The sequence below is a fragment of the Rhamphochromis sp. 'chilingali' genome (genome assembly GCF_963969265.1).
Source record: "Rhamphochromis sp. 'chilingali' genome assembly, chromosome: 18".
NCBI lineage: Eukaryota > Metazoa > Chordata > Actinopteri > Cichliformes > Cichlidae > Rhamphochromis > Rhamphochromis sp. 'chilingali'.
In genome coordinates, this window is record NC_137945.1 from 13,194,155 (window position 1) to 13,479,154 (window position 285,000).

Consider the following 285,000-nt stretch of genomic DNA (forward strand, 5'->3'; position numbering starts at 1 on the left):
ATCCGTTTTTGATGTGAGTTAACTTTACCCTCAGTCGCCTTTTCATGTTGGCGGTCCACTCCTTACTCTGTAAGCTAAGCTCGTCCGCACTCTCGTCGAAGACATCGTCTCCGCTCACAGGCAGAGCTTTAACCCAGGACATGACGATTTAAAAGCAAAAACACCGTTTTAAACGCACTAGCATGGAAGCTATCTCCTGCTTCTTCTTCTACGGCAAGCGCGCTTTATCCTCGATGGAAAACTGTATGTGCGTGCGCGCCACCCTCTGGCCTGGAGTACAAAAAGCCGTTAGTCAACGGCAGTGCTACCGATACCAATGCCGATACTTTTAATCTATAAAAGCGGTTTATGGGAGAGCAGTGTGTCATGATTTATGATGAGATAATCATCATCATTTTAATGACTGCTAAATCATTGTGATTTTTACTTTCTACAGTACTTACTTAACATAGTAAAACACACTTGTCAGATTTTCGTGTATCTTGAAGCTGGGTTATTTGGAGACCTAGAATGTAAATGTACCCATCCCTGAAGCACCTTGGTTCAGCTTGTATAGATTATCTACTATAGGCTATAAACAAAATACACATGAAAATCAACATAGAAAGGTTCAGACAACTTTCATAGTTTGTCTTTGCGGTATATGTATATTTTTCCAAAAGAAATAATTTAACATAATTCAATGAGCTAAATAGTAAGCTTACAGGATAGAAACAAAATATCAATCCTTTCACACTAATCTAATACCAATACCAGTGTTGGTATCAATGCTATCAATATCTGGATTAATCCGCCCGCCTCTTCTGGGAGTGCCAAACTAATTTTAGTTCATGGGCCAATGTGTGTCCAAATTCAGGAGCTGCGGGAGGAAATAAAAAAAAAAACAAAAACAAAAAACACCACAATAACCTGTAAGAAAACAATAAAAAAAGAAGTCTTTGTATATGTATTAATAGGAAAAAGTTTATTTGTCCATCTTGCAATAAAATGTCATGTCAGAAAGTGACACAGGTGATTGTGACATAAAGTAAAAAGTTAAAGTATATTGATCAAACTGGGCGTGATCTTAAAATTAAGAACTAAAAGTTAAAAAAACAAAAACAACAAAACACACAAAATTCCAAGATAATGAAAACTAATAATTAATAAATGTAAACAAAAAACAAAGAAAGGAAAAGTACAGCTTCCACACCTTGGATAGGTCACCAGTCTATCCCGAGCCAAATTACAGATAAGATGAATTATTCTGATCTCACATTCACGCTCTGCATAGTTACATCTTTGCTTTACTTGAAGTAAACAATTTGTGCAAAGGAACATTCTGAGCTTCTGCTTCACTGACAGCCTGTCTGTGATGGTTTGTATGCATACACCTGAACCAAAAGTCAATTCAGGAAGGTCTTATTTTAAGGGAGGAATTTCCCTTTAAAGAACACTCTTCTTCGGTGGTATTGATGTGTAAAATGACATCCTAGGCTGCGCACTGCCACCTAGTTATTTTACCCAGCAGGCACTGACAGTTTGAGCCTGCAGAGGGCGCTGAAGACCTACTTTAAAACTGAGTGTGGTCCACACGCTACATCAACACCATCATCATCACCATCATCACTGTGGTTCAGCTCAGAAGGTTTCCTGCAGTCTGTTTGCTTTATTCTCGTCTTCTAATTCTTTTTATATTTTATCTGTGTGGTTTTTTTTAAATCATCATAATTACACAGAGGATGCTTCATCTGTCAGTACTGCTTATTTTGTTTTATTACTTAATAACTGCAACATACTTATACATACTTGAGTATGTAAACCATCATCACGTTTGATTGCAAGGTTTTTAAGATAAAATGGAAGGATTAAAAATATGGGTTTGGGCGTTTCTTTAGTGTTTGTAATTATGCACTGTCGAGAGGATTATTTGGAGAGGCAGTGATTAGCGAAAATTCTTACAGCATCCCAATTAAATCAAATAATAAGTCAAAACATGGCTTGGGTGTGGCATATGCTTATATGTGGCATATAGCAAGATCATATAAAAACCAGAACAACACAAAGAAGGAAAAATAAACAATAATGTAATTTTCCATGTAGCTCTTTAGGACATGTTGTAAAGGACTTTTTATTAGTGCTGTGCATTACTGCAAATTTTGGTATCGATCTGATACCGAGCACTATTGCCAATACCAGTACCAATATTGACACTTTTGACTTAGGAAACCAGCTTATGTAGGTGAGAGCAGTGTGTTATGATTTATCAGATGAATCATCATTCATTTGCAAATTGTGAACACATTTGATTGACCACTAATTCCCTGTGATTTAAAATTTTCACGATAATTATTTAACACAAACACACCTTTCAGCCGTCCATGCTTTTTAAAACTGTGAATGTAAATGTGCTACATACTATAAATAAAGTAGACCTGACATTCAACACAAAACGGTTCAGACATTTTTCATAGTGTCTGTTTAAGGTTTATTTTTATTAAAAAAGATCTTCAAGGATAGAAACAAAGTATCGATCTTATCATGTTAGTATCGAACTAATACCAATATCAGCACTGGTATCGATACTATCATTATTTGTATTGATCTGCCCACCTCTTATTCTTTTTTTTCATTTAAAAAACAGCTGATTAGCAAAATGTGGAACAATATAAATGCAAAATAAATGAATCTTGTGTATTTCACAATAAAACATAATTTCAGTGCGAGAAACTGCTCAGACGCTGCTGCTTGAATCACAGTCTGGTGCATCTTTACAGCTTCCTGTTTAAGTTTTCAAAGAAAGAAATGTCATCCGTCATGACAAACACATTATTCACTCATCCATAATGCATCTCACCTCCCTTTTTCCCACTGTTGAGAAGAGAGAGTGGGAGAAATGGGGAAAAAATAAAACAAGCCCCTTGTTTTATTTTCAGATTTTCTCATTCTTCATGCCACGCTTTATGGAAAACACAGGAGAGAGTGGACAGCGGGTAAATGCATTTCACCTTGGTGGAGTGCATTTGCAGCCGTGGACAACAATGGCCTTGAGAATACTCTGAGGCCACGGTGGAGTTGTCTCTGTTCTGGAAATGGAGTCGGCCCGGAGGCCTCATTCGCGGCAGCCACACCTTCAGTCCCCCTCGCTCAAAGAGTCAAAACAACCAGCCGGGGCAATCACCTGACACATTTCCATCCAATTTCCACTGCAGAATGTGTTCATTTTCAGGCTAATGGCATGTCATTTTGCAGGAGCCTTTGGTCAAGAATTAATCCTGGAATCAAAACAGATTTTCCGGGGAGCAATCTTCCATCAAGTATTGATTTTTTTACACTCACAGAGCCTGTACTCCCTAATTTAACCTGACAGCCAGCAGCACAATGGACTGGGAGGACCTTGGCGTCTCACAGAGGGAGCTCTCCTCCTCCTCCTCCTCCTTTTCTCCACGAAGTGAAAGAGAGATTGGGAATGGGGGAGAAAAAAAAGGACTCCCTGATGTATAAAACAAAGAGCACTGGTTACAGAAAACAGAGAGCTAAAGCTTCCGTCTCTCTGTTTTACCTCTAATTATGTTTTCTAGGATAGTGCAACTTGGGCAGGTGAGGCTGAGAGGGGAAGAAGGGAAAGTGTTCTGGGGCCATCAGCTATCATTATGGGCCTGTTGACATCTGCCTGTCTTTGAGTGATTCTCATCTGTGATTTCCCCTGGTCATTTTCTGCAGATGCACGAAGAGGGGTTTCATCATGGCCCCATAAAAAAGGCCCAAAGTGTCCGCGCAGGCCTTCACTAATAAGAAAGCAAAGACGTGTCCGACCATGTCACACTCCTCTCCCATCCATATCCGCTCTCTTGATGCCTTTAGATATGCAATCATTCTCTTTTCTCTCCCTCTCCCCCTCTGTGTGTGCTGTAAGTATACTATACCCTACGTAGAGGTCAGTGGGATGAGAGGATGATGGAGGGCAGGGCCAGTCATTTTCCTCTAGCTCTTAAAGCTGTGATGACCCATGCGCAGAAGAGTTGCACTTTGCCAGAGGGCCTTTTCACGTGCTGCGTATAAACTACCTGACAGAAGGGAAACTGTTTCACTTTTTAATCTGCCGCGTGTAGCTCATGGTCGTCCATTTCAAGCAACATATGGAGCGGCGTTTCTGTTTGGTCATGAGATTAGGTCACAAGTTTGCAGCACATTTCCTAGTGCTAAATGGATACGATGAGTCCCCAAACTCTTTATGCATAAATATGGTATACGTGTTATCCAAATCACCAGTGTTTCCTCAGCGTTGCTATGGCTTCTGCTCTAAGAGATTGTACAGACATAATTAAGGTGCAAAGTTCTTAAGTGTTTTATTTACATACAGTATATATATAAATAATCCTAACCCATTGAGATAAGAGATATACTGATACAGCAATTTAAATTTGTGACAAAATGTTTTATTTCATTTGATTTTGACTTATTACACAATTAAACCTGCTCAGAAAAAGTGTTACTTGTCCACTTTAATATCGGTCTTACTACTTATGCCAGCAACTTCTAAATGAATGCCACCGGATTCAGAGTAACAGCATTTTCAAAGACATCACCTGTGTCATTAAAACTGTAAAATTATGAGTGAATTTTTTGAAGCAAAGCATATGAGCTACAGTCTGTATACGAGAGATGGACATGGCCACTGTGACATCATCCGCCAGTTAGTGAAGTCATGTCATGAAGCCTTAGACTCACCTTTTGTTTTGTAGTCTCATCTTAAAGCATAGCCAACTTTATTGTTTTTATTGTTTTTTTAGACTCTGGTGGGGTCCATATTTAAAAAAAAAATAGATAACATGTTATGTTCTGAAAGACGTGAAACTAGTATTTACTAAAGTCATAAGCCGAGTGTGTCTTCTCATCAATCAAACTTCTTTTTGCACCTACAGAAGTCGTCCCCTGCTGGCACATTAACTTCACTTTTCAAACAAAGAAAATTGGATATATTTGTTTGAAGTTTGGAGGATTTAATCAATCAGGCACAACATTTTGACCACCTGCCAAATATTGTGTTGTGTATTGTATTGTGTTGGTGCCCCTTTTGCTGCCAGAACAGCACTGACCTGCTGAACAACCGTGTCATCCGGTTGTTCAGGGATGACACGACGAATCCTACTTCCGGGCCTAAAGTAGTCTGCGTTTAATATGGCTTTTGTGTTGTTAACATGTTTAATGTTATGTATTTTCTTCTATTTAATCTCAAAAAGCTCCAAAAACAGTCAGTGATCACTGTTGACCTCCCTCGGCTTTTATTACCGCTAATCATTTATTTAAGCTCAGTTTTTAAAACCTTAGGATGTAACTACAGCCCAGCCCATGCAGCAGTATATGAATGACTAACCTCGTATTGTGGATGGATTATCTCAGTTGTTCTCCTGGCTGAAGTTTGGTCCTTTTACAGCATCCTGCCATGCGATTACATTTGTTCCTGACCACCGAGAACACTCACGTTAACTCTTATCGAGTGGAAAAAAAGTTAGCTTGTTTATATTATGCTAACATAGCTGTGTCGCTAGCGGTCACGTAGCACATCATTATATACCAGCTAGCCCAACTTCAGTAACCCTACAAACGTCACTGCTGTTTAGTTTTCTGTCTTCATTTATGTTGGAAGTGATAACAGAGCTGTACGTTTGAATTTGTTTCCAAAACCCCGCAGTCAGGACATGCTATATTGTATTTAGATAGAAGCTAGCGAGCTAACTTCCTGCTAACTTCTAACTCCGTTAAATGTCATAAATTCCGTTTTCATGGATGCCTGGATGTTAAACTCAATTGTTACACCTGGTAGAGCAGAACGCTGATCATTTTATTAAAGATGAAAGACTTTAGACAGTTTTTCAACTCTCAGTAATGCCATAGTGATCGTTTGATATATGGACCTGCAGCAGAGTTTAGGTCCAGACATGGCTAGTGACGTCAGACTTAACGACCGGATTACTCCCTGTTCCAATTCTAATGCTCACATGACCATTGTTGGTATTTTTGGCGCTGCCCAGCGGTCAGCATGGGCGCTCTGACTGGTCTCCAGCTGTGCATCCTCATACACAAAAAACTTTGATGTACTGTCTATTCTGACACCTTTCTATTGTTTCTATCAGAACAATTTGTTGGATCGGACCGGACGGGCCATCCTTCGCTCACCACTTGCACCACTAAGCTTCGACTGCCCATGACCTTTGTCTCTGGTTAATCACTTTTCCTTCTTGGACCACTTTTCATCGATCACTTGCTCCCTAATATATCCTACTCGCTTCATAATCTTATGCCTGATTGGTGTAAGTCCACTTTCTTTTTGTTGCACACTGTTAAATGTATTACTCTGTTTTCAAAAGTACTGCATCACCTACTTGTTACACCTACAGGAGCTGCCTGACCACGCCATGAAGCTCGCTGCACACAGTTTTTGTGCTGATGTTAATGCACAAAAACTTATGCACTATGCACCTCAGCACTCTCATATCCCGCTGTGTAACTTTATGTGATCTGCAGTTTCGTGTCCATTTGCTGTGGTTCCTAAACACTTCCACTTTGCAATAACACCACTTCAGCTGAAGGGAAGAAATTTCACAAACTGACTTGTTCCAAGAGCAGCATCCTGTTACAGCTCCACACTTGAATTGTGAGCTCTTTACACTAACCTATTCTTTCACAAATGTTTGTAAAGGTATAATAAAATATAACGCAAGGTCAAAGTAACATTATGTATTTAATCAGGAGCAAAAACGAGTTCGTGATGGGGCCTTTAGCTATATTACACATAAAGGTTTTATTTTATTTTATTTTTGCCAAATATCCAAGTGTCTGGCTGCTTACTCTGTTCAAAGTGATGCATTCAGTATTTGTATTTTTACGGCTAAAAGCTTGTATTAAAGAGCTGGATGTGAACTATTCATTGAAGCGTTATTGACCATTTTCTTTATAGATCGTGTTTGTGTGAAGCAGGTGGGAAGCAGAGTGAGCAGGCGCGCAGCTGCAGCTTCTCCCCAGGTTTGCTCGTGGTACTTTGCAAACACGCTCCCGCTCTAAAACAGAGACATCACAGCCTATAGACATGCATTCAAAACCCGGGCTGCTAGAAAGTTAAATGGGCCGATGCAATCAGCTGCTCAAGTCAGACAGGTGTCTCTGTAAAGACCAGGCTATTAACTCCTCTACCTGCAAATACCTTGCATTGTGTCATTGCTAATAATGCTGAAAAAAAGGGAAGGGGGAAAAACCCAAAACAGAAACAAGAGTGAAAGCAAAAGGGATCATATGCATGGCCAACCTCGATTGCATGTGAGGATTGGTAATTGCACCCCCAGAGGCATCTGGGTGTGCAGAGTAGCAAAGTGGGAGACGCCTGAGCAGCTCGGGCTTCACAGTCAGTGTACCAACATCTCAACCCCGAGGAGGAAGTGAAAACAAGAAGGCGGAGGAGCGGAGGGTGAGGGATATACAGACAGTTCATTTACCCAGAACATCAGCCCACCGCGCATTGTCTGAAAGATAAGGAAAGTGAATGCATCATGCCTGATGGAAAACAAAGGCAGCAATTTAAAACCATCTGCATCCAACACATGCACTCTCTCCCTCCACCTTTCTGTTTCTGTGTCCTGACTGATATTGAAACATAATCCATTTGGAGCGCCGACGTGTCATTATATTTCTGCTCCCTCTCCCCATTCAGGACAATTTCAGGTGGCTGCAGGTTGAACAGGAATGTTTTATTTCAACCAGTCAGACAGTCAAGAGTCTTCACTTTGAATCTGCTCAGAAGACAAAAAAAAGAAACTCCCCAAAAAACTGAGATACAAAAACAGGACTTACAGTTTTACTTTAAATTCTTCTTAAGGAGACCTCAGCTGCTCCTGCTAGCTTCTGCAGGTTCAGAAATAAATATATATATATATTTATATATAAAAAACAATCATTCACAAAGATTCCGAGATCAAAACTCGTCTTTACTGGGCGACTGTCTTTACTAGAAACATCACACACCACAAAGGCCTCTGACTACTGTATTCTGCACTTAGATCTTAGCAAAGAAAGAAGAAAAGAATCAAATGTAGGTTTTCCAAGAGTTTTCTTCAAAATACGTGTTGAGTCTTCCTTTTGTTTTACTGTGTATTTCTCCAAGCCAGTGGTTCTCAAACTGTGGGGTGCAGGGGCCCCACTGGTGGGGCGTGGATGACCGGGGGGGTAAAACACGAAGAGAAAACAAAATGATATTTCACCAAAAAACACAACTTGTTTGATTTTTTTATTGTTAACAAATGCTAAAAATTGGAGAGTGTGAACTTTTTTTGGCTTATGAATTTGGGCATGTGAGAGAGAGTTTGTGAAACACTGTAAAAGTATTTTCACTTATTATGCGTAATATCCTTCATTAGACACTCAGAGGAGTTCGCTTATAACTCAATCTACTATAAAATCCTAAACGCTCAGAAGTGTTTGTTGATGAAAAACATAAATACAGTACAGAATTATATTTGTTAGGTTTGGGAAGTTTAAAATATAAAAGATGTCAGAATCTTGACCCACACTAAAGTAAGCATGTTTAAATTTAATTTTTAAGTATTATTTTAATATACTTTTAATGAAGACATTACTAATCCATGTAATCAGTTAGGTCTTTGGTCTTTTTCTAAAATCTAAAGTTAGAAAGGAAGCTGGAAAAAAAGGTTAGATTATGGGAGTTTTTGTTTTTTAAAAATCTACAAAAATCATTTTACAATAACTTATTTATTAGTTTTTTGACTAACTGTTTCAGCTTTATTGCATACTCAGTTACCAGGGGCAACAAACCTACCTTATTTTTCACCATTCTAGTACCTGGTCAGGCACTTTTTTTTTTTTTTTTTAGATCTGTCTTAATTTCTAAACCTTGTTTAGATTCAACAAGGTGCTGGACAACATTTGTCAGAGATTTTGGTCCATATTGACATTAGAGCATCACACAGTTGCTGCAGATAGGTTGGCTTCATATCCAATGTGCCGTAGAGTTTTAAAAATGCTTAGTTGGTGCTAAGGGGCCCAAAATGTGCCAAGAAAATATCCCCTACACCGATGATATAAAGCAGGATGCATCCATGCTTTCGTGCTTACACTAAATTCCCTACCATCTGAATGTGACAGCAGAAATCAAGACTCATTACGCCAGGAAAGATTTTCCAATGTGTTACTCTCCAGTTTGGTGACCCATAATGAATTGTAACCTCAGTTTCCTGTTCTTAGTTAACTGGAGTGTCATCTGGTGTGGTGTTCTGCTGCTGCTGCAGAACACCACACCAGATGCCACTTGTTACTTTTGTAACAAACTCAAATAGCTATTTGTTACTCTGGTTACAAAGAGTGGTAATTTGACCTACCAACCTATCAGCTTGAAACAGTTTGACCTCTTCTCCTCTGACATCAACAGGCATGTTCATCCAGAGAGATGCAACTCACTGGATATTTTTCACTGGAGCACATCACGTTCAAAAGCACTTAAATGACCTTTCCTTCCCTTTCTGATGCTCAGTTTGAAATTTAGCAAGTCATCTTGATCATGTCCACATGCCTAAATGCATTTAACTGATGCCATGTGACTGGCTGATTAAATTTTTACATAAATGAGCAGTTGAACAGGTAAAATTGGCTGGCAAGCGTAGAAGAAGAGGTTGTCTTGTGAAGATGATCAGCTTTGTACATTTTAACCTTTGATTTTGCTCTTTTCTTTTTCTTTTTATCGTCTGTTTTGTCTTATTCTGACATACAGTATCCTAAGCTGAAACTGAAAGAGCATTAATAAAGGTGCTCTAAGTGCATTCGTATCATTTTTTGAAAAGTTTTGTGAGTGTGAGGAGATTCCTTTGTATACATTCCTTTGATCAGCTAATAAATAAAAAAAACGCTTTCAAATGTTTGTGATGTCTCAACATAGTTTGAGTCCCTTTACAAAAAGGATGAAGAGCATCAACAACAGACAGGCTTTAGCAATAGGATTCAGCGTTCTTGATTCAACAAGATTTAAGTGGTTAAAACTTAAAAATTGCGCACAAATACGAACAAAACCTGTCAGCGTGACACATTCATACCCTATTCACGACCGATTCATGACTGATAAAAAGCTCGACATTTACTCCATAATATATGATGAGAGCTCCTTTTAACTGAGCCGTTAGACTTCAATCAAAAGCCGTGCGGTACTGCTGCAGAGAGAGGATGGAAAGTAAACTTTTATCAGCAGCAGAATACAAACAGCTCGAGAAAACAGATATGGGTCAGGAGCTGCATCTGCACAATTACATTGTTAATGGCAAAGACAATGAAAATGGCGCAGATGGAAAACAAAAGAATATCAAATAACTCGCTCGAGCTGCGTACACCTCAGCCATCGCTACTCAAAAATACATCCAGCGTTTTGAAATGAAGGGCGGAGAGGGAGTGAGAGAGAGGGCTGAAAGGAAGACGAAAAAGCATCTTGAACATCAGTTTTCAGTCTAATGTTAATAATTTATGTTGTCTGTGCTTTTTATTATTATTATTTATTTATTTACTACTTTCTTTTCAGCAGCCTGCCCATTTTTCAAAGGCATCATGGAGAGGGAAGCTGTATCAAACTTTTGAGTTTAGTTTCAAAAGGCTTTCTCCCTGTTTATTTATATATTTCTCCTTCTTTACACTTGTCTTGTTGTTATTTGGTGAGGCGAACACATGAAGCTTTGATGAGAAGCAAACCTGACACGTATTCTTCTCTGGTGACCCCAAGCAAATGCAAATAAAGAGGTAAGTATTAAAATACGCGCCTCTTTTTTTTTTTTACAGCGTCTTCTCTCATCAAAACACTTTAAATGGCCAGTTACATGCATTCACCCACCCTTCCATTAACAATAGGTCAAACGGGTCAAATAACTCTACATCACCTCTGATGTGGAAGTTTGTTCGGGGTGATTCAAGATGCACTTGACCATGACCTCCCAAAGAGAGAGAGTCAGGACAAGTGATTTTATTTGGCACTCTCAATAACTCCGACTTTGAAAAGATGAAAGGAGAATCAGAGATGTTTTAAAAAAAAATATTTGTATGTTGCTCAAAACTTTGAACTCGACAGCACCTTGTGCCCTGAAACACAAAATAGCTCAACGGTATTTGGGAGAAAATATAGTGTAACAAAAAAATTTGTTTCAACTTGATTACATTTATTCAGAGTATTTACTGTCAATGATTAGTATCGTTTAAATATTTTGTGTATAAATAGAGCAAACTGTAGCTACAAAGCCAAAATGGTTGCTGATGTTACTACCCTCTGCTAGCTTGTTACATTTTTTCCTCCATAATGACCTAATTTCAATTAAAAGATGTACAATAACAAACAGGTTAACCAACAGGGAAATAAATAGGCAATCTATCAAAATCAATCTAAACTGCATAAATTGCACTAGAGACATAAGCTAATGTGGCTTATAACTGCTACTCGCCTATGCTAGTTGCCGTTAGCTGGAGGTTAGCTAGAATTTTTAATTTAGCAGCAGAGCAGCACAGTGCCACGGTGGTTAATACTGTTGCCTTACAGCAAGAAGCTCCTGAATTTAATTCCACCATCAGGCCTGAGCTGTTTTATGTGGACTTTGCATGTGTTTGCGTGGGTTTTCTCCTGGTACAGTCCAAAAGACATGCAGTAAGTGGGGTTAGGTTAGCTGGTGATTCTAAATTGCCCGTAGGTGTGAATGTGAGTGCAAATGGTTGTCTGCCTCTCTGTGTTAGCCCTGCGACAGACTGGTGACCTGTTCAGGGTGTACCCTGCCTCTCGCCCTATGGTAGCGATATGATAGGCTCCAGCCCCGCCCCCCCGCAGATAATTTAGCAGCTGTTTTAAGGTTGTGAAATTGAAATTGACCTGTGATGTCAGTGAAACGTTTTTGTCCAGAGAACCTACGCTCACTGGATATTTTCTCTTATACCATCCTCTTTAAACCCTGAGATGGTTGTGTGGGAATAGTCAGAACGGCCAGCACCAACAACCAACTCGCTTAAATCACCTTTCATCCCCTGAACATTTCTGATACACAGTGTGAACTTCAGCAGATCTTATTTACCGTTTTTACAAGCCTAAATGAATTGAGTTTCTGCCATGTAGATATAATAGTGTATTAAATAAAGTTATAAATTACTTCCTGACTTTTGACCCAGTGCTGACTGTGAATTTAATTCAGTTTTTATGTACTCTTTTATTTAGCTTCTTTGCAGCCCCATATCTTTTATCTTGGCCTGTGTTTGTCCTTAATGTTTGGTTTCACTGCATAGCTCTTTGAACAGTCTCGTTGTTGGTTTTTAAAGTGCTTTTAAAGAAAGTGGTATGTTTTGTATTAATGTGTAATAAAACACTTACTTGCCTAGACTGAACTAAATAATGCATTAAACTTCAATATTGCTGTCCTATTTCTATTTTAATCCCCAGCCAATTTAAATATAAAGCAATATTTAGAGCTGGCATAATCAGCATTACTAAGCTAGTTAGGTGAACGTTTTTTTTCTACATCATAAGAAAATTTATCTGCCATAAGGGGGACTTCCAGGGTGTTTTTTAATAGTATGGCACAGGGGGAGACCAAGAACAAAACAGGTGGTGACAGGAAATTACAGTATGTATACAAAAGAAAATTCCCATAAAAAAAACCACTGAGCATAATTTTCAGGCTCATGCTCAGCCTCCTGTCCTACTACAGATTTATTACAGGCAGGGTTTGCACATAATTGTGCGTCGGATAGCTGTTTTGTGAAATTGAAAACATTTCTCTAGTCAGAAAGGCACATTTTAAAAACATCAGTGCAATTTCCATTGAGGCAAGCAAGGCACTTGCCTAGTGAAATCTAAAAGTAGACAATTTTACCACTGTGAACATGTTCTCTCTCCTTTGTTCTCAAACATTGTTCTGTTATAGTGCTTATTGGGTGTTTTTCCTGTCACCTTGTGGCTGCTGTTGCCTGTGGTCTCTGGAAGCAGGATTGACTCTGCTTGACATCCAACAACAGAAATCTTATGTTAGTGTCTGAGTCCTGTTAAAAAAGGCTTGAGCTATTCAAGCTGAGAGGCTTGTTTGCACATATGCATTGTGGATAAACCTCTTGTATTTGATTGGAAACTGATGAGAGACCAGCATGCTAGCCAAGCTGCCACTAGCTGCTTGGCAAGCTGCCACTAGCTGCTTTCACTGTTCTGAGATCTGTTAGCATCTCTGCTTTGTGTGCAAACAGCATCATCATCTCAACAGATGAGTTTTCTCTTACTAACGACCTTGGTCAAAATGTGATGTAGAGAAGTTAGAGTGTGGCGCAAAATAAATTTTTATGAATTAATTGAGCACATTAGCAATGTCAGTTCCTGCCAATCATATTTCTAGTGGCTATTTTGGACGTCGTTTCATAGAAAAAGCATAACTATATTAGCTAAAACAATCACAGGTTCCCACACGTTACTATGTTCTGGCCTTAAATGACAGATTCTATCATAACACACAAACACAAAAGTCATGTCAAACAATTGTTTATTACTAATTATGGTACAAATCAATGTGACAGACTTGAAGCTTTTTTTTTTATTTTTGTTTTTTAGAAATACACAAAGTGCTGCTTAACTGACCAAACAGATATTGCTCTATAGATTACAGTTTTCAGTCTATATATAAAAACGAAAATAAAATAAATCAACCTCTGCAGGCTCTTCAGCTTTGGTTTCTAGTTCTTTGACTATGAACAAAATTTCAAGCCAGTTTGTCTGTGTTAGTAAAATTTCACAAACGTATTTAAGGGTGGTAAACAAATAATCCTAATTGAGCTAAGAGCAACATTACTGTAATCTCCTTTTCCCTCTATGTAGGTCTACAGAGCTGTGGAAACTGAGAGGTGAACGTATGGCACAAAAAAAAAGAAATAATACTACAACAATATAAAAGATGAGTCACATGTGGCTCAGGAGACCACTTCACAAAAATAAAACAATCATGTGTCACGTAATAAAAAGAAAACCCACAAGCGTCTCCTTCCCATTGAAGGTGAACATGGACACACACAGTGCAGAGTTGTCATCTTTTTCATCTTTTCTACTGACCTGCGGATGCTTGTATGGCATTTTTATGATTCTCACAAGAACAGTACTGAGGTAAACCTTGGATGAACTAATGTACAATTCTACTCTTCAGTCCTTTTCTTCTCAGATTTTAAAGATTGTCAACATCATGAATCTATTTCTCTGTACAATGTGCATAACTATAGAGCTTTGGTCCAGCATTGAAAAGTTGAGCAAAGGCATGACTCCTTTCTGTGTCGTCCTTTATTTTTTTTGTTTTGGTTACAGCTTTTATTGTTAAGCGTCACAACGGATCCACTGCTGCTTTCTAACATCTGTGCAGAGGTTTATTTCTTGGCCAAAGGTTTGCCTGAAGTTAAGTGTTTTTTCTTCTTCTGGAAGCAAAATAAAAATGCACAAAATCTGTAAGTGTGAATGCATCGAAAAGAAAAACAAAACAAATATCTGTGAAAAGAAGTACAGCAGGAGCTGCTGTGGATGTGCAGATGAAAATTTAGTGAAATTCTCCACAGTCTGCGATTGCCTTTTCTGCCTTTTCAAGACAACCTCAGTGATTTCTTTAAAAACACAGACATGTAAAGCTTTTTCAAGTGTTTTTCTACCATTTACAGTGGGTGTGTGTTTTCCAGGCAGCGCAGAAGAACCTGGCAGTTCACAAAAAGGAGTGAAAAACCGAGATAACCAATGTGACATGAAAGGACATATATCGAGCAGACACATGATTCTGAATAAATTGCATCAAATTTCACCTCACTTCAAATTAAGTTCACTCACTCTGACATGTGACACTTATTCTCAGCATTCACCTATTTTTTTTTTTCATATGAGGGTTTTTGCAGGAGCCAAATATTTGCAGTGACGGTTTAAGAGGGTTTTCTTTCTCTTTTCTTTTTTCCCCCCTGGATTATTGACGTTTCTGACAAAGTAAGAGCGCGCAGGAATGGAGTGTGAATTACTCAAAAAATCAGTGGACTGAAATTGAACTCTTCAAGTTAACCTCTTAAATTAAAAGGTGTAAGATAAAGGATGGTGTATTTTTTGATTTTATGAGCATGACATTGACTTAGTTGAAAGGAATGCAAAATACAGTGGAAAAAGAGCAATTTATCTTTGCAAAAGAACACACTGATGTTTAGTCAGTGGCAACAAAAAATGCTTCAACCACACGTTTGGCTCATTTCATGTAAAATAATTATGAAAATTCCGATTTTTAATGTTAATTTTGGCCTTCCTGGTGAAATTCATATACACTATCTTATCATGTGGTGCGATTTGAAGCATGCAGTAGCAAATCGGCTCAAAAAGAAAATACATTTTCATCACGGCAGACACTTTTTGGAGCTGTTTGACATGACAGTTTTGACTCTTTTTTTGTTGTTTCGTTCAACTTGACCCACAGAATAAAACACTTTAGAAAAAGGGGAGAGAAAGTCGTGGGAACAGATAAATAAAAAGGTAACATTTTCCCCCAGTCCTTGAGCTGAAGTTGTGTGTGTTCTTTGGCTATCAGGCTTTGGCAATAGAATGACACAGTAGCTCGAAACAAAGCTGCAGTAGACTTGACAGACACCGAAACCCCTCCTCCTCATCATCGTCATAGTTATCATGTGACAATCCATAGTTTCTTAAGTCCATCCTTTGAATCCATCTCATTAACTTATTAATAAATACCTGTAAAAGTTGTACAAAGTTACACCGTGACTGAAAATATTTGCAGATGAAACACAAGTCGGAGGCAAACAACATTATTATGCACTTGTTTAACAGCAACGGTTAAATTTTTTTTTATGTCCAAAAAGAGATTTTTTTTTTTTAATCAGCGTGATTTCAATTTGAAGACAGCATTTTTCTTTTTTCCCTTTTTTAAGTATTTACATACAAACAATGAAGAAAAAAGTAAGCGAGACAAAGATAAAATGTATACTCAACCTCACAGATATAGCTTAGATTCTGCCAGTACAAATGTAAAAATTTAGAGCACATTTACATTACAAAATTATTCAGATGCAACAGACTTTGGTAAATAGTGTTTCGATTTGGTATGATCTCTCTACTAAATCCCTCCTGGTGGGAACCAAAATTTGGGCGACAGTCTGGTCTGTAAGGCCAGAATCTAAAAACTCTTTGAAACAGCACACCGTATGTTTTTTACATAATTCTCAGATATTAATCTCTTTTTTCATGTTTTTGGTTTCGCCAAGGTAATTTACATAATTGTGGTAATCACACTGACAACACATAGTTTTTCGTTTGCAAACTCATGACTGTCCATCCGGGTGACTTGGGCAACATTTTGTCAGTTCTCATTTCGAGAGGAGTTCATCCACCTTTTGTTGTTTTTAATGGCTGCCACTTTTCCACTCCACTGTTTGGTCAGAGAGCTCGTTCATTTCGGGAGCTCCTCTAGAGAATCAGTGAGAGGGTCCATTGGTGCGGCAGCGCCGAGGTCGGGCTGTTTCAAACGCTTTATTGTGTTTTTCAAGGCTTGCCTCTTGTTGCAGAACCAGACACGCACCACCTCCCTGTCATAGTTCAGTTTCTCCGCTATTTCCGTCATTTCCTGTCCAGAGGGGTGCGTGTTCTTCTCAAAGTGGCTGTTGAGGATCTCGAGCGCCTGTGGGGTGAAAGAGGTCCTCCGCTTGCGTTTTTTCGAAGGTTCGCTGCCGATAAACTCAGTCAGGTTCTGCATGCCGGATCGGTGGCGGGCTTCAGCCTCGGCCATCCAGCGCTCCAGAACGGGCTTAATCTTCTGGGCGCTTTTAGGGGTGATGTCCAACTTCTCAAACCTGGCAGGATATAAAAGGCCAGGGTTCAGTTTGCCTGTAAGACTGTTACCTATAGTGTTCTCTTGGGCTTCCTGTGGTAGGAAAAAGTGGCTTCTCAGGATGGTGTGTCTGGGGAGAATTGAGAAAAAACAATCTTACTTAGGTGCCCTGCCAGAACAAGGGATAAGCTGCCTGCCTTTAAGTCTCCTCAACCAGAATGCCACAGGGACTGAGACTAACATCCAGGTGAACAAACTCTGCATCCTGCACCTGGACACACCTGAGCTGCAGCAGCTCGAGGCGATGCTTTGCCAGTGATGTGTTAATTTTCTGGACGAGGCTCTGGTTCTCTGTCCCAAACTGGCAATAGTGGAACAAGGAGATATTGCCAATGGCTAGCAATCGAAATATTTGCTCTTTTAAATATTTCTCATGAACCAAAATCACAAAAATCTTCTGCTCAGGTGAAATAAACCCCCACCCCATCTTCCCCCCAAAAATCCACTTATGCATGCAGTTAAATATGGCACCATCATTTATTTACAAAAAGAGCTTGAATTATTCATCAAAATGTACATTTAATACATTTTTAACCTTTCTTTCATCTTCTAACAACCTCTCATTTTATATTTAATAAGAATACATTTACAAGTCCTGCAACTTTACTCATAATTCAGCCATTTCTCTGCATTTCTCAAGTCACAGGAAGTAAGACGAGAGGAAGGCAGAGTTTTAAAAAGCAATGCTAGCTGGCAGCTCAGCAACTGTCGGGTGCAGTTTGGACATGATATGAAGTCTGAATTAGATGATGTTTACTAAGAATGGAAGAACAACTATTTAGGATTCAACATCATGTCATTTTGTTCAGGAGTTTGAATGGCAACAGCCCAAATATCAGTGTGTTCACTGCTTTTTTCCTTGTATGGAACTGAATAACAACAGTGCAGTTTGAGGTAAGTATTTGATAAGAAAGACATGACAGAGTTTGGAAAATCTGTTAATAAACTAACAGCACATTTGCCTTTTTGTTAAAGACACTAGTACTTTAACAAGTTTTTGAAAGAAATATCCATGACTGTGGACTTTGCGAGCCTTACGACAGTTTGTGTTCTGTAATCATTACAAAGGTGATTGTACGAAAATGTACATATTTCTAATAAAAGAAACCACAAACCGGGCGGCTAATATTTGCCGAAGATATTATTTGGACATAAAAACTTGATCAACAAAGCTGAAGTGACAATGTTTTGTGGCTATTTGTCACGTTGACAAAAAAACATGAGAAGAAACGGCAGACGCTGCAGTTTTAATAAGTTTCCAACAAGTGTCCAATTACAGTACACCGCTATGAGCAGTTCCTTGCACTAGTGATATTAGCATGGTAATTTCCATTTATTTCTTCAAAGTATGTCATAATTTTTTTAATAGCAGGTTATGGAAAGTGGCAGAAATTTAGATAGTGAGATCAGACATAACGACACATGATTCAGTTCTAATAACAGTTACTCTTAAAGGCCTTATTCCCAAACATTATGGGAACATGACAGACACAAGTGTTATTTTCAAATGTTTTTTAGTCTAAAAACCTACAAAGGTTAACTGTACCAAAAAAGTTGTAGTGCGGTTTTGTGGCTATTTCTCATTTTGACAAGAAAGAAAGTCACGGACACGACACTTTCACCATGTTTCCAAATGCATGTCCATTTAAAGTAGTCCAGTATCAGCAGTTTTTATTCAAGGAGAAAATCAGGATGTTTAATTACAATATTTTTATTTCTCTGTTCCAGGAAAATAAAAATCTTTATCACTTTTACCTCTTTCCATTAATCTTTGCACTGGTGATTTGAGCATTCTCTGGATTATCTCAGGATTTTTGCTTTTATTTGATAGCAGATTACAGAAAGCAGCAAAAATTTAGGTAGCAAGATGAAACATACCAAAATTTAGTCTCAAACCAGAGATGCTGTGGTTATGGTTTTAGTTAACCTTAAATTTAACTACATACCCAATAAATAAGGTCTACAGATGATTTGGTACTAACAACATCAACTCTTAAAAGCATCACTTCCAAACATTACTGGATAAATGGGGACAGAAAGTGTTGGTTTCAAATGTTTTTCAGTGAAATAACTCTAGAAAGAAAGCTACACTGAAGCACTGCTCTCTGTGGAGCAAACAATGCAAAAAGAGACGGTTTTTAATAGCGAGGGAAACAGAGGCCCAGATGCCCATGCATGCATGAACTTTCTCTGTTTCTACACCTCGTTGGTGCATTCCTCTTTGTCGACAGGCGGTATTATTTATAACCCCGTCCTCCTCCTAAACACAGGAAAAAGAGGAGGGCTCCATACTGAGGGGAATACATTAGTAAATATGAAGAGTCACCAGAGACAGGACATTTCATGGATCAACAGGAACCGCGGATACTAAAATGAGTTGAGAGCTGCTCAGCTGGGGTATGCACTCCCCTCCTCTAGTGCATCAGCACGAGGGAGCGAGCCTCTCTGGCTCTTCTTAAAAGTACCTAAGGAGCTCTGCTTAGACATGCTGCATGTTTGGACTGAGTTACAGTTTGCTGCAGGGTTTACATTCAATACCCACAGAGAGCTGAGTGGGACATACATACAATCAGGCTCGCCTCACTCTACTCTCATTTTACGTCAGGTTTATTACAAGTCCAGACTTTGTGTTCTTGTTTCCTTTTAAACTCTAAATGCAAAATTGTTGCAAAATGATGTATCTTGACAGTTACCATCATAATTATTCAAAGACTAACACTGCTCATGTTGCTCGGCTTGTTTAGATTGATTTCGATTGTGTCGTTGTTAAGGCTGCATTATGTTGATGTTAAAATGTTTGGCTACGTTTGTTGAACCATTACGGAAATCTGAATTTAGTTTATAGCTCTCATATGAGCCATATAAAACTATATATATGACTGGTGTTCTTCTTTCCTAAGCTTGTTATTTTTATTAACTGTTTGTTCATATCTGGATAAAAAATATGTTTAAACCATCAAATATTTTAAACCTGAGCTCAGCAGTTTGAAACAATTCAAAATATCCATCTTAAACCCTGTAATAAAAACAAAAGATAGCGATTTTATTTACTTTAAGTTTTCATTTAGCGTATTTTCCCAAAAGGGGCCACTCAGGCACATCCCTGGCTTGATGTTACCCTCATGTAAAGCCTGTGCCTGTTTAGATAAACTAATAAAGTGCCTGGAAACATTGTGAGCAATGAAAGCAGACAAGATGGAAGCATCTGTCAGTGTCTGTTCACTGTCTACGTCGGGAGCCGCAGCCCCAGAGCTACTGTGACGTCCCGTTTCCTCCTCAAACTTCATGTCTATGTTGATGTTAACTAAACTAAAGCATGTGAAGTTAGCCCCACTACTTAAAACATCAGGACATCATATCCAGTGTCATACAAACAACAAAAAAATTGTCTTAACGGAATGAATAACAGCCCACAGAGTGTTTATTTTTGAAGCTAATGGCTTTTAATGTGTGTTATAAATATTTGAATTATGTCTGGCTGTAAATATTTCATGTGTGATTTGACGACTTTAAACATTAGTGCGGGCCTCATAAGAACCCCCCGCTCCTGTAGTGTTTCACATTTTATCGGCTGTTTGATGTTGATGTGATGAAATTTTTAAAGGTGCGTGGCAGTGCCGTGTCACATAAACAGTACAGGTCATCAGCAAATGCACATGCACTTTGAAGGGACATTAAATTTAATACAGAAACAAGATTAGGGACTTTTATTGAAAGAGATGGATGCAAAACAAGAGAAGATTAGATTTGAGGAAAACAAAACCCAGTTAGCGTTAACTTCCATATCTAATCTGGACACTTAAAATACTTTTGTTTTCTATTTTACACCGTTTAGTTCTCTTTTAAAAGCAATATTTGGACACCATGTGGCCCAATTATTCTGTCTCGAAATGGAAACGTGGCTCATTTGGTATCTGCATGCAAAACATTAGTCAAGTGGAACAACAGGAGGAATGAAACACTGATTGTCTGATAGTCTCATGAATGTATAATGTCCCATTTATGACTAAACTGTCCTCGTGGAAGCAGTAAGACACGGCAGTCTTATTAATACATCATCGCCGTCAAGCTCCCTCATGTTCAGCCAGAGCGAACAGCACCGGGCCTTAGTAATTATTAAATGCTTTAAGTGCTCCGTGTAATACTTGTGTATGTATTTTGCATAAGTGACAGCCAGCTGTCATGTCAGGGGAAGGAGTTTAAGTAGAGACATGAGAGCTTCGTTTGTCAGCCAATTATATATTTTAATATGTTAACGATGCCTGTTAAAACACGGATGAGAGCACCCGACAGCTCATTGCAGCTGCGCTGCTTTCACTGATTAGAAATACAGGTAGACAATAGTAGTCGAGTTGTTTTTATTTTTTCCCACTGCGTTTGTCCTTACCTGCAGATGGCAGACTGGCTGTAAGCCGGCCCCTCGGCTGCGCTGAGCGCCTGGCCCACCTGAGTCTGTGTCAGGCCCAGGGACAGCCGGCGGATCTTGAATGCTTTGGCAAATTCACGAATCTCCTCCAGGTTGACCCCGTCCACCTCGCTGGGGGCGGTTTGCGGGTCTACAATACAACACACACATCTCATTTTATTAGCCCTCTGCTCACCTTATTTTTCAGAGTGAATGAGGCAAACATCCAACCATATGCGATCATGATGCCTCTAAACAACTTTAAAAAAAATAGTCCTGCTCTGGGTCAGAACTTATTATTTCTCTCTACACATATCTGAGAAATGTTTTGAAGAATAAACTCATCTGAGGTTTGAATACAGGCGTGTTGTGGCTTCGGCTTTGGCAAGTGTAAATCTTTAATCTCACATATAAAAGCATATGGACAAAAAACAGACGACACATGGCTTGTTAATTCAAAGGAAAGACAGATAGGTGCTGTGCTACTATAGCTCTCTGTATGAATACACATATATTTTGAAGCTGGCTTTCTCAGAAAAACATTAAAGAATGTATAAAGAAATTATTTCACCCATCTGACCCCCAAGTCAACACAGTTCAAGCCTACAAAGCAGTGGCGAGCCTCGCTCACAAACAATACCCTGCTTTTACACAAAGAGAGGCTGTTTGCGAAGCTCCACATTTGAAAACTTCACTGAAGAATTTCTCCGCTAATAAAAAGTGATTTCACGTTGTACATCAATGTCAGGTGCCCTGGCATCCTGCTTACTAAAGCAAAGTTTGTGCCTCTGAATTATTCATCCTGGTCATTATCAATGAATTATTAAAGGAATCCTCCAAGCGTATTTAAGCAAAAATCTATGGGCCTGCCATCTCGCTGTGCCTCATAAGTGACGTGTAGCGTATGCGCCGTGCTCCATACGTGTGAACACACAGAGGACTCGCAGCTTCCTATCATCTTCACAGTGATGAGCATCCTCCCATCATTCCCACTGGAGCCTATTTGCGTAGCAGTTTGAAAGACTAGCGGCAGCCGGATCCATATTTTTCTTTACCCAAACACGATTTAAGATTAAAGACCTTCTCATTTACCTCGCAATAATGAGAGGCCTCACAAAAACAGACAGATTAGTGGACAAAAGGCTCAGTTTTAAAAGCACTGAAACAAAGAAAAGGAGGCTGACTTTTCTTTACAACAGTAATACACTTTTTACTCTTAATAATTACGACAGGAAAAAAACAAGTGAAGCAATCAATGTATCTGCTTGAAAGGAAAATTAGGAAGAAAATGCTGCCTTCATAAATTACAGGCTAGACTTGTGCTATTATGTGCCAATGTTTGTCTTTCAGTTTAGCAGAAAAATACTTCTTTTATGCTTTTATTTTTACTTGAAGTGCTAATAACTGATGATGAAGTTTGTAGTGTAGAAATTTGGAAAACATGACTCAGAAAAGTGCAAACACCAGGCAAACCTGATGATCAGACATCCTATTTATCCGAACACGTGATTTGATCCCACGGGCCTCTGCAATCGCAAAAAGGTTTAAGCTATTTAAGCATCTTTGTTCTGGAAGCAGCTGTATGGATATGATGTAAAAACAATGTTATTGTTGTTGCTTACGATGATGAATCTACAGTATCTGCTTAATAGTACTCTGATTAACTGTTTCTTGTTCACAAAACCCAATAATGTCTACTTCAAATTAGGAAGGTGATCAATGATCATTACTCCTCCAAATAGCTGTCTGATCGCAATATATGCATCCACACCTGCATTAGCTTAAATGAATCCTAACACTCTTCCAGATTATATTAAGGAGAGCACTTTTTTCTGCTTCAATAGCTTAGCTGTCCTTCTCCACTCCAAATAAAAAAAATTAAAACAAACTCAATAAAAAATATTGCTGGCGTTAGTCCTTCTATTAACAGAAATCCTGAGGTTTTCAATCTGTTTCTGGCACTTTGTTTTTGGCCAGCGAATGCTTCTGTCGCTCTGATTCTGTCACGGGATTTTGCTTTGCCTATGAATGCTGTAAGTGATATTGAGAGGACGTGATATGGCTCGCACTCAGCATAAAACATTAATTTCATTTACCATACAAGTGGCCCGCTATGATTTTTGTTCTCATAAGATATTTTCTGAGCTGCAAGTAAACATAAACTAAACACAAAGTCCACAACAAGTTGATCAATGGCGACTTTTTTTTAAATTAGATTCAGTGGCATTGTAGCTGCCTTTGAAATGAGTTTACATGGAGCTTAAGAGAATCGACTCTGACAAATGAAATTTATCTGAATAAAACAGAGTTTTTAAAGGCAATAGCTGCACGCTGACAGGCTGTGGACCAGTGATTTATAAGGCCCTGCCAAAGCCCACGCGCTGGCAGAATGAAACTTATGCTCATTTTACATAACAGACGCCAGTTTAGATTGTCTAATAAACCAAAGAAATGACAGTAAAGGAAAAAATAAAACAATCCTAGCAGGCAGGGATCAGTCAAAAGCTGTCTACACTGAGAGTAATGAAGATGTGAAGTAGCGATGCTAAAGGTTTGTTTATTAGAATTAGAAAAAAAGGAGAAACATGTAGTTAATGCAGCAACGCAGATTTTGTTTTTATTTTCTCTGGTTTTAATATATTTGTTTCTGAGATTTCTGTCATTGATGTTGCAGTATTGGGCAAAAAATTTAAATTAACATCTCTTTCAGTGATTCTATTTATTTGAAAGGGACTATTTGTTAAATAGTTTTCTATTATATATATTTATTCTGTTCATATTAGATTGCAACAGTTTACAAGTTTGAGTTTGTGTCAGCTTATGTTAACTCCTGATCGTTAAATCTTTTTATTATTGGTTATTCATATATAAATCCAGCTGCTTTAAATTCCAACTAGAACACCAAATGTTTTAATCCGCAGCTTTAAATTTGGTCCTCAATTTTGGTTTCTGTGTTGGATTTCCTTGTTTTGGTTTGGTTTTGATTGTTTAAAAATGCTGCTTTAGATCAGTTTTCAGTAGTTGTGTGTTATTGCGACTGGTACACGCCCACTTTATGGTTTTGTTTGCCCTGTGTTTTTAGCCTATTGTTAGGTAGTTGTTTTTGATTTTACTGTAACAAAATGAAAACTCTACAATGTTTATAGGTATTATATGTGCATAAATGCTAAAAATGAGTCATGTTAGCCTGTTGTTAGGTAGTTCATAGGCTGTGTTGCTAGGCAATGTACTGCCATAGTATTGATGTATAGTATAGATGAGAACCTTCAGATGTACCTGTTTACCACATCAGGTTGCTTAGTTTGCAGACAGAGATTTTGTGTATTACAGTACGTTATGGTTGGTATTTCTTAAACTGCAAGTTCAGAGCATAGTCAAACTCTTATGGTTAACTTTTTTATATATAGTTCAATAATGGCACTATTCCCTGTTTTTAATCATATTTATGCATATTTAAGGTTGTTTTTTAGTTCTTGCCTTCGCTTAGATGCTGACTTCATTTTCTGTTTTTCTTTATTTCATTTTATCATTGTGACGTGCTTATCTTCTCTCAGTTTCACTAAATTCTGTCGACATCTAAATATATTATTTCTACTTTTATTTCCTTATAAATGGACTTATATTGAGCAAAAAAGTTAAATAAACATATAATAAATAAAGATTGTAGGTATAGAACGATGCAATAATGTAATGCAACCACACAAAGCATTTGATATAGACCTTTGTAGAGACCTTTGTCACAAAGTGCTGAGATGTGAACTAACACACGGAATGTTGTTACTTTTATTCTTTAAGAAAATAAGAGCATGCCTCAACTTGAAATAAAAACATCTCTGACAATTGGAGAAATCCGCAGTGTTATGTGGAATGAAACACCGGGGATAATGACAACACATTGCTCTTTCAGCGATCGACAACCTCCCACCTCGGCTGTATTGAATGACAGAAAAATATTTCCATGGCTACGTTCCGCTAGTTGTGTAATTCCTCTCGTTATAAATCACATTATAAAATGCTGTGAGCTGAGCTGTGTTGGACACTTACTGCTGACCAGCTGCCCCACGCTGAGAGCCGAGGAAGAGGAGGAGGTGGAGGAGGAAGAAGAGGCCTGGTGGAGAGGACTCTGTCTGTGGGGCATGTGGAGCAGGTTGGGCTGAGATGATGCGGGGCCTGTCTGACCCTGCTGAGCCTGAGGCAGCTGGACACAAACACACAGAGAGAGAGAGAGCTGACACGATATACTGACAGCATGTTTTACTCTGTGCACATCGTCACAATAATCAGAATTTACAGTAATCATGTCATTATGGTGATTGGGCCACAATATCAAATCTAATCAATTAATCAGCAGCTATTAAATTAGCCACTTAGAAGGTGAATATAATTAGATTTACCTTGTACCTGATGATTACTGCCTGCAGTATTTGCACTGACAGAGCAGACTATAGTGCCAATAGTCTGCTCAATAGACTAGAGCAGTAGTTTACCACTGTATTTGGCAGTGAGGGTCTAAAAGGAAGCTTGTTCAGCTCAGGCACTCCACTGTCTCTGTGAGCTTTATAATCGCCTATCTGCAGAAAAACAATTAAGAATCTTCTTCTGCTCTGTATCTTGATACTAATAACGGCAGCCTGAATCCTAAATAAAAACATGTGGACACAGCAGTCCCCATATCAAACATAATTCATGATCTGCAGGCTACGTGCTCTGATGGAAAAAAAAAAGAAACAGTGTATTTTCATGTTTTATGCACATTTGAATTGCTTTTACAAGATCAAGATGGTGTGTCTCCACTCTTAAAAGCTGTCTCCGCCATAAACTGGGCAGGCTTCTTCTTCTCCTTCTGTGCTATTAATTATTTTCTCTGTGGCATGTGTTTGTTTGGATGGTGGGGGGTGTCAACAGCAATGCACACACTGTCAGGACTGTTGACAGGCTCAGAGAATTATCTAGCTTCACTGGAAATATTCGAGACTGCAGGCTGTGACAACCGTAAATTATGCCCGCGGAACAATGTGTACATGCGGGGCTTTGAAGTGGAGACAAAAGCATAAACATTATTACAAATGCATTAATTCATTCAAGAGTATGATCTGCCGTTCTCGGGGGGGGGGGAGGGACCCACAATTAGGTGTCCGCCCGCTAAGAGTTCATCCATCCTGGACTGTAGAGGCCTTCAATGTGAACTTTTACCCTATAATTCAGCCCTGACATCATCATTATCAAGTCAATAACTTTTCACTGTCGGCGTGAATGCATCTGGTGCTGCACGCGTTCACCGAAAATGGGAGGAGGTGTTTGCTCGAGTGTTCCTACTTACAGTGTGAACTCAAACAAAAAGGAAAAAACAGAGCTGGGGTTTTTTGTGTGTCTCTCTTTAAATAAAACAAAATGTTTCATGTTCAGGTCAGAAAGGACAAATCGTAAGAATGGAGAGTGTGACTGAGGCAGGAGGAGGAGGGTGAGTGAAACGGAAAGCAGGTGGAAAACAGAGCGAGGAGTGTTTCAGTTTTAAGTGGGGTGATGAAAAGTGGTGTGTTTTTTTTTTCTTATGTTGGGCTCTGCAGGGGTTTAGCAGTCTCGCTGAGACTGAAGCTGAAAGGTTGGTTGACAAGCACACACACACACACACACACACACACACACACACACACACATGCATGCATTGTGAAAATTGTACCAGGAGCTACAATTTTCCAAGTGGAGTGATGCAAATGAGCATTATGAGTGTTGAAGCGGGAAAAATATGAGGTGTTTATCATAAAACAGAGCTGCCTTGGCTTTTGCTTTCATGAATAAACAGGCTAACTCTAGTTTGACTCCACTAGGTGTTGCTCATTCGACAGTTTTTAAAACACAGCTCGTGATCACTTGAGGAGTACGAGTTTAAGAATGTAATAAGCTGCTCTGCAAGCCTTCCTCCTTTTTATACGTGTGTGTGAGAGTGTGTTTGTACATGAGCATATATGTTACCTGCTGTCCAGGCTTGATTGGTGACAGCGTGATTCCCTGGGTGTTGATGACAGGCAGGATCTGATTGCCGATCACTGTGGCGATGATCTGGCCTTGAGCGTTGGTCAGAAGCTGAGGTGTAATTGGCTGTACCTGCAGTGCTGGGTTGCCACCCCCTGATTGGCTGGAGGGCCCTGCAGAGTTGGGCATCAGTGGGATTGTTCCAATTATCTACAAAGGGGGTAAGAGAGGAGACAAAATCAGCTGGGTGGTTTTAAAAAGTAGAAAGAGCGGAGAGGCTAAATGCTACTGGAGGTATCAGTTGTAATGATATCTACTGCTGTGAGTCTTTAGGCTTTTTTTTATGTGTTTCTGATTGGAAATGAAGTTTAAACTGGTCATATCTCATGTTCTGTGGTTAATGAGAGCGCTCTGCTTTTGAGCTGGTCTGTTTGTGATTCGGGGAGGAAAAAACATGCAGAAGTGTCCACTGATCATCTGTCACTGAGGTGGTTTTACAGCCTAGAGCAAGTGAAGCCAAAGCAGACTGCTGGGAGCGCACTGCAAAGGTCAGCGCTGAATACCTGTGTGTGTGATGGTGCACACCACTGAGTGTATTATCCATCACCAGGCCAAGACTGGGATGATTGTGTGTGTGTGTGTGTGTGTGTGTGTGTGTGTGTGTGTGTGTGTGTGTGTGTGTGTGTGTGTGTGTGTGTGTGTGCTTAAGTGTCTTTGTCTGTCTCTGGTGAGAAGCAGTGAGGCTGCTGAGAGACAGAGACCCCCATTTCACCCACTCACACACACACCAGGCCAGGGAGGAAGAAGTGGAGAGAACAGAAAAGAAACAATAAGAGGAGAGAAGAGGAGCAGCAGAGAGTGAGACAGGACCCCGTGTCTCTAATTCAACTCTCAGGGTCCCAGGGGTACTTCACCCCTCCTCCTCCCTCCCTCCATCCCCTGCTCTCCTCTCCTCTGTGGCTGTAATCAGGAAGGGCAGATCAAAGGGGGCAGCAGAGTGTCACTGCAACATTTTAGCTCTCAGAGCTGCCAGAGTGTGGCCAAGAGTGGCGCTTTAGGGGGGACTTAGCGCCTCTTCACCATGATGAAGGTTAATGTCATCTGGGGACTGGTTCTGGGCAGCTCCTGAGCAGCAGTCGCCCTGGCCCCCCCGCTGGCCGCCCTCCTCCACCAAGCCTCATTACACCAGAGAGCAGCTCAACACGGATGAGACGCCCATCATTCTAAATTCTGTTATTTGGCAACCGGGCAAAGAGCTACTTTTGCTAAGATTGCACTGTCTTGGACGCTTTCTTTTTATGTTTATATTTCAGTCCGAGCTTCTGCACCTCAGCCCAGAGCAAAGCAGAGGCACAGGCTTCTCTGGTCCCTAGCTCCTGTTTCCACCACCGCTAATGTGTTTTAGCGCACGGTCCGCCTCCCCCTTCCCCCTACCCCCGTCTCTTTGACATAATAGGGAGGGATCAGCGAGAGAAAGGTGGGCCGACAATCTGTAATTCATCCCTGCCACGGCTCATTTGCTTACGTTGCTTCGCATTAGGGGAGAGATAATTTATCTCTCTCTCTGCGCTGGCTTTACAAATTCTCTGCAATGCTCTTCTGCCACTTAGCATATTTTATTGCCCTGCCTGACGCTTGTGTCTCCTGAGTCCCACTGATCCCGCTTTGCATGCCACGGTGGCAGGGAACTTGTTCCGCTCAATTATTCATCGTCATTGGACTAAGTGGTTGTTCTATAAGCATAATAAAAGAGCAGGCGACTGACAGCTTAGCTCTCATCCCCGTCCCGCTATGCCATCCTTCACCATCTGCATATCTCAGGCAGATGTTTCGTGGCGCTGTCACAACTCTTCACTCAGGCTGGAAGGGCAGGGCAGGGATGTGACAGTGTAGTGAAGTACCTCGGTGTTAACTTATGGTCAGGAGGGAGGGCTTTGTTGTATAAGCTTATGGGAAGTCCTGAATCAATTAATCCTATTTATTTTTCATTTCTGAGCACTGAGCCTCAATGATTTTTTTATGACCACAATTAATCTTTTAGCAGTGAGTGTTGAGCAGAACGCTTTGGTCAAAGGCCATCATTTAACCGTAATGCAAGAGACACTTTGTTGTAGTAGAGGAAAAGGAACCTCTCTTTTTCCTTATTTACCTTAAAAAACAAGAGTCCCAAACAATTAGGTCAGTTTATGTGTGAGTGATCTCTGTCAGTCAAAGCAACTTTTTTCCTTCTAATCATTATCACTCCTCAGGAAACACCTGGAAAATATGCACCTTTTCTGTCTTTCTCCTCAGACACAGTTGTTTTCGTTTCTTCAGTTCTCCTGCGTTTTTGCCTTAGGCTTGGTTATTGGAACAACTTTTTCCATATATAACAAAATGTGGGGATGGCATCGTGCAGACTGCAGGTAGCAAGCATAAGTTAATTGGTTGTGAACAAAACTGAGTGGTGCACGTTTTACAAATTGAAAGCTACATTTTTCCAAAACACACGAGTTAGTGAATGAGTGAATGACGTTATCTCTGGCAGTGAGCATAGAAGCCCCACCCACCAGCACTTCAGATCTTCTGTTTGTAAGGGACAGCCAATCAGAAGAAAGGCGGCTTAAAGAGCAGGGGGAGGGAGCTGAACTATGATTCAACCAAAGGTACTCTAGTAGTGAAGCTAGAAAATGTTTTTATGTGACAAACTAATTTATCTAGTTAACAGCACAGTTAAAGTCCTGTTTTTGAGTCTTTTTTAGCAATTGCTAAAGCTATTATGATAATATATTTATATATGAAGCTACTCTGCTCATGTTTTCTGACTGTGTACTTCCAAACCTGCAGTCCCCTGAAGCAACCAGAAGTGAATTCTCTTACTCTACAGCTAGCCTGAATTTCATGGATAAATAAAATCATTTCCTATTTGAAAATGTCCAGCTGTCGGTTTCTTTCATCACACAACCATTTCATAAATACGCAGCCAAAGGAGCTTGCAAAGAAAAGCGTCTGGACTTCTTTAAGTTGCTTGAAGACGTTTCACCTCTCATCCGAGAAGCTTCTTCAGTTCTAAGGTCAAATGGTGGAGAGTCCCAGATATAAACCTAGTGGGAGTGACCCCCCACAGAGGGACAAAAGGACCCCCTGATGATCCTCTAATCGCCTGTGGGGGGTCTCTCCCACTAGGTTTATATCTGGGACTCTCCACCATTTGACCTTAGAACTGAAGAAGCTTCTCGGATGAGAGGTGAAACGTCTTCAAGCAACTTAAAGAAGTCCAGACGCTTTTCTTTGCAAGCTCCTTTGACTATGATGACCTGGATGACTGAGAACCTTCACAGACATAAATACGCAGCCTTCAGGTACTCCTCCCATTCACTGCTAACTCCCTCTCCTCGCATGCCTTTCCGTTTTCTCGCCTTTATTTGGCTTCCCATGTTTGCTTCCCTTTCCAGTTCGTGGAATGACATGTGAGAAACGTGCCTCTATCCACCCAGCAGAACTCATTAAGATTATGCTGCTCTTGTTTCCGCAGAAATGCCATCTCATCTCTCCGGCCAGGGCAATCTGTGTCTTTAGCCATGGTGGCCAGGCAATATCTCTGCCCATTTTCTCTCCACCACTGTTCATGCAGTGAATTGAAACTCGGGAAGGAAAATGTTTGGGAAGTTTGGACTTGTGTCAACATACAAGTCTAAAGAAAGCTAGCGCTTACAGCAAATTAAAGCTTCAAACAGCAGACTAATAATGGTGCACCACAGAAGATATTTCCTGTTTCCTATCTGCCTCTATTCTATCACTATTTCCTGTATTCATATACAATTAACTCTATATGGTATTGTGGCTCAGCTTCACCTGTTTTAACTAACTTTGCAGGTTAACAGCAAGTGCAACTCTTACCTGTTGCGTCAGCACATGTCGTGAAAGGTAGAAGATGCTGGGAGAGATGTGATGTTCATGCACAAAGCCAAGGAATCTGTCCTAACCATACCAGGATCGTTTCAGGGATTTAAGTCAGGAAACAGCCCTTAACCCTCTGATGCATGAATTATGAAAGCCTTGGTCAAGATTTTTTTCTTAAGTGCTTTTATTCTTCTCAGGACATGAAAAAAAATGTTTAACTCTTTTTTTTTTCAAAAATATGTTTTTTTATAAAGTTATAAACTTGTCCACTCCAGTGGACTACATGCGCCTGAGCACTTAGCATGAAATACTGTGAATTTACTGTAAAAATTAATTACCTTGTGTTCTATTGTAAATATACAAACACTTGTTTGCTTGTATCCTTTGAAAAACATCTCAGCAATTTTTTTGGAACTTTCAACTCATAAGGCCCCAATGTTTAGACGTAAATAACAAAACCAATCAACAGTCCTAGCTGTGAATCCTACACCTGAATATGGCAAACTATCTCCAACAAGAGAAACATTTTTGAGTCTACACAGTTCTATAACGATGCAGGACAGTATTACCAAGCCCTTAGTAGCATGCTGGAAGAAAACACAAACTGACATCTTAGTCTCTGCATCTCCAAACAGTTCTATGTTCATCACACCTAGGCTGTGCGAAAGTTTGCAACGCATCCAGGGCACAATGGCACACAGCATTGCATGCAGATGTATTTGGTCTTCCGTGTGCACACAACATCATGGCACCTGTTTGCATTTTTCACCTCGGTCAGTTGGGGCCAGTGATATCCTGTGGCAAACCTGACCTCACAGGCTACTTTGGTGACTGCTCTCCACTTCACGGGTTGTGGGGTCCCACTGGGTCTTCCTCTTTTGCATTGCTGGAGGGAGAATCTCTTCTCTTGTTACTGACAGTTCTTTCCCATACAAGTTGGTGTTGTATGTTATATTATCAATTAGATCTGCTGGAAACAGATGTCTGAAGAAATCTATGGGATCCTTCCCCTCCACATTCAATTTCCACTCTCCTAGAAAAGGAGGCAAGTCTCCAACCAAGTCATTGTCTTGGACTTTCCAAATATTTTTGCGGGCTTGAGTATGGTCAGGTGCCATGTACCCATCTCCCACAGCTCCCTGATCATACTGACCTTCCTCTTCATCCTGCCCCTCATCGTTCTCACTTTCTGCATCCTGACTGTCTGTGTCTTCATCATCCGTAGTTCCTATGTCTCTGTTCTGCTCTGGCAGCCACTCTCATCATCACTGGACTTATCACTGAACTCCTCATCACTGCACTCATCAATGAAATCATCATCACTGGAGCTGGATGGAATTTCCTGGACTATTCTGTACGCTGCCTTATTCTTTGCTGCATTTGAAGTCTACAAAATATGATAAAATAATTATTATAGTAACTCAAACTACAGCTGATCTGCACAGAAATATATATTTTAAATGAGTAGCTTATAAATGTAACAATTATATGCTTAATTATAACCAAAACAGTCCCAAAAAACAGTGAGACAATTTATGACTTATGTTAAAAAAATATAGTGGGTAATGCATGATGTCCACTACAGTGGACACATGGTTAATTGTAGTTTTCTACATATTAGACATAACAATTTCTTATTCCAAACAGATAATATCCTTCCCTAGATGTTACTGCATATCATCATATTTTTTTTACCTGTTGGGCTCTTTTAGCATAGAAGGATTGACAGGATATGCCAGCAGTGGTCGGCAGGGGTGACAGTTTGTCTGCCATCTTTGATTCAGAGGAAATTTACTTGCAGTTGCACTAACTGAACACTGAATTGACCTCAATGGAGCATGGCAGCAGAGAGCACTCTAGAGGCTAATATGCAGTTCCACCATAGAAACCAATGCATTAAAGAGATATGTACGTTTTAGTAGCTGTCCACTCCAGTGACCACTATGCATCAGAGGGTTAATGTCCCCAGTGCTCAATGCAGTTTTAACTGCATTTTAAAACAGTGAGAAAAGAATTTGCACCGAAGAGAAGAGGTTCAAAAACGGCCAGAGATTTATTTAAAAAGAAAAAAAAAGATCTCAGGAGTGACAGTGACTTAATAATTGTGCCTTTTATCCGCAACTGTTAATCACTGTTGCAGAGGCAGTGAGGATAAAAGAGCCTCATTGATTTCCCTTGGAGAATAAAAAAAAGCTTGGGCCAATATAATTAAGATTTAAAAACATACTGAACTCCAAACATCCACCAGGTCTGACACTTCTCAAGGTTCTCAGAACGCTTGCTTATGAAAAGGTCTTTTGGGAGAGTTGGCAGAGGAAGCGGCACAGAGGCACAATTTAAATTCAAGGAAAGGTAACTTTTTACTCATGTATTACAGACATGACACATAACTTGTCCCTAAATTCAGTTTAAGACACATCTTAAAGATAATAGCTGCTCTCTAGTAAAGACAAAATAAAGCCGCTGTGTGTGTTTGTTAGACCTCCAGCCTTGTTTGAGGTACGCATTAGCCTGTATAATATTTTCTGTGGTTGGGGGGAGGAGGGGCAGGACCTTCTGATAGGGCAGTGCATGTTTCAGAGCCCTCCGTCTGAATAATGCTGAGGAATAATGAGGTGGGGAGCAAAGGATGTAGCCTAAGGCTTTGACCGTCTCTGTGACCTGATTATGTCAGGGAGTGTCAGCCACCAAGACACTACAAAAGCACAGAGCATCCCGTCAAGTCCATATCCACAGTGATCTGTTCCCAGTGCTCCAGGCACCTTGTGAGCCAGGGAAGTCCATACTGTCTCATTAGCAACGTTTAGCATCAAGAGTTCGGACACACTTTACTATACGCAGTGAAGCGCAGTCGAACTGGTGGCTCTGAAATGCTCCTGCAGTCGGTTAATTTTAAAATCCAGCATGTTTTTGTGCTAAGAAATGCTTCAACATCAGCATACAGTGCAAGTGTGAAACAGCGATGAAACAGGGGTTAAAGTAAATAACACGATGTGGCACGAAAGGGCACGCGGTCCATACAATCTTCCTTTAATATGTGCTGTGTGCACCTGAGATAAGATGATTCATTAGATAAGGCCCTGCAATGACAAGCATCATCGTTCAAGCCTCTGGCTACTGATGGAACAATTCTGCAGCCACCCTGTGAATATGACAAGGTCAGCGTTTTGCTGCGCGTGAGGATAAAAGAAGGAAGGGCTTTGTTTATTCCCAAAATGCTTAACATGATGTGGGGCGGCTACTGGATTGTAGACAAACAACTTTAAGACTAGCTACTAGAAGTCTGCGTGGAAAGATCAGACGGTTTATTCTGAGCTGCACTTTTTTATACGTGATAGATGAACTCCCAGCATCTTCTAGAGCTCTCTGGAGTTTTTATTCAGCCCTATATTTAAGCTCGTTGCACTCACCTGTCCTTGTGCGTTGGTGACCAGCTGCCCGGTGGCCCCTTGCAGGTTTGACAGGGCGTTGCCAAACACCTGTGAGCCGGCGATGGATCCCATGGCTGCTGCTGCCGCTACCGCCGCCTGGCTGGCCAGAGGATTCATCTGGAGAGGGCGAAGACATTGTTTGATGGCACCAGTGCAGATGTTTACAGCACAATACAGATTCGTACAGATGCAGGTTTACAGGCGTCACACTTTTGTTTATCGTTTGTGGGGCCAGAATAGGCCAACTGCAGTGAGGGCTGCACAGTCCATCATATAGTTCCCAGAGGTCTGTGCTCCTGGACCCAGTGGGAGGCTCGAGGGTAGGGAGGAGCAGCGAAAACAGGAGGGCGGCTGTGAATAAGTGGCCATTTTACCACTCTAAGTGCTTTCTCTGGCCCCCGGGGCTCCCCACGGGCCGAGCCGAGTCTTTCCACCCGCAGCAATGACCCAACAGCTTCCCGCTCTCACAATAGAGCCAGGCGGCGTGGCCATGCATCACTGTATCGTAAAACCGCTTCAATATGCTTCGACTCAGAAATCCTCTGACTCACTGTTACAGCTGAAGCAAAGGAGGGTTAAAATGACTGCCTTTGCCCTCGCTGTAATGGACTCATCTGGTCTGGCCTGTGGTTGTGAAAAGAGGCTCGGTGCATCAGGGAGAGGTTGTAGAGCTCTGCCACATTGCTGAGATTACCCATATAAATCAAGCTAACCACTTATTAGGGGGCTGAAAATGCACTGCTGATTTGGTTGTAGTGCAGCAGAGCAAAGTCTTATTAGGTTGAGTAAGTAGATCAAAGACCAAGAAGAGATAGGAGACCTCCCAATTACTCAACAGAATAGAGAAATAATAGAAACACTGCTTAAGAAGCAGGCTGCCCGCTCCCCGCTGCTAATGCTGGTCGGGTACATGCTTAAATTAAAAGCAGGGTTTATTTACAAGATTTAAAATACAGCATGCTGCGACAAAAAGTCTCCCCAGAAACATCAACTTTTCCACACTTTCTCTGCAGCGAATTCAGCTCTGTTCATCTGAGATCACCCAGTCGCCATTCATCTTTTACCGTACCCCACCACCATATATATATTATTACACTTTTCGAAATCAAATGATGAAAAAATGCCACCGAGCGATCGATACTTTTTCATTGACAGTAAAGGTTAAGCACATTAAGAATGACACTGCATTTGTCTTATGAAATCATATTTCATGTTGGTGGCCTCAAATTGGCCGTGATTGATATTGCCTCCTCTCGTCTGAAAGTCATCCAGTTTTTCCTCGATAATCGCAAGATTGTCTTTTATGTGTCCAGCAGTTGTCCTTTGGATATCTGAACATCTCAAAACGCTGAAAAACTGCGCGCCTACTTTTAGCTGTATATATGTAGCATAAGAGAATTCAAGCTGAAATAAAGACTAACCTAAGCAGCACAGCTACAGCACATCGACTACAGGCAGGATTATCTGAGTTTACAGTGCTGCTACATTAAAGAGCATCAATGTACAGAAGCAACAATGGGAGATGCATGTACGTATCATATGGCAGCCAGTATTTCTTACACAATGTGTCATTTTTAGTATGTTTGAATCTCCATTATGTCCCCATTAGAAGATAAAAAACAAGAGTAAGACTTTACTCTTATATTTTCTCTAAAAGATGCATTTGCTTTTACTAAACTGCCCTTTGACCCACATCCTTGCTAAACACTGATAAATTATAATTCAAATTTCATGTGCACATTAATAATCTCAAGGGGCTGGAAGCATTTGGCACTGTAAGCAATTAATTAGGTTTTATACGTGACTACTTATCAGTGACATATTTAAAGGATTTTTCATGCAAAAATGTTTAATTTTTTGCAGCGGTTTTAAATAAAACCAACATTATTGTTATTTAACCAGCTTTGTTAATTGGGTTTCATTTTGTCAGACAGTCATAAATAACAGGGAAACACAGTTTTCTTTCAAGTAACACAGACTCACTGCCTTTACTGCATACACACCGATTGTGCTTAGGTACAAAGTAGCCCCCCAGAGGCTCCTACATAACCCAGGAAAAACCTGATTTATAACGGTGACTGTACTGACAAATGGCATATCCTGATAAAAGTGTAAGTGGTTATATTACACATGGATTTTTTTCTATGTACAGAAAACTTTGGCTCCCACTAAACAGGTTTTGGCTTTCCAGATGCAACTTTTAAGTGGGGTTTAATTTACTCAAGCTTATCCTCCGGAGGCCTGAGCTCTTGTTTGGGGTACATTTATAATTTCCTCTAGCTATTTGGCATTAGTTGGACCTTATAAAGATAAAAACTGAGCATCAAATTTAAACAGACACAGATGGGGACAGTGGGTTTATTTTACAGCATAGCACAGCTCTGTCACCGTTGTTTAAAAACTGTATTTATTGATTAGAAGGAAGTATAAGAGGCAGAAAAGCCAAAATGTAATGTTCCCATAAGAGGATGAAGAGTCTCGATAGGATAAGATGAAATTTTATTAATTATATAGCCAAAAAAATAACTGTGCCGTATGGAGCCCAATTTTGTGTCTGGAAAAGCTTTGATTATACTTTTACCTTTATTACTATCATTATACAAAAGCAAAAATTGTAGAGAGATTCGTAGCAAAAGTACCTTTATTGTGATGAAAAAATAACAGCAGTAACGCTTTCCTGGAAGAGGGATAAAAAGGAGTCATCACCGCTGACTTCGTATACGCTCAAAGGCGAATGTGAATTGATGATTGTTGTGGAAAAACTTTGAGAATCAGTCGAGAATGTTTTGAAAAGTCGGTGACACATGAAAGCTGAAACGGCTCCACATCCTCCTCTGGCATGCTGCTCCCAGTAGTGCTTTCTTGGCTTTTAAAATGTCTTTTCAAAAACAAAAACAAAAAAAGAAAAGCAAAAAAAAAAAGAAAAGAAATGGAGATCACAGGGCGTGATCTATTTGACCAGCTTTGTCTTTCACACAGAACGCACATAAAGCAGCATTATCGCCCACGTTATCATCAGCAGCAAAGCCTAAAAACTGCTAATCCTGAAAAATACCACAAGTATGAAGCGACTTGTAGCGAGACTGAGAAACTGAGAGGCAGACGATCTCCTCCCCTCGTCTACCTGAAGAAGAAATAAAAGCTGCTCCGGCCGCTGTGGTAGCCCAGGTGAGACAGGCTGTGAATGTAAAATGCTGACTTGAGAGTTCTTTGAGCCGTTTGGGTGAAAACACAGCACTGAGGGTGCTGCGATTGTGAATGGGGACACAGAGAAGAGCCAACACGGTCAGTTAAACAGAGTTAAACAGAGGCTACAGATCAACACACAGATAATGTGATCTGCTCAGGCGAGCACGCCCAGAGTCTGCCTGAAAATCTGCTGCGCTCGGCGTCATTGTGTGAGTGATGGGTTGTTGGAGAAGCTTTCAGATTTATCTGAAATATTATCATTGAGCCTCATTCGATGATAGGCCTTTCAGATGCTATGTTATTCGGGTAAATCTAGGTGAAAAGAGAGCAGGCTTTATTGCCGCGTCTCTGGCACGGGATAATATGGATAGCAGTTGGAAGGAGAGCAAGGAATAAGGAGAGGCGAGGCTGTGTTCAACACCTAAACAGGTGATTTTCCGCCACGGTGACTCCTCTCAACACCTTGGCGGGAGGCACAAAATGACAGAGCTGGCCTAGCATTTGTACTGATTGCATGTGTTGGAAGAGATAAACAATGATCATCCAGTTTGTAGAGCCTGCATGTTAACCATTGTGGTTTATTCTTTTCATTCGCTACGAAAAAGGGCGTCTGAGAAGATTTTTGGCAGATCGGGATGCTCCGGTTTAACGCAAGTGTTGAAATAAGCTCACGTCGGTGTGTTTATTTAAAAAAAAAAAACAACTAACAGTTTTAAGGTAAAATTCAAGCCAGCAAATTCAAAGCCTCCATTATATCATGTGACAACATTTTGTCACCTTTAGCCCCCTCTAGCTGCTTCGCTCTCCTGGTTTAATATAGGCAAACTTGCAAGGATACACGGGGATAAACACACACAAAATAAATGTGTCTGGCGGGGAGGAAAAAAAAAGCCTGCAAATTGTTAAAAATGCATCTTTTTCGGTATGAAGGGGGGAGTCTTTAAACTCCGCCGGGCTCTCCGTCGCCTTGTTTGACCATGAGGGTCACCTGGTGCAGCAACCCGTGTAATCTCAGGAATAGAGGGAAAAATAGTGTCCCCGCAAACCGTGGAGAGACCCCTGAAAATAAAATCGTCTGACACGAACAACTGGAGTTTATTCTTGGTTTTTGCTCTTTTCATGTGGCCGTTTTAAACTTAATTGCTTTCCCCCCCCCTTTTCGGGGCCTGCACTAGACAAAAAAAGAGCAAAGATAAATGGACAAGTGGTGGAGGTGCAAGCAAGAAGGGGGGGCAGATTTGTCTACGCTCGGGCTCGGGGATTTGTGCGAAGCGTATTTTCTGCTCATCTGTGAGTCAAGAAAAGAATCAAACGTGCGTTTAACCTAACAGGGAAATTTCAAAGAGAATTGACCTGATGCTGAAAGTGGTTACATACAAACTTTTTACAGGTAGAAACAATCATCTACAAAAATATCGGAAAGTTTTACCCTCAATCATCCAGCCACAGCTGAATCAAAGTGGACCCAGCAGGGTAAATCATCAGTCAATACCACTATTGTTTCTGTATGAGGAGAATGTCCTTTATCTGGAGCAACATGGAAGCTTCCCTCGTCCGTCCTCGCCCCACATCTCTGTCTCCTCCCTGCTCTTTTCCCACTCCGGAGTGAATGTAATCAGCTGTGACATGAGAAAACACGTTCTGTGTCTGTCAGGACTCTGCAAGTCTTCCGCTGACAGTCCTCTGCTGACTCCCCTCCTCCCCCAAAAAAGCCTCTCGCCCACCTCCCTGTCTCCCCTTCCTCACATCTGCTGTGCTTATGAACATCAAAATGCCATTAGGCCCTCCAAAACACCTCTAGTCCCTTGGTTGGCGGGGGCCTCGCACCGTGGTTGTGCACTCTGAGCCCTCCCAGCGCCAAATATTGCTCACCACTGGGCCTCAGCTCCAGCCGTTGTGAAAAATAAACCCCAAAAAGAGCCATTTTTGAGGAGAAATATTGGAACGTGAAAGACAGATAGAACAACTGGGGCAGATAACACCCGGCAAAATACAATAACGCTGCATCCGGTGACAGTCGGGCATTGTAATTGCTTAAGGCAGCGTAGGGATGGTGGTGGCAGCGGGTGTGGACGTGGAGGTGGCCGAGGTGGCACGGCGGGTGCTAATGGAGTGATGTCATATGGAAGACCAGAATGACAGCTAGTTAACTGAGGCGGTTTGGCTGATCAAATAAAATGCATTAACTCCAGGAAATGGATATCGCGGGCGGTCTCAGAAATGGCCATATCTAATGAGGCGAAATGCAAATGAGGGAGGAAAAGAGTCGTGAAAACGTTTAAACTAACTATAAAGGGATGATGGAGTGTCGGACAGTGGCCGTCAATCTCCCCGCTCATTACCTTCATGTGAAATTAACAGCAGCTTTAATCATTACATAAAATCTGCTCCAGCCCATTTGTTGATAATTGTGAGGCACGGCGGTTCAGAGCGGGTTCCTTGTCATTAATCACCGCAGCAGTATATTTCCACTGGTTAGGGGACACTCGAAGAGTAAAAATATAAGTTATACTACAGTCCTCCAACACTATTCCTCTTCCTGGAGAATGATCTATAATATTTAGCTGTTTCCAGATGTATTAAATTTGAAACTACTTGGTGATTAAGTATCTACAGGAAAGTGCTGACCATTTCAGCTCATGATGTGACATATTTGGTGCAGTTATTTCTGTACCATACTAGCGCTGGGCTGGAAATCACAGCCGCGACCAGCGTTGCGGGAAAATATACTGCTGCTCCGGCTATGATTTCTTAAAGTGGGTACCTGGCCACGGGAGAAAATGAAAAATCAAATCATTAGGCGATCCGACTGTGGAGAATCAACAAAGACTCTTTGCAGCCTTTAGATGAGCATTACCTCAAATATTCAATGTTTAATAAAGCATATTTCTTGATTCTTGAGTTGTATTTCCACTGGACTGATTACATCCCATTGCTTTTCGTTTAGGTGGAAATGGCATCTCTTTTCACTCTGCTGTTGTTTGACATATAAATATAGCATTTGAATGACTTTAATATCTTCCTAATCAATGTCCAGTGATCTTTTGATGTCCTCAATTCAATATAGGAAGGGTCATCCATGCCGCAGCTTTATAAACACAATAAAGGTAAATGATTACTCTCCACAGTGGTGTCCAAAAATACGGCCAGTAATGAAGAGAAATGGAGGAGTTTGAGGAGGAGGCCTGTCATGTGTCATTGGCCAACTCTGAGCCCTAAGATTAATCACGAGAGAGGGGCTCTGTGGCTAAGATGTGGTCACTCTTGATCAATAAATCCACCACCCTCCCTCCCCTCCGTCCATGTCTCCTTCGCTCCCCCCCCCCCGCATCCCTCCCCCCCAAAAAAGAAAAAAAAGAAAAAGAAACAAATACAGAGTTGTTGGCATGAGCTAAATCAGCATAAGTGGAGAAGTGAATTGATGAAATATGCCGCCGTATTTGTATTGATTATCTCAGTTTCGACTTCAAAGGTTTCCCCCCACCTTTGAGGAGTTGACTCAAGGAAGTGCACTTTTCTTGGATTCCAGTTGAGTCTATTTACAAAACCCATCAATTGTACATTCCCGCTAATAACGAAAAAGGGCAGGTAGACAGAGGAGGTGGGGGTTGGGGTTGGGAGAAAATGCAAAAAAGCTCCTCAGAGAGTGCAGGTGCAAATGAAAGGAATTTAAACCCACACAGCCCACTTCATATTACAAAAATATACACCAAATCCAGCCTCGGCTTACTACGACTGGAAACACTGCAGAGAAGAATTTCTGATAATATTCTGCAGAGACCACAAATGGGACTTTTGACTTGCTCTATGAGGAGGGTATAATGCAATAACATTGCATTAAAAGGGCCTTTTTACAGCGTGGCAGAGCTGCGCAGCTGTATTCCTCGTGCGAGCCCGGTGCTCTGTTTGCGGTCACTAATGGGCATCAGAAATTACAGGCAGTGGAATCGCGCCCCGCGGGGGGACTGGCCTCCTCAGCAGAGCGGAGCACTTAGACGGTGTCTGGGAGGCTGCTGGAGGAGAAAGGGGGGAACTCAATGTCACAGCCCTGCCTCATAATTAAAGAAACCCTATTCCTTTTCCACTGTTAGGTGAGCCCTAGCTCGGTGCTCCATCTGAGGGCTCCCCTGTGGGCGTCTAATGCGTGTTGCCCCCAGTGTCCATGTGGGCTGATCAGGGAGCTGTGCCTTTCTGCTGGGTGTCTGAACTGCAAGCCCTCTGCCCACCTCGAGAGTAATGGGGCCAGGCTTAGAAGGATTGCAGATTTAAAAAAAGAAAAAAAAGAAAAAGTGACGGAAATATCAACTTGGCGAGCTCTGAAAACTCAACAAAACCAGAAAAGCCAAAAAGTAAGTGCAAGGTGCAATGTGGGTGCAGTTTTAAAAGTGAAAGTGCCCTCACAGTTTTCCAGAGGATCCTTGCGAAATATGATAAATTTAACTTTCGCCTTATTTAGAAATTCAAGGCTCATCGTCGCTCCTTAAGTCTCTAGATTTTCTCCCTGCCTAATCCCTCATTTGAAGTAAATAAAAGTAGTAGAGCTGTCATGGTCAGGTTGTTTTCCTCATCTAGCTCCCATGCTTTATAATTATTCATATGAAATGTGGTGCTGTTGATGGGCAACAGTCTTATTTTCTGCTTCAGTCAACAGTGCACATTTGTATTTCTAAATTGTGGCGCGCTTGTTATGTAAGGCAATTTTCTGCCTTCTTAAGAGCCGGATCTCCTGTGCATTAATAAGAGGCTAGGCTGAGCTGCTGGAGAGCCGAGGGCCCGCTCATGCTCTAAAACCACGCAGCTACCAGCAGCCATTTAAACACACAGCCTGCCATCATATACCGCGAGTATATATTTAAAAGTTTTATTTGAAATCTGGGGATTTAAAGCAGGTGTTATTGCGGATAATGCCAGGACGTGAGGACACTTTAAAGCTTCTACATGAAAGTAAAATTATAAGAGAAGAACGCCCAACTTTTATTCTCATGCATAAATATTTTTAAATGGTCTTTTTAATTGTCATTTCCATTAATTGTATCTTCCTCGCCAAAACTGGCAGAAAAAAGACACTCAAAACACTTTTTACTGGAAGAAATCATTTCAAATAATGTGTTTTTGTAATTCTTTTTATTTCAACATTTAAGAGCGACTTTTCCCTTTTAATGTAAACGCTGCCCAGCGTGCGCCACTGGGCCCACATTTAAGCATGTCATTTTAATTTTGATTTAATATCCTGCAGAATGACGGCGGCTCCCTCTTTGCTAAATTCAATGAGCACGGAGCTGATCTGGAAAATCAATTAATCGATGTGCAAGACTCATTTAATACACATGATAATATAATGGGAAAAATGTCCCCCCCCCCTACAAAAAAAAAAAGGGAGACATTTGGAGCAAATTGGACAGTGGTGATTTTAACAGTGGTTGACATAAGTAAAAGTGCACTGCAGTGGAAAACAGTGACATGAGTGTCTGAAGGGGCCTCAGCTGGAGACAAAAGCAGCAGTGATGGGCCCGAGATTTGAGGAGGATGGTGGAGTGAGCAGGAATGGGGAGGAAAAGGAGGAGGAGGAGGAATGGGAGGATGGCAAGGAGGTGAGGAAAGATGGAGAGTGCAGACAGCCAGGCCTCTGAAAGGCCGTTGTGGTTGGCAGCGGCTGACCTTGGTGACGATGGGTTTTCACCAGAGGCTTCTAATGAAGGCTGATTGCCAGGGAATAGTGAGGGAGCCAAAGGGGTGGAGAGGAGAGCGTGGAGGGGGGAGAGAGAGAGGAGAGGGAGAGAGAAAAGGATTGAGGAGAGACTCAGGTAATTGCAGCACTTGTGGGTTGAGGCCCTGCAGTCTTGTGATGTCGGGGTGCAGTGGGGAAGAAGAGAGATGTCTGTGGACGCTTTGGTGGTAAATTGTGGAGCACAGGGATAGGAGGCAGGCCCCTAGGCTGTAATTACCCCTATGAGTGTGTGGATGGAGAGTGGACAGGCCCAGTGTGGGGCTCTGACAGCGATCAAGGAGACGACTACGAAGGGGAGAGAGACAGACGGCGGGAGTCTGACGGAGGAGGAAGACAGGACGCCTCCACCTCCGCCAGGCCCCCCGAAAACCAGCCAGCCAGACACTGGACCAAGGTCAGAAGCTATTAGTGAACACACAACACGCTGGTGACAAGACAGCCATGACAAGAACAGCAGCACTGTAAAGGGTGCAGTTTCTGGATGGAGGAAGACATAATGTAGAAGGGGGAAAAAAGGGGCAATAAAAAGCAACTAATTAGATTAGAGGCACAAAGAGACGGATGCCGGGCCTCCGCTGGATGGCGCAGCAGGGTCAGGAGGGTCCGGGCAGACGAACTGGAATAAGACATTTGATAGGCTGGCCTAAGCTTCCCGCTGCCATGGATCAGTATGTACTGCCTCTCCTTTCCCCTGCCTGGGCTGATGTAACTCACTGGAGTGGCAAATTACACCAGACCTACAGCTGTAGCCCGACATTATGATTAATTTGATCAGTAATTTCTCCTGTTTTTCATTTTAATCGCCGAGACCATTCTGCTGTGGCAGGTCTTTCAGATCTAATTAAGATCAATTCCGGTGTAACAGACTTGGCGCGCCTTTACCCCGTCAAATCCCTGAGCTCTCCGGGCGTGGAGAAAACCCGCAGCTCTAATCAATCAACTTCCAGCAAAATCCAGCGGGCTCCCACAATCAGCCCATTAACGCACTTAAGCAAATTTCATAATCTTCCTCTGTCTATTTGTCATCACTGTGGTGGCTATTTCAGGCAGCTCCAGGCTGCCTCTGACTGCACTCTGCATGTTGGGGAGCTGCAGACAGAGTGTGTGAAAGGTGTAGGAAGGTAAATTCTCCCTTCATTTAACCACATTAGCTTCACTAATATAAGTTTAAAACACCGACTCGAGGGGGTTCGGTCTGCTGCCGTACGATTTGTAGTCTAATACGAGTATTAATGAGCTAATTAATGAAATTTGACTCACAAATTAAAAAATGCCAAACCCTCAAAAACACCAGGGATGTAATGAAGGCTTAGGATTTCTTCTCTGTGAGTTTACAAAGAATATCACACACCTCCCATGAGAAGAGAATTACAATGGGACATTAATTGGAACATAATGAGTGTTTGTCTCTCTGCGGCGCTGTGCAGTCTTTTCTGCAAATAGTTGAATGGCTGAGTGATTCTACTTGTTTGAATAATGACGGTAGGAAATAGGGGTGTTATCTGCAAAATGCTCATTGTATTATGGTAATTATGACTCCACTTTACTGCACACACTGGTTCCTCTGGGTAAAACACAGAAACACCAGAAATGCCCTTCTGTGCTGTTCATTAAAACATACAAAAGCACGATCGGGGTGACGGTGCTCACGTGCGCACGAGAAAGTCTCCACTCGGGGAAGTGCTTTGAATTTAAAAACTTCTGTAAATGAACCAGAGACGTGGGACTGAAAATCCAATCACTGACCCAAGCGGCGGAGGGAGGCGGAGCTGCTGTTTAAATCCTATTGCAGCCATGAGAGGGTGCTGAGGCCGCGGCCTGTCCTTCAGAGAGCCCCTCCCTGTGTAACTCACCCCTTGAAAATCCCAGCAATGACCCAGAGAAACTAAACCTTTTATGGCCATTTTGCTTCTTCTTCTTCTTCTACACACACACACACACACACACACACACACACACACACACACACACACACACACACACACACACTAATCCTATTTGATGAGGCAATATCTTAATGATACCCGATGTGGCCCCTCTGGCCCCCTCAAAGAAGGTCTGTCCTCAGCCATCGTAATCAGCAACCCTGCTTCCTTCACAGAAACACCACCTCGATAAAGCTCGGGAACTCAGACACGCAGTGAGCTTGTTTTGAAATAACAATGGTTCTGCTGCTTTTGTTTAGATTCTTGGAAATTTAACCAAGTGGTGGTTTCCTAGCATATTAAAGCTTAAGAGAGTATCTGTTACTTAAGGTGTTTACACACTGTCTGATGCAAGCTTAATGTGTGGATCTGTATGTTGGTCAGGAGCTCTTGTATCCACAGTCAGACCGGACAGCCTGTTTGGCGCGATGTAGCGGCCAGCCTTTGGAGCCCATTAAATCCAGAGGCTGTTTTTCCTGCTGAGTCTCACTAGGCCGTGACAGGGCCGGAGAGGGCTGCGAGGGGAAACAAATAGCCCAACTCATCCTGGCCATAAAGAAGCTTGCACCACAACCCAATAAGGGTCTGACGCTGATGAATGTGACCAGGGACAGAAAGGCGACCCTGGCCAGTCTCCACCAGAAATGAAACCACAGGGATATAAAATAGGTTATTATCGTCACACAGTGACAGGCAGACGGACAGAAGGGCAGAGATGGATGGACAGACAAAGTGACTAAAAAGGAGGTTGAGTGGGAAGAGCAGCAAAGATTAAAGGACTGATTACGACTGGAAAGCCTAAGGATAGATAACCTCAGAATCCCTCCTCGATCTGCAGCAGCAGGATACGATTAATGCGTCTCGCCTGGCTGTGAGGTTGGATGTGCTCAAGTGCGTCAAGGCTTCAATAAAAACATGCATATTCTAATAGGTCCACATGGACACCACTTGATAAAGATCATCTGCAGACAAACAATCGAGCGCAGAGTATACAGCTGCTGGTAAAGGCCACAATGATGCGATTCCCATCCACATGTCAGCTCATGAAGCACTTTTCTTTTTAAAAAGAAACACTTCTTGGCCTTACTGCAAGATCAGTGAGCAGAGCTATTGTTACTATGGTTGACGTAGATAATCTGTATTAATAAAAAGAACAAATTAATGGGCAACGGCAGTGACATGATGATAAATACGTTTTAACTCTGTTCTGATGTAATTTAAAATAGCCTTTAAATATTTACATTCTAAACCAAAACAGAACTAATAAAGACCAAAAATGAAACCTCAATCCACGTAAATATAAGAGTACTGATGTAGGTGAACAGGTTGGATTAAAACCAATCAGAAGTGCCAAATCCTCTTTAGATCTACCCTCACTCATACCAGTTGGCAACCCCCTGGCAACCTCTAGAGACAAGGACAAATGTATATTCCCTGAATGGTTGGCAAGTGGTTGCTGTTGCTGGAATAGATAGATCTCAAAGTGTGCGGCACCAAAAACCTCCTTATGATTGTTTTGGTTACTAGAAGATTGATGTAGTTTGCAAGGAAGATGCCAACTTGCCAACTTCGCCTTCAAAGTAAAAGCTCGGTTTTTTAAAACATGCTAGTTTAAGTGGTTTTCCATTTCCAGTTTGTTAGAGAGACTTTGCAGACAAGTCATCATCTTACATGTGAATCTGCTAGCAGCCAAAGCAATCACAAGGAGGATTTTGGTGCTGCACCTTCTTTGCGATTTATTTAATCTAACGACACCAACCACTCGCCTATGTCTTTGACACTGCATATGTCTTTAAGACCGATTTTGCCTAGTGACACCAAGTGGCCTCCACCAATCACTCATTAACTTGTCAGGGAGTACACATTTTTTACGTATCTGGGGCTTAGCAATTAATTTTCCAGCAACCTCCAGCCAAAAATCCAAATAGAGTGTGCTGAATTAGAAGTTGTTTTAGAGAGAGGAGAAGCTGGACCTGTGCTTATCTACAAATACATGTTAGTTTGTGGACTCACGGGCAAAGGCATGGGTGGAGTGACGGGTGACGGGAGGCTGCGGGCTGGAGACTGGTTGGGTCGGTGCGGCGGGGACTGCTGCGGCTGCCCGGAGGTGGAGGAGCAGGTGGAGGCTGGAGACGGGACGGAGGTCTGCTGCTGCTGCTGGCTGGGTGGGGTCATGTGATGCTGGGATGACAGCTGGTTCTGGTTATGGGAGTGAGACTGTTGGTGATGGTGGTGCTGCTGTTGCTGCTGCTGATGTTGCTGTTGCTGCTGCTGCTGTTGTTGCTGCTGCTGCTGGTGGTGCTGCTGCATCTGTTGGAGCTGCTGCAGGTGCTGGAGCTGGGAGTTCAGTGATGAGGTAGCTGTTGATGAAAGGACAGGAGTTTGATTCTTCGTAGTGTCTGAGCCACACGCTGCAGAAGTGTTTCAGCACATAAACAAGAGGCCTTCATTATCTGAAGAATATTTTCACACCAAAGACAGAAACACATGCACACATAGAGTGTGGGATGCATAGGGTAAACAGTGAAAGACAGATGTAAATTGCATGGAGCCACAACAAGGTCCTCCTGGGTTTTTAGCCTGCATGATGGAGTCACTGAATTCAATTTAGCTAGTTGGAGGACAAAGCTATCAAGCCTGACTGATATAATTGCTCTCCGGAGCCAAAAGTCGTCATTGTCACTCGGAGAAAGAAAGAATCTTTGGTTTAATGGCTCAAAATCTCATAAGAAAGAGACATCCATCTTCTCTGTAAGAGTTCAGAAATAAACCCATTAACTAATTGGATCCAATAATAGCGTGCCATTAGAAAGTAATTCCAACATTTAAATGCTTATAAATTTTTATGCTGTTTAAAAAAAAAATCAGTTAACACTCAAGCTGCAGCCACACCAGACATGCAGATACTACCAAGTACCCAGAGAGCACACCTGACATAAAACAAATGTAAAAACATGTTGGTGTGACCGCTGTGCAGTTCACTCCAAACACCCGAATACACAACTTGGTGGATCTTCTGTCATTTCACACACACAAACACACACTTTATGTTTGAATGTCAGACGAAAGCCACAGCACAACACAGACAACGAATGATTTCTACTAAAGGAATCAACCGTAACACCATATGTGCGAAATGGGCTAAAAACAACAACATCTAAGCTGACCTTCACACCCTAAACAGAAGAAAGGACAAACTGAGTTTACACACAGATGTGATGGATAGAAGAGACTTTTTAAAACCGGTGTATGTCTTAACATGTTGACAGTTCAACCGCTTAAAAACAACTTTACATATCAGAACATATCATTGCTACGCTTGACTTCCAGCAGACTGCTGTGGACTGCTCGGTGATGCTACACAGCCTTAGACAGAAAAGAAAAGAGTGAAATCAACATTTGACTGTTTCTGTGCTGCAAAAGATAATTTGGGTTTAGTGGAGACAGGACTGATCTGTATGGAGATATTTCATCTAGCTTTTTACAGTGTAGTGCACAATAAAAAGACATTTCTGCCCTATGTAATTGTTTCCACAGTTAAAGTTACTTTCAGCTGCTCACTTACGCTCCGTTTGCAGACCCCCCATTCATCTCACCTGAGACGCCTTTGTTCTCTGGCCCTGGAGGCCGCAAACGCCGACGCAGAGGGAGAAGATCTGGCGTTCTGGTTCGACTGAGACGGCGCACTTACAGACCACCGTTACCCAGTTTATTACTGGCTAATATGCAGTCTCTGGAGAACAAGCTGTGCGAGCTTCGGGCACGGATCTCATTCCAGCGAGAGATGCGGGACTGCTGCGTGATCTGCCTCACAGAAACTTGGCTATCGGACAAAGTACCGGACTCCGCAATACAACTGCCGGGGTTCTCTGTGCACCGCGCGGACAGGTCACAGGATCTTACTGGGAAAAGCAGAGGCGGTGGTGTGTGTTTCATGATCAACAACAGCTGGTGTGATTATGCGAACGTGCACCCGGTCAAATCCTTCTGCTCACCGGACCTGGAGTACCTGATGATTAAGTGCCGGTGTTCCAGATCTACTGGCGTTTAGATCAACTGGCGTTGGTCGAACAGATGTGTGGCAGACTTGCGTTTCAGGAGCTGCTACCGACAAACCAGCAAAAAAACGCCAAATGTGTCACCTGTGACACTTGTGAGGTTGTCTCAAACACACTCCGTCAGTCTTGATGCTGTTGAACAACAAAATGTTTAAAAATGTGGCGAGTTCACCTGGTGATATCCTCATGCGCGACGCGATCGCGAAAACAGCAAACAAGTAACACCACGCCGTTGTTGTTCACAGGACACAAAGAGTAAACGATCGGGAGACTCTTGTCGTCGTTATCGTTCCCCTCGCACGGTTTATTTCTCCGAATTCAGCGTTTTTGCTTCACAACTACAGCGTGCTGTTTACTTTGTGCACTAACATGGAGTCGAGTCAACCAGCGCCACCTCTGGCCAAGTGCCACAGCCTACAGCCAGATCAACCTGTGACACACATCTGCACCACGTTTGAATTCGTGTCATGCACATTTGTACCTTTCAATTGTGTCTGTTTGTGCGTCATGCAAATAAACCTTTGAAAAGAATGAAATGATATCATATATTTATTATCAGCCTACATTTGTACAAAATGCCAAATGACATACACATAAGAATCACCATCCTGATATCAATACTTTTGCCCATACGAAAAATGTCGTGAACACACTAATATTTCACCAGTGTTGTAACATCACATGTCGTTAGCGTAGTCTGTCTGTGTCTGCCCTCTGCAAACAAACATGTTAGAGTTGGTTGTGATATACAGTCTGCATAAGTGTGGTCAATCTAATAAACATTTGTAAGGAGATGGCAGTTACTGTGAATGTACAGCAGGTGATTAGTAATAAACAGCCAGACAATGACTCTGACAATCTCATTCAATCTTGCAGGTTGCACCTTCTGTGGAAAGTGGTACCACACGGTGTGTGTGGACTTCCCTTGTGCAGAAGGCGACTACAAATGTTGTGGGTGCTAAATAAACAGAAAAAAGTGATCCCTGTTGTCTTTGCTTACTGATTGTTTTTAGTGTTGACAATCCACATTGCTGGCATTGCATCTTTCAACATGTTTGTGGGCAGATTTGGATGTACCAGGGGTAAGTGCAGCCACTCAGCCTCTACTCACTGTGATCATAGCAGCAGGTGCAGATGTGTCACAAGTTAATCTAGTAGTGGGCTATGGTCATGTGTTAGTGGTGGGAACAGTCATATCCACTCACTCTCACTGGCTGTTTATTACTAATCACTGTGTAACTGCTGTGAATTCACAGTAACTGCCGTCTCCTTACAAATGTTCATTAGATTAACCACACTTATACAGACTGTATATAACTCCAGCCATGTTGATGAATTGCCTATATTGGCTGGAAATATTCATTTTCAGGGAAAAGACACAGACAGACTATGCTAGCGACATGTGATGTTACAACACTAATGAAATATTGATGTGTCATATTTGTCCAAGGCGTATTTCATTGTTATGGAAAAAGAGAATATCAAAATCATGATGACCAATTGGAGTGGTGATTTCTATGACTTTGTGTATATAATTTGGAATTTTGTACAAATGTAGGCCAATAAGGAATATATGATATCATTTCATTCTTTTCAAAGGTTTATTTGCATGACGCACAAACAGACACAATTGAAAGGTACAAATGTGCATGACACGAATTCAAACGTGGTGCAGATGTGTGTCACAGGTTGATCTGGCTGTAGGCTGTGGCACTTGGCCAGAGGTGGCGCTGGTTGACTCGACTCCATGTTAGTGCACAAAGTAAACAGCACGCTGTAGTTGTGAAGCAAAAACGCTGAATTCGGAGAAATAAACCGTGCGAGGGGAACGATAACGACGACAAGAGTCTCCCGATCGTTTACTCTTTGTGTCCTGTGAACAACAACGGCGTGGTGTTACTTGTTTGCTGTTTTCGCGATCGCGTCGCGCATGAGGATATCACCAGGTAAACTCGCCACATTTTTAAGCATTTTGTTGTTCAACAGCATCAAGACTGACGGAGTGTGTTTGAGACAACCTCACAAATGTCACAGATGACACATTTGGCGTTTTTTTGCTGGTTTGTCGGTAGCAGCTCCTGAAACGCAAGACTGACACACATCTGTTCGACCAACGCCAGTTGATCTAAACGCCAGTAGATCTGGAACACCGGCCATTCTGGCTACCGAGGGAATTTACAGCAGTGATTATTACGGCTGTTTACATTCCCCCACAAGCCGACACTGACCGTGCACTCAGGGAACTGTACAGCGCGATCAGCAGCGAGGAAACCGCACACCCAGAGGCAGCGTTTATCACAGCCGGAGACTTTAATAAGGGAAACCTGAAGAAAGTCTCACCAAAACTCCATCAACACATCCTTTTCAACACACGTGGAAACCGGCAACTCGACCACTGTTACACCTCTTTCCGGGATGCGTACAAAGCCCTCCCCCGCGCCCCATTCGGCCAATCAGATCACTGCTCCATCCTGCTCCTGCCCGCCTACAGGCAGAAGCTGAAACAGGAAGCTCCAACCCGGAGGGCGGTGCACTGTTGGACGGACCAATCGGAGTCTGCGCTGCGGGACTGTTTTGATCACGCGGACTGGGAAATGTTTCACGTGGCCGCCAGAGACATTGATGAATACACAGACTCAGTCTGTGGATTTATCAGGAAATGCGTGGAAGATGTCGTCCCATCCAGAACAGTCAAATCCTTCCCAAATCAAAAACCCTGGATTAACGGAGATGTTCGCGCGGCACTGGCGGCACGGAACACCGCCTTTGCCTCCGCGAACACATCGGACTACAAACACGCACATTACCAACTCCGGAAGACGATCAAAGCAGCCAAACGTGAGTACAGGGACAGGGTGGAACAACAGTTTGACAACCCTCGGAGTATGTGGCAGGGACTAAACACGATCACAGACTTTAGAGGGAAAACCAGCACACCGCAGACCACGGCCTCTCTGTGTGAGGATCTAAACGTATTCTACGCTAGATTCGACACAGCGAACACCATGAGACCGGACAGTGTGCGCACTGACGTCATCCGCGGTGCGCACACTGTGTCTGAGGAGGATGTGCGGAAGTGCTTCAGGAAGGTGAACGCATGCAAAGCTACTGGTCCGGACGGGATTCCCGGCCGCGTCCTCAGGTCATGCGCGGCTCAGCTGGCTGGAGTGTTCACGCACATCTTCAACCTTTCCCTCTCTCTGTCTGTAGTCCCAGCCTGCTTCAAAATGGCCACCATCGTCCCTGTACCCAAATCCTCCACCATCTCCTCATTGAACGACTGGCGACCTGTAGCCCTGACCCCCATCGTAAGCAAATGCTTCGAGAAGCTGGTCAGGGACTTCATCTGCTCTGCACTACCCGACTCACTGGACCCTCTACAGTTTGCATACCGCCACAACAGGTCCACTGATGATGCCATAGCCCTGACACTACACACTGCCCTGTCACACCTGGAGAAGAGAGACACGTATGTGAGGATGCTGTTTGTAGATTACAGCTCAGCATTCAATACCATCGTTCCCTCGAAGCTGGACAGGAAACTGCAGGATCTAGGACTGAGCAGCTCCCTCTGCAGCTGGATCCTTAGCTTCCTGTCTGACAGACGCCAGGTGGTCAGACTGGGCAGCATCACCTCATCCCCCATCACACTGAACACTGGTGCTCCACAGGGGTGTGTACTGAGCCCTCTCCTGTACTCACTCTACACCTACGACTGCACAGCCACTAACAGCTCCAACATCATTGTGAAGTTTGCGGACGACACTACAGTGGTGGGTCTTATCACCAACGGTGATGAGACGGCTTACAGGGAGGAGGTCAGCGCCCTGACCCACTGGTGTCAAGACAACCATCTCACCCTCAACGTCGCAAAGACAAAGGAGTTGATAGTGGACTTCCGGAGGTGCAGAGAAGTACACACCCCCATCACCATCAACGGCGCTGCTGTGGAGAGAGTGAGCAGCTTCCGGTTCCTTGGCGTACACCTGGCTGAGGATCTTACGTGGTCAGTACACACAAACAAAACAGTGAAGAAGGCGCAGCAGCGCCTCTTCTTTCTCAGGAGACTGAAAAGATTCGGCATGAGCCCCCGCATCCTCAGGACCTTCTATCACTGTGCCATTGAGAGCATCCTCACTGGATGCATCACCACCTGGTATGGCAACAGCACCGCCTACAACTGCAAAGCTCTCCAGCGAGTAGTGCGGTGCTCTGAACGGATAATTGGAGGTGAGCTTCCCTCCCTCCAAGACATCTACAGGAAGCGGTGCCTGAGGAAAGCGGGGAGGATCATCAAGGACTCCAGTCACCCCAGCCATTAACTGTTCAGACTGCTTCCATCAGGAAGGAGGTTCTGCAGCATCCGGTCCCGTACCAGCAGACTGAGAGACAGCTTTTTCCATCAGGCCATCAGACTGCTGAACACGTCATAGACACCTCAGCTTCACTACTGGAACTTCAACATTATGCACTCCACACTGTATATAAATGCCACTTGTTTTGCACATATTCAACTCTGTATATTTTATATATTTTATTATTATTATTATTATTGTGTGGATGCTTTAAGCATCCACACTATTGAGTTCCTGTTTCTCTTTCTTCTTTATTGTGTGGATGCCTTAATAGGCATCCACACTATTGAGATCCTGTTTCTCTTTCTTCTTTATTATTATTCCGGGTGTTTCCGTACACTTTTTGCCGTGGATCTACTTCCACAATTTTTGTGCTATTTTCACCGTTCAAACTCTAAACTGTTCTGCTCTTTCTGCTAATGCCGGCTATGACTTTTGGTGTTTATTACTATTATACTTTTTAAAATATTACACTTTTTTCCTTTAATTTGTCCCATTGAAATGAATAGGAAACTTCCACAATTCTGCTAAAACTTTCTTGTCTTTGAAACTTAACTACTGCCTCATACTTTCACCTAGAACAACCATTCAAACTTTAAAATGTTCTCAAATGATTGGGCTATTCCTGTATGATTCAGCTTTTTCAGATCTTCTACCGTTTTAATCTTATCCCTCTTTGAGTTTTCAGTTGCAAAATTGTGATTTTTCAGAAAATACATGCGTTGCTATGGTTGCTATGCAATTAACTCAGAGGGGACAGTGAAACTGTTTGAATTTTCTCTTCATGTCCAAACAACTTCTTGCTACTCGCTCAATTTCCACTCAAGCCCCACAAATTATACATCAAAACGTAGGTATTTTTGCTGGCTTTCAGAAAATGTCACTATCATTGTTGTGGGACTCATAGATATTTTGCAAATCTCCTCAGAGTAACACAAAGTCAGAAAACTCTCCATATAAACTCAATGGAGAGTTTGTTCAAAATCACCGCTGGATTTCTCTAATGAGAGGCATTTTCAAATTGTCATATCTCCTTAACGAAGCGAAGTTAAGACATGAGGCTTGTCCCCGTATATGTTCAGACACTCCTGACGCTCACAATTCAAGAATTTCTTTCTCACCTATTACCATTCTGAAATGAGTTGGACTTGTTTGAGGGTAGGAAATTTGTCCCTCGCTCAGATTTCATCAGATTTCAATCTCTGGAAATGAACCACTTTTTTCTCTCGTCATATCTTTTTGATGGATTTCCACAGAGCCCTGAAAATTTCCATGACTGTTCACCAAAGCCTGCTGTTTCTTACGGTGAAAGAATGATTTTGATGCTCCATATAGATTTAGAGTTACCAAAGGTTGTTTGAGAGCAAGTCAAGGCAGTTTTTGCTTCGCCTCTACTCAGTTACAGTGTATTACAAGTCATATATCTTTAATAATTTATATTTTATCTCTGAATTATGAAGACCTGAAGATTCCCCCATCTCTTCTGAACAAAACAATGTCTGAATGACCGTTCTAGCCTCTACGGTTAGGAAATTATGGCCATTTGTTCGAGGGGAATCCTGAATGTCAGAAATACACTGAAGAAAACTCACACCTCTCTCTGTGTCTGCGTGTGTAAGGGCTGACTACAGCAGGTGCAGCTAATTTAACTGACCTACATATACCAAGCCCAGACTCTCAACAGCTCCTGTTCCCTTTACTGTCAGTGTATGTGTGTCTGTGTATCAATATTTCTCCTATGTTTAGGTATTACTCCTCAATCATAGTATTTCTGCTAAAGCAAAGTACTTCTACTACATCTTAGTACTTCTGCTAAATCATAGTATTTTTTGAAAAATCATAGTATATTTGCCAAATCATGGTATTTGTGCAAAATCATGGTTTTGGGGCCAAATCATAATATTTCTGTTATGTTATAGTATATGTGCTGAATATATTATATGTGCCAAATCACAGTATTTATACCAAATTATAGTATTTATGCCAAATTACAGTATTTCTGCTAAAAAGCAGAAATAGTCCTTTTTAGCAGGAATTTCTGCCAAAAGATATTATTTATGTTAAAACATAGTATTTCTGCTAAATCAGAGTATTCCTGCCAAATCATAGTATTTGTACTGAAACATAGTACTTCTGCCCAATCATATTATTTGTACTAAATGATAGTACTTGTGCCAAATCATAGTATTTGTGCCAAAGCATCGTATTTGTATGGAGTCATAGTATTTCTTCTAAATCATAGTATTTCAATCAAATCTCAGTAGTTGTTGTTAAAACGCAGTATTATTGCAAAATCATAGTATTTGTACCCATTCATAGTATTTCTGCTAAATCATAGCATTTGTGCCAAATCATGGTATTTGTGCAAAAACATGGTATGTCTGCAAAACCATAGTATATCCCTTATGTTACAGTATTACTACTAAGGCATAGTATTTCTGCCAAATCATAGTATTTGTACTAAATCATAGTACTTGTGCCAAATCATAGTATTTGTTGCACATCATAGTATTGGAACCAAAACATAGTATTTGTCCCAAAGCATCGTATTTGTATGGAGTAATAGTATTTCTTCAAAATCATAGTATTTCAATCAAATCTCAGTAGTTGTGTTAAAATGCAGTATTATTGCCAAATCATAGTATTTGTACCCAATCATAGTATTTTTGCCATGTCATTGTATTTGTGCCAAATCATGGTATTTTTGCCAAATCGTGGTATTTGTGCCCAATTAATAATTCTGTTATGTTATAGTATTACTACTAAGTCGTAGAATATCTGTTATGTTATAGTATATCTGCAGAATATAGTATTTGTGCCAAATCGTAGTATTTATACCAAATCACAGTATTTGTGCTAAAACATAGTATTTCTGCCATATTGTGGCATTTGTGCAAGAACATTGAACTGTTATGTTATAGTATTACTACTAAGTCATAGTATTTCTGCGTTGTTATAGTATTTGTGCTAAAACGTAGTATCTCTGCCAAGTCATAGAATTACTGCAATTTCATAGTTTTTTTAGGAAATCTGTTATGTTATAGTATTACTACTAAGTCATAGTATTTCTGCCAAATCATAGTATTTGTGCCAAAGCATCGTATTTGTATGGAGTCATAGTATTTCAATCAAATCTCAGTAGTTGTTGTTAAAACGCAGTATTATTGCCAAATCATAGTATTTGTACCCAATCTTAGTATTTCTGCTAAATCATAGCATTTGTTCCAAATCATGGTATTTGTGCAAAAACATAGTATGTCTGCAAAACCATAGTATATCTCTTATGTTATAGTATTACTACTAAGGCATAGTATTTCTGCCAAATCATAGTATTTGTACTAAATCATAGTACTTGTGCCAAATCATAGTATTTGTTGCACATCATAGTATTGGAACCAAAACATAGTATTTGTCCCAAAGCATCGTATTTGTATGGAGTAATAGTATTTCTTCAAAATCATAGTATTTCAATCAAATCTCAGTAGTTGTGTTAAAATGCAGTATTATTGCCAAATCATAGTATTTGTACCCAATCATAGTATTTTTGCCATGTCATTGTATTTGTGCCAAATCATGGTATTTTTGCCAAATCGTGGTATTTGTGCCCAATTAATAATTCTGTTATGTTATAGTATTACTACTAAGTCGTAGAATATCTGTTATGTTATAGTGTATCTGCGGAATATAGTATTTGTGCCAAATCGTAGTATTTATACCAAATCACAGTATTTGTGCTAAAACATAGTATTTCTGCCATATTGTGGTATTTGTGCAAGAACATTGAACTGTTATGTTATAGTATTACTACTAAGTCATAGTATTTCTGCGTTGTTATAGTATTTGTGCTAAAACGTAGTATCTCTGCCAAGTCATAGAATTACTGCAATTTCATAGTTTTTTTAGGAAATCTGTTATGTTATAGTATTACTACTAAGTCATAGTATTTCTGCCAAATCATAGTATTTGTGCCAAAGCATCGTATTTGTATGGAGTCATAGTATTTCAATCAAATCTCAGTAGTTGTTGTTAAAACGCAGTATTATTGCCAAATCATAGTATTTGTACCCAATCTTAGTATTTCTGCTAAATCATAGCATTTGTTCCAAATCATGGTATTTGTGCAAAAACATAGTATGTCTGCAAAACCATAGTATATCTCTTATGTTATAGTATTACTACTAAGGCATAGTATTTCTGCCAAATCATAGTATTTGTACTAAATCATAGTACTTGTGCCAAATCATAGTATTTGTTGCACATCATAGTATTGGAACCAAAACATAGTATTTGTCCCAAAGCATCGTATTTGTATGGAGTAATAGTATTTCTTCAAAATCATAGTATTTCAGTCAAATCTCAGTAGTTGTGTTAAAATGCAGTATTATTGCCAAATCATAGTATTTGTACCCAATCATAGTATTTTTGACAAATTGTGGTATTTGTGCCCAATTAATAATTCTGTTATGTTATAGTATTACTACTAAGTCGTAGAATATCTGTTATGTTATAGTGTATCTGCGGAATATAGTATGTGTGCCAAATCGTAGTATTTATACCAAATCATAGTATTTATGCTAAAACATAGTATTTCTGCCATATTGTGGTATTTGTGCAAGAACATTGAACTGTTATGTTATAGTATTACTACTAAGTCATAGTATTTCTGCCAAATCATAGTATTTGTGTGAATTTGTATACTGTAATATCACTGTAGTATGTAGTGGCTAAGTAGGGGGTGTTTACAGTGTAAATAGGTCATCTCTTGTGTTGGAGTGCCCTCTTGTGGCGCATTTTGGGTAGTGCCTTAGTAAACGTGAACCCTGTAAGAAGTGGTATCAGACTGATTTGTAGTGGAGGAATTTTTTTGCCAGTTTTCTTAATCATAGAAACCACACCATATCACCTCTCCACATCCTCCTACTGTATGCCATGCCTCCCTGTACCATCCATCTGACCGCCAATAAACTCCACCTGTGGTAATCTAATCCCTGGATGTCAGCCTCTCCTTCTGACCGAGGATAGTTACTATTGCAGCACCACCCAGCAATAAACTGACGTACACCATTCTGTACAATAGTATTTGTGCTAAAAAGTAGTATTTCTGCCAAATCATAGTATTACTGCTATTTCATACTATTTAAGCGAAATTACAGTGTTTCTGCAAAAACATGTTTGAGGGGTGGAAATCTGTCCTCCTCTCATTTTTCAAACTCCGAAAATTAAGCCATTTCTTCTCTCGTCATGTCTCCGCGACGGAGATACAAAGAGCTATGTAAATCGCAGTCAAAGTACACCAAAGTCCGCTGATTCACCCAGTGCAAGAATTATGCTTCTATCCCACCTAGTTTTTGAGTACAAATTTATACACTATCACAGACCGGTAATTCATATTGATAATTTATTACAATTCTGCAAAGTTTTATGATTTTACCAGCTTTTCTAATATGGACCTCAGATTCTTGTTAACAGTCTATGGCAGAAACACATACAAGTACACAGCCTGATGAAGCAGACAGAAGCAGTACCTCTGATTCGTTCAGCATTTTCACCTCTTATCAGCACAAATCTCAGCCTCTTCTGCTGTTTTCATTAGAATTGTAAGCTTTTCCACCTTTTTTCAGTTACGTGAGAACCAGTTTGGCTCAATGAGTAGCTGAAAAATATCAGCCTCTTCTGCTGTTTTAGCAGGATTTCAGAGTTCAGCTTTTTCACTTGTTTTAAGCACAAATTTCAGTTTCTTTACCTCATTTCACAACAAAGTTCTTCCTCTTCACCTCTTTTCTGCTAATTTGAGCTTCTGCTCCACAGTGCACATTGTCCCTCTCATCATATCTTTGCTTGTGACCAGAACTCATTTGGCTCAGAGGGTAGGGCATCTGCCGTGAGACCCAGTGGCAGAGGTTTGAATCCTACCTGTGACAGTTGCTACACATGTTCCCTGCTTGCATGCGCTCTGCTTTCTTGTGTGTCACTGCTCTCCAGTGTGTCATTACACATACAGCCATCTTCAGCAAGCACTTCTGCTTCTACACCTCTTTTCAGCTCATCTTTTTGCTTCTTTGCCTCTTTTCAGCAGAAATTCTTCTGATTCACCTCTTTTCTGCCAAATGTTTAGATTTTTCACCTCTTATCAGCACAATTCTAAGCAGCTTCTGCTAATTTCACCACAATTGTCACTCTCTCCACCTCTTCTTTGTGTGAGTGAGTTTGGTACAGTGAGGTGAATCGCTGCCTTTAGACCAGAAGGGCCAGGTTCAAATCCTGCTCAGGGCAATGTTTTTTGTTTTTTTTTTCTCAACTTTTTCAGCTTTTTTCAGCAGACATCTTCAGCGTTAAGGCATCCACACAGCATTTTCGCAGGAAATGCAAATTTTTCTAGTTATTATTATTCCGGGTGTTTCCGTACACTTTTCGCCGTAGAACTACTTCCACAATTTTCAGCCGATTTTCACTGTTCAAATTTTAAACTATTCTGCTATTTTTGCTAATGCCGGCTATGACTTTTGGTATTTTTAACTATTATACTTTTTAAAATATTAAGCTTTTTTCCTTTAATTTGTCCCATTGAAATGAATGGGAAACTTCAGCAATTCGGCTAAAATTTGCTTGTTTTTGAAACTTAACTACTTCCTCATACTTTCACCTAGAACAACCATTCAAATTTTAAAATGTTCACAAATTATTGGGCTATTCAGGTATGATTCAGCTTTTTCAAATCTTTTACTGTTTTACTTTTATGCCTCTTAAAGTTTTGAGTTGCAAAATTGTGATTTTTCACAAAATACATGTGTTGTTATGGTTGCTATGCTCTTGGCTTCCAGTGTGCCACTGAAGCTTTTGCAGTCTTCTCTTCATGTCCGAACAACTGTTTGCTACTTGCTCAATTTTCACTCAACTTCCACAAATTATACATCAAAACGTAGGTATTTTTGCTGGCTTTCAGAAAATGTCACTATCATTGTTGTGGGATTTGTAGAATTTTGGCAAATCTCCTCAGACCAACACAATGTCAGAAAACTCTCCATATAAAGTCAATGGAGAGCTTGTTCAAAATCACCGCTGGATTTCTGTAATGAGAGGCATATTCGAATCGTCATATCTCCTTAACGAAGCAAAGTTAAGACATGAGGCTTGTCCCCGAATATCTTCAGACACCCCTGACGCTCACAATTCAAGAATTTCTTTCTCACCTATTACCGTTCTGAAATGAGTTGGACTTGTTTGAGGGTAGGAAATTTGTCCTTCGCTCAGATTTCTTCAGATTTCAAACTGTGGAAATGAACCACTTTTTTCTCTCGTCATAACTTTTTGTTGGATTTCCACAGAGACCTGAAAATTTCCATGATTGTTCACCAAAGCCTGCTGTCTCTTACGGTGAAAGAATGATATCGATACTCCAAATAGATTTCAAGTCACAAAGCGTTGTTTGAGGGCAAGTCAAGGCAGTTTTTGCTTCGCTCTACTCAGTTATGGTGCATTAGAAGTCAAATATCTTTAATAATTCATATTTTAATGATAAATTGTAAACACTGGAAGATTCCCCCATCTCTTCTGAACAAAACGGTGTAAGAATGACCGCTCTAGCCCCTACGGTTTGGAAATTATGGTCATTTGTTTGAGGGGAGTCCTCACTATGAGAAATAGGCTGCAATAATCCTGTGCCTCTCTGTGCTGCGTGTGTAAAAAGAGGCACATGTTTTGGCGGGAAAAAGTACACAGGCTCTCTGATTGGTGGATTCAAATTCAGCAGCTCCCAGGCTGACCTAGAAACTTACTTCTCTCTCCCTGTGCATTTTTTTGCTGATTTTTTCATTTAACAAGTATATTTGAGGGACCCTCAGCATGTTCAGCATTTTTTCAGCTGTCCATTTTGCTTTTCCAATTTTTCTGTTTAACTTATTACTATTGTGCTAAATCATACTATTTCTGCTATTTTATAAGATTTGTGCCTAATATAGTATTTCTGCTAAATTACAGTATTTCTGCTTTTTATACTATTTGTGCTAAAACATAGTATTTCTACTAAATGTAGTATTTATGCTTAATCATACTATTTCTGCTTTTTATGGGATTTGTGCCTAATATAGTATTTCTGCTTTTTATAGGATTTTTGCTCAAACATAGTATTCCTACTAAATGTAGTGTTTATGCTTAATCATCCTATTTCTGCTTTTTATAGGATTTGTGCTTAATATAGTATTTCTGCTAAATTATAGTATTTCTGCTTTTTATAGTATTTGTGCTAAAACATAGTATTTCTACTAAATGTAGTATTTGTGCTTAATCATAGTATTTCTATATATTTCTGCCAGGTCCCCAGGCAGCCAATCCTCTGTGAGGACTTAGACATTCAAATTTTCAAATCAGGGCCTGCACGGTTTCCCAGCCAATCATATATGTGTCCTGAGGCATTCAAATTTGCATATTGGGGCCTTCATGGCTTCTAAGCCAGCCAATCATATCTGAGGGCTGAGGAATTCAAATCCACAAATCAGGGCCTGCACGGCTTCCCAGGCAGCCAATCATATATGTGGCCTCAGCCATTCAAATTTGCATATTGGGGAATTCGTGGCTTCTAAGTCAACAAGTCATCCATGTCGTATATCTCTAAAAATTCACATTTTAATGATAAATTGTTAACACTGGAAGATTCCCCCATCTCTTCTGAACAAAGCGGTTTAAGAATGACCGTTCTAGCCCCTACGGTTAGGAAATTATGGTCATTTGTTTGTGGGGAGTCCTCACTATGAGAAATAGGCTGCAATAATCCTGTGCCTCTCTGTGCTGCGTGTGTAAAAAGATGCACCTGTTTTGGCGGGAAAACGTAAACAGCCACTCTGATTGGTGGATTTAAATTCGGCAGCTCTCTCCCTCTGTGTCTGTCTGTGTGTGTGTGTGTGTGTGTGTGTGTGTTAGTGGGAGAGAGAGGACCCTGCCCTTATTTGGCAGCATGTCATTGTAGGATTTAAATTGAATATAGTTAGACTGGTTGACTGGATTAGAGCCTGTGTTTGTGTGTCCCTCTGTGCATTTCTGTTTCAATATGCCTCCATATTTGTAATTTTGTAAGTTATTACTATTCTGCTAAATCATAGTATTTCTGGTACTTTTCGGTACTTGTGCTAAATACAGTATTTCTGCTAAATCATACTATTTCTGCTTTTCATAAGATTTGTGCATAATATAGTATTTCTGCTAAATTATAGTATTTATTCTTTTTATAAGATTTGTGCCTAACATAGTATTTCTGCTAAATTATAGTATTTCTGCTTTTTATACTATTTGTGCCTAATATAGTATTTCTGCTTTTTATAGGATTTGTGCCTAATATAGTATTTCTGCTTTTTATAGGATTTGTACCTAATATAGTATTTCTGCTTTTTATAGGATTTGTGCCTAATATAGTATTTCTGCTTTTTATAGGATTTGTACCTAATATAGTATTTCTGCTTTTTATAGGATTTGTACCTAATATAGTATTTCTGCATTTTATAGGATTTGTGCCTAATATAGTATTTCTGCTTTTTATAGGATTTGTACCTAATATAGTATTTCTGCTTTTTATATTATTTGTGCCTAATATAGTATTTCTGCTAAATTATAGTATTTCTGCTTTTTATAGTATTTGTGCAAAAACATAGTATTTCTATATATATATATCTGCCAGGTCCCCAGGCAGCCAATCCTCTCTGAGGACTGAGACATTCAAATTTTCAAATCAGGGCCTGCACGGCTTCCCAGCCAATCATATATGTGTCCTGAGGCATTCAAATTTGCATATTGGGGCCTTCATGGCTTCTAAGCCAGCCAATCATATCTGAGGGCTGAGGAATTCAAATCCACAAATCAGGGCCTGCATGGCTTCCCAGCCAGCCAATCATATATGTGGCCTCAGGCATTCAAATTTGCATATTGGGGAATTCGTGGCTTCTAAGTCAATAAGTCATCCATGTCATATATCTCTAAAAATTCATATTTGAATGATAAATTGTCAACACTTGAAGATTCCCCAATCACTTCTGAACAAAACGGTGTAAGAATGACCGCTCTAGCCCCTACGGTTAGGAAATTATGGTCATTTGTTTGAGGGGAGTCCTCACTATGAGAAATAGACTGCAATAATCCTGTGCCTCTCTGTGCTGCGTGTGTAAAAAGATGCACCTGTTTTGGCGGGAAAACGTAAACAGCCACTCTGATTGGTGGATTTAAATTCGGCAGCTCTCTCCCTCTGTGTGTGTGTGTGTGTGTGTGTGTGTGTGTGTGTGTTTAGTGGGAGAGAGAGGACCCTGCCCTTATTTGGCAGCATGTCATTGTAGGATTTAAATTGAATATAGTTAGACTGGTTGACTGAATTGGATCTTGTGTGTGTGTCTCTCTGTGCATGTGTGTTTCCTCATGTGTATATATTTGTAATTGTGTGGCTGTCATAAATTTTTTTTCAGATTTTTGTCATTTAACAAGTATATTTGAGGGACCCTCAGCATGTTCAGCATTTTTTCAGCTGTCCATTTTGCTTTTCCAATTTTTCTGTTTAACTTATTACTATTGTGCTAAATCATACTATTTCTGCTATTTTATAAGATTTGTGCTTAATATAGTATTTCTGCTTTTTATAAGATTTGTGCTTAATATAGTATTTCTGCTAAATGTAGTATTTATGCTTAATATAGTATTTCTGCTAAATTTAGTATTTCTGATTAATTATAGTTTTTCTACTAAATCATAGTACAGTATTTCTGCTTTTTATGGGATTTGTGCTAAAACAAAGTATTTCTACTAAATGTAGTATTTATGCTTAATCATACCATTTCTGCTTTTTATAGGATTTGTGCTTAATATAGTATTTCTGCTAAATTATAGTATTTCTGCCAAATTATAATATTTGTGCTAAAACATAGTCTTAATTTAAAATTACAATATTCATAGTTCATCACAGTGTCTCTGGTAAATCACAATATTTCTGCTCTGTTGTACTATTTTTCTAAATCATAGTGTTTCTGTAATGTTTAAGTATTTTTGGCTAAATATATTCTTTCTGTTATCTTATACTATTTCTCCTAAATTCTTGTATTTTTGAGAAGTTATCATGTTTCTGGTAAGTTACAATATTTCTGCTAAATTCTGCTATGCTATTGTATCTCTGCCAAGTATTATGTTTCCTCTAAGATATTGCAGTTCTGCTAAGTTATTCCATTTTAGCAAACTTCTTTTGCTTCTGCAAAGTTTTTACAATTTCTGCAACTTTTCAGCTTTTTCAGCTACTTTTTGCATACAGCTTCAGCTTTAAGCATCCACACTGCATTTTCGCAGGAAATGCAAATTTTTCTAGTTATTATTTTATTTTATTTTTTTACTATTTAATTTGTAAAAATGTGTATACACACACACACACACACACACACACACACACACGTAGGAAAATATTTAGTATACACATCCAGAAATGCATACACTATTATATATTGTACATATATTTATTAGTTTCAGGTTGGCCATTCTTGTATTTTGCTCGTTTGTGTTGTTGTGTTTGCACATCTCTGTTGCTTGTGGGGCTCGCACACAAGAATTTCACTCGCATGTGCTGTGCCAGTGTGCCTGCACATGTGATGTGACAATAAAAGTGATTTGATTTGATTTGATTTGATTTATTCAGAAGAGGGTGACCACAGCAGGTAGCTCTGCATGTTTGATTTGCCCTTCTTAACACAACCCACAAAAGAGTTTGTTTCTCCTCCCAAAATTGAATTCAGCCTCATTTGCTTGTTAGGCAAAAGTGTAAACTACTGCACTATAGAGCCGCTTCAGTTCTTAAAAAAAGTCAAAAAATAATCTTAAAACCTACAACTTCTTTGGATGGAAAGTAGACTCTGATCTTTCAGTACTAGCATTTCAATTCCATTCAATTCAGTTTATTTACAAATCCCATCAACAGTCGCCTCAAAGTGCTTAAAACATCCAGAAAAATGAAAATGTAAACACAGAAAAACACCCTTCAATCATGCTATGAGTGTTGATGTTGCATAGTTTGCCCACCAGAGGGCACTCTACAATATGTCTCTGGGTTGCAACAACCACAACAGGCAGTTGATTCAAGAACTATCGGGCGGTGGTAAACGAATAATCCACGAGTTGTTGTAACAGCAAAATTACTTTTTAAACATCACTTTCGTTATCTTAGACTACACTATTAAATTACTCCATATAATTCTGCGTTGTGTGTCTGAATTAAAAAAATTTCGGATTTTTAAATCACCAAATATCGGTATCGGTCTTTAAAATCTCATATACTAAAAAGCAAGGTAATTATGCTGAGTAAAGCATATGCTGTCTAAACAAGCTAAATTAACAAGTTTTGCGAAAAATACACTTCCTGTTTTTAGAATTAGGAAAATAAAGACTAAATAAATACTTCAATTAAACTTCTATTAATAACTAAATTAACTACGTTTGCCTCTTTTAAGTCAAATGTTCATGCTTTAAAACTAAAAATCCACAAACTAGGGTGTAAACTGTGATGTCATTCTGAAAAACATATAAAGTGTCGCAGATAATGTATTTATACTATATTAACATACACGGCCGAACTAAGCTAAGCTAAATATTTACAGTGTCTATAACACAAAGGCCCTGATAACAAACACTGGAAAATGACTTGTGAACATCTATTGATAATACGGCCCAGCAATTGTGAACACATCGTAGACAAGCTTGTACACACACCGAATCAATGCACTTAAATTATTTAAGTATGCTTGTCTCATAAAAGATGAATAAAACATCAGGGCAGACAAGTCTTTGATTAGCGTGGTCACTTCGTCTCCAGGACAGGCACAGATGAACATTTGATGAAGATCAGATCATCCTCCTCTTTCCTCACTCTGCAGAAGCCCAGCCAAAGAGAGCCGGCATCTCTCGGCCAGTAAACAGCACACTTTTACATTTCTTCTACCTCCTGACACATTGACACCTCTCTCACACCCCCACCATGAATTATATATCATCTGTGCAAACGGCAAGAGTCCAATTCGCACTTGAAATGTTGGGGCAAGTTGTCTAGCAAGCGCTGAGCCCCTGACAGGACCGGCTCTTTTCCTTTGCAACTTCACAACGACAAAATGTTGAGCCCCATTTAAAGATGGAATAAAAGGGAACAAAGACGGAGAAAACAAAAGGGGGGCAAAATGAGATTTCTGTCAAAAAATTATCGAAACCAGGCGAAGATCAAAGACGATTGAAGAATTTCCTCCAGCGCCAACCATTACGCCAAGGAACACGAGGCACAACAAAAGAATATGAAGCAGAAGAAAACAAATACAGAGGGAATATGGAAGAAGCCCCATGTGGCCTTATTATAAGGGCTACACTGCAGGTAACTATGTTCTTTAACAGCAGTGCTTTATAAATTCTGTCATCTTGTTAAGACTGTCAGGACCACTGACCCTCCCTTCCTCTCTAACTGGGCAACTGGCATTTTGAAGCTCATTCTTTTAACCACAGCTGTCTGATTGCTTTGGTTGAGCACATAATCCAAACAGCTTGTCTCAGCTAATTGTTTGTGCTCCTTCCTCCAGCAGACACAGGGCCGAGGATGAGAGCGGGAGCTTCACTTGTGATGGAGAGAGGGCAAAAGGGTGCCGGGATCCTATAGAGCTCATTATATCTCCCACTGTCTCTTTGTTGTGTTTCATATTCACTAGTTCTCGTCTGCTGCGATGCAGTCAGCGCTCCCACTTAGTCATCGCGCCTGAGGGGTGGAAGAGCAAGGGTCTCACTTTCAGTGTTGTCACAACTTGCCTATGTTAATGTTTCTAATGAGGAATGAGCCAGATCATGCGGCGCAATGATCAGATGCAAACTAAACTCAATTTTAAACTTTTAACAACAATCATTTGGGACTCCGAGACACCAGCGCTGAGAAGTCTCAGGCCTTCAACCTCAGCGCTTTGAGAAACTGTCTGCCATCTCTCTTTCAGAGCTTCTTCTTCTTTTTCTTTTTTTTCGCTTTAGTGCCACAGTAGAAATCAACTGTTATCTCTGACTGTCCTGGCCCAGGCTTGTGAAGTAGTGGAGGACGAAGCGAGACTGATTGTCAGAGGTCGAAAGGCTAGGTCAAAGCCGGCTCGTTCGTCAGACAAAATGCTATTTTTGTTTCCTGTGCGGTTGAGTAGTGGGGTGGGAGGGCGGGCAGTCTGCTCTCTCATTACCAGCGCTATCTCAGTAGTCACTGCCAACCCACCTATTACAGCACTTTTCTCTCTGGGGCTGATTCAAGCTCCTTGTTTTCCTCCCGATGTACAACACCTGCCTTTGTAACTATTTCCCTTGAATTGCCTTATACACCCTTTGCCTGTGTGCTTGTTTGTGCATATGTAAATGAGTCTGGCTACCTGTTGGTATCGTGTCATCCTAACATCCACAGTGCATTTTTCGAGTTAAATGAAATATGAAAACATCTGTTGATGCATTTAGCCTTTCTGAAAAGCAAAAAATAGGTGGTCGTCATGTTATAGCGCTTAGAAAAGACCCGGGCAAGGCCAGCATGAAGAGTGATTGCAGGGTCATAGCAATCACATCTACACAAAGGGACTTTGACTATCATTCGTTCTATCAAACCGCACGTGATCTGTGTTGCATAAAGTATGGACAGAAGGAGTCGGAGACGATGATCTCATGTTGGAGGCATTCAGTATTTCTAGCCGTTAAAAAGGAAACGATAGTTCACAAAGCTTGGACAGAATGTACTGAGTTTCAGGACTGAATAAAATCTATTCATGCATGCACACTGGCTTTCATATGCATCTCTTCCTTTAAAGCCAAGAAAAAGTTTTTCATCTAGCTGCTTATACACTGCTGCACTATCTGGATGTCTTTAGCCTCACTTAGGAGAGGAGTGCAGTAAATTAAGAGCTAATCAGAAGCTACAGAGGAGCCTTTCCAGGTTGATGAAATTGTCCTATGTGACCCACCCTGTATCTTTAGGAACTGCTCTCGTCTCTAAACACGGCTGTCATTCTCCGACGAGAGAGGTGAGGGGGGGACAAACAAGCTCCCCATTACTGCTCTGCCTCACGTTCCTCTATGGGAGTCCATAAACCACTGTCTCAATTGCCTTTTCAGTGAGTCACACTGATAATTACTCCACTGGAGGTAAGGAGATTTAGACTCTATGAGATCTGGTAATTATGAAGGTGGTCAAGGGAAGGTCATTTTTTACTCTGTGGATTAGATCGGCGCGCTCGCACACTGATGAAGGGGATAACATCACTGTTTCTGCTCTCATTTCCTTTGTGAAATGTTAACTTTTAGTTCACTTTCATAACACTGATTACGCGTCAAGGTAATTATTTCTATCACTGGTCATTCTGTCTGTCTTTTTTTTAATTCAAAAGTGATTTATTAAAACACAGAAAGATGAAAAGAAAGTGGCATCAGAGGTGGAGCATTTAGTATTAACCTGATAAATGACAAAAGGCATGAATTTGTGTAAATTGACACAGTTTAGCACAGGAAACATTTATTTTTGTTTCCTAAAGGCCATACTGGTGAGATAAGCAAACAATAGAGGTCAGTTATCTTAAACTTCCTGCATTTAATACAAATGCTAGAATATTTTATAGCTTTTTCAGAGTCTGGAAATACTTTATGTTTCATAAAGCATTCATTTGGTGCCCACTGAGTTCAAAATGAAAATCTGACTTGCATAAAACAATCCACTTATCATAACTATCATACTAACATTTAAATTCACCTACATCTATCTAATTTTCTGACAATGGACCACTGCTTGCATGAAACACGATACATTATAAATATTGCGTCAACTGTTTTACTCTGACTTGAGCTTTAATATACAGACCTGCATCGCTGAATCAAGTAGAAATTAGACTTACATTTACTATTTATGAATAAAGGAATAATGGATCATTTCTGAGGATCATTGCTTCCTTTTTTAATAAGTAGCACAGACTCATTACAGTCATTCACCTTAAAATTTATTAACACAATGGTTGGTTTTAATCAGTTTTTTAAGACACTGCAGGCTGGACTGAGATGGCCCGCAGGCTGTATTTTGCCCGTGTGTGGTTTGCAGCATATCTGGTTCAGTTTTGGTAGAAACACTTAGACCAGGAGTGTCAGTGTTTAAACCGTGGGCCACATACACCCATAAACTCTGATCTTAAATGTGCCGAACCAGCTAAACTCCCCTTTGTGTATAGATGTTTAGGTAAACGTTTAGTTTAGCAGTGCACTTTCAGCAGTGTGTCTCCGTTTTTCTACATGATCAAGAAATGCTGCTGTAGTAAAGAAAGAAATCTGCCAGCATGACTCTTTGGACTTAAATAGTTAGAAATCCACATGTAAAATTACAGGAAGAGTTCATTAGCCATAAAACCTCCTATTTCTTTTTCCCACTGTAGTCTCATTGTAAAAATATGAAATGTATATAGTAAATAGTGAAAATGAATTTTTATGTCATTGAATTATTTATCAATCATTTAATTGCTTTGGTTTAGTATGAACGACCATTGGGAAGGTCTTTATTGGTGGGAAAAGCTGTAAAACTTATGAAAATACAGTTAAAACTTCAAAAATTCATTCAGTACCTTCCTTCACTTGTTCTAAAGCACATCCAGTGGGCCGAATTAGAGTCTTAGGAAGGCCAGTTCTGGCCCCTGGACTTTATGTTTGATACCCTTGATTTAGACTGTCAAATAAAGGCAGCAATACTGAAAATACTTCAATACTAGCTCTGTATTAAAAAGTAAAAGTATGAAATACTTAATACTTCATAGTTTACACCTCATACAGTGGAAACTATGATAACAATGCTAATTAAAGTTTTATATATTAATTCATTGTTGTTGTCTACATCTCTAATGTCTGCTGATCAATACTTGTTGGCTGTAATTAGATCCAACTTAAAGACAAAGGTGATGGTGCTTTTGAGTTTGCGGATCCCGGTGGACACCGTTGATACCTTTAATAATAAACTTTAGACCCACCTGTTCAGGCTTGCTTCTATTTAGTTTGATCTATTTGCTGCAAACTGCTTGTCAAAGTTGTTCAGTGCGTTTGTACATGTTGCTGCTAAAGTGAAGGTTTTTCTTTCAGAAAACACTACGATTTTTCCATGCAGCAACCAGCTGGCATTAATAACGTCTCTTTCCTTGAGTAAAGAAATTACGAATCATCGAGTGGCCCATTTAGTCTTAAAGGCCATGAAACGCAACAATCTAGTTTGGTATTTTGGCAAAAAAATGCAAATAATCAAGTGAAGTATCTCATATTTGTGCCTAAATCCCTGAAATAAAAGTTTAGCTAGAGTTAGAAAGAAAAAGGCTTAGAAAAACAAACACACGTTCTCACTCAGAGCTTCTTTTTTTTACAGCTTGCAACATATTTGTGTTACATTCCTTCACCGGCGAGTGCATACAGCTGGTAATCACGTTAAGGGGATGGAGAATAGATACCTGCGTTGGCAATGGCTGGAATGAACACGTGGAAAATGAAACGTTAAAGGAGCTGGAGAACTACTGAATAAAAACATTACTCAGAGAGCCACAGCAGTCAATATCAGCATTTCAGCTGCAGGAGGAACTCAGCGACTACAAAAAAGAAAGAGAGAGAAAAAAAAATATAGGTAGTTAAGATTTGAGCGGAGTCGCAGTTACAGGATTTTGGAGAGTAAACCACATCGCTTGTAGGGATCCAGAGATAATGCTTTCACTTTGTGATGCAAGGCAATATCAAGCAGTGTTGCAGGATTCTCACTCTGGGGGAAGCATTTCAAAGAATCAAATCCTCTCCATGGAGTTCTTACACATACAAGAAAATCCCCGTGTGCTCGATAACGTTGCCCTTTTGGTGTTGCTTACGCTTTGTTATTGATTTCCAAAGTGTGGTCCGGGAACCTCTGGGGAGGGGGGGGGGGGGGGGGGGGGGGTCCCGATAAAGTTCCAGGAGGTCCCAAGCAAAAAGAGAGAGACCGAGTTTATTTTCCCTCTGATTTCAATCCTTAAGATTTTTATTTTTTCATTTTTGTGCAGTGATCTTACAGGTGAGGGTTTTTAAAGATTAAACCAAAGCGACTAATTAGTTTATCTCGCTTTGCTTGAAAGTTTCTTAAATTAAGTGGCAAACTTTCTGCACTAATCCTGGTTTCAAACATTTTTTTATAGCTGTCTCATTAAAATCTCTTTGAATAAATAAAAGAAATACTTTATTTTGTCTAAAGCAACTACAACGGCTTCATTTATGACCAAACCTTCACATTCTGAGATATTTTCAGGCTCCATTCAAACACACTCCACATAAACAGTATGTAATGCAGTGAAACCCAGTATGGGGTCTCCTGCTTTTGTCCTTCAAAGTCCAGAAGGTGTTGAGCCCCCCCCCACCCGCGCTCCCCCTTCCTGAAAAGAGCCTGTCTGCCTGGCAGGACAGACCGGGTTATTACAGCGTGTTCATGGTCCCATCATGTGTCGTCAGACCAAAGCGGAGGCCGCGAGTAAAAGCCTCATGCAAAATTTATGTTCATGCGGCTGTTTCAGTGGGTGGAAAAATCAATATTGCGGGCCTGATGCACGGAGATGACTGAGTGCTCTCTGACTGACAGTAAAAGCTGAGAGAGATTGAGGGGCTGCATTTACTGCTCCAGAAATGGAGTGGAGTAGAGTCGCCCTAATAGTCTAGTTCACCTTAAATTTGAATTTCATTGTGGATTATTTTGGTAACAACTTGAATACTGAGGGGTTGAAGAATTACTCCATTAGATTAAAAAGAGGACTAAGCAGGATTGTTTCCAAATCGTCTCGAGCACATCTTGCATTGTGACTTCTGAGCAGCTACAGTATTGTATATTACGGGGTTATTAAGCCTTCCCTTCCTTCCCAACTTACACAGATATAAAAATGATTGTAGAATAATCAAAAGACAATGTGGGTATGAGGAGGACATCACAGGGCTTTTGTTCTGCGCTGCTTCGCTTACATATGCTTTTGATAACGTGCCACATACCCACAGTGCATTTGGGGAGGAATGTGAGAAGAGAGCGAAAAGAAAGTGAGAAAAAGAAATTCAGTGGGATGAAATAACCCCAAACAATGGGATTTGCTTTCCATTCTTCTGCCTCCATCTTCTGTCTTTAATTATTCCCTTTGGTTGTCTGAGGGAGCGTGTAAGCACTTTCACACAGCACAACATGCCCAGCAGCACAACACTGTCTGCCTTAGTGATGTGGAGACTTCTGAGTGACACTGAGCCTCTTGTGATTATTAATGCTGTTTAATACAACACAGAGCAGCCACTATGACTGAGGGAAAAAACAGATTTCAAAATGCATGCATTCAAAATGCAATGTGAATGGAATTATGTACTACATGAGCACTGAGCACTTGAGATACACCCCCCCCCCCTTTTTTTTTGTCTTTTCCTTGCTACATAAACAATGTGTACACCGCAAAATGAAGGCTAATGTTTTGTAGATGCAACGATAACAAGCGGCCCAGTGTGCTTTATTTTTGCACACAGCATTTAATGGAACCACAGCTGATCCTGGTGGGATCCTTTGTGCCGGTTTAGTAGTTTCTTCCTGAATCGCATATGAGATATTTGAGAGCCCAGAACGATGTATGATGAATGAAGTAGCATGCTACTTATACGCTTATCGTGCTCACTGACTAGCAACAGGTTCAGCAAAGGGCAGCGGCAGTAAATGAAATTCCGCACCAGGACAATATATCATCAAAAGAAATGTATGCACCCGAAACTTACAAGCCTTCTTCGGATGCGGACAAGGTGCCTGACGGGGTTGGGGGAAGGGAGAGGCGGAGGGGATAGTAAGGAGAAAAAGAGAGGGGGGTGGCTGGAGAGAAAAGAGGGGAGGGTTTTTTCCTTTTTTTTTTTCCTTCTTCTTTTTTTCCTGGATGGGTGAAGAGCAAAGCAATGGGAAGCAGCAGCAGCAGATTTTGTTGAATCAGTTCTATTTCCATACTGGCTGATCTGTGTCTTTTAACCATTTCACTGCAGCTGGAAAATGAAAGTACCAGGGCTAATTTCACAGTGAGAGCTCACTGAACAAAACCCCCCACGGTCTGTGGCAAAAGGTGCTAAGTCTACTTTGTCATTGTGAATTACGGCAGTGTAATTCAGGAAACAGCCTTGTGTATGACAGACAAGAGTAGGAAAAAATGTCCAGAGGAAAAAGAGAAAAAAAATGCAAGAAAAGCCTTTTTTTCCCCTCCCCTCTATACCCTCACATGTACTTAGTGAGTCTTTCTTATGATCTGTAAGTATCAGATACCTCTCTCCAAACATGCCGTCCTGTACTGATGCCACGGGATCCATCTGTGATGTGTCTGCAGTTAGTCCAGGAATAGCACCCGCGGGACTTGCGCACTCCTCAGGCCTCCTGCGGGACCTTTTAAGCTGCATTGATACTGATAAAAGCCCCCACAAATCTGGCCCCAAGATACCTCAGCCATTAATTAAGGTAATTAGGCCCTGGTCAGCAATTAGTAACCACAGATAGCTTTTAGCTGGTGAGGGGTTTGGTTCCACACCATCTGCTGACAAATGTCACCACGGACTCTTTGGTTTCACACGCGGGGAACCGGAGAGCTGTGTTTAAAAGTGACCTCTGTGTGATCCAGACTCCCACAGCTCCTCTACTGCCGCCGCCGCTGCTGCAGGATCACTTTGTTTGTTCTTCTCTCAGGTTTTTTGCTTCTTTTCTCTTTCAAACACGAAAGAGCGAGCTCTATGAAAATCCATACATGTTGTACACGGTCAGAGCGGGAACAGGAAACGTTCACTGCACAAGTTATTGAACAAAATTAAAACGTCTGGGCCCAGTGTAAGGAGTATTGATCAGCGCGTAATGCTACATTGATTTGCTAGTATTATTAAGTCCATTATAGATCTGTTTTGATAACATTTTACTTTATATTATAATGTTATGTACATATGTACTTACTGTGAGTCAATTATGCAGATAGGTATAAAACATAACAGTGACAACACAAATACCTTTGGAAATCATTAAGAAAAAGCAGAATAGACCTGCTGAATAAATCTGGGAGAAACATTTGTGCCCTTTCTACTAATATCAAAAAACAGCAGCGTGCACGCTTCATCCGGTGGCACAGGTATGTGATATAAGGCACCCTGACTGATAAAAAACAGGCTGAACACACAAGTTCAACCTCAGAGGACACATCACGCAATAACTCACATTATTGGGGAATGGGAAATAAAGGATGCCGCTGTGCTGCTTTACACAATTCCACATTTGAAGCAATCGGTGATAACACCATTTTCATTCCAGTTCAGTCCCATAAAATTACCATTAACATTACAACTCATGCAGAACACAGATAAATGTAAAATGTCACCCAGTTCTGCCAGGCAGGACTTCCAGTTCCACAAGATTACCATCTCTGTCTGCTCTCTCCCACTGCACCTTGTCTAATATTTCATTTACAACATTTCATAAGTTCATTTTCCCCTCACTGACCATGTAAATCACAAATCAATTTTCATTTAAAATGCTTGACTACAGATTGTTGCTGAAAGCTCCTGAATTGCGCCTCAGCAATATGGCAGACCTTTAGCAAATCTTTCGGAAGCGGTGTGGTCAGAGGAGGGAGGCTAAAAGTGAGATGTAATTTCCACAAAACAACTCTGGGGCCGAGTGGTCAAGGCATTTACTGGAAAGACTTTACAAGTGCTGAAATGCCACGAAAACAATGTATTGTAATTTATACCCCATTCAATATTCCCTCATTTAACTGGTCCACTCGACGGGAACGATTAAAACAGATGAACTCTATTGATTGTGCATAATTGTTTAGAATATTAATCAACATGCACAGCTATCATGGTGTAAGATGATTTCATTGAGAGTGTTAGGATTAGATAATTGAGATTTTATTCAAAAACGGTTAATTTGGCTAAATGAAGCCAGCAGTGTGGCTGTTTCACATTTAGACACTTAATTACAGCAGCTAGAGGGTAATCTCTTTTAGCTCCGGAGCTCGGGGAATAGCGTATAGCCGGATTGCTCCACGTGTTTTTGATTATTCACATAACTGGAAGCTAATTTCAGAATTTGCCATCTAGAAATTCCGCCTCCTAATTCGGAAAACGATCCTCTCCTAATCCACGCTGCTTTATTGCCACCCTGAGTAAAATCCATTAAAATGAATGCATCACACTGCCTGCACACACAGCGCAGACGGACACTGTGCGATGGTGAGCGACCGCCTTGTAGACTGTGTGTTTATGGCAGGTGGTTTTGCAAAGAGCCTCCCTCAGTGTTTACCAGTGAGGGCAGATGTCAGGGTTTGCTGTGGAGGAGCAGACACAGCCACATCTGATTAACAATATTATTGTCCTCCTCCACACCGCCATAAAGACTCATCCCCTCCCCTCTCCCCTCCTCTCCAAGCCTCCCCCTTTTTTCTTTCCTTTCTTTCTATTTCGGGCTCTGGCAGCGTGCTGTCCTGTGGCATGGCTGAACCAGAGTGACACCGCCACCATCCATAGAAACAAAAAACGAGCCAAGAGCCAGAAGGTTAACAGACACACACACACACACACATATACACACACACACACACACACACACACACACACACACACACACACACACACACACACACACACACACACACACACACACACACACACACACAAAACAACGGTTTCTTACCAGACACAAAACACAGAAATGTCTGGGGATGCATACATAAAAAAAAAATCATACTGTATATTCAAGAAACACAGAGGATCGTTGTTTTTTTAAGCAATTATGGAAAATATGTAACTTGAATACAGAACAAATGATTAGCATGGCTGCAACAAGTGAAGCAGCAGGAGGTGAAATTTACTTACATCTCAGCTTGAAAACAGACATCAGAGTATAAATGAGCCTCATGGGAGAGAGCGAGTGTGTGTGTTTATATGTGCATCAAACCCGTGTGGTTGATCCTAACCCTCTTAATGCTCTGCTGTTTGTTCTGATTGGCGATTTTTCCCCCTCTTTTCTCCTTTCTGTCGCCAAACTGTCACGAAGGCACTAACCCGGCACGTTTCGGAGCTTCTTATTGAAGACAAACAATAAACCACTGGCAGATATCAATGGCAGAGATGAGAACTCGGGTGCCATATCTGCAGGGACTGGCTGGCGAACCTGCCTCTGCCTGCGCTTCATCTCCAGCAGCACCTCTCACTCTCAATTATTTGGCTGCTGTCACAACAAATCAATCAAATTACTGCTCCAGGACTGTGTGCAGCTGCTCCTATTGCACCGCTAGTTGCATTAGCTTTGAAATGTATGAGGTCTACATTTTATCACTGTTATTTATTTAATGCGGCTCTCTCCCCTGCGAGTCATCTTACAACCACAGCAAAGTTAAATCATTAAAGGACGACGTGGAATACATACTGCTCGAGAACACTTCAAATTAAACAGTGATAAGGGAGAAGGGATGGGTTTAGCCTCTATTGTGTTAAGATGGCAGATGCGGGTGAGGAAGTGTGAACCGCTTGCGCGTGGCGCTTCCTAATGCACTCTTCTACTGGCTGAATGTGCCCACAAACAGCAGCGGCTCGTTTCTTTTCTCTTCTACCCCCCAAAATGATTTGAAACATACACAAGAGAAAAGCAGCCGCACAATGAACGGCTGCTGTGTTTGTAACAAGCCCAAAAAGAATATCTGAAACTCTCCGGCTCTGCTAATGTAATGGCTAAAGGGACACGGAGGCATTCCCACAGAGGACAGAGGAGGCAGAGGTAGTCAGCGGCCTGGCCCGGTGAGCTAACCTCTTAAAGGAGCAGCAGTCAGCTGAGGCAGAAGAGATGCAATCTGACATGTCTAACTAGTGTGGAAACATTTGGCTCTTCCCCCCCAGGAGCCCACCCTTTGGTGGTGTAATGAGCAGAGTGATTTCTCTAATTTGTATCACGGCAAAACCCACAACCTGCGAACGACACCGCTGAGCGTTTTCATCAAAACGGCAGACATGCCTTTGATTGGCACTGACACGGGGTCTCATTACTGCAGGTGAGTGGGATGCCGACCTTTATCAGGAAGCTTGAGTGCTGTTTTGTGTTTCCTGCGGACGAGTACAGAGGAACAATGCTCTCACCTCACCATTAGAACTCGGCTCTCTGATGTGATGTGCTCCCTGGCTTTCTGCTGAGAGCAAATAAGATGGGATATGCTTATTAATATGAAAGCGCTCCGGTAAACTAGCTTCTTGCATTACCTTTGAGTGAGTCGTAGAGGAGAGGAGTAGACAGATGAGACTTTGTTCTGCTTCCTCCCAATGAGCATTACATGTATAGAGCTTTGAAACAACTAGTTTTACAAGTATGGTAATCATGCTTTGCTTGTTATGAAGTAAAGGCCTATTAAAAATGCAGCAGAAAGGTAGCGTCATATTCAAGACCAGAAATCTGCAGATGTCTGCATCAGTCGTGCATACTTAGATCTGAAATTGTGAAAATCATGTATGATTTTCTTTTATTTTTATTCCTATCAGCTGTCATATTTACAGACCTCTAGCATGACCCAACCTAGTTTTTGCCTCTGTGAAGTCAGCTAGAATTGTGTGCACTCTGTCACAAAAGATAACTTTCTCCCTTGTTTAGTTTCATTGGGGATTTGTTTTTACTGCATGTTTGCAGGCATAAATCATTCTGACAAATAACCAGTTACACTGGTGCTTGTGTTTACTGAGTCTGCCACAAGATGCTGCTCAGTTTTATTTAAGCAACTGCTCCAACTTTATAGCACAACCCCATTACAGTGATAGTTATTCATCACAGTCTGAGAGAGCTGCCCTCCTAAAGCTAGTACAAGTCCAGTCGGTTCGATTCTGTCAACATTTATTCTCACAGAGCCAGCTTTGATTAGCCTGATCAAAAACGCTGCGGTTACTGTTTCTCTTTTTACTTCATTTCCCTCATTAAAGGTTAATATAAAAATGCAAAAAGTGCATGCACTGAAATCCCTCATTTCATCTAATATAGCTAGTGAAACATGACATCCTGACAATGTACAGAGATTTAATGTATCTAATATCCTCTGTCCTACACCGCCCACTCCACAAGACAAACAGCCTTATTAGTTGGTCATTAGCTGCCTCATTACATTTAAATACAGCCATTGGCTGGGCTCCTCCCAGAGACTCATTACTGTGCCTCACTGTTGTCTTCTGTCTGATCTGACACTAATTAGCGAGCAGTGTGAACGCTGTAAACTACACTCGCTCCCAAAGTCGTGAAATGAGCTGACTGCTCCCTGGCGACAGTGCGGCATCGTATTATATGTGTGATTAATCAGGCCTGGAGGGTCTGGGAGGGGGAGCGAGGGGGACACGGGGGCAGAGGCCAGAGCTGCAGTTGTCTGACAGAGGTGCTGTGCCAGCAGGCCTCATTCAGCGGAGCTGTGATGAACTCAGACAGGGGAGAGTGGAGGAGCGCAGCGTGGCTAGAGGGGCCCGGACACAGTCAAGACATTTAGCTTCACTCGTGACTTGTGTCACTTTCTCTCCACGGAGGTCCCTTCAATGAATCCCCTTCAGATAAGAGGACGTGCGAACAGGCAGTCTGTCAGTCTGCACGCTTAAAAAAAGATCTGCCACAGAGGCATTTCTCCACAACAGTTTTTTTCCCCTCTGTCTCTCTCTTTGTGTCTCTGATGGCTGTAGAATTTTATCAGGACATTGGACTCAGATTCTTTGTTGGTTTGTTTGGCAGTGGACAATATGGATGACTGAGAGGTGTTTGTTTTGGTGTTCTGACACCCTGACAATGTGTTTGTCGATCAGTTCATCGGATCGCTGAAGCCTCTGGGTTGTCCCTCACGCACCACGAGGAAGATGTGTTGAAGTGTGAGTCAGACGGGCCTGCTGGGCCCATTATCGTCCACTACTGACGGATACATTGAAGGGCTCGCTGGATAGATGCGGGTTTATTAAAAGCTCTGCCCACAGCGATGGCTGCTGTTATTTATGCATGTTTGTGTCCATTAGGCCTCTACCTCCACATTTCCTCACTCAGGGCATCTGTCCATCCATTTCCCCCACATGAAGGGAGACTTCCCTGCACTTTGTGCTGCACTGGCATTATTGTAATCTCCCTCCTAAAAACACACTGCTTTACATGTAGCCTGGCATCTTTTTACATTAGTGCGGCTCTCTCATCTAAGATTTATGGCTGACGGTTTCCCCATCCATCCCTCAATCTAATGGTATAAAAGAGACAATGTTTTAAACATTAAAATGAAAACCATTTACAACTATGATCAAAAGAGAACACTTGGGCATTAAAGTTTAAAAGGCAAGGATAAGTACAGCCATGTGGATGGACAGATGAGGTGGAAAAGAGATAAAAAAGTGAAGTACAGTGCACTCTTATGCACAGGAAAGAGGCATAAAGTGCTTCTGTGCTGCACTGCAAAACGCTGACCTGTAATTAATATGGTTGGTTCCTCTGGGCAAGTCGAGGATAGCTGCTTTTTGGGATCTAAACCCCTCAAGGACTCTTACCTGGCCGAGACCTCTAAAGCATTTTGTTGGGGAAAAAACATTGTTCAGTGGCTTAAAATGAATGCGCACAAAACTCTTACTTGTTTTATGTATTACTAATAATTCCCGAATCGTCTGCTCTACACGAATACGAGGCAATAACAATTCCTGAGAGTAGCTGGGTCATTTTTCTGCAGCTTCTTGTCTACAGCTCCCTTTTTCTCACCTTGCAGGTTCTGGAGGGGGAGCGTCATGATGCCCCCCGCAGCAGCAGCAGCCACCAGGCTCTGGATGTTGGCGGTGGGCAGGGAGAGCACCAGGCCCTGCTGCCCGCCCAGGTGCCCGCCTGCGTTGAAAGGAATGAGGATGGGCTGGTTCAGGCCTGGCGCCGCCCCGGACATCACGCCACCTACCGCGTTAGCCAGTTGCTGCGCCACCAGGAGAGACTGAAGAGGGCACACATAAAAACACACACACACACACACACGCATAACATCATAGGTCAGATAATCGCGGATGCTTTTCTTTAAAATGTTATAAAAGTAAGGTTTAATACATCATTCGATATATTTCTATGTTTGTGCGAAATAAATTGTGTTTATGATCTTATTACTTGCAGTTATTTCAGATTTTACACACACACACACACACACACACACACCGACACACACACACACACACACACACACCAATCAAAGTCTGCATGAATATTATAAATTTACATCAGTATTTTGATTAAAGTTGCAACTTTAAGCTATAGTTTTTTATTTAGACCCACTTTAGAAGACACTAATGCCAAAAATGATTTCATAAAGCAAACAGTAAAACATTTAGTGTGATATGGTTAAACGTATTGTTAAGACACAGAACTGTGCTAAAATCTTGAGGCCCTTGTTTCTTTAGATTTCGCTTTCAAGGTGTCAGACTTCCATGTCATCATGTCATCCTTTGAAATCAATGAAAGGATGTCAGGAGAAAAGCACAGAGTGTCTATAGCTATCTGTAAAACATGGTGGAGGCTCTGTCATGGTTTGAGGCTGCGGTGGTGTTGGAGATCTTGTCTAAACCGATAGAATTATGAACAATGAAAAGTATCATCTCATTTTGATATACTATCCAGTACTATCTGGAAAGCATCTGATTGGCAACAAATTTGTTTTTCAGCACGACAATGACCCCAAAGAGTCATGGACCGGCCTCCCCAGAGCTCGGACTTTAAGGTTATTGAAGCAGCGTGGGATCTTTACAGAGAACAAACTGGAGCTAAAATCCCAAGTAGAGCTTTGAAGCCTATTTAGAAATTACAATAACAGCTGCCTAAGAGAGTTCAGACTGTGTTGGTCACACCAAATATGCAGTTTTAAGCTTGACTCTGTTTTTACCTTATATGCGACTTTTCCATGTATATTTGAAGGTGTTTCAATATATTACTGCACCTATTTCCCAGAAAATAAAGACTCTGCATATTAAGTGCTGAACATACGGGCTATTTTAAAATCCTGACATGCTTAATGGAGACAAGTGCAGCAGATGTTTCTTGACTTGACTAACCAATCAGTGTGTTCTGATGAATGCAGCTGTTTTGCAGCTGAAAGCTGTGCTGCTCTGCTGTGTCACAGACTGACAGTCAAAACACACTGCTGTTGGTACTGACAGAAATCAAACCCCATCTTTGTGAAAGAGCTGTGATTTTTTTTCCTTTCACAGAAATGCAGTGATTCATGTTTCATCCCACTGAACAAATCCCTGGTACCACGGAATAATGTGCTTGAAATACACAGTCTTTTTTTTTTATAACGTAGCAGTACTTTGCCCTTTTGATGAGTGCTATAACACATCACTCTCGTCTCTTCATGTATCCATTCATTCATATTAGTTAAAGTGGAATCGCTGCAGTCATACCCATAGAAGAAAAGATAAGTTATCACAAGTATCGCTCTGAGATATTTTGCACACTTGAAGCTCTCTTCATGTATTTTCCGAGGAAGTGGGGCTGGGAAAAATACACCTACACATTTATCGTTGAGAGTTTTGAGCCCAAAGTAGGAAGGTTTGTGCCATGGCTCTACGAATACACACAAAATTACACATTAATTTGCATTTATTGTCATTAATCATTGATTAAAATTGGACTGAGAACATTTAAACGTGGAATTTGAGTTGTTTGGGAGTCAAATAATAAAAGCGCGTTGTCACTTTGTGTTGTGTCCCCAACAAAGCAGGCTGCTTTGGACATTAGTAGGTGAGTCTGGGCGCGCTGTGGTGCGACTTTAAGTTCACAAAACTTTAACTCCAATTGTCAGCTATCTGCTTGTGTTTTGCATGGTGTGTCTGCAGCTTGCACAGGATGCAGAACGAGCTGACTGGTGTGAAGCGGGCCCACCCTGCTCTCGAGCCTGGTGCTCATAGGTGACAGGCGTGTCACTGTGATAACCTTGTGTGGTGCATAACGCCCGCTCCCACTCCGACGTACATGTGATCGCAGTTTAAGAGGTACAAGGTCACGTTGGTTTAAAGCCAAAAAGCATGGCTAAAATATCCGCACTAAGAGACAAATGAACACCAGTTTGTGTTTCTGAGCCGTTAAAAGGATAAAAAAAAAAGAGAAAAGCTTGTAGAGGTGAACGCTGCTGGCAGGAGTTTTCACACGCACGCTGTAAAGGATTCCTCTTTCTCAACATTTGCTTTGATACGCAGCAACAGTGCATAGCATATGACAAACTGACGCTTCTGACAGCATTCGAAATGACATTTGCCATTAACTTTAAAAAATGAATTAATAATTCGGGAGCTCAAAGAATCCTCAAAGGACACTAACAAAGGCGACGCGTTTGTTAGCTGCAAGTGACACGTGTTTAATCTCAGTTTTTTAACTCAATTTAATCTCAAATCGAAGCGGCGCATAATCAAAGACGCTCTTTGAACATTTCATCTCTGAATCAAACAAAATGAGATTGCCAGGCTTGACAGTAAAGACAGCCTCACATGGAAGGGAATAACATTAAAAGACAATTCTGCAATTATCAGATGTAGCCCTGATTTATTTATCATTACTGGCAGCTCTGGAGAAGCAGACAGCTGTTAGGCACAGAGGCAGCGCTGAAGAGAAAGCACTGTGGAGATTCTTTAAAGCACGAGTGAGCTCTGGGTGTTTAGGCTGTTTGTTGCGCCAGTTTAAGCCTGATTATGATCTTCATCTGCCGTGCGAGGGCTGCATATGTGCGTGTCAAAATCTGAGATGAGAAAGAAGTTAGCGAGAACATAATTAGCTCAGCTTTGCAGCCACGCAGCGAGCGAATCCCCTGCATCGCTTATCCGGATTTTACAGGCAGTTCACCCTCTGCCTTTTCACCTGATCCTCTCACTCGTCTTCTCCATAGGTGCTGCTGGAAAGCTGCTGTACAGTGCTTGGCAGACCTGACAGCTGAGTGTTGAGAAGTGGTCTCCCAGGGGCCGCACAGGCGCACGGACCGGGTGTGTGTGTTCGGCTCTGGAAGGGGAAGCAGCCCCACTCAGGACTCGATGTGGTACCCAGCCTCTCTGCCCATCAGGGGAGAATAGGCCCTTCTATCTGCTTGGCAGCTCTGGCACTGAGAAATTGCCCATAATCACCCAGATAGCAGACTTTTGTCATCCTAACTGCGAGTGGGAAACAGAAGGAAGGTAGATTCATGTTGGGTAAACTACCATCGGATAATGGTTGTTCGAACAATATCCGGCTCTGGAGCGAGAATCTATCAAAACATATTGATCCTGGAACAAGAGAATTGGGTATGGCATGCGGAGCGCCTTTGTTTCTGAAAAGTGTTAGCTTCACAGAGACTGTACTGACAGCATTAATATATTAGATGGTGACTGTTGAGAGCCGCCTGCTGAGGCTCAGACTGTAACTGCTGCCTGCTTGAGAAGCTTTCTTTCCCCTGTTTATTCTTCTGTTTATTTCTTATCTAATAGTAAAACAGCAGATTTGACCAGGGAGGGTATGTTATCAGAACAGCGCTTTTAATTAAGGACATTTTTTATCGCCACTTACGCAGACTGAGTCTTTCACTCGAGATTCCTCACCCTGCAAACCTTCCCAACAGACCTGAATTGCTCTCCCAACGTCTCATGTTTCCTCTTTTGTCTCTCCTGATGAGGACTGACTGTCATTGACTAACACTGAGTGCAGGGAGAATGGCCTTATTAAAGCTGGTGGAGGAAACCTGACACTCTGCGAGTGTGCATGTGTGTTGAGCGGTGACATTGAGCAACGCTAATGAGATAGATGTTCATTAAACATCGCAGAGCCACCAGGCCAATAAATCCAATCAAATAGGACAATGCCTGATTGAGCTATTAACAAGGCTGCAGGCTCAGGCTCTTTGCTCCCAACGTTGTTTTGACAGGCCCTGTATTGTCAGCTCATTAGTGCCACAACTCAATAACATTTGAAGATGATGTGTGCTGATTAAATACTTCACAATTTCACAATTTTGCTGAAAAGAATTCAGAGGATTCAGCTCAGGCGTGTTTCAGTCATCACATGCACTGAGATAATAAGGCTACGTTCACACTGCAGGCGAAAGCGCATCAAATCCGATTTTTTTGACCCTATGCGACCCATATCCGATCATGCTATGACAGTGTGAACGGCACAAATTCGATATTTTCAAATCCGATCTGGGTCACTTTTGTATGTGGTACTGAATCCGATACATATCCGATGTTTCAGAAAGCGACTGCTGTGTGAATGGTCAAGTCGCATTAAATCCGTCTTTTACGTCACTGATACAAGACAGACGTCAATTATCAGCGCTGGAGAAGCGCCTGAGAAGACATCGCGAACGCTTCCTGGCCATCCCGTGTAGATGTCAGTGAAACTGTTGGGAAGACAACGTTGGAGAAACGTGAACATTTTATTTGTACTGTATAATCTGCAGACTCTTACAGAAATCTGCAACTATCCTTTGAAGCACCGCTCCTCTCTAAAACAGCAATAAGGATAATTATTAGGTTATCTACATTATTATGTAGATAACAAAATAACTTAAAGCAAAAATTGGGAAACGTAAAGTCCAAAGTCTTTATATTAAGGGCCATCTATCAAACAATATAGTTTGCTCTGGGTCTAAACAGAGCGCGTTGTGTGTGACATCTTCTTTTGCGCATGCGGGCCGCTTTGAGCGTTCACACTGGAGCGCGTTTGCTGTCGCATTTTATTTGTAGTGTGAACGAGCAGACAAAAAAATCGGATTTGATCAAAAAATCGGAATTGAGCATTAAGACCTGCAGTGTGAACGTAGCCTAAGACTCAATCTCAATCTGGGTGTGTAATCCGAGTACACATAACTAGAAGACCCGTGACTCTGATGAAAGTTGGTATACTTAAGAAAATAAAAGCGTGCCTTATAAAATAGATAGAAAGACATTATTGGCCACGGAAATTGTCCCGCTTACTAAAAATACAAAGAAAATAGATCAATTAATTTAAAAAAGGATCATTTTTAGAGACTCTGAGTCTAATTAAAGCTGTCAAGGACGTAGAGTTATCTCTTATCCACTGAGATGGTTCCTTTTGAGAACAGGCTTGAGAACTGAACAGTACACAGCATTATGTAGCAGAAGTTTTAGGCTTCATCTTTCAAACTGTTAATGAATTTCTTGCAGCAGCTCCTCCTACAGCCTCTGACATCATCAGCACCAGTGGCAAAAAAAAAATGAGTGGAAATGTATAGAACTGGTTGGAAATTTGGCACCGCAGTTGTAAATACAGCAAAAATAAAGCCTTCAGCATCTAACTAGAAGAAATGGGGAGTTTTTTTTCTGTACTTCTGTAAGTTATCTAAGGTACCATACATATGCTTCATGCCTAATTCTTTATAATATTTAATTAAAGTGCAGTCAGTCAGTGAAAACTAATGAAACAGTCAAGATGGGGGAGACATTTGAGCGTTTAATTCTTAGCAAACAATAACTAAAGATCTCTATTTTTTTAAGGCATTGTGTCTGGATTATTTAATTAAACTGGATGATTTCAAGAACAATTAACATTTGAAGGAAGGTTCTCGGGGGGGGGGGGGGTTATATGTTCTTTGTGCATTTGAAGAGCCTTGTTTACCTTTATTTTTGTCAGCGTATTTCCTGATACTACTTCACCAAATGCCAGAAAAGTGCAAATGCCTTTACTTTTATTTGTCTAATATCTTATTAGTTTTCCTTTAATTAAATCTTACCTACAGTCTGTCAGCTTTATGAGAAATCCAACTTTTTTAGCTGAGTATCCCAGCTTGCACTGTGTAAATGTCTTTAACTTTTAAGATAATAAAGGTTTTCATCAAGCCTGTGTTCAGATTTTTGTGTATCTTCTCACTCACCTGTGGACCCATTGGGTATGCTGGGTGAGTCTGGCCCAGCTGACTCTGCTCGGAGGGACTGCTGCTGGCGTCAGATTGAACCGATCCGTCACGAGCTCCTGAAAGAGCAACAGGCAGAGAGAGCCATGTAGCAGAGTCCAAAGAAAAAGGGAACAAAACAAACAAACAAAAATGAAATCCACCTGAGATAGAGGCAGGCTGGATAAGTAGATAAATGCACAGCACACGGTGCACTGCGATGTTACAACATAGAGTCTCGTACAGAACAGAAGAGGGCAGCTGGGGAAAGAGGGGGGGTGGAATTTGTATTTAAGTGCTTTATCAATAACCGCTGTAGCACTGAATAAATTACCAACCAGCGGAGAGGCTCATTGATGGGGGATGATGCATACTGGCGGGTCCCCGATGGCCTAGATTACCGCTGAGAGATAGAGCTCCACCACAAATGCAGGGGCCACATTATTCAGCCATTTACATCACTGAGTATCACTCATCTAAACCCACCACCACCCCCCCTGCTCTGGGCCTGCAGCCATGAGACACAATTAGACCTGTTTGCTATGAGGGCAGAGTGGAGCGGAGCAGACAGGGACATGATAATAAGCTTGCTGATGGCTGCAGGGAAAATAAAGGGCACCGATGATTGGTTATCAAAGCAATCCCTATCTGAGAGAATCTCCCAGCAGTCCTCTGAGTGTGGACTGCTCTAAAAGGTCCAAAAGGCTGATTTGACCCTCACCCTTTGACCCTGATGATATGGAGATCATGTGATGCCTTAATATTGACACAAAGACTTAAGGGCACTTCTTGAAAAATCTTAAATGATCCTAAATATTTACTATCCGACTCTGGCGATTTAAAAAGAAAAAAAAAACAAACGAAAGACTCTGCAGTAAAAATCAGGATAAAGTGCAGCAAGAAGTGCGGATTTTACAATTACACGATCTTAAAAACAACATCAAAGAAGCTGACAAACACCTGATAAACAAGGCCCAACACACACAGTAACCTTCTATTGATTTTCATGAGAAGACTTCAAATATGAGAGTTGAAAAGAGGCAGTTTCATGGTTCAGAGGATTAATGTGTTTTGAATAAGTTGGTTAAAGTGAACGTGTAGCGCTGCAGAAATGTAATCTTGCAAAACTATTACAAACAAGGTCCCCCACTTTCTTACAGTCTTCCTGTCAATACAGTAGATTTCTACTCATAGATTAATCTTATTGATGGCACGTTTTATTATATTAACCTTAACCTGAGTGAACAAAGCTGCCTCTGATTGACCTTCAAGCTCTTATTCGAGGTATTTGCGAGTTCTATTTGGAGACATCTTTATCAAGTGATGGTTTCTTAGAGGATTTTTCTTTTTCTTTTTTACATTGTATAATAATTTGAAGAAAAAAATGTCATCAGCGTGACATCCTGTCCTTTCCTTTTCAGCTCTGATTGATTTGTATGTAAAGGACTTTTTTTTTTGTCTCTTTTTACAAAGTTTAGTTTAGTAGTTTCTAAAAACTATGGAAAATGTGCGCGCTTCCTCTGAGTACCATGTGTGCAGATAATTAATACATGATTTTTTAAAATTAAAAGTGTCTTATAAATTAGTCTACAGGTCATGAAAACCATGTCATGAATTTTCTTATTTTGCAACTTACGGGTTGGAGTGTATGTGAGAACTTCCTTTCTCTGCCAAAGTTAAATCAGCTCTGTGGATTTCACCTGAGAGATTTCTGTATTCATATTATTTTTTTCTGCTCATCTTTTTGAGTTGAAGCAGACACTTTTGGGACAAACTAGATGCCTCATGCTATCATGCATCAGTTAGGGTTCAGCAATATTTGATTCAAAACTGATGTCTGCTTAGGTTTCTCATTAGATCTGAACAACTGTACCCACCCTATCTCAATGAGGCGAAATGGCTCACTTCTTTTCAAGTCTGATTTTTCTAAATAAAGGCCTGAAAAAGCTTCACTGTGAACTGACAGCTGCTTATTTTTAGTCACAAATATGTCACATTATGTCAAAGACGGTGTCTTTTTTTTAAAAATAAAGACGTGTGGCAATAATTGCCCTTTGTTGCACTGTGGCTGTGTCACTTCCTGCAATATTTCACATTGTCCACAGTGGAGAAATACAAAAAAAGATAATGTTGATGTTATGTTTGATGTTTTCTTTTTGGATGAACTTAGGTGTAAGTGCTCGCTAACGCTATGCATTTTAAGTTTTGTGGCTAATTCATAATAAAATCCAGTCTTGTGCTTACAATTATATGCTGAGCATGAAGAAAATATTTACTTTGTATAAGCAGTACTTTATTTTTCTACACTCAAAAACATATTTATGCCAAAAATATGGAATCTGGAAGTATATGGAAGTATATTTTTCTTAAAGAATAATCTTTTGAATAAATAAACTTTTGATTTTATATATTTCATTTGCACTCAGGATGTTGCGGGTAAACTGCTGTTTTTTGAACAAATCCTGGACCGAGCCAGCAGCCATGGTACCATGAGAGACAGCTACCATGCTTCCAAAGCAACCAGGTTTTGCTAGCTGGCTGGTTTGAAGGTCATTTAGAGCCCCGCAAACCAAACATTGACCACCTGCTTCATGTTTCCTGTGAAAATGATATTTTTCTTCATCTTGACATCTCATTGGATCTTCTTCTTCATTTGGCTGCTCCCTTTCCCTTTGCCTCCATCTCTCTATATCCCAAGCATCGCCTTCGGTCACATCAACTCTCTGCATGTACTCCTTCCCTACATCCATGAATCCTCTGTCTCTAACTTTGTCTCCAAAACACTTAACCTGAGCATCTAATCCTCTCCCAAAGAAAATCTAAACATTTTAAAATCTGTCACTTCCAGTTTTGCCTCTTTTTATTGGCTAGACAATATAAAACTTGTATCTCCACCCCAAAAGAGACCGTTTAACTTTGAGGGTCGTAGACACTTTGTCAATTTGTCCACAAATGTGTCATATTTCTCTGGACAGGCATCAGTCAGCGGGCTTGTGTTATACCAGAAGTGACAATAACCATGATATTAGAAAATTAAATGGTGATTTGATGTTAACAATACAGTTATGATAATTATTGCTCTTATGCACTGTTATACTCACAGAATCTCTCCCTACACTCGTATTATGAGTGTGAATCACTTGCAGAAATGAAAGCAAATAGACAATAAACAACATTAAAGGTGACTCATCTGAGGAAAATGTTGTTTTCATGCAGTCTTTTGGCTACAAGAGAAAATCTGATATTCTGATATTGCCATGCTAGCAGCTGTTGTTTGTTATGAGAAAACTGAATGAGTCTTGCTATTCTGCTGATCCTTAAACAGACTTAAGAGCTGTGTGTCTGCATAATTTAACCAACATCTGAAAGCTGAACTATGTGTTGAATATGTTGCAATGCTACTGGACTGGACAACCTGTGGTGGAAAGAAAGAAAAATACTTTTTTTTGTAGACTCTCAATAGACTAAAATGTTCCTGTTTTTTTGATGAGCTTTAAAATTGAAAGATTTTCATACTTCTATTACTCATAGTTACCAAGTAAATTTACAGGCACAATAAAACTGACTTACTTATTTCAGATGTACACAAAAAGAGGTTACATGTCATGTGGAATTTAATAAACCCGACCATGTTTTGAATGTAAGATACAAAAGGCCTCCCAAAAAGTTAACACATCTCTTTAAATGCACTTTATTCCTCATAAAACAAGTCTTCCCCTGAATATAACGGTAGATGAAATCAAACCAATCATGTGGAAATGGTTTTGAAAGCCACAAAACCTTGTTAAACTGCACAATGTCGGCAATGAATTGAAAAAAAAAAAATTAATCACATTTCCACTCCAAAAATTGATTTTCTTCAATGGAATATCACAGCTTTTAAATAAAGAATACATCCCTGATGCATTGTGTCTTTTTATTCACGGCCTTTAGTTTTTTGTTAAATATACTGGGCATGCAGTGGTTTCTAGTACTTTTATAAAAGCCTCATACAAAACGTACTGTTCAATAGCCTTGCCAGCAAGATCTTATTGCCTGTCAAGTATATTTATGCAGTACATTTTAAAACTCTCCTCCGCCAACTAAAATCATTTCATCTTTGCATAAAATCCAAATAATTGGTGAATGGCATGACCCAACAAATGAACCTCAAGCATTTGATGGTTGATGTGAAAGCCCAAGGGGGAGCCTGCTTTTCTAGCTGGTTTCTACCTCTGGCTGGCTGGCCCTGCTTCCCGATAAAGGTCCACATCCTCTCGCTTATCAACCTCGCGACGCAGTGGCTTTTTTGACAAGCCAGTCTCTTTTCACCAATTATTTCACCCATTACAGATCATGCTGTGCCCGGCCCCACCCTGTGCACTCAGTATCTGGAATTAAGATCAGTCTGAACATACAGGAAATACTTTGTGGCTGTATTACAGTCAATAAAAAGCAGAGATACTACAAAAGCCGTCATAATCTGCTGTTATTTATTTGGAAAAGCAGAGAATAAATATTACAGGACCATAAATTGTTGCACTGGATGTCATTAGCCGTATTGTCTCCAAGCAGTTAATTCTCAGTTTGAACCTTATCAAATGAAAGCAATTTTCCTTCCTCTAGACTTGAAACGGCCTTATTTTCATTTACTGCAACTCAAACTTTCCAAGCATCTCAAAGCAATTCTCTAAATGCAGCTGCCACGCTGTGATAACAATAACACACCCAGTAGTGCTACTGAGCAACTTCTCCGCCAGTGAATTATCCAATTACCATCATAACAAAGTCAATTAGCAAAATGAGGATATTCATCTAATAATGAAAGAACAACACTTTATAAAATCACCTATAAGCTCCAGAGAGTGGGGCTGATGACTGTAGTTAAGATACTGGTTGTGAATAATAGATTCTATCTGATAAACAGTGCGGGAGACTTAATGAATAACGATTCGTTGATGCCTTTCATTGCATCATTTCACAATAACTTAGAAAGCTTCATCCCCCTTGCAAATATCTGTAACGTTAACATGTTTATCGCTGGGGAAGAAATCGATAATAAATAAATACACATGCACATCTCCCCCCAAAGGATTTGTGTAATTTCTTTAACTAAATTAAATAGCTGACAGAAGAAATACCCGGGGAGTCAATCTTCAATTCTTCTTTATTACTAAAATCTCACGTACACGTTTGGATTTTCTTTCCCTAAAATAAATAAATAAATAAATTTAAAAAATCTTCTTGTCCAACGTGAATGATTCTTAAATGTATTTCCAGATGGAGACTAATGCTGCATACAGAAGAGGAAAAATAGAGTATATCTCGATCAAACCTTTACTGAAAAGAAACGCCTTTGATGCCGTGATTATACACAGGTCACACAATGGATAAAATGGAATGAATGGATGTATTGATGTGAGGAGAGATGAAAGAAGAGGCCAAACGGATGAAAGAACAAGCGTCGTGCATTCAGCATAGCTTTACATTTATCTAGGACATTCAGGGTACATCTCCTTTTTTACTTTATGAATTCCTAAGCAGTTTTAATTGCCGTTGTAACTGCGCAAAGTGCCTTTAAAATACAGCTTCATCTGGAGGAACAAAAGCACCCTTTAGCCCACAAATGTACATACATGCATGGCTTCGTGGCCTTGACTGCTTACACGAAGCAGTCTTTATTAAATTCAAACTCTTTCTGACGGTGACATGACGGGAACATCAGAGCAAATTCGCTCTTTTAAAAAAATGTAAGCGGAATAATTATGTTTCTTACAGAGCACTGAGTGCAGCTGGATGTGAGTTATGCCATGGAAATATTGCCAATATCCACCACTATATAAATTCTCTCTCATTGATCACCAAAGTGGCCACTGGAGAGTGACTTTCAATGCCACACAAGGCAGAAGGCCTCTCAGGGCTACGTGGGTGCTGAGGGAGGGAGGGTGGTGGGGGGGCAAAGAGCTATATTTATTTGACTTCATTCGGCCTGTCTTAATGCAGCGAGCCCCAAGGACTGCACCACAAAACAATTAGCCTGGATTTCATAAAGCAATCAGCACGCCACCTTGTCTAATGCAACCGCTTCACACATTGACAGTCTGTATAAAGTGGGTGTTATTGAAAGCTTTGTGTTCACGTTAGCTTTCGCCTCAGTGCATTTATGAATCAATTTTTGCCCATAAAAGAAGCTTTAACACTTAAGCTATTTTAGTGGAAATGCATTATGTAAGTTGTCAAATGTACGAGAGGCCCGGTAACGATTCAGGCTCTTCAGAATGAATAGCCGGCCCCCATTTTTATAATGGTCCTTTTGAAAATGTCTGGCTGAGTGCGTGTGTTTGCTATTAAGATGTTGTCAATCATTTTTCCACTGAAATCTAATCCATGGAAAATAATTTCACATTTAAAAAAAAAAAAAAAAAAAAAAAGAGTGAAGATTAAAAGTTAATTATGTCCTTAATTGTTTGCTGAGCGGAGCTGCTGCGGCGCTGCGACAACACGCGACACTATAATACGGTTTTCATCATCAAAAGTGTGTTGCGCTGCTGACTTGGAGCATTTATGTTGGACGGGGATATGCGGGCTGTCGGAGCGTAAAGGATGAGCGCGAATAGACAACAAGCCACATCATACACAAGGTTTAATTCCATCAATACACAACCAATTGTCCCAGATTGTTTGACCATTGATTTTGTTAATACCACTTGGAAAGTTGATGTGGCATTGCGCTGAGAGCCGAGAGAGACAGACCATTTCACTTTCATTTTTCTATCTCAAGCAGCGTGGAATAAAGTCTAAAAAGTAATGTTACACCCAAGGCACAGTGCTTTATAGAAGAGAGCAGCCTGTAATATGCAGTGCGAGCTTTATAGTGATTTACTTAACTCCTTGTAGAATGCAAGAGAGCCAAAATCACCAGTGATTTAGCTCAGTGTTTCATTACTCCCACCAAAGCCCTCAACAATAACACAGGGCATAATCTTCTGCCAATAACTCCAGGTGCTCTTAGTCAGATGGCTCCCTCTGGACCTGCAGGGAAGTAATACTCTGTTTAGAGGCTGGGGTGGAGAAGCTGCAAGGGATAGGTCAATAGTGTTTCTGGGGATAGAAAATCACCAGGGACTGACTTTTGAGTGTCTGCCGGTAACACTATTAGCTACATTATGGCTACTGCTGCCGCTAGGAGAGCTGTCATTTCCTTAATTAAGAGCACAGCGAGGGGCAAGAGGGAGAAGAGGCCACGGCAATCTCTCCGGGCCTCCCGCATTAAAGCCTGATTCCTCATCGCGCAAGGGCGGAGACCTTACAGGGGAGAAAAAAAATCTACCTCATTCGTTATTCTGGCACAAAGTGGAATTATGGAGTTAGGGAATTACGTCGGAGGTGGTGCCAAACAGAAAGGATTTTACACCTCAGCAGTTCTGCGACTTGTTCTGAGGCCATGTTTAAGCCAGAAGCAGATGAGGAAGATCTCAAAGGACAGACAAAGAGGAAGTGGATGAAAAACGAAGGCGACAGGTTATGTATGAAAACAACAGAAAACAGTGCACTTCAGTTTGTAGAAGAAAGCCTGCAGTTTGTGATGAACGGGTGAGGAATATGCATGTAAACAATGCTTAAAGCAGCGAGGGTCATGTGCGCCAACACTTACGCTCTCACTCATGGCCACAGGTCTTCACCAAAAGGCTCTCTGACATGAGAGTGCTCTGCTTCGGCTCTTACCTGTCTCTTCCTTGATGCTGGAGTGGGGATGGAAGCGGCACAAGCACAAGAGGGACCAGAGGGAGGTAAATTGGTGAGAAGAGGCAATGCCCATTTCAAAGGTCAAGAAGGAGAGATGGTGTGATGACGAGAGGAAGCAGGAGAAGGGAAGAGGAGGAGGAGGAGGAGAAGAAAAAGAAGGGGAAAAGAGGGCTTTTGTGTTGCATCCTCACAGGGGACTTGGGACACTTTGCACATGAGCACATCTGTTATGGAGCGTCCTCCTCATTCCCAAAGCAATGTCAACCTGATTAGCTCAGGGTTGAAAGAGGCAAATAACAATCTAAATTATTCTTCATCCTTTTAAGGCCATCAGTAAAGGAGGGACGCTGCGATGAAGACTAGTCTTAGAGAGCTGTAAGCCTTTTAGGAGATGCCTGCTTCACTATTGCTCCTCCTCTTAAATTACTTAAATGATATTTGCTGTAAATAGGATTCTCCCGCCTGCAGCCTGCAAGCCAGTGATGAAAAAAGGCCTTCCTTGCACTCAGTATCATACCACTCTACTTTGTTTTTATAGACAAACCCACATAGTAAACCTACAGCTCTTAAAGTAAAGCTAAAAACATTTTAAAGCAAAAAAATTGCAATAAATAAATAGAGACTTGAGCTGTTTATTGCAAACTATTTCAGCTTCTCTTTGTTTTTTTTATCATGTGAAACGAATAAATCTGGATTTTAAGTCACTGGTTGAACAAAACAAGAGATTTAAACCTTAATTTCTGTGATGACTCCTTTTTTACTATTTGCTGATGATTTTACACCAATAAATTAGCAACTGGAAGCAACTTTTAGCTGCAGCCTTGTCTTTGACTTTAAAGTAAACTGAGGGCAGTAAATAACAAAAACTTTGATGCATCCCACTTAAAGAGCTTCAAACTTGTATCTTCACACTACGATCGGGTTAAGAGGAGGCTTTTGTTTTTTTAAACCTGCATCTGGTAAACTGCAGGACATATAGAAGTAGCCGGTGGGGTGCGAGCCCAATCCAGCGTGGTGTGTATGAGTTGTGTGTGCACGTGTGGGGGGCTAGACACCCACATGTCATGCCTGACCCATCAGCCTCGGCCCCCCAGGCTATCTGGCGCTAATGCTGCCTGTGTCCCACTTTCTACCCCTTGCCCCTCAATGCCTCCTCTCCTCCTCCCCCACTCCTCACCCGTTTCTTCTGTCATAGAGGTATAATAACAATGGATCACAGCAGCGCTGCAGCACAGGCTCAATCACCACAGGATAACATCAGGTGATACGGGCTGCACAAAAGTATATCTTACCTCCACTGAACCTGAGCTAAACGGAGTTTATCTAGAAATGAGTTTATCTGGCCAAAGTATTAGTTCTTACTGTATTGCCCTGTTGTGGCCATATTTACAGAGCTGAGTGGGTACAGGTGGAAACAAGCAAATAATCATACAGCTAAAAGGCACCCCACCCCAGCCCACCACTCCCAGCACATTATTCTGGTGGAGCAGACAAATAGTGGAAGGAGGGATGTCAGGAAATAGTATTGCTTTGAAGTCCATAACTCTGTTCTGGAGGAAAGAAGCATCACAGTGTTATTCCTCATCCTCAGATATAAAGGAAAAAAAACATAATAACTTCTCGATAGCCTGGATCTCCACTGCCCTATACTAGCTCTCCCCCTTCGCCCGCCCACACCCCTGCCTCATCCACCATACACCCACTTCTCCTGCCTCAATCTTTGGTTTCAAAGGAAGCGAATCAGCCAGAAGGACAGAAGGTTATGCATTAGTACTGGTCATTGCTCAAAGAGCGAGCGTTATAAATAATAAAGGCTTGTGAAGGACACAGGGGCTCTGGGATGCATCTCTAGTTCACGCCACACAAGTCAAAGACAAGACTGTAATTTCTATTCCGAAAATGTGACCCTTGCAGCTTCAATTACATCTCAACAACACAAACCGTGTCCGTGCCAGGAGATGTGATGCCTCTTTGTTAGCTCTACATGAAAGGCTTAGAGATATTGGTTATGGAGTGGATGCAACATATGCATGGTTTGTTTTGTTTTTTTGAAAATTATTTGCCAACTTAAAGAATGTGGATAACTAAAATAAATGCATACTCAAATTCAATTTGTTTTCTCCCCAGATGCCCACCTATAGATCTTGTAATCTAGTCAATCTTCTCAACTTTAAGCCAACAAAGAATGGGGAAGAATTAAACTGGCAGATATTTTGAAGTTCTACATTTTGCTCAAAGTCATTTCTGCATAAACAAGCATCAGAAACGTGATGACCTTTGCTGCTGCTCGTAGCAAAAACAAGAAGTCCGCCTTGCGCTCATCCTCCCTCCCTGTCCTCCTCGCCATGCACTGATTGTGTTGCGCTAGCCACGGGCTCTGCGGGCACATTAGCCAATGTATTACACCTGCTTTACAGGCATGCATTAAGCTTGTTTTAGAGTTTGCGCAGACAGCTGAAATCCCCATAATGAGATCCACCTCCCGGGGAGAGACTTGTTCCCTGTCGGCCTCCTTTATCCACTCTTATTTACTCAGCGTGGCCCATTCAACGGCGGGTTTGCGCCACTTTATTACTTAACCTCACCACACAACGTTACGAGGCTCTCTGCATCAGCAAGCTGCCTTTCACACCATGCATCCCGCTCGCTAAGCTGATTACACAAAAATAATAAGAACCCGTGCCTCGAGCAGTGTGCGCTTGTGCACGCCCCTTTGTGCGATTATATGTGTGCATGAAAGAGATTTTTTTACACAACACAGTTGTTTTGTCTCATAGCTGCAAAATATATCTATCACCAAGTATGGAAGCATTCAGAGAAACAAGGTCCAATCTACAAATCCAGCTGAAAACATTATTCTGGGTTGTTTTCTAAGAATTCTTGAAGAGGATTCACCTCTGCTCGCTATTTATTCGTTTTAATTGTCATATTTTCACATGTCCACTACACTGAGAAACACTTTTCCATCAAAAGGACCTAAAATACATTTCAAAATGCCAACTTCAATTTCAGTGACAATTACAAGCATTTAACAATCAAGTAAAATTATGAATTTGGGGTAAAATATCGTCAAACTCAAAATATGTGAAGCTAACATCATGAAAAGGTTAAAGAGAAAATCTGATGAAACCTTTGGTTTGCAAAATGTGATTAAAATAGGAGTACTACAATATCTGTAATGACACAAATCAATAATCAGTGGATATGATTTCTTTCCTGGATTCAAATTAGATTTGTCTGAGGGGCTCTATGGATGGAAAACATGAATCAGAGAACTGTGAGATGCTTTCTTTGAGTTTCTTGGAGATAACAGATACATTAAAATTCTTTAAAAAGTAGTTAAAATGAAATTACATCAAATCGATATGTTTACCTGTGATGCTGTAAATAAGCAGAAAAAGTGTTCCGGAAGTAAAAAATCCTTTTTAAAATATTTTCATGCTTAATTTAATTTCATTGCATTTACTAAATGTTTACTCATATTTGCCTCCTACCTGACTTGACGCCCTGTCAAAGAAGCTTCGAGTGTGGCTTCATTTTTTTTTAAAGTGTAAATGTTATTTTTGGAAATAGGCGTCCAAATTACAGCTCAGCGACTAGAATGGGAAAACATCTCAAGGAGAAATTACGATGTTCTTCCTTTTTACTTTAAAAGTGAACATATCAGAAATGGCACCGTTCAGTATGTTTTATAAGACAAAGTAACAACTTCCTGTGTTTCCTGTGTCTGCAAGTAGCAGCAACAGCTGCAACCATAACCAAGCTGGATGTGAATTCCCTACTCTAGTTTGGGATTATTCCTAAATCATCCCTTGCTGGGATCAACACTTGACTATAGGCTGCTTCACACTGACCTTATTAAAGTCTTTTTTAACATAAGAAGGTTACCCTCAGTTATGATGGCCAGTGTTGTTAATCGAGCAGATTGGACCTCTTTCAGTTAGCTGAGACTGTTTTGTTTTGGTTGATGTTTTTGAGTATAAGTGTTAAACTGTACAGAATAGAGCCCAAGTGATTTATCACAGATTTGCTGATTCTAGTTATCCAACAATGCCACTGTCTAACTAAAGTATACTGAAGTATACTATAATTTTCCTTTCTCAATATACATTTAAAGAAATGTTTCTATGAAAATCACATTTTTCAAAAGTCCACTAGTGGTCGGACTTTAGTCCAGATGAAATTAGCATCAGTAATCCAGAGTCCAATCTGATTATAGATGGGAACGAAAACACCCAACAGCACGCTGGAGCGTTACAGCAGACGTACCGTTCGGGTTGGACTTTCTGTTCCGAATGACCTCCAGCGCTGGGAATCAATGAAGATTCGTTTTGTTCTTTTGGGGAGGGGGGCGTGCCTCTAGGTGACCTTTGTGAAAATGTTCCACCATTTTGCCAGAATCCGTATAAGTGCAGACCATTTCATGTAGACAGTAAGTGTATGAAATGAGTGCTCCTGTCGTTCCAGCCTGGCTCTCTTTGACAGCATGATGATAGAAGCGTCACATCCTTGGGAGAGTAAATGCAAACTGACAAGAGATGAGCCTTTGGTTGCTGAATATAATACCGAATTGTGCTCTGAGTGTCTTATTATCTTGTCTGTTGATGTCTGAAAGGGGGAGATTTGCTTGAGAAGAGAAGACAGAAACTGTACGCATCCAACACCATCTCGTCCTCTGGAAAAAAAAAAAAGATTGCTTGCCCTACTAACCACAGCTTTCCCACCTAATGTCCACTTCTACTTGGAATAAATACAAGGCAGCAGGATGTTTGTGGTGCCTCGTAGCCCCTGTTACCTGAAGTGGAAGACTATTTGCACAGGCAAGCTTTTAGGAGGAGAACGACCCTTTCACAACTGCAGTAAGCATGTGGTGGGTGTAGAAGATGGACAATTTACTGTAGACAAACATGACCGCTACTGTCATTGTCTCCCCCTGACTTCTTCTGGCACAAACTCTTTTAAACACTATTAAGGCTACAATGAAAAAGTCATACACGAGGCCTACGGGAAAGAAAAGTTAGCTTTTTGTCGTCCTTACAAATATAAAAACACATAAATGGCACATGTAACCACATCTTAGTGCAGACGCTCATTAATATTGATACTCAGCAAAAGCTGTTTGCTATCAACAGTCCTCCCCCCACCCCCACCCCCCCAAAAAACAGCAAACAAACAAAAAAAACATCTTGTATAACCTGGAGTCTGTCACTATATTTCAAACTGTTTGAATCATGAATCGAAAGACTCGGTTAAATTACAGGGGAACAAATGAAGTCTCAACATGATTTACATTCCCTTGAAACTATTAGTGCGCCGTCTATTCGTGCACGTCTGTCAATCAAAAAACTGGAGCAATTCTGTCAGGGATTTTTTCAAAATAAGAGGCGTAAAACAGAACAAAGTCGTATTTTCTTCTTGTGAATGTGAGGAATGAAAGTATGCCATTATCTCGCTTCCTCGCCACACAGAGTTGAAACACATAAAGAAAAGCATTGGAAAATATAAGGCTGAGTTTAAAGGCCTGTCTCAAGGTTGGAGCATTTATAATCATAATACATAATACATAATACAATCTCTCTGCAGCCACGAGAGTTCCCTGCAAACACGGGTATAAGCAAATGTAGCTCATAATGACAACAAAAGCTGTAGTTGTTAATCACTGGTGAAGATCTTTCTCTCTTTAAACTATTCATCCACTCAAAATTGGTCAAATTTGTCACCTTTTAAGGAATTAAGTTAAACAGTCTAGTTTATTTAAACCTTTCTGGGCACACGTGTTAGACTAAGATGACTTGGGAGAAGCATCAGAGATGTTGTTATGAATCTTAATGGCAAATACCAAAAAAGAATTACTTAAAAACTAAAAAATACCAAAAAGTTACATTTGCAGGAGCATAAATTACCACCACACCATGCCTTTCCTTTTCAGTCCTGAAGCGTTTCAAGAAAGAAAGATGCTGATTCTCTTCTTCCTCTCCAACCCCTCACCCCTACCCTCACCCCCACTCTTTCCACTTTCTCCCTCACAGCAGAGGACATGACTACGCCACTTCTCCTCGCCATTCCCTGACAGGTCGTGTGGGCAGCGGTTCCCAAACTCAACCTGCTGCTGGCACAGCCCAGGGCTCTGCCACCGGGCAGAGAGGAAACGTCTCCTCGAAATTCACAAGTTAAAGAAGAGCGGCTCCGACTAGACACATGTCCGATGATGACAGACCGTCAGCAAACATCAAGCAGTGCTCCAGGAATTACTGGATCTATGCATGTTTTTCTAAGCATTTGCTCCATTAACAAAGCAAATTAATAGCATCAAATAAATATATAAAAAAAAAAACTAGCAATGCATCTGCTTATATTTTGGTGTACACACGTGAGAGAAAAAGACAAATAAAAAGCAGTGAGAGGACTCAGAACTGATCAGAAAGGAAGAAAAAAGGAGAAACTTGATGCTTATTAAACCAAATTGCAACACTTTTGAGACAAATCCTGCAGAACGCAGTCCTTGTTTAGAAGACTAGCCTCGGGTTATTCTTGAAATAAGGATTTAAAAGACAACCGAACTCTCTCAGATTGGGTCTGAGAGTAAAATTTGGCTCGCCCTCCTCTAAATTCATATTTTGCTTCATTCACAAATATTTGGCCACATCACTCTATAGGCATGCTGCTATACTTTCTTCCACACCCCCCTCCAACACTCACACACACACATTCAGATAGAGACGCACATATTCAACATATTAACGCCTCTTATTAAAAAAAGTTGCACTGTTTACTGCACCAGAAAAAGCAATTACATATCAAAATCACTCACACACAAAACCCACTTCCACAAATACAGAGACAGCCTAACTTCCAGACCATCAAAAGCTGAGGAGAAGTTTGAATACATATTCAGTGCCAACATCTGAAGCCATTAGAGGAGAATTTTGTCACTTGCTTTCTTCCACATCAAGAAAAAGGAAAAAGAAAGAATATAATAAACTAATATTAAAATAAAGATAAAAAGGTCAAATGCTAAGATGATGACATAATCAGCTTTTTAAATCCTTCAGATGTCTTTCTAGAACATTTTAAAAGGTCTTTTGCAAAAAAAGAATCAAGCAGAATAAATAAACTCCATAATATAATAATTTAATATGTGAAGATGGATAAAACTCACAAATATGGATAAAAGTACATAATTCTCATTGAATTCTGTAATCTCAATTTGCCTCTGTGTGACAGAAAAAATAATAATAGATCTTCAAATATTCAGATAATAAAAGCAATGATGAAAAACAAACGTTTAGAGCTAATTTTCATTTTTTCATTACAAATTATAATTAGAAAACTAGCTAAAATGATTATTTCTGTCATTATGCTTATTGATTTATGACGAGGCTTGGTGATTGAGTTTTTTTTTTAAAAGCACACACTTATCTAAACACAGCCCAAACAGTCTCAACACTCAATTAATGAGATAACTGCAGAAATAATGAGCATGCTGACTGAGAAATTGTCTAATTTTGAACACAATTCCCAACTTCTAGACTAAAAACAAGCAGCATTAAAAAAAATAGAGGTCTCAGCAATTATGCAGATGCTAGATTTTATATGTGATGTGCTAAGAATTAATACAATAATTTTGGGAAGAATGCATGTTATAATTAGGATCAGTTGCATAAAATTCATCATTGTTTAAATTATAAATAATCAAGAGTTTCTCCATTTAGATTAAAGATGAACTGTATTACATTATCAGACACTCTCAGAGATGTGAAGTTGGAGTGAAAGCAAAAAATATTCTAACTGGAAAAAATTAGTCAGTTTGAGATCAACTTTTTAATTGACTTTATAATAGAAGAGACCCATAAAATGCTGCTTTCATAAAATACACAACAATATTAAATACTTTTTCCCTCCAATCATAACTTATTCAGGACTAACATGCAATAAAATAAAAATATACTGCAGCTTAAATACTTGTGCACATTTTCTGAAGTCTGTAGGTGAATGAATTCTATTAACACTAATTTAACCATTAACAAATCTAAGCACTTGCTCGTTGCTGCACTTAGTTTGCCGCTGCTGACACCTGTCCCAGCACTGGAAGCCCTCTGCTTGTACCAGTTCTCACCCAGACCTCATCCAGCAGCTTTGTGGAGGAGAACGGACGGACGTGAGGTGTAAGTTGACTTACCGTAAAGCTTGTTGGGAGTGCCCTCTCTGTCCGTGGCCTCGGAGGGCAGGAGCAGGGGCTCGTCGTTCAGATCGCTGTCTGGGGTGGCCGCTTTGTCGTCCGCCCGGAGTTCTGCCACGCTCATGTCGCTGCGCAGGGAGAGCAGCGGCTTGCTCAGCTGCCCTGTAATCATCGGATCCTGGAGGGAGCTGAAAGCCCAGGTGGGAAACAGGGAGGAGAGGGGGGGGGAAAAAAAGAGAAAATGCCCCTGGTTAGATGTGCTTCGTGGTCTCACCCTCACCGGCTCCTTCTCTATGCCTCTACTCACTCTCTCTCTACCCAGCTTCTCCTTTCTATGGCTCACTCATCACTCTCCCTCTCTCTCCTGCTCCCTCCCTCTCCAGCTCTCTCTTTTATCTGAGGCTGGTGCTACCCCGCTGATACTGCCGGCTGCTGCCTGGTGAAGAACTGTTACGGATCGCGTGGCTTTGCCATTATACCCTGCAGTCCTAAAACAGTGATACATCCATCTCCAAGGGCTCATTACTACCTGACATGTGCCTCATCTTCAGCAAACACTAAGCTGACAGCAGTCTACAAAGAGGTCCATGGACTGTGCGCTGATAAATAAATGAAATAAATCTAATTCTACATCTAAAAGGAACATATGAGCGACAGTACACACCGCTGATTATATCAATTTTCACATAGTTTGCGACAACAGATGAGATTAAGGGTGACACCGCGCAGCAGAGTGGGACAACGTGAACTTAAGGCCTGATCTAAACAAGAGATGAAGTCGCCGATGTTCCCAAATTTTTATCCCAATTATTATCTTTTCTTTTTCTTTTGTCAACACTTCAAAACAAGAATGAGAAGCATCAACGTGACGCGATTAAAGTATTAGCCTAAACTGAGGAAAATACACAGTGTGCTAAAAATACATAATTTAGCAGCAGCACTTGCGCCTATTTAAGTCTGTTTTTTGTTTTCATTTTATGGAAAACTTTCTTAAAAAGGAAAAACTTCTCTTACCAAGACAAAGCTCCAGCAGAAAAGATGGGAAAAAGTGTTTAATGAAAGTCCAAATGTTGAAAAGAGTCAAAGCAGCAGCTAAAACCTGCTAAAACCACCACAGCACAGGGACTGGCTATTGCATGCTTTCTACTGAACCAGAAGCAGCCTCCTCAACCTTCCTGCATTTGAATGGCCACCACAGGTTCAAGCCTGAGGTAGCTTCCTAAGACAAACCCTGGAGATGTCACCTCCTCCCTCCCTCTCTCTCCCTCTCTTGTTCACACACACACACACACACACACACTCTCCCTCCCTCTCTGTCCCTTCCTCCTTGTGTCTTCGCACTGGAAAGCTCCTCAGACAGCGTTCATCCCACCTCAGGCTCTGAGGCGCAGACACGGAGCAGCAGGACTACGGCCTTCTTTCTTATTTATGAATCGAGTACAACCTAAATACGTCTGAGCAAAGGACAGGTGACCATGCGGCTCATACAGGCGCAGAAAAGGAAAAAAAGAAAAAGAAGGGTGAGCCTTATCTCGCCCCCTGCACCCATCAGCAACCCCCACAACGTCTATTAGGGTGGTCAATGAATTCCTACCCAGAGGGGCCTTTTTAATGTGCTCATCACGAGAATCTGCCCTCTTTGATATGACACATGATAATCTATGAAAATGTTAATCAATAGGGGTAGTTTAGGCTGTCGTTAAAAAAACGTGAGCCGACTGGTCAATACTCATATCCCCGGTAACAATGTCACTAGTCATCAGGGCTTCATTTGTGCAGCACTTAAATGTGGGACACTGCGCATCAATGCACCTCTCGGCCCGCCGAGGTAAACACATTTTCCCCTCTGTCTGAGCTTGGCCGCACTCTGCATGCATGTGGGTCCACCCCCCCAACCTCCACCTCCTAGCTCCTCTCCTTTGAGTTGCTTGATAGGTCCACTGGAGGGCAAAATTAATACCTAATTGAATCTTGCAGTCATCAAAATAATCAATAGTTTTTTATTATTTATTCTTCACAGTCTGTTGACTGTTTGAAAGCTCAGAGGGACAGCGGAGAGCACAGGCAGCCCTGAAATTTCTACCGTTTCACAATGTAATTTTCACTGGGGCATGAGAGTTTGCAAGACCTATAAAAAATGAGAGCAGTGGTTTTTGTTAGGAGGTGGGGGGGGGGGGGGGGGGGGGGAATAAAAGGAAAAATGGGAATCTTTGCCCCAGCAGCTACGATGAAAAATAGAATAAACAAGCTACTGACACTTCAGAGAAGGGCAGGGTCCTTTCTGTCCATCCCTCCATCTTTTTCCCTTTCCCTTTTTCTCCTTATTTCATCATATCAGGAGTGTGGCGCTACCTCTCTAATGCTGGCATTTCTCTTCCTGACAGACTCCAAACAAGTGCTGGGAATGAGATCAGAGCTCTAATCTTCCCCTGGCCTCTGAGGCTCCAGGATAAGGGGGCAACACATCTCTCACCATCTCACACAGCTGTTAATTACTTCAAAACAGCCAGCTTTGCTTTATTGCAGTCACTCCAACCAAAGTGCATGTTTTTAACTTGTTTAAGCTGAGTGAGTAATGAGATAACGCTAATCTTGTTACAATAATACGTAATAAAAAAAGGGATATTTAAAAAGTTGACATCAGAAATTGCATTGCTGCTTCTAAGGATGTAACGGATTATCTTCATTATTATAAGTAGCTCTGAGACCTGTGATTAGCAATAACGTGAGCTACTGATGGCAAGAGCAGACATGGACAGACTGGAGAAGGTTTGTCTCCTCACCCAGTCTGGCCTCGGCTCGGGAACAGGTCGCAGAAACAAGAAAAAGCACTTGATGCCCTGCTCTTCGCCTCACGCTCACCAAAAGCCCTCAGTGGGTGGAGAATCGGTGGTTAGCAGAGCGTCCCGAGTGTCATCAGATATCCAAGCTTAGAGCTGGTGGTTTTACCAGTGCCGTTCCAGTGTGAGACGTCACTGGGTGGCGGTCTTCAGCATGTGATCGAACACTCAAGGTGAACACTCCTGGTTTACAAAGAAAGAAAAGATAAATAAATAACACCCTGTGTAACTGTCATGGCATCATTTTATATTAATAAATGATCTCCGGTAGTTTTAAAGTATACCAAATTATATGTGACTCCAAAACCGCATTACTTTCTTATCAACAGCGGAAAAAAGCAACAAATGAAGATGTTTCAGAAACAGGAATAGTGTCAAATTAAAACTGAACAAAAAAGATGTTACATAGTTACTGTGTAATGACATAAACAAAGGTAGAAAGTCCATTTGAAAAGCAGCTGTCTGATGGTAGATTAGTTTGATTAGTTCAGCAAAAATTTGCTGATCAGAATTTTTAAATGTAAGAATTGTATCCTTTTGTTTGCTATACACAGATTCTGAGACATTTCAAATGTTCAACATGTGCATGTATTTAAAAAGCTAGGGGTCGCCACAGCAGGTAGCTCCTTTTTACGCCGGATGCTCTTCCTGTCACAACACCAAAGAGGTTTGTGTCTCCTCCTGGGATTAAACTGGGTCTCTTTCACTTATTAGGTGAACGTGTAATATACCCCACTGTGGGACCACTCAGTATTTCCTTGCAATTAGTGATTATTTTAATATTAAAGGAAATAAGTTAGAGATATTAGAGATAAACTGATGATGAAAATGATCATTAGTGGCAGCCACATGTCTCAAAACAATCTTTTCTCTCACAAAACCAGCCTTATGAAGTGAGACTGAAAAAACCCTGGAGATTAAATATTCTGTAATCTTCTGAAGCTTCTTTGTTTTTTTAAAAGTTGCATTGTGGAAGAAAAGTGCAAAAGAACCACACAGTCTGTTGAAACTTTAACAACTATGGTTAATTTTGTACATATATAAATATTTAACCTCCTGAGACCCGAGCTCTTGTTTGGGATGCATTTTTAATTTCTCCTAGCTATTTGGGATTAGTTGAACCAGAAAAGTATAAAATCTAAATATTATGTTTGAACAATGGGCACACGCTACTTAAAAAATTACAAAACACTTTATTGAGCAGCATTACGAAGAATATTCAAGAGGTTAAAACATGTTTAGAGTAATTATTAGGTGTGGAATTAAAGCACAGTTCAATAGCTTCAAATGATCTCCAACATACTGGAGGCATATGCAGGGTGATTTCAACCTGGGACAGGCTGCAGCACACCAGCCTGCTCTGAAAAACGCACGACAGAATGAGGTTTATAATCCACCCGAAAGACAAAATTCTCTTTCATGCTTTCTTTGTCCTTAAACATTAATGTAACGTCAAACCATCAGCTCGCTCTGTAAGTTAACACGACTTTCCGAGGTGACAAATGTTCTCCAATCTCTGAGAAATCACACACAACAGCTTCATTTGCTGCTATGAGTGATGTAAAAGGCACGTAAATACTTTAAGTATCTGATTTTTCTTTGGACCTGTGTAATGCAAACAGACACATACGCTCAGATTAATAACGCCTGATATCGGCGAGTATTCATCTGCTTTAAGATTAAAATAAGGTTTCTTTAACATTTTGTAAATCATTTTATTTTCCACCTTAAATGAAACATATAATGTCTACACTGAAATAATGTATCGACACTTTTTGAAGCGATCATTATATATTTTATGAATATGTGGATGTGCTGTGATGGCCGAGCATATGGAGATGTGTAATGTGGTTTGTTAGGTGATGATTTGTCTCCCCCTTAGGGTTATTAACCAAACTGTTCTTCTGTCTATGCTTTCACTTCATGCCTTTGTGCATCTAAATCTCAACAAGTGCTGTTAATAGTGTTAAATTACTCTCGGAAAAATGCAGCCAATTTGTATTATTTTATCTGCAGCTGATCTAACAGACTGTTATCGGGACTCGTGGGGTCAGGGGTGTAAATATCTGAGACTTGAGATGATTTTTCTTTTCGCGCTCGTTAATATGATCAACAGTTATCCCTTTCTCCTCCACTAAAGCTAAAACGCTCCCCAGCGGACGGTCGGCGGGTCAGTGAAGGCTGAGGGCTATCAAAGCAGTGTATTAAAAGGAGCTCTTTGAAGCTTGTAAACCACAGTGCCCAGCAGGTCCACAACAGATAGACGCCTCTGATTGGTCAGGTGTGTGTGTGTGTGTGTTTTCTGCTGGATCGATCCACCGAGCTGACATTCTGGAGCATCAAAGCTTTCGGTGCACTAATCTGACTCCTCCTATGAGGGCGAGGGTTGTTTTTACTATTTTACTTTTTTGTCCATGAGGTGCTTAAACTTTAGATGGGGCTCTTGCATGTTGCATGATGGGAGAGCGGGCAAAGCATATGTTTTGGAGGTTTGAAAGGGAATGAAAACAAATCAAGCTTGGATACTGTATTTATCGAGTGATAAATAATGCAAAACTATAGAGAGAGAGATGGAGAGAGAAACAGAGAATCACAGGGCCATCCATTGGGCGTACCACTGGCAGCAGCAGAGGAGCGACACCGCAGAGATTCACACACTGCTGCTCCTCAAAGTCAGTTTCCCCTCACACTGTCTCTGGAGACCTGCACCACATACACACTCATGAAAGGTGTGAAAATCTGATTTCCCAAAAAGGATCGGTAATTCTCTGTGAGGGTGGAAGCCGCAATCAATAAATCATTGCTAAGCAGATTGTAAAGAAAAAAAAATTATTCCCCCTTGGTATCAGTGCATTAGGATTCTCCTGAGGATGGATGAGGCAAGACAGGGGTGTGAGACAATCTCAATAAAGAAGAGGCAAATCATACCTTTGGCATTCATCTGGACTCAGGCAAGCAGCTGTCAGCAGAGTGACGGAGGACCGGGCGAGTCGACCAATATCCGAAGCCACCATGTTCAGAGAAGTCTGCAAATATATAAAACAAATAGCCTAATTATTACTGGAAGTCTTGCTGACTGTGTTTGCTTTATTAGTGAATGCACATTCCTTTATTAAGGCAGGCATAGGAAACAACCTCAGAAAAGTACTGTACTTTTAATTGTATATAAATCTACCACAGATTTTACTTCAAAAAGAGGCACAATAAATACTTTCAGCTGCTATTTCTCATCATAATAACGCACAATCTGGATGCAATTACTGCTTATTACCAAGTGGACAAAGTATTCATATTCTTTACCATCAAGAGTAAAGATGCACCCATATACATATTTAGCTTCCTTCCTACAACTGTAACACTGCTAAACACCATGTGACAGTAATTATGTACAACCCTCATGTGCAATATTCCACTACCCAATTCCACATCCCATAACTCGGGACATACCTCACTGTGTACATTTTATAATATGTAAAATAACTAATGTAAAGTGCACTTTTGTACTGCTCAGCTTCACACAATTACAACCCTAAGGCATATACATTACACAGACAGATGCACAGCCTGTAAATAAATAACTCATGTTCAGTCCAACCATGCAATATTAAGTCCCAATACTTTTTACTCTTTAATGCTTGTCAGTAAATGTTGTATTTTATATTTATAATATTTATATTATGTATTTATGTAAAATGTTTATTTTATCTAAGCTTTTTTTCACCATCTTAGCAAGTATTACCTGATTTCGTTATGTTTGCTTAATGATAATAAAGTGTCTTGAATCTTCAATGCAGTCTTGGCAGTAAAATGCATATTTAAAGTATCAAAATATATATAATTATAATTTAATATTCTTCTGAAACCAGGGGACTCAAACAATAGCTGAAGGGTTAATTTAGCCACTACGTTCAGACAAATCTGGACATACTTAAATCGAATAGTCTTAATCATTTCAGTTAGTGTTGTTTGTCCTGTTTTATTCAAATTGTCTTAATTAAGACAAAGAGAGATTGTGAATGAATTTAAAGTCTTGTAAGTTATCATTTTGAGATTATTGCTTCATTTAGTGCTCAATTATTAGAAGAACATTTTGTGTATTTTACCTCACATTCTTCTGTATATCTGGCTAGTGGCAGTAAATAATCAATATAAAAGGGGACAATGTGTACAGTAAATATTTTTGCCTAACAATTCTTGTAATGATACTCATAATTACTTCAGACATTACTTTTGTAAAAACTACTTAATTATAAGTAATAGTATTGATGGACCTTAAGCAAAAGTAGCATGTTTCTGCTGTTTGGAGCTATTTTTATTATTTACTATAAATGATATAAATTTCTCCTCTAGGGAAAAACTACACTATTTGCCACTGATATGTTTCAGACAATTAATACAACAAATTAAAATACTCAGCTGTATACAAGGGGGTGGATTTAGCTGGCTCCTTTTAGCCTCTTATTTGAATACCTTTTAATGACAGCAGAAATCAGCCTTTTTTATCATCCCCCTTGGGGAAAGTTTGGAGGACTTTTAGTCCAGGTTAATTTATTGTATCTGGCGACCGTTCAAATTTTTAAGGTTGGTCTATTAATGTTGTCAGTGAAGATGTGCTTTATGGTTATACCTAGCTTTACTGCGGGTTATTTGGCTGCAGTTTCAAGACTGTTAGCTTCAACTGAAAAAAAAGACATTTTCTTCACAAGTTTGCCGTCTGACACTTAAGAAAAGAGACACTTGGATTGTTAAAACCCAATAAAACTTGCTACAAGTATTTGCCACGAAAAACATATGAACTGTCACCTGGCATCGTTTTTTAAATAATCGTCTCCTTTTATTCTGTCGGAGTATCCGCGTTGTCGTTTCTCTATCTGAATGACTTCATTACCCATAACGCCTTGATACTCGAATTCAAGTCATGTGATTTAGCTTATGACTGGAAGCAGGTTTCGACAACAAACATCACTTTGCTGTCACGTAACAGCGGGTGTTTCTGAGACGAAACGAACCTTTAGCGGAGATTTAACGGATATTTTAAAAAAATATTTGTTAAAGTATTATAGCTGTTACCTTTGGATATATCGCTAAATAATATCACAATGGCGGAAGTGGAGGAGCAGGTAAGCTCAAAATGCTAAAGCTAGCTAGCTAAATGTTTCTGTTTTAAACGCACTTACATCAAAAATGCATTCAAAGTGTGCCTGTGAGAGCTGTCTGCTGTGGTTTCATTTGATTTAGCTTCTCATCAAGCCATTCTCTGCTTGGAAAGCTAACATTTTAGGTGCTAATTTAGCTTTGCAGTTGTTTGGTATATATTTAATCTCTAAATAAATAGTCATGGCCTTTGAAACCAAGCTTTAACATTAATATATTTTTTTAAAGCAACCCAACATTTTTCTGCTTTTAGGTCAGACATCCAAGTGAGGAAACCACAGATGAGTCTGAGGTAAGAATCAAAAATACCTCATCATTTTAGCTCATCTAAGATGAATTTATTTTAAGAAATCTTGATATATATTTAAAAAAATAATAACTGGAAAAAATGGACTTGAATGTGTCATGCAGTTGCACCAGTATGTCAGTGTAGACATGCATCACCAATAATATACTGTCAGTGACAGAAGTGTTCATATTTCTGTCAGGTTTGGATGCTTTTTGAAATCTCTGCCTACTGAAGGGGCTGTAATACATAACATAGCCTTTATCAGCACAGCTTGATCCCTAAAGGATCTTTGTCAGGTTCTGAGAGGTGTCAAACACTCATGAATTACATATAGCTTTCCAGATCCATCAATATTATGACTGAACTCTGGCATGTTACAGTACACCTGTGCTTTGGAGGATCTCACATGGGCTGAATAAAATATAACATTACACATCACGCTGACAGGAAGGAGAATTTTTCTTCATCGGTAGCAGAGGATGGAATCATATATAAGATATATGCTGCATTTTGGACACCTGCACCTTTCTCAAGCTACTACTTTTTTTCTCAAGAAAATAAACCAGACTTGTAAATAGTGGTCTGTCTGTGCACCATGTGTTCAGTAGTCATGGACAAACACTCACTGGACTGTGGGATTGCAAGTCTCCTCTGAGTGGCTGCTGCAAACAGGTGATTATTTGCTTACAATATTGCAATATACTGTAGCTGGCTGCTGTTGTTACCAGCTTGACAGCAGCCTCGCTAGATGAAGGCAGCGAGGGGCTGTTTGCTCTACACTCTACTAACAGAAGAGATGAGCAGGGTAACAATCTGTCTGAGCAGTGGCTCTGGAAAGTCAGAGGCATTCTCTTCATCAACGTCATGATTTGGTTAGATTAGTCTAATTTGTAATAACATAATACAATAATAAGCCTGATTTGTAAGTGCTTTTTAGTATGCTCAGCGGATCAAACCCTTAAAACGATAGATTTAAGCAACATATTAGTTGACTGATTGCACCAATTTCCCCCTCTTTCTGCCTCAAACAAACTAACATGGTTAGATTTAACAGCTACAGCGTTCCCCTTAAAAGCAGACAAATGGGCGAGTCTTGCTTGAACCTTGAACATTAAGCTAGATGATGACACGAGGAGTCTCATTTAGCTCAGCTGTCAGTAGATGGAGAATATGGCAAAAATGGTTACAAATCAAAAGAAACCCCAGCAGCTGAAAAACGAAAGGGTGAGTTCCATAAAAGCCTGTCAAAAAATGTACTTTTGTGGTCCCGAAAGCACATAAAAGGTAGAGAATGAAGGGTAATAAATGGAAGAAAAGACATCATGCATTGTATTTTTAGCAACTTGCTGGACCACTATAAGGCTCTAAGTGCTCTACATGATTCTGCCACTCCTTTAGAAGCAAATGAAATGGTTTAATGCATATTTTAGCTTAGTTTAGTTTTATTCAGTCATCACATATTGCACAGACAGTGTAAACAGCACACAATAAATCAGGATCTCTGCACCATGTAGTGACTGAACAGAATCAGGCAGAAGCAACGCTTCTGTAAGCCTAGACTGCGATCTTTTAATTCCAGAAAGAATAAATGGGAACAACATAATCATTCACACCCTCAAGTGTCAATAATTGATGATGTCTTTGTGCTACTGTTGGAAAAGAAAAAGCAAATTAATTAAATTCATTTTAGCAATTTTCAATAATTTAACCTCAACACTAGAAGTTCACTTTGAGTACCAAAATCTAAAAGCTAATTTGTTAAACAGCATTATGAACACACTTTCATTTTATGGACAAAGGACCAAGCTGATGTCAGCTGGGAAAACAGTTTAAGCAAAGTTTTTATAGCATGTTATATGCTGGTTTCATAAACGTAGGTCTTTGGACACGACCCATGCAAATCAGGAGTTTGGTGGGAGTGCCACCAGCATGCGTGCTAGGATTGAAATTCATAAATGCAGTTAAGTTCAATATAGATGTTGATAATGACATCAAGACAGCCACTGTTAATATACTGCAGGTTGCGAGACTGACAGGAAATGATGATGTATGAATTTGACAAGTCTATTACTGAATTTGGGATCGTGGGCAGTATAAAGCTGCCACTGATGTTATGATCAGGATAAAGGTATGATCTCCAGTTATTTAAAAACAAGACCAGTCCTGCAAACAAATGGGCAAAGTTAGAAAACATTGGTTTCAGAGCTGTAAAGAAATGGCTTTAATCCACCCAAGTGGACTGAAACAAGCAAATATAATGATGGAAAAAAATTATTACCAGACTCTTGATTTTGTTTGATATAGGCAGGAACCCACGCAAGCACTGAAACATACAAGGTGTGCTTAACTAGGGTACATGATAATGTTAACTTTGTGTATTTTATCCTGTACATGCCCAGGTGTGACATGTATAGCTCATTAGTTTGTGTCTAAATGCTACGTTTCTGAATGCCATAATTCATCGAAGATCATATTTTTAAATGTAAATTGATAGTTTATATATGACAGTTGTAAAACTGTTATTACTGTGTAACAGTGTGTCATAAGCACCTTGTCCTGAAACTGTTTGGTCAAAAATCTTCTTTTAGTGATATTCGTTCCCTTCTTAATCAACCGGAAAGAAACAAAACAAACAGCAAATGAGTGACTTCGGTTTGAATATTGTTTGCATTATTTTAAATAAACTGAATCATTCAGTGGATCAGTGTGAACCTAATAACCAGCCGTGTTAATAATGCATGTGGCTGTTTTCTGTAATAATGGATTGAATTTGTTTTGTATTAAAGGTCAGTCCTCGCAATAAGAAATGTGGGAAGTGAGCGATATGTTACGTAATCTTTTAATATACCCAGTTGATTACTGTTATTAATTATTTATTGTTGTTAACATGCAAAAAATGATAACGAAAAACCTGTAGCAGTGCGTCTTTTCTATCATAATTTATGATCAAGCACAATGCCTAGAAGCAGAAATACTCAGTGAGGTGGTTTGACAATCTTGGTGGAGAGCACTGTGTATGGCCTGCTGTGTTGAGTTGACTTTAAAGGCTGCAGCATGTGATTAATATAATTTTTATATATACTATGTGTTGATCTTTCCCTTACTTTGCCACCTGTGTGTAAACTGTGTTTATGACACATGATGATTTGTTGTTTGTCTTAATAATACTGGGTACACGCCTTCGTTTCTCCAACTAGTGTGGTCCTCGCTGTGCAGTATATTTAAAGCTGAATGTTTTCCTTCATGCTCTATTTTAACAGCCAATACTAAAAGAAAATGGCAAAAATGGTTACAACATCAAGGCCAGCTGAGTAGTTGACAAAACAAAGAGCAACTTACAAGAGATGGCAAAAGTTTTAAAATGGGTAGTTTCTCTGTGGGGATGAAGTTTGCCTTTGTTGTTTGATACGCCTTTGAAACCCGTGACAAATGCCCTCGCATCAGAAATCTCACAACCAGAATACACAGGAAATAGCCTAGATATGGCGTTGTTGAGTGGGAAAGGATTGTTTTTGAAAATAACATTTTTTCCACGCTATTGTCCCCCACCTCCAACCCAGTAGCACATAATGGCAGACAATGTTTTGAGTTGATGCACCCTCTGGGCAGCCACAGACTGTGCAGCATTGGTTATAAACTGAATTATGAGTAATATTCAGGCTGTGACTGGCCGCAAATGTTGACTCAGGCTGGAAAGTGTAACACAGTATAATACCTTAAGTTTGCTTTATGAAAAGACTATAAATTCATGTATTTCACTGGGGATGAACAGTGTCATGAAAAGATGTTGCTTTTATTGTTTTATCAAGCATTTCATGCAAGGTGATGGAAATTTTGTCTTTGTGCATACATCCCTCTATACACATATGTTCATGTACACAGGCTTCAAAAATGGATTAATCACAGTTATTGGAGACTGAAAGCTGCAATAAATGCTGCTGAAAGGAATCCCAGTTATGCTTATACAGTAAATTTGTGCATTACCTGCATATTAGAAATGGATAAATAGCAGTGAATTAAATTAGATCGGTTAAAGCAAAACTGCCAAACATTTGACAATTTTGTCTGCTTTTAGGTTCTCCAATGTGAGGATCTTATTCATCATTTCATCATTAAGTATAATGTAATTCAGTGATTGAAATAGCTGTTGTTATAGTGTTGTCATATTTTTAACTGTTTTCTCACTTTTGATGAACAGAATAATAATTCAAAGTAAAAAAAAAAAACCTGATTGGGCTACAATAGAAATTTTGGGTGTTTGTGTCATTTTGTTGTTATTTATTCCTCCAATTGTACCAAGGGAAAAGGAATAAAAGGAAATGCTCTTTATAATAACTAAAAAAAACATCATTCAACTCTTTATCTCAGTGTCTTTTAAGGGTTAGGTTAATATAACCCTATTTGGCTTGAAGTGGCATATAATGATAATAAGATGATTATGTGATTATAGTGAGATAATGATGTGTGGGAAAGAATATCGGTGCATCTCTATTTTAAATGAATATTTTATTATTTTCAAATTGAATGAAGATGAATGTGTTTCCACATAATCATCGTCTCGTTCAGCTATTAGGAATTCATGCAAAAACTAATCATTTGCAGCAATTTGTTGATCGGCTGTTAGTACTTCATTATGATAAGTGTGATAAGTGATAAACTCCAATTCTAATCAGTTTAGAAAAACATTAAGCAGGGATGTCACAATACCAGAAATTGAGTAGTTCCAATACCAAATGTATTAAATGATTCTCAATGCCCATTTAAATACCGTGGTGAAAATAAAAACAAAATTATTATTTCATTTACTTAAACATAAACTGCTTTATAAAATTCATTTCAAATTGTGTTGGCAGGTGACTTGCAGCCTATGTACAGACTATGATATCTATTATTTTATTTGTATCTTCTGAGAAGCACAGGTAAATTCACTGACCTTCAAGTGATTTTGCTTACATTAGTCATATCACTATAACCAAAACAATATTTAACCATTTTTGGTGCCCTCTTGATTGTTTTTGTAACAGTGACATTCACTGTTTCTCATAAAAACAAGCTCAATTTGTCTTCTAGAGTAATGATGTGTTTCTCCTTCTCTGTTATCTTAGTTCACACATCACTGCATTTGTTTTCTGTCAAAAAGGATAAAAATGGTGTAAAATGGTCTTTATGTCTGTTGGTATTGGGGTGCACATCTTTTTATACCCTTTTGTGTGCTTGCATAAAAAAAATGCAAATCAGGGACTCGCGTGTAAAAATGTTGCTCCATAGAGCCCCTAGTGGTCAAAAACTAAATAAGGCACCTTTAAGATGTAACGTTGGACAAATAGGGATTTTTGTCATATTTTGTAGCACGTGTTTCATAAAAATCTGATTTTAATATACAACATCAGGTTGGGTGGAGATTTTGCATATTTCTTTTCACTGCAGTGATGATTTGGGGGGTTTTAGGGAACAAGAATAGCGGTTGGAAAATATCATTAAGAGACTGCTTTCTTCACCAGGAGGAGGACAGTGAGGAGGAGCCCAAGCTGAAGTATGAGAGGCTCTCCAACGGGATGACAGAAATTCTCCAGAACGATGCAGCCAGCTGTATGACCGTCCATGACAAGGTAGAGGTTATGATCCACCACCCGCAGGGGCATTTCCGTGTCAGGTTCACCCATCTCGCGCAGACATTTCACATTGTTTAGGTACACATTTGAGAGACGTCAGCTTCAAAGGTGGATTTCTTCCCTTCTGTTGAATCTGTAAAGGCAGACCCATTATTTTCTCACCTTCCCCTGCTTTTCCCTCTCAGGGAGGTGAATCAGAAGGCATCAGGCACCATTGTCTTCTCCTCTTTTTATTCCCACTCTTACATATTTTTTGCTCCTCGTCTCCCTTTGTTTTTTAAGAGGGCCACTCTCGGCGAGATGGTTAATCATCGTGGCACCAGCGGCACACTTGCACGCCTGAGCAGAGCAAAAGTCATACCCAGTTATGTCTCCTCACCTGATGTTTTATTAACCACTATTGATGTTCGTGTATTTGTTTGTACTTTGAGGATTCTGTTCCCCCTTTTTTCCTTCTTTTAACCTAAAAACAGCAACTGTGCCACAGAGAGAGAGACTGCTTTGCTGAAAATTAAAATTTGATCTGACTTGTCTTTCTTCTTGGGATTTCTATGCTTATGTACTTTTTGCCATCCAGCTACCTGTGTGGTCACACCACCACTACCCTCCCCCACCCTCCTCTTCTGTGGCAAACTCCCACAACCCTAAAAGCCACCGACAGCACATACTGCCTTATGTTGCCTCATATTTTAAGTGTCTGAATCGGAATTTCATTTGAACAATTCCATTCTGATAAATCCCTTTAAAAGTCGCTCCGCCTCACAAGGTTGAACCCTTTATTTATTTATTTTTGGTTATTTTATTTGGGGAGATTGCAGGGGCTCTGTCTGACATGCTCAGCTGTGCCTGTAAATATAAGCATTTCATTATAGACTGCACTGAAGCATGCTGGCCTCGCCGCACATCCACATGCTGGTCTAGAAGGGAGGGGGATTAGGAGGAGGGCATGGAGCAGGGGCTGGGGTGGAAGAACACACACTTAATCTAATGCCAAAGCCCCCGGTTTCTATAATTTTTTTGTCCCAGTGGACTCGTGTACACACTCGCACGCACACATACATATGCACACGTGCGCTTCTGCCGAAGCACAAGACACGGAAACCAGTTGCTGCTCAGTAGAAATAATAGCCTTGTGCTGGGCAGGGAGGTGATTGGGTTGCATGCGAAGAAGTCAGATGTACAGTGCATTTATTATGCTTAAGCATTTTAATTTGAGGGGAAAAAAATGCCATTTCACACTGTCTGCTTTAATAAATAGGGCTTTTCCACCCCCTGCAATTTCACAGTTTTGCCTCCAAGCCCACCCAATCCCCACTTTGCCCATGCCACTGCAGATCCAGGAAATATTTTTTTTATCCTCTCCCACAGCCGTCATAAACACAAGATTTTTTTTTTTCTGGAAAATCTGGAATTGATTTCAGGTGTCTTCTGGTTTAATTTACATTACATTTGTCTCCTTTCAGTTTCTTGCCTTAGGTACTCATTTTGGAAAGGTCTTCCTGTTGGACATCCAAGGAAATATTACTCAGAAGTTTGAGATTGTGAGTACATTAAAATGCTTTGGGTTACATTAACCAATTACTTTAATTTAAAACACTTTTTAGCCTTGTTAGCTCAGTGGATGCAATGAGAGTCTGCTGTTTATGTTACTAACTACATTATATTGTTGTTCTATTTGTTTATCAGTTGGCAGTCATGGTCCCGAGAGGAAACGTTTTAATAACGCTGAGATTTCTGTAACTTTAACCTTTCATCCAGTGATGTCATCAGTTAGAAATCTGAATTTACTTTCTTGTGTAACTAAATACCTGTAAAATCAAAGTGATACTCATCTGCTGTACTTGGAATTCAATTCTACTTTTACTCCAAGACATATTAAACACATGAAATAAAGAATTGAGCCAAAAAACAAACATGTTAAAATAAAGTTAAAAAAAACTAGGGGCGACCGTGGCTCAGGGGGTTGGGAAGCGTATCTGTAACCGGAAGGTCGCCGGTTCGATTCCCGGGCTCTCTGTCCTGGTCGTTGTGTCCTTGGGCAAGACACTTTACCCTACCGCCTACTGGTGTTGGCCAGAGGGGCCGATGGCGCAAAATGGCAGCCTCGCTTCTGTCAGTCTGCCCCAGGGCAGCTGTGGCTACAACCGTAGCTGCCTCCACCAGTGTGTGAATGTGAGAGTGAATGAATAGTGGCATTGTAAGGTGCCTTGAAAAGTGCTATATAAATCCAATCCATTATTATCATTATTATTATTAATAAAATAGCTACTTTCCTGCCAGTGTAGACAGTTGTTTTATTACGAGCTCTGAGAGTATGTGTTTAGACTGAAGTCTTCATTCCTCCATGCATTTCCTAACCTGTTGGAGCTCCAACATTTTAGTAGCTGCTGTTTAAGATGTATTAGCTCCAACATGCTCAGTTCAGTTTCACTCCTGAGTCATGCACACCAGCACACATCAATATGTAAGAGACATCAGCATTAGTAATTCAAAGCAGCACTATAAATTTTCCTTTAGCTTTTTAAAACATGAAAGAAACATGGATATTCCAGAGCAATCAAGTACCCTGCACACTTGTTAATAACAAAATAAGCACGTCATGCTTTGTTATCATTCTTGACTCTAAAAGGAGCCAGAGTTTACCAAAGAACATCATTAGCTAATAAATAAATGGTAAATGGCCTGTATTTGTATAGCGCTTTACTAGTCCCTAAGGACCCCAAAGCGCTTTACACAACCAGTCATCCACCCACTCACACACACATTCACACACTGGTGATGGCAAGCTACACAAATAAGATAGGAAACTGACAAATTAGACCACAAACTCATCAAGAAAGTGTTTACTGAGGTCACAGCTCGAGGAAGCTTACGACTGGATAACATAGATTTTTGCAACCCCATTTTTAGCCATTGTTTTTAGTTCTGCTGTCTTCAGAAACTGTATTTTGTTATATGAATGACGCAGAAAGCTTTAGTAGTGAGACAGACAGTGCTGTGGTCAAGACTGATACTGCTGTTAAATCATTAAAGGTCTAAGTGGAGTATGTATGGAATCATAATAAAGGTAAACACTGAGTCGAAAACCACAACTGGCTGATCAGATACCCAAAGAGGTTTTTTTTTTTTTTTTTTTTTTCATTGTAAAAATGCAATTCTCCTCCTGGCTGATGAAACTTTTATATTCCTGAAAAAAATACCTAACAGTCAACAGTGTTAACTCGGGCCCTGCAGACAAAATAATACAGTTTAGATCCCATGTGGAAGCAAAAGGAGATATTTTGAGATTTCACGTAGTACCCTGAAGGAAGATTTCACACCCAGAAATGAGCTTGCCTCTCTCTAATTTACTCCTACTATTTTACTACATTACTTCCACTGATCTGGAGGGAATGAACTCTGAACAATAATTTAATTTACAAGTCAAAAAAACAAAACCAAAAAACCCCCCCCAAACAAAACAAAAAACAAAAACTCAGTAATCAGGGCTGATTTGGTAGGCAAGGAGGAGTGGGTTTACATTACTGTACCTGCACTCGTGTTTCCAAATGTCGTGCGCCTGCTGAGCATGTTGATTCAAGTGCTACTTACCAGAGAAACTTACTGCCAGTTTTAAAAAAAAATCATAACCCGAAACAGTGAGGTTGTTTCACAGAACAGGAGAGACACAGCTGTGCTCTAGCTGTTGGATTTAATATGATTACCAAATAGCTGAAGCAACTGCTTTGGAAAAATTGGAAATCTATGATAAGCAAAACAACTTCTTTCCTCTTCAAGTCTACACTGAGGCACCGTCCTCACTTTAGGGACGTTTTTAAAGTAACATTTGCTGTAATTTATGCCATTTAGTTGATCCTTTTATCTTAAGAGCCCTAAATTTAAAAGCATCTGCAGCAGAGGGACCCCTAACATTTTCAGTATTAATGCACTCTCTATGCATTGACACATATGGGACCATGCATCCATTGCCTTTTTTTCTTTTTCCTGGCATTTCACTTAGTTGGGGTAAAATGTCAGCTAGCAACATTTGGCCATCCACTATGATACTCGCCCACCTCTTTAAAAAAACGATGCCGTGATATTGTGTCTCCGCAGAGTTCAGTGAAGATCAACCAGATCAGTCTGGATGAAAGTGGAGAGCATGTGGGCATCTGCTCCGAGGATGGGAAGGTGAGATCTCTCCACTCATCACCGCTGGCTAGTGATCTCTGGGCCTGCAGCAAAAAATGAAATCACCAATCAGTGCTTCTCATCTTTCATAATTCATCCTCTGATTCATATAAACTCGCCTTATCAGCCTGAAACTTTATCATAATGATTTGGAACTAGCAGCGAATTTTTAGACGGCACTTCCTCCGCACTCGGTGCATTAACCTGGAGTTTTATCTTCTCCATATCTACACATAAGCCCCATATTTTTTTCATGATGCGGGAATTTATAAAAAGCTTGTAACAATTTTGAAGCGTGGGGAGGGGTGGGAGGGAAGGATTGCACTCAGATCCGTTGAGCTGTCAGTCAGCCATCAGCCCATCTATGGATACCCTCTCCATGTTCTCCACCTTGCTGTTATCTTGTCTCTTCTCATCATTACCACCATCCTTCATGGATTTTGCAGTCAAGATATGCTTTCTGATATCGCCCTCCCCCTGCTTCCAGCACTCTGGTGGCAAAAACAAGATCTTGTCGCGCAAAAAAAGTGGAGCAGACAATTAAAATCAATGCTATAGCAATTGTTTGCCCTCACCAATTCAGCTGGCTGATAATCCTTTGAAATCTAACTTAATCCTTAACCACTGCTGCGGTTCAAGAGATGAGATAGCGTCAGAGTTTTATATTATTTCCCCATCTTTTTTTGGTGGTGGTGGGGGGGCTTCAGGTAGAGGAAAAGTGGGCATCATGTACTCTAATGGTACATTAAAGGCTACTGTAGCCAACTGAGGCTGTGGTCAGTCCACGATTAGGATTTCTGCTGTAAACCCTGCAGGGTTCGAAGAATCAACTGGCCCCACTAATTGGTGACCCAGCGGAGAAGTAGGGAGCCAATCAAAAGTCTTTTCTGACCACACTTCCCCCCGCTGGCCTCAGATAGTTGCAGAGGCAGCAATTAAAGGAGAAATTTTGAGTTATTCACCTTTGCTTGCTGTTCTGCTGCACCGTCTCTGTTCCAGGTTCAAGTATTCGGCCTCTACACAAGAGAGGGCTTCCACGAGAACTTTGACTGTCCCATCAAAGTAAGTTTTTCTGCAGACTTGCAGTGTTATAGGATGGAAAACAGAATGAATAGATTTCGCTCTTCTAAACTGTTAAACGTTCTTCACAGGTGGTCGCATTACACCCTCAGTTCACCAGATCCAACTATAAGCAGTTTGTCACCGGGGGCAACAAGGTAGGTTTGAGTAGTACTTTTTACTTGTGCGCTTGTTACACCCACTTTTGTTTTGTTTTTTTGGGGTTTTATTTTTTTAAAACCGCCATTTTCAAGACATTTCCTGCCGCAATAATGCGTCCTGATTGTGTCCGGGTGAAACCGAATCCTGCACACTGTCTCGCTTTGGCTCGGCTGAGGGCGACGCGCAGGCCTTTGTCTGGTGTGAAAGGCTCTTACTTTTCTGTCTTTTCGCTGGAGTGCTCTCGGGAGAGCTGCCCATTTTCACAAAGTGCTGTTCGCTCAACAGTGTTTGAAAGGCAATGCTTCACAAGCACAGCAAATAGATGTCATTATCAAGAGGGTACATAGTCTTAGGATTTCCGGGCACATACGGTGATCTCTCTCTGGAAGTTGCCTCCGCTGGGTATGTCATCGCGGAAGGTGAAAAGCATATTAGACATTAGATTTGTCATTTTCTGTTTTTTTTCTTCATCTTTGAGGTAAAAACAGCTACCTACTAGCGCTTGCCTATTACACTACTACAAGCTGCACCGATGTGGCGCCATTGCACAAACCACCTATAAATAAAGTGTGCTGACATTTATACAACAGGGGCGAGGAAAAACTTTTACCACAAAACTCCATTGTTATTGTTACTTTGCTATTTTCTTTCAATTGGCACTGATTTCTCTCAGTTCCAAGTTGTGAAGGCCTCCACAAGTTGCCTGTGATGAAAATCAATACCCCTCAACGGGAGCCACATTCTGTCAAAGGAAATTCAATTTTGTTTCCCCAGTTCTTTTGTCATATCATCTTTTTGTCGAGCAAACTGTTTATTAACATAGGCCAAATGTTGAATTAAAGAGCCTATACAAATTTCTCCCGGCCGCCTTGGTAATAATATGCACTTTTGGGGGGCTTTTTGTATCACTTTATATAGTGAGAACCGCAACAATGCAGGGAATGTGAATGACTTTGTCCTCCACAGAAGGTGCGGTGCAAGGCCTGAAAACTTAACTTAAGCTTTAATTCATGAAATAGCTCTCAGGGCTGTCAATGCCACATTGCATTGTGGTTAAAAGCACACAAGCCACGCACATCACTCAAAGCTCTCTCGGAGCTTTCACAGCTTTTTCGAGACGGCACAAGAGTAAAGATGGTGCACGCAAAAAGTAATGAACTTACTTATTCGTGTATCTTAAATTGTTATCCACGGCACCTTATGTTAATGCCGTGTATCCATGTTATGATGAGAAGGATTCATTCATTCATTTGGTTATTTGTTCATTTTCAGGCACAACAAATACCTATATTGAACATAAAATGTACAAAACAAAAAACAAAAATTGCCTGAAAAAGGAGTGGGACGAAGAAAACTTATGTATTAAATCAAAACTGTAATGCCTCATATTTTCAACACCATCTTCACAAATGATCTCGGCCATGTGGATGTTTAATGTTTTCGTCCACCAGTGGAGCTGGTGAAGCTTCTCCCTCAGGTTGACTCACGTTGAGCCATCCATCTTTATTTTCTTTGTGCTTAAATGCTCCAAAGTGGGATTAAGTCTGCACATGTGGAGGAAAATAGGGCTTTACTTCATGATTTTATCAGACATAGCTTCCTAACTGCTTGTTCCAGTATAATACACTGTTCATCTACTGCCCTCTGTAGGCTGGGGTGTAATATTGCACCCTTGAATTAAATGTCCTTACTTTTTTCCCCCCTTCAAGCTCCTTCTGTATGAGAGAAACTGGCTGAATCGCTGGAAGACTTCAGTTCTACATGAGGGCGAGGGAACAATCACTAATATCAAATGGAGAGCTAACCTGATTGCATGGGCCAACAATGTGGTGAGATCTCCGCGACAGTTAAGCAAACCCCGATCCTTCTGTATGCACAGCTTCGTATGTAAAAATGCTGCTTGTTTACCTTCAGGGAGTAAAAATATATGACATCAGCACAAAGCAGAGGATCACCAATGTGTTGAGGGATAATGTGAGTTTGAGGCCCGACATGTACCCGTGCAGCCTGTGCTGGAAGGACAACACCACTCTCATTGTCGGCTGGGGTTCTTCCATTAAGGTTTGCTTTGTTTCCTGCTCGTGTTAATATTAATCACAGGCGCCGGCTGTGGCGTGCGTTCAGTCTAATCTTCTTATTTCTCTTCAGATTTGTGTTGTGAAAGAGCGAAATCCAACTGAAATGAGAGACCTGCCCAGCCGCTATGTGGAAATAGGTACAGAGCACCCCATTTCAGTTTATTTTTACATATTTTTACAAATATTTTTACATAAGTTAGAGATTGCAAACGTCCTCTGTGCCTCGTAATTTAGCTCTAATTTTACATATCGTTGAAATCGTGTGGTTACGATATTGATCATCCTAGTTAATCCTATATTATTGATTGTGCTTCTGAGGAAAACTTCTGGCATTTATGTGCATCGTACTTTAACACATACCTCTCAGCTCAGCGTTGTTGCAGACCAAAAACACTCTCATGGCAATACTTCTCCGATGGCAGCAGCCTCTCTTCAGTTTTATCTTCTCGGTTCTTTTGTCATCTCTTTGTAAATCAATTTTTTTTATTAACATGGCCCAAATGCTGAATTAAAGAGCCCTCTCTTGGCGTCCTTGGTTATGTTAAGCGCCTTGAGATGACTGCAGTGAATTAGCGTTATATAAATTAAACTTAATTGAATTGAAAATGGAATTTTAGGTACTTCTGTGGGGCTTTTTGTCTCAGTTTATATAGTGATGATTGTAAAAATTCAGGGAATGTGAATGACGTTGTTTCCCAAGGCCTGAAAACTTAAATTGCAGTTCATGCTCCTCTGGCAAGACAAAGGCTCACACTGCAAAAACTTTTTGGGAGTGGCTTGGTTTTAAAGCTTGGGGCTGATCGGGGCACAAAGTATAGATGTAAATATGATATTATGGGAAATTTCTACCACGTCAACTGCAGAAGAAGGCAGTGCTGCAAGAAGAAAGGGTCCTGTTGTTCAGACGGCTTTAGATAAATTGAAATGGCGCTCAGGTTCAGTCTGTGCATACTTTTAAGATGGAAAAACAATTAAATGAAATAAATGCATTTCATCTCCTTTTTCTGCTTTCTAAAGTCTTTAACTGAGAAACAAAAAAGTTTAATAGTTGCTTACTTTAGTAGTTGTAAAGCTAAAGGCTGCGTTATGCACGTATCCTTTTAAGTTCAATCGATGTATGAAAACAGAAGGACACTTGCGTATAACTACACAAAAATGTGAGGCATTAAAGGGAAGAAATATTTCACCTTGTTCTCACTCACTTTCTTTAAATGTGGATTGTTGATATTTTGTTTCTTTTAGTTTCTGCTTTTGAGACCGAGTTTTTCATCTGTGGGTTGGCACCACTGGCAGATCAGCTGGTCACTCTGTTCTTTGTGAAGGAAAACTCTGATCAAATGGTAACAATATTTTTTCTTTTAACATACAAGAAAGTCAATAAGGTGTTAGGCATTTTTTGTGCATCTTTGCATCTGTCTATGACACTGGATTGTAAATTCAACAGTCAAGATGGAAGTGCATACTTTAAGCTTTAAATCAGTGGGTTTTCCAGAAAGGTTGTATTACTGTTTTATTCATAGTACCTAATTTTCAGAGTGACAGCGAGTTTCATTGCCAGGTGAGGCCTGTACCCCTCATCACTCCATGAGAAATTAAGCAGATAAAAGATCTGTAGTTGATTCCAAGCGTTGAACTTTTATGTGGTATCTTTTTAGTGAAATTCTCAATATGAAGTCCAAAGATGTGCCAAAGTGGTCATCATTAGGCTAAAAAGCAAAAACCTTAGGAATAACTAAATTCAATCTGGTTCATTCTTAAAAAGAAGGAATCCACTGTCCGGCTGAGCAGCACCAAAAGGCTGAGAGACCAAAGAAGACGTTGATGATAAGTTATTTCTATGGTTATGAAAAAGAACTTTGCGACATGTAACCATGTCGGAAACACTCTCAAGGCAATGAATGTGTCGTTGTCATGGTCTACCATCAAGAGATGCCTTCATGAATGTAAATATAGTGTGTTTACAACAAGGTGCAAACCACTGGTTACACTCAAGAAGAAGGCCAGATTAGACTTTTTGGAAAATATCTAAAAGAGTCATGAAAAAAAAATGGAGGTATGAAATCAAAATGAACTTTTACCAGAATGATGGGAAGAGAAACAACTCATGATCTGAAGCATACCAGATCATCTGTCCAACACGGTGGAGGCGGTGTTATGGCATAGGCATGTATGACTGCCAGTGGAACCAGGGCACTAGTGTTTATTGATGATGTGACTGCTGATAGAAGTAGCAGGATGAATTGTGAGGTGTGCAGGACAACACTCTATACTCAGATTCATTCAAATGCTGCAAAACTGATTGGAGAGAACTTCATATTGAAAATGGACAGCGGTCCAAAGCAAACTGCAAAAGTAACCCTTCTTTTTTTTTTTAGTCTTTGACTACAAAGGAATTTTACCCAGGTGTTAAAAACAATCCAAATTTTTAAAATTATAATTTTTGTTTTACAATTACTGTTGATTGTATAAGAATAGCTGTAATTTCTAAACAATTAATGCAAAAGTTTTTGTTAAACCCTTAAATTAAAGCTGAAAGTCTGCAAAAGTGTGCACAACAAATGTGTAGGTGTTCAAAAACCTAAGTCAGATATAAAATCATTACATATGTTCGCAGGATGAGGAGTTATGTGCGCGGCCTCGTCTCGACATCATCCAGCCTCTCCCCGAGAGCTGTGAGGAGATCTCTTCAGACGCGCTGACGGTGCGCAACTTCCAGGACAATGAGTGCAGAGACTACCGCCTCGGTGAGACTGTAAAATCTGCTCCCAGAGAAATGTCACGCTGCCTTTTACTGCAGCCTGATTTCATTATGCATCGATTATCAAATGTCAGCTGTAATGTGGGAGTACGCAGAGGAATAAATGTATTTTCATCAACAGAGCATTCAGAGGGAGAGTCACTCTTCTATATCATCAGTCCCAAAGACATCGTTGTGGCAAAGGAGCGAGACCAGGACGACCATATTGATTGGCTGGTCCAAAAGAAGAAATACGAGGTTTGTGTTGTTGAATTTCATGAGGGTTGCTAAAGGTTAACGGCTGCAAGGTCAGAGTTTGATTTTGTGTCCTGTTACTGCGCTTTTAACCATGACATCAGGAGGCACTGATGGCCGCGGAGATTAGCTTCAAAAACATTAAGAGGCACGACGTTCAGAAGATTGGAATGGAATACATCAACCACTTGGTGAACACGAGAGACTATGACAGCGCTGCGAGGTAAGTCCTGCATGTTTGCAGGTGAGCAGTGTTGGCATGAGATATGTAAAGAACAAGATAATGTTTTAGGAGCTCAACCAAAGAAAGTGCTTAAGTCCCTCAGTGACTGCTCTAAAATTTGGAGGTGATCCCATAGAACATAACGCTTTTTCCTAATTTGTGTGACCCTGACCTTTGACTTAGAGCTTGAAGTATTACAAACTAAAATGTTGTATCTTTATTCATATAATTGGACCACTTATGCTTTCTCTTCAAAAGACCAAATGTAAAAATCAGAATCTTCTTTTTATCATTTAAATGATTCAAGTGTTTTGTTTTTAATTTAAATGTATTTATTTATTTACTTTTATTCAGAAAGTGTCAAAAGGTCCTGGGGAAAAACATGGAACTGTGGGAGAATGAAGTGTACAGGTTCAAGACCATTGGACAGCTCAAGGTAGGTTTTAACGGCTGTGCTTTGAAGGCATCACTAAAGTGGTTCTAACGTTGCAATGAAGTGCGACGCTTGCCCTGTGGAAAGTTGTGTCTCTTATGCTGTATGTGGTGCCACTTCTGTCATGTTTCAGGCCATCAGTCAGTATTTGCCAAGAGGAGATCTGCGTCTCAGGCCGGCCATTTATGAAATGATCCTTCATGAATTCCTGAAAACTGACTATGAGGTAAGTTACACCCCCACCCGTGTGCAGTCTTGGCGTGATGAACGTACGACGGCTGATAGTGCGTGCTGCTTTGTTCTGTAAAGGGTTTTGCCACCCTGATCCGGGAATGGCCGGGAGATCTTTATAATAACATGGCCATCGTTCAGGCTGTCACCGATCACCTGAAGAGGGATCCCACCAACAGCACGCTGCTCACCACGTTGGCTGAGTTGTGAGTGGTCTTAACTTGAATATTACTTGAATATTGAATATTGAATATTACGGCACGGAGGCTAAGTTTTTAGGAGCGATTCCATGCGTGTCATTCAGTCTGTAAACACAATGAATTCTCATAAAACTTTGTAAGGGTGTATATTGCGGTAATGTCAACAATCCATTAATATAACTTAGAAACTGCTATGGTTACACCTGTGCTGTGTTTTCTCAACATATACAAAGTACCATATGAAGATTTGACATGACATGATATTTTAAATCTTAAAAACGTCTTTAAAACATCACTTTTGACCTCTGACCTGTTCTTCAAGGTTGATCTGAAGGTCAAAGTGATCATAAGGCTATACAGAGCTATTTAAAACTATATTCTATATTTCTTACTTTTTGTATTAATAACATATAGTATATAGAATGATATATTTGGACCTCTGACCTCTTCTTCAAGGTCAAATAAGGTGAAATTTTAAAAAAAATGTCTTTCATCTTTAACACTTTGCTTAAATTTCGACTGCCTTTGTTTATATTGGCAACATTTAGGAAATGATACTGGTATATGGGGATTTCAAATATCATGTTAAATTTGTTGTGAGTTGCTGGTGTTCGATGCTGTTTCAGGTACACCTACGACCAGCGATACGACAGAGCCTTAGAAATCTACCTGAGACTGAGGCACAAAGATGTTTACCAGCTGATCCACAAACACAACCTTTTCTCTTCCATCGAGGACAAGATCGTACTCCTCATGGACTTTGACAAAGAGGTAAAAAGTCATCACCGACTGATTTCCCCTTCATTTGTTACTTATAGATGTTGTTCTTATACATTTAAACCATTTAAACTGTATGACTTCATGTTGTCAGAAAGCTGTTGACATGCTTCTCGATAATGAAGACAAGATATCAGTAAGTACCCCTGAATTCTTTGAATCTTCTTTATCTTCCTGATTTAAACAAATGATTCTAAGTGATGGATTTTGTTTTGACTCCAACAGATAGACAAGGTGGTGGAAGAACTAGCAGACAGACCTGAACTTCTGCATGTGGTGAGTTATATTTGAGCACCTTAGGTTACTGAATTCAAAACAGATGTTATAATGCAGGGAGTTTGACCAGCCTTTTGCCCACAGTACCTCCACAAACTGTTCAAACGGGACCACCACAAAGGCCAGAAGTACCACGAGAGACAGATAGGCCTATATGCCGAATACGACCGGCCAAATCTGCTACCTTTCCTGAGAGATAGCACCCACTGCCCTCTTGAAAAGGTACATGTCATCCAATCATAAATTCTCGTCTTTAGAAGTGAAGTTGGGTAACATAAGTCATTTTGTTGACCTCCTTAGGCTCTTGAGATTTGCCAGCAGAGAAACTTTGTGGAGGAGACAGTTTTCCTGCTCAGTAAGTGTTGATTAAGGATTAAGATTCGTACTCTCATTTGAAAAGATAAGGAAGAAGCTAATCAGACATGTTTCTCTCAGGCAGGATGGGAAACTGTAGACGAGCCTTGCAGATGATCATGGAGGAGCTGGCAGATGTTGACAAAGCCATAGAGTTTGCTAAAGACCAGGATGACGCAGAGCTGTGGGATGATCTCATCTCTTACTCTATTGACAAACCACGTATGTCACCAAATCTCCTATCGAGTCAGTCATGGTAAACCTGTGCATCAATAAATCTGAACTTTAGTTATCTCTTGCTTTTTACTTTATTTACTCCAGCATTCATCACCGGTCTCCTCAATAATATCGGCACTCATGTTGATCCTATTCTGCTCATCCGACGCATAAAGGAAGGCATGGAGATCCCAAACCTCAGAGATTCCCTCGTGAAAATCCTTCATGACTACAATCTACAGGTCAGACATGCGTCCCGGAGATTAGCTTGAAATTTTTTCCACACCCTTCAGCCCATTTCAAATTTACTGGGCCGTTTATAAGATAAAGGACATATGCTTTAATATCTTAAGAAATAAGTGAAGGAAATTTCAACAGTTCTTCTGTTTGTCCACATTTTGTCAGTCTGCTTTCTCAAAGAAATACATTGCCACAACTCCTTGGCTTACCCATCTTACTTTGGTGTGGTATGGAAAGCTGAAAGTAGTTCTGAAAAGAATGCAATCTATTCTTGACAACTCGCATCACAATGCTTCTTGGTGCAAACTACAGTATGTCCTCCTCAACTTTAAACTCTGCAAAAGCCAATCACTAGTCCGGATTAGACCCCTTGGTAGGGCAATCGTGATTTAAGATCCTATCGATCATTTAAAGCTTAAAAGACAGTTCTTTTCAATAATATAGTTGGTTCTAAGATCAAGGGACATATACAGAGTATAAAGAGATATAAAACCAGAGAGACATTTTAAATATGTTTGAGTTAAGTTGCAGGCGTAGTCATTGGAGGTTTTAATAAACTGTCTGACTGCAGTGCTGTGAATAAGTACAGCCTGTAGAACCACCTTTAACATCAATAAGTTGAAGTAATTGTTTTCTGTTTAACTTTACCAGTCTCTCACATCATTGTGCTTGAATTTTGACCCACTCTTCTTTACAGCGCTGTTCAGTTCATTAAATTTTGTGGGCATTTGTTTATGCAGAGCTCTTTTAGGGACTCACTGCAGCATGTCAGTCAGCTTGAGGTCTGGGCTTTGAGTGGGCCAATGCAACACCTTGATCCTCTTCTTTTTCAGCCATTCTCTTGTAGATTTGCTGCTGTGCTTGGGTTCATTGTCGTGTTGCATGACCCAGTTCCAGTTGAGCTTCAGCTGTCAGACAGTTGGCCTCACATTTGACTCTGGAATACTTTGGTTTACAGATTAGTTCATGGTCAAACAATGACTGCAAGGTGCCCATGTGGCGTGCCCATTTAACACGCTAACAGAGGCCCGTAGAGTCTAAGATGTAGATATTGGGTTTTTTGCTATTTCTATGTGCTCTGTGGAGCGAATTTGCTGGGACGTCCAGTCCTGGGGAGATTAGCAGCTGTGATGAATGTTTTCCACTAACAGTAGAATGATGAATCTCAAATCTTTTGGAAATTGGTTTATAAACCTTCCAACACTGAACTTTAAGGTCATGATTGTTGATGTCTTTCCTCCTTGGCATTAACTTACATTAAGCATTAACACACCTGAATGCTCCAGACCGGCAAACTGCTCAAACTTCTGCTTCTATAGATATGCTCACACTCACTGATGATCAGTTAATCAAGTGAGTTTGATTAACAGCACCTGGCTGCTCTCTCATCTTCTTAATTCAGTAAAGATGTATGTTCTTTTTCATATGACTATACTGTTAGAATTTAATTTGACCTCATTCGAGGGTGGTTTTAAATTGCTCAATTCACCGATTTCTGTACCTCTTATCCTGTTTGTTGACAGCTCGTTTGATTTCTTGTTTCTAAGATTCTTTTAAGGGAAGGCTGCAAAAAGATCCTGGTGGCCGACTCCCTCTCCCTGCTCCAGAAGATGCATCGAACACAGATGAGAGGTGTCAGGGTTGATGGTGGGTGCGCTTTGGTGTTCGTGCAGCTCCTTTTGAGATTAGCTATATTAAACTGGACTCTTAAGAACGTTGCTGCTTTTCTTTTCAGAGGAGAACATTTGTGAGTCATGTCATGCTACAATTTTACCCTCAGGTGAGTCATGTAATGTAGGTGTATTCATCTGTTTTTAATGTTGTATTGCATTTGAAAACTCTTCTTTGCCAATTTTTGCAACGTGTGTTTCAGACATGGCCAAAACCTTCAACGTGGTGGTGTTCCACTGCAGGCACATGTTTCATAAGGAGTGTTTGCCATCTTCAGGAACAGTAAGTGACATCTCTATATGCTGTATCACTCTTTACACATTGGTTCTGGGGTATTTTATCTGAGAAGCTCAAATATGACTTCCTGTAACTTTTCGCTCTTTCCTGTCTCAGATTCCCGGGTTGCAGTTTTGTAACATCTGCAGTGCGAAGAGACGAGGGCCGGGAAGCGGAATACTTGAGATGAAAAAGTAATAAACGGTGTACTTAGAGTCTTATTACTGAACTCTCATGTCAACTCAGCGCATTGGTCAATAAATATTACTTCCCTTCAGTCACTCTACTCTAAGCTTGCAAAAATCATAAATATTTATGTTTGACTGTCTCTGTACATTTACGTCTGCTTGCTTCTGTTGTGTGTGTGATAACCTGTATGAAAATTAAAATGGAATTAAAGCAGTTTGTGGTTTGTGTCTGATAATTATACACATCTTTGTTAAAATCCACTTCAAGCTAATTGGGTAGAAATGTATTCAAAGGTAGAAGATGGCTGCCACTCCCCGAGCCTGATTCTACAGGAGGTTTCTTCCTATTAAAAGGGAGTTTTTATTTCCCACTGTCACCAAGTGCTTGCTGAAAGGCCTTGAGCTGAGTGCTTTTGTGATTTGGCACTATATAAATAGAGTTGAATTGAAAAGTAGAGTTTAAAATGTTATCGGCTCATAAACTTTAGCAAACTTCAGCACTTCACTTTTGTTCTTAAAAACCAGTACCAGCACACTAAAGGTGTTCTCAATTCTCATCTCACTCTTCAAGATTGCATTAAACAACTGAATTAAAAATGCACCGGGCTATCTCCCAGACATCTTGATACCGCCACAGGTTTGTCATCTGGACCAACTGCCTTTCCACTTTTCATCCTCTCAGCTGTCCTAACTTCCTCCCTACTAATCTTCTGCACTTCCTGTTTCACAAACTGTCCTCAAGCCATTCTTCTCTCTCTTTGATTTTCTTCCTTCATTAGCTCCTCAAAGTAATACTTCCTACTTCTCTGCACACTTTCTTCATATGTTTGTATATTTCCATTTCTGTCCTTAATAACACGAACATGCTGCACATCCTTTCGAATTGATACAAGTCCCTTTCTTCTTCCTTAGTATCCAGTCTCATTTAAATGATCATTAGAATTAAATAAGTATTTCAAGAAATTATATGCCACAGTAGAGATTTTTTAAATCATCATTCATTATAAGAATTTCTGAACAAGCATCAGAATATGCTCTCCCATTATGCTCTCCCGTTCAGTCCAACGAAAAGAATATTCGCAAAACACAAAAATAGAGTTTCAAATACAGTGTAAACAGTATAAATATATATATGTAAATATATATGTGTGCACTTGAGTCATTATTTATGTTGTGTGTACGTTCGGTAAATAATAATAATAATAATAATAATAATAATAATTAGACTGTAATTATCAGTATCAGTAGAAACCGTTTTAAAGCTGTGACTGAATTGGGTGATTAAATTTTCCTCTTCAAAAACTACAAATCTCGATTTTGCGGGCGCAATGAGTGCTTCTACGTCATATCCGCCGTTTCCCTTCGGAAGTACAGTTAATTTTTATTCACGGAAAAAAAAAGAAAAAAACAGCTGTTGTTGAAAAAGAAAACATCAAAGTGAGTTTCATGGACGAATGCCGTGCTTTACCTGTTCGCTGACTTTAGTATCGTGAGGACTACTGTGTGGGGGCTGTGTTCGGTGTGTCCCGCCGCTCTTTAGGCTGATTTGGAGCAGCGAGGCTCGGTTCGCTCATTTGTTGCGAGTTGGCTGCTGCGGCTGCTAGCTGTTAGCTGTTAGCTTCCATCACTGTGGACTTCCAGCTAGCACGCTAGCCACGCTCAGCTAGCTAACTGACCATTTCTGAGTGTCTGATGAACTCCGAGTGACAGTAAAACCTGCTGGCTGCCAGACAGCTAATGAAATAAGGCGCGTAGATGGGGAATTAGTGCGTGAAAGTAGATCGTACATTGTGTGACTCGTTAGCCTCCTAGTTTACGATTTATCACTGTTTATGTCAAACGTTAGCCAGCTTTGTTGCTTGTGGAAGAAATAGGTAATAGTTGATGGATTTGCTTATAATTACCTTATCATTGCTTATCATTTCCAAGAAAGGAGGTGTTCCCATTTTACTGAGAAAATCCATGATGCTGGAAAAAAAAGTGAATTACTTTGTAACTACAGGATTATTTTCCTTGTAAGTCCTCGCCTCAGCTTTATCATGTTTTTGTGAAATATTTTGCAGAATGCCGGCCTCAAAGAGAGGATCGGCTCCTCCAGACTCGCAGTCCAAGATAAGGAAGTTGGATGAGGACGGAGAGGCTGCGCCATCCAAAACTGTACCAGCCGCCAATAATCAGTCACATAACAACACAGGAAATATGAAAGAAAAGACAGCAGCCCCACGGACTAAGAAAAAACTCTGTGCTTCACCGGAAGGGGGACATAAACTAGCCAAGTCCCCCAAACAGAGCTCGCCTCTGAAGGATTCCAGCAAAACTTCCCCTGACCCACCTGTCAAAAAAGCCAAGCTCCAGAAAGCCACAAGTGCCTCCTGTGGAGAAGCTCCCTCACCGAAAGCGAACTCCAAAACCTCCCTGAAGCGAACTGCCTCCATGGACTCTGACGAGTTGAGTAGTGATGGTAGTAAGGCTGACTTCTTCAGAGAAAGGGATGATGAAGACAAGGCCCGCTGCATCAGAAAATACTCAAATCGAGTCAAAGCCAAGCGAAAGACGGAAGAGTCTCCTTCTGTCTCCGAGGATACGAGTCAAGGTTTATCTTCTCCACCTAAGGACCCCATACAGATGGACCACAATTATGGTATATTCACAGATTCACCATGTCTTGAAACTACAGATGAGGCAAATGAGAACATTAAAAAAGAATCTGCAGAATCTTTTACTGAGCAAGAGAGACCACAAATATCAGCTATTGCACCACAGGAGGTGTCAAAGGAAACTACGGTCTCTGTAACAGACACCAAATTTGAGTCTTCAGCTAATGAAAGTAAACATAAAGAATTACAAAATGTAGAAAGCCAAAAGGGTGTAGATAATGAAACACCAGCATCATCAAGAGACATTTCAGACCATCTCATATCCGAGGCTGAAAAGAAGGATGAGGAAGAGTTCGTTCAAAAGGATTTAGATGATAAAACACTACCATCATCAATGGAAACACTAAGTTTGGCTGCTGGAGAGGTGGATCCAAAGTGTAAAGATGAAAAACAGTCTTGCATGTCAGAGAGTCTGAGAACTGAAACTAAAACAAATGAAACCACACAGTTTGTTTCTGGAGAGAATAAATTGAGTGTTCAGTGTACAGCTAAGGGATCAACTGAATCTGCCACCATATCTGCAGCCCTTAGTAACGAATTCAACTCTGCATCAGAACAGCTGCTTGTGGAAAGTGGTATTCCAGAGAATGAGACTCAAGCAGACATTGTCAGAGCTCTCGCTACTTCCGACGGGGAATCAAATCTTGTAGACACGCAGGATGACGTGCCAATTGCAGTTACCGACACGTGTGTTGATGTGGAAACAATGGTCATAAGGTCTGAGGAAGATCTTCAAGAAAGCGATGGAAAAGAAGCTGACTTCCAGTTGACTCAGGTCGTCTCTTGTCCTGGAGGTTTGGTTGAGAGACAACTGAGCCATGACTGTGTGATAACTGACAGCTGCACTGAAATATTGACTCCTGATTGCGAGGCTGTTCAAAGAGAAGTGATTTCCGAATGTTTTACAGTTCCAGACGGTCAGATAGCACCTAGCGTAGATCTGCAAAATCAGGAGAACCACAGACTTTTTGACAACACTGCAGAAAAGCCTGATGATGGAGTTAAAGAAGATTCTGAGAGCACAGAAGGAGACACGAGCATGATTTGTGTCACTGCAGCAAGCAGCCAGATCAACATGGATATACTGACTGCAGCAGCATCAGAGGAGATTTCTGTAGTGGAAATACAAAGACAGGAAAAACAGGATGCTCCTGAACCTATTGCAGACATATCTACAAACTTTCATGAGGATCATGTGGGAGAAAACTGTAGAATTATGGAAGACAAACACTCTGTGAGCTTTGGACATAGTAGTGGAGCTGAGACTGAAACTAAAATAGAAACACAGAACATAGTGATTTCAGAAGTTTCTAATACAGAAGTGCAAATTCTTGAGACCCAGGAAATCTGCAACGCTACTACAGCCGAATCCACAGAGGTTCATGTTATGGATGATAAATCTGACAACATTAAAACCTTTGAATGTGCTGATGGGTCTGAGAGCCAAGAGAAAATACAAACACAGAGCTTATCAGCTTTGGAGGTTAGTAATCCAGCAGCTAAAGTGGAAGTACAAAACCAGGAGAGGCCAGACGGCGAAGCCACGAGTGACAAAGTTCAGGAAGATCTGAGGACTGCAAACTATGAGAGCAGCAAAGAAGCTGAATGTGTTGCTGCTGTGGAAAAACGAATGGAAACACCAGACGATGTAGAGGCTGAAACCACATCAGTGGAGATCTGTAACATTGAGCAAACGCATCAGATGAGCCAGGTGGACAGTGAATCTACCACAGCTGAATCACACATGGATCAAATTGTTGAAAATGTGCAATCTGTGGAAATGCAGACAAAATTAACAATGGAGGTTTCATATCCATCCGCTTCAGTGGAAATCCAGAGAAGTCAAACAGAAGTGGAGCTACAGACCACATTGGGGACGAGTTCTGACATTGCACCTGGAGCAGGAATACAAAGTCACAAAAATCATGAAATCAATGAATGCAATACAGACGACATCCCTAAAGAGATTACAGAAGACTCAATGATTGAAAATTTCCAAACTGTGCAGAATGAAGATAAATGTGTGACACTAACTCCAGAGATTTCTGAAGCAGCTCATTCAGTGGAAGTGCACAGTGAGAAAAGTCCAGAAGTAGTGGAGATGGAGTCTGCAGCAACATCAGAGGAGGTTTCTAACATACCTGCAGCGCAAATACAAAACCAGGAGAATCAGGATGTTGGTGCACATATTACAGACACAGTTTATACAGAGTCTGTGACTGTCCCTAAGAACGAAAACAAAACAGAAGATCAGCCTAAATCGCCAATAGAATTTACCGGACATGCCTCTATGATGGAATTACAGAGTGAGAAAAGTCAAAATGAAGTTGAGATGGAAACTGCAACAACATCAGAGGAGGTTTCTGACACATCTGCAGTGGAAACAGAAACCCAGACGAGTCAGGATGTCTGTGAAGATGGTGCAGGCATGCAGATCGACTCTGTGACTGTTGCAGAAAATGAAAACAAAAAAGAAGAAAAGGCTAAAACCACACCAGAGATTTCTGAAGTGGTCCCTTCAGTGGAAGCACAAAGTGAGAAAATTCAGAGTGAAGTGGGTATGGAGTCTGCAGCACCTTCAGAGGAGGTTTCTAAGATACCTGCAGTGGAAATCCAAAGTCAGATAAGCAAGGTTATCACAGAATATAGCACAGATGTACATACACAGTCAGTGACATCAACACCAGACTCCCCTAAAGAATCCACCTCAGTGGAAATCCAGCTGGTGCAAAGTCAAAATGAAGTGGATGCGGAGCAGAAAACACCAGAGGAGGTTGCTAGCATACCTGCATTGGAAATAAAGGGCCAGGATGTCATTGAACATAACACAGACATACTCATGCAGCCCATCAGTGTCTCGGAGAATGAAAATGAAATGGAAAAACAGGCTCCATCGATATCAGAGGCAGAGATTTCAGTGGAAGTACAATGCGGCAAAAGTCTATCTGAAGTGGAGATGGAGACCACAACAACATCAGAAGAGCTTTGTATCCCACCAGCAGCAGAAACGCATAAGCAGAAGAGTCAGGATGTCAGTGAACACACAGAAGATTCATATACGCAGCCCGTCGCTGTCCCAGAGAGAGAAATTGAAATGGAAGAGCAGGCTAAATCGACACAAGAGATTTCAGTGGAAATACAAAGTGAGAACAGCCTAAATGAAGTCGACATGGAGTCTGCAGCTGCATCAGAGGAGATTTCTAGCACACCTGCAGCGGAAATACAAAATCAGACGAGCAAAGATGTCTGTGAACGGAGCACAGACGTACATACAGAGCCTGTTACTGGTGCAGAGAATGAAAACAAAAAGCAGGATACATTAATAGCAGATATTTCTATTTCAGCACACAGCCAGGAGATACAGGAAGCCGCTGAACCTACGGGAGACATATCTAAAGAAGTCCACAAAGGATTAAGGAATCCCACAAATCACCCCAACAAAGCACATTGTGTCACTGCTGCTGAGAGTCAGGTGGAAATGGAGGCAACAGAAGCACCAAAGGAGACATCTGAGCCAACAAATAACCCAAGCCAGAAAGGTCAGGAGGTCAGTGAACTGACTATAAACACTACAGTAGAGAAAGACTTTATTATTGCTCTGAGTGAAGAGGAGGATGATAAGGTTAAGGCCGACTGTGTCATTGCTGCTGAGAGTCAAAGAAAAGTGGAAGTGCAGACAACAGAAACACCGGAGGAGGTTTCTGATCTAAAGAATGTGCCAGAAACACAAAGTAAGAAAGATCGGGAGACCACTGAGCTCAAAACAGACACTGAGGCAGGTAAAGATTTCATTAATACTGAAGAAAAGGATGACAAGGTCGATGCTGAATGTGTCAGTGTTACTGAGAGTCCAGGAGAAATGGAAATACAGACAGTAGAAGCACCAGAGAAGATTACTTATCTGACAAATAAACAAAATCAGAGAGGTCAAGAGGTCAGCGAACTCACTACAGACACTGAAGTGGAAAAAGATTTGACCGGGACAGAGTGCGAGGAAAAGGATGTCGAGGTTAACGAGGAAAGCTTAAGCGCTGTTGAGAATCAAGGAGAAATGGAAGTGCAGACAACAGAATCAGGAGAAGAAAGATCTGACGTTGAAGTACACAACGATGGAAATCAGGAGGTCGGTGACGTTCAGGAAGATCTTATGTCTGCACGCTGTGAGACTAGAAATGAGGAAGAGCCTGCTTCTGAATGTGTTAACATTTTAGAAACTACTGCAGAAGGGAGTCCTTATCTAACAAAACAGCAAAGTAATGTTACTGAGGAAATAAATGAAGACACTACAGCCTTATTAGAAATTCAGAAACAGAGAGGGCCTCGTGCTGACGTGGATATAACAAGTGAATCAACAGAAAGGGAAGCTTCAGTGTTAGAAGAGGAAACGGGGAGCCAAATGTTTAATGAGGTCAAGGCTGACGGATCTGTTGGTAACATTGAAGGAGGAGGAGCGGATAGCAGCGAAGTAATGCTTTTTGTTTGTGGGCAAACCGACAACAACAATGTCGTAATTCAGCCTTCTGAGGAGCAGATTGAGATGGTTAATCAGTCAGCGGTCGGGCCCCATGAAAACCAGATAGTGTACGAGCCCATTAGTAGCCCAGAGAGTAATGATGATCGTGATGTGTCTGCAGCGGCAGCAGAGAAGCACGATGCCGTTTCTATATTAGATATACAATGCACAGAGGCTCAACAGATGGAAACAAACTTTTCCAGTAATGAAGACAACAGAGAAATTGGTGGCATGCAGCTGGTAAATGAAGTTGCTAAGGAGGAAATTTGTGTCCCAGACAGCCAGGCAGGGGTTGAAATGGAAGTACAAGCGCAGCCAGCACAGTTGGAGCAGATTAACGCTACCGTGGATGTGAAAGAAGTTGCACCGATCAGTTCTGGCAGTGACATGAGCGTGGCAGATGGAGGGTCAGGAGATGCTGCAGAAGTGAAGAGTGAAATGACAGTGAAAAGTGAAGGAAATGGCATTTCAGAGTGCATCAGAGCCACTGAGTTTTCTGAGCAGGTGCAGCACGATGCTGGCGTTCAGGAAGCTGCGGGCGTCACGGTAACAACAACAACTCCACCAACAACGACTACATCCTCCACTGAATTTGAGGTACCAGGTGGTGCATCTGAGGAATATGTGATTTTAGAGCCAGTCCCACAGAGTGAAATTCACTTTGATATCGTCACTCAAGCTGCAACCGAATCAGGTCTGGCGGCCTCTCTTTCAGAGCAGGTGAATCCAGAAAGTGAGTCGATGGAGGAGAAGGCGGAGAGTGAGAGGACTTTAAATGGTTCCGAGCAAACTGTGTTTACTGAAGCGGCGGCTAGTTCAGGGGAGGTAGCAGAGCAGGAGACAAACATTTCACCTGTGGAGGAAGACGTTCAGGTTATTCAGCCTTCTGACCACCAGTCATCTCACATGGTGGACATGAATACCTCCCATGACTCTGAACCCCAAAGCCTGATTGAAGACATTAATGTAGTGGTGATAGAGGATGCTCAAGATAACCTGGACATACAAGAAGTGCAGATTCTAGAGGACATCGAGATCGGACATGAGATTATAGTGGTGGAGGAAGAGAATGATGAAGACAGTGACATTGCAGTAGTAGAAAAGCCACAAGAAACAGCCGAGGCAGGCCTGCCTGAGGAAAAGGTGAATGAGAAGTACATATGTAACACTAGTGGGCCTGACATGAAGCAAAACAGCACAGCTGAAAAGACCGAAGAGGAAAAGAAAGCTCAAGAGCCAGAAAAACCCAAGAAACAAGAAATGAACACGCAAGCGAGAACCAAAGCTCGCCTCGCAGCTCTGGCTGAGCAGAAGGCTGCGGCAGCTAAGAGAAGTGCAAATAGGCAGCAGCTGAATCTCTTAGCCCTGTGTCAGGAGATCGCAGAGGACATTGCCACAGACAGCATGCTGCTGAAGAGGATAGAAGAAGAAAAACAAGCGGCAGCAGCAGCAGCCAAGAGTGAAGCCAGCAAGAAGGAACGCCCGCCTGTTAACACGCAAGATGCCAACACGGTTAATGTCGCAACTCCTGCTGGACCAGAGGGATGCGCCCCTCCTTCGGTGACCCCTGCTCCTGAGGCCCCCCCAGCCCAGCCCTCAACGGCTGATTCAGCCGAAACTCAGCCTTCCGCCGAGCCTCCAAAGAGACGTTTCTTCATCACGCAGATTTCAGTGCCGCTGAAAGTCCACGAGAAAAAGAAGCTGACTCGATATCAAAGACTCAGACAGGTCGAGCTGCAGAGAGAGAAAATGTCGTGGGCACGTGTGAAGAAACTAAAGTCTGACCAAGCAAATCAGATGTTCTCAGACATGGATTGGCAGGCACCTTTTTCTGCTGCCTCTCTTTTTCCAGTGAGCCCTGTTACCACACCTCCTCCTCAACCTGCAGCCAGTCCAGCAACCTCCCAACTGAGTCCTTCTGCATCTAGCAAACCTGCTACACTGAAGGCAGAAGCTCCCAAGAATGAGCCCAAGGCTGAGCTGGCTAAAACTGAACCATCTAAAACTGAACCCACTAAAACTGAACCCACTAAAGCTGAAACCTCCAAAAAACAACCAACGATAACTGAAACTCCTAAAACTGAACCCCCTAAAACTGAAACTGGCAAACCTGAAGCCTCTAAAACGGAGCCTCCTAGTACTGAAAACCGTAGAACTACACGGCAAAGCAAGGCTCAGACTACTAAAGCAGCAGCTACTCCAGAGCCCGCGCCAAAAGTCACAAGATCAGGAACCAAGAGAACCCTCCCAGCAATACCACCTCCCATGCCCAACGGACTTAATGCTCAGAAACTGAAAATGGAAGTTGAGTACAAGCCATACAGACCCAGGCCGAAATATTCTCCTGACGATTTTGAGCTGGATGATGACCCATTACCAGCAAAGCCGAAACCACCCGGCCTCCAGTCAAACCCTTCGGCTCAGCCTAAACCCACTCTACTATCAAAGCCCACGCTCACAGCGCAACTTGCCAACCAGGCAAAACTCAAAGCTCAGACCAAGCCTGCTGGGCAGATCTCAGGTCAGTCAAAGCCCTCTGTTGCAGCTCCAGCTCAGTTAAAGCCCGCACAGTTAAACCCAGCTGTTGCACCAGCAACACAGTCTAAGGCCACAGCTGCAACTGCAGCTTCATCCAAACTTGCTTCTTCAGCGAATGCTCCGTTAAAGTCTCCAGTCCCGACTGCAACTCAGTCTAAAGTTGTTTCAGCTCCAGCTCAGTCCAAGCCTGCAGCTTCTGTTTCACCTCAGCTGAAGACTGCAGGTGCCGATGCAAATCTAACACAGCTGAAACCATCTGCTTCACCTGCAGCTCGGCCTGCTGTTGCAGCCACATCTGGGATGAAGCCTGCTGCCTCTAAGGCTGGTGCAATTTCAGTGCCTCAGAGACCCACAGATCCCGCATGTAAAGAAAACGACAAGTGCAAGGTAAGTCAGAAATAAATTATTCTATGATCAGTGTCACAGGCGCTGTACATGTTACTTACCTTTTTTCTTTCATACACAGAATGCAGCTCATCCACTTTCATCAGCTCCACCTGAAGAGAGCGCCAAAGTGTCTGACAAGCTTACAGGTATCTGTGTATATTAATTGCAATCCTGACTCAGATTTACCTCCATCAGCTCGTCCAGATTGTCTACCTGTCTGTGCCAGTGTCTGCTAGCAGGATTACTCAAAAAGTCATGGAGAGGTTTGCCTGAAAGTGCTACCAGAAGTGTCCCAACGTAGACGTGATTAATTCAGATTCAGACTCTTTATTATTTTGAGGAAAAATAGAAAACATAAGCTTCACAAATACATGTGAAATGGAAAAAAGAAAAGTTGGGAGGGATCATCTTGGTTTCTTGAAAATACCTCCAGTTAATCTGGATCAAGCATCCAGAGAGTCTGTATTTTCAGTTATGGTAGAGGGCTGCACTACCAGTGTACGATCCACAATTTTTTATGAGAAAAAAAAGTTAATTTTTATCATTCAGATTTGAATTAGGCCATAGACTAGAATAATTTATCAAAATAATGAGGCAAGCAACACACATTTTAAATCCTGCTCTTTTAGGTTGTTTCTTACTTCACCTTAATCAAAATAAATGCATAGAAATGTTTTAAAAAAGTGAAATTCACATCTCTCATCTTTAACCAGCTTATTCTTCCTGGCAGGCCGACACTGTTGCATAAACGTGGTTCTTATCTGCCTACATATAGGACAGCAAACACAACATGCAGTGTTTGGATAGCTGTTAGGTTGAAATTCAGGCCTCTAAATACTGATTACATTAAGGTAAGCACCCCTGTCAGCGTGCACGTAGTTGCGTCTGCAGCTTTGTGCTGGTAGTGTTATGTCTCACATCGCCGAACACTGGACCTGAACAGGTTACCCACAAGGTCACGTTCCTTTAAAGGGTAAAAACGGCAATAAAACTATGTCCACCTCAGATTTCAGCTTCTTTCATCAGTTAACCGCGAGTGCAGCACATGTTGTCATATAAGTCCAGTCTTGGATCTTTGACTAATGTTTCAAAGCATTAACTTTTCCAAGATCAGCGCTAAATGTTATTTATTTATTTATTTATTTTACTCTCAATATGTTGTTTAAGTAAATTAGGAATTTATATTTTAAGTTTTTTTTATTTTTATTGTATTTTGTCAACAACCTTCTTAAATGTGTGTATAATTATGTTGCTGTGTAAAATCCTTTCTTTTATACGTTGATCTTTCTCCAGAGAGTAAAGCAGAAAGCTTGAAGGAAGCAGAGCAGACACCAGGAAAGCCTTGTCAAGAGTAAGAAGCTTTTCTAAAGTTGTTTGACATGTTTTATTTTGGTTTTTTTGCCTCTTAGCGGTTGAAACCTTCAGTAACCCGATGTGTTTTTGAATCGCAGCAAAGCTGTGAAGCCACAGGATGGCGGGGCTCCTCTCTCCGAAGCTTGCCTGCAAAAAGAAGTCAAGAAGCTAAAGGAGGCTGACAAAGATGGCACCCAAACAGTTATTGTGAGTGAACGAGATAGTTTCCTCTGACCTCATTTTAAATCCTGCGCTTTTGCAATGGAAAACATGGATCATAAGTTGGGTTCTTTCTGTGTTCTGTCACTCTGGAAAACTAAGTGAAATTGAATTCTTGAGAGTGAGCTTATTGCTTTGCTTTGTTCTCGCAGGATGCAGGACAGAAGCATTTTGGAGCAGTGGCCTGCAGTGTGTGTGGGATGCTCTACTCTGCTGCCAACCCCGAGGATGAATCTCAGCATTTGCTGTTTCACAACCAGTTCATCAGCGCCGTCAAATATGTGGTGAGGGAAAGTCACATGCCTATGCCTGTTAAACTGACTCCCTGGATCAGAGCAATAAATGCCAACAAATTTATAGATATGGTTTACAAAAAATATACAATGCAGTGCAGGGACAACTGAGGATTCTTGATAAAGGGAGTCTTGACCCTCGTCTTCCACTCTATGCTGCACTACAGTGAGCAAGACTGCAGGTATTTGATAAGATTCCTCCTTAGGATTGCCCGTTGGACATTTTCTAACTTCCCACCTCTAGAAAAGTAGGTCAGCACAGCTCTTTGTTTATTCAGTTCAAGTGTGATTTATTCTTACTGACTTTTCTGGTGGCAGAAGAGACAGTAAATAAAGTTAAATTGAAAATGTAATTTTATTTGGTTTACGTCAAATGATTCTGTCGGCTTATAAGAAGATTTATTACCTGGAATGTTTTGCGCCTATTTGCCAAAATTGTCCAAGATTGGGAGTGACTGCATATAGAAAATGGATTAATACCTACTTAGGACATTTAGATGACATAATTAAATATTTTCTATTCTTTTTGCTTTCCTTTTTTTTGTCAGGGTTGGAAAAAGGAGAGGATTTTGTCTGAGTTTCCAGATGGCAAGATCATTCTCGTCCTGCCAGATGATCCCAAATATGCTCTGAAGAAGGTATGTTTACACCAGCGTTTGCTAGCGTGAACTCTTCAGGGCTTATATGTCTGGATTGATAGTTAGGTCCCCAAAACAAGAAGTTCCCAGTTTTTATATTTTTTGGCTCCGTCTTTTACTGCCACCGAGTTAACATGAAATAGCCAGCATGCAGTTGAATTACAGACTGCTGTAATTCTACAGGTTGCAACAACCTCCTCAAGTGTAACAGAATAATAAGTATAAATACATTTAAATAAAATACTCTTTTGAGAATCCTTTGCAGGGAGTGACTGTCTGAGGTAGCAGTCACACGGGCCTAGCAAAAGGTAACAATAGGTACTTTTCTCCACTAGGGAAAAATGTGTATTCCCTGACATGTTGCCAAGTGGTTGCTTTGTGTTGCAAAGAAGGTACTGCACCAAAAATCTTGCAATTGCTTTGCTTGCTAGTAGATTCCCATGATCACTAGAGGTGGGCAGGTCAATCCAAATGTGTTGATAGTGTCGATCCCAACACTGGTATTGGTATCAGATCGATACTAGCACGATATGATCGATATTTTGTTTCCACTCTCTAAGTTCAGTATGTGTCACACTGCATTGCGTTAAATTATTTTTGGGGGAAATGGAAAAAACACAAACCTCAAGCATGCACTAAAATTTTATTTATAGCCTATAGTAGGGATGGGTATTGACAAGATTTACACGATTCCGATTCCATTTTCGATTCTGTTTAACGATTCGATTCTTTTTTTTTAAAAAGGAGTTTCAGACAAAGTTCTAAGCTAATCGACTAAGGTCGATTAGCTTAGAACTTTGTTTTATATCATCTCTTTGAACAAGATAGAAATTTAGGAGTAGCATGGCCTTACAAACCCAACAGTGAGGTCTTAAGAGATCCAGCCTATGGCTCTTCAATGGGGTGTCACAGGGTCCCCATGAAAAAAAGTTGTAAATGTAAAATAATAAAATAAATATTCTTCTGTAGCAATAACAAAGTATAACATAAATTATTCTGTAACAATTACACAAGAATATCCAGTAATGTCCCTGCCTACAATTAAACACATTCACTTACCGAAAATCGGGGGCATCTGCTGTGGCAAATGGGTGCAAGCCTTTTACCACAAACTTAGTCACTGCTCGGTGACATTCGTCTATCCTGGCCTGAAAGGAGACGCTACCGGCAGACTGCAGCGAGAACTGCCAGCATCTGAGCCAGCCAGACTCTGTCTCTCTCATCATGGTCACCTAAATGCACAGTAATGGCAGGTTTTGTAATAAGGCAGATCGCGCTAACATAATACGCACTGTTAGTTGATGATTTACCTGCTGCATTAAAGGGAGAGGACGTGCAAACGTTACCGCTGCTGCTGGGTTGAGATTCACGAGTCCGGAGCGGAATTAAAAACATGACATTCATTTAAGGTCATCACGTGTTTTGTGAGCAAATGCTTTTGCATATTCGTAGTGTTTCCTCCCTTAAATGAAATATCTACTTTGCAAGTATTGCAAGGCGCCCTGTTGTAATCCGTTCTCGTAAAGTATAACCAAACTTTTTAGCGTTTGAGCCGCCATGTTTCCTGCCAGGTAAATGACACTCCGCAATGTGGTGACGTCATTTGGGGCGACTGGAATCGATAAGGGAATCGTTTGCAAAAATGGCAAAAAATTGCAAGGAATTGAAACAGTGGAACCGGTTCTCAACAAGAACCGGTTTTCGATACCCATCCCTAGCCTATAGCACATTTAAAGAACAGAAGGCATTTAAATTCTACATTTCTAAAAAAACACCAAACTGTTTCAAAATGCATGAAAAACTGAAAGGTGTGTATTACTAAGTGGCTTGTACTTTGGAAAGTAAAAATCACAGCAATTTAGTGGCCATTAAAATGTGTTCAGAATTTATAAATTAGTGATGATTCGACTCATAAATCGCGACACATTGCTGTTCCTTACATAAGCTGCTTTTTTAAGTTAATAGTATTAGTATTGGTATCGCTAGTATTGGCTCTGTATTTACTTAGTATTGGTTCAATACCAACATTTGCAGTATCACACAGGAAGACGTTGACTTGCCTGCAAATTGATAACTGAGCACTAAGCTGAAGTTAAACTTGAGAAAGTGGGACACAAACCAGAAACAGAGAATGTTCCCCTTCAAAGTAAAAGTCGTAATTTACTACTACTACTACTATTGCCCGCCACCCCTCCCAGGGTATGGGGTGCCACAGGTAGATCTCAAGAGATTTCTGTCCTGGGCCATTCTTTCTAGTTGGGTCGAGGTGCAACCAATATATTTTAAAGGTTGAAGGCTTTGCTTTGAAGGTGGATGTTTTCTTTTCTTTTTTAGTGAGTTTTTGGTGAGTGTTTGCATTTCATTCAGCAATAGCCTTCAACAACTCGCCAACTGATTGGGTAATTTTTTTCCGCTAGCAACGAGCAGTTACCTGGGAATCCCTTGCCAGTCTCTAGGCCTGTGTGGCTCGGGCCTAAGGTCTGAAACTCAAAGCTTTTACTGAAGCTATTTACTGTTGTAGGGTCTTTCATCGCTCAGTTTTTGTCTTCAGCAAGTAAAATGCTCATTCATGTTTGTGGGTCTCTGTGTGACGTAAGCAGCCAACTTTGCTGCGTTTGTCTGAGTCTGAGCAGAGAATTCACCCTTATGCACTTAATAATTTAAAGAGCTGTAAACAGCTGAAATGTGAGCAGACAGACTGCATAACCTCTGCTAAGGCTGAAAAGCACATCACAAGAATGCCTGGATCTGGATTAGCTCGTTATATTTTCCTGAAATTTAAAACCGGGTATCTCAGTTTTTCAGCTTGCATTTGTAAATGTGACACCAATACTCCAAGTCTGCCCTGCCTTTGAAAAAAAAAAAAAAGTGCTCAAGTCTCACTTGGACTGTATCCTTAGATATGCTCCAATATTTATCATCCCTGCATTAGCATACTGATTCTTGGATGTACAATAATCTGTTCCTCAGGTTGAGGAGATCCGGGAGATGGTGGACAATGACCTCGGCTTCCAGCAGGTGGAGACCAAGTGTCCCTCAAAGACCAAAACCTTCCTCTTTATCTCTAATGACAAGAAAGTGGCTGGGTGTCTCATAGCTGAGCACATACAAGAGGTAAGAGATGATGATGAGCACATTTGTGAATGATCATCATGTAAAAATTGGGATAAATGAAATTCTTGGCTGATACAGATGTTTAAAATAGCTTAAAATATGAACTAAAATATTGCGTTTTGTGTTTCTAATCTTTCTTTCGTCCTCATGTAACAGTTTTAAGGTATCTGAGCATTTAGACAGACCAAATGGATATAATACAATAAACAGATGTTCGACCGCTGCTATCAGTAAGTGTCCGTTTATTCTGTGACGTTTACTGAGGATTGTGCATGCTCACAGGGGTACAGGGTGATTGAAGAGCCCATGCCAGAGGGTTCGGAGGGAGAGAAGTTGATGTTTGAACGTCAGAGAGCTTGGTGCTGCTCCACAACGCCAGAGCCTGCCATCTGCGGCATCAGTCGCATCTGGGTGGTCAGCGTGATGAGACGTCAGGGCATCGCTTCGCGCATGCTCGAGTGCCTCCGGTCAGTACGGCTGCAAACCGCCAGTCATTTCATCGTCATCATCACACACACACACACACACACACACACACACACACACACACACACACACACACACACACACACACACAATCAAAGTCATATTAATGCAACTCGTATTTGTTTGTTTTTCTGCACAGGAATAATTTCATATACGGTTCATACCTGAGCAAAGATGAGATCGCCTTCTCCGACCCCACTCCCGACGGGAAACTCTTCGCCACGCATTATTTTGGCACTTCCCAGTTTTTGGTTTATAACTTTGTGAGCGGGACACGCTCGCACCAACCCAAAACCCAAGCAGTATGACGGTCTTCGGATACCGTAACGATGGCTTCATCTGAGACGCTCACCGACCAGTGGGACATCCTCACCAAACACTGAATCTTCACGTGTGTTTTAAAAAGAAAAACCTCCTCGGAGGGGTTACACATTGGTTCAAATCTCAGGATGAAAACAACGAGGTGTTGTTGAAACATGATATTTCACCCTTTAATCCTTCCCCGCATAGTATTTTGAAGAAAAAGAGTATTTTCTTTATACATTTTTAAGTAAACAATTGGTTTTATTAGGAGAATAGAGTTTACATGCATGACCTGACAGCAATAGAAAACAAAGAGCATTTTATCGTTTTATCTTTTGAATCCTCATGAAGCGTAACCATCAACCTGCTGCATTAAACAAATGGTTATTTGCAAGTTTGTTCCTCAGTCGGTTTTTGTCATTTTTACACCCGTTTCCTGTAGTGGAGTGTGTTAAGCTGCCGTTGTCTCCAGATGTGTTTAAGCGACGTCGATAATCCCTGAAGGGCACAACTGCACAATTTCTTTTGAGGGGTTAAGCTGTGTTTCCTACACTTTGATTTCACTGTCATGTTTTTATTGTAGTATTTCAGAAACAATTTCGACACCTTGATTAGAGAGATGTGGGTTAGAACTGTAGCTTGGGCATTATTTGTGTGCTCCGATCTTCTGAGATCACATTACCTGACTTTTTTTCCCTCAAGCCGAGCCATATACTGTACACCGTTTAGCGAGGCGTTATAGCCTAAACTGTATGAGTGGTGTCTTTAAATTTCACCAAGGCTGTCTTTTGCTTTGTTTGTGCCTGAATGAATCATGTGTGACTTAAGTTGTTGATTTATTTTCTTTACTTTTTTAGCCACATGTTCTTCTTAAGTAGCATCTGGCTTTGTTTTTTTATTCCAATAGTGTAGATTATCATCTTCCTATTCCTTAGTAACAATGAATTAAAATGTATATCAAATTATCATGTAGATTTATGCATAGTATAACAAGATTTATAATGAAAGATGGGCAAGTTCTTAAGTGTCACGTGTTAAATGGTGTTTGAGTGAAGGTAAATATCAACCAGGTTCAGCCTTTATGATTGAAAACAGGGATATTTGCTCAGTGATCAACATGAGGGGTTTAGATTAACCCGCCTCTCTTCAGATTAACAGTATCATCGTAATCCACCTCTTATTTTCTTCTTCCTCCTTGTTAAAGCGGTTGATTTTAGAACGATGTGGTTGTGTAAGAAAAAGACATTTGATTTATACGAAGCTGTTATGTAAATATTTATTTAAATAAAAGTAAAATGTAAAACATTTTTGGTGTTTCTGATTAGCTGCTTTTGACCTTGTATGGATTTTTCCTAATTTTCTGTCATGTAAATGCTGTTATAGTCATGGCTTCTGATATTAAAAGAGTTTCAAATAACGAGGTCAGTATACACTCGCTGGCCATTTTATTGGGTACATCTTACCAGTCTTTTGCCTCAATTCTTTGTGGCTTAGAATCAACGACATTCCTCAGAGATTTTGGTCCATTTTAATTCAGCAAGCTCTTGATTAAGAGTCATGTTCAAGAAATATGTTTGTGATCATTTGAATTTTGTGACATGGAAGCAGCCATGAGAAGATGGGAACACTGTGGTCAAATGGACATGGTCAGCAGCAATTCTGTGGTGATTCGGTGATGCCCAGTTGCTATTAAAAGTCCCACATCCTCACACCATCAGCAGCCTGAAATGTTACTGGAAGGCGGGGTGGATCCATGCTTTTATTTTTATGTCAAATTCTGATCCTAATGAAAACTAAGACCAGAAACCCTTTTTCTGATTTTGGTTAGACTGTTTGTATAGTCAGTTTCCAGAGTGTGGTCTTCTGCCGCTGCAGTCCTTCTGAGATGCTCTTCTGCATAACTTGCTTGTAATAAGTGTTTGAGTTATTGTTTCCTTCCTGTCAGCTCAGAGCAGTCTGGCCATTCTCCTCTGACCTCTAACAGACATTTAGCTTAACAAACAGTTGAACAGCATGTTCAAGTTGATTGATTGTATGTGCAAATACTCGCTTTGAACCAACAGTTTAGGCTTAATGTCGTAATCACTCAGTTTTAGACCGTTTTTTTCTGACTCGACTCTCAGCGATGTCAGCGAGTGTGGATGTCCCTAATGTGGTCATCTCAGGCACAGAAGCCCCACCCACTTGCTGTTCAAACATAAAGTTTAAGGAGGTACAGACCGTGATCTGAGCTTAGTATAAGATAAACAAGGATTCTTTTCAATAGTGAATCATGCAAAGCTACTATACTAAGATTGAAAATAAATATACGTAGCTGTAAATCAGCATACTAGGTCTGCTTTAATTGCCCGTGACCCTGTTTTTTTTTATGAGTAATGCCATCTAGTGATCATCGTCCTGGTGCATCTGTGTTCGGTGATAGTCGAAGGATTTTTACCCTTCTTTGCTTTGATGTAAAAATCAACTTCAGCAGAAAAGATAGTCTTAAATCGTCTCAAATTGTGGGAAATGTCTGGCTGCCGTGTTTTCTCTTTGTAGTTGCACATGTAAACACTCCCCTCTTAGCGCATTCCTAGACGCTCCTGTCACAACACGGGCCAGCTCGATGGCAACTTCTGAGAAACAAAACAGCCTTAGAACAACACAAATGCTTCCTCAAACAGAGTGAGAAAACAGAGGTCTCCGCTCCTCTTCAGAAATCTGCTGATGCTAATCAGCAAGAGAAAACAAGCGAGCTGAGCTTCTTGAGGTGTCTGTAACACGACGCCCACCTCGGCCTTTACACTTTTACTCACCAAAAAAGGCTAATCTCCAAGACATTAATCACCCAGGATCTATAAAAATAATCTGGACTCAGTTTAGTGTAAAAGAAGTGAAAAATAGAAGACGAACATTTGGAAACACATACTTTTAATTCTTAAATGTCAATTTTAAAAGACAGAAACATCACAGCTGCCACATCGTAAACCATAACACAGTTTGTCCTAATGATAGAAACCAGGTTATTGCAAATATGCATTAAGCTATGGATACTAAGCGAAAACCAGGAAAGGTCCTATTTACACTGTAGTCAACTGATACAATATGTATAGTACAGAATTTGAGTTCCAGGCCACAAACTGACCTGTTCACTCTGCGGGGTTGCCTGACATCTGCTTGGGACTTAAAGTGTTTAGAGTTTTAAAACGAGATTACAGTAATGCTCTGAGTGCTTGTTTTGACAGGCAACCTATAGGGTGAGAAGAGCTGCTCTGGAGTGTAAAATGGCAAATATACACTTGATGTATCAAACTGTTTTTTCTGTGTACTGAACAAGCAATATAAAAAGACAAGTCGAAGCACAAGGTCTTGTTACACACGGGCAAATGCAAGGGTTGAAAAGGGTTAATCCGCTAGCTTGTGCATCTGTGACGCATTGTTACACACTTGGCATTGGCTCAAAAGACTTGACATATGATAGTGTATTATGCCAAAGCTATGGCAACAGCAAAAAAGTAGGCACCAAAGAAAATATTTCTCACTGTGGCCTAATAATGAACACTTGTTTCGTCCATATTCTGTGATTATGTGAAAAAAAGCTGCCCCTTTTACAGTAAAGGACAATGCTGTCCACAAAAATTGTACAGTACATCTAATACGTCCTGCTCCGGGAGCCTTCTATTAACGACACCCTGAGCTTTTCCAGGCTGCACCACCACTACAACTTCGCCTTCAGGTTGAGGCTCCATCATTGGGTGCACTTTGTTGTCCATCATCTTAAAGTCAGCAGGCAGCATGCCGTTCCTCTCGGCCCACGTCTTGGTGTCTTCTGAGCTGTCCTTTTCCTCTGTGATGCTGTCGTCATATGCGCTGCTTTTGCTCACCGTGCTCAGCTCGTCCTGATATATGTCCGACTCGCTGCCGTGGGGCAAAGAAAAGTAGGTGCACTTCCCGGAAAGCAGTTTGGTCTTGTCTTCTTCTGGTTCAGGTTTTGTGGCGAACAGAGAATAGGGACTTTTCTCCTCTGTGTCCTCAAACGCTCCTTTGCCTTCAGGAGTGTTTGTAAAAGATTTGTTGATTCCAATTGGATCTGAAACAGACTTTCGGATGAGGGTGTTGTCTCTAAGCAGCCAGCGTCCGTTATCAATGGGAATGCTGTCGCCGGGCCCGACCTGTGCATTAAAAGCGATGCATCTCGTCGCTTCGCTTAAGGTGTCGAGGGCATTTGTGGAGTAGAAGTATGAGAGCTCAGACATTGCTTTGGATCGGGCTGTGTGGAAGGAAGCGAGGATGCCCGACTGTCCATTTTTCTCCTGCTTTGGCTCAGATGGGGGCCTTTCACTTGCTTCCTCAGCAGTATTAGCATCCTTCTTGCCGTAAAGCCTTTCGATTGTCCTCCTCACGAAGCCTTTAGTGATGGATTTCCGTGCCGAATCATCTTCCCCACTCGACAGTTCGCTTGAAGTCTGAGATTGATATCCACCACTGACGGAGGTCTCGGCTCTTAGCTCAGCCAGCTCTGATGTGTGAGGAATTGGGAAACGAGTTTGCTGGATGTTGGTGGCGCTCCTGGCTAAGAACATCTCCCTGATGGATCTGACCCTGCTGCCTTCGGGCTCGGTGGTTATAACGCCACTGGAGTCGTAGCTGAAGGATAATGACGACTGGGGAGCTGATCGGGTGCAGAGAGTCACCTGAGATGTGGGTGATTCACAGGGTGAATCCTCGTCGCCTGAGTCCTGAGGGGCCTCTTTTTGCGAGTAAAATCTGACTGCAGAACTTTTTGTTGTGCTTTTTCTTTTCTCTGCATCAGCAACTCGCTTTTCTAGAAGAATTACTCTCTCTGCAACTGACTGGGAAATCATTTCTTCAGACTGGACCTTCTCCACAGACTTTTCAGAGGTAGTGCCTTCAGACTGTGTTGCCAGTGCAGGAGCTGCTTGGTCGGTTACAGTTTCTCCTTTATATCTGTCCACATGAGCTTTTTCCTCCTCTGAGCTGGACTCTTTTTCATAGTAACTTAACTCTTCAATTGAGCTGGTGATTTTTTCCTCTTGGACCTTCGGCTCCTCTTCATCTGCGTGCTCTTCAAAGCTGTTGTGATCGTTCCCGCTATCATCGTCTGCATTAAACCCACAACTCTCTTTTTCTAAAGTCTGATTTTCTATTAAATTGCTATCCGTGCTCTCACTGTTTGTCCTGTCATAAATATATGTCTCCTCAATGTAAGGGTCCTCATCTTCTGAGCTAACCTTGTCTTCATTTGGCTCTTCAATCAAAGCTGTTAAAGACGATGAAGCTCTTTTCTTTTGCTCGCGATCATCTGGAAGGTCACAAAGCTGTTTCGCCTCCATGTCCTCCTGCTCTTCCTCAGTGCCGGACATGCTTTCTTCAACAATAACTTGCAGCTTCTTGCTATCAACCTCTGGCTGCTCTTCCTCTGAAGATGGCTCATCCATGTCTGAGTTTCCGGTGCTTTCATCCATCAGTCCCATGCTGTATGTTTGGCTCGGGTGTTCCTTCTCAGAGCTGGGCTGACACACAGGGGCAGACGAGTCACCTTTGCTCATCTCGGTACACGTGACCTTTGTCCGATTTTCTCTGTCTTGGCTGGTTATGCTTTTCTCCTCTCTTACATTTAGTTCCACGTATTGGCTGGGGCTTGGTAGCTTGCTATCTTCCTCTTCAGAGGGACTTTCAGGTTTGGACAGGTCTTCACCCTCGATACTCTCGTGTTTGATCTCCTCACATGAAGTTTCCGACTCGTCCCCTGAGCTCTTCAGCTCACCTGCATCTGAACTGATCACACTTTGCTTACAACTCCCTCTTTCTGCTAATTCTTTACTGGCACTTGAGTTCTTTTTCTGCCCTTCATCATCTGCACCTGAGTCCTTCTTGAAATTTTTCTTACTCCCGACTTCTACTTTGATGATATTCTCCCTTGATGTGTCCTGACATGACTGCAAGTCCTCCTTGTTCTCTTGTAGCATCGATGCTTTACTGTGAAGCCACTTTTCTTCAGTAACAGTAGGGTTAGCTGGTGAATCATTGTCTTTAGTGGTTGGGATTGTCGGTTTGTCCTTTGCTTCCTCTGCCATCAGGTGAGATTTGTCTGCTCCAGATTGTTGTGTTTGCTTAATGATGGACCTTACATCCACATCCACTTTATCATCTGGTGTGGAATCCAAAACAGTGGCGGCTTTCTCTTTGAAGAAATGATCAGCAATTTCTTTACTGCTATCTTTAGGTGACGACTCTGTAATGTCAGATTCACTTTTTGGACTTAATGAAAGAGAAGCCAGTTCCTCCTTCAGCTTCTCCGGTACATCGAGGTTATCCATGATCTCGTCAATAATGTTTTCTTCAGCGACACGCTCTTGTTCGGGGTTCTCTCCAGTTAGGAGTTCTGCCTCTGAACCATTTGGCGTTGAGCTGCGGCTTTTGCATTTGTCACTGAGTTCCTGAAAGCCCTTCCAGCTCTGCAGGAGCTGCTTTGAGGCCGTTTTTTGCAAATTTGACAAACTCGTCTGTAATCTGTGGGAATCCTCGATTCCGGCAATTTCTCTGAGCGAATCGATCATTTTTAAAGCCTCCGCACAGCTGACGCTGTTTGCGTTCAGCTCATTCCTATTCAAGTTTGTAAGCCCTTCCTGGAGGGTCATGACAGCCAAGAAAGCGAGGAGAGCTTTAGATGAGGAGCCAAACGTAGACGCTACGTGGGAGGAGAAGTCTGGCAAGCTGTTGGACTTTTCCAGACAGGATGGACGTTTGTTTTGAGTCATCTGTCTTATTGACTTGATTGAGTAGCAAATCTTTTCAAGGACTGGTTTCATGCTTGGCTGCTTTGCAGTGTTTGATGGCTTTATTATTTGCATGTTTGTCACAGGGTTCTCTTGATCTGCTGCTTCACCTTCTGTCTCGTTCTTTTCAATACACTGGTCCGCTTCCAGTGGCATGAAAGTGACAGAGGTCAGCATTTTATCCAGTTCGGCTTTTGAATTTAGTGACTGTGGTGTCTGGTGATTTTTTCTTAGGATTGATGTTGTCGTTTGTCTTATAGTTGTTTGCTCTGATGGGTTGTCAGAGGAGAGATCTTTGGAGAGCAACTTTCTACCTGACTTGTGTTTGACAGGCGGCGACGCCATGTCCAGAGACTGGGAATATGGAGAGAGTCTCTTTTGCAGTTTTGGTTTATTAGTCTGCTTTCTCTCAGTGGAGGGGCTGCCATCTGAAGCTGCATGTTTTTGTGGTCTGATGTTTGGAGACAGAGTTTTATCCACGGGGCGGTTTTCGAACTTCCTCTCTGGAGATGGGCTGGTTTTTGCTTTTGCTTTTTTCACCAGGATCTTAGGTGTTGATGTCTCTTTTTGAGTTTCTTTACTCATTTCTCTCACTTTAAATGGGGTATTACTTGGCACTGATGCATCATTTGATGAGATACTGGGCGATGACAGCCTCTCATCAGATGTTAAACTAGATGGGGACACAGAATTACCACACGACGGGCAGCTCGTCAGACCTGACCAGTGTGCCGGTTCTAGTTGGGCTTCGATTGATCGCTCCGATGGTGTTGAACAGATGCCATCACCTCCCACAGTGTTATTCTCAGTAAATGATGTGGTCTTCTCTGGAGTGGCCTCACTGCTTAAAGCATATTTATCAACAGAAGCCTTTCTCACTGACATTTTCCTTTCAAGAGACAGATTACTGACCAAAGGGGCCCTTTTAATAGAGGGTGTTCTTGAGAGCAATGCTGTTGTGTCATCTTTAAATGACGTAGGACTGATGGGTAATGGATTATTATCTGTCCCTTCACTGCTCACTGATGAGAGCCTGTATAATGGGCTGCTGTTCACTAATAACGCATCTTCCGTGCAGTATTCAGTGTTTGATAGCTCTGTGCTTTCAGCAGGAGGAGGTGGCGGTGGTAGCTCCATTGAAAGCGTATTAAGTGGCGTTGCTTTTTGGAACGAGATCCGGACTGAGCTTGATTTATTTTCCACTTCACTGTCTAACAGTGTTTCTGTTGAGATCTTATCACTTGGTGGCACAGGATGGTTTATTTCTTCTTTTTGGGATTCGTTCTTCTGGTTTCCTGTGTTTTTTGTGCTTGGAGAATGATGAAGTTGCTGCCTGGCTGTAGCTTTCTCGACGGGTGGACTCGATTTGTTTTCAAAAGACTGGACTCTAAGTTTGACAGATGTTGCCAGTGAACTCTCTGGTGGAGGTTCTGAAGTTTGACACATTTGTATTTCCGAACACTTTACATCTTCTGCCACATCGATCAGGTCATGCTTATTTTTAGGCTCTTTATACTTGCCATTTTCTGCTTCCAGTTTTTGATGTTCCTCATGCAGGTGAGACGGGTGGTTGAGGTGGGCTTTCTGCAGCCAGCTTTCTACATATTCATTTGTAACAGCGCTGGAGGTGTTAAAAGCAGGCAACACGCTTCCATTAATATCATCGGGCTCGTTTTCGCTCCTTTTCTCCACATGCATCGATGTCTGCCGTGTTAGTATTCCCCGTATCTGGCTGACTTCATTGGGAGAAACATTCATCTGGCTTGTATCAAAAGAAACTCTCTCTATGGATTTTTTTAATACTGATTGCACATTTGAATCTTTGTCCGTGCTTCTTGTTGTCTCATCTGACACTTCTGAGCTCTTTGCTGTAACACCTCTGTCCCTGTTTTGTGCTGGTCTCTTTTTAAGGTTTTTCGATGACTTCATTTTGTTTCCATAAATCCTCCTAATGTATCCGGCACTGGAGAAAGCTTTTACTTTTTTATGTGCTTCCGTTGCCTCTGCAGTATTCTGTTTTAGTCTTTTTCGTGGTGTTGCGAGCCTCCGAACCACCTTGGGCTTTGAGGATGCCCTCTTATCCATGCTGGCGCCTTTTTGATGGGTCTTTGTTTGGATTTTTCTGGGATTTTGGAACTGCTGCTGTCTATTTTTTCCTCCACCATTGTGCTGCAACTTTACTGACATACTTTCACTCTTCCAGATACTAATGGACTCGGATGCAGTTGACGGTCTGCAGAGTTCTGATTCAAATTTATTATTCGATGACATCTGCCCTGTTTCTGAAGTAGGTGGCCTTCCAACAGTCGTAGTAGTGTGTGCACAAACATTTGCAAGGAAATTGTCCTGGCATGTTTGCTGTTCATATATGTGCATGACTGTCTCAGTCACCTCCTCTCCGCTGGATTCACTCTGCACGATCTCACGCATTTCTGCAGATTTAAATCCAGAAACATTTTTACTGTTGACATCAACAGAGCTGAGTCTTCTTGGTTTGGGCACCGGTCTAGTGCTGCTCTGCTTGGCCATGCAATACTGCTCTGTCATTGTTCCATTTCCTGTCTGCTCACTGTAGGAATAAGAGCCAATAGTTCCTTGCTGAATCCCATCTTCTGTAACTGATATGATACTCTCCACAGAGGCTTGCTTTTTGCTAATTTTCTTGTATCCTGGTGTTGGAGCTCTCCCAGAGGACAATGCATCTGAGTGGTTTTTGACGATCTCCTCTTCCTTACCGCTCTCACTTAAAGCTCCATTACCGAGCGATGGTGGATCATCGTCATTGTTGTCTTGAGTTTTGTCCTTGTTCCACTTGGTGTCGACAGTGGCAGCAAGACTCTGTAAATCCAGTGAGTTTGATTTAGGCGAGCAGATGTCCAGCTCTGCCTCAGTCTCCGGTAAAGAGCTCGCATTATGCTGGCTGGTCACGCTTGAGCGTGTCAGGGTGGTGGTCCAGTGGATGGCTTCCTCTTCCTTAATTGTCAACCTCACCTTCATCTCCACCGTCATGCTGCCGTCCTGATTCACCTGGAAGGACTTCTCAATATTGTCGTCGCTGGGCAGCATGTAGTCCTGCCCTTCAGCTTCATTGCCATCTGTCTCTGCTACAGACTCCAGGATGCGATTTGACTCCAACTCAACAGAGTTTGTGGGGTTGCTGCGTATATCACAGGAACTCTCTGCGATGGTGTTGTGGATCTGATGAACGATGTACCTCTCAGATGACGAGGAAAAATTCCTTGACTTCTTTTTACCTTTTCAAGGAGTCAGGCAAAAAAAAAAAGAGTCGAAATATCCAAGGATTGAAGACGAGAGGACACCCGAGAAGCATGAAGGGAGAAGAGAAAGAGCAAAAGGAAAATTAGAAAGATGATATGAGTGCTGCTCATCAAGCAGACTAGCCAGCCAACCCAGTGACTGTGTATGTAGGTCATCTACAGTATTATGTACATAGCGTTGCCTCAGCACTTCTCCAAACTTTATCCCATGAGGCCAGGTAGATTACTCCAGACGCACTGATTATGTCATATGAAAAGAGGTCTGCTGAACTGACGCTACTCTTCGAATCGTGCCTGCAATGTATTCTCCTCATGTAAATACGATAATTTAGTCTTAAAAACCTTTAAAAAATTAATTAAAAAATGTTTATTGGAATATAAACTTACGATTCAAAGCCTTTTGCCTCTTGAGACTCATTTGCTTGGTACGCCGCCATGTTGGAGATGGAGATTTCTGTGCACTGTAGTTTGCAGGCCTGAATGGCTCCCTGCCCACAGCTACCACAGTTCCAGAGCACAATATCAAGCCTGGAACACCGTCAACCTGCAGCAGACAAGAGATAAAGAAGTTAGTCCTTTCAAATAATCTTGATTTTAATAACACAAATTGCATGCATAACTAGAAAAAAGTATTATTTTCTAATTATTATTTGTGAATCACCCTCAGGTTCTGATTGTATTAGCTCCTTGACCTAAAGCCTTACAGTGCAGTATCCCAGAAGGCCTTTCTGGGTATTAGGGTGAGTGGCCAAAGAAGCTTAACACTTTCTCTCCTCATGCGACAGGTATTTTATGCCAAGGTTAAATCAGTCTCTTATGGGAAGTGTAATCTATTCAACAATGATACTAATTTGTTTCCAATTAGAGGAAATGTTTTGTGAATATTCATTAATTCTTAAATCCTTTTTCTATGTGTTGCACTGACAGAGGAGAACACTCACACGTCTGCCATCAGGAGTGTGTAATTTCACCACATGGAACTGCATGAGCTCTGAGATATATTCCAGGATAGCCTCGTAACTTGGAGAAGTCTTCTTGTGAAGCACCACAGTGTGTTTTACAGAGGGGTCCCCATTGCGGAAAACCAGTAGGCTCTTGGGTGTGCGAATAAGCACTGGCTCCTGTTTGTGGATGCTCTGGCCTGGGAAAAACCGACCCTGCTGAATAGTCCGACGGTGAGAGCTAACCGGTCTGGCGTGGTACCAGGGTGGCAGCTTCTTCCTGGCCAGTGCCAGATTGATGGGCTTTACCTTACGGCTATCGGAGCAAATGTAGGATTTCCCATCCTTAAGTTCATCCAAAGATTTGACTGCATGAATCCCCCGAGGAGTGGTGATGTTCCTCACCCCAAACGGCAGGGGCACCTTCTTGGAGAGACTGTCCAAGAGTGCATCAAAGGTCTTAAAGGTGCGGTTGTTGATGACAAGGCGCAAACCATTGAACTGAGGATCTCCGCTCTTGTAGAAACAGACCCTCTTTGATAAGACAGGGTCAATGACGCTTGGGTGGCGTGAGGTGGCAAAAGTTTGCCCACTCCCCGATGACTGGTCAGGGAGGGCGTTCCGAAGTCCTGCCTCATTCATCATCGCTGATTGGCTGTGAGAGGAGAGAAAGAGAGGAACAGAAGTTCAGCAAGAACAACAGATTTTCCTTTACTGTTGTGTTTGACTGGTTTTGATTGTTGCCTTTTGGTACAAAAAGCTCCTCTAGTGTTGAGTTATTGCTCAGAAGCAGCCCAAATCTACTACACATGAAATATGAAAATATGAAACACCTTAGATTTTGATGTTGGCAGAGTGTGACTGGAATTCTTCCCTTGGCTCTCCCCGCTCAGAGTTTCTATATAAAGTCCATGTATGTTGAACATCCATTGGACTCTTTAAAGTGGTTTCTGTGGTGTCAAACACTGCACTGCTGCTGTTTCTGAGATAGACATAAGGTATTCATTTTGCTGGTGCTGTGACACACTTGCCATAGTCATACAGCAACAATGTCGATATATGAAAGCAGGATTGGCTGCGGGGATATAACTGCCAGCCAACAGGATGCTGGTCTTTGTTTTTGCATTTAATTAATTTTCACTTGTTTTGTTGGTTTCTTTTTTTTTGTGCTTGCTGTTTCTTTAGGTTTTGGGACCAGAACTACTTGGTTAAGTTAGACCTCAGTCACACAGACCTCAAGACCCACATTGACCCCCTGACAATCTACGGTGCTAGACAAAAATATGTATTTAGTGAGTGGTTGGTGAAAAATTGTCCCAGTTGCTGGCAGTTTGAATGGAAGACACTGACTTGTCTGCAAACGCTCTTAGTCTCTGAGCTAATCAGATTATAACTCTTTGCAACCAGTTTCATGACACCCAGCAACCACTTGCCAACTGGTTTTCCCTCGTAGCCAGTGATTACTGGAGGGACACCGAGTGTTCTCTAAGCCTATGTGAAAAAAGGGTTTCCTGAATTGATTTCCCACTTACTGCCATGAACTCTGTCTACAACTCACAACCATTTGGTGAATACACATTTTCTCCTCCTGACCGGAGGTTACCAGATGGTCTCCAACTGGTCTCTAGGCCTGTGTGACTGTTTGCAGTCAGAGTTAATATACAATCAATTACAAAGTTAACCCTGCACATTAAAAAATGACACCATTAAGTACCCATGACTCCAATACGTCCTGAACACACATCTAAATGTGAGACACTGGGAGTGAGGCCCCACTGTAGTTTCCTGCTGATGTGTCAAAAGCATCTTCGCGCAAACAAACAACACTCGGTCTTCTTTGTGAATCAACTTCATATGTCTTTTTTTCTTTTCATTGAATTAACCATTTCCAGTTATTTATATCAGATGTACATTAAATTAACATTTAAGTATATTAATAATTATTCTTCCTCTAATTTTGGGAGCTATTGTTCGTTGACAATCAAATGCTTTTTGTCCATTTAGACAGGTTTTCTCGTACTTTGCGAACACCTACTTGACCTTTTTCTTCTCCGAATCTTAAATACAGCTATCCTGCATTCAGGGTGTATTTTATAAAGCTGCTTCATGAATTTGTATTAAAGATGACTGTACCTCGTGGGATTTTTGCAACGACACAAACAACTTAACACCATGTTCGAGGCAAACAGCTGAATGACGTCTTCTGAGCATATGTTGTTTACTTTGCTCAACTGCTGCCATCAGGTAACATGATCTAACTTTTGGGAAACCAGCCAGTTGCGTGGCGTCTGCTTCTGATTACCTGGCTTAGCGGCGCATAAGTGACAGAAACATTTCACAATAAATTCCCTCTTACCAGTTTTACTTTGAGCATATACGTAAACATGCCACAGTTACATGTAATGTTCAAGTTTCCTTTTTAAAAAATTTACGGTGCCATTTAAGCTATTTAATTTATTATTGATAGTAAAGTTAGTTGGAGCAGACTATAAATAGATTTTTAAAAAAGCATTTTCAGAATGGACAAAGTATATATATGCTATCGGTACATAATCTGTTAGGATTTTTATGGTGTTACAAACACTACAAGTATAAACACACTACACCTGAGTAAGTAAATAGGTTAAACAATAGCTCAGTAAGTAAAAACAAATAAACAATTGTATGATTTCAGTGGGAACTCACCTTCTTTGGCATCACAAAAGTCCCAAATGTTTTTAAGAGGATCCATGAAATGTTATTCCGTGCTCTACATTGTGACTGCTGTTCAACTGCTGTTCAACTGACTGCACAGTAACAGTGTATTTCGGGAGACTCCATCATAGTTAATTTGCTTAATCTTTGCTCAGAGTTAATCTGCGCTGCAGGTGCAGGTGCAGCGCTCGAAAATCCTCTCCAGAAAGGTGTGTCACAGAGAAACGTGGGGGTGTCACAACAGGTTAAAGAAGTAGTCAGAAAGATCTCAGGTTTATTAACTATGTGTTTTAAGTTGAAATGTAATTACACGTCATGCATGTGCGTCTTCACCTGGGAAAATTTTGCAAGCGGCTGAAGAAAATCTGAAAAACTTTGGTTTTCCCCACCACCATTTCAACATTCAGAGTGTTTGTACTCATATTTGAAGTTGAATTATGAGGTTAGACAGGTTAAAATGTTTGGTTTTCTTCACAAGTGGCAACAGATGGTCCACTGATGTCCACAATATTTGTGCAGGGTTGTAATCTCATTGAAGACCTCTTTAAGTAATAAGGATTAAGGGACTCTCCATTCTCAGGACCCACAGAGACGATCACTTGTTTTTAATGAAATGGGTAAACATGCACCTTTTTTCCTTGAGAAATCTCATGACTGCTTTATAATTTATAATAGAGGTTAGTTTTGTCTTTGTTTTGAGCCTTTCTGAGCAGAACAAATGCACTACATGACACATAAAAGTACAATGACAAACACTCGCAGACTTTTAGGACTTTACTAAACAAAAATAGTGTTTGTTCCAGAAATACAATTAGGTTTAGAAGGGTAATGGACTCCAGTTGTAGATCAGGTTAAAAGGTATTACTGCAGGCATTAGCCAGTCACGAATATCCTTAACCATGAACGATCACGAGTTGCATAACAGTTACCAAAAATGGGCTGAACTGAATCTATTTCTGTAGTGAAAGGGATTAGTGTGCAAGGATGACTTAATTCCACAGTAAACCTGGGGCTGAAGTGAAGGAATCAAAGGAATACACAAAAGTTATCGGGTTTCAGCTTAGTACAAAAGGATAAAGTGATGACACTCTGTCGCACTGTTTACTTTACTGCTGTAAAAATATCTCAGGTGTGTACGAAACACACGATATGTGCTGTAGGAAAGAATTCCTGCCGAGCCCCGACCAGACAGGGATTCAGGAATGCCACAGGAGGCTCCCATGATCTCAGCCCATGACCTGTTCCCAAAACAACAACGAGCACAAAAATGTGAAAAATCCTTCAAAGGAAGCAGGGGGCGAACAATGGAGGAAGCCCTCAGCGTAAACAGGTAGGCCCGAAGCCTGCATGCCCCTCATTCCAGCCCTTCACTGCAGAGAGATAAGAGACAAGCATAGGCTGAAACGGAGAGCGAGGGTTAAAAACAGTCTGGTTACACTGATAGAGCAGTGCGGATCCCGCCAAACACGCACGAATCGGACTGAAAATAGTCTTGAGCCGAAGCTCTGCACTTAACGGAGCGCGGCAGGTAATAGCAACAGTTCTCTGAAGCTCCATTTGTCACATAACCTTCCACGTCACAGTCAGAACAAACCAGCTGGTGACATGAATACTGTTGTTTTTCCTTCACGTGAAATCACAGGCTGCCATGACGAAGACATCTGTCTCTGCGTTCCGGGTGTATTGCCACCCTTTGCCATGCTCTATATTTAAAGCCCGTGCGCCTATACTGCAACTAATTGGCGCCAAGTTAGATTCAAACCTATGCTGTTAATGGGAAAAAATGTGGGATATGTTTTGGCCCTTGTCCCCTTTCTATATTTGGCCCAGCGTCTCTCGTGCAGCTGTTCCTCCAGATCTGTCTCCCCGTGTTTCCATCAAACACCTCTCTTCAGTCTGCCTATATTGCCTCAATTCAAGAGCCTCTGCCAGCCTCCATCAGGCCCTGCTACACAGAAAATAATAATAGTTTTCCTCTGATGTTGAGCCACATTTGGGCTTTGTGTTATGACTTAAAATAAAATGCGATGCTCTCTGTTTAGCCTTTGTAAGTTGTGGAACTCCTGCCGGCACTGCAGCTGTCAGAAATTCAATTAACAATGATACAGCTGCACTCTAACCAGAAACATTCGCTCCAAATTAAAGTCGTGCAACCGAACCCGCAACTATGACCTCTTTTAACTTTTCTTGCATCCATGCGGGCGCGCTATTCCTACAGAAGTTTTAAACATGTGTGACAAAGTTGATGAATTCCATTTTCCTCCTCTTGGCGTCGATTGGTTTAACTAAAAAAATGTGGCTTGGCAGACGTTTACAGAAAAATGTGCTTACTATTCAAAATTCCATTCAAGCCGCATGATGTTATATCTATTTTCCCCCTCCCAACTTCCAGTGGAATTCCCAGATTTTGAATGAATCCGTGCCAAACAGGACTCGTAAGGTCACACCACCGCCCGTCCCGACCCCTCCGAAACCCCTCGCACAGCAGTCAGAGGTCCCCACCCCATCCATTTTGAGCACTCCCTATCAGCTGTGCCAAGCTTTTAATCTGCCTGGTGACATCCCAGTGTTTCCTGCATAGGACAGAGGGAGAGATAAGCACACTCTTCGGTGCGGTAAATCACTCCGCACCCCCCTCGTTCACTGATATCACCATTATTCAATTAGGTTGTACTCAAACTCACCAACATTCTTGGTAATTACAGTAAAAAGCTTGCAGGGTGTGCACGATAATTTCATGGCTGGAATCTTTTTCTTTCCTTTCAACAGCATCACCTTTAATTATAAAAACAAACAAAAATCCTATTTAGCGGTAACTACGCATTTTTTTTAACATACTGCTTTTCTGTAAGAAATCAAAAGCACAGGTTGTTTCTATTAACTGAAAATGTGCATTTTTATATTACAGTTCATCATAATTCTACTTTCCTTTTATTGTGACAAGAAAGCAGAAATCTTTGTCTTGTTATATCTTCCAGTTTTTCATCAGTGTGGTTTGAAATCATGACCAGTGGAAAACTGACTTAATGCAAAGCATCTCTATCTCTCATGTAAACCTCATCTTATTATTCAAAAGGCCAATAACAGTTAATAAGGCTGATATGGGCGTGTACTGGTGCTATGCAACAGCCTATCTTGTTAACTGTTAAACTAGGGGATTAGCTCTTTGGATTAGCATTAGCCTTATAGCTCACTGGACACTATATTAGGTACATCTTTGCAGTGAACTCACTGTCATGTTCAAGAAACCTGGAAGCACCCATCAGAGGATGGGCGCACTGTTGAGATAAAGGGACGGACACGATCAGCAACAGTGTTCAGGTAGGCTTTGGCATTTAAATGATGCTTGGCTGGCATTAAGGACCCCAAAGTGTGCCAAGAAATATCTCCCATACCATTGTATCACCACCACCAGCCTAAACCACTGACAAAAGGCAGGATGTATCCTGCTGTTTACACCCAATTCGGACCATCCACATGATGCAGTAGAAACTGAGATAGATCAGACCAGAAAATGTTTCCTGTTATTAGCTGACAGGAGTGATGAGGTCTTCTGCTGCTTCAAGGTTTGATGTGCTCCATGTCCAAAGATGCCCTTCTGCATGCTTGGTTGTAACAAGTGGCTATCTGAGTTACTGTTGCCTCCCTGTGAGCTCAAAGCAGTCTAACCATTCGCCTCTAATCTGACATCAACAAGGCATTTTCATCCAGAGAACTGCCGCTCACTGGATATTTTTGGGTTTTCAACCCATTCTCTGTAAACCGTGAAGCTGGTGGTGCGAGAAAATCCCGGTACATCTCGGCTGATACTCAGACCAGCCTGTCTGGCACCAACAACCATTTCACATTCAAAATCACCTAAATTATCTTTCTTCCCTATTCTGATGCTCAGTTTGAACTTCAGAAGTTCGTCTTAAGCATGTCTAAATGCCTAAATACACTGAGTTGCTGCCATGTGATCAGCTGATTAATCTATTGGACTATTTCCATAAATGAAACAGTTGTACCTAATGAAGTGTCCAGTGGGTGCACATTACTTGAATGGGGAAATTTACGTACACTGGTTCAGCACATAAATAGCTCAGACTTTATCTTTCATCTGAGCAGCAGAGTGTAAATATAACTATATAAACAAAGTTTCTTTCCAGTATTACAAAGAGGGAGCCAGTGTGAAGGGAAAAAGTATTAAATAAGGAAATAAAGACAATATACAATGGCGGATAAGAAAATGTTCAGTGGACAGTGTCTTTGCAGTGTCCCCAGATTGTGAGGCTACACTATATCAGCATCCAAGCCTTTCAACAGAAATATAAACACTGATATGCACAGAATGTGGACTATTATTCCCCGGAGGACAGTGGCAGGCAGGGTCCTCCTCACCAAAGGGCTCAGTGCCGCATGGCTATTAGCTTTGGAGGGCCCGGGCTGAGGGCCAGTCCGCTGACGGGACACCCTGGCTACACACGACCCAGATAGCAGCCCAGGGTGAGGAGTGATTTATCCGTCTGTGCTCGCATCGGACAACCTTCCTCTGATTAAGGGTCAGTCACTGAGCGGCAGGGCTGAGTGGAGAGGGCGAGACAGGCGGCCTCCCTGTTTGAGACACTGGCATCCTGACCGCCACTCAAATGGAGTTTCCAGACGCTGCGAGCGGCACATGTACTGCACGCCTACAATAGACACACGCGCACTTATGCACATTATTACCAGCGGGCATATACACAGGAATGTGCACGTAGTCATTATTTCTACTCTTTTATGCATGACTTACACACACTTTAACCCACACACACACACACACCAAAGCCAAGATAAAGACTTATTGAGTTGGCCTTGACTTTCTCTGAACCTGACAACAAAAGGATGTGGTGAATCCAAGTCGCCCACTGTTTGACTTGTCTCTGTGGACTGTTAAAGATCAGTGCTCCTGATGTTCAGGGTTCACAAACAGGTTACCGCCTCAATCAATTTCAGCCGAGATCGTGTCTATTGTGTGCGTGTGAGAGAAAAATGACCCAAAATACTTTTTCATGCACTCATTGTTTCTTGAAATCAGCTCTTGCCTTCACTTGGGGATTATTTTAATATTTGTATTTGTATGAGGTTTTTCTCTCTTAAGCTCTTGTATGAAAGCAGTAAATTGGGTGCTAATTGGAAACATTATTTCATCTGTATATCTTTAAATCTAAGCAACTTAAGTAGGCCCATCTTCCTCTATACAGTTGGGTTGTTCTGCATTGCTATTGACAGTTTCCCTTTTCTATGTTGTGGTTGTTGTGGGTCCTTTCACCCTGAATACTTGTAAATAAGCAGCTGTTGAGCAGAATTTGGTTAACTCATATTTAAATCACACACTGTACTTCTGCTTGAGCGTGAAACTCAACTTCTCTTTTCATTTCAGCTGCTGAATGGTGAACTGAAAGAAATTACAGGCTTGTTCTCATAGTCAGAATTTCCAAAAGAACAAGGCGTGCCATCGGTTTGTCCTCTCTGACAGTCAGGCTGGTTTAAAATGCTCTGTCTTATTGTGGAGTTTAGTCAATCTAAACACATAAATCTGAGCTAACAGATTTTCTTTTTAATGATCAGTGGTCTTTTTTATCTGAACGTGCAGCAGACATTTTCACACAACAAATAGGCAGATAACAGTTGCCAGAGGAAACTCTAAATGATTATCACTGCAGTTTGAAACTTGAAACAATACACTATACAACAATCCTCTGCTTTTCCATATGTTTACAGCCGCAGCCCCCCATCTGATTTTTACAATCTTCCCAATGCTCAAGGAAACAGGACAAAACCAGGAAATGGTGATGTCAGATATAGAAATTATGCAATATTCAAAAGGCTTTGCTCCACATTTCCATCAACTATTTGCTCAGACCAGCACATCCAGATGGCCCGAGCTGTTTGTAGCACTAAATAAAGAGTGTGATGCCATGTATGCAGTCAGGGATCCCTATTAATTCCTCCTTTTAGCTGTACAAAACATGGTGTGGCCAGCACAGTATGTCATGAGGTAGTAAATAGAAGCAGCCTGGACATGTGTGCACACAAACACACACACGTACATCGCTGCATGTTTCTGAGTTGCTATAAAAAGCTAATTATGATCACTCGATAAGACCTCTGTAACAAAAAAGATGAATAATGATTAATCAGGTAAGACTTCTCAAATAATTACTGACTCTAGTATGATCAGAAATTAAAATGTTTTATATTTAATGCAGAATAATTTTATTGTGCAAGTCGTTAAATCTATACTTTCAGAACACAGGAAACAGACAACATTGCATTTAATGTAACACAATACAATGTGAAGATTTTATCAGATGTCCTCATCATGCCTTTCAGACAGTCAAACTGACCAGCTAACTGAATAAATAATTAAATACAAAATGCCGTTTTTAAATGGTGATTTTATTTATTAAAGGAAGAAAATGATTCCCAAATTTATCTGGCCCTGTTTTTCACTTCACTGTGGGGGAATTTTGCGTGTAATTCAGCCACACTGGAGGGTTTTCCAGCATGAACAGCCTGTTTAAGGTTGTACCAAAGCATCCCAATCTGATTTAAGTCCAGACTTTGACTGGGCCACACTGAAACCTTTTTTTTTTATTACATTTTTTGTGTGTGCGTGTGTATGATTGAGAAGTGGACTTGCTGGTATGTTCATAACCAAAGTGTGCTTGAGCTTCGAGTCCTGAACTTCTTCTTCAGCATTTTCTGGGAATAAGCAGAATTCATGAAGCAGCAAAGCAGTCCCAGACCATTACCTTACCACCACTATGTCTGACTGTTGGCTTGATGTTCTTTTTATGAAATGCTCTGTTAGTTTTACACCAGATGTAACGGGACTCAAACCTTCCAAAAAAAATGTGTTTTTGTCTCATCAGGTCACAGAATATTTTCCTAAAAGTCTTGCGGATCATCCAGATGTTTTCTGGTAAATGTGAGATGAGTCATGCCATTTCCCCCCAGTCTCTTTCTGATTGTCGAATCATGAACTCTGACCTTAACTGAAGCAAGAGAGGCCTGCAGGTCTTTAGATGTTGCTCTGAGGTCTTTTGGGACCTCCTGGATGAGTCGGTGATGTGCCACGATGTGTTGGTTTTTGAATCTTTTAGCCTGCTTCACTTTGTCAGACAGGGTCTACTTAAGTGATTTCTTGATTCATGATTGGGATTTTACTTTTTCACATAAGATCAGGTAGCTATAGATAGCGTTTTTCTCCATTAATAACTGAATTTTGTATTTTCGCTTGTTATATTTGGTTAAAATTTGCTTGATGATCTGAAACATAAAATATGGACAAGTATGCAAATAACAAAGAAATCAGGAGGGGGGCACATATGCAGACTCACTAAAGCCATTTGTCTAACATCATGCTGCCTTTTTTTAATTTTTATTTTCAGAGTCTATTTTTTTCTTTTTAAAATATGGGGTGGGCAGGTAGGCTGAGATGTCCAGGTTCTGGTCCTTGTGTTTTAAAGATTTTAAAATAATGTATTTTTATGAATATATTATTTATTATATTATATTATATTATATTATATTATATTATATTATATTATATTATATTATTGTTTGTTTAGCATGCATAAAAAAATCTATTTTAAAAATCAGCACATTATCTGTATATTAAAAATTACACTATAATCAAAACATTCAAGTAACCTTTGTGTCTTCATGAATTTAAAATATTTGCTGTAACTTAAAATTTATGTGCAGCAAAACATTTTAGCGTGTGATCGTGTGCATGCTAGATATCGTAGTTATGTAATTATAATTTTTGTTGTCACGTTTATTTTGACTCGTGGTGTTAAAATAAGTTATTTCAATGGTGTGTTGCAAGAAATGCTGAAAGCAAAAGCAGAGCTGGAGCTTAACATACCAGGCCGTGCATCATCACTGCAGGGCTTCTGTCCGGGATTACCCAGCTATCCCACCTCACCTGCATCCACTGCAGGCTCACGTGCTCCCAACTAACCACACACTATGCTTTTTCCCACGCACTCTGCGGTAATCTCACACTGACTGGCTAAATTATCAGCCTTTTACTTTACAACAGGGGTCTCAAACTTAAATGTGCTGTGGACCACTGCTGGCACTGTCATCTTATGTGAGGGCCACTTTAGTCTTTAAGTAGTACAAAAACAAACAAACAAGAAAACACCCACAAACATGTCCAAAACTGTAGTGTTTTGTTTGTTTTTTGAAAATTTAAAACATTGTATGAAAAGGCAAAACTGAAAACATGAACACAATTTTTTTCTAACTGAAGCCTTTCACTGAACTACCAAATAAACAAACTGGTGCTCTCTCTTCCAGGCCAGACATGTGGCAGCACTTCTGCTATAATTTTGTTCATATTTAACAAAATAAAAATGCAGACATAACTATACACATTAGCTTTTGACTGCTAGTGAAACTTGTTTTCTTTACAAATAACTGACTGAACTAACACAGCCAATCCCTCAACACGTTTGTGCTCTCTGCACATACTGCCCTTATATTAAATGCTTTAGAACTTATTTTAAAATTGCACTCAACAACAAACAAATCCTTCCTAACACAAAAAGTAACTGCATTATATTTATTCCCGTTAATACACAGGCCAAGTAGGGATGACGTGGGCCACAAGTGGCCCCCGGGCCACAAGTTGAGACCCCTGCTTTACAATGTTCTGCATTTACAACAATGTTAACAGAGAAATCGCTAAATGTTTAATTTTTTCACGAGTTACAACATTTTTGATCAGGTATACTGTGCAGTTAAACTTACTGTTTAAAGTACATCAGATACATTTAAAGAGACAGGATAAATTAAAAGAAAAACGGCATTATTTAGCCCTAGCGTTAAGAGCTTTGGAAATTGTGATCAACTTTATCCTATGAAACACTTCTATCCGGATAGGAGTGGTTTATTCCAGGATGACCGCTTACATGAGTCACAGAGGGTCACTGAGTGTTTTGATGGATATAAAAAAGTTATGTGAATCATATGCTTTGGTATCTACTATCACCAGTTACATTCTTATGGGACGACCAATACCATCATTCAGGCCTTACATGGGTAAATGTCTTTTGAAGGAATGGTGTTTTTTTTAAAAAAATATTACATATATGTTTAGTAACAATCAGTATAAATGCAAGATAAGTATTTTGAAGTATTTTGTTATATAGTATATAACAAAAAAACTTTCCCCACTATATATACAGCGTCTTTATATAGTATTTTAATCAATATGCCAATGTGTTTTACATTTATTTTTAGTTTACATACATACAGTGTTATACCTGCCTAATTACATCACAACATTAATATTAAACTTTAATCATATAATGTTATCTTAGATGTTTTTGTGCTTGGATATTGAACTTGCCACATTATTGTAAGAGTATGTGTTTTAAAGACACACACTTGGTAAAGGCTGAACAGTGAGCTTCACGTAGCCCAGCACTCAGCTGACCCCTGGTGGCTACAACCAACAACACAGATGGCTTCTTTACAGCCTCCAGAAAACGCCAACCACTCTCTAACAGCATTCAAATATTAAAAACCTGTTGAATTTTAAAAAAGATTTTAAATACCAAAATATGTTAAAATATATGAACGCAGCACATCGTCACTAACAGATGGGGCCTGCTGTGGAGGAGACAGGGCCTTCAGGTGGAGGAATGAGCTCCTGAGGAACTGGAAGTGGGCTGTTTGCTATTTCAGTGGAAATGTGTTTGATGTTTGTTTGAAGTTCATAATCCAATATCACTAGCGCAAATACGCTTCCTGTGTAAGAGACAACCTTCAGACTCACAGTGTTATTGAAAGAAAAACACCAAACAATGTCTAGACAATGTTGTGCTGCAGTTTATTAAAATGTTTATCTCAAAATATGATATCAAAACTTTTTTCCAAAAGTTTCCCAAGGCCTCACTTGAGACGTTAGGTCTTTATAATGAAAACTATTGGAAAGCCATCAAAAATAATTACCTAATTTAGCAGGCTGCCTTATTCTGAATGCAGTATTTTTATTTCATATCGAGAGGTTAGCATTAAAACTGTCCTGTAATCACTTATCAAACTGAAACAACTGATTAAAAGAGATACTGAGCTCAAGTTTCAGTTTTCTAGGAAGGTAAAGTTGACTTGAATGTGGGTAAAATCTAAGATAAATGCACAAACAACAAAAACATCTCATAAATTGTACAACACCCCAGTTTCAGCAGCTCAGACATACACTCAAAGACACACTCATTCACACACAAAAACAATGCGACAACAAAGGCAGGTGACCTGGGTCATGACACTCTGCCCTCTCCTCCCTTTATTTAGACTATATTTTTATGTATTTTTATTTTTTAGGAAGTCCTACCGGTGATTCCCAAAATGGGTCCAGTGGTGTGAATTTCACAGAGCATGGTTTCCTCTCGGATAGAGGATGTTCCCAGCCAATCTTTCATGGATGGAGCAAACAGAAGTCATCGGAACGAGGAAGTGGGGACAGGTGCTCTCTGAAGATTCAATGATTGAAAGAAAGAAAGAAAAAAACAGAGCTACAGACAATGACCCACGTTTATCTTGAGCTGCAGTATTTTGGATGTTATTAAATCAGTTTGTTGTAGGATCTGAAAGATTCATGTCACTGTTTATTTCAGTTTCTTTTAGCTGTTTACTCAATTTTTACTCAAGTGTCTTTTCATACTCACAATCCATGACCTAGCTTCTGTTGGTTTTAACTATAAATCAGTTACTTAACCTATTTCATCAGTTTTTCTTTATTTACTTATTTACTTCTTCATTGTCTTTTAGCTATCTGCTTAAACTGTTTAGCTAAGGCCTAACTATTATTAATCCTTAGCTAAGTTATTTTTAAACCATTTCTGTTGTTTTTAGCTAAGGGCTAATTTCTTATATTTAAGTAAGTATTTCTGCTGTTAGGTTTGCTATTTCATCTGCAACTGAAAGTTTTTGTATTTTTTCAGGTTTTTCTTTCAGAAATTATTATTTATTTCAGCAGTTTTTAGATTCTGTTTCAAACATTTAGTCCTCATTTTTCGGTTACTTTTCCTGAACTATTAATCTGCATTTACATAGCCTGCTGCTTTTAATTATATTTCATTAAATGTTGTACTTTATGATTACCTTTTGCTAATTGTTTCAGTCACTTGTTAATTGCCATAAGCTAGCAATTACATTAAATGTTTTTTAAAAAATCTGTTTTACCATAAACATGTTAGTTGTAGCTAGCTAATTAAGCTAACCAAATAATTATCTAATTTGTTAGTATTTGTCTGTTAAATACTTTTAGCTATTAAACCACTTAAATTAAGCAAATGATTTCAGTAAATTGTTCACTGAGTACATTTCAGCTACATAACTTTATGATTTTTATCTGGGCTTTTAAGCAAAAACGAATGGCCAAGAAGTGTAAGTTTGCGTATGTCAGTTAACTTGTATTTTATTTTATTGTTTTCAAAGCTTTAAGCTCTTGTAGAGCTACACAGTTTTTTTTAAGTGTTTTTATCTTTTATGGTAAGCACATTGAGTTTACATTTAATGAACTGTACGATATAAATAAGACTGACACTATTTAGCTTTTCCATGACGATATTTTAGGATATCCATTGTATTTTATCTACATTTCATACATTTTTGCCCTTTCAACTTTTCACTTTGCTTTTAAAGTGTATTTGAAATTCATGTTGTAATTTTCCACATTATTTGGATTTTGCATTCACTTCTTCTCAACGCTGGCATCAAATTGAAGTTACTCATTAATGACTAATCATATTACACAATGTTCTTTGTTCATCATTGCTCACTTTCCTTACTTGTTTCTCAAGAAAGGAGCCAGCAGGGAATCCTGTAACAAGAGGACACAAAACTTAAAGAAAGCAAAGTGTGGCTGAACACTCTGCCAACACCTTTTAGCCTCCCAAAGAAAAAACACAGCCGAGAGGAAACTGACTGCTGATGTAGTCATCTTATACTCACTACCCGCCTGGACATGAGCTAAAAATTGTCCTGAATGCCACAAGGGGATTCAGACAAAAGAACAGTGAGTGCTGAGCTGATCAGGAGAGGCCTGGAGTTGATTCAGCTCCCTGAGTCAATTCCTGACTGTGAAACAAATGTGCTAGCCAGTTTGAAAAATGTTCTCTGGCACCAAACCACAACTTTATAATCAGCACTATCAGACCTAGCTTCTGTTGGCCTTATCTTACTTATTTCTGCTGCAACACTTTATCATTTCTGCATATTTTTTACTCTCTTTTGAAACACCTTTTTAAGAAACGAACCAAAACAAAACACTTTATGTATGTAGGCCACCTCTGCTTTGAAGCTAGGTTGAGCACCAATACTTTTATACCTGCATGCAGCATCTTCATGTCTCGTAAATATTACTATACTCCTTCTATTGGCCTGTTGGTGTTTGAAATTACATAATGTATGTAATATAAAATGAATGAATGTATTATGCATCACATTTTGTGATTGTTTTAATTTCTCTAAATGTCCAGCTTTTTTTGCACGAAGCAAAAATCATGCAGTTGAACTTTTAACTAATTTATATAAAACAAAACACCTTCCTGTGAAACATGTTAACATTGCCTTGCAACCATGCAATTAAAAAGACTTCAAGTCAGTAATTATTTATCACAGAATACCTGTTCAATTAATTAAATCACAAACAAATTGCTTACATCTGACTTTGTCGTCATAGAGAAAAAAAAGAAAGCTTTTTAGGTCACAGCATTGAGTGGAGATTGACTGTATCTGTGAAACTATATATAGTGGGAACACAACTGGACGATGGTGTGACAGGCAGAGACCATAAAAGCGATCAGGCCTGAGAGGGATAGCATATGCCTGGGATTATGAACAACCAGCCCTGCTTTAGACAAAGGACACACCCTCTCCTGCAGCTGTCTCGCATGCTGTATTTGCAATCTACTATCAATGACTTAATCAGTTTGCAGCCCCTATCTGTCGCTCTCTCTGAAACCCAGACTTTCAATAGTTTGCACACAGAGTTTTGATTTATGTGCGTTACTGCGTCACACTTGTGTTGAAACTGAACCCATTTCAAAGTCAGTTACAGATGTAAAACCATGTTGAAATCTAACCTCGTGTCATATGCATATATGATTTTATTTATTTGTGCGTCATTTTCATGCTGATCAGTCTTCATACAATTGACCGATTAACTGTTTAGAATAGAAAATGCCAGGAAATAGTGAGACTGTACCATTGTGAGTTGTAGCACAAATTGATGTAATCAAATTCCTTGTTTTGTTGGACCAACGTTGAAAAATGTCAGCGAAACACAGCAGATCCTCACGTTATTTTGAGCCACAGTTTCGTTTTTTTCTGTATGAATGGTATTAAGACCTAATAGGACAGTATTTTAGTACACAACTTGAATATAATAACTTTAATTACTTGATTACTTTATTGTTTACAAGCATTTTTAAAAAAGCAGCATCTATTGTTGTCGGTGTTGTACAGCTAAAACAATAAATTCATACAAAACAATGAGAGAGATTTTAAAAATCAAAGCACAAAACGAGAAAACTTCAGTAAAACCACACACGTAAAGTCGTGCCTGGCTTAAAAGCTGATGTGAAGAGTTAGTTCAGGTGTACCTAAAGGCCTGATCTCCTTTATGTTTTTTGGCTCAGCAGACTTCAGGGATCTAGTGGGAGTGTACAAAGTTAAGAGATCAGAGAAGTAAGGAGGCGCCAACCTATGCAATGCCCTAAAAGCAAACAGTGAAATCTTAAAATCAATTCTAAAACTGCCTGGTAGCCAGTGTAAAGAAACCAACATGGGGGATATGCAGTTGTTAAGCACCGAGTCGCAGCGTTTGGGATGATTGACACCTGAATTAAACCTATTACAACAGTCAAATCAAGATCAAATACTTATTTATTTTAGGTGGTTTGTAAGGTCTTAATGAGAACCAATTTGGCAGGTTGTGAAAAGTCTCCTTGGGCAATGCTTATGCTGCAAATGCTGGTAAAATATCAGAAAGTCCAGGTCTTCTGCAGCCTTTTTGCATAAATCTCATTGTATATTTGTATAGTTACTATAAAAGGTATTCTAGTCTATTCTATAAGCTGCTGAAAAAAGTCAAACCAAGCTGCAGTGAAATTGTTTTAAAATAAATACAATGAATGGATTATTTCTCACTATAAATAAGGTATTACCAACCTTAATAAAATAACTTTATGGAAAAAATACTTTTATATAATAGTTGATAAACTATTAGCTTTTTATTTTTTCTTTATAGTAAAATCATATTCGGGACATTCACGTGACATGGCTTTTTATTTGCTCTCCTTGTTACTGAATGGTATAATGTTAAGAGCGAGAACTCAATTAGGGATAAGTGCTTGCACCTGGAGCCAGCTCCTCAGGTGAGCTGTATTATCTATACTGTGCGTTTGCTGTTTATTGAGCATAATCACGCACTGCTGTGGTGACATAATAATATCTGCTAAAACCTCTCGGCGGTCAAATACAGCCGACGGTGCCGGTTTGTTGAATCAAACTGCAGCTGTCTCCTTTGCGGCTACACGAGGCTGTATTTGTCTGTGTGTTTGCGAAAGGCAGCTACCTGAGATGAGATTAGGGCAGTGCCATGATTAAGTGCTGCTGTGTTAATGCAGCCCGTCGTGCTGCTGTAATCTCTGAGTGGCTCCCTGCGCACTGCCTGGCAGCGAAGCCCCAGGACACACGGGTACACAAAAAACCTCACACACACACACACACACACACACACACACACACACACACACACACACACACACACACACACACACACACACACACACACACACACACACACACACTACTGCTGCAGTGGGAACATCATGAAAGCCCTGATTTCCTGAGCTTTGAGCTGTGCTCTCTTTGCTCTGACAGAATTTCTTGCTTTTACCTGAAAACATTTCAGTGCTGCTGCTTGATACAAACATCACTGTTATAAATAGGCTGAAAAACATTAAATAGATGCTCTTCTTTCTTATATGTGGGACAATATGAAAACAACCAGTTGTATAGTATAAAATATTATATTAAGAAATGCATGTTTGTGTTATTGTGGGGTCTACCTCACAATATAAAATGCCTTTGGTGACTGTTGTTGTGATTTGGGGCTATATAAATAAATTTGAACTGAATGGCCTCTTAACACCATAAACTGTATCTAGCTTGTTAAATACAAAAGCAAATAATAATTAAGTCTTTTACATTAGTAAGTAATTACATGTACTTATACAGTGCTTTTCAGGATACCAATCACCACCTGTGTCACATCCAATAAAACCAACAAAACAAAAAACATAAGACCAGAAATAAAATTACAACATCTACATTCTACTGCTGAGAAATTTTACGTTTTTATAAATGTTGTTTTTTTATATAAAAAGCAGAATGTTTTTCAAGCTGTTTTTAAGTGAATTTGATTCAATTATAAATGAAAAAGAAATATAAACAAAAGAAATCAATCAAATAACTGATTAAAAGTTTCCATCATATCTCCAACATGTACATAATTTTATCCAACACCTCCCACATCTGTCTGAATTGTCAGATTTCCTTGTTGAGCTCTTCCTCGTCAATTAGCCCGGGTCAATTATCGTAATGAGATAATATCACGGTTGACGTGGGGGGTCTGCCTCTCCCTAAGTCCGCGCAGGTGACCCCCACCCACTGTGCTGATGCCTCGGGGATCGTGGCCTGAGCCTGTTGTTATGCACCTATTAGCGGTAACGACAGGGAGGATAAACCTGCCACTCAGCTGCAGACTGAATTTAAACACATTCAGAGCCATTACGCTGGATTCTCCTGCACGGCCTGGAGGTAGATACGTCGGGTTTGGGTGACAGAAGGGAAAGCAAAACACGTAGCGAACTGTGGGAAGAGCGTCAGTATTTACCCTGAGCCCAACATCTGTTTCTGCATAAGAGAATACTTAGAACATTCAGAGGGAACAAAGTGTACGAATACATATACACACCTCAGGACCATGTTTCCTCTGAAGTGCTAAAAATGGCTCGTGAGGTCAGGGTGATTGACCCCTGAGAGAAGAACCTCTTCCTTTTAAAATAGGAAAAACCTCTATTTATAAAATGGGACTCTTGCTGTGTTATAAATACATCAAATTACCCTCAAGGTCTGGGTTGATCTCTTAAAGATTTTAGCCCGATAAGTTTGATTCATGTCAAAGCGACAGACGGGCATTAGTGGATAAATATATCATCGCCGTTCGGTATACCCACAGAAATAACGCCTGATGTCACTGCCATGTTATTAAGCATAGCTGGAGGATGGATATTGAAGCGTATACCTAATGCTCTGTTGTTAAACACGCAAAAATAAATGGTCACCATTGTTCAAAAGACGTGTAGTTGTCCACACGTAATTTTAATGGCCCCTACCATTAATCAGAAAAGACTAAATCATTTACAGACAGGATATCCGGAGCATAAACTGCTCTCCCATGCTGCGAAAACAAGGCGCCATGTGTAACACAGGCACTGAGATTGCCTCCACTGTGTCCGGGCCAGGAAGCCGGGTCGCAGCCCTCCGCTGCCCTGCTTCCAGGTGAGCAACCGTTTCTGCTGGGAACGCGTTCAGCTCCGTGTGGAAGTCGGAAAAACAAACAACCACATAATAAGGAATAAGGCTGGGCTGCATAAAAAGGTGAATTTGTGCTATAATATTTTTATAACTAAATATTGACATATTTATGAAATAAAACATACCCCAATATAAAATTAAAATATGAAATCCGATGCATTTCATCAAATGTCATTCTGAATTTAAGAATATAGACAAAATAATACGCGAGAGAACAAGACTATTTGCAAACATTTATTTCTCAAAAGTGCAAAAGTATAAAAAAAACATTCAGTATATACATAAACTTTAAAATAGTGACTGTACAATATTTATCATCACAAAATGACTTCATATCCCTGCGAGAGAGGAAGAGAAAAGTTCAAGCCAGTGTTCCTACTAAAATCCTCAATGGCTTTATTAACTGTTCTTGTACAGTACAAAGCTGGGTTTAAATCTCCTAAACCTCCTGCTTCAGTAAAAAAAACCAAACATTTTTTGTTCAGATTTAGCTACAGAGATTTGAGGTCAGAGCATGTGTCCTTGTTGCAGGGTAACAGGCCGGGCAGGAGGTTAGGAGTTGTTGTAGCTACAGTAATACACAGCTGTGCTGGCGTCTGACAGCACCGATGATATGAGGCTTTCAGGTCCTTGCATGCCTGCCTCGTGTGACCCGTACGGCAAGCCTGTCATGTCCGCACGCGCTGAAGAGGAACTCAAATACTGCTCGAACTCGCTGCGGTCTACCTCACCGATCAGGTCAGAGTGGTGCATCTGCTCCACGCTGTCTGCTGAGTGAGGGTGAGCGTCAGGAGGTGGGGAGAGCTGTCCTGCTCCACCGGGGTGCCGTTTGGTGTGACTGGGATTGCAGTGGTGAGGGTAATACATGGCTAAAGGGTTGGGGCACCCCATGTACGAAGGGGGGAGCTGAGGGGGCTGCTCTTGAGCCGAGGCTGGGTGTCGGTGCACGATGGCGTTGCTGTGGTGGTTGGAGAGGGGGTCCTGGGGCTGAAATTCTGCAGCTTGTGACTGGTAAGAGTATGCAGGCATCATGTGACAATCCTCTTGTGATTGGGGGGGAAAGAACATGGACTCTGACTCCACAGCGTCCAGGGGAGAGGTGTCAGGTGTGGGCAGGCTGTAGGTTTCATAAGAGGGGCCTCCAAGAGCCTGAGCATCACGGTAGTGACTGAGCGGCTGTGGAGGAACCTGGAAGCCGTGCTCATGGTAGCCAATGCCAAGGCTATCCACACCCACCCTGTTCTCCCCGGGCATCAATGAGGCCGTGTGATCTGACACGCCATGGACCAGAAAGCCAGAGTCCAGCCTCTTAATCCTCTTCACCTGCTTCCGCCGCCGGGGCCGGTACTTGTAGTTGGGGTGGTCCTGCATGTGCTGGACCCGCAGCCGCTCTGCCTCTTCCACAAAAGGCTGCTTTTCTGTTATAGGAAGCGATTTCCATGATTTTCCTGCAGGTCAAGAAGAGAGTACACATCAGTGATATGTCAGCAGATATCGTGTGCAGTCTGGTGATGCACACAAAAATAGCCTGTTGCCATTTTAGGGGACTGGGACAGGTTTTTGAGGTTACACCTACAGCCAACTCAGACAAGAGTAACTTTTAAAAACGTCACGTCATCTGCTGGGAAAGGACTATTTACATTTATCTGAGAATAAAATTGACATAACAGTAAAAATGCAATCACGTAAAGACTGAAAATCAGTGGAAAATAAAAGCGTGACTGCACAGATGTGACAAATACAGTTGTTTAGAAAAGTATGAACGCCCTTACCCAGCATTTTGCTCAGCTCTGCGTTGTGCAGGTCCGGGTTTTGCTGCGCCAGTCTCTTGCGCTCATCCTTTGCCCAGACCATAAACGCATTCATGGGCCGTCGGATCCGAGGTTCGCTTTTCCCGCGATTCTGGCTGCCGGAGCTGGACGCGCACGGCTCGTTTTTCACTTTTGTGTCCCCAAGAGGACTGAGAGGGTCGGCCCACTGGCAGTGTCCCATTCCAGGCATCATGACTGACAGCGTACACCTTCCCTGGGTCTGATCGTCGCTGGCGTAACCCGCATCGGGACTACTCATCTCTGTCCAGCTGGGAGGATTGGAGAGAGCCACCGGACAGCTCGCAGAGGCGACAACACACGACAAGTAATAAATTCTTAATAATAAGTTTTTGTTTTTTTTTAACAAATCAAAGAAAAATCAAATGCGCCTTGCTTTCAGAGTGGAATGAAAAATAATTAGTCACATCCATTAGCGTCTCTTAGAAGCCGCATGGACCGAAAGATACCGACTACTCAGCAGTGAGCGTGAATGTCGGTGCGCTATAAACGCAGAAGCAGCCAATCGCCGTGTGGAGGGAGTGCCCACTACTACAAAGGTGTAAAAAAGTTCAGAGCACGCCCACGACCCTTGTTTGGTGTGGTGACATCCTTCAAAGGGGGAGGAGGGGGGAAGCAGCGGTATTTCAAATAGGTGCAGAAAGTCATGTGCAGCTAGATGTTGAATTCTGCAATGAATTTAAACACGTATCCTGCCATTAGTGCAACATTGTCAGACTTTGCATTTGGATTTATGCGTTTGGATTAAAAAGACTTGAAACTAAACAAAAAAACTTTTAAATCCACAATAAACGGAGAGGCAGAGCCACGCGCGCCGGTCGCGTTGTTATTCTCACCTCGCTCTTGCGTCAGACACCAATACCTCATCACCAATCTGTGTATTGGCTCCCAAACTGCGTTAGAGGCTCTTGCAATCTAATGGACTTAATGGCTCCGTCATTAGCAACTTTTACGCGCGGCTGTCTCGATGCAAACTTTCTTTGAGAGCAGCATAATAAGACGCGCTGGACAAAAGACGCCCATTGAAGATTCGAGTCTTCTGAGAGTGAAATGAACAGGGGGGGTGAAATAAACATTAAAACCACAAAGTGTTGTGATACTGGAGCGCTGCAGCTTCTCTCTCAGCACCCCGATGTTCAAAAAGTCAAGTTTCTCCTGCTGTAGACACACCGAGGGTCTGGGCTTCGATGTCAGCAAACAGCTGATTGATTAAACTGAGGTCTCAAAACTCTCTTAATCACATCCCTTCGATCCATCCACTTGAGAACGTGCTTGCTTGGCAGCCTTATTAAAGGGCTTTTTAATTTCATTCCCAGCGATTATACTGCACCCTTTTCAACATCGCAAGGAACTTTTAATCTGCAATATCTCAAATATCACGTCTAATAATTACTTTCATCTCATTAGGTGCTCATTCCTGTCATTTTGCTCTCTATTATACTTTGTATGAGTTTTAAAATTAAAGATAAACCTGATTTTACTATGCAAAGAATATTTTTGCTTTCTATATTTGCCCTTTCCTTGTGACTTGAAGTCTCATACTGAGCTGGAGGTTAAACCTTTGGCAAGCTTCTCTTCGGATATGGAGATGACATCAGCCAGTAGTCAAATATAAACTTTATAAACTCGCATGACATGCACACACACACACACACACACACACACACACACACACACACACACACACACACACACACACACACACACACACACACACACACACACACACACAGACGCTATTGAATTGTGCAAAAATGTTTTTTTGTTGTTTTTTGGTGCAACCGACTCAGACCTGGGTAATGGTGCAGAGGCAAAGGTTAAAGCAACCTGTTGCACCTGAAATATCCAGACATGGTGTGTTTATCTCTCAGAGAATGAAGCCCATGTTTGTGGTCAGAAATCCAAACATCACCCCCAGGCCACGGGATTTCTTATCAGAGCCAGCAGACCCCAAACTGTCAGCTCCGTCTTTTCTCAGACCATTCCCATCTTGTTGTGGTCTACGGCCTCTCTGACATGTCAAAAGGGGCTGACAGAAATATGACAGATGCTTATGCAACCTTTTCATGCCCCGAGCAGACACCAGTAGTACTCCGGAGCATGCTGGGTGACCCTCTAGGGGTTAGTAGGAGGGTGTTTTGGATGGAGGTCCAGCTGGGAGCTGCATGGGACAGGATCTGGACTATAATACTGTCATCGTCTATTTTACCGCTGATGACCTGATAGGGTTTTCCCCCTCCGTTCCTAAGAGAAAAGAGAAAGAGGGACGCTGTGTGTGTGGTGGTTGCCTGTGTGTCTCTGTGAATGCGTGTGTTGATATGGGCGTGGGGTATGAGTGTGCCCTGACGGCCTCTCTCTCTGTGTGGGAGTGAAAAATCCTGGCTTTTGATGGGAGAAGTCATAAAGTCTGGAGTCGTAGCCACATTTCCTCTACAAGGTGAGGTTCAGAGTCAACCCAGAGGAGGGGAGGTGGTGTTGTCGGTGTTGGGATGGTGGGGGGGGAATGTGGAGGTGACACGCCTCATACCCCCCCCTCCTCCTTCCATTCCTCCCCCAGTCCCTCCACCAAGTCCCCCACCCCGTGCCTGGGGAGTCTGGGGCTGGGTGGGGGCCAGGGCTCTCGACGCCAGCCTCTGGACTCTGCGCTCAGGGAGAGGTCACTTGGCTTGCTTACACAATGGCATTATCTCAGTTCCAGCCTCGGCTACTGCAGCGGTGAGCACTTCCTGTCCCTCTGCAAGCACTTCCTGTCCTTGGCGTAGCAGCACAAACTGTCCGCCTTCCAAGTGAGTTCTGAAACGCAGTTGAGCTGCTGGTCGCCAGTCTTGCTGTATAAATGTCTGTGGGTGGCTTTCTTGGGAATTGCACAATGTGTTTGCTGGCTCCTTTGTGCTGAGCGGCGAGGCAGGAGTGTTAGTTTAAATCACAGGAACGGAAGGTATATATATGTTAGCACTCCACGCTGATCCCCTGAGCCGCTGGAGCTGCACAGGCCACAAAGTTTAAACAATGCTCTGGTAATTAGCAGCAAGTGTTCTAGATATTCTGCCCTATCCTTATAAAGAATATGGCCATAAATGGGTGAGTGGACTGGAAAACTACATCAACTGATTGACAATGGTTTTGAAACCTGCTTAACACACATATTGCACAAAATGTGCCAAACATTGACTACTTTAAGCTCTTCAAATGTGAAAAATGTCTGCCTACAAGAAAGTTTATAAAGAAAGAAAAAACAGCTTTGTCCGGGTTCTGCCTATTACACTAATGGGATGAATACAATTAAATCATTCATTTATGATGCCTAAGAACATAGACATATATATATGGCTTGTCATCCATTGTTGCATATGTAAACTTAAACTTGCATTAACTTAAAAAAAAACAAAAAAACATTTTTAGCAAATAAAGGCAAAAAGCTGTAAAAAAAAGAAGGACATATTGCCTCCGTATAAAACCACATTACCACTTAATTAACTTAACTTAACTTAACCAATTATATAGATAGATAGTTACATAGAGGGCAGTTTTACCAGGCAATTCAGATCATTATGCAAACTCTTTTGAATCAGATGTTTTACTTTAAGACATATGCTAGTCTCACACGTCACACATCTCCAGAGTGTACCATATATTAAGTCTGACCTCAAAATACAGATGATCTTCTCCGCCTTACCTGTATACCCCTGTGTGGAGCTGCTTCTTAGGGTCTGTTTCAGAGTCACCACAGCTGTATGTTTAGCATATGTATTAGCAGCATGCTATGATACTTAAATTAACAGGGAGAAGCAAGCAAAGAGGAGACGGGATTATTGGTTACCTATTTTGTACTTAGAAAGAGTGGGAAACTCGAGCTGGTTTGTAAAGCTGGGATGCTGTCTTGTTGCTCGGGGACTGGAGATATTCGCAACTCATAGCTTACGCCTAAAAGTTTATAAGAATATAATATAACTAAAAAAAATCCCTGAAATGGGAGTTTTAAATCCATTCATCCATGCGCAGAGTGTTGGATGAATGTACGAAGGAGGAATCATTACCTTTTTTAAAGTTACCTGGCCACCTGTCCAGGGTGTACACTGCCTCTTGCCCTGTGGTACCTGGGATAGGGTCCAGCCCACTGCAACACTTATGAGTGGAAGACAACGGATGGATGAATGGAAGTTATCATAATGAATGTGCTTTCTTAAAAAAACAACAACGAAACAAACAACTGACATGCTGCTTGTGAAGTTTGTATTTTATCACAGACTGTATAGAAAAGATGGCAGTAGCTTCTGGGACTGATTCCCTGTTCACACGTACACAGCTATTTTGGTAGTCATAGCGTTTTATATACATTTTGGCCTAACTGCATAAAACAGTGTAGACTTTTTTTTTTATGTTGTTAGGTATGTATCACCACCTGTTGCGTTAGCATGCTCTGGGCAGTTAACATGATGTTTTGTGTTTTCATTTAGACAAAGATATTTTATAAATATCATAAGGTATTTTATAAAATACCCTTATGCATGTGGACTTGGATTGAGCTTAATGGCTAAGTTGGGTGAGACAAAAGAAAGAAAAAAATTGGGCACCAGTAAACACTGTCCTGATGTGCTAATGGTTTCAACCACTAGTTTCAAGTCTTATTAATCACCACATGATGTTGAGGTTGTAAATTATGGTTAGGGTTAGAATCCCATCTAAAATAGATGATAATGGAGGGTGTGTTTAATGTGAGTACTACCATACAGTGTCACAAACGAGAAAGATGGTCATGGCCAAAATATTCAAGAAATCACAGAAATTATTTCACTAACCAGCTGGTAGTGTAGGTGGATATGGCCATCTTTTATATACAGTCTATGCCTCTAATCTGTTTATATTCTTTATTTTAATTTTTTAGATTTTCTTTGGTTTCAGGAATTATGCATTACTTTATTGGGATGTAATAAAGTGTGAGTTTAGGGGAAAAGCAGTCTTTTACACTCAGGAGTTTAGTCTCCACCAGCAAAACAACAAATTATTTTCATTATTGTGGACCGGCTTTAAAAATGTTGTTCTAATTTAAATTTCTGTCCAGTGATTAAACAATGTAATAGATCATGTAACAGGAAATAAATAATACTGAAATTAGAGTTGGTTTCGATCGTGTATCACACTTTCGGGCTGTAAATGTTTAGTGTCTGGTTATTGAAGCTTTGTTAAAGATAGAAAATAAATTGGAAGCCATTCAGCGTTGGACCTCTTCACTAGTGTACAGACACCTGTTGTTATCAGCTGCGTGATAGCGACTGTTTAGATTGTCTGATTAGGCTATGACTTCCTCCAACACCTGCTCGGGGGTGCAGGAGGTGTTTCAGGATGGGGGGGGGAAGAGCTCTTTAGCTAAAGAGGGAGTGTGGGGGTTAAGGAAGCAAGCACGTAACAGGTGTGTGAGGGAGAAAGGTGGAGACAAAAGTCAGAGATTGAATCTGTAAATAGAAATCACACTTTTTCCTGAAGCTGGAACATTTCAACTTTAGTCCTTCCTCTTGTCACCTGTCAAACTACAGAAGCCTGCTGAGGACCAGACACGGGACTGTGTCAATAAAAAGCGCAGTTCCACTTATTCAAAGCTCGTGCTGTGCTGCTGGTTGCTCTGTAGTAGCCTGAAAATCACCCCGCATGTGAGATAGTAGATATGAGAGATCATCCACAGGCTATGGTGGTTAAATTATGCGCACATGAAGGATGTGAGAGTCTGTGTTGGTTCATGTTTTTTCCAGAATCCGCTAAGCAAGACTGTTGGTTACAGAAATTGGGGACTTGAAATTATGGCAAATGACGCAAAAAAAGAGAGAGAGAGAGAGAAAACGATCACGTTGTCTTAAATGTTGCGTCTCTGTCACATGCACACACAGATGTTTTGTGTGTTATTGGTGGTATAGTCTTCCCCCTCCCTCTGGGGATTGCTGGGAAAGTTTCCTTGCCCGTGAGCACACACTCTAACCACACTGAAAGGGTAGCGCAGGGATGTTGTCTGCCCCAGACAAGAGGGGGGACACAGAGGAAGCCGTCTACGCTCTCGTCTCATTGTTCTGGAGGCGTTAATCTGTCAGGGATCTGCTGGGAATCAGGTGGGAATCTACTCAGCCCCTTTTTGTGTTTATTGGCCAGTTCATTCCACGTTTAGAAAAGGGGACATTTTGATATCTTCGCCACCCTGCCTCCACCCACCTCCTGCCTCATGAAGATGCTCTAATGATAAAACTATTTCTTGTTTGTCTCTGCCGCTCAGTTTGGAGATGAGCACATCCGCCTTATCTTCTCGTCTCGCCCTCTTTCTCTGTATGTTTTACAAAACTGAAGTCTGCGTCCAAGACAAATCTTAAATATGCTTTTAGTCATGCTAACACGAGGATGTTTGGAAACTGTTCGCCACAAGTTGAGGTGACCTCTGGGTTTGCGCACTGCCAGGGGTCAGCCAACAATAAAGCGGAAGCAACAAGTAAAATAATCAAAGTCTCTTTCCTGAGAACATCCATAGAGCTGAAGTTTCACTCAGGCCACTTAGAGGATGCAGCAATGCAACGCTGTAATATCAAGGATATTTTATGAGTCTTTGGAGGAGGGGCTGCAAACGTGGGAAGACTAGTAAATGAATGCATCATCCTGGCAAAAGTGGTAAAATTCACCTTTCTACATGGTACCTTTACACGCAAAGAAAAGGGAAAAATACTGTAACTCTTACCACACGCAGACCCGTGCATCACTTTAACTCACTGGATATCCTTTAGCATCAAGGTTGATGAACTTTATATCAATGGGTTTCATGTTGGCTGTCATCAAATTTGACAAGCAAGGGACTGAGGGACACTGCACAGTCATAATGGAGTGACTTGTCAATCACATAGTGGACGGTTTATCTTCTAAATCTTCAGTTTAACTGTAATTTGACAAAATAAACATCATGCGTTGTTTCAAAAGACTTGAGACCATAAATGCACCAGGAAAATGTTTACCAAAGACACAAGTAAAAGAAGCCAAAGACTCAGTTTCCTGTTGGCTTCTAAAAAATATTTCTGTAACCAGAGGAGTTATCCTTTGCTTCTGAACTAGCTTCTCTGTTCAAACATAGAAGCTAAGCTAAACTACAGTCCATTTTCTTACAATTTATCAACAACATTTCCTTAATTATTGCTCTTTTAACCAAGACACACCCTTACATATATTGTTAATTGTATTGTTAGTTTCATATTTGGTCTCCTTACCTGATCTTCTCCCCAGGAATAAAAACATCTTGTTGAACTGCATCTAGAAATACTTGCAGTTCATTTATAGTGTTTTAATCGTGGTTCATCCATCCATCGCTTGAAACAAATACATGTTGGAAAGAGAACTCCTTAAACATAGCACAAACCGTTGACATTGTGAGAGAAAACCCTCTTGTTTTCTGTGAGTTTCTGAAAATGTGGACGAAAGGCCAAAAAACACAGAGTTTTCAGAAATACCTGCGCCATGTACTTGTGGACAGAGCCTTAACTGCAGACAAGAACGTGTCAGTGATGACCTCATCCACACTACTAACACCAAAAAGTCAGGATGCTAAGATGAATCTCCATGCCGACATCTTAGGAAGCCACAGCGATTCATTGCTGTAATGCACAGCATGACGATCTAACTGGTTTCCAACATGTGAACAGTACAAATATAAAAGCTGTAACTGATGTTACAGCTCTTGAAGAAACACTTTTATCTGAAGATCGACACATCATTAACCCGGCGAGCTGATTATTATAAAGTTCTCCTGTATTTTCTATTAAAACCAGACACTTAAGCATGCCCTAGCGAGCAGTTTATTGTACTTAAATACATTTAACTTCAAGGCACCCTTTGCTCTCCGGGTGACGTTTCCTTATTTTTAAAGTACTGCATTCCCACTTTGTTATCCCAGAAAAATCTATTAATAAAATGTCATGATTGATGGATGAATTACAATTAGCAAGAGGGGAAAGGGAAAACCCAGGTTTCCTCACTGAGACGAAAAAGCTGGGTCAGCCACACGGGAGAGCGGACGCTTTCATCTCTTCACTTTTACTGGCCCAGCCCAAATCCTCCCCACCAGCGGTGCAGCTCATTGTCCCGACCGAGTCTAATTGAAACCAGTGTTTATCATTTTTATGACTTTATCCAAGAAGACAGGGGGTACGGCGGGCTTCCTGTTCTCCAGGTTTTCATGACAGACCAGTCGCATTATTAGGGTCAAGCTCAGCTCCCATCTTGCCACTGCATTGTTTCCACTGGTGCTATGACCATTCCCAAACTGATAAGATTCGTCTATTTTGGGTCCGTCTTTTCTTTTTGTCCTTGGCACATGACCGTGTACCTGAAATAACCTTTATTTTTCATCCACTTATTACAAACTTGAACCACACGATAAAAAGAAGTTTAGCTGTATAATAAAGAATTTTTCCGGATTAATTGAATCTAGAAATGCTCCGAAACAATAACTAGTCCACTCCTGTGCCAACAATACCCAAACACCCAAAGAGCTGTTTGTCATTTTCAACACTTACATAAACCCCACACTGACTGTAGTCTTTGTGTGGCAAAATAAGGAACTGCTTTGTAACTATTGGTGAAAAAACAAATGATAGATTATGTTCAGGCCACATTATTGTTTTCCTGACAGCCACCGGCCACATAAATACTACTCCCTGCAACTTGACCTGCATTTGACCCCACCGCCAGTAGAAGTCCCTCAATTCATCTAATCTGTTTTGCAGAGATGTGACGATGCAGTTTGAAGACGCTGCTCTTTCATTCTCCGATAAATCTAAATCAGAATATCATCGAAACTCTGAAATCAGCGTCTTTATAATGAAAGCTGATTAGTTAATTACTGATCGGACTCTCTAGACTCTCCAGATTTTGGAAATGAGGGAAGAAAGGAGACAGTGAGGCCTTTGTACATGACAATCAGAGCGTGAATTGATTCCTCAGTCGCTCAAACACTCCCGATCCTTTCATGTGTGGCCTTTGCCTTGTTGAGGCGCTAAAGCGTCACCGCGGAACAACAATGCTGATACCCCCGAGGTGCTAACAGGACGCCATGTTGGTCCAGCGTGGCCAAAGTCAATCAATAATAGCATGTGTGATCAGTGGCATCGCAGCCAGTAGGAATCTGGATCAATAGAGGTACGCAGGGAACTTCAGAAACAGAAGATAAGAGAAAATCCTGAGCTGTGGTGGAAACAAAATCATAAGACTTTTTTTTTAATGGGGGACTTTTCATAGTGTGTCTCTTGCTGTGAAATAATAATGACATTTCTGGAGATTACAGAACAAATACTCCAAAAGTCATGCCTGGAACTTCCTCACAGACTTTGCAACTTCTCCTTTAATGGACCGCGGTTGAGAGCTCCTTGAAACTGCTTTCCCACATCAGCTTTGATCTTTAAATGTCCGTTACTGATGTAAGCATGCTGTCGCTGAACGGTCAATGATGCAGATTTTATGCACAGAAATGAGCTCCCAATCAGCTTTACTTCAGACATACCAGAAGCTACAATAATGTGCAGACCTTGTTGTGTTTTATTGTGCAAAAGCGACAGAAATGGCAGAGGAATGCGCCTCGTGTTGTTTTTGCACAGCTGTGGTTTTATGGAGGAAATGCATGTGAGTGTGAGTGCTTCCTCCCTGCGTTGTTCCCTTTACACTAACGCTGTATAGAAACAAGTGTCACTGAGAGGAAGAGTCTGCCCACCTTTTAATCGGATTCACACATATTTTCTGTGAAATTGTTTCTTCGGGTTGAAAGCGTACCCACCCACCCTCTCTTCTCAAGCTCAATCCTCCTGTCAAATTAATGCCCTGTCTTCCTAATTAACAATCACGAGGCACATGGATGGGTGTCAGTGGAATAAAAATCAGCCTCAGGTGTGAAAACTTTGCCTTCACCTTTTTAAAAATGTTCCTTATCGAGAGGGCTGATATTAACATGTTCCAGGAACGCATCTTCACAGTGAAACCTGTCTGTTTTACCCACGCACGTCACTGTGAAAACTACGTCATGAGATCACTTTACCAGCTCATTATCTCACATATCTGGCCTATCTTAAACTTCAAGGAGCTCCGGTGTTTGACTAAACCTCTCAGAGTCTGAAATCACCTGATCAAGATTATCTCCTCTGTTCATTTACACACAATGGTCTGGATCATCAATATCTGCTCACTGAGGTTATAAGGCACCAAAGAGGAGCTGCAGCCCCAGTTTGCCCTCTGACCCATTTGAGGTTAAGTTAAGCTTTAGCCACACACTAAATAAACACTGTTTTCAGAAATTACAAGATCTTATCTTTTAAATAAAAGATAACACCCTTTCTTAACTTTTTAATTTGGTTATGCCTAATTATGTAAAAGGGTGAAAGTTAACCTGAACCTAAAGTTATGTTTTAATGGCTAAACCTGACAACCTGGAGTTTAAAATGACTATCAAAATCTGACTTTAACCTCACCCCAAGTGAACTGTTCTACTCTCGACCAATGATTTCAAAGGACTAGCCGTCTTTGTGCCAAACACTTAACTCGAATGTCATCTTTAAGCAAAATTCACTCAAAATTAGACCCAAATATGAGCCACTGGATTATCCTAACTCTAACCACTTGATTTAAATGCTTAAACCCAAATCAAACTGGATTTACAGCCAAACCAGAGGATTAGGAGTTATTCTCAAGTAAAAAAAAAAAACCAACCCAAAAAACAGTTGATGCTAAAACTGTTTTCTACATTTTAATCTTAGACTTTGAACCTATGAGTCAGACGTTCTTAATCTCTTATTTAAACATTTGAGGGAAACACAGGAGTGGACATTGGCCTTGACTATCCAGTTCACTCATCCAGTTGGGCGAGCCTTTGAAAACTTCACTTTCTATCCTAAATTGGTGAATTTTAAAAGGTTAGACTTGTGCAGAGAGTATGAAACCACTGGCAGCATCTGGTGGCAGAAAACAGCTACCCTAGCTTGGTCCAAAGGTAACACAACCCACCTGTTAGGACCTCTAAAGATCAGTAACTTAACATGATAGTGTGCACAATGCGAGGTTTTGCGGTGGGTTACGTAGCCTACTGAAGAGCAACCTGTGAACACTTCACATTGATTTGTAACATGCACAGCCAGCAGCCAGTCAACTTAAAACCACAGCTTGCTGTGGTTTGGTGTGGGCGAAGGAAACATCATATAAACACACTATGCATTTTATTACCTTTATACAGCATCGGGCTAGCTGGTTCCACTTGTTTATAGTTGCATAGCTAAGCTAACCGGTTGCATGCACCAGCGTCATATTTACCGCCCCGATGTGCGTCATCTGTAAGCTAAGACTCGCCATAAGGTTAACAGTGATGCTATGTGGTAGATGCTGTTACATAAAAACAAAGCTAAAGCACATTTTAGCATTGCATGTCAGCCGATTAGCCTCCCTGTGAATACTTCGATTAGATAACCTGGGAAAAAGTTGCATCAGGAAACTCGGGGAAAGTCCCTCCTGATATCATCACTGACTGCATTCGAACAAAAGCCTGCTACCTGCGCTGACATGCTGCAGCGCGTGGAACAATGGAGACCAAAGAGGACTCTATTTGCAGTTGAAAAATTGCATCCACATATTCTGATCAGTACTCATGAAGTGGACTTTGAACTTTGCAGTTATTGTTGCATTCTGTGCAGCAGCAGGTTCAGCTCTTTTGGCCTGATACCATCCAAAACATGTGTTATCGTCGCAGGCTGTGCAGCATGAAGGCTTATCAGATGGCCTTGTGGCCTTACAAAAACAAGGACTCTATCATGCCTTAGCAGGCCCCTATCTGGCAGCACTGTCACAGAATAATAACAAATGCAGCAATTCACATAAGATTACTCAAGATGCTCCTATAAACTGGGATAGGCTGCTTGAATCTGAGATTTAATGCAGGAAATATACCAAACCTAGTCTGATACATAGGTTAGTTAGTGCAATCTTTTACTTTGATGAATGCTACGAATTAATGTTGTTTTTCAAACAAATTTAAATATGCGTCATCTCAAATATGTTTTTTCGTATTTTTCCCTCCAAAAGTGGACTCCATGGCCTTGGAAGATCTTCTGTCCCTGACTTCCACGTCCCAGATTTTGTCTCAAAGTAAATCAAAGCGGAGAATTTCCTCAGCTCAGAGGAAAACCCCTTGGAGGAGAATGAGTTGATAATGTCCCTGCGTGCCCACGGCTTCCTCTCAGATAAATAAATACATAAATAAAAACACGCCTGGCCACTTCAGATTTATTGTTCCTCTGTAGGCTGTGAAGTAGGGACTATATTGTTTATAGTAATTAAGTCCATTAACAGATTTGGCCCAGGTGGGTGAAAGGGGCCTCTATGACATCCTATCACCCCCTTGTAAGCAGCTAGTCCCCACCAGGGCTGGATCACTTCCATTTAAGGCAGTGATGGCCAAGGAAAAAGGGGGATTACAGAGGTTAGCGTTGGTTTGACTGGGCTGAGACTGTGTCACGTTTTCTGGAGTGATAAGAGCCGGAGCAGGAAGCTGTGAGAGGGCAGGAAGGAAGAGAGCTTAGGTCTGGAAGGAGAGAGGGGAGCTGTGGAGATGGAGGATGAGGGCAATGAGAGATGTAGGAAAAGGGAGCAGAGCAGTGGGGAAAAAGTAAAGAAAGAAAAAGAAACAGTGCTATGTGGTGTATTTTCTCTGCACTGTTTCATGCACACAGAGAGGCCAGGGAGAGAGCTGTGCTCTGCTAGGAAATGCAAAGGGAACCTGGGGTCCAGGGGGAAGTGAGTGGATGACTAAATTTGGTCTGAAAGGCCACGTTAACATACACCTGCTTCCCGCAATCAAACAGGCCACACAATGATGACGATATCAAGCATCAGGCTTTTGTCTGTTAGCACCAGACCCAGCAATATGAAAACATACAATGTTATCCTGCAGCTTTTCCTAAAATCAGAGCTCTCAAGTGTTTCTGAAACTGAAATGTGCTTGAGCAGGCATGCAGTTTGTATTATATGCATGATCATGTTTCAAAATATGTGCAGCATGAACATGTCCTTTTACTGTAATCACTCTTTTTTTTTCATTTCATTTTAACACAACTTAGCAAAGAAAAATTTCTTTAGTTGACTCTATGAAAAATGCCAAAGATAACCCAGTTTGAGAGGCATAAAACTGTATTTTTGTACAAACAAATGATTCTCAAAGAGCTGAGAGTCGAACACTTGACATATCTCAGAATGGTGTCAAGTCTGGTGTTAAGAAAATTGTGGAAACTGGACAAGAAGAGGACCAAGGAAGGAAAAAGTGGTAGGCATAAAAACTATTTACAGCATATGAACAGTATCTGAATGTCATGCTCTGGAGAAATATGAAAAAAATTCAGAAAAGAGCGGGCCACGTGAGACGCATCTGGCACTTTGGTGGATTTCTCTACACCCTTCAGTGGAAGGGTGGCTGTCAAGAAGCCCATTCTTAAGAAAGGAAACAGGAAGAAAAGGCTGAGGTATGCCAAATTACACAAGAACTGGACTGAAAATCAGCTGCAGCAGGTTATGGCGTGATGAATCCAAATTTGAATTTTTGTTAGTTTTAAACCACCATTAAAATGCAAGAAGGAGGTCAGGAGAGAGGCACAACATGAGTCTGTACAGCCGTCTGCAGAACACGGAGGAGGCTCTGTCATGGTTTACGTCTGTATTTAAGCCAGCAGTGTTGCAGATTTTGTGAAAATAGTTAGATTTTGATCTGCTATGCAATATCAGTGTCATTTTTCAGCATGACAATGATCCCAAACAAACTGACCCTGCAGTAAAAGCATACCTGGATTAAAAAAAGACTCAGACTCCAGACCTCAACATTATTGAAGCAGTAGTCTGGAATCATCTTGACAGAGAACAGAACAAAAAGGAGCCAACATCCAAAGAAGAGCTTTGAATGTCCTTTAAAAAGCCTGGAGAACTATTCCTGAAGACTACCTAAATAAATAACAAGAAAGCTGACTAAGAGAGTTCAGACTGTGTTGAAGAATAAAGCTGGTCATACCACATATTAACTTTCCAGCTAATTAGAATTGTACAAACACAGCTTTTGCCTGTTATATTGTATTTCCATGAATGTTTGCACATATTTCTATAAATTGCAATTATTTCCCATTTTCTTTGCAAAATATAAAGACATAATTTTTTTTTTATTTAACCTTTATTTAACCAGGAATGTCCCGTTGAGATCAAAGACCTCTTTTTCAAGGGAGTCCTGGCCAACAGGCAGCACATTTCAAGACAAATACATACGAACAAACAAAGTTAAAATTACACAAAACAATTACACATTATTGAGGCAGCCTGTAGGCCTTTGAGTTTAGTTTTAAAAACATTTAAAGACAACAATTCAGTTAGTTTCCAGTCTTTCTGTAACATGTTCCATGAAAAAGGCGCAGAGTGGACAAAGGCTTTCTTACCCAGCTCTGTGCGGACAAGGGGAACAGACAACAGCAGCTGATCATTTGAGCGCAAGGAGTAAGAACCACTATTTGTCCTTGTGACCAAAGTACAAATATAAGGAGGCAGCAATCCAAGCATAGCTTTGTAAATAAAAGTGTACCAATGCCCCTGTCTTCTAATGGCCAAAGAAGGCCATTTTACTCTTAAGTACAAATCACAGTGATGGGTCAGGTATTTACAATTGGTAATAAACCTCAAGGAAGCATGATACATCGTGTCCAACATTAGAAGACATGAAGAAGAAGCGTTCATATACAGAATGTCACCATAATCTAACACAGATAAAAAGGTTGCAGTGACAAGACGTTTTTTTACTGCAAAAGAAAAGCACTGTTTATTACGGAAGAAAAAACGAAGTTTAAGTCTCAGTTTCTTTACTAGTCTCTCTATATGTGGTTTAAAGGTGAAGGAGTCATCAATCCAGACACCAAGGTATTTATATTCATGAACTATCTCTATGACATTTCCTTCAAGGGTGGACACCACACCATAAGAGGTAGTTCAAGACTTCAAGACAGCACTGTAGCACCAGAAAAAGTGAAATTTCAAAGGCCATATCATTAAAACAGGATTTCACAAAGCAATGCGTGACTTCATCTTTCACTTCTATTTTTTTAAATATGGTTTTCACTGTTCGAGAGCTTTAGAGGTGCTCGTAGGTGCATTTTGCTACCTTTGGACAGAGACAAGAATTTTCTGCTTGTTTCTGGCCTTGGTGCTAAGCTACTGGTGAATGTAGCTTTGTGTTCATTTTACTCTTAGAAAGAAAGCTCACCAGTGTATTTCTCAAAAGGTTAAACGGTTATTTTGAGTAAAAGTTGTGATACCACAGAACTCTGCACATAATTCATTATCAGCTCTGAGTGAGAGATAAATAAGGCTAACCTAAAGATAAAGAGAAAACCTTTCATTTGCCTTCAGGTCAAACAGGATTTCACCTGCAAGTAAAAACGACGCGTCTTGAAACGTTTGGGTTTTAAATCAGCAAACTTGCTAAGCTTTAATTTGAGAACTCCCAGGTGAGAATATCGGCCGTACAGGTCAACCACGCGCTCATCTTTTCTCATTTTTAATCAACCTGTTCATCTAAAAAGGATTTCTCTATTTTGAGATTTTAATCCAGTGACTGAGTTAATCTCTGAAGCTAAGGGATTGGAGGAGGGGAGCGGACGTGGCATCAAAGCCACTCAGCATCAGCTCTGCTCTCACAATTACACCCACAAGGCAACCAATAAATCACACTCTCATAATGCCTCTCACAAAATTAATTTTTTTTTAGGCTCGGGTCGCGGTCATGTAGGTCAGATAGTGGAAGCCGGTTTGGTCGATTTACAGGCATTTTTCAGTCAGATTAAAACACGGGAAGAGACAAATGTAAGCGAGGGTCAAGCATCTGTCAGGCTGTGTTTGAAAACAGCAGCTCGGCTGAATGTGATCTTTGATTTTTCACCTTCGGTCCAAAGATGATGGATTGGATTCACATCAGCACAATTATGCAGAGTTTTCATGGAAAACACATTTAAGTAAAATGTCTTTTTGTTCTCTGAGCTCAGCAGCTCTGCTTCTCTGTTTTACATTTGGTTTGTTGAGTCCTATTGGGAAGGTCAGCACAACAGAGGGGAGCCCTCTCCTGGAACTCACATGCATTACACTTCAGGTTAGATTGAGCTTAAACCCTTTTAATCTTTCTTCTTTTTTTCAAATGCACATAACTAAATACATAAAAGACATCTATCTATATATCTCTCTATCTATTGCAGTAAAATGCACATGCAGAGGCCTTTTGTCCGTTTAAGTGCATAAATAAGAAACTTCCTCAAACGATAAACTGGTTAATCAAGTTAAGACTATATTACCATATTTTCAGCAGTAAAAAGCGCACAAAGGCGGTGGAGGCGGCAGCATCATCATCTTTCCAAAAATACAAAGACCAACACATGCTTTTTTTGAGTCACAATTTATTCAATGAGAAGATAATTCAATGAGAAATATGCCTCAGTTTTCTTCACAACTCTGTATTTTATAACTCTGAAGTCTTCCACATTCAGGGCAGAGCCAGAGAGTCTAGCCTCTACTTGCCCTCTGATGTATTTATTAGTGGTCTATTACTGTAAAGTTGCTATCAGCAACTTGTGGGGGTTGGGAGGAGTCTCCCAGGCTGCCACTAAGCAGTAAATAAATATGAGGCTATTGTATTCCTGTAGGCTCACTGTCCTTGCTCTCCCATGCTGAGTAAACGCTCATGTACAATGGGAGGCCGGACTGCCTTGTCATTCCTGATCCCCCCTGCATTGCTCTTCTGGGTCCGCTGCCTGGGAAAGCGGCAGCGGAGGAAAGAGGAAGCAATGAAAAGGGGATCAGACATTAGAATATGTGTCTCATGCCAGAAATAAGGCTGATCTAAAGGTGCTTTTCCTTTTTTTTACCCTGCAACATCAAAGGAAACACCACCTGATCTCATGTGAAAAGTAATACGAACTAAAAGCATTATCCTATTGTTGTTTTTCATGCAACATAAGTAAGCATGTTGACTAAAGCAATGCTCCTAAGTACAGTTTTGAGGTAGGTGTTGACGTCTGATATTTTTTTAAGCGAGTGTTACATGTTTTATTGTATTTTATCAGCTATCAAGCAATCCTCTCTTTCATTAACATGGTTTTAGAGGTTAGGTTAGGGGGGTTAGGTTTTAGGGTTAACCCTAAAAAATATCACATAAATTTCACTTGGTTTAATCAAGTGTTAACCTTCATTATAGTGTCCAGTCGAGGCCATCTCCAAAGGGGGTCAAACTCCATAGACTCCAATGTTAACATTCTCAATGTGATAGTAAGAATTAGTTTGTCTGACAGCTTTCCAGATGGAAATAACTCTGGGTGCAAAAAGACTTGTGGTGCTGTAGAAATCTATATGAAACTTTCTCCTCTGACCTCTGTAAACACTTTGCTGTTGAGTTTTGGGTCATTTAGACTAAATAATGTATTTTATACATTTTGGTTGTGCTGTCTCAAGACAAAGAATTAGCAGACATATTTTCCACTTGCTGACTAATGACTTGTTGGCAGTTTCACTGTCAGGCAATGAACGACACGGGTTTTTATGTTCACTTCACTTTTGTCTGCAGCTGACTCATTAATCCATACACCAGTTGTGTCAAATGCTTTGGACACTGCCCCAATCTGATAGCAAACACTCTTGTATGTTTGGGCAGTGCGTGCTAGAAGGATAAAATAAGCAAAGAAGACCTTTTAGAAACTGGTAGAAATTAATTATTTTAACAGTGCATTTTTAAAAAATATTTTGAGCTCTATTAGCTCTTCATTATATGAAGGCTATTTTTTCTTTAACAGTCATCCCTTTGACATTAAACAGAGGAATGGTAACTTTGACTGATGTGAGTCACTAAAAGGAACCTCTTAATGCTGTATGCAAAGTTAGTGGCTTTTTGTACAGTTTGTTGTGCTAACAGTGCTAACGCTTTCCAGAAAATTCTGTGGTTTAGTTTATTTGAGTGAGTTAATGAGTACTATTGTAGACTTTTTTACCACTGAAGTAGCACGTGTGGATTCACTTTGCTAACCACGGTAGCTAGCATTAGCACACATGGTGATAGCTATGATGCATAATGGGGTAAAGCAACCAGTCTTTGCTTTTAGTTGCAGTCATCAGCTTTTATGAAATTTACTGTTGAAATTAAATTGTCATTTTTAAGTTTTGGTTGCTTGCATAGCTGCCATTTGCACCTAAATGATCTGCTACTTAGAAGTTAAATGCTCTGACAAAGTCAGGTTATAAATGCACGACTTGTGCTTGAGCAGAGTCTGTTATCTTGTGTAACTGCTTGCTTTAACTAAACGGAAAAAAGCAAGAAATTGAAAGTTGGAGAGGTTTCTTGCCACCTCAGGTGGCCTGGTGGAGCTTCCTTTCCAGTTTCTCCACAGGAAGAGCGCCAACAGGGCTGCATGGTCACATAGAGTTCCTTGCATGAAAGGACAAGTGAGGCCTTGAGCAAGGAAGGTTGCGCAGTATCGTCCCCATGGGACGGTATTATTCAGGCCTGACCCGGTCCCGAAGACCTGGGCATGAGGCTGCCAGTACCAGGCACAGGCGGATGCTGCCGTCCTGTAATCACCGATGACATACATGAAGTAGTTTTCCAGATCAGGTTTTCCTGTCCTTCCAGCTGAGAGTAGGGCAAACAGCACAGGAAGAATAACACAAGTCACAGCCCAGCACAGGGAATGTGGCCTTTACAAACACAGCACAAATTTAAAAAAAAGTTAAAAGGCGTGCTGCTCTCCTCCTGAGCGCCTCTGAGCGAGGGAAGTGAGGCTACGTCCTGAGAGAAGGCTCGGCCTTCCTCAGCACCCCCGCAGACTCAACAATAACCTGCCAATCAAACCGAAAACTGTTTACTCGGAGTTACCTGCCAGAGCTGAAGCCCGAATCAAGACCACTTTTCTGACATGCTGGGCTTGTCTTGTACGTATTTTGTCTCAGACTTATCTTCATCTCACCAGCCTCTGGGTGTTGAATCAGCTTTTTCCTGCTAATATTTGCAAAGAAAACTTTCCACACTTTGCAGTTATTCTGACACCTACGTGGTCAGATTAGTCAAGCAAATTTGTGATCAAAGCAGAAAATATTGCATTTACTAGCATTAACACTGATTTTGCAGCCCAGATTCATGCCTTTTGTTTCTGACCAGATTATAAAGCTAATCAACTCTACAGTCATGTTGAAAAGAGAGTACGCCCTCTGTCACGTCTAAGGTTTTACATACCTTGATGTAGTGAGCTAGCACTAGCAGTTTTTAAAATAAGGTAAATACAACTTCAGATGAACAACAACACATGACATTTTATACCCTGTTGTTATTTATTTTCAACAAAATAAAACCAAAATTCATAAGCAGCGTTTGAAAACTAATTACAGCCTTACTGGTTTAAGAGGGTGTGTAGCAGCCAGGTGCTGTTAATAAGATGCACTTGCAGGTCTCTGAGGCCATGTCCACACTAGCCCGGATAAATCCGTGTCCACACTAGCGTTTTCAGTTGTTTTCATAGAGTTGTGCGTCCACATTGAAACGTCCAAAAACGCTTATGTTCCAGTCCTGCAAATGTGTGAAACGCAAGACGATTCAACCTGCCTCATTTCTGTCTGCCGTTTATTTACTTTCCAGCTCAAAAGCGGCAAAATGTCGTGGAAAAGCACCGAGTTTTTTAAATGGACTAACAATGAGGTGGAGTTGTTGCTGCGAGTAACACAAAAGTACAAAGTTGCAAAAGCAAGTGAGAATGAAAGAATTTGAAGAAAAGCTATCTGATCATGTACAGACTGATATTAATCTTTAAGGGAGTCAAAATTGAGAGCAAACAAACAACTGCTGTATAATGCCCTCCGCTAGCTTAGTTTAATTGGTCACATGACTGCATCACATGACTAAAATGTGTCATGGTTTTCGAAAAGTTCCAGGTTTGCTGTCCACACCGCGACACGAAAACGCCGTTTTCAAATGTATCTGCTTTTCCGAGAGCGTTTTCAAAACGCTGCGTTTTCCTTGACGGCCAAAACGGAGAGAAAAAGTATTAGTGTGGTCATTGCCTGAGCATTCAGGTGTGTGTTAACACAATGACAAGGAGGAAAGATACCAGCAAAGATCTTAGAAAACTAATTGTTGCTACCCATCAATCTGCGAAGGGTTATAAATGGTGATTTATAGAAGTCCTTTGGACAAGCAAGAGCAAAGTTGAAATCTTTGATCATAAGCCACAGCACCACGTTTTGAGAAAACCAAACACAGCATATCAGCACAAACACTATCAAACTGAGTGGTGGAGGGGTGATGATTAGGGCTTGTTTTGCCACCGCAAGACCTGGGAACCTTGCTGTCATCGAATCCACCATGAACTCCTCTGAATACCAAAGATTTCTAGAGTCAAGTGGCTGAAACTGGATCACAGAGCAGCCCAATGATGACTACTTTAACTTCAATGAACTGAAGCAATGTTGCAATGAAAAGTGGGTTAAAATTCCTCCAAGTAGATGTGAGACACCAATGAAGAAAACCATTACTTTGTGTTATTGCTGCTAAATTTTTTTTTTTTTTATTGCTGCTAAAGTTGGTTCGACAAGCTATTAAATAATGAGCTGTTCTTAGCTTTTCACACACTTCTTCAGCGTTTTGGGTTAGTTTTTTTTATGTGGCAGTAAAGACTTTTTATTATGTCCTGATATGTAAAACTGTAGAACTGAGACTGCACTTTCTTTTTACAATGACTGTTTATGTTTTGCTTTCCTGCAAATCGTGACCTCTCAGATATGCCTTGTGACCCTTTGTGGGGGTTCTGGCCATGAAGACAATGAGGCTTTCCCTCCACTGTAACTGCGATATCAGTGCATTATAACCAAAGCAGTTTTACAGCAGCAGCTTAGCACACAATGCTTTGCTGTCAGGTGCCACCAACTTGCCTCGTGCACACAGTCCGCGACCTGCTGAGGGGCCTGGTGAGCTCTTAGGATTTAGACCCTGCTAAGTCAATCAGCGGAGGTGTTAAAGACGCCACCACAACACAAACTTACAGGTTCCCTTTGACAAGCTGGAGAGAGGTGGAGGAAGTGCACAGAGGTGGTGGATTTAAAGTGGGTTCAATACAGCGTTATCAGTGTGTGGAAATACTACGCAGGTGCAAAAAAGCTTGCAAACAAAACACATGTAAATGTGAAACAACAACCCTCTGCAGCTTTTTTGTGCATAAAACATAAACATAAGCATTTGCCATCTTACTTTACTACAACATGATCAATGCTACACTAGTATCTATTATGCTAATCGTGTTATATTAGTGCTATAAGTGAACAAACCAGGATTTTTCTAGACGTTTAACACACTTGCACGGAGCACATATGTTAGAAAAATATGTCACATTTAAAACAACTAAAACACGACATGCCCATATCAGCGAAATAAAATAAGCAAACAACAATGAAAGTGGAAATAATGGAAAAGTCTGTTTATCTGCCCCAACCTAGCATGTTCAGCTAACCGGCTTCTAACTAACAGTGCACAAGTAAACAGTCTTTACTTCCAAGGCTAAAACCTCTGCAGGATAATGCTAATAAAAGTCTTCTCATGAAAAAAAATGCTTTTTTACTTCCTTTATGCTTAAACAAACAATAACGCAAATTATAAATCCAACCAGTTAACGTTCTGATATTACATTTGTCTAGCTAGCAAAGTTTGCACTGTAATTATAGCTCAAGAACAATGATGTTATTTTCCAATGGCTCATTTCCAGGAGGGGATGCAGACATGTGCAGCTTTACATTTCAGCCTTGATAATGCACATTTTTGTCATCATGTTCATGTTTAAAACAAAAACTGTAATGTTTCAGCAATAAGCCTGTTACAGTCATACTCCTAAACTACATATATGGTCTGTGGAAGTTTGACTGGTGTAGTAGCACTAAGGTTTATGGATGTGCAAAATGTAAATGACCTTAAAAAAAAGGGGAAATATAAGTAGAGTAATTCTTCCTCACAGCTCTGTTATTATTCCAGAGAAAAAAAAGTATTAAATAATAGGAAATGCAAAAAATGAAATGTGCATAGGAAAAGAAAAATTAAAAGCATGACATTAGGCAGCTCTGCGTCATTTAATTGGTGTCTCGCTCTCATCGCACACAAACATGCACGTGTATTTGGCAACCAAGCCTCTGGACATACTTGCACAGTGAGTCATGGAGCATCAGGAGACACTGAGGAAGAAGGTGTGACGCTATTTTCTCATGAAAAAATAAATGGTATAAATGACGTACATGGCATTCTGATGACATTATCTGATGTGTTTTTAAGTTGGAAGGAACAGTAGATGCACATCTGAGGTGTTAAACCTTAACAGAAATATAAAAATCAGTCCAGACACAAATAAACACACGTGCTTCTGGTCAGTTTGAGGATTGTGCTAATCATCCTCTGAGTGTTGTTGACAGGCATTAGTTTCTTTGCTAAGTGTATTGTATCTGCACAGCAGGTTACAGTGCCACACCCAGCAGCTCCCTTCTCAGTCTGCTTGAGCCTTTCCAGTCAGCTGTCTGAATCTTGGCTGGAAACAGGGCGGAGGTCATCATAACCAAATATGGGCCCGTTTTCCACAGAAAGGTATCTTCGGACTTACTTCTTGCATCAGCCCCTTCATTAAGCACACCTGTTCAACCACGTGTTAATGCAAATATCGGATCAGTCAAGGGATTTAAAGGCAGATAAGGGAGAAGCTTTGTAAATTCAGTCATATAGACACGGTCAAGGTGACCCGCTGAAGGTGAAACAAGCCATAAGAATGGGAAAAAAAAATGATTGAAGACACTTTGAATGTGGCATGTTGGTATTGCAGAAACTGCTGATCTACTGGGGTTTTTGAGACACAACCATTTCGAAGGTTTAAAGAGAAAGATCCAAAAAAGAGAAAATATCCAGTGAGCAGAAGATCTGTGGGTGAAAATGTCTTGTTGCAGCTGCTTTTTGATGCCAGATGTCAGAAGAAAGTGGCCAGACTACTTTGAATTGATATGAAGGTAACAGTAACTCAAATATTTACTTGTTAAAATTAAGGTATGGGTTTATAACACATTTCAACTTGCTGCAGAAGACCACACTGAGTGCCACTCCTGTCAGCCCAAGAACAGAAAACTCATGGGCTCTCCAAAACTGGACAGCAGTGAACTGGACAAATGTGTACCCATCTTCTGATGGCTGCCTCCTGCAGGATAAAACACCATGTCACAAAGCTTAAAGGATCTCATTCTTGAACATGAAAATGAGTTCAGCGTACTCAAATAGCCTCCAAAGTCACCAGATCTCAATGCATAATGCAGTAGAACAGCAGATTATTGTCATGACTGTGGAGTGGACAAATCTGCAGCATCTGTGCGACGCTATCATCATCATTAACAGTGTTTCCAGCACCTTGCTGAATCTGTGCCATTAGTTCTGTAGGAAAAAGGACTTCCAACTAAGCTGGGAGGTGAGTATATATCCTCTCATGAGGATCGTTTTGGTTTTATGTAGACATATTTTAAACATGTTCTCTCTGTTGTTTGTCGTTTGTCAGTATAATACAATAGGGGCATAGTTAGAGGTGTAGCGTTATTGTTTTATTTTTGCATTCAGCTTCCGGCCTGCAGTAAATCCCGCTCGTGTGCTGGTCTACTTGAAGGTGACCAGGGTCTTGATCCTGCCTGTGAGCACAACTACTGAGGATGCAAACCTGTTAGACATGCTGGTGAAAAGCCCTTCTATCAGGACTGCTCTGGTGAGGTTATCTGATGGGCCCAGTTAGGCTTCATTAGACTGGATCATAATGAGGTGAACAGACAAACACATTAAATTCAGCTGGAAACTCTTCTGTACTGCCTGAAATGTCATGTTATTGGACTACATGTTGTTGCAGTTGCAGAGGGGGGAAATGACGAAGCCTTTATTATTTCTTTAGGATTTAAAAAAAACTGTTGAGTGTCTCACTTCACGGCTCTTCCTGTTTGAGTTTCCTCACTCTGCTCCGCACAGAGCAGACGTCCCTGCAGGATAATACTCGGATGAGCATTATCTGCAGAAAGCAGCCTCAACTTAATCCAAACTGCACCGAGGGCAGGAAACTATTGACGACCCCCGTGTAGAAGGTGAGACGAGAAAAAAAGCTAATCATAGCTCACAAAATCTCAAGAATTCCACGCGTTCGTGAACACAGATCTCTTTTTAGGTTTAATATAAACCCCAGCTATTTCTGTGTCAATATTGAACATGCAGAGATTACATATTTAATCTCTGACGCGGATACTATTTTATGGTCGAGGAATGCTTTTGCTGAATTACAGCATGTTTGACATTTCGAGATTCCTCACATTTTTCACCGGTGATAAACTCCCAGTACGCTTCTGTAAGCCTACCGGCGCAATCCAGATGCAAAAATACCCGGGGAAGAAGATGACATAAAATATTTTGCAGATGGTCCAGAAATTCAGACCTGAGACTTTTGTAATCTGTGAATACTTCACATATTCGTTGCGGTCTTTGTCACATGTGAGAATTAAAGCTCGATGTAGGTGATGATCTCACTTTAATTCAGGTTTAAAGATGATTAAAAAAAAATACTTTCACTCTAATAAATCAGAAACCTGATAAAACAGAGGCCTGTAAATATTTAAGTTTCATAAAACTAACAAAGATATCTGAATTGCCCATCTGACATTTCCACCGCTGTTTATTGTTGATGATATTTTCACCTGAAACACTGATATCATCCAGTTGTTTTTCCTTCAGGAAGTTCCTGCAACTGCTCATTAATTGTTGCTGAGGGGCCAAAGTTTGAGAAAAACAAGCTGCACCACCAGCTCCAAGTTCAAGTTAACTTAAGAGGGAAAATAGGGGCTGAGGGTAGATTTTATTGTTGCATTAATGGACCGTTCTTGCACCGAATGTTTGTGCGCTACCGTGTTTTTCTGCATTTCGCCTTGCCGTGTTGTTTTGTAATATTGTCATGGGAGTTGAACTGACGCCAGATTTCTTCCTCTCATTCAGGTGGCGGGTGGACTCTAGTACTAGATCTTCATTTTCCTAATCAGCTCTTCTGCTCTCTCCTCCAGAACGGGTCGTCCTTCCCTCGACCTCTGTGCTCATCCATTTCCTTCCAACTCTTTTAAGATTTCTTGTCCTTTTCACTGACTCATGATGTTTCCTTATGCAGATCCCTTTTAGCCAGGCACATTTAAGTAAGGAAGTATTGGTTGTACTTAGCTTGTTAGGGCCACCTTTAGTACTATGTTGAAGCTTTTTGCTGCAAAAACATCCTCAAATACACTATAGGTTTCAGAGCCAGGACATTTTCAAGGAGCAGGTAAGAATATATTTGCTTTGGAGTTCAGTTTCAGTGGAGTCGAGGAGCATTTTATAAATAAACTGGGAGTCCATCCAGCGTGTTACACGTGTCTCACTCCTGTCACAGCTGGAAGAGGCTCCAATCCGTTCTGCAACAATGACCTTTACAGGCAGCAGAAAATAAATAGATACCTTTATATTATTTTTGCAATAATATTTTGCAAAAGTTGACTATTTTCACGTGTAAATAAATGTTTTCAATGTCTTCAAAGTGAGTAGTTACCTGTCAAATCATGATGATTAACACTTGAGAATCTGTCAAAGTCTTATAATAAGTTTTGCCAGTGATCCAATAGTCTAACAACTACAGCGACCAGGTAGCAAGCTTAATGAGGAACCACGGCTGCAACCACACAACATTTTCATCCCTCTTCCCTCCAAACCAGGCTCACGTGACGCCTCGTGACCTATTACATGTTTATTATGTGAAAGCGGTGCAGCACAAGAGTTTACACATGATTTTTGGTTGGATAATTGTTTTGAAACACTGAAAAGAAGTGCTAAGTAGTAACATGCGTACAGATGAAGCTTATGCATAAGTCTAATCTAACTTTACATCACTTCCACTTTCTCATGCTGTCAAGCTGATTGTGACATCACTGGTATCATCTTTCTTCTTCAAAGCAATCAGCCTTCACTTCCCGTACATTAAATCTCACTGCACATCTGTCATTCTCTCTTGCAGACGCCTTCATGCAACCCACCTCCTCCCCATCTCTGCCTCTCCCTCATCAGTCAGTCTCCATTTAAGCCTCCATCTTCATCTCCACCACCATTGTCTAGACTCTGGGGGGTCTAGACATTCCTTATCGGCCCATTCCTTTTAAAGAGCTCTCCTTATTGAAGTACTTTTAGTTTCTGGAGATTTCAGGTTTCAATCGTGTGGTCTCGGACATGTTTTTGTTTGTTTGTTGGAGACTTCAGGCCTCTGTCCCCTCACATTCATCCAGCACAGAGTTCAACCTCGAGGCTCTGACACACAAAATATGGGACGGGAAGTAAACATTTTCCTAAATGGGTAAACATTTGGCAGCCAAAGTCATATGAGTTTGGAGATATGTCGATTTTTGGGGCATATTTTTAGAGCCTTTGTGAAATGTTTTAAAATGAAACAGGAAGTTGGGAAGTTTATGGCCCCGCCGCCCACCCTACTTCCTTCGCTCAGCCATGAAAGACATGTGGAGAGAGATAAAACAGTGTGTCAACAGACTGCCAGAGGCTGGCCAGTATAGCTCTGACACAGTTTAATGTTACAGATATTTAAAATAGTTTGTTATCTGCTTGTACACCAGTTTTTGCTGTGACTAACGCTTACATGTGCTTTATAAACCATTATTAATCATTTAATTAACCTTTAAATGCTGATTAAGAATTATAAAGAGGAAAACTCACAGTAAAAAGTTGCAAGGTTGCAAAACAACACCGTGGCCACTTTAAAACCTCGGACAAATAATACTATCATTGAACCGTTTCCTCACCTGGCTCATGTGTGCCCAGCCCAATTTTACTCTTTAAGTGTGTTTGTGTGTGGGGGGTGGGTGGGGGGTGGGTATGTATCCATGATCGTTTATGTTAATGAGAGTGTGGGGAGTGAGTTGGAGGGTGGGGTGGGATGGGCTGCTTTTAACCATGTAAAGCACTTTGTGCTACATTTTTGTATGAAAAGTGCTTTATAAATAAAGATTGATTGATTGAACCATTTGATCTTCATTATAAAAGGCTCAGTGGAGAATATGTACAAGCCAAAAATGTTTGTGTTTATTTAATAAAATAAAGACATTAAAAAATGCCAAAAAGCACAAAGTTTATTTACCAGCATGGATTTTAACAAAATCTGCAGGATTCATTCCTCAAGTTACTGACATTGATTATTTTAGTTTAAATTAATTAAAAATAATCATAGTTTTCTATCACCGTTTTCAATTTAAGATCTCAACAACAACATGATCATTAAAATGAATTTGTTAATTATTATTTCCATTACATTTTTAATGACATGACATGGAAGGACAACACACTCAAGATCTACGATATATAATATAATTTAAATAAATATGCCATTCTGAACTGTTTCATGAGAGCAAGCGTCTGGGTATGTGGCTGCTTTGCTCTTAGTAACTGCCGGGATCCACTGACTCGGGCCTCTGGGGGCTTGGACCCAGGTACTGTTCAAACTCGCTGCGATCCAGATCATACAGCATATCAGCCTTAACCCTTTCTAAGTAGAACTCCAGGGATGGCCCAGGAAGGCACTGGGGGCCTCCATAGACCCTGAACTCCCTCTGATTCCCAATGGGAGCTGCAGGACTGGAGAAACCTTCCTGGATGTGGCCCTGCTGAGGGTCAAAATACCCTTTAGCCTGTGCAGCGTACACAGGAGGGTTTGAGTATATGATAGGATTATTTGGGGCTGTGGCTTCTTTTCCTTGGTCTGGGAAGTCAGGGGTGTTTGCATAGCTGCTGTGACAAGAGGTGTAGTTAGCTGAGGAGTTTGGGAAGGTGTGTGCATTTTGGAAAGGCTGCTGGTGATTCTGGAGCAGGTAGGTGAGGTTGTAGGGAGGTCTGAAGCCTGAGCTGCATAATGAAGGTGTCGATGCTTCTGGAGTCTTTGGGCTTTTCTTAAACTGCTTCCTCCTGCGTGGCTTGTACTTGTAGTTAGGATAGTCAATGGTGTGCTGCACTCTTAGACGCTCAGCTTCCTTCATGTAGGGACGTTTTTCAGCCAAGGACATGGCTTTCCAGGCTTTCCCTGCAGAATAACACAGCAGTAGAGCTCTATACATTGACTAGCTTGATAAAACTGACCTTTGACTAATAAAATAAAATCCTGGTTTGAGGCCATATCTGAAACATGTTGTGTTATTTAAGAAACAAAAGACACAGATTCTTATTTTACCTAGTATTTTGCTCAGGTCGGTGTTTTCCAGGTCTGGGTTGAGCTGTGCCAGTCGCCGGCGCTCCTCTTTGGTCCAGATAATGAAGGCGTTCAGGGGCCTCCTGACCCTCTGCTGTGCCGCAGCAGATTTGGGTTCGGGGCTGGTGCAGCTGGAGTCCGAGTTCGCCGAAAGCGGGCTGGAAGGCCCTGAACTCGGGGAACACACCTGGGCCATCTGGTCTCCGTCTGCGATTGGCAACTCTTCGCTGCACGAAACGGAGCTGCAGAACTGGAAATCTGCGGGGTCCTGACCGAAGTACATGTTTGCAGATGGCTCTGTTGCTGGCTGTCATCCTCCTGATGATGAAGAGTTATATATGTGGGCGCTCCTCCAATGGGAGGCCAGGAGGAGTGGATTTAAGGTGTGAATTCCAGGTGTGTTCTCAGGTCTGTGACCCGGCGACCCAATCAACGATTTTACGAAACTTCAGATTGGGGTCCGTGTAGAGTCTGTCTATACCCCACAGTTTTTTTAATCTAATTAGAAAAATAAAGTTTCACCCGTTTTATTGTCAAACGGAATAAACTCAAAGTCAACGTAATTTGTGTCTTTATCCACGTGTAGATGACACAATGGAGGTTCTGCACTGGGACAGGATTTATGTTTGTGAGGTGAAAACGTGACACTTTTATATCTTCTACATAATCAAAAAAGGTTTAAGACTTGTTAACATACTCAGATACAAACACGTGAGCTTTGCGCTCTTTAAATGGACAAAACAGACACACAAACACACACACACACACACCTTGTTGTTTTTACCTCTGACCCACCTATTAAACCCCCATTAGTAAAACCAAATCACGCCTTTTGATCAATAGTGCCTGAGGGCCAGGGAAGGAACTGATGAGCCCACATCAAAAGTTTTCAGGAGGCAAGGCTGGTTACTAATTACACTGTGTCTTTCAGCTCTTATCGGCCATCCACTGTCTTTATCAAAGTTCATTTTACACAACTGAATCAAACGTGATCAAGGCGCGTTTATAACGCGATTACTGCTCGCAAATGTTTGCGAACACGCACACAGAGAAAAGCGTTGATAGGCCCACACAAAGACCCATGATGAGCCATTATGCGGGACAGCAAGAAGGAGAAATTGCCCGACCTTATCGGTCTCAGCAAAAAGATGAAATAAACAGTGGGACAGGCTGACTGGCTCCCCGAAAAAAAGTGGATTGAAATCCTCAGACATTCAGACGCACAGAAACTGCAGTTGGCGCATCGCTCTCCAATTCCAGCTCAAACTGTCTGTGCCACCTTCTTTACAAAGTTTTATCCTAATTTAATTCCAACACACACACGAACAGATTTTATTTAATTTGCTGCGAATATTAAAGCTTTCCTTCACACTTTATACAGTTTGTAAACGAAGAAAACTGTCAGGACCGCAGTTTCTTTACAATAACACACAAAAAAGGAAATAGCCACCAATTAAGTCCACGCAATGACATTATAGTGATAGCAGCAGTCATTTACAAACACAATGGGATAAAAGTGACTTTAAATGAATAGAAATGACCAGCCCAGAAACCCGGGAGGCTCGCGCTCCCTCTGTAATGCAATTGGATGCCATTACAGGTGCTAGCTTCCCCTTTACGGTTTCCATGAATGTCTGTCTTTGCAACTGACGGCATGCATTAGACAGACAATAGGTGCATTATGCAGACATTTGCAACTTTGAGTCTGCAATATATGTCTGTCTGCGGTCCTGACTCTCCACCATTTGAACTGAAGAAGCTTCTCGGATGAGAGGTGAAACGTCTTCAAGTAACTTAAAGAAGTCCAGACGCTTTTCTTTGCAAGCTCCTTTGACCAGTCTGCAATATACTGTGCATCCGTGAGACCTGCACCTGCTCTGCATTATCTACTTAGCAGAGTCACTTACGCGCAACTTTAAAGTGTAAATGTTCTACGGTGCTGTTTAAAGTACAGAGGGTTAATACACAAGGGTTTGCACTGATCTTAAGGCGAGTTCTGCTAGAATACACATATTGAAAACACAAGTCCCCACTTTAAAGGGCTTTCCAGTGAGCCTCGAAATGAGCCCGTAATAGGAGGTTTTTTATTTGCTTTTGCTTTGGACTTTGTTTTAACGTCGCAGTCAATCAGGTGAAATGGAGATCTTTAAGAAAATCAATAATGTGTCACGCAGGCAAACTCAATAATAGACGTAATTAAGGTGAGTTGTTTCAACCGTGTTCCCACTATTGGCGACCAAATATAAAACTAAGAGTCGAAACTGATAAGCTGGTATGTAGCTTTGGTAAAGAAACCAATAAAAAAAACTAAAAAAAAAAAAACCCATGACAAATGTGGAGGTTATATGTCAGATTTAAAGTCGAATTACTCGTCAGAATAACTGGTGATTTGGTGGTGGGGGAGGTGGGGGTGTCCTTGTTTCACAGCTTGTCAGAATTATAGGTTGAATCCACATCCGCGGGGTAGAGCGGGACGCATGCTCCAACGTGCTGTGAAATGCGCTAATGGATTTAATCAATTACCTTGAATGGCGCAGCGTGAATACAATAATGTTAGTTTCGGCTGACTATCAGCGCGAACTGAGAGGGCTAAATATTAGACAACCTCTCTGTGTGTGTGTGTCCTTTTATTGTATAACCCACTCCAAACTCCACCACCAGCAGGGCTTTCCTTTGCTGAAAAATGTTTGAAAACGTGTTAAAAGTCCTTTATGTTTGGCTTTATTAATGAATCCTAATCTATGAGGTGACAGTAGGGTATCAGTGCATTGTATCATAGCCAAACAAGCAGCGAGCTGCCACTGAATGGGCACTATGCTTTCTGAATAGGGATTGTTCTCTGTGGCTTTCTGATCACAATGTGCCATTGTATTGGACAGAACTCATATATGGGACACTCCTCTCCTTCTCCACTTTGGATCAGTGATGATCAGGCTGGCACAGGTAGAGCTGTGCAGTCAGGACCTGTAGGAATACCAGAGGGCTACCTTATGAAGGGACAGGCCAGCAGGCTCTTGGAAACGCTGGACAATGCCTTGGTTGGATATTTACTAGATGTGGAGCATGCACTCATTTGGTTTTGTGGTTTTCCGCTTGTGGGCTCTAGTTTTCCGTCTCTGAAGGTGCTCCAACACCCATGCTCTTCTTGTACTATGGATATAAAGTGATTTAAGTTTGCTGACATGGAGACGCTTTCTTCGGGCTTCTGTCCAAAGGAGAAATCTGATCAAAGCCACAGAGGTGCAATGCAGGAGGCCCGTGTCTTGACCTCTGACACTGCAGCACTGTATTCTGCCTCGGCTTCACTGTCATCCCATTGACTTTCCTTACAGTGCCTCATTCATAAAGAGCTGCATTGTTTTATAGCTGGAAGGTGTGAAGAGGATATGATAGTGTTGTCTCAGGTGACCGTGATCTTCGCGGCGAGAAGCTATATTGCATTGTTGAAGTATTGTATGGGCACAGCAGGCCAGCTTGAGATATACTCTGTCAAGTCTCAGACACCATTCTATGCAGTGGTCTGGTTCCCCCGCCTCCAGCTTCACTTCTCAATCGCATGTTTGAGCAAATTCAACAGCAGATGAGGCCTGCAGGGTCCCGAGCGTCAGCCTCCACACTCCCCGTGTAAACAGCGCCCTGCCCGGCTGGCCCAACGTCAAGCCAGCTGAGAGGATTACATGCCCCCTGGTGTAGACAGGCTTAATGTGGCCTCATTAACAGAGCACAATGATGCCCCCACCTCTGAGCAGAGATAATAAGCAGAGCTCATCCAGACTTCAAACACAGCTCAGACAAACTCGGGAGCCCGGGTGGTTCAGAGTGTCCAGGCGAGGCCACGGAAGTTGAAGAATTTCTGCACTACTTTAAGTAGCAACTGCAGACTTTGTCGCCCAAGTGTGCCGAAAAAGGAGAAAAAGTGCTATTTCAGCATCTAGAAATGTGAAGATTTTAATGAAAGAGGACATGCACTTCACCGTGAGAGTACGGCAAAAGCACAAACAGCATGAATAAAAATCCAGTAATATAATTTTTTATGGGACAAACTGTCTTGTAAAAAGTGCAAAGGAGGAAATTATTTAATGTTTTAGAGGAAGCCTTTTTAAAGGCCTTCTGCTTGTCAGTTGACTTGTGTGTATGTGTGTGTGTGTGGCATTTTCGAATCTTATTTTATTTTCTGCACTAAGTGACTAATTAATGTAAGAAAAAATCACTAATGAGTAAATTAAACAGTGCTCTTGTGTTCACAGTATTAAATCACAGCCTCCAATTCCTCTGTCTATCTCCTTCCTCCTTAAACTGCTTTCTAACTTCATTTCATTTGTCTGTCATTCAGAGCTGCTCAGACTGAGACTGGCTAATGAGGCGAAGCTATGATCTCGTCACAGAAGCAGCTCCATTCTTTGTAAATTAGGAATTGTATCCTACACTGATAAGAGCCTTAATTGCACAACTGAGTTGACATCTTTTACTTTCCAGAGAGCTGAGCTTTGGACATTGGATGTCCTCGGTCCCACAGTTTGAAACCAAACTTGATCCCAGACCTCCGCCTCACACCTGTGCCCGGCACACAGCGGAGAAGGAGTCGTGCATTTAACTGTAATTAGCCCTGATTATTATCTGACACTGGCCTGAGACTTGCGAGACACAGCCATGCACAGCGTCTGTCTTAAACGGCTCATTCAAGGCAGCAGATAATCAAATCGATCTGCCGTGCTCAGCACCGACAACAATGTCTGAATGTTTAATTAAACAGTGTGAAATGGTTAGACTCAGACATTAGATTATTTGGAGCAGAAACCAGACACAAAACGCCAGTCTGAAACAAATCTTTTTAGCCAGCTGATTGAGGAAAATACTTGATTCCACTTTGTCATTCTTCTGTGCAAACCTTCAGGCAGCCACACGCTCACAGGGCTGATGTTTGTGCCTCTTTGCACATAACAAAAAAAAATTGTTTAGCTCGCTCCTTTTCTCTCTGTTGCTCGTCTGAGACCTGATACAAATTCAAAAGGATCTGCTGCTTTGAAGATAAGAGCTGTAGTTCTGCCATAAACAATGATTGTGCTGTTTCTTTCCTGTGGCGTGATTTATTTAAAGTATTATGCTTTAAGGATTTGGGCAGGTTTTCCTGGCAGGGCCGGCTGTGTATGTATCCACCGGCCGTATTGGATACTTGAGGATTCAGGAAAACACTCAGGGAACCACAAGGAAAGTCATCAAAGTGAAACCTTTGGCTCGTGGGGTGAAAATTTACTATTTCACTGAAGCTCACCTGAAAAATTCTTTTTTTTTTTAAACGCTTAACGAAAACTTTGCATCAGTCCTTTTTCTATTCTTGCATAATTAAGATCTGCCTGCATTTACTAAGGTGGCAGTGGGGGTGGGGGGTGGGTTTAAGACAAACACAAAGCTCGTGGTGGTGCACACACGCACAGGCATATGCTTCCTTTGATAAAGTGTTTTTATAACAGCACAAATTCTATGGCAGCCTCCCTCAAGACAATATCTGTGCAAAATACCAAGTTATTTATAGGGAGTGTGCCATTTCGACTCCAAAAAAATAAACATGAGCGTAATCGTGAGCTCAGGAGAGATGCGATGAAGCTGTAACCAGTGAGGTTACACTCCGGCACAGGCTTAATTTATAGTGCGAACAGGGGGCAAAATAGAAATCTCATCAGGATGCATTTGAGTTTTATTAGATATGAATGATGTCTTGATTCGGCTTTCATGTCTCCAAAGCATACAGAGGCAAGGTTGTATGTATGTTTTTTGCCTGTGATTGTGTTCCAAAACAGGGGGAGGGGGAGGGATCTTTTGAACGTCCACACCAGGATACAGCTGCCTGTGACTAATTTCAAACTCCCCTTCTAGGGCCTAGGCAACCCATTTCACAAGTAACACACATCACCAGGCATCTGTTTCCTGTTTTCATTCTTTGAGTTATCTTATTTTCCTTATTTCCCCCTCACCTGTTACAGTTCACGTTCCTTCCATCATGCAGCACGGGCCACGGTCGTGCTTGGACACGAGGCCGTCAGATGTTGGCCACCGAGTAGTACTCCTCATACGGTTTGTGGCATAAAATCGACTACATTTAACTGTATTAATAAAAGATAATACAGTGAAAAATATATTTTTCAACATAAAGTTTAATGGCAACACACAGACTACAGTTTTCCATACAAAATGAAAACGCTTTCAACACCCCCAGCTCCCTGTAAATAAACAGTATTTTTCTCCTAACACCTACGAACTGTAATATTTCATCAGTTTTTCATCAGTTGGTTTCAGGATCTTCTTCTCAGGCATGTTAACAACCCAGCCTGGAGAAAGGCCAAAGAAGATCTGTCGTATATCCTTCCTCATGGCCAGCATGTGATACAGTTCATCCTTTGAAATATCTGGCAGAATGTAACCATACTTCTGTGCCAGGGCTAGCCGGGCCTGCTGGATTTTGTCCGGGTCTGCCAAATAACCCCGGTTGTCAGCACTTGTGTAATAAGGGAGCATATTCTCCCCGGGCAACATTCGCTTTGGGATCGGCTGCCCACGGACAAAAAATGGGACAGGCTTGATGAGGATATCTGCAAAAAGTGAGAGCACATTTTCAGGCCTTTTACTTTAAAATTTTTTTTAAAAATAAATAATAAATAAAATACATCGACTTGGGCAAGTGAATAAGATCAGTCATTAATGAGTTACCGAGACTTATGGGATCGTAGAAACTGGTTGTGATGACCCCTCCGTTCCTTTCAATAGCAGCTATGGCTCCTTCAGTCGCTCTCTGAACCTCAATGTTGATTTTTGCAGCAAAAATCTCAGCGCCCTGGAACAGGACAAACACGTGAGCTTTAGTCAGAACTGGCTAAAATAATAACCTAAATAAAAATACTGAGGAGTCAAGACCAGCATCTTAATCTGTTACTGTCACAGTGACAACACTGTCATGTGGTGCCACCTACTGGTATGTCTACTAAAATTCTTCAGTTCTAACCAATTGGATAACCTCACAGTGATTTTGAAGCCATTCTTAAAGAATAAAACCTTTGCTGGTCAAACTATAAGCTGTTTAAATTGTTTTATTTGTCTTGCAGCAGCTATGCATAAAGTCTTCAGCTCACAGGCTCTACTGATGACAGAGAAAATACATTTCATCAATATTTAAGATGTTCTGCTCATAAAACAGATAAAGGAAATGAACAGGTTATCCATTAAGAAACCTTATACTTTCAATTTCCATGGAAAGGAGATCCTCTGGTGTTTGTAGCATAGCATTTATAATTTATTTAACATCAATAATCACGTCTCTCAAGTCTTGTTTCTGTGTTGACACTAAATACGCCAGGAAGTAGCTGTTTGTCCTCAGATGATTGTTAAATGATTTTAAAATCAGCTGTGATGACAAATCAAGCTTCCTAATTTTGCCTAATTTGATCTCTATGAAACAGATGAACAGATCAAAAACCTCGTCAACAAGCTGGACTCCATAGTCGCGCTTCAGGGGCTGGATTGTGACTCCTCTGGCGTTGACGAGCTGGGTCAGGTCTATAGGCTGAGTCGGGTCGACTCGGCCCAGATCGATCAGGTACTGCAGCCGTTTTAGCGTCAGAGGGTGGTACTGCGGACGGCGACTGAGGAGGAAGAAGTACAAATCGATATGCACTGCTCAGAAAAATGAAGGGAACACTCGATCATAGCAGCGTAACACAAACTGAGTTAAACTTCAGGGATATCAATCTGTCTAGTTAGGAAGTGGAAACCACTGTGAATTCATTCGAGGTGCACCTGCATCTTTGCTCTCTCCTTATCCCTCATGACTAACTTTTGTTTAATGCTACTGGCAGCATGAGATGGTAACTGCAGTCCATTCAGGCTGCACAGGTAGTCCAGCTCTTCCAAGATGACAGATATGCAAGTGACATCGCGAGAAGGTTTCCTCTGCCACTCGCCACAGTCTCCTTATATCTCCTCCCTTCAAAACTGTGGAGGACATACAAGGGGATGGGACATTACGTGGGGCAGAATTTGATCTTTTGTGCAAGAAGGAGAGGAGCAGCATTGCCCATGCTCTACAAAATGACCTCCTGCAGGGTGCTCAGGCACATTTCTGGCTGTCAGACTCCATGAATGTGGCATGAGGGCCTGATGTTCTTCAGTGGAGTCTGTGCTCTCATCTATGAACAGAACAAGGTGCCAGTGGCAGACCAGTCACTCCAGGTGTGCACTCACAAATGGCAGTCCACCTACCACAGCATGACTCTAATGCTGGTATTAAGAGATCAGTGTGGGTAGTGCTGTGTAGATAAGGTGTACTGACTGACAGATAAAACAGGTTATAAATAAAGCTTTGTGTTTTCTGATCCGAGCTTGATGGCAACCAAGTGCATCTGTCATTTATGCAAATTCGGCGTGCCTCTTACTCAAGCAAGCACTCATCGATTAGCTTCACAGATAAAAGGCATTTGACGCCTTTACCTGTGCCCTTCATTGAATCCGTATTTTGGTATGGCCAGGTAAAAGGGGGTCTGCCCCCCCTCGAAGCCCAGCCGAGGTCGGTTCCCTCTCTGCCGCTCTCCTTTGTGTCCTCTGCCGCTCCTGTTGCCACCATACTGCCCTCTGCCCCGGCGTTTCTCCTGCGACACAGGAACATTTAGGACCATCTCCTCTTGCTTGCACATAACCTCATGAGAACAACTATCTCCGCTGGATTACTTTAGCTGACATTAGCTGCGTTAGCCACAGATAGCTACAAAATTTACGAGAGATTAAAACTTACCGTTTGCCGGGCTCCTGGTTCAGGCCGTAGGTTCGCTAAGGTTATCCGAGGGAGGTTCTGCAAAACATCCAGTGCTTTACCGCCTGGTTTCTTAGGGAAAGACATGTTTCGGTCGCTCACATGTCAAAGGTAGCAAACCAAGGGCATAGCGGTCACGTGACAAAGACGGCAGCGGAAGTATTTCTCGTTGACGCTGTTACGTTTCAAAATAAAAGATTTGGGAGGTTTGGCGCTCCTGTTTTCCAAAATAATCCGTGTTAATATGCAATTTTTATTATTTAGAAAACAGCCAAAATGGTCTGGCTCACGATAACATTAATTAACATATTTTGAAAATGTCCCAAGCAAAAGCCAAACGTTGCCAGAATTCTTACTAATATTCAACATTCACCATTATTTTTTTTTACAACTTTTCCCGTAGTATTGTCTCTGCACACCACCACTGTGGATTTTAAATCAAACAATCAATATGTGCAACGACTAAAAAGTGAAAAATGACTTGGGGAGGAGGAAAAAATTACCTTGGGGTTGCATCAGGAATAGCATCCAATGTGAAAAAAAAGTCTTCCAAGTCAAAACATGTAGAGCCACTTTCAGTTGCTACTTGTTTGTGGATGTTTCTGCATCCAGTTGTTCCATTTCATAGCCAAAAAGCATGCTCTGTTGGGTTGAGATCAGTTGACTGACTTAACTATCGAAGAGTATTCTTTGCTTAAAACTCAAACCTAAACAAAACTCTTGAGTTGCCTTTGTAGCTTGCTTTGGGTTATCAGTAATCACTTTTGCGGCATTTGGCTGAATCTGCGAAGAGAGTATTTGTACACTTCATAATTCATCCTGCTGCTTCTATCAGCAGTTACATCATCAATAAACGCTAGTGATCCATTTCCACTGGCAGCCATACATATCCACACATAACACTGCCCCCACCATTCTTGGCAGATAATGTGGTACACTTTGTGTTGTGATCATCCTGGTACAAATTCACCTCGGTTTCATAAACATTTTTTTTCCAGATCTGTATTGGCTCTTTTGGATGTTTTCTGGAACAATCCAATCTAGTTACCACAGCTCTGCAGATCATCATTGTTCTTGGAAGTAGCTTATGTTTAAATATGTAAAGGTTCTTCTTTTTTTATTAGCATTATTTATAAAATTTTGAATTGTATTTCTTCAGCTGTGCAGTCACATTATCTGTAATTTTCAAATACAGAAGTGGGCTGTGGAGGATTTAACAGCCCTCAAAGAGTCGCTCATCGACATTTCGCTCACCCAATGGCTGATGTGCATTTGTAATCGGGCCGCTAACGACATCCAATCAAAACGCGGAGGGGGCGGGACTACGAAGCGTGCCTGTCTTTAGCGAGTAGAACCCTAACCGTCGGTGTGGTTGTTTTTAACATCACATTTCAACTTCTAAGAAGAAATTGACGACTGCCAGCAGGGACAGGGGGCAGCGATACTTTGACCTCCATGGTCGGTCGGTATTTTGTCCTTCAGCTGTTTTATATTTGAACGGCAGAGTTGGACAAATCTCGACACGGATTGACAACAAAGGGGAGGGCACCGTTATTAGCTAAGAACAGCTAACTTCTCCCGACATAACAGCTGCCTCAGCGCTGCATGTGCGGCAATAACATGTCAGCGCCCTTACCTGCCATTGTGCCTGCTGCCCGTAAAGCCACTGCAGCGGTGAGTTAACAAGGCGACACAGGTCATTCACATGTTAGTGAAAAAAGCAGCTGTTATTAGACAATAAAGAGCCTAGTTTGTACCAGCATGTGCGAATAGGTGTTGTTTGTTTTGACAGGTTATATTTCTGCATGGCCTTGGCGACACTGGGTATGTAGAGAGATTTGTTTACGTCTTGTGTGTAATATTGGTGTTCATTAGGACCCAAGACACTTTTGCTTTCACCTTAACTATAACTGTGTCCAAAATGACAGACATGGCTGGGCAGAAGCTTTCGCAGGCATCAGGATACCACATGTGAAATACATTTGTCCACATGCGTAAGTATTTAGAGCAGTTATAACAGGAAAAGCAGGTTTTGGGAAAGTTTCAGAAAGTCCGTAAGCGCTTTAAGTAGACTTGAATGCTGTATTAAAGGCTGTGAAAATGTATAAACCTGTTGACACATGTAGGGCAGTTAGGGCAAGCCATAATGTTACTCTTTTCCACTGATTACAGTCCCATCATGCCTGTTACTTTGAACATGAGGATGAACATGCCTTCTTGGTAAGCCTCGCAGTTAAGGAGCATTTTTCAATTGAGAGTGTGGCTGTTGCATGTCGGATGAGCCTCACATGTATCTGCTCCCTTTCTACAGGTTTGATATCTATGGGCTGAGCCCGAATGCAAATGAAGACGAGGCTGGAATTAAGAGAGCGTCAGAGAACAGTATGTTGAAAGAAGGATTTTGATCCTTTTCAGGCCTTTTCTTTAGTCATATTCAAACATAAGGGGTTTCCTTAATTTCATTTCAGTTAAAGCTTTGATAGACCAAGAAGTGAAGAATGGGATACCTTCACACAGGATTATCCTGGGCGGATTTTCGCAGGTAAGTGTGGGATGTGCAGGAATGATATGTTATATAACCTTGTTTTTTTTTTGTGTGATTTACAGGCAGTGTTATGATGGCGCATTACTGCCACTGAAAGTAAAAAAAAAAAAAAAAAATCACTGGGTGAGGGCTGGTAACATCTTGCGGAAAATTATTTTTCTTTTAAGTTTACTTACATAAGAGAAAATTGAGAGAAAAACTGGTGATTTCATAGGAAGAAAACAGCAGATTTACCAGAGAAATGTGTCAAATTGATGAGAAAAAACGTGGAAAAGTTGTGCATTTAATTTTTTTTGTTTCAAGTACAAGATATTTACAGATTTTTAAAGTTAAGTTGGAAAGAAATTCACAGCCATGAGAAACACTAAAAGAATATGAACAGCACTTCCTTTTCAGTCATATTTATCCAGGCAGACAAAAAGCTACACTCAGTTCTAATAAAATATGTACTCCTTCGACCTGGAGTAACAGCACCAGTCGCTGCGTACAACTTTAATCTTGAAAAAACGCTTGATGCTAGGTGATGTTTTCTTTCAACTGCAAATGTGCAGTGAGGAAGGTGAGTATAATCATACGAACCACGTCTTTGGGTCCGTTAATAGTAAGCACTTATCAAGGAAATATTAAAGCTACTTTTGGTTGCTCCCTCATGCACAAGGTCGCCACATTGGGTCACTCCTTATGTTTGATTTGGCTGATATTTTACACCGGATGCCCTTCCTGATGCAACCCCAAAGGGATTTGTGTCTCCTTTTAGTTGAATGTGTACATAACTAAGCCATGGAGCCATAGTAGGAGGCAGTTATTATATAGTGTATTATTATGCTGTAAGCAGTTAATACAACAGCAGCCATCTAACATAGACTGAAAATAGGTTAAACACATGTACCGTATCTAAAGCTTAATAACTGTTTGTGTAATCTATACAAAAACGAACTAAAAATTGAACAATTTGTTCTTATGCTTATGCGCAGGACTATTTTTTTGCTAATCTGTTTCTTTCATTTGATATCAAACAGCACGATAACTGAAAAGATTAACTTGATTTAAATTATGGATGTATTTTGTGTCCAGGCACATCTTAAATTTAGGCAAGAAAAGCAGAAAAAACAACTAGGCACTGTTTTCATGTACTTTAGGCACTTAAAATACAAATAATTTATTTCCAAATAAATTATTTTAAAAGAACAAAAGAGGACTAGAGCCTTTAATCATGCAAACATACTCATGTTTTGACACTGCTAAATGAGCCTTGTATGTAAATGTGAATTCCCTTTATTTGACTGACAAATGTGTATTAATGAAGAAGTGTATTTGTCATGTTTCCTCTACAACCGCATTCTTTGTATTTGTATCCTCTAACAGTGAGAAAGGCCTGTAGTGTCACAAACGTTCTGACTTAGATGAGTTACTTGTGTTTTCTTGGAGCTGTCATACTTGCACTGGGAGTTGTTTATTCTTTATTTAGTTGGGTATGTGGCCGTTAGCTCCCACCTGTGAATTATCCCATAGATTTAAAAGTCTGTTCAGTCGTTTATCCAATGAAAACTGACACACACTTAGGTTTTGCTATAAAAACTGGACTGTTTAAATCAATCAAGTGTGGATTAATCAAGTGCTGTCCTCAAGCTGAGGTTGTGTTGATGTGTAGTTGTAATCTGTTGGTGTTAGGCTTAGTATCTTTGTGAGAATGATGGTTTTTTTTGTGTGTGGTTTTTTTTTTCCCCAGGGTGGAGCGTTGTCTCTTTACACGGCTCTGACGACTCAACAGAAACTTGCCGGTGTGGTCGCTCTCAGCTGCTGGCTTCCTCTCCACAAATCCTTCCCTCAGGTAGAAACATTTCTGAGGGTGCAACCTACGCTTTTAGACAGATCCACCTGAAATTTGTAGTTCTTAAAATTTTTGATAATTGACACTTCATAAAGTTGTGAATGCAAGTATTTTCTTTTGGACCGGTTAATAATAAGCACATATATGAGTGGGGTTTTATTTTACTTTGGGTTGATGTCTAATACATTTAGTAAGCACTGTATATATACATGTAATGCTTCAAATTTTTTAATTTATTTATTTATTTTTTTAGCAAACTACTCCTTCAATTGGATTACACTACCGGGATATCCCACAGCCAGCTCACATTCACTCATAATCAGATAATAAAAATAATCCTAATCTGTTCTATTCTCAGGCGGCTGCCAACAGTGCTAACAAGGACATGCATGTCCTGCAGTGCCACGGGGATGCCGATCCCCTGGTTCCCTACGCATTCGGCATCCAGACAGCAGAGAAGATGAAAGGTCTCATCAATCCTGCCAACATTACCTTCAAGTCATACCGTGGTCTACCTCACAGCGCGTGTCCAGAGGTGAGGGTGGGAATAAGAAAAAAAAAAGGCACATTTGACCGTGGAGTTCCGTCTGAAATGCTTTTTGCATCTTTTTGTGTATTTACAGGAAATGGTGGATGTCAAGCGATTCATAGAAAAGCAGCTTCCTCCTATCAGCGACGAATGAACACGAGTGTGTCCGCTCACCTGATCAACATCAACAGAGTCCTTTGAGCTTGACTCCCGTGAGACTACACGGACTCGAGGACCACTGACTTACTTAATTAAAAAATAAAAGAAAGGAAAAAAAAAAAAAAGAAACCTGCTGCTACTCATAGATAAGAACGGGGCTGTCAGCCTGCAAGAGGCATGACTGTACTGATGCTGCATACTGACCTGGAGCCACACACAACCCTCAGTGTTACAGTAGAGTAACTAACAGTAGTTGCTTGATTGTGAAGCTACTTTTCATTGAGACGAGCCATTTCTTGCAGGAATTGTATGTATTATAACAACTAGGGCTACATTTCATGGTTTAATACCTACTCTCTCACAATAAATGGCCTGTTGTTAAATGTTTTTCTTTTTCATTAATGTAGCTCTGGTCTGGTGATGAATTATTAATTAAGGCACATCGCCAAGCTAAAAGGTCAAATATTTATTGCTGCCAGCTTCTCAGATTTCTTTTTTCCTCCCTTTAGTGGTCACCACATTGAATCATCTGCCTCCATCTCTCCCTATCCCAGCGTCCTCTGTCACACCAACCCCCTGCATGTCCTCTTTCCCCTCATCCATGAATCTTCTCTGAGGTCTTTTCCTCCTGTCTAGCATATTCAGCATTCTTGGTCAAGCATATCCACTATCCTTCCTCTGCACATGACCGAACCATCTCAGCATTGCCTCCTAGACTTTGTCTCCAAACTCCCTCTGATATACTCATTTCTACTCCTGTCCACTCTGGCCACTCCCAGTGAAAATCTTTAGCTCGGCCTCTCGTCTTTTTATCAGAGCCACAATCTCCAAACCATCATAGCACTAGCATATTATAAACCTTCCCTTTGACTCTTATCTCTAGCCATCTTTTACAAATCACCCCTGACTCTGGTCTCCACCCGTTCCACCCAGACTTTACTCTCTTTCACTTCTCTCGTGCACTGTTTATTGCTTTGGATGGTTGATCCCAGGCATTTAAAATCACCCCCCTTCACTTTTCCACCTGCCCCCCTCGCATTTAAACACATGTAGTTTCTCTTCTGCTTTCTTTCATTCCTCTCCTCCTGCATTTGGGTTTACATAATTGTAGATACAATATTAGCACCTGGGATTTCATCAGCCTTCTTACCTGATTAAGTAGGACAGCCAATATGTTGTTGGCTGTCCTAAAGTGTAAGTCGTTTCTGAAAACTGTTCTTAACACACTGCAAAAACTACAGTACTACATGTGCGATACATAATGAGGTGAAAGCATAGACTCTACTGTGAATGTTCATGACACATGACAGGAAATGCAACGTATGATTGTGCTTTATTTATGTGAGAATTCATATAGTTATTTCACACAAATTTTTAAATACACAAATATATCAGTGGTCATGGTCATGTATTCAGTTTGTTTTTCCCTGTTTTGCTTAAATTAAATATAGACTAGTATCACAGTATTGAAACACAAAGACAAGATCTATTTCTGGGTATCAGCTCATCAAGTTGTAAAAACTTTGATCTTTGAGAAGAGCTAAAAGCACCAACGTGTGAAGTCATTGTCGCACCATTCGTTTTAGACCAAAGGTGCTAGTGTAGAAGATCTTATTCCAAGGCACTTTCCTTCTTCTTAATTTTACCGTTAAATAAAAACTACTACTTTCTACAAGAACTGGATATGCATTAAGGCTCACAATATACCTAAATACAAATGCAGTGCTCACAGATACATGCGTTCCCTCATTAAACAAGGTAGAAAAGTGCAATGTCAAGCGTTAGGGAGTATATAAAAATATAGATATGTTTTAGACAAGTAACTGATGCTGAACCGAGCATTTGTTCTTGTTTGCTCCAAAGGTTTTGGTAAGCTAATCGTGGGTAAATAAACAGCAGTTACAGCTGGATAAGTAGTGTTCATTTTCACGTCTGTCTTTCTTTAAATAGCAGGACTCCAACATGAACACGAAACTCCTTCGGGTGGGACGCATGCGCTAGAAAGCATTGTGTGGCAGTGGAGAGTCTATGGCTCAGAGGGAGACTGAGACTCCTCCAGGCTCTTCAGCAGATCTGCGTACGCAGATGAGTTTATAAAGCGGGGGTACGAGTCTCTCTGCATCAGCGTGTAGATCTGCTGCTGAGCATCGTCGAACGTGTGCGAGGTCGGCTCAAGCATATTGCGGTTTATCACTTCTCGGACGCGTGAATCCAGACTGACCTGGAGAGGACGAGGAGACAGAAGAATGTTCAATAGCACGGATGATGGATTTAAAAAAATGCACATATAAAAGGACAAAACAACTTCCACACGAGGATTTTATACTCTGCGTGACACTTTCAGATGCTTGTTTAACTGCTCGTTACTGCAAATGCCTTATTAGCCAATCACACGGCACCAACTCAATACATTTAGGCATGTCGACGTGGTCGAGATGACCTGCTGAAGTTCAAACTGAGCATCAGAACACAATGTGATTTAAGTGAATGTTCCAGTTGGACTGGTCTAAATATTTTAACTGCAGATCTAAAAATGGTAAATGGCCTGTATTTATATAGCGCTTTACTAGTCCCTAAGGACCCCAAAGCGCTTTACATATCCAGTCATCCACCCATTCACACACTGGTGATGGCAAGCTACATTGTAGCCACAGCCACCCTGGGGCACACTGACAGAGGCGAGGCTGCCGAACACTGGCGCCACCGGGCCCTCTGACCACCACCAGTAGGCAACGGGTGAAGTGTCTTGCCCAAGGACACAACGACCGAGACTGTCCGAGCCGGGGCTCGAACCGGCAACCTTCCGATTACAAGGCGAACTCCCAACTCTTGAGCCTCGATCGCCCCAATCTACTGAGATTTCTCCACGCAACCATCTCTAGAGTTTAAGCAGAGTGGAAAAGAGAAAAAGAGGAAATATCCTGTGAGCCTCAGTTCTCTGGGTGAAAAAGCCTTGTTGATGCCAGAGCTCAGAGAACGGTCAGCCTGCTTTAAGCTGGCAAGAAGGCGACAGAAGCTCAAATAACTGCTTGTTATAAGAAAGATATACAGAAGAGTGAATAAACAACATGCTGAATCTTGAAGCAGATGGCCTACACCAGCTGAAGACCACTCCGAGTGATCTGATGTCCGTTAAGAACTGATACTACAGTTCACACAGGCTCACCAAGACTGGACAAAAGAAGATTTAGATTTCTGTTGCCTTCTATCAGCAGTTCAGGCTTCTGGTTTAATAATGTGTGGGATATTTTCATGGCACACTTTCAGTCTCTTAATACCAACTGAGTGTCGTGTAAACACCACAGCCTACCTGGGTATTGATGCTGACCACGCCCATCTCTTCATGACCACAGTGTTCAAATTAGAAACTGGTCTTTTGAACATGGCAATAGATTCCAAGGTGACCAGATCTCAATACAATACAGCAACTGTTTGATGCTGTTGTGTCATTATGTAAAAAATCTCAGAGGAATGATTCCAGCACCTTGTTGAGTCTGTGCTATGATGAATGAAGGCAGTTCTGAAGGCATAAGGGGTCCAGCCTGGTACTAGCAACATGTAACTAATGGAGTAGCCAGTGAGTATATATCAACGAGGCTTCCTGCTACCAGCTTGAAAATGTAAAATTACTGCTTTAACCACTTTTGACTCAAAAATATCTACTTACATGCCTTCTTTTGACATAATCCATAAATTAGTAAGGCGACTTCAACCTGTCAGTTCACATGCCTTTTATATGTTGTTTAGTGGTCTCTAGCTAGTCTTTTTTCCTTTTTTATGACTGTTGGCTGGTTTATGTTACTGGTAGCTACACTTGCTGTTGGTGGGTTATTAACAATACTGTTCTTGCAGCCTGTCATTAACATGATATTTATAATACTCCACTTGTTGTCAGTGCTGTTATACTTTGACACCCTGACTCTATATAAACTCTACACCCTAAAACAGCCACTGTGAGACTTTTGGTGAAGTCGATCTTAGAGCTAAAAAAAAGGAACATAAAAGCTGCCTGCAATGCAGCAAAAGCAATCTGCAATATTACACCTCAGGAGTGAGAATGTGTTGATTGTCAGCATTTGAACTGTAGTAAACATATGTGATAATATGGTTGCTACTTGGGACAAAGAAACTGAGCTGATTATTCTTTCATCCAAAATTTATTTACAGTAAGCTAATCTGCAGATTATGAAAAATGTTTTGATATTTTAAAAATGATAACTTATCATAACATATCTGAGAAGATCAAGGCTAGAGAACACATTTATGATGTTCTGTTGATAAACTTAGATATGATCATTCTAAGTATTATTTACTCACCTCTTTAGGGGAAAGGATGGAGATGAAGTCCTCATAGATCTGGCGGACTTTCTCCTCCACCACAGTCTTGTTCGTCTCCTTTTTGAGCTCCTCGCAGGCGAGCCAGAACATCATGTTCTCCTCGCTGAACTCTGTTCTCAGGAACTGCCTGAAGCAGCTTCGCCCGGCTGCACTTTTCATCACCCTTTCAAATGACATCGCCCAGGAGCGAGTGTCTTCCAGAGTAGGCTTTGGGCTGGAAAATAAAAGAATAATGGATGCGTTGGCATGTCACCGAATTTCCACAGCAATGTCACAGATTCTGTATCGCTGAACTCACCTTTCTTCGCAATTAGTGGTTTTGTCCGTCCTGCTCTCAAACGTGGACCTTTGTATTGTTTCGTCTTCATTTCTAACAGTCAAACTGAAAGACAAATAACACGGAGAGCTTTGACGTTTTGATCATGAATGTTTTTAAAGCAGTTTGTCACCCGGTTTTCAGTTTTTCACCCTGCAGCTTGAGCTAGACATTCAAAATTGGAAAATCTTCTAATGTGACCATTTGTTATCAGACAGAATAAATACATGTTATAATTCAATGCATGGCAAAATACATGTGGAGGCCCTTAAGGAGACATGAAAACACCTGCTGTTGTTTGAGTTTGTGTCACACTGGGCCTACGATCAGAACTAATGGGATCCGTAGCTACATTAGCCATGCAGTGTGCTGACATTACCATCAGGATTAAAAGTAATGCATTTGTTCCTCAGTCGCTGTGACGTGCATCACGACTGTATTTGTCCTTACAGCCAATAAGAGAACATTTTTAACATTTTGCTTGTGGCTAAACAATTTAGAAATAAGGGCCGACTGCTCATAATTTGTTTGCAGGTGTACCAGCTAGCCTCAAAGCAGACATTGTGTAAATATGTTACATGATGATGCAAGTAGCAACCTCTGGAGCCGAAAACTGCATTTCCTCTAGTGGCCACTTGAGGCTGGCTCCATAATAGAGTCAACACCCACAGACTTCCGTGTTAAAATGCCCAAATTTAGAGCACGTTTATAATATGGTATTTTTTAATATGTAAAACTCATTGTTCAGGATACTGGCATTAGCAGCCTAGCTGTGCAGATTCACAGCTGTCCAAAAGTCAATGCACTGCACCGCGGTTGTACTTTTGTGGAAAATAGATTATCTGACTAATGTCATGATGACTAATGTCACTAATGTCATGTCTGTGAGGTGTAGCCATCCAAGATGTTTGTGCTTCAGCTTTGCTGAGTTAAACTGTAGTATTTTTTTCCTTTTACTTTGGGCTTCAAATCAAATCAAAATGTATTTATATAGCACATTTAAAAACAACAGTTTTGATCAAAATGCTTCACAAATTAGGAAATAAAAATAAGACAAATACAACGCAAGACGAGACAAACATAGAAACCAACCAAATGATAATCAAACTATCTTACATCAAAGCCAGAGTAAAAAGATGGGTCTTTAAATGAGATTTAAAAGACTGAACAGTCTCAGAAGAACGAATGGCAATAGGGAGTCTTACAACGTGGGAGAGGTAGCTAGGAAGTGGGTCAAAGGGTAACAGTTAGTTGGTTCAATGGAATATGGCTGTCAAAGACAATAACTTCAGTTTTACTGTCATTCAAGGTTAAAGAGTTTTGAGATAGCCAGGTTCTCACATCATGAAGACAGTTAAACAATGTATGCAATGGATCTGTGACATTCAAACCGCTTATTAGTAGATCCAAACTTTTCACACAACTCTATGCACTATGCAGTCATTGGTTTGACCGCAATCTCCCCTGCATACCAAAAGTATTCTAGAGTCAAATGTGAGGCCATCTGTTGAGCAGCTAAAGCTTGGCCCACGTTTGGTTCATCCAACAGGACAACGATCACAAGCACAGGAGCAACAGGACTCTATGTAGTCCTGTGAAAATCTTCTTTTTCACACATAGCTAGAGCCTTGTAACCAGGCTTGCTAGAACTAGCTGATCACTTAACACTCCACCCTCTTGTCCAGATACAGTTACTTCTGGCTCCCAAAAAGCCACCATGGTGGTGACCAATACACTAACCTTAAGGCCTCAAAATGCACAGGCCAAAAGCAATGTGATGGTTGTGATGGCCACGTTTTTATGGTGTGCGCTCAAGAGCAGTGTTTTTCTTTGTATAACTCCTTTCGATATTACATTATAACTCTGCTAACTCTTTACATTCATAGGGAAAGTGACATACCCCAAATGCATTATATGGACTTTAAAATTTCTCCAGCAGCAAACAATCAAAAACCTCAGGAACCATTGGTTTAATATTATACAGTCTAGCCTCATGACTTCCCTTAAATAAAACTAAGAAGCCAATCCCAAATGGTACACATTAAAAATGGGCTGGTGTCTACATACCCTATATGTAGACACTAGACTGAGATAATATCAAAACCCAGAAATACTTTAAATTTCATGCAATCCTCAGTCAAAAAGTCTATTGCAAACACTGATTTCCTACAGTGTAGTGTAGCAGGAGCACTATGCATTCTATAGTTTCTTCTTCATTTGAAATGAGAGAACATTTACAGCACGTTCAGGCTGATCCACTGGGAACGTTTCTGTAAAAAGTATAGTGTGTCAACTGTCCAGCTCATCCTGTGAGTCTCACCTGTGTGGAATTAAAACCTTCTCTCTGCCTGAAGTAGCAGCTGGCTGTCGGCTAATTGGTTCAGGTGAGAGTCCATTGTGAGCCATCCCACCTGGGAATGTGGTGTTTGAAGCTGTGCAACAATTAAATTAAAGTCATACAGATGTAGAATAAAAAACGTATTACTCATCCCCAGCGGAGTGAATTATCGCGACCACGTTCTGCATACAACAGGTCGGCTGTCCTCAGAGGAAGCAAAAGCAAATAGCTGATAATTCCAAAACAGGTTTAACCCCCCCTGAGGCCTCCATCCGACGAGAGCCGGCGCCGGTCACGGGGCCACTGAGTTTATGTTTTTCTGGGTTGCTGTGTGGATGGTGCTGGTAAATGAATGAGAGGTTGGAGTCAAAAGGGAGGTGCATCTGTTGTTGAGCTGTTACTACAACATACGTCTCATTTTATTCCAGACGGAAACTATTAGATTTTTATTTGATTTAACGTTTTCTGGTTTATGTCTCTGCAAATTAAAAATCATTGTTTGGACAAACCAAGACAGTTGGCGGTGTAAACTTTTGCTCTGGGAACTTGTAATGACCACTTTCTTCATGATTTGCTGTTTGTGGAAGCTTTTTTGGGAGCAGGGACCACTTACAGAGGACAAAATAGTCCTAATAACAAACTGAATATACACCTTCACTACCATTTGTACTCTTATGCTCAGCACTATTTCCATTCTAAAACTTTTCAAGCAAAATACTCCAGACATGTGATGTGATGGCTCAAAATCATATGGGAGTTTCCATAGCTTCAGAGTTAAAAACATTAAGCTCATGCTACTGCACAAAAAGTCCTCTTTTAGAACATCAGGTGTTGGCATCGAGGCTGATGGAAATATGAACACCAAACATTACCATCAGATTTGATCCACCATCTGAATCACATTTGAATGGCAATGGCTTGATTTTTCAGTATTAAAATGATCACAAACACACTCCTAATGCAGTAAAAGCATACCTGGACAAAACAAAAAACACAAAGTGGTTGTCTGTGAGTCATGGATTGGCCTCCCAGTAGCCTGGACCATAACATTACTGAAGCAGGGTGGGGTTTGAATGGCCTTCAAGAAGCCTGGAGAACTATTCTGAAGACTACTTAAAGAAATTACAAGGAAGCTTGTCTAAATAGTTCAGGCTGTGTTGAAGAATAAAGGTGTTCATACCAAATAATAACTGTCAAGCTCATCAAAATTGTACAAACTCAGTTTTTGTCTTATATACTGTGTTTCCATGTATGTTTGCACATATTTCAGTAACACATGCACCCAATTCCCATTTTCCGAGGAAGCTATACAGCCATGAGGGCTGGCTCAAGACTTTGCACAGTACTGTCCCTATCTGTAGATATACCCATTTTAGTAATACAACAATCTTATTGGTTGCAGAGCTCTAGGGATCCTGAATCGCATTTCGAGAATCCTGCAGCTCTGTTGGGAAATGAGTTGTGAAAACACTGGATAATTGTAATGACTGGTTGTTTTCATGGGCCACTTACTCAGCAATCAATAAACTCAGTGTTACATCGGTAGATTTTTCTGTTTAATCGATCATAAATGACAAAAATGCTATTATAGTCTGTGAAATCTATGTGATAGCATTGCCAAAAACCGTAAACATTGGCATTGTGAAGTCACAAAACCAGAACACTTTAAGGTTTGGGTGTTTTTTTTCCTATCAGGTGCTTATCAGCTGAACCTCTCCCTTCTCTCATGCCTCTTGACAGGCTATATGTAACACATTTTGTCATACTCGCCATCTTATTATAGAGCATGAGTGCTTTATTTTGTTTGTCATATTCTTGTTTTTAACTTGAACAGGAAATTCAAGGAAACTGCTGCATATTTTTATTTCTTTTTAAGACCGGTTTCATTTCCTGTGCATATTTCATTGCTTTTAAAAGAACTGTCCTTTTAGTCTTATTGCTATCTATTATGCATTGCTATAGTTGTGTAGTTGTGCTTGCATTCTGTTTTAGTTTTCTAATTGTATTTTTTCTTCTTTAGTTTTACTTAGGTGTAGATAAAATACAACACTGTACATTCTGGCTACGCTTTAGTGCAGTTCACTGGGCAGGGTTGTTCAGCGTTTTTCGAGCGTGGCGCACTCCTTTCTGTGGCAACTAAAGTGATTTAGTTTAAGGCCACTTTGGTGCCTTAAACACGTGTTTTGGAAGTAAAAATAACAATTGGTGATCAGTGGGAGACATGAAAGCAAAACAGAGATACTAAAATTGCTCAAAAACAAGATCCACTTGAGTGGGGCTGTGGCAGAGACATAGAATAATGCGTGGAGACAATGGCACTCAAAGCAGCAGCTCACTCAGGAGCAACAACAGCACCTTGCATTCCTATGCCCAGCCCTACACTAGCTGAAGAAGGCAACTACCCTCCCCTTCACTATCTTCTTTCACTGCATGCAGCCCCCAACCAGCTGCAAACGACACCCTCCCTCCCGAATTGTACGTAGCCACACCATTTGACATCTTGCTCCTTGTACACACGCATGCCATATGCCCGCTGCTTGCTTAAGTCCCACAGTCTTATTAGCTGTGAAATTAGCTACAGCTGACACCAATCAGTCCTGCTGGACCAAATTTGAGTGAGTTCAGGATTCATCTCGGCCACACAACAACAGCTAGCAACTCATGCAAAACTCATGAACCCGTGAAATTTAAGGAAATGTAATTAATGAGAGGACTTAAGTCATCAGTGTATAAATCTGTGTGTGGATGTGTGGGATTCAGTGGAGTGTTTCTCCTTACCAGGAACAGCTACAGCAGCAGCACCAGCAGAAGCAGCAGGCATTTGAGGCGTTGGTGGGGGTGTTTCCCATTCTGGTGCGCGCTTGGAGGACACTGGCAGCTGCTTCTTGATGAACCTGCACCTGTGTCTTACGCATCTCCTCCCGCTCTGAGCCCATGGGCTGAAAGCAGAAGACTACAGTGAGAGAGCTGCGCGGAAAGCAGGGTGGTGGTGATGGTGGTAGGAGAAGTTTCACTGGAAGATCATTACCGCATTAAGCGGAAGCATCACACGCAAAACATCACAGTCCAAGAAATCGCAAGAGATTAGAGATCTGACAGCCGGCGCGCAGTTCTAAGGAGGATTGAGAGGAGGAAAAAAAGCGACTCAAGCCTAAATGATACGGAAATCTCGTGCTGAAATCCGTGCTTGCTAAATTGAAACTACCTGAGGTGAATAAACGTGTCTTGCGGAATGCGCGAACACTTCACGATCAACTTTTGCACAATGCAACAGCGATCGACATGAAATATATAAATATATGAATGCAAACAGCTCGAGAAGCCAGTGGATTTTTTTAATCAAGGGTTTGCTGGATTATGCTGAATGTAACAAAACCCAATGTGATGAGCAACAACCCCCGCCCCCCTGTCCCCCCCCCCCCCCCCCCTCCTCTCTCCCTCATCTCCCCTCTCCGTCTGTGAGGGATGAGCAGTAATGATAGCGACAAGGCGTTACTCCTGGACCGCAGCAATCGCATCCTCGGGAGGATACACGATACAAGGAAAACAGTCTCCCTACAGCAAGCAGCCATTTATAGGAACATAATGCAATCATTATGATCAGAAATACTGATAATTTCGCGTCCACTCACATTATTCTCTCTCCCTTTAGAGGCAAAAAGAAGCAGCAGATCTGCTAATATCTAGGTTCGTTTAATGATCGATGATTTTATTTTAGCACGGATGACAGTGTGCACAAATTGTCTAGAAATTAATTCTAATATTCCTGGTTGCTGGAGGAACATCCAGATAAGAATGCTTCAGCCTCACTGGACCCTGTAACTACCCGCCTTATTTTCCAAAAAAGAAAAGAAGAAGAAGAAGAAGAAAAACTGCACAACCAGTCGTGCTTTCAGTCGTTTTTAAGACGCCCTCTCTGTTATAAAAATATAAATGTGTACTCACTGTGTCACCATGAATGCCAGAATACAGGTGATTTTTGGCTCGATCACGTCCGTCTGCCTCGGCTTGACACAAACCAGTTGGTTTCCTCTATGCGCATGCGTTTCCTGCAAGTGTGAAAAGATTTTTCTGCGTCCATGCATTAACTGCCAGAACACAATGTGCGCTGTCTGTTACAGCAATGGCTTCTTCTTGACAGATGGGGCAGGAAGTCTATTGCGTGGCACAGATAATAAACAGAGATTCTTGTAAATTATTATTCATGGGGGGTTTTGTTTTTGGAGGCAATGAAATGCTGCTGGTATATAATCAATAAAGTTTCTGCGATTGGGTCAATTTCTGTTGAATTGAATTATGAAGAAACGTAATATATTCTTAAATCGTTGCCTGTATCACTCATAATCTGGTTGGTAATGCATTTATTTTACTGGGTGCATTTTTGGATTCTGGAGTCAGTGGTGGCAGATATTAAGACGCTGTAGACGTCACAACCCTGACTAATTTAATCAAACATCTGGAAGATCCAAATCAACATCTGCACCTAGTGTGCTCCCAGTGTGGTCAGCACCACTTGAATCCACCAGAGGGCAGCGGCGCTCTATTTAAAAACGCCGGGGCCTAGCAGCAGACCCCCAGGGGATGCTGAGCCCAATGGAGGGCAAATCAGGAGAAGTAAAATTCGATTAAGTGACTGTTAACTAAACTGAATCTAAATGATAAAAAGCAATCACTGCACTTCTTCAGCCATGACAAGATTCTGCTTTATGTAGAGAGCAGGCTGCATAAACCCATCTGTCCTCATGCTGGGCTGAAGCCAGGATTTTAGATCAGTTTTTATCTCTAAAAATCTCTGGCTTTTATTAACCATTTATTCTACACAGTTCATTTAACCACTCAGTTATTTGTCTTTTCAGAATATGCAATAGGCTTTTGTGCATAAAACTAAAACAGAGTCACATATAATGCTGCAGTTAAGAAAATGCGCTGGAGCTTTTTAGATGAATGCTACTTTTTATTGTGCGTCAATCCATGTAAACCTACGTAATTTAAAATAATTTAAAATCAAACCTATTTTTTTTGAAACTCTGGTGTCAGTCTCCATACTTTTGTTGCAGCTTCTGAGTCGGGTGGTAACACCATGTACTGCAGTGATAGGTGTACATGGTGTCACAGTAACAGATGGGTAAACATAGGTGTATTTCTAAATGACATCACCTCACTAATGCTTAATAGTGTGACTGGATTATAAATTGCTATAGAATATAGAACATCTCAAATCATTTTTTACAGCCCTGTAAAAAGTATTTGACTTTTTTTGCATATTTCTCACATTTAAATATTTCACGTTATCAAACAAATTAGAAAATTAGACAAAAATAACCAGAGTAAATCCAAAATGCAGCTTTTAAAGGATGATTTCATGTATTAAGGATTTTTTTAGTTATCCAAAACCTACATGGCGCCGTGTGAAAAAGTAATTGTCCCCCAAATCTAATAACTGATTGTGCAACGCTCAGCAGCAAATACTGCAATTAAGCCTTTTTGGTAGCTGGCAGCGAGTCTTTCACTTCACTGTGGAGGAATTTTGTCCCAGTCTTCTTTGCAGAATTGTTTGAATTCAGCCACATTGGAGGGTTTTTGAGCATGAACGACCTGTTCTAGGTCACGCCAAAGCATCTCAATCTGGTTTAAGTCTGGACTTTGACTTAATTACACTCTAAAACCTTCCTTTTTACTTTTCGAGCCTTTCAGAGGTGGACTTGGTGGTGTATATTGGATCATTACTTTTCTGCATAACCCAAGTGTGCTTGAGCTTTGGGGCCAAACTGTCATGTTATGCTGTGTTAGTAATAAACAAAGCAAGCCTGGGAATCCAAGGTTTCCAGAAATCATTAAACATATAAATATGGGACTAGGAAACCCCCAGCTTAGAGGGATGACTTGACAAAGGACACATGGAGACTCAGACAAAATACACAGAAGGTAATGAAGGAAGAGAAAACAGGCGCACAGCTGTAGAAAACTAACCAAACACAAGACTGAAAGAACAGAACAGGAACACTAAAGGGAACTAATACATCTGAAGTCATCTATAACTAACACAAGAAAATACAAAATAACACCATTAATAAAGAAGTATAAAATAACACAGAACATGAACATAAATTATTTCTCAAAACTCAAAAGGAATAATGAACTAACAGAAAACACAAAACCAAGGGCATGAGACCCAGGGACCGTGACACACAATGATGGCTGGACTTTTGCCTTCAGGTAGAGCTTCTATTAGAGAGCAAAATTCATGGTTCCATTAATTACAACAAATCACCCATGTCCTGAAGCAGCCCCAGACCACCACACCACCACCACCATGTCTGACGTCTTGGTACGGTTTTATGTGTACATAGAAAATATGCAGGAAGAAATCAGGACTGTAAATGTATGTTATTTATCAGTAGTTTTAGCAAATAGAGACATTCATTCTAGTCTTTCTTAACACAACTGTCACATTTATCCAGGGTCTGGACCAACTCTAGTAGTACGCTGGCTCATGACCATTTCAGGTTGGGGTTGTGTCTTCTTTTGCTTTTGAACCAGGGATCTATTGCATGTAGAGCAAACATGCAATTAACTATTTTGGAGCTAAAGCTTCACAGGTAAATACAAACTTCAGAAATAGCATTTCCTGCCACATTTATCATCTCATGGTGACCATTTGTATGAATATTGCCCTCAAGTTGTGAACCATTGGGTGAAATGACCAAACTGCATACAGTTAAAATCAGCTCCAACTCCTACAGCAATAAAATGCTGTGTTTATACCTGTGAAGGATCTTAGTGGCTCTTTCAACACTGTAATTCAAAGTTTAAAGGCAGAGTTCAAAAATAATTTCAAAGTAAGCCTTAAATAAAATTTTGTGTTATTTGCAGTGTGCAAAACACCCTGGGTCACAAAAAAGAACACAAAACAGACTGCAAAAGGTAATATAGAAAACACAGTTTTGTTGTCTGCAGTTGTAGTCTTTGAACTTGTGGACACCAATTTAAAAGATCAAATCTATTCCGGAGACAGCAGCTTTTCATGCTGTATTATTCTGAAGTGTTGCGTAATCTAACCAAAAGAGAATGTTTTCCTGCAGTAGAGTCCTATCCTGCAGTGACGTCGCAAGGCTGCAAAAATGAAGCCAAACCACAAGTGCAAAAAAAATGCTGTCCCTGAATGGCCACTTGAAGCTGGCAGTCAATTTCCATAGACTGCCATGTTAAAATACCTGACTGTAAATGAGAGTCAACCATGTTTATGCCCTGGTACATGCAAAGGGGAGGAAAACTAATCACACTGAATATGCTTATTTTTTCACTGTGCAGCACATTTTGTGAAATGAGATTATGCACTTCAGCTGAACTGGCATATGCAGCTGTGGAAATATGCTAGCTGCTTGGCTGGCAGCAGAGGGGGAATGCCCATGCCTTTCCACTTTGTATGTGTGACGCAGCTATAAAACATATTCAACACACACAGAGTCTCTCGCCCTAAGGTTCGCAATAAATCAAACATCTCGTCGCTCTAGTAATCTTTAAGAGGAATTGCCTCTTTAATGCCGCCTGCTCTCCGGTGAGATAACTGTTACTGTGATCTACTGCTGGAACATGCAGTTATAAGCACATGTGTGAATCTTTTAATCTTATCACATGGATGCAAGCGCCTGTAACCTGACAGCCAATAGGGCTCTCCGATATGGGTATCATTTTCAATTCAGTATGGTATCAGTCTCAAAGCTTGCAGCCCTGTACAAAATGATCCAGCCTTCCAAAAGACATTCAGTAAATCACCCACCCAGCTGTCTGTCGAGGCAGTTTCCAGCAGAGTGGAACGCACGAAATGTGCAGCTACACTCGCTCCCGTTATTATGTCTCTCATTTCACCATCTTCATTAAAAGTCATTACCTCAGTGATTTAAAATAGAGTTACACACTGCGAACTCCTCGCCAGAGTTTATCTCAGAGTTGCAGAAGTTTCCACTATAATGACTTCACTTCCTTTTTTTTTATTATCAGCTCTGCAGCTTGACTGGCCATGTTGGGCTGTTGCATATCTGAGTGAGTGGGAGCCAGAAATATCCCGAAGGCCCCTGCAGGGCACTGCTGCACAGTATGTTTTTTTGAAGAATATACCTGAATGTGTCCTCGGGTGAATCACATCCACACAGCTGACGGATGTGGCTTAATCCTGGGACTCTAAGTGAAAGTAGACATGCAGAAGCAGAGTACTTAGTAGCACATGAAAGCCTTGCTCATATATTACTGGATGGGAATTACTTGTGGATTTTCTCATATATAACTTTAATGTTGCAGCTGCTAAAGGTTGAGCAAATTTGATTAACTTTATCGCACATTAATGTTCCCCCTGGGATCAGGAATGTCCCGCCTTAATCTATAATAAACGTGTATTTAATCTTTTCGGCAGCATAGGGAAAGGCTGGTTAGCGCCGTTTCCTCACAGCAAGGAGGTTCCTGGGTTTCAATCCACCAGCCAGCAGGGGCCTTTGTGTGTAATTTGCATGTTCTTCAGGCCCCATGTGGGCTTCCTTCGGGTGTTCCAGCTTCCTTCCACAGTCCAAAGATGCACATGTTAAGTTAGCTGGTGATTTTAAATTGGCCATAGGTGTGAATTTCTGCATCTGCATGAGTTCTAGGACAGGTTGCTATTGGTTACTCCACCACTCACTCTATGACAGCTGGGACGTGCTCTAGCATCCCTGTCACCCTGACATGGATAAGTAGAAGAAAACGAACGGATCGATTGTTAATATTGTATTATTAAACTATAAGTAACCAAGGACTAACGAGATCTTTTGTGGCTGTCTTGCTATCTTTGGTTTCCACCACATTGCCAGAGTCACCCACAGATTGCGTGGAAGATACTGACTGACATTTGTTAACTATCCAACAAACTGTAGTGAAACTTGAAAGAGTGCAAACTGCAAATGGAGAACATCAGACTTTGAAGTAAAAGTTGCACCTTTTTACAGTTGAAACCGTCATGTTTAAACATCTTGAGGTCTCTAGGTTTGTGTAATAGGGGCTCAAGCAATCAATTTTTACAGGAACTGCCAGCAACCTCTAACAACCGCTCACAGCTGGTCAGAATTATAAATTTGTCCACAGTGACTGGTGGGTACCAGTTGGTCTTTAGGCCTGTGTGCCTTGGGCCTTACACTGACATCAATAAATATTGTCAGTGCCATGATATGGTGATGTTTTAGAAGATTTTATGTCTTTTACAGCCAAGGTCACTACTCATATTACATAATATCACTCAAACACTTTCATTTAGGGGTGTGACCGCTTGTGAGCTCCTTGACTTCTCAGTACTTCACATGTTACAGTAACCTGTGAATTGTGCTGAACTGTGGGCCGGATAAGATACGATGACACTGATGTTTTGGCCACTTGGGGACATTAAAAACTCACCATTCGCATCAAAGAGACAACGTCTTTTAGGCTAACATCACATCTTCTGCATTATAAATCTGGTCTTTAGTGTAAAAAATAGTCCACTTACAGATGAGTGAAAGTTTTTCCTCTCTTCTTTGAACTTCAGTGCATTTATAGAAACACATTTCCCTCTGTCAGAGAACTGCAGCTGGTTTCCGGCAAACTGTTCTTACTGGAGGAAATTGGTTTGCCACAATGTTAACCAGCCACAGGCAACTACAGGGATCAGAAGAACAGAAGGAGCAGAAGACCTCCGACTGCATACAGCTTAAAGGAGGGGCGTCATCAGTCGGCAGACACTTTCATTTCGATGAAATGAAAACTTCAGAAGTGTCTTAATTTGTTTTCCCTCTGAGCCCTTCATAGATATTTAAAGTTTTGGTTGCCGCCGTCATTTTCTTTGTTGTTGCGGAAAGCAATACCCTGTGACAGATGCTCACAATGAACATCCGCTATATGACTCTTTGCAGCAGGGAGGTGGAATCATAATGATGAATATTACCTTTGGAGGGCTTCCAGTAGAGCGTAACACTTTTATTTTTTATTCAGGACCTGAATTAAAAATGTATGTTTACTGACAGTGCAGGCATGCTGATTAATGCTTCATCCACCTTCCAGATCCCCGTGTGGAAGACTGTGCTATATTCCTCCTGTATCTGTGTGATATTATGACTTGCTTGACTTGTTTTGACACATCTGATGACACCTATAGCACTGTGGTGACAAGTATATGTGAATACTAAAACTAAACACAAATGAGAGTTGTAAAAATCTCACATTAAAGCCACGGGCATAGATCTGCTCCTCTAAAAGCTTCCACTCTTCTGTGAAGGCTTTGCAGAAGATTTTGGAGCCTCGGCTGCAGGGATTTGCTCTGTTAGCCGGCATTAGTGATGCTGGACACTGATGTTCAGAGATAAGGACTGGCTTACTATCAGAGTTAAGACTTAAAGAAAAAAAGTTTTCTTTTCTGGAGTTAGTGAACCAGGGTGTCACCTCATTACCACCAAGCCGTAGCAGATCCATCGTTCCGACATGATAAGAGACTTTTTTTTTTTACAGCAAACAGTGAAAACCAAGCAAGGTGGTAGTTTGTATCGTTTGACTGCAAGTTTCTGGTATATATCCTTTAGTTTGGTTTAGTTGAGTCAGGTGAACTGATATTACAGATACCTAAAATGTCTTGTTCTTTCCTTTTAAGTAACTTCTGTCAAAGCCTTGTACTGTACGGTGGCCCTGAGAGGTCAAACACACGCTGCGAAAGCATGCAAAACACAACAGAAAGTGGAATAAAGCACAGTGGAAATAGAAATATGAAAATCTCACAAAACACAATGTTTTTTGGGGAAACAATAAGGTGACAGAAAAGCAGTGACAGAAACCAAAACGAATGATTGCACTGAGACACGTATTAACTCGTGTTGTGAATAAGAAGAAGATGCAGGCAATGTGAGTTTTAATTTCATGACTGATATAATACTTGTTATGAGCCATTTACAGTTACTTTGTCACTTCTGTCGCTGTTTTGTCATTTTCTTGCGTCCAGTAACGTGACAATAATTTTTTCATTTTACTTTTGCATTGTTTTTTTTTTTTTATTTCTGTGGTGTTTTATTTGGCTTCCATTAATTTTGCAGCGGTTTTCTATTTGGTGGTGATTTCTTAAGGTGCAGTGCATTTGACCTCTCAGAGCCACCGTAGACTCTCCATGAAACAAGATTTCAGCTATTAAACCAGAATAGAACCAGTTCTGGGCTGGTGGAAATGTCCATTGGTTAAAATACGATGCTCACATATAAATCAGGGAAACTGCCTTGTTATTAACAAAAAAGGTGCAGAATGAAAAGAGATATTCTCCTTGTTTTAATTAGAAAAAGTTCTAATTTCAACAGGACACTTTTCTTGTTATACCCTGTTGTTCAACTTGTGCAGCACAAGGCTACTCTGACTTTACTTTTTAAAACATACAGTGACAAAGTGCTTCACAGTTTGAATAAAACCACACATTAAAGACAAGTATAAATGTCCCAGTATACTAATTCTTGAAGACTTTGGAGTAGCTCAGTCAAACTCCTGACTTGAAACTGATCGAGATGCTGTGGCATGACCTTAAAAAGGTGAAAACCCTCCAATGCAGCTGAATTACAACAATTCTGCAAAGATGACTGGTTCAAAATTTCTCCACAACACTGTGAAAGACTCACAGCCAGTCACTGCAAACGCTTGATTGCATTTGTTGCTGTTAAGGGTGGCCCAACCAGTTATTAGGTTTAGGGGGCAAACATTTTTTCACACCATTGCATTTGCATTTTTGCCACTGCTTCTTGCAAGTCTAGTTACAGTTACAAACAGAATTTGACATTTTTCAGCACTTACACCAACAAATACACTTTCCTTAGTCCTCTAATGACACAATACAGCCACAGTGTTAAATATACATTATATAATATAGTTGTAAAAGCTCTGGTTTGTGCTTCTTTTCTCCTTTAAAAGTGCTTGTTGCTTATATATACACTCATAGGCAAAGAACAACAGGAACACCTAGCATAACACAAAGCTTTTGAATACACTCGCCCTGCAGTGAGAATGCATTCCCAGGGGAAGGAGTTGTAATGAGAAGCACAGAGAGCAGGTAATGGAGTGACAAGTACCAAGGTACTTCATATTCACGCCTCATTCGCTGCCAAAGAGGAACAGTTTCCAGCAGAAGGTGGAGGAAGGCAAACACATGAAAAGGCAACAGCAGACAACCCCCCTCCCAAAAAGAACCCCCAAAACTGCAGCTCTTTTGCGTTTGGCGCTGATTCCTTGGTGTATTTTTGTGTATTTTTTCTCTGCAAACTAAAATGATTCACTGCATCATTCTTTGATTTCTAATCTGGCTTCCATTATAAACTGAGTGTATACCTCCTCCTTCCTCTCCACCCCCCATCCTTCTCCTCCTGCTCTCTGTCTCCTATGCTCACACATCTTGTGCAGAGGACTGTAGTGACACCATACATTTTGGTGTTTTCTTCAAAGTTGGGCAGTCATGTGGACTCGGGCTGTTTTTAACATCTTTCTGGAAGCCTGTTAAGGTTTAATGTTCTGCCACAGCTATTACTCTATTACAAGGCTCACCTCATCTGCTGCGGACAGCGACTTGAAAAATATGGCAACTAATTAGGGATCCCTCTCAGTTAAAATGAAGGTCGGGAGAAATGGAATATGTTCCTCCAAAATAATTGGACTGAGAAAGTGATGGCTTGCTGCACTGACATAGAAAAAAATAAAGTCAGCAACTCGGCTTCCACCTTTTTGGTTGGTAGGATTTGTCGAGGATCCATCGTATTTGTTCTCATGGAAAAAAAAAATATACACAGTACTATATAGATGTATTATATATAGTACTGTACATTTAAAACAGGCTCCAGAAATGACTCTTATTTCTGCTGCAGCAGTATGATTGGCTCTACCCCCTGAAAATCATTGCAAATGAAAGCAGTGACGAAATATTAAAGTGAAGTTTTTCAGGCGAGACTTTAAACTATCTAATGTAAAATTTGACTATGTTCATTTTTTGTGCATTTCGGGTCACAGAAATGATTCCCTGAAAGCTTTTTGCCTGGAATTGCAAGGCACTTCTACACAATCTGCATAAAATGCAAGAGGAAATCAGTAGGTACCAAAAAAACCAAAAAACAAAACTGGCAGCAGTTGTTAACTTAAAGGGGGGGCTCATTATGCTCAATTCTACCCTTTATTTATATTCCAAGACTCCACAAGAGCTTTGTAATTTTATTCATGGCAAAAAAGCCCCTCGGTTCATTATCCGTCTGAAAAAAGCCTTTTTAGTTCGTGCCTCTTTAAGCCTCGTCTTCTTGACTAAAAGCCAGCTGTTCTCTCTCCCAGGTTGTCAAATATGCTGTTTTGTCACAGTCACTTGCATCTCGGAGTTGCTTTGGTGCTGCCATACACATGCTGTGGACTGGACACCAAGTTCAAATGTTGGGAAGGTGTGGTGGTGCAAATGATTGTCTGCCTCAGGGGTCTTGAACCTGTGGCTCTTTTGCCCGTGTCCACTGTGGGCCCCTGTGGCTTTGACAAAGAAACGAGATGAATGTGAATATGGAAATGAACTGAATTTTTAAAAAATATTTATTTTTATATATATTTATTTACTTCAATACAATCCTGTGGAAAAGTCTTGAGCCACCACTTATTTCTTTATTTTGGGATGGCTGTAGCTCAGGAGGCAGAGCAGGTCATCTACCAGCCAGAAGATTGGACACTGGAGCAGCCAGGGATCCAACCACCAGTCTGCATGTCTACGTGTTTTTAGGCAAGATACTACACTTCAAGTCGCTCTCCATTGCATTCATCAGTGTATGAATTTGTGAGAGTGTTAGATAGATAGGTGCAGAAAACACTGCTTGAATGAATGGGTGTGAACAGGTGAGTGTGGCATTTACATAAAGAGCTTTGAATGCTCAAGTAGATCAAAAAAGACAATTTTTTAAGTCACTTAACATTCATCTATGAGTCATTCAGTCACCTTATTTAAGGAATGAACCAACACTGTTTCTACATGTATCAGACAAATTAAGTTTATGTGTAAGTTCAATAAGGAAGATCTATAATCACTCGTTTGCCTGCTTTCCTGGGTGTTAGGATGTTTCTTGTTCCTTACATCACCCACAATCTTAATACTGTCCAGTCATCTTGTTGCTTGCCTTCTTTGGGCCGATCAGCCTCTGCTATCTCCTCCACCTGTTGCAAAAACACATAATTTATCACACTTCCTTTTGTTGAATCAAAATTTCTTTACTCGAAAACCCTCTCAGCCATGGATTGCGCTCCCTAGATCTCAGACCTCAACATTACTGAAGGAGTGTGCGATTAGAAAAGAACAAAAACCAGCCGGCATCGAGGAAAAACTTTGAAAGGCCTTCAAGAAACCTGGAGAACTAGATTTGTTCAAATTCAGTTGTTTCCCTTATATATGCTGTATTTCCATGTATGTTTCTGCATGTTTCAATAAATTGCTCCACATATTTTTCCTCTTCCTAGCAAAATTTAAAGAAATGAGGCATCTGCATCATAGCCGCTGTCACCCTATGCCTCTTAATCTTGCTCAGTCCAAGTAGTGGTAGCAGTGATTAGCACAAACAGTGATAAAAGCACACATATATTTCTATTTCCCTAAACTATGGAGTCTAAATGGCAAAAAAACCACTAACTGTGGCTGACAATAAAGAATTTAACAGGACATGGATTTGTTACTCTTTGCTAAATATTAATGGAAACTGTTTCATTTGTACAAACACATTAAGTTCACAAAATTGCTTTAATAGCTCCAGAGTTACTGTTTCAAAGTCAACCTAAATATGCTAATAGATTTTCGTCCTTCACTTCAATTACTCCTGTTGAACAATTCCAGTTATTGTGTTTCTATAATGCTGTAACAACAAAGCATTATTGTGATAAAATGTGAAGTCATATTGATAAAAAGCTTTCTTCAGAGTGTTAAAACGTTTTAATTAAATCGTAAAGAGTCCCAGAAATGTTGTTTTCACTCAAGGTTTTGTCACATAATGTATGCATGTTGTTTAACCTTACATACATATATTAAAAAAAAAAGCATAACTCATAAGTGTATCCACCACATTTAAACTGGTTACATTTAATAAACTGTCAAACAGAATACAATTGTGTAGTTGCAGCTCCAGTAACATGCCACTTGTGTAGGTGGAGGGGTGTAAATAAAATGACACGTTCTTATACAAAAAAGCCCTTGTTGTTGTGTCCATGGACTCAAATGTGGTGCAGATGTTCTTGGTTTGTTTATGGTAAATGGCCTGTATTTATATAGCGCTTTACTAGTCCCTAAGGACCCCAAAGCGCTTTACATATCCAGTCATCCACCCATTCACGCACACATTCACACACTGGTGATGGCAAGCTACATTGTAGCCACAGCCACCCTGGGGCGCACTGACAGAGGCGAGGCTGCCGGACACTGGCGCCACCGGGCCCTCTGACCACCACCAGTAGGCAACGGGTGAAGTGTCTTGCCCAAGGACACAACAACCGAGACTGTCCAAGCCGGGGCTCGAACCGGCAACCTTCCGATTACAAGGCGAACTCCCAACTCTTGAGCCACGATCGCCCGTTATGTAACAAAGACAATCGTGAATACTCGACACATTATTGTGGAGCAGTGTTACATGCTGTAGTGTTAATAATGCATCATCAGTGGTCTGCGCTGCACTGAGCAGTGCACCGAGTCCACTCTGTAGCAAACTGTGCACAATGGATAAGGGTGTGAGTGAGTGAGCAAGGGCGTTTTCTCTGCTTTGATTAAATTTATCAGAAGCCTCATTCATATTTATAGAATAACAAGCCGAATATCCAGCCTGTTAAACAAAATTACCTTTTATATTTACAGACAACAGCTTGCAGGGAAAAACACACCACCTAACTTTGAAAGGACCTTAGGGCTAGTGTTGCGAAATCAGTTTCACCCCGGTTCTTTTTATTCCTCGAAGCATCCAGAGACGGCACCGGAACTCAGTAGTCATTTCACAAAACCTTTATTCACCTTTATTCATCTTCATTTAAGCATGCATCTTCTAGAAGGGAAGACGTGCAAGGCCGGTGTCCCTCTGCAGATCTTCACTGCTTTGTCTGTGAAACACAGTTTTGTAGAAGTGACCCCATCATAAAACCCCATGGTGTGCTGCAAACTCTGTGTCTGTGTGTATGCACGACCATGTGAGTGCCTGTATTTGCGCGTACCCGTATGTCTATGTGAGTGCACGTGAGTGAGTGTGCGTGTAGGTGTGGGCGTGTCGTAACAGTCAAAGCACTGTGTGTGTATGTGTCTTTGTATACGTGACTTCCTGGGGGTCATAAAAGTAATCTCCTCACCCAAGCTACACCAAATTCCTTTAGACAACATACAAAACAGAGCTAACATATTACAAACACTGAGACCCCCACTCTGCATCCACTGGGCCATTGGCCTCTTGTTGTCTTACATTTACAGATATGGTGGAGAGTCTCCTACAAACCTACTTCTAAGTTTATAACAATTATGAGTTTTAATAAAAGTACAAGCATCAGCATCAGCAACCCCCAACTGTAGCTTCCTGTCTCCTTCTATGGCAGGCAGACCCCCAGTGTCCATAAATTCCTTTCTCTCAAAACAATTACACACACTCTCAGGGCTACAGCTAAGCCAACTTAAAACACAGACAAATCCTTCCTTATTCCTCTGATCTAAACAAATTTAACACATCATATTATAATAATTATTTTCTTGTACTCACACTAGGCATGCTTAGTTATTGTCATTTTGTTGTTTCATGTCTATTTTTCGTGAAGTTTTTCAAACTCTTGGTTTAGTGTTTCCCTACTAATTCTTTCCTCTCTGACTTTGTGTTTATTTTCCAGTTTTGCTTTGTCTCTGTCTTCATGTTCAGTGTGAGTCTTCTTGTCTCTGTGATTACTGCCTTTTGGATTCTTACATTATTTATATTGAAGGTTGATCTTCTTGTGCTTTACATTAATTTTTCTCCCTCCTCTTACTCCCTGATTGTTTTCATCTGTTGATGATTGTGTGCACCTATATCTCATTATTGTGTATATATATAGTACTGTGCGATTTATCGGAAAAATACACAGAGATACATGGAAATACAGCATATATAAGGGAAAAAATGGAATTTGTACAAATCTAATGAGCTTTAAAGTCAATATTTGGTTTGACCACCTTTATCCTTGAACATAGCCTGGTGTCTCTTAGGCAAGCTTTCTTGTAGTTTCTTTAACCTCCTAGGACTTGGCGTTCACATATGTGGACATCACATTTTGGGTTATTTAGACCAAAACACCAAATTTTCCTCTACATGTGCCTGATATCCACTTACGAGGACATCATACTGCTACTGTTCTATCAAAATTTTAAATGAATACCCTCATATGTGGCTCTTATTTTTCTTAAAAGCAAAAATAAGGTAAAAAAAAAATCTGGTAATTTTTGTTTGTACATTCATCGGGCCCCAATATGCCCAAATATCAAAGAGAAATTAAAAATGCATGCTGTGGAAGAGTTCGGGTCTTAGGAGGTTAAGTAGTCTTCTGGAATAGATCTCCAGGCTTCTTGAAGGACATTCAAAGTCTTCTTTGGGTGTTTGCTGAAGTTTAGGTCCTGGGGAGGCCAATCCATTACCAGTCTATGTGTGTTTTTCTATCTAGGTATCGTTTAACTGTTTTGGGTGTTTAGGATCATTGTCATGCTGTAAAATGAAGTAGTGGCCAGTCAGACTCTTATATCTCACTTTTAAGCCAATATCTCTTTGGGAATTAATGTTGTTAGTGCAAAAACATTATTTCATGCTTGTCTATCTGTGTTGTCTTTGGTGGTTTTTTTGTAGAAAATTTGTTTTTGAATAAGAGCTTTATGCTTTATGACACAATAGTTCACTGACTGATTCATGTTCAGTGTTAATGGTCATAAAAGTCTTTCAGAAAACCTGGAGAACTATTGCTCAAGACCTTGGAAGACAAATATAAAGAAACAAGGAGTGAGTCAAGACTTTTGCACAGTACTGTAGCTCAGCCTCTCCAAGTTATTTGTTAAGACTTCTGTTATGTTCTCCTCTTGCATGACAGACGTAGTCTCTGCTTCTGTGTTTGAGTCTGAGTGTTTCGTCTTCACTCACCTCGTTTCACTCTGTGCACTAACACACCACTCTCCATTTAACCATTAGGTATTGTTAATCTCTGGGTCTCTTCCACAGTGTGTCTTTTATCCTGTCTCCCTCCCATCCCTGAGCCCGAGTCTGCTGGAGGTTTCTTCCTGTTAAAAAGGAGTTTCTTTCCCACTGTCGCCAAGTGTTTGCTCATAGGCGGTCATCTGATTGTTAGGGTCTTTACCCTACATTATAAAGCAACTTAGGGTAACTGTTGTTGTGATTTGGCATTATATAAATAAAACTGAATTTATATGAATTTGTTCATGGTCCTATTAAACCATTTTTTAAAATTTATTACTTACTGCTTTTTAATTTGTTTTAGTTAATATTTTGCATCATAGTACAGTATATAATCTCTTCTATATTGCTGGATGCAGATCTTTCCTTAATTTTACTTTACTGCCTGGAAAAATGCCTTGTTGCATCATCATGAGCGCCCACAAAACAGTAGGTAATTCACAGTTAACACCATTGGCATTTTCCTGTTATTTTCAGCAGTCTGTTTATGACAAATGTAGCAGGAGGACTCTGGGTGGCAGATACATGCCCACTCACATGCATCAGTTCCTTTACTAGGCTGGCGGCCCATAATCCTTTATTATTCAAATTCAAATTCAAATTCAAATTTTATTTGTCACGTACACAGTCATACACAGTACGATATGTAGTGAAATGCTTGGACAACTGCTCGTGACCTAAAGAAAACAAAAAAGGAAAAGGCTATGAATAAGATAGGAAATAAATATGAAAAATTAAAAAGGGTAAATTTAACTAGGAAGGAATAAAATATAAATTAAGGTTAAAAATGAAATAACTGTACAACACAAATTAGAATGAAGGGTAAATTTAACTGGGAGAATAAGATAAAATATATAAATTAAAGTTGAAAATAAAATAACTGTACAACAAAATACACAATACACAATATAGAACTATATAAGAATGTATGAAGAAATATAAATAAATATATACACAATAACAGCAGCATATACACAATAACAGCAGCGTGATTTAAGTAATGAAGTGAAATCACAACAGAGAAGCGTGCCTCAAATGACACAAACACAAATTTTCTATAATCTAAAAAGGGTGTCTGTGAAACAAAAAATAGCACATTTTAAAAATATTTACGAGCTTTTTGTTCAGGAACTGTAACTCTTAACTTTTTAGTTATTTTATTATTAATCAGAATGTCACATGCCAAGATGGCAATAAAGGAAAGTGGACTGAAGCAAAACCCAGGGCAGACTGAGAGAGAGGAGAGGTTAGTCCAGGTGAGGAGTTCCACAGAAATATTCCAGAGGATTATGTTTGACGTGGGTGAGGTGGCTCACTTGGTTTGTCTGGGAAGAATGCATAGAGGGGGGACCGCTAGTCTGATTTATGTCTGGAGGAGGGAGAGGTTTTCTTTGTGCCTAAGATGTTATAATGATATGGCAGTATATAAAAAAATAAAATTGAAAGGTTTTCAGATGAGGGATGTCAAAGGGACAGGACAAGCTTGATGGGAACAGGTAGCTTACGCTGAAGAGCTAGCTGCTCTTTGGCTACAGAGGTAACACTGGGAAACAGAGAAATAGAGATGTTAAACTTGAAAGTTTGCAAATCTATGGAAGAGCCCGATTCCCACTAATGAAGCAGAGCATGTGGTGGAAACTTGGTGTTGGAGCTGGTCCTAAGGACTGGCTGAAAATGAGACTGATGCGCACCACGGAGTCAGCCGAACAGCGGGAATCCAAGGCGGCCCCTCATCTGTCCAACCCTACCTGCACTTGAAGAGAGTTGGAAGACCAAAACATGCAAATGGCTGAAAGTTATGGCGTGTAAAAAGTTGCTGCAGTGTTTTATGGTAAGCCAGAGCTGTGGCTTCCTGAATAACTTCAAAACTGCTAATGGATGCAGGGTCTGTGTTTAGACTTTTGTGACATGCAGCAGCCCAGTGTCTTAATCATTTGTTATTGTTTTTATCCTTGAGTGACTCACAGTGATTCATGTTCAGTCCTTTTAATTTTTTTACTCTAACTGGTGAAACTGGCTGCTTATTTCTAAAGGCACAAGTTTTTTTTTGGATGCAGACATTCAAGGACTTGTAGACTCAAATTTCCTCTCAAAATGCCCGTCCCCTCTGAGAAGAAAGATGGTTCACAAAGAGGTAATATACATCTTCACGTCAGGAAGATTACAATCTTTTTTTTAAATATAGTTGTGAACAGATGGCCACACAATGTCTCTGGTCTCCACATACACAAACTGTAGTGTGTTTTTTAAAACAATAAATATCTCTATTAAGCCATTACACATATTTTACATGATAAACTGAACGTTTTTGACTGAAACAGCCATCACTTCTCTGGCCCTGATGTCAGTGTCATAAGCCCGGGGATGGACCAGTTGAGCTTAAAGTCAATTAGAAATAGGCACGAAAGCCTGAGATGATATGTGTTACATTTCTTCACTTTGCTCGATTCAATAAAATGATAGTTGAAAATTATTCTTTAACACAAATTTAGTTTAATTCAATGAGGACATTCAGTGACGTGACTTCAAGGAGTTCCTCGGACTGATGCTGAGGTCTGCAAAGTGGGTCCACTCTTTCATTTTAACAGCCAAAAGTTACTTAATGCTGAACTAATCCCTGTGAGGTTTCTGTAGAGAAGATATGAAGTGTACAAATCTTAGCAAGCTTTCCTCGTGCCCAAGTGACAGAGCTCTCTAGTTACAGAATTTATTATGATGAAAGTGACTGAAAATGGAAAAACTCACAAAGGAAAATAATTGAGGTGGAACGATGGGTCAACAAAACATTCAACTTTAAATTGGTTGCCATCATTGCTTCAGCCTTTAACTGTATTTTATTATTGCAGCCTTGATTCATAAATAAAAGTACATCTTTAATTATTTTAAACAATGCACTTTTCCTTATGACCTCATGCTCATATCAGGTGTTAGGAGAAATGATCCATAGGTTTATTTAAGTTTCCTGTCCTCTGTTTGCCTGGCTTAGATGAATAACTTTGTGATTTTACTGTGAGTGAGAGCTTGGGCAGCGTGGTGTATGCTGAAGTCATTTAAGGAGAATCTGTGACATGGCGATGAGTCAGAGGTAGGAATAAATGCGCCTTAGAGCCAGAGGAAGTGGTTCAAGTAGATACTTCAAATAGTTTTTTGTTTGATAGAAAGTAAAGGGGGTCACTAATCTAATGTTGGCCTTTGGCTTTCAATGACCACTATTCAAAGCAGCTAGATGAATGTGACCCATTGTGAGCTATGTCTTTCATTAGTGCAATAATGCAGAATCCCTATAGGTCCATGTCTGTCTTACATGTTAAAATGAGAGGAGCTCTAGAGTTTTCTGTTGGATAAAACAGAGTTTCTTGTTGAAACGCAGAGCTGTGATGTGCGGGAAGAGAATAAGCATGCAGTTTATGTTTCGTTAACACACAGATAGATAAGAATGTTGGGTAATTTTCAAACAATGTTGCCAATATTTTTATGTCCAAGGTGTCACGATTTCTGCCCGTTTAAACTCTTTGTGTGTTTACAGCATGCACAGTGTGATAAAGCTGTGATAATTTGCACAAGAACAAGCGACACCCCTGTCAAGAAAAATGTGCCCGCTCTGACTAAACCAGTGAAAATGCAGTGACAGTGTCCCCCGCAATGCTAATTTCTCAAGCACCATGAGTGAAAATCTTTCAGCTGTTTTCTCTCATTTCATTAGGATGTGGCTCTATTTCATGCACAGCAAAAGAATATTGTCACAAAAACACATTTTGACTTTTGGTGTGATATAAACAATGAGAAATTGTTGGTAGATATTCATAAATAAGGTACTACTGTGTTTTTCCCTTCACTTTCCCCCTTGTTAGATCAAATCTTTTTCATGCAGCCCTAATAACAGATACATGAGAGAGCTGTAGTATTAACATAACAGTGTTAAAAGACATAAAAAGATGGGATTTTTTGTCTGTTTAAATTCTGGACCGCTAAGTCTATATAATAAGCATGCACAGACTTTGGGTACTTTCACATTTGCAAAAGCCTTCAAAAAAAGTCACTGATGTCAATGAAAAATCCATGAACGCTAAGGCAAAAATAAATCAGTTTCTGTTAACACCACGAGAAGATTAAACTTCAACAGCTGTGTTCTACAGTTTCAAGACTAAAACACGAGGAAATAGGGGATAATACAGCAACCTGGAAACAAAGATAGTAACTGTGCAAATACAAAGTGGCAACTTTTGGTGCTACAGAAAAAGTGGTCAGTCTGCTGACTGTGATTCAATCCCCGTAAATCCTCCACAGTGAAATGTTCACCTGTACAGCAGAGATAAACAGCCTGGAATAAACGGATTTCGGCTTTTGGTCTAATTTTCCCCCACAAGACAAAAAACATAATTTTTAACCAGCCCACTAATTTAAATTGCATTAATGTGTAAAGTTTTGCATGCTACTTTTAGCAAGAGGTGGAGTCCTTTTTGTTGTTCTACAGTTTAGTTGAACTAAGATCAGTTTCTTTAGTAATTCTGCATTCAGTAAAGTTAAAGGCGCTTCATCCCATACGGTAAAAAAATACATTTTTCCTGGCCAAAATATATTTCAAATATATGGTAAATATATTTTGTATTTGTGATGCTCCAAAAAAATATATTTTTGAAATTGAAAATATATTTCTTTCAAACCAAAATACATTTCAAAACATATTTTAGGGTGAAGAAAATACATTTCCAACCTTACAGTAGAATGTATATCAAAGTATCCTTTATTTAAAATATATTTAGTGCAATAATGATGATAATGATAACAATACTAAAAGTAACATGTTTTATGCACATCTGCAAAAAACAGTTGGATTCAAACAAAACAGAGTCAAAGGTCTATCACGAATTAGGTTGTTTATTCATTTGCTTACAGTATTTCACATTACACAATATCTCACTATAATGTAGCGTTCATTGACTTTGAAATTATCTGTCAGTGATACAGTAAACAAGATACAACAACTGCTATGTACACTTTAGTTTTTGACAATATATACAATTTAGTACTTAAAGGAACACACTCCACTGTTTTGGAAATAGGCTCATTCTCCATCTCCCTCAGAGTTAAAAATGCAGCGTCTTCTTTCTAGATCCGTACGTTAATAGGGCTCTGGAGCGTGATCTTACGGGATGGGGCGTAGCCAGGATTTTTGGTCAAGGCGCCATATTAGCAGGCCAAACAAATGCTTGCTGTGTGGTCGGTTGTAATGTTAGATTGCACTACCGACAAAGGAATAAGCTTGAAAACAGGCTCTCTTTTCATTGTTTCCTCACCTGGAAACATCATGAGGGAGCTTATGTGTTGGATGTTACCAAAAGAAGGCGTCTAGCCTGGATAGCAGCTGCGAGACGAGCTGATATTCAGTTCTCTACCAGCCACAGATATCTGTTGGTGTGCTCCAGTATTTTCATTCAGGTAAGTTCTAAATAAGTTCATATTATTATTTATAGCCTGTTAATTTTATTTTCAATAGCACAAACTTAGAACAAACATGCAGAACTACCTTCTATTTATAGAGTTGCTAATTATTTGGCATTATTGCAACAAACCAGCCTATGAAATGAATGAAACAAATCCTGACTGGGTTCCAACACTACACATGGGGCACTACGAAATCCCTGCTTCAAACTACATGCTACATACCACCATGCCAATCAGATTACTTCTTCCATGTGAGGGTAAAAAGGTGACCTTCCTGGATAAGATGGCAAAGGTTTGCTGCGTTTTGGTGAACATGTGCCCCAGTGTGGTAGTAAAACCAGGGAAAAATGCTCTTGTTAAATACTTTTAAGTCTTGTGCTGTTTATGTAGTGATAAGTTTTCAAAAGAGACAGTAAATTACAGAATGCTAGTAGTGGGTGATATTATACAAATGCTGTCATGATTTTATGTGAACATTTTGTCATTTGTAAACTATACATAACATTTTTTCTACATTGTAACTGATGTGATGTTCGACAAAGTGCTTTTAATTAAAAATAGGCAAACATTTCTTTGTTTTTTTATTCAACTTTTGAACAGTGGTATTTAGTAAGTACATATTCAGTAAATGCAAAGTATTTACATGGCCCCTAAATTAAAACATTATGGGTTATTCAGAACAGAACTATGCTTGGAAAAATATTGTCCCATCAGTTGATCCAACTCCTCCACAGTAGCAGGTGGAACTTTTCTTTTTTGAGGATGGCTTCTTTTACCTGTCACAACGAATGGTCTGTTTATGTTTTGATCAAGAACCTTTTTTTTGGGCAGCTGAAGAGGAGAAGTCTATCTTATGGCCAACCTCTGGCTGTATCTTGGTCATATTACCCAGCAAAACCCAGTATGCAGGTTCATCTGTAACAGTCCTTGTGCCACAGATCCTCACTGTTGCTTCTACATTAAACAGAAGAGCAGTGACATGGCTGCAAGTCTCCACGACTCTAGCCATACAGCTGCAGTGGGCGGCTTCAACCTTCCCTGTGATGCTCACAATGACCTGTGGCTGCAATGCTGCAATTCAGTCTTTAAGAGTGCAGGACCTAAAACACACACAGACAAAGTTCATTTAAAGACAAGAACTTTAATAAGCCAAGTCCGACACAAATGTGTTTTATTTACTTTCAAATCCATTTATCATAAATGTAACAAATAAAGTGTTTTTATGTATCCATCTATAGAACGCTGCATGTTATATTCTAAATCTGCATGTTTCTTTTTAGAAACCTATCAGCAAAAAATGAACCTAAAGTATGTAATGCAAGGATGTAATCACTTTCAAGAGGGAGAAAACATAAAGTTCGACTTTAAGTGACAACTATGGACACCTAATATGACAAGCAGATTCTGCAGGTCATTAATCAATGTATAAAACTAAAACAGAATGTATTTTTAGTGACACAGGACACAAACAAGGAAGCAAGATGTGTAATTAGGATTATTTATAATAAATATGAATTAATTAGGGCAATTTCTTTAACCATAAAGAATAACTAAATCCTTCAGGACAATGTCACATCAATGCACTGAACTCACTATGTTATCCCTCTAACAGAGCCTCTACATGTTCTCACTGTAATTTCCCCCTCACGAATGAATTTTTGCTAGCACTAATTTGAATGCTGGGGGGAATCAAACGCATTTTACTCGCAGTACTCAAGCTGACTTACCTTTGCTTGAATGACGGCGTACTCACAACGTGGAGGCTTAAAAATAGCCAAATCTTGTACCCAGTCCTTGGTGAATTGGATGTGCGCCTCCAGAGATTTATAATTGCGAAATTGGTGCGCCGTGTATGCTCTGACTCCACAGACAAGGTATGAGAGTAGATCATGCTAAGTCAATAGCGGTTTGGTCTTCAGGGTTTCTACTCCACGGCTATATTTCATACGGGTCCACATTTCAACAATCAAGTACCGTCTCTTTGCATCTGGACAGAATCTGTCTCTATACCGTCATTTTCTTTTGAGCTACGTTTCAGAATGGTTCGTAGCAATCTTGTTTTGATTCGTGACCTGCCAAGATGGTGCTGCGCTCCCACAATGCATTGCGACATTACGTCAACTCCAAAGCCCTTTGCGTGCAGGAGTGTATGCGCATGCGCATTGCCACGGTGGTTTAAAAAATAAAGATATAATGAAAAGTAATTAATAAAAATTAAATATTTAAACATTCCCACAAATGTGCAATGAACGTGCAAAAACTCTCTTTAGTAGTTGTTGCTGTTTCTTTCTTTCTTTCTTTCTTCTTTTTTTTTTTTTTTGAAAAATAACGACGTCTCTGAGGCGCGAAATCTGACAGCGAGAGGAACGGCCGGATACAGGAGACGGGAAGAAACAAGCCGATTATGTTCGCGTTAATTAAGTGGTTGGAAGATGTAAAATTCTCAATTCTGCCAACTGAACATATACGAGATTTTAATGAGGATGAATAATTAGCCGGCATGGAGGAAACGGACCTTTATTTCGTGGAGTGGCGACAAGAAGCCAAGGCGGGTGGCCAGTCTAAGAAGCCTCCATCATCAAGCTAGCAGGTGCCTTTTCCCATATAATATTACTTTATTCTCGTGTATTTGGAACGGAAGCGTAGAGCTGCCACCCAGGCAAAAGAGAAATATAAGTATATCACGTTATAACGTGAAAAGTTTATCGTTCTAACAATATACTATCATGTTTGAACAACATGTTTGAACAACATTGTACGAAAAATGTACATAATTATCACGTCCGTACAATATTGTGCGAACGTGACAATTATGTATATTATAATAACGTGATATTATATTATACAAACATGAAAAGCATAATGTTAGAACAATAAACATTTCACGTCATAACGTGATACAGCTCTATTTTTCTTTTGCCTGGGTGGCAGCTCCACGCTTCCATAATTTGGTAATCAAAATATGTAACTTAATTAATTATATTGTGACGTACTTTTGCCTTTTCTTATTATTCTGCCTTCTCAATAACTATCAAAGCCTATTCACATTTAATTTGGCTTTCACAGAAATCCTACCTCTCCTTCTGGCTACAGAGTACTTACCAAGGTTAGAAACAAAGAACAGTTATGCTTTATTAATGTTCGCTAATTACAATGTTCCACATTTCCTTGCTTTTTAAGTCATTTTTAGGCTTTTTAGAGTTTTTGTTTTTTATTTTTTTAGCAGTAATGTTTCTGCCTATTTATTTCAGCCCATGAAATCGAATGCAGATCTTCCTAATGTGAGATTTACATAAATGTAAGTAATTTTGTTTGTCATTGTCATTAATGTTGTTGCTGTTGTTGTTTTTGTGCAGTTTGCAATCATATAAACCTAGCAAGCATCAGTCAGCACAGTGACTAACCTAAACAGATTCTTGCTTTATTCACATATATTATATGTAATTATATATACCTGCACATTGTACCTAGGGTTGCAGCCACTTGGCCCCACCCCATTGTTGTGACAGCCCTGATTGTACTTATACACTGCATCTGAACAGGGAACAGTCTGCCACATTAATGTATTTTTAAGTGACTTGTTTGTAATACATGAATTTGTTTTTTACAGATGTCAAAGTCTCAACCTCATGCTGCCCTCCCCCATCCTCCTAAAGTAAGTATTTGTTGTTGTAGTTTTTTATGCGGTGTCTGTGTCACATGCTAATCATAATTATTGAAATAACTGTTTTCTAACAGATTTTCCAAAACACTAGTTATGTTTGTTGTCATTCAGACCAATACTACTGCTTAGACATTGTTTAGTGGTCATGCATGTTTGACAAGCTCGTTATGATACCAAAACAGTAGGCCTATCACAATAATCGATATATCGACTTAACACACAATACATGTACATGACCTCAATAATTGTTGATGATGTAATTTATCCGCCATTATATTTACAAAAATAAAATATAATGATAACAAAACAATAACATTAAATAACATTGTTTTCTATTTGTTAGAAAATTTACTATTTATTCAAGTTTTTAAGGTATCTAATATTTTGATTCCTAATTTCAATGATCTAAATACTTTAAGAATTAGATGTTGGTTTGTCAATTGAAAGTGTGTAGATCTTGCATTATTATGGTGTTATATTATGATTATACATTCAAAGACATAAAATGGTCTTAAAATGACAATGACATAACTTGTCGCAATTGTTTATGGGGCAATATACCGACCAACAAAAAGTCGCTATCGTAACAGGCCTTCAAAACAGACGGTTTTATGATTGATAAATTCAAAAAATAAATACATTTAATTTCTCTGAGATTCTCTAATATTCAGTTACAGTTCACAACACAGTTACCCGTACATGCAGTATTATACTGTAAATATAAATCTCTGCATTTAGCATCCCACTAGAAGCGTCACAGTTACTGCCTCTTTTTTTTTTTTTTTTTTTTTTTTTTTTTTTTACAAATACCTGTACTATCACTAACACATTTACTGTTTTACTTTTAGCCTGTGGATACAAATGCAGATTTCCTTAATGTAAGTTGTGCATTTTAATTACATCATGTTATTTTTATTATTATTTATTTATTTATTTTATTTTACATTCAAATATTTCAAGCTTCTTGGTTAAAGAAGCTTGATTGCTAGTAGGTAAAGAATAGTTCACCTATAATTCATATTCCCAATTAATTTCTCACCTCTGATTGAATGCCTTTGTTTGTTTTCCTTTTGACTATAACAAAACATTTTTGCTGGATATATATGGTGAATTTATATGCATAGATACAGTCGTAGTGCTTGACACATGCAAACAGCAGTAGATGTACTAAAAAGGAAATAATTACAATCATGATGTTGATTGCTGATGTCAGTATATATATTTTAGAGGAATGTTTTGTTTTTCACCCAAAATGAACTATATTGCTTCAGAAGAGATTTATTACCCTACCGGACTCTTATATATTGTTCTGTTTTTTGTTTGTTTTTGTTATTTTCAGGTTCAATGGTGCGTGTTCTTCTAATGGCCGCCTTCCCACTGGAGGTTTTGATCCACAGCAATTTAAAAGGTAATCAGCTTTGAAAGTCAGTTCAAATGGTTAGCTAATAGTACTTTAAAAAGCCTACAACTCTGTCACCAGTTTCTTTACCAAAAATTACCCATAAAAGTATCGCTCAATAGCATATATTGTAGTTCAAATGTTTAGTTGTACAAATATCAAATTTTTGGAAATCTAAAACTAGTCAAACACTCAAATGTTCATGCTTTTTATAGGAGGACAGAGCAAAACGGACATCGGCGCAGAGTGAAGAACTGCCCTTGATAAGGACACTATGACAGCCATATATAGTAAGTGAAGACTTTCTGTGTATCTAAAATTGCATACAGCACAAGTAACTTACTTTGCAACCATTAAAATAGGTTGTAAAGTAAGTTACCAATACAAATAGGTGATGATGCATTGTAGTGGTTGGTCTCAGACAAAGAAGGTCAACAGATTTATGAATGCTGGAAGGTAAGGAGAGACGACCAAAAGGGGTGTTAGCATTACTGTAATGTGAACTGGATAGACTTCCCATCTAGGAAAAAAAAGAGGTAAAATTATGCGTAAAATATATCTGTATTAATATCTGTATCTGTATTGCCGTGAAAGCTGGGGGAACTGAGACTGCTGGAAAAGGAAAAGAAATTACATTTTAAGTATGCTGACTTATGTTCATACAATCACACACACATATACACATACACACACATATGTGTGTGTGTGTATATATATATATATATATACACACACACACACACATATATGTATATGTGTGTGTGTTTCTTTTAGAATGTTTGAGTATGTAATGAGAATAAACTTATAAAATGAATATTCCTTGCTTGATTGATATGCTATATGTATGTTTTAAACATCAAATAAAGATTTCTTTCAGATGTTACATGTGAATGTGTTTTCTTAGAAATATATGAAGGGTTAAATTTATATTTTTTTGAATGATTTTAAATAAATTTAAATTGTATTTTGAAATATATTTTATTAATATATTTCAAAATATACAAAAAATGGCCAAAAAATATATGTGCTAAAAAACATTTCAAAATACATAAACATATTTCAAAAATGTATTTTAAAATACATTTTGAAATACATTTCAAAATATACAAAAAATGGCCAAAAAATATATGTGCTAAAATACATTTTAAATATATAAATATATTTTAAAATGTATTTTAGCACATATATTTTTTGGCCATTTTTTGTATATTTTGAAATATATTTCAAAATGTATTTTAAAATATATTTTTTTACCGTATGGGCAGTAGCAAAGTTGAAAAAGCAACAAAAAACAGGATTTGTTTTGCTCCTTAGCAAGCCGGAGCATTATGCATCACCAGCAATACAGCATAATGCTTTGCTTTTTGGGGAGTTCTCTTTTTTTGGCACTTAAAAATACCATCACCACATATTCACAAATAGAGCCTGGTCAGTGCTCTGTGTATGGCTAATAGACAACAATTGACTGCCGCCATCTTGGATTTTTACGTGGGACTACTTTGACTTCTTGAGTTGGAAGTCCAACTCAAGTGGATTTTCCAATTGAAAATTCCAACTGGGAGCTTGGAAATTCACACTTCACCAGGAGTGGACAATCTGTTCTTCATAACCAAGCTAGCTAGTCTGTGCTAGCAATAGCATTAGCACCCTAAATGTCCTGTTTGATTTCACAAAACAAGATGACAACATCAGAGATGCCAAACTTGACGCCCTTTGGCTGTTGCTAAACCAAAACATGTCCATTGATATTATAATGGATTTATCTATATTATACATGTTCAGTAGTAACAATTATATAGATGAAAACAGAACATTTTTTTTGTTTTCTTCTTTCTTAGTCTTCCTAGTGTTTCTGTGGTGCCTTTCTATTGATAGTAGAGATGGCATTATACCACTTTTTTATGTCTGATATCGATACCGATATCATAAATTTGGATATCGGCCGATACCGATATGAATTAAACTTCCGATATAGTGTGTTTTTTAATCAATAAAACTGTTTTTTAATATCTTGCTGCTTTTTGTATAAGTTCATACTCAAGTTAAAAAAACAAAACAAAACAAAAAAAAACTAAAGCTATTCTGTTATACCTGTATGCAAAAAATGCATTGCACCCAAAATATTTCATAGTTCAGCAATACTGATCAATCTAATAAACTTAAACCTACTCCATCCTCCCTATTCTGGTATTTTAAAGAGTAAGCAACCTAACTAATAGGGCTCTAAAACTCCCAGCAAAAAAAAAAAGAAAAAAGAAAAAATAAGGAACCACCCTCCACCTCATGATGCTTAATCGACGTAATCAACTTTAATTTGATGCAGTGTGAAAAAAAAATGCACAGAAATAAATTGACTGCAATGTGGTGTATGCTGTACAGTGCAGCGAGGAATGCCCAGACCTCTACATTGGAGAGACCAAACAGCCACTTCACAAGTGCATGGCACAACACAGAAGAGCCACCTCCACAGGACAAGACTCAGCAGTCCATCTGCATCTTAAGGATAAAGGACACTCCTTCGAGGATGCCAATGTTCACATTTTGGACAGAGAGGACAGATGGTTTGAAAGAGGAGTGAAAGAAGCCATCTATGTCCACTGTGAGCGACCATCTTTGAACAGAGGCGGTGGTTTACAACACCAACTCTCTGCCATCTATAATCCAGTTTTGAGATCCCTTCCCAGACGCCTTAACGCCCACTCACATCCTGGGCCATCTGATCTCAGGAATTCGCATGATAAGGTGGGGCCAGGTTTCACAATGAGCTCACCCGAAACTCTGGCTGATTGGGACCCACACCCAGTTTCACACCTTGGCTCAGGCGATTAGAGGATCATCAGGGGTCCTTTTGTCCCTCTGTGGGGGGACACTCCCACTAGGTTTATATCTGGGACTCTCCACCATTTGACCTTAGAACTGAAGAAGCTTCTCGGATGAGAGGCGAAACGTCTTGAAGTAACTTAAAGAAGTCCAGACGCTTTTCTTTGCAAGCTCCTTTGACTATGATGACCTGGATGACTGAGAACCTTCACAGACTTATAGTCAGTGTTGGGGAGTAACGGAATACATGTACCGCCGTTACGTATTTAAAATACAAAATATGAGTAACTGTATTCCGTTACAGTTACCGTTTAAAAAGGTGGTATTCAGAATACAGTTACTTTGTTGAAATAAATGGATTACACTGCGGTACTTTCCTGTTTCATTTTGTCGCGGGTCAGGACTGTTTGGGTTTGTTTGACAGCTACGTTCTGTTGTTCCAGGCGGCAGCACTACGGTTGCCATGGTTACAGGGCGACGCTCTCTCTCTCTCTGCGACTGTGTGTTTCCTAGGTGAGAGAGCGCCTTTTCGTTGTTGTTGTTGTTGTTGTTGTTGTTGTTGTGCTAAGCTAACAGGCAGAATGCTACAAGCATAGCTCTAAAGAATGTAGCATCATGGGCAGTGTAGTCCGTGTTGCAGAGAGAATGGACTGCCATACACGTTATGGGTCTGTGAGCGCGAGGAGGGAGAGAGAAAAAGGGGAGTGGAAAGGTAGGAGTTGTCATCGAGGAAAAACGGGAGCTGGAAGCATGTAAATATAATAATAACCACTTCAGCCAAGCTATTAAGACTCGACTGTACACCGTGTTCGTGTTTTCCTCCGAAAACAATAAGTTCCGTTGGAGCAGTCTTTCAATGCCTCTCTCTGTCTCTCGCAAGAAAAGTTGACCCACACAACAAAGTAAAGCTAGTTTTCGGCTACGAGCCGACAGGGACCCCGCCGTATTAGTCAGAGGTCCCTTTACTACAGTTCGGAGTCGCGGACCTTCAGTAATAGTAATAAATCACACAGCAATAGTATATTCACGTTGTTGTAAAAAGTATGATAATATATTAAGTAATCCAAAGTATTCAGAATACATTACTGTCATTGAGTAACGTAACGGAATACGTTACAGAATACATTTTGGGGCATGTATTCTGTATTCTGTAATGGAATACATTTTAAAAGTAACCTTCCCAACACTGCTTATAGTTATAGAATATTCACAACATACTTCATACCGTGTACATTATAACATACCATAATAGACCCATTTCTGTAATATACTTACATATCTATACTATTGCTAATATATATTGTAATATATCTATATCACTAAAGCACTTCTGGATGGATGCAAACTGCATTTCGTTGCCCTGTACCTGTGCATGTGCAATGACAATAAAGTTGAATTCTATTCTAATTCTATGCCTCCCCATACCCCCTTTCTAGACGCACCCCTGCTTTTTGGAGCCAGAACCTCGCTGTTATGGTTTTTAGTTTTGTGGATTTATGACTCCTTTTGGTTTTTTGTATTATTTGTTACTTTGATCATTTGTCACATATAATTGTTTGATTGTGCTGTCTTGCGTAGTCTTCGTCATTGTGTTAGGTTACTTCCTGTCGCCCACACTACCAATCCTCGGAGTATATCTGAGAGAAGAAAAAGCATAATAGGACCTGTTTAAAGTGCAACACTCCTTAGTAACAAATTGGTAAAATTAAATCCTGCAATTTGGTAATGAAAAGCTTAAACACCAAAACCAAGGTGTGAGTAGCAATAAGTTAGCATGAGTATAATTGTTGCTGCACTAACTATCGGATTAATTGTAGCTTAGTGCATCTGTAGCAATTGCAGCAGGATAACTGAGGAGGACACTAACTTTGGATCACGTGAGTTTATGTATGTCAGACTTTGGGAAGTTCCCCCTCATATGTCTCTTTGGAACTTAAAAAGAGTTCACTGTTCAGCTTGAGCAGCCTGATCTCGCTCGAAAATTGCAAAGCAAATGGAAATATGTCACAGTCAGTGACCCAAACTGTGTGGGGAGTTCACATTTACTTCTGCACATAGAGATAATATCTTTCCTGTTTTGCACATTATACCATCAAAGACAGATAACTTTGAACTTTTATAACTGTGGTTACATTTCCCTTTGAGTGTGCTGTGTGACTGGTTGCAATTATGCATACTCAGTGCACGGTGGGACTTAAAGTAGGTTGTTTATGATGAAATTAGTTGTGTACCTGTGAAGGTAACCCAGTGTATAGGTTATAATTATACAGTACATGATTGCCTCTTGCAGTACTATTTTAAATGTACATTCACTTTTTTGTTTTAAATTAACCATGCATCTTAGCTTATAACCTCTATTTTGTGACATGTGACTCCAAGTACACCTGCACCTGCATAAATGCACTTTTTGAAAAAATGAAATAGCAAAGAGAGTTGAACCAAATGCCCCCCTCGTGAAGCTTAGGTTGCTCATCCAGCTCATTTCATCATCTACCTTAATGAGCCTCATCTATAAAGGCAAGCTGGTTTCATACATCCTTGGAGAAATGGTGTGGGTAGACTTGGGTGAGTTAGACTGAAAAAAAGCTAACAAACGGAAAACAAACATAATCTATTAGCATTTTCATTTTCTTCCACTTATGAAAGCAAATTGAAAAAAGCAACAAAATGCTGAAAAGGTAAAATAAAAAAGAGTCAAAGCAACATGATAAAGTTTATAATTCATATTGGAAGTATCAATTAAAATGACCCTTTATGAGTCTCAGTCAAGATACCCAGTGAGACCAGAGCACAGAAAGGTGTGCATAAATAATATTATATTTAATCATCTATTAAGGAAAATGTCATTAAGACCACCTCCATGCACGCCCTCGCCAATATGCACTAGCCGAAATACAATATGAAAACATCAATCAAGACAAGGCAAAGAAACTCCAATGCCAAAATGAATAATGATCATTGCAACAGAGTAGAAGGTTAGTTTGTTCCAAGTTAAAGTAATTAGTTTTTGAAGAGTGTTGTGCATAAACTCCAATAAGGAAAAAGTGAATTTAAAAGTTAAATTGATAGATTTCTCCTGGAGTCCATGGAGTCATTGGTTCAACACTGAATGTATAAGATATCTCGGCAAGTAGCAGACAGATTTCTTTGAATAAGACATTTATAACTGAAAAGAGTTTTGATGATTTCCTAACTTGGGTGACCTCTTAGGCCGAGGGACTGGTCTGTGACCCAAGGCAAATCCTTGTTGCTTGAGAAAAAGAATCTGGCTGTTGATGGGTGAAATAAATTAGTATTATACCAACAACTTCCTTGTGATTGCTTTGAGTCCTTTGAATTCAAGTTGAACAATCTCTGGTTTTGGTTTGTATCGCAAAGTATTTTCTTTGCTAAGATAACATGACAGGTTAGTTTTGCAAAGTTGCATCTGAGTAAACTACAAGACTTCTGGAACAATATCATTTGAATACATGAAGCCAAACTGTCAAACATGATGGTGGAGGGATGATGATTTGGGCTTGTTTTGCAGCCAGGGGACCTGGGCACCTTGCAGTCATTGAACTTACCATGAACTCCTCTGTTCATTAAAAATATTCTTGAGTCAAATTTTTCTGCTCAATAACGAAAAGTTGCCTGACACTGAGTCATGCAACAGAACAATGATCACAAGCACAGCAGCAAATCTTAAAATAAATGGCTGAAAAAGAAAAGAATCAAGGTCCAGACCTCAACCTGATTGAAATGCAGTGGTGGGACCTTAACCCTCCTGCCTTCTTGGGACCTTTTTGTGCCACTGCTATGTGTTAAATGGCTGCCATTTCCACTGTGTTCAGCGGAATATAACCAAACTTGCCACAGGATAGTTTTTACCTGTCAATGTTAATATTCCAGTGTGAATTCCTTAAATCAGCCTAAAATGGCTGAGCAGCAGAAATCCCCACACCCATCACCCTGGGGACCATTTTCTGCCCATTGACTTCCATTATAAACGCTATTTTTCAACCCCAAATTATCATCATATGATTTTATTTTTTCTTCTTTTCTTGGATGTCAATGAAGACTCAGGGCCTTGAAGTTTTAATTTTTAAATTGCAAAAAAAATGCAAAAAAAATAATGGCAGGTCAAAATGTATGTTGGTCACAATCTTTGGTCCATCTAAAGGCCTACTTATAATGACAATCACATATTACTTCAACTGGTTTTTTGTGGAAATATTTAGTTTCGTTTTTTGGTTTTTGGGGCTTATAACACAGGGCGCTCATGTAATAACACTGGGATTTGAAGGGTTAAAACAACGAAAATATAATTAAAACTTTACATGAATATTTCAGGGAGGAGTAGTTTTACAAGGTTGGCTAATTTAAAGTGGAATAAAATATGGATATATGGTCTTTTTATGGCGTGGCTGAGAATGGTCCCTAGGGTGATGGGTGTGAGTTTTTTAAAGGATGGCAGGAGGGTTAAGACAGCTGTGTTCCTTCACATTGATGTGAGGGAGTGATAATGTCACACAGAAAACAATTAATTAAAGTTATTGCTGCTCAAAGTGCTTCTAGTGCTTCAAGTGCCAATGCTGTGGAAACAGAGGTAGTACTGATGAATAAAAAAAGAAATTACCCAGGAATTTATCTCAGCAAGCAAGTTTTCTCTTGCAAATCACCATCATGTGTGATCATGAAGAGTGAACATCAGCTCCAAAGAGCATGTCAAAGTGATTTTTCAACATAATGAGTAGTTGTACTGTTGATACACAGTTTTACTTTGAGGTGATTTTCATACTGTGGTGTTCCTATTTTTACTTCTCTTTGTTAATCACTATTTGAATTTTCTTCTGATATCTAACACGTGTTTTAGCAGCACAAAAATATCTCCAGTATCATTCTCTAATCTCTGGTATCATAAACCTGTAATCAGGTTGTCTTTGATCTTGTGTTTTCTTTGCGATTCTGAGCCCTTTCCGTCAGCTGAATCGACCTGATGAGCTGTGCTCTGATGAGCTATATCAGGCCCCTCTTTTGACTGTGATGGGTTGAATTTTTTCCTGCATCAATTCATGACAGTGAGTCACATGAAAATTACCCTTCCTCTCCCAGAGCATCTACCTGGTTTAAGCATACTGTGTTATTTAAAATCACTCTTACTGCCGCCTTTCAGTCAACACATCGGCTGGCTGGGACATTTTACATCAAAGTAGAAAAATTGCTGCCGTGTTGGGATTACATCTTTGAAAGTAAATGGACAGGATGGAAATTACGTGACAGCCATGGCTCAGGACCAAAGACCACTCCAGCTTTGTTGCATCTTGTAACGGCGTGCAGTCTACATGTAATGCACCGCAATGCAAAAACTAGATTTGTGAGGAAATGTGTTATTCTTATACTAAATTAAAAATACATGTCAAGTCTCGTACACAGTGATGACACATGTGGGAGCTCATTTAAATTTTATTTTGGAGTCTCAACATGGATCAGTTATGTGGGTGTGTAGAGGCAGGCTAAGAGAGAAGCTTGAGATAAAATGAACAGGTGTACAGTAGGACTGACATAAAGTCTCCTCGCCAAAGCAAAGAAGAGGAGACAGCTGATGAGGGCTGTGAGGAACAGAAGAGAAACTTATAACTGTTCAAACCAACTGATTACTGCCCGACTACTGATCTCAAATCCAAAATAATAAGATCTGTGACCACCTGCACAGTCTTTGGAGCTGTATTAAGTTTTCTTTTAGGGGTTTTTCCCCCGCTGCGTAACAGGTGGTTTAGTGTTGATGAAAAACAAGATCTTATTTCCAGTCTGAGCAAGCTTGTTTTGGTAATCTGCTGAACACTGCATGGGAAAAGCCAGACTTCATTATTTCCAATCATGGCTTCTCAGCTCGTGACAGCCTAAAACGTTTTGACACTTCCTGTTTGGACATTTAGAAACTGTATCTATTGCTTAAAAAAGCATCCAACTGTCCAATCTAGACTGGGCAAATGATATAAATCTGAAGTTTTCTACTGATTAAGCAGAGGTTTGAATCTTTCTAGTAGAGACAAAACAAGTCAGTCATCATCTGACTCTCCCATTATGTATTTTTCTTTTACACACTCTTTTGGTTCCATTTCATTTCTATTTCCAGTACTTTAAGCTTCAGCAGACAGCTGTATTCAGCAAATAACCCACAATCCACTGCTTGTGCAGCACCAGAAAGTAAATAGACTATACTCCATACATAAAGCCTGTCAGTGGTTTACAATGGAGCCAAACTGAAACCTTAAAAGCTTTGTGGTTAACCCCCGTCTATTGTTGTTGAGGGAGGCTCTTCGAAATATGGGAAAACAGGGTGATATGAGAAAGAGAGAACCTGAATGAAGGGTAGAAAACGTGTACAGAATTAGCAATATATTTTATAATGGCCAGGATGCATTAAAACTGGACGGCATTCACAAATACTTACAAAGAATAAGCCAATATGAGGAGCAGGCTGTACATTTTCTGTAATAAATGATGAGGAAATAAGAGGTCATCATATCAAAACAATAAAGATGTAGCTTTAATTCATCTCCCTAAACCTTGCCGGTCTGCCTCATTCACATGGCTTGTGAATCACTCCATACATCTGTTTGAGGACTAATATTTATTTAATTATGTTATATTAGCAAATTAGGTAATTTCAAAGTAACCTAAAGCAGGAGTGTTCAGAAGGATGGAGCTAACCAGCTATTTAATGATACAAATATCTGAGTAGATTTTGAATGAGAGTCAGAGACTTATTGGCAGGGGAGCTTCTTGGTTGTTTTAATTGTATTTAATGAGGTGGTGGTGAGGTTGGGGGGATACAAAGAATCAGCAATGGTGGCCACACCGGTAATCAGAAATAACTACAGAGTTGAAAATTACCTTAGAAGTGAACAGTTCCTTTACTGAGCCAGTGAGTTAATGTCTGTCAGAACTCACTGAATCTCGTTGTTGCTCCATGACCACAGTACCACTGACAGTACCAGTCTGCATCTTAAGGTCAAGAAATTGTGCCTTTATTCTTCAAAATTACAGGATGAGCTTCTTTGGAGCTTACCTTTATGAGCAACTGAGAGGCTTTACTTTGCAATACAGAAAAACAAGAACATCCCAGTTCACATGTTTAGAACTTTGTTCGTACCACGAAGAAAGATGATATCGAGCTGAGTCATGTCTCTGTCATTTGGAAAAAGGCCAGATGGGGTGGATGAAACTATCTACACCCTCACTTATCTTAACTGCACTACTGTATAGCTCTGTGTAAATAATCATTCTGTACATTCGATAATTTTTAATCCTACAACTGTTTACAACTTGCATAGTTCCCATTTCTGTATAGCTGTATATCTCAGATTTCTGTAAAGTTATTTATTTCATATTTATATCCTGTTCATAGCCTGCACATAGCTTGTACTCACTACAGCCTGTACATACTTATAGTTATAGGAGTTATCAGGAGAGTTTTCTCCAAGCATGACATCCTGGTGCATTTCAGACCCAGCAACACACTCAGACAAAAACTGGTTCACCCGAAAGACAAAACGCCAAAACACAGACTTAACAATGTGGTGTATGCTGTACAGTGCAGCGAGGAATGCCCAGACCTCTACATTGGAGAGACCAAACAGCCACTTCACAAGTGCATGGCACAACACAGAAGAGCCACCTCCACAGGACAAGACTCAGCAGTCCATCTGCATCTTAAGGATAAAGGACACTCCTTCGAGGATGCCAATGTTCACATTTTGGACAGAGAGGACAGATGGTTTGAAAGAGGAGTGAAAGAAGCCATCTATGTCCACTGTGAGCGACCATCTTTGAACAGAGGCGGTGGTTTACAACACCAACTCTCTGCCATCTATAATCCAGTTTTGAGATCCCTTCCCAGACGCCTTAACGCCCACTCACATCCTGGGCCATCTGATCTCAGGAATTCGCATGATAAGGTGGGGCCAGGTTTCACAATGAGCTCACCCGAAACTCTGGCTGATTGGGACCCACACCCAGTTTCACACCTTGGCTCAGGCGATTAGAGGATCATCAGGGGTCCTTTTGTCCCTCTGTGGGGGGACACTCCCACTAGGTTTATATCTGGGACTCTCCACCATTTGACCTTAGAACTGAAGAAGCTTCTCGGATGAGAGGCGAAACGTCTTGAAGTAACTTAAAGAAGTCCAGACGCTTTTCTTTGCAAGCTCCTTTGACTATGATGACCTGGATGACTGAGAACCTTCACAGACTTATAGTCAGTGTTGGGGAGTAACGGAATACATGTACCGCCGTTACGTATTTAAAATACAAAATATGAGTAACTGTATTCCGTTACAGTTACCGTTTAAAAAGGTGGTATTCAGAATACAGTTACTTTGTTGAAATAAATGGATTACACTGCGGTACTTTCCTGTTTCATTTTGTCGCGGGTCAGGACTGTTTGGGTTTGTTTGACAGCTACGTTCTGTTGTTCCAGGCGGCAGCACTACGGTTGCCATGGTTACAGGGCGACGCTCTCTCTCTCTCTGCGACTGTGTGTTTCCTAGGTGAGAGAGCGCCTTTTCGTTGTTGTTGTTGTTGTTGTTGTTGTTGTTGTGCTAAGCTAACAGGCAGAATGCTACAAGCATAGCTCTAAAGAATGTAGCATCATGGGCAGTGTAGTCCGTGTTGCAGAGAGAATGGACTGCCATACACGTTATGGGTCTGTGAGCGCGAGGAGGGAGAGAGAAAAAGGGGAGTGGAAAGGTAGGAGTTGTCATCGAGGAAAAACGGGAGCTGGAAGCATGTAAATATAATAATAACCACTTCAGCCAAGCTATTAAGACTCGACTGTACACCGTGTTCGTGTTTTCCTCCGAAAACAATAAGTTCCGTTGGAGCAGTCTTTCAATGCCTCTCTCTGTCTCTCGCAAGAAAAGTTGACCCACACAACAAAGTAAAGCTAGTTTTCGGCTACGAGCCGACAGGGACCCCGCCGTATTAGTCAGAGGTCCCTTTACTACAGTTCGGAGTCGCGGACCTTCAGTAATAGTAATAAATCACACAGCAATAGTATATTCACGTTGTTGTAAAAAGTATGATAATATATTAAGTAATCCAAAGTATTCAGAATACATTACTGTCATTGAGTAACGTAACGGAATACGTTACAGAATACATTTTGGGGCATGTATTCTGTATTCTGTAATGGAATACATTTTAAAAGTAACCTTCCCAACACTGCTTATAGTTATAGAATATTCACAACATACTTCATACCGTGTACATTATAACATACCATAATAGACCCATTTCTGTAATATACTTACATATCTATACTATTGCTAATATATATTGTAATATATCTATATCACTAAAGCACTTCTGGATGGATGCAAACTGCATTTCGTTGCCCTGTACCTGTGCATGTGCAATGACAATAAAGTTGAATTCTATTCTAATTCTATGCCTCCCCATACCCCCTTTCTAGACGCACCCCTGCTTTTTGGAGCCAGAACCTCGCTGTTATGGTTTTTAGTTTTGTGGATTTATGACTCCTTTTGGTTTTTTGTATTATTTGTTACTTTGATCATTTGTCACATATAATTGTTTGATTGTGCTGTCTTGCGTAGTCTTCGTCATTGTGTTAGGTTACTTCCTGTCGCCCACACTACCAATCCTCGGAGTATATCTGAGAGAAGAAAAAGCATAATAGGACCTGTTTAAAGTGCAACACTCCTTAGTAACAAATTGGTAAAATTAAATCCTGCAATTTGGTAATGAAAAGCTTAAACACCAAAACCAAGGTGTGAGTAGCAATAAGTTAGCATGAGTATAATTGTTGCTGCACTAACTATCGGATTAATTGTAGCTTAGTGCATCTGTAGCAATTGCAGCAGGATAACTGAGGAGGACACTAACTTTGGATCACGTGAGTTTATGTATGTCAGACTTTGGGAAGTTCCCCCTCATATGTCTCTTTGGAACTTAAAAAGAGTTCACTGTTCAGCTTGAGCAGCCTGATCTCGCTCGAAAATTGCAAAGCAAATGGAAATATGTCACAGTCAGTGACCCAAACTGTGTGGGGAGTTCACATTTACTTCTGCACATAGAGATAATATCTTTCCTGTTTTGCACATTATACCATCAAAGACAGATAACTTTGAACTTTTATAACTGTGGTTACATTTCCCTTTGAGTGTGCTGTGTGACTGGTTGCAATTATGCATACTCAGTGCACGGTGGGACTTAAAGTAGGTTGTTTATGATGAAATTAGTTGTGTACCTGTGAAGGTAACCCAGTGTATAGGTTATAATTATACAGTACATGATTGCCTCTTGCAGTACTATTTTAAATGTACATTCACTTTTTTGTTTTAAATTAACCATGCATCTTAGCTTATAACCTCTATTTTGTGACATGTGACTCCAAGTACACCTGCACCTGCATAAATGCACTTTTTGAAAAAATGAAATAGCAAAGAGAGTTGAACCAAATGCCCCCCTCGTGAAGCTTAGGTTGCTCATCCAGCTCATTTCATCAGGAGGAATAGAGCTGCTGCTACATCGAGGCCCTGTCTAAAAAAAGCTGTGATTCTCATATAGCTACTGTAGTAGAGTCCAAGGATAAAACAGTGTTGCAGATTTTGATACTTCAGATGAATTCAAATGCATCCTCAAGCAGAAATAGAAATAATGTCTGGTGTCGAATTGGCAGTGGCCCAAATAAAAGATTAAATCAATTAAATTCAATTAATGCAGGTCAATAATTTTTCACTGTTTGTTTTCTTTAGGCTGTGCTCTTCAGCATCACTGACATGCTCTGATATGACCCAGCTCATAAAAAATATTTTATTTATTTCCTTCCAAATAAACCTTCAGCTGTTGTGATTCACATAGAGATTCTGATTGTTTGATATTTATTTGCACACATTTATATGCTGTTTTATTCTCCTGAACAGGGCATTTATTAGCACACAGCCTAGCTGTGAACCTTTTCTTAGGATCCACGGGAAAAGTAAAACACCAGCGTTATTGGATATAAATATGTATAGCAATCTTTACGAGGGTGAAAGCATCAGTCAAAGTATGAATAAAAAGAAAATCAAATGAAGGTCAATAAGTGAAAGGTGGGCCCATTTTTCAGAGAGTGAATTTTGAGTAGACAGCCCTTTTTTCATATTATTTTTGATCCACTGAACTCTACCTCCGGCAGGTTAACCTCGTAGCACCGCAGCGATCAGTCTCACCTAAAGGAAATCAACCTTTGGGACACCAGAGAGCCCAGAGCTGCCAGTGTGATTGCATTTACGAGAGAACTTTGGACATTTGATCCAACAACAGGGAATCATTTTTGAAACTTTGAGGCAGAGAAGCACAGCTGAATTTCACATTCGCCCCTGGGAGACATTTGAAGTGTTTGTTTTGAAAGAGGCCATCAGTTTATGTCCATCTGTACAATGTAGCTGGTAGTTTAACGTTGATTAGCAATTAGCGCATCTAGTTAATCTTTGTGTAACCACTTTTGGTGCGTGATGGGAGGAAGCGCTCTACTGGAAGGCGCTCCTCAGCAACAACTATCAGATCTTTTTTTTATTAAAGTCGCTCTTTCGTCCAGTACTGCACCACCACTTTGCGTTTCTTCTCAGCTGAGGAAGGGGAAAGGGCAATTGGTCTAACACACCTAGGATGTCAGCTTCAATCACTTCCAAATGAGCTGACATGACATAACTGACATGAGCTGACTGTGATCCTGTGGACCGTAAGACGGAGCAGAGTATCGGGTATAATTAAACCAAAGGAGAAGAAAGGCCAAAATGCTGTGTCTATTGAGCTGATCTGAACTCTCTTCACTGTTTGTACTGTGGAAAAATGGCTTTTACTTTTCAAAGGAACTTTTCTTGGTAGATTGGCTGCACATTGTTTTTCTTTTCTGAAAGAAGAAAACAATTGCAGAGTAAAGGGCTAGCCAGTGTCCCACCACACTCTGGCCTTGAGGTATAACATGCTGGAAGAGATAAACATAAAACATAAAAATAGGATTTTTCTGTACACCGGCCACAAGATTCTATGTCAGCAAAGGTAAAAGCACACCGTGCAGAGACAAAAAAAGCAATTTCACTGGAGGTTACACATCTGTGTCAACACAGGCTAATAAATGCTTTTTACGCTGTTTACTGATTGATTTTGTCTGGTGGATCCATTTACAATCAGACCAGAGGAGAGCGAATCAGCCGTGAATAATTCAGGCTTTGAATATCTGAATAATTAGGTTTCTTACTTTGTGCTGTCCATACTTCAAAAAACAGAAAATCTGACAGTGATGTAAAAGACAGAGTTGCTGCAGCTCGCAGGAGAAAGTGCAAGAATGAATTAATAAAGATTCTCATGTAATTTTAAAGGTTTATATGACAACACAAGTCCTCTAAGTCTCGAGCATGAGCTGTTTGTAAGCTCGAACTTCAGAAAATCAGAGGCTCAAACATCATTAAATGAAACATGTGGCACGATTACTTAATAATTACATACAAGTGCAACTACGACATTAATTCTAGTAACCTATCCTAAAAATATCAAAGTTATAGCCTACTTACTAAATTATACAGTAACTTGAGGTTGAGCTGTGTCAAACCCATTTGAACCCATTTTTTTCCGCATGTTAAAAAAAGAAGAAGCTAAAATTAGAACCAACAGGAGCAGGTCTTGTTCCTCAGCTGCCATGTTAACACATGGACAGCTATTATGAAGCATTATTTAATTTACCAATCATTTCAATGGTAAACAGGATCATCAAATTTCATGTAGAGAATATTCTATCAAACCTGCTACAGTCACCACTCAGGAGGTAGAGCGGGTCATCTGCTAATCAGAAGGTCCGTGGTTCGATCCCAGGGTCATCTAGTCTGCATGTCTCATGGATCCATCGGCATGTTAATGTTTGCCAAAAGCACTGTATGTGTGAAACCCAGCAACAAGGAACACAACACCCCACACAGTGCTCCAACAGTGAGTATCAGATGTACCTTAATCTGATGAAAAGCCATAGACTGAGCAGCAGATGTACTGTCGCCTTGATGTCTTCCATTGTTGTGTTGCATTTGCATTGCATACTAATGATGTCACAGGACTTTCAGGCAGCCTTGCCATAACGTTCCCACACAAATTGACTTTGTGCTGAATTGGATAATGACCAAAACTGAGTAAGTATAGTTGAGTGAAGCTGAGTGGGTGCTAGTGAAAAAAAGCTTCAGATACCACAATCTGCACCGTACCAGTGCCGCTTCCATCACTACAAACTGAACCACAATGCTGCAAACCGCCTACTTTCTGTGTAACCTTTGAATAAGATGGAACATTTCTCAGTATCAAACAACCACATAACTAAGCCGATACATTATGCACAGATCTGCAGCTGATTTAAAACAAACATCTAAACCAAAAATGGACATTACACGTCACGTTTTAAATTATAAATTGAAATTTCCAGTTCATCAAATGTCTCTTAGTGAGCAGTCCTTACCCGAGGAAAGAATCTCTCTTCCTCGTCTGTCCTCTCATGCTTACATCGTTTTTGCATCTGTGAGAGTGTCGCACATTAACACTTCATTCCCCTGCAAAATACAGCAACTGCAGCTTTAGCTTAGCAGGCACATTTGCCTGTTTGAAACATTGCATTCAAAATTGCAAGCATGCTGATCCACACAGGTATGCACACATGGGTATTCACAGACGCGGACTAAAGCTTTCTTGGCTGCTGCCTCAAAGCACACTGTGCGCTGTCTATCTTGCGTGCTGCACAATATCGTTTATTATTTAGTAAATATTGATATCTATGACTAGCTAGTTTATTGTGATGGTGCTTTGTTTTCTCTATTTTTATGTTGCTCTTTGTTGTTTGCTGTCTCCTCTGTTTGTTTTTTTTGTTTGTTTGTTTTTTTCTCCATACAGGTGACCCAGGAGTTCTTTTTTTTTTTCTCTCTCTTCCCCCCCCTTCTCACCGTCTCTTCTCCCCTTTGGTTTTCTTTCTTTCTCTCCCCCTCTTTCTCTCATTCATTCCCCCTGTCCTATTTATTAAAAAAAAAAAAAAAAAAAATGACAAAGGATGAACTGAAGCTCTGCCATCACGTAATGTCGCATACTGCTGTTTCTGATGTCATTTAGAAAAAAAAAAACAAAACAAAAAAAAACAACAACATTGCATTCAAAATGACTTGCCAGTTTAAAACAGGCACTCTGTTTCAACTGCCTCCTCTTCTGTAGCACTAGTTGCATGTTGAAGTGAACACATGATCTTGCAGAGGGTGCAGGAAGAATAATGTGGTGACTTACCTGTCTCCATGACACCGGCTGAAAGGACCAAAAAACTACCACGCATGAAAAATTAACTTGCCATTATATTTAACCTAACCAGCTTTAATTAACCTCTCAGTGTAATACCGTGTTTCCTAAAGCTGCTATTTTTTATACTACAGTTTGTGATGCTACAGTGACTTAATTTTGCATAGATGATTACTTTTAACTGGACACCACTGCAGAAGTTTTCCTGCAACCAAGTTAAACTTCTTTGTAGCTTTTAATATTTCACTAACTGTAGGCACTAACAGGCCTACTTGTTGTTCTTAGAGTATTTAAAAGTAGAATGGGAGGGAGAGCCTTCAGTTTTCAGGCCCCTCTTCTGTGGAACCAGCTTCCAGTTTGGATTCGGGAGACAGACACTATCTCTACTTTTAATATTAGGCTCAAAATTTTCCTTTTTGCTAAAGCATATAGTTAGGGCTGGACCAGGTGACCCTGAATCCTCCCTTAGTTATGCTGCAATAGACGTAGGCTGCCGGGGGATTCCCATGATGCATTGAGTTTTTCCTTTCCAGTCACCTTTCTCACTCACTATGTATTAACAGACCTCTCTGCAGTGAATCATATCTGTTATTAACCTCTGTCTCTCTTCCACAGCATGTCTTTTATCCTGTCTTCCTTCTCTCTCTCTTTTTTTTTTTTTCTTCTCCTTTTCCTCTTGTTGCACAAGCTGGGAAAATATGTTTTATGTGTGCAAGCTTTCAAGCTATGCTAAATAAAAACAAATGCCACAAACTGTGTTTCATGTTGTTACAGGAATCTGCATGTATTCAGTTGGGAATGGAGAAAATGTTGAAATGATTGATTCTAATTTGCTGTTAAGTCTCTTTCACACTGCTGGAATTGCAGCTACAAGAACACAGAACACACACTGTGGAACAGTAAGCTTTAATTTTTTTAATGGGTCCAGTTTAAAGTTGTAGTGCTCTATTGTGCATCAATCACTATAGAAATACACAGCGGCTTAGAGAGTACACTGAGCAATAAAATCATTAATTTGAATTAAAATGTTTATTTTACTGCTCTGTGCACTAAATCACCAGAATAACAATTTGCTGTTACATTCATCTCTTGTCCTTTTTACATTATATTTTGTTGGCCTGTAAAGCAGCATGGCATTGTGGTGGTTATCACTGTTGCCTCATGGCAAGAAGGTCCTGGCTGTGGCCTTTCTGTGTGGATTTTGCATGTTCTCCCCAGGTTTGTGTGGTTTGTTTCCAGGTACTCCAGCTTCCTCCCACAGTCCAAAGACAAGCATTTAGTGAGGTAAGGTTCATTGATCATTCTAAGTTGCCCAAAGGTGTGCAAATGGTCGTCTGTCACGATGTGAATAGAATGGGATAGGTTCAAGTCCCCCCGTGACCCTGATAATAATAAGAATATATATTTTGATGTTATATTTTTAAGTTCTTTAGAGATTTTTTATTAACATTTTATCATCATCTGATACTGTCTGTAGCAAGTGGCTCTCAGCGATTCTGTATGATCACTTTCTGTGTGTGTGTGTGGGGGGGGGCTGGGTCTGTTCTGGGTCTGTCTGGGTCTGGGATTGCTGAGCTTTGGTCCTTCTGGAACATTGTTATTGAGGGTGGGGGGGGGGGGGGGGTTCCCCTCCCTGCTGCTCCTTGCTTGGTCCTGCCTTGCTAGGCGTTTTTCTTGTGGTTGCTGGCCTGCTCCCATGGAGGTTGTGGTCTGAGGTGCCTTGGGCCTCTTTATCATGCAGTGGGGGCTCCACTGGATGTTGGGCGGTACCTGGATCCCTGGACCCCGTCCTTTGCACGTACCAGGGTTGGCTGCCCACTGCCTCTGGTTCTTTGGCACTCCTGCCCTTTCGCTGTGGGTGCTCAATCTGGGGCTTCCCTCTGCTAGGATGGACGCACAGTTGTCATCGAGATGTGTGAGTTCAGGTCCTCGCTACTCTTCAGGGGCTGTGGATGGGCCAAGGTCTCCTGGGTCTGGCTCTCCAGACTGCATTGTAGCAGTCTCTCACCCTCATTTTTAGGTGTGATTCATGGAAAAAGCTCATACACAGACCCGCACAGTCTCTGTCTCGCTTTCTTTCTCTGTCACACACACACACACACACCTGTTTGTGCACCTCCCTTTGTTTTGTCTTTCAGACTCGTGTGTTTTGTTACAGATGCAGCAGTTGGAGATCCAGCGGCATGCTGTTGGCTTCATCCTTCATCACTTTCTCTTTTTCTTTGTGTCCACTTTCTTTTTCTATTCCTCTGCCTTCTTCTGCCATCTTTCACCAACCTGCCGTTCACCCTTTCCAGCATGATGCTCACTCTTAGATTGCGAGAGTGACTCTGGTCCATTTGGATCCACCAGGGTCTTCCTTCTCTCACCCCAACCGGTCGCAGCAGATGGCCCCGCCCCTCCCTGAGCCTGGTTCTGCCGGAGGTTTCTTCCTGTTAAAAGGGAGTTTTTCCTTCCCACTGTCGCCAAAGTGCTTGCTCATAGGGGGTCATATGATTGTTGGGTTTTTCTCTGTATCTATGAAGCGCCTTGAGGTGACTTTTGTTGTGATTTGGCGCTATATAAATAAAATTGAATTGAATTGAATTAACTGCCAGGTGTGAGATTTATAAGGTTAATTTTAGCTGAGAAAAAACTGGTATATGTTATAGGATAATTACTTTAAACTGTCTGATTATTCCCATTCCCAGATGTACAACAAATCATTCCTCTGGCAAACAAATGACTAAAATCTGTATTTGCATTAAGTCCTGTTTGTAGAGAATTAATGGGCATCTGTTATGATTTAGAAATCTATTTGTTGAAAGGGATACCTGATACTCTGCAGCACATTGTCATGGTCCCTGGGTGTCGAACACAGGATTTTGAGTTTTCTTTAGCTTTGTTTTTTCATAATCTTTGTTTCATGACTTAAGGGTTTTCTTGGAGTGTTTTGTGTTCTGGTTTCATACTTTCTGGCAGTAGCATTTCTTGGTTTCAGTCTGGTTTATGAATCCCTGGTTATTCCTGCCTCCCTCGTGTTTCTGTGTCTGGCTCCTGGTCTCAGTGTTTGTACTTCCTGTTTTATTTTGATAGTGCCTCATCTTATGTGTGTGTGTGTTGTTTAATTTTGTGTCCTTGTCTCGTTAGTTAGATTCTGCTCACATGTGTTTTATTTACCCCAGCTGTACCGTCATGTGTCCTCTCTCACAGTACGGTTTCCTGGAATATATAACTTGGTTTTCTTGTTTTTTATTTTATTTTTTCAGATGTTTACATCTGTATTATTTTGTACTCAATTTAAAGTTAATAAAGCTGTTTTTTAGTTTAACTCCCTTGTTCCTGAGTCCTGCATTTGTGTCCTACTCAGCCTGCCACACAGCCAGTCTTGACACACACTTCCATAAATAGCATATCTCTCATTCTTTCAAGATCTCACTCTTCTGATGAATTTGAGCAGCCTTTTAAGTTTGATGCTACAGTAACTGGAGTCTGAATTTTCATCCAATATGGACTCTGCCCTTGAATAATGTTTTTTAGTCTGAATGTTGCTGGCCTCATGCTGCAGACCTGAGAGATAGCCCAACCTCGAAAGGAAGAAAGGCAGTGGAAAGTGTGAAGAAAACAAAGGAATGAATTGATAAATTAATAAATAGATCGTGGGATTAATACTATCCCTTAGTTATAGCAACTCTGCATTATGTCCTGGGCCAGATATTTTTTCAGGGGCCTTTTGTAATGTTGCACAGGAGCAAACTCGACATCTAACATTTCAAATTCTGGTGGCATACAAATCCTCCTCAAAGTACTCCACAAACTTGGTCACAGATTTACAATATTTATGTGTAGAGCAGCAGCAAGAGGCATTCAAGCCAGCCAACATTGTTCAGGAACAAGATTTTGTGTTATAACATAAATAGAGTACTATCAGAGACATGCAGACACAGGAAACAATAAAATGTGCAGCAGCTTTACTTTCATTTGCCGAGACCAAGACTGCAGAGGGAACTTTACTTGATTAGTTGGTAGCTGACATTAAAGAGTTACAACACGCACAGGCTGCATGAAACACTGCAGCTGGTGACACACTGAGGGTTATAGAGGAGGGTAAACAAATGTAAACAGTGTTAGTTCAATTTTAGGATATTGAGAAACATATTAATGGCCGCGGACTTTAATGCTGAGGCTCCGAGTTGGTAAGTGCACCGCATTTGTTCTGTAAATTCTGGGGTCATTTGTTCTGGATGATCTCATCCTCTTCTGAATACAGAACAGCCATTAGTCCGACACTTCTCTAGGTGAGAATTGAAAACCAACTCTCCTATATAATGTAAGAATTAGCTGAGGTATTCCTGAAAAAAGATCTTGTAAGACAAATACAAGGGAGAACTCCAGGAAATATAGAGTATACTGGAGGCAAAAAAGACAGAAGCCTGCATGACTGGTCGTCATATCAAATTTGACTTCATGTGTCAACTTATGATCAAACAAGACAAACAGACTAAAAAGTGTTCAGTGTGCCAAGTAAAGTACACCTTTAGTTCTGGATCAGACCTTTTTGTGCTTTCAGAAATGGGACATTTATTTTTGTGGCAAAGAGTCAACAAGTGCTGAAAACATTCCTCAGAGATTTACTTCCAAATTGAAACAATAAAACTTACACAGTTGCTGCAGACTTGTTGGCTACATACCCATTATGTGAATCTCCCAAAGGTGCTTTATTGGACTGAGATCTGGAGACTGTGGAGGTCATTTCAGTACACTGAGCTCATTGTCATGAGATGTTTGAGATGATCTGAGCTTTGTCACATGGTGTCAGGTAGGCTGTGGCACCACCACAGACACCAAAAGCCATGATGCATTAAAAATCACTTAAATAACTTTTCTTCCCTTTTCCAATGTGTGGGAATGTATGTGAATGTTTTACTGTTATATCTTATTAGTATTTTAAGTATTCTATCTATTTTATTTATTGAATTTTATTGTTTTATTTATATTTTGATATTGCTAGGGATGATGCAATGATCGGGGACCATTCTTAATTTCGTTGTTCTCATGACAATGACAATAAAGTTTCTGATTCTGATTCTGATTCAATGGTCAGTTTAGCCGGTCATCCCGCCTGTGTCTACATGAGTAAATGTTGCTCCCTGTTATTAACTGAGCAGATATTTGCATTCACAAGCAGTTGAGCAAAATGACTAGACCACCAGGAAATGTCCTGCTGTACTAGCTGTCCAATAAAAAAAAAGTGTATTAAATCATTTTCACCAAACACCTTCATCGCTATAGTGTTGTTGATTGAAGCCATTTTTTAAAATGAGAATGAAATAGATCTTCCTGAAAAAAAAAAACTTCCAGGATTTCTGCTGTTGTGTTATCATTTTGCACCATTTGCCCATGTTGCGTACTAGTGCACAACTTTAATTTTCATAAAATTGAAACCATAAATGTAGCAGTACAGTAATCAAATGTGTCCGTATTGAAACATTTAATTGTTGCTAAATTCAACAAGCACATTGTGGTTAAAAATCCGTTACAGTTTTTCTATTGTTGTTGTTGTAATATTGCTTTCGCAGTTTCAGCAAAAGCTGAAAGTTGTGTCTCTGGGTGCAAACCTCACCTTTATTTTTATTTTTATGTATGAGCACAAGACCGACAGCACAATTCGAAAACCAGCCTAAAGAGCCTGACTGGTCATCACTGCCTGTTACCTGTTGAGGTTCATGCTTTTCCTCCTTAAACCACATGGAGCGAAATCAGCTGATTGTGGTGCAAGCTGAAAGAAAAAAGCATTTTTGTTTTTATTTTCTTTCTATCTGTTGTGTGCAGATAATTCGAGAAACTTTGTAACACAAGTGACAACATAATTGTAACAAGTGTGTGATGTAATGTGATTACAGTTACTCTGGAACACATCAAACACACACGACTGGTCACCTCTAGATAGTTAACGTTATTTAACTTTATATTTATTTGTTATAATCTGCTCCACTTCCCATTTTTTTCTCTCCTTCCTCATTCTTGCTCTTTTTTTCTCCCCACTGCCAGAAGGATAACCTTTCATTTTGGTTTTAGTGGCTTTGCTGTCATTAGGGTTGTTTGGAATCAGGTGAGGCCCCCTTAGGGAGGCGATATGCTCCTACTGTCACTGCAAACGTTGCACATTGCCACACCTGTACTTGAACGTTTGTCAGCCCTTGGGCACTGCTGAACATGGGTTTTGCATGATCATCCTTTGCTAATGTTGTCTGTTTATCCAGTGTATTCAACATGTAAAAAGGTCTGTTTTGCAACTGTTGCATGAAATAGGCTTTTCCCAGCTGGTCATGATGAGCATATGAAGTCAGTCCAAATGGGAATATAATTTAGAGTCAATACATAACCCGAAACATAAACCTTCTTGTTATCTTCATAGATACAGGAAAGAGCTATGGACAAAAGCATATGTGATGGACTAAATAAACTCTATGCAGCAAGTGCCAATTTGCAACAAACCAAAAGCAATCACATCCTGACTCCACGACAATTTTTTGAATGGTCTAACTCACATCTCCTGAATCACTCAGGTCTGTGTTTCAGAGATTTTGACGCCGGTGGGGCAAGGTTGATGGAACATTCTGAATCCATCAGAACAGACCGAGGAGCCCGCAGCCATAACAGCTCTGCTCCAGTCGATTAAACCAAGCTGAAAACAGGCAGGTTGTCTGGCAAAGAAAATACAGACGTTACAAGAAGTTATGAGGGTTCAAAGCTTGAAATAAGGTGACAAATATCAACCCAACCCTTCAAAGGCCTGTGACTCAGCCATTATCCATAGCACATAGATTTTTGCGTGGATTCATTAGATTTACTGTTGCCGTACAGAAAACATCAACTGATTCTGATTGGTCAGGTGGGAGGTACTCACTGATTTAATATAGAAGGATCCATATGATTTATTTTTTGCTGTTATTCTGAATATCCACATTCATATCCATATCAGATGATTGAATTTGTGCACTTTTGTTCTTTTGACAAATATGTCATATACATTTTTTCATGGTCAAATGAAGCCAAACAGCATTTATTTAAATATATAATCATATCTACAATATCAGTCAGTCCTAAGTTCTTGTACTATATGATTTATAATCTATGTTGAGTATGAAAGCCAGGATATGGACTCCCTTCTTGTCGCCTACTCTGAGCCAGTTTGTGACTATTTGAGTAAAGCAAAGTCATTGTCCTGTCCAAGAAATCAGTTTAAGATTCATTTAAACTTTGGGACATGGTGTGTTATTCTGTTGGAAGCAGCCATCAGAGGATGAGTAGGCTGTGGTCATAAAGGAATAAAATGTACTGAGACAATATCGCCCACAGAGTTGGGTGGATGGATCCATGCTTTCATGAAGTTTACACAAATTTCCATTCTGTTTTATTGCAGTGAGAAAACACTCCACACCACCGTTTAGTCCACAGAAAGCAGGCTCTGTGTTGGCTGGCTTTGGTCTGATCTTCCATCACCACGGTATTTTCATCAAAAGGAAGACTGCAGGCTACACATGGTTATTCCTCATTAAAGCATCATTTGCATGGGGACATCCAGTCTAGGTTAACATGAAATTTATCACAGGTATGCAAGTTTAGGTGATGCTTAATCAAGTTCTGCAAACCTTGTGTCGTGTTTTTTTTCCTTTCAGTATTTCTAATAAATAAAAAAATAAATATGCTTGGAACGATCCAGAGATATTTTTTTGAGTATAGCTCCAGTGATATGAATTATAATCTCTCATTTTTTTAAGCTAATTTGATGTAAATCCATCATTTATTTATTTTCAGACATTACTTTTATAAGTAAAGCACAACAGGTTTATAAAACGCATTGTGTTGCTGTACTGCTTAGTTGCTGAAGTGTATTTCCAGGTAAAACATTTTCCCAGGTAAAATGGTAACAGTCCTAATTGCCCCAGGCATCTCGTTTAGAACATGTAAGGTCAGACATGTATCTGTATGAGAGATACAGCCCCATTAGCAGGCTATGTGTCAGTCTGATGACCATTAAACCGATGATACTTGCTGGTTTTCACCCCAATTAGGTGTAAGTGTGGGTTGGCGAGCCTCTGGCCCCAAAAGGTCTGGCGCAATAAGAACTGGTTGATGGTGTGTAATATTGCTTATACTCATAAATTATTCAAGGCCTGAACCAAAGTATTATGTATATATAAAAATCTCCATGTGTTCTTTTCTCAAAAGGAATCAAAATTCAATTGCAAAATAATAAGAAACAAACAACTGGTGGTCTGGGGAGGCACAAATCTGCTGTTTCTACTTGAACCTAAACAGGCATTTGAGCCCATCTGTTTCAGGATCAGGACTGGTCCTGGATTCCCAGTAACAAGCTCAACTGTTTCCAATCATCTCCTCTCCTGCGAGTACTTAAGGTGTTTTTTTACCTTCAGTCTTTGCTGGATTGTTGAACTGGCAGCTGCCAGTGAAGCTGGCCGCCCTGCTTGTTTGGCCTTGCGACCCAGCCTGAGTTACTTGTTGTTTTTGCAAACACATCCTGGAGATCGGAGAGTGAGAGACTTTGTGTTCTGAGACAGATTCTGAGGAGAAGGTAAACTGTGGAATCGCCTCATCTGTTTGGAACCTGGACTTCACTATTGTGACCTTTGTGTCAACAAATCTGTTACAAGTTTCATCCCCTGCATCAGCGGCCATCGCAGAAACGCTACTCAAAATGAATGTGAACGGAGCTGAGAGAGACAGTTATCCAGAGGTCTACAAAAGCTGCACAAAAATAATGATAAATTTCATGAAAAGTTTTAGGATATGTGGTATTACCATGATAGTTCATTAAAAATATATATTATCGTTCATGTTAAATAGAGCAACACCCGTAAGGCTGAAATTTGGGGTATGACAGGTCCCTTGGCTCATTCAGGCTCAGGTTTACGGCTAGCCTAAAGAACCATTAGGCCACAAAGAAATGTCCACACGTTTTCTTCCACAGCTGATGGTTTACAACTCTTTCTTTTGCTGATTTATTTTCTTATTAGTCATTTTTCACTCACTGGTTATGTTGACGCATTGAGATGTGAGACTGAGGTCTTAGAACTAGATCGGGCTGGGTTGTTTTCCCCTTTATAAGCAGCTAGGATTGGCTCCAGCGCCCCCCGCGACCCTGAAAAGGATAAGCGGAAGCGAATGGATGGATGGATAATCTTCTTTATAAAAGAAGTTG

General features: G+C 40.6%; 10 protein-coding genes and 2 long non-coding RNA genes across 17 annotated transcripts in view; 4 read left to right on the forward strand and 8 right to left on the reverse strand.

Annotated features, from left to right (window-relative positions):
- Window positions 1-235, reverse strand: part of otulina (OTU deubiquitinase with linear linkage specificity a) — a 2,478-nt gene extending 2,243 nt beyond the window's left edge. The window contains exon 1 of the mRNA XM_080865915.1: window positions 29-235. Within this exon, the coding sequence (XP_080722041.1) occupies window positions 29-142 (114 nt within the window). The 5' untranslated portion in view covers window positions 143-235. The remainder of the gene's footprint in view (window positions 1-28) is intronic.
- Window positions 236-13,548: 13,313 nt separating this feature from the next.
- Window positions 13,549-105,658, reverse strand: pou6f2 (POU class 6 homeobox 2). Of its 4 annotated transcripts, none has more exons than XM_080865572.1 (10): window positions 105,514-105,658; window positions 102,652-102,839; window positions 86,730-86,827; window positions 80,600-80,819; window positions 47,439-47,785; window positions 34,563-34,700; window positions 27,271-27,480; window positions 25,342-25,495; window positions 21,280-21,448; window positions 13,549-16,962 (listed from the first exon to the last, which is right to left on the reverse strand). In XM_080865572.1, the coding sequence occupies exons 2-10, from the start codon at window positions 102,821-102,823 to the stop codon at window positions 16,455-16,457; spliced, it is 2,016 nt and encodes a 671-aa protein (XP_080721698.1). In that variant the 5' UTR covers window positions 102,824-102,839; window positions 105,514-105,658; the 3' UTR covers window positions 13,549-16,454. The 4 variants fall into 4 exon arrangements, with proteins under 4 accessions (XP_080721698.1, XP_080721699.1, XP_080721700.1 ...); XM_080865573.1 differs by lacking the exon at window positions 105,514-105,658 and adding an exon at window positions 105,435-105,448; XM_080865574.1 differs by lacking the exon at window positions 105,514-105,658 and adding an exon at window positions 103,666-103,787 and having other exon boundaries at window positions 13,549-16,854.
- Window positions 105,659-110,401: 4,743 nt separating this feature from the next.
- vps41 (VPS41 subunit of HOPS complex) lies at window positions 110,402-132,304 on the forward strand. Of its 2 annotated transcripts, XM_080865866.1 has the most exons (28): window positions 110,402-110,611; window positions 110,899-110,937; window positions 116,436-116,543; window positions 118,010-118,087; window positions 120,642-120,716; window positions 121,716-121,778; window positions 121,868-121,933; window positions 123,647-123,766; window positions 123,852-123,998; window positions 124,086-124,152; window positions 125,258-125,355; window positions 126,630-126,759; window positions 126,895-127,010; window positions 127,112-127,230; window positions 127,585-127,666; window positions 127,797-127,889; window positions 127,973-128,100; window positions 128,721-128,865; window positions 128,966-129,007; window positions 129,097-129,147; window positions 129,232-129,369; window positions 129,448-129,502; window positions 129,583-129,723; window positions 129,823-129,959; window positions 131,505-131,604; window positions 131,693-131,737; window positions 131,831-131,910; window positions 132,022-132,304. In XM_080865866.1, the coding sequence occupies exons 1-28, from the start codon at window positions 110,591-110,593 to the stop codon at window positions 132,100-132,102; spliced, it is 2,565 nt and encodes an 854-aa protein (XP_080721992.1). In that variant the 5' UTR covers window positions 110,402-110,590; the 3' UTR covers window positions 132,103-132,304. The 2 variants fall into 2 exon arrangements, with proteins under 2 accessions (XP_080721992.1, XP_080721993.1); XM_080865867.1 differs by lacking the exon at window positions 110,899-110,937.
- A 1,151-nt stretch (window positions 132,305-133,455) lies between these two features.
- Window positions 133,456-149,898, forward strand: LOC308386380 (uncharacterized protein). Of its 2 annotated transcripts, none has more exons than XM_080865864.1 (10): window positions 133,456-133,529; window positions 134,156-142,187; window positions 142,267-142,333; window positions 143,481-143,538; window positions 143,639-143,747; window positions 143,912-144,043; window positions 144,601-144,690; window positions 147,661-147,804; window positions 148,087-148,271; window positions 148,430-149,898. In XM_080865864.1, exons 2-10 carry the CDS (start codon window positions 134,157-134,159, stop codon window positions 148,596-148,598), a joined length of 8,985 nt encoding a protein of 2,994 aa, XP_080721990.1. In that variant the 5' UTR covers window positions 133,456-133,529; window position 134,156; the 3' UTR covers window positions 148,599-149,898. The 2 variants fall into 2 exon arrangements, with proteins under 2 accessions (XP_080721990.1, XP_080721991.1); XM_080865865.1 differs by having other exon boundaries at window positions 133,512-133,611.
- Window positions 149,899-151,597: 1,699 nt separating this feature from the next.
- On the reverse strand, window positions 151,598-162,368 carry LOC308385368 (uncharacterized protein). Its single transcript, XM_080864223.1, has 4 exons — window positions 162,277-162,368; window positions 159,592-160,246; window positions 159,038-159,194; window positions 151,598-158,626 (listed from the first exon to the last, which is right to left on the reverse strand). Exons 2-4 carry the CDS (start codon window positions 160,234-160,236, stop codon window positions 152,181-152,183), a joined length of 7,248 nt encoding a protein of 2,415 aa, XP_080720349.1. The 5' UTR covers window positions 160,237-160,246; window positions 162,277-162,368; the 3' UTR covers window positions 151,598-152,180.
- A 16,802-nt stretch (window positions 162,369-179,170) lies between these two features.
- Window positions 179,171-181,231, reverse strand: sox17 (SRY-box transcription factor 17). The gene is made up of 2 exons (XM_080865445.1): window positions 180,705-181,231; window positions 179,171-180,380 (listed from the first exon to the last, which is right to left on the reverse strand). Exons 1-2 carry the CDS (start codon window positions 181,000-181,002, stop codon window positions 179,485-179,487), a joined length of 1,194 nt encoding a protein of 397 aa, XP_080721571.1. The 5' UTR covers window positions 181,003-181,231; the 3' UTR covers window positions 179,171-179,484.
- Window positions 181,232-207,986: 26,755 nt separating this feature from the next.
- Window positions 207,987-209,457, reverse strand: sox32 (SRY-box transcription factor 32). Its single transcript, XM_080865911.1, has 2 exons — window positions 209,096-209,457; window positions 207,987-208,948 (listed from the first exon to the last, which is right to left on the reverse strand). Exons 1-2 carry the CDS (start codon window positions 209,394-209,396, stop codon window positions 208,311-208,313), a joined length of 939 nt encoding a protein of 312 aa, XP_080722037.1. The 5' UTR covers window positions 209,397-209,457; the 3' UTR covers window positions 207,987-208,310.
- Window positions 209,458-215,247: 5,790 nt separating this feature from the next.
- On the reverse strand, window positions 215,248-218,060 carry mrpl15 (mitochondrial ribosomal protein L15). The gene is made up of 5 exons (XM_080865916.1): window positions 217,893-218,060; window positions 217,592-217,749; window positions 216,582-216,747; window positions 215,819-215,942; window positions 215,248-215,700 (listed from the first exon to the last, which is right to left on the reverse strand). Exons 1-5 carry the CDS (start codon window positions 217,995-217,997, stop codon window positions 215,363-215,365), a joined length of 891 nt encoding a protein of 296 aa, XP_080722042.1. The 5' UTR covers window positions 217,998-218,060; the 3' UTR covers window positions 215,248-215,362.
- A 1,168-nt stretch (window positions 218,061-219,228) lies between these two features.
- Window positions 219,229-223,357, forward strand: lypla1 (lysophospholipase 1). The gene is made up of 9 exons (XM_080865806.1): window positions 219,229-219,584; window positions 219,703-219,734; window positions 219,839-219,904; window positions 220,083-220,130; window positions 220,222-220,292; window positions 220,379-220,452; window positions 222,185-222,286; window positions 222,645-222,821; window positions 222,910-223,357. The coding sequence occupies exons 1-9, from the start codon at window positions 219,516-219,518 to the stop codon at window positions 222,967-222,969; spliced, it is 699 nt and encodes a 232-aa protein (XP_080721932.1). The 5' UTR covers window positions 219,229-219,515; the 3' UTR covers window positions 222,970-223,357.
- On the reverse strand, window positions 223,063-233,991 carry LOC308386340 (regulator of G-protein signaling 20-like). Its single transcript, XM_080865807.1, has 5 exons — window positions 233,912-233,991; window positions 232,745-232,905; window positions 227,611-227,694; window positions 227,292-227,526; window positions 223,063-225,195 (listed from the first exon to the last, which is right to left on the reverse strand). The coding sequence occupies exons 2-5, from the start codon at window positions 232,900-232,902 to the stop codon at window positions 225,001-225,003; spliced, it is 672 nt and encodes a 223-aa protein (XP_080721933.1). The 5' UTR covers window positions 232,903-232,905; window positions 233,912-233,991; the 3' UTR covers window positions 223,063-225,000.
- Window positions 233,992-254,176: 20,185 nt separating this feature from the next.
- On the reverse strand, window positions 254,177-255,783 carry LOC308386344. The gene is made up of 2 exons (XR_013969776.1): window positions 255,336-255,783; window positions 254,177-254,708 (listed from the first exon to the last, which is right to left on the reverse strand). It is a non-coding gene; the product is annotated as an uncharacterized lncRNA (long non-coding RNA).
- Window positions 255,784-255,936: 153 nt separating this feature from the next.
- Window positions 255,937-259,239, forward strand: LOC308386343. Its single transcript, XR_013969775.1, has 7 exons — window positions 255,937-256,198; window positions 256,675-256,714; window positions 256,860-256,906; window positions 257,219-257,263; window positions 258,121-258,150; window positions 258,612-258,680; window positions 258,887-259,239. It is a non-coding gene; the product is annotated as an uncharacterized lncRNA (long non-coding RNA).
- The last annotated feature ends 25,761 nt before the right edge of the window (window positions 259,240-285,000 follow it).

Coding starts and splice junctions, on each gene's coding strand:
- sox32 (XM_080865911.1), bottom strand. CDS start 209,396: ATGTACTTCGGTCAGGACCCCGCAGATTTCCAGTTCTGCAGCTCCGTT. Junction 208,949..209,095: donor CGACCTGAGCAAAATACTAG/GTAAAATAAGAA, acceptor GTTATTCTGCAG/GGAAAGCCTGGAAAGCCATG.
- mrpl15 (XM_080865916.1), bottom strand. CDS start 217,997: ATGTCTTTCCCTAAGAAACCAGGCGGTAAAGCACTGGATGTTTTGCAG. Junction 217,750..217,892: donor AACCAGGAGCCCGGCAAACG/GTAAGTTTTAAT, acceptor CCTGTGTCGCAG/GAGAAACGCCGGGGCAGAGG. Junction 215,701..215,818: donor CTACGATCCCATAAGTCTCG/GTAACTCATTAA, acceptor CACTTTTTGCAG/ATATCCTCATCAAGCCTGTC.
- vps41 (XM_080865866.1), top strand. CDS start 110,591: ATGGCGGAAGTGGAGGAGCAG. Junction 128,866..128,965: donor TCATGGACTTTGACAAAGAG/GTAAAAAGTCAT, acceptor TCATGTTGTCAG/AAAGCTGTTGACATGCTTCT. Junction 129,724..129,822: donor TTACTCTATTGACAAACCAC/GTATGTCACCAA, acceptor TATTTACTCCAG/CATTCATCACCGGTCTCCTC.
- sox17 (XM_080865445.1), bottom strand. CDS start 181,002: ATGAGTAGTCCCGATGCGGGTTACGCCAGCGACGATCAGACCCAGGGA. Junction 180,381..180,704: donor AGAGCTGAGCAAAATGCTGG/GTAAGGGCGTTC, acceptor CTTGACCTGCAG/GAAAATCATGGAAATCGCTT.
- pou6f2 (XM_080865572.1), bottom strand. CDS start 102,823: ATGATTACAGGGCAGCTGAGCAAGCCGCTGCTCTCCCTGCGCAGCGAC. Junction 47,786..80,599: donor CCCCCTCCAGAACCTGCAAG/GTGAGAAAAAGG, acceptor TTTCATCAACAG/CTACCTCATCACTGAACTCC. Junction 21,449..25,341: donor CGTGGGGCAGCTGGTCAGCA/GTAAGTGTCCAA, acceptor GTTGTATTGTAG/ACCCGCAAACCGCCCCCAGC.
- LOC308386380 (XM_080865864.1), top strand. CDS start 134,157: ATGCCGGCCTCAAAGAGAGGATCGGCTCCTCCAGACTCGCAGTCCAAG. Junction 142,188..142,266: donor AAGAAAACGACAAGTGCAAG/GTAAGTCAGAAA, acceptor TTTCATACACAG/AATGCAGCTCATCCACTTTC. Junction 148,272..148,429: donor CGCATGCTCGAGTGCCTCCG/GTCAGTACGGCT, acceptor TTTTCTGCACAG/GAATAATTTCATATACGGTT.
- LOC308385368 (XM_080864223.1), bottom strand. CDS start 160,236: ATGATGAATGAGGCAGGACTTCGGAACGCCCTCCCTGACCAGTCATCG. Junction 159,195..159,591: donor ACACTCCTGATGGCAGACGT/GTGAGTGTTCTC, acceptor TGTCTGCTGCAG/GTTGACGGTGTTCCAGGCTT. Junction 158,627..159,037: donor GAGGCAAAAGGCTTTGAATC/GTAAGTTTATAT, acceptor CTCCTTGAAAAG/GTAAAAAGAAGTCAAGGAAT.
- lypla1 (XM_080865806.1), top strand. CDS start 219,516: ATGTGCGGCAATAACATGTCAGCGCCCTTACCTGCCATTGTGCCTGCT. Junction 219,905..220,082: donor AAATACATTTGTCCACATGC/GTAAGTATTTAG, acceptor CACTGATTACAG/TCCCATCATGCCTGTTACTT. Junction 220,293..220,378: donor TAAGAGAGCGTCAGAGAACA/GTATGTTGAAAG, acceptor ATTTCATTTCAG/TTAAAGCTTTGATAGACCAA.
- LOC308386340 (XM_080865807.1), bottom strand. CDS start 232,902: ATGGGCTCAGAGCGGGAGGAGATGCGTAAGACACAGGTGCAGGTTCAT. Junction 227,695..232,744: donor TGCTGCTGTAGCTGTTCCTG/GTAAGGAGAAAC, acceptor TTTGTCTTTCAG/TTTGACTGTTAGAAATGAAG. Junction 225,196..227,291: donor CCATCCTTTCCCCTAAAGAG/GTGAGTAAATAA, acceptor CGTCCTCTCCAG/GTCAGTCTGGATTCACGCGT.